Source organism: Aptenodytes patagonicus, chromosome 2 (assembly GCF_965638725.1).
Source record: "Aptenodytes patagonicus chromosome 2, bAptPat1.pri.cur, whole genome shotgun sequence".
Lineage (NCBI taxonomy): Eukaryota > Metazoa > Chordata > Aves > Sphenisciformes > Spheniscidae > Aptenodytes > Aptenodytes patagonicus.
Window position 1 is genome coordinate 167,239,642 of NC_134950.1, and position 288,358 is coordinate 167,527,999.

Here is a 288,358-nt window from a genome sequence, read left to right on the forward strand (position 1 = left end):
TGCGCTCGCAGCCCAGAAGGCCAATTGTATCCTGGGCTGCATCCAAAGCAGTGTGGCCAGCAGGTCGAGGGAGGGGATTCTGCCCCTCTGCTCTGCTCTGGTGAGACCCCACCTGGAGCACTGCGTCCAGCCCTGGAGCCCTCAGCATAAGAAAGACACGGACCTGTTGGAGCGGGTCCAGAGGAGGGCCATGAAAAAATGCTCAGGGGGACGGAACACCTCTCCTCTGAAGAAAGGCTGAGAGAGTTGGGGTTGTTCAGCCTGGAGAAGAGAAGGCTCCAGAGAGACCTTATTGCAGCCTATCAGTACTTAAAGGGGGCTGATAAGAAAGATGGGAACAGACTTTTTAGCAGGGTTTGCTGCGACAGGAGAAGGGGGAATGGTTTTAAACTAAAGGAGGGTAGATTTAGACTAGATACAAGGAAGAAATTTTTTACGCTGCGGGTGGTGAGACGCTAGCAGAGGTTGCCCAGAGAGGTGGTGGCTGCCCCATCCCTGGAAAACATTCCAGGTCAGGTTGGACAGGGCTCTGAGCAACCTGAGGTAGTTGAAGATGTCCCTGCCCACGGCAGGGGGGTTGGACTAGATGACCTTTAGAGGTCCCTTCCAACCCAAACTATTCTATGATTCTTTGATTCTATGATTCTATTTTTACCACTACCAAAGTAGTTCAAAGGAGGAACTGAGTTCCCAAAACATGAAGTTCCCAAAACATGAAGTATACCTTGTAATACAGGAGGGGGAAAGCATAGAAGGCAAACCTTTGCTTTCACAAAAACCTTGTGGGATCTTGGCATTATGATAAGACAGAAAACTGTTCACTTTGGCAAGTTTTGCCTGCAAGATCAGATAGCGAACACAACAGGAGCCAACTGACAACTTCAGTAGGTTGCCAGGTTGTGTCTATCCTGTCAGTGATGTTTGCAGAGAGGGTCAATCATTCCAGCTCACAAACACAGAAAGAGTTGAAAGAGTGAATGCATCTGAATTATGGGGTTAATTGGGTCCTGAGGGGCCCTTTTCCATCTCACATTTGTCCCTGGCATTTCCCTATCTGTGGCCTCTATTCCTTTCCTCCCTTGGCATTAGTGAGCACTCAAATGCTTGAGCTTTCTGCAGAGCCAGTGGAGACCTTATTTATGCCTCTGAAACACTCTCTGTTGGCAGCGACCTCTCCACTGAATGGAGGAGGACTCTGAGTGCTTCTTGGTGTGAGTCCAGCTCACCTGTCCCGGTCAACATCTGTTATGCGAGGATGGAGATGCTTAAGGTAGGTGCCTAAATGAGATGTCAGGGTGGGAATGAAACATTTACAGGACACACATGGACACATACCGCAGATGTCCAGCATTCGATGACACAACTTCATTTTGGTGCTTGACTCTGCAGAAGCCTGTTCCTGTGCTGGCCTGGTTTTCCCCACCAGGGGAAACCAGCAATGGTGTTCCACCAAACCCTTTAGAGTAGTGGCTTGGCAGTATGTGAGAAACTATCGGGTTTGCAGTGGTTTGGGAGGAAGGGAAAACTTCAAATTTTTGGTTTTTGCAGGGTGCAGTTTCACAGGTTTTCTTCCATTTATCAGTACTTCTCATTCTTACATTAGACAACTGTTACAATAATAGCTGCCTGACAGTAGGAGGAAAAAATTGTTAGGATGAAAACAGAGTAAGCTTCTTTAAAAACAGTGGTACATCATCTGATATATTTTTACATACAAATGAGATCCACTGCTATAGAATTAACCCAGACGTGAGAGCTGTGGTTTTAGGCAAATGGAAGGTTTTGATGAAAAATGGAGATATTAAGAAGTGATAGAGATGAGGACGGGGGTGGAATTACTTGGAGAAGGTTTCTGCATTATCCTTTGAGGAGTCTGTGTGCTCAGATGATGTGTTAGGCTTCTGTGCCTTTCTAGCATGTTTTTATTATCTGTAGTGTTACAACATTTATGTTGTAACACTGAGAGCTTGGGACCACCAAGAGAGAGAGCTGAGACCACCAGAGTGAGGGATGCAGACCTCAGCGAGAGGCAGTCGCTTTCCTCCCAGACAGCACAGCTCACCGGGGAAGGGAGGGAAGCAAATTAACAGAGAAGAGGAGGACCCACCGATATAATGCTGAAGGCCAGCAAGAGTCAGGAGGGGAGCTCCAGTCCCTGGCTGATGTGTTTTCCTTCCCTTATACCTCCACTTTATGGTGGGGAGCTCAGAGTGTGTTCTAAAGCATCCTGTTGAATCCCCAAAACCATTACCTTGACCTGGTGCTGGCATTCAGCTAACTTCTGAGGCACCTACTCCATGCAGAAGCAGTACGGGTTGGATGAAATCCTGGCTTGTGACTTTACAAGTCTTCTTATCCAAGGAATACTGAGTCCTGGATGCAAGGCACTAACTAACCCTTCTCTTGGGAAGAGAAATCTCAGAAGGATTTGCCTAAATCATTCACGATAGCTGGGAAAGGAATATGCAATTTTCATGTAGCTAGAGACAAGCACTCATAAGCTTATATTGCCTGCATTAGACATTCGGAAGAAGATCTCTCTTATCCAAAACCAGGCTAGAAAATTCATGCTCTAGAAGAGCCTATTTCTCTCTGATGACTACAAATGGGGCCTAGAAGTGTCTGACTCAGCTGAAGGTGTCTGTACTGCACATGCCACAGCTTATGGGAGAGAAGAAATTTCAAAGGCCAAATGCGGTTTATTCATGAGATAGTTGCCAAGGTGCCTGTGACAGTTCCTGGAGTCCAAGGGCTTGATTCAGTCACCTTAATGGAGGAATCTGGTGCTGCTGGAGACTACTAAGGGTTTCTGAAACATTCATAAGAGGCTGGCAGAGATGACACCTGCCCCTGGGAGCTGTTTGACCTTCTGGATCAGCAGCCAGGCAGGATGCTCTAAGTCATCTCAAATAACACCCGAAACGTACGTTTAGGGAAATGGATCCTAGGCCTCTGTGGGCTGGCAAGGTGAGCCACAGACACTTAGTCCACTGCACTCAGGTGAGATGAATCCACCTCTAAGGCAATGTTGGTTATGAGCCACTCTGTTACCTTACTCTGTAGACAGCCACAGGCTTGAACTTAAATCTTCCAGAGAAGGTACCATAAATGCTCCAATTTTATAGATCCGTGTGCTGGAGGTCTTCAATTCAGTCATTGCTGTGCTGATTGAAATAGTGATCACTAAAAATAAGCAATAAAGGCAAAATTCACCAGGATTCATACACATTTCTGCAGTAAGCAAGGGCTGAATGTCCCCCAGCATGCCATTTCATCTGGAGAAATGGCACCTGAGTGCTTCTTCTTTGTGCTCTCCTCAGCATCCCGCCTTTGAAATCACACTCTGTCTTGTCCGCCTGCTCCTCTCCTGGGCTTCCAAGCAGCTGGTCATGTTGGAATAGTAAAGCTTAATTGCTTTGACCTTGGCAAAAGTATAAATGCACAGGAAGAGAGGGAGGAAAAAAAGGAGCCATGCTCTTCCGTTGTCAATATCAATTCATGATAGTTGAAATGAACTGAGTAATATGATTACATTTAAAGAGAGATTTTTTTTTTTTAATAATGTCTCTCAATGGAAGCCTAAATGGAATATATCTTTTTTTTTCCTTTCTTCTTTTTTTTTTTTTTAAGGTTGGCATAGCAGAGAATCATTATTTTCCTTCCCAAACAAGAAGTCTTATTGTGCAAAATCCTGACTAGTAAAAAACATCTATTGTTCTATGACATTGCAAGTATTATTTTATGATTAAAATTATTTGTGTTTAAAAGATACAGCTTAATTGAAAAAACCCCTCAAGCTCCTAACTTAACTCTTTCCTGAGACAAAGATCTTCCACGTCTCTGATAAAAGGGATGAACATCATCTTCTTGATGCAGCCTGTTCACATGCATGGTGTGGAGGGATTTTTTTGTTGTTTCTGTTGGTGCCCAGCCAGCCCTCATTCTGCCCAGCCAGAGGTTTGCTTTCTCAAGCACTAATTCGGACTGCTGCAATAGCAGGGAATTTGCAAGAAAATATGATTGCATTACTTCTCGTGATTCAGCATTACTGGAAATACACAGGAATCGCTTTTCCTCTGCTGCTGTCCTCTGTGGCACTCACATATACTTATGGTAAACCTTTACTCTTGGTTAGGGTTCCCATTTGGAAGACAATGTTCACAGGAGTTGGATTATCAAAGAATAAAGCCCACTTCTCTAAGTGCTGAGAAAGTTGCCCCACTAGCTATTTCACTTTATAGTTACTTAACTAACCAGCAATTCAGGGTGTACTGTTTCCTTATATCCGCTCCCCAAACCTTCTCACTAGCTTCTTAACATTACCCTTTGTGGGGTAATGTCTACCAGAAACTTCCCTAAAAGATACTGATCCCAGATCCAAATCCCTGGTGCTGTGATGATCTGAGAGGCAGTGGTTACATTGCTGACCTCCTGCAACGCTTTTTGTTCCTGAAGGAGTTTTATATACTCAAATGCTGCATCTTTATAATTTTCCCATCCCACCTCCTCTATGCACCTATTGCACCTTATCAGACGCTGCCTCGTGATGTCTCTGCCTCAGGGCTCTCCTTGTTCTGCTTTCCTGCATGATACTTGGCACAGCACAGCTCTGAACCCACCACCATCTGACTGTGCGATAGAAATGAACAAATCTGTGGCGTTATTTGGAGCCCTTTCTAACCCTGCGATGGTGTGGCCATGTGCGTTATTCTCACATGCTTTCACATCAGAGATACACAGGATGGAAATGGGCAGACAGAAGAGCTCCATGCACAGTCACAGCTCTGAAAAATCATCATGGAAACTAATGAACACATTAGGTTGTATTGGGTTCACTGGAATTGAGTCATTTGAAGCAATAAGCTTGTGAGAGGAAGTACAACTGCATTTTTAATGCATATATCTCTAATTACCATATAGAAATGAGTTCCCTTCACTGGAGACTAACCCTTATCACTCTCTGTATCTGATTAAGATGAAGCCTGGTAGATGGAAGTGGAACTGGGAGGTCTGACCCAGATAGCTAATAAGCCTGCTTTAGCCTAATTGCAGATGAAGTGATTAATTGAAGAATTACATTAGGGATTAAATTTTACCCTTGGACTTTTGTTTGCCTGCCAAGGAGATGTCTCCAGGCCTTGTACAGGTAGGTGAGCATGGATTTCTTTTTCCCTAGGGCCTCCTGGGAGGGGAAAACTGTTGAAGTCTGGAAGGTGGCAGAAAAGCCCTGAAAACTTTATCTCCAGGGGAGAAAAGAGAGAGACCAGCTAGGTCTGAATAAGTAAGCCCAGGTCCCGGGAGCAATAGGGACTCGGCACTTCCCAGGCTGATTTATCCTCCCTTCATGGCTCTGTTGTTCTGGGTCTGGAGCTGGGGTACACAGAGGTTTTGGAGCAAAGGATTGTGTCCCTTTTGCATGGATCTCAGTGTAACGAACCAAGGTCTTCTCAGGGCTCTACAAACACGTAGGCTGGGATAAGCTGCCCAGTTGTCGGCGCTTTTTTTTCATCGTTGGTCTGGGTATGTCTAAGCAGTTCAGACTTGTGCAGAACTGTATGGACATTGCTTTAAAGACCCTGTAGGGAGCTTTTTCTTTGGCTTTTCTCCTTTGGTGGCTTCATGCCACCTTCAGCTTTGGCTGATGGAGGATCCCTTAAGGGAGCCATTCAAGCTAAGAGCTTGTGGGAGACTTTCCAGTGAAACAAAGTTCAGTCTAAATATGTCTTCAGTCTAAGACTGAAGTATTTCATCTAGGTTTCAATGAACTTTCCCTGGGGTCTTAACTTCAAGCCTTAGGTGCTGGAAGCTGTGAGTTTCCCAGCCCCCTGCTGGTTTGCAGATAAGGGGCCAAGGGCATTGGGCCTTCACAACGTCTAAATGATTAATGAGACCAACGAGCATGCCAGCTTCCCTCAGCACCTACACAGGCAATTCCAGTCTACCAGGAACCCTGATTATTTTTTTGTTTGTTTGCCTAAGTTTCTGTTGACTTCCTTCTGAGTCAACACTGACCCCAGATAAAAATAAACATGAAACATTTTGCCTTCTCCCTGTCACTCCAACACATCACACTCGCAGACATATCTACTCCCTTCCCTGGCAAGCATCCTGAATTTCATATGAACTTGGGAAAACAAGGAAGCCGTGTTTTTCTGCCAGATTTAGCAATTGGTTACAATCTGTGCGACTGCTTAAAATCATGTTCAGTTTTGAAGGTTGAATAGCAGGTTGAAGGCATCTGCTTCAGGAAGAAGCAGCCTGTGTACCCAACAGTTTGTCTACTTTCTCTAGATGCACCAGGTAGTTTAATTAAAGATATTGTTTCTACTTACAGCTCTTCTCTGGTCTATGAACTTTATTCATGACAGTCCTTCTGTGGTTCCCAGTGCTAATATTAGACAATGTTTGTCTATGAAGTACCAGCTGTCCTAACAGAGGTTCAGCCTAGTTCAGGGACCCTTTGCAGTATCTTAAGGCCAAGCTAGGGTTTGTGGGAACCTTATTACCTGTACTAACAGGGCGTGCAAAGCCACAGCTTACTGTCCAGGCAATGTGACAATGTTTAAAATGTTCAAAAGCTTTTTTGGCCAGGGATATTTGTTCCTTTATATTCTCACTGGCTAAAGAGCAGCTATGGTTCCTGGCTTTGTACTGGTGGTGTGGTTTAGCCCAGCAGGCAGTTAAACACCACACAGCCATTCGCTCACTCCCCCCCCCCAGTGGGATGGGGGAGAGAATCGGGAAGGGGAAAAAAAAAGTAAAATTCGTGGGCTGAGATGAAGACAGTTTAATAGGACAGAAAAGGAAGGGATAATAATAATAATAATAGAATATACAAAATAAGTGATGCACAGTGCAATTGCTCACCACCCGCCGACCGATGCCCAGCCAGTCCCCGAGCAGCGGTCACCGCCCCCTGGCCAGATTTCCCCCAGTTTATGTACTGAGCATGACATTGTACGGTATGGAATATCCCTTTGGCCGGTTGGGGTCAGCTGTCCTGGCTGTGCCCCCTCCCAGCTTCTTGTGCACCTCCAGCCTTCTCAGTCAGTAGAGCATGGGAAGCTGAAAAGTCCTTGGCTAGTGTAAGCACTGCTCAGCAACAACTAAAACATCGGTGTGTAATCAACATTGTTCTCATCCTAAATCCAAAACACAGCACTGTACCAGCTACTAGGAAGAAAATTAACTCTATCCCAGCCAAAACCAGGACAACTGGGGATAAAAAAAAGGTTGGGGTGCACAGATGCTTGGCTTTACCTCATGGATTTTGCTTAGGCTTTGTGCATTGATCCTGAGAACCAGCTCTCAGCCTGTTGCTGGAGCAGGTTTGTGTAATGTAATGGATACAGGGGAAGAAAAGGCAGAGGCAGGTGGGAGCAGAAGAGGGAGGACTTTTATTCGGTTTATTACTTGATATGATGAGTGTTGGCCCATTTGTACAGACAGGGTTTATGATCCCCTGCTGAAGGGATGTGGTCTGTGAAGCAGACCTGGAAACTGAGCTTGTGCCTTGGCATGGCCTGGGATGAAGGTGGGAACAGACTTGCCATGTACATTATCCCTTTTATAAGGAAAAGAGGTCCGCTTGCATCTCACTGCTCAAGGCAGGACTTCATCTGAGTGGGGAAGAACCGATTTCCCTCTCTGCAGGAGTCACCTTAAGGAAGCAACCCCCATATAGGGCTTGGTTTGGAGCTGTAAGGATGGGCAGGGATAGGAGAAAGTCGTACCTTGCTTTGGGTATGTCCAAAGCATAAAAGACAGGGCCTCCTTCCTGGTTCCCTGCAAAGGGAGAGGAGGGAGGGTCTCACTGGTGCCCTGTTCCCCTAGGGAGAATTTGAATTAAAAGGTCCCCATTCAGGACTAGCACAGCGGACTAAGGCTTGCTGGGACAGGACGGGTCAGGATACTACTGTGGGCAGGTCCCAGCAGCTGTTCACCATCCTTTCCCTGACAAGGGAACCCATCACCTTAATTTTGTCAACATAATCCAGTAGATGTGCCCTGGAAATGAGGTCAGGCTTTTGGGAGGAGGAGGTGGGAGAACCACTTACCCTTGTGCAGATGTCTTAGAGCATGTCTTACGGCAGCCAAAGACATGACTACTTTAGGAAAGCACTTATTTGTGGTCTGGTAATGGGAAAATCCTCAGGGTTTCCTATAGACTGCAGTATTTCCAGCAATACAGATAGGATGCTAAAAGGCTGCTTGGAAGCATGGACAGTGAGAATGAACAACAGAGGCAGAAGGGCAATAGCGAAGCTGTTGGTATCGAGCTGTGGAGCTCAAGTGAGGGAAAGCAAAGCTGCTGCTCTAAGTGATCGGGGTATGGGCCGCACAGCTGATGATGGAGGCATTCTCCAGTGAAGCCATGGCAGATGCACCAACTTCCATGTCACCGTAACGATTCTGGGGTGGGATTATCTCATTAAAAGCTTTAAGAGTCTCTCCTGTGCAGCTGAATGGCATGAGTTTCCTCCAGACACCAGGAAAGGAATTCTGGGGACAGCTTTTATCATTAGAGGTGAGTGGGTTTTCACCTTTCCCCAGGCAACTTGGCATATGGAAGAAACTAGAGACTGGGGTGACAGACCAGCCATTTTCTAACATCCCGTCTCAAGCCTGAGTCTACATTTTTCCAGGATGAAAATACAGACAGACACATGTTCTGCATTAGGCATCCCATTGTGCTGGCGTTGTGCTAAAGTTTGAGAAGTATTTGGAGGATGGAGGGATGAATACAAAGACACTGCTGAGATGTCTGAGAATTATATTTGAGAGTACTATCTCCAGGCTGCAGGATTTTAGTTTTTCAGTGGGTTACTCTGTTATCAGAACAACTCCAAGCCACATATCTCTTTTGATTGCACTTCTCGAGGACAATTTTATTGCTGTCTGTGGAGTCAGCATGGATCTCACACTCAACCAAGGACTGCCAGTGCGAGGATGTGCTCTCTAGGTCTTGTTCAGAAATGTGAAACAGAGAGCATCTTGGATAAGAACCAGGTTTTCTAATGAGTCAGAAATGTGCTGGCAGCCATGGAGGTGAGAAATATATTGTCTCCCTTTCCTCCTTGTCTTCTCCAGTGTCAATTGGCTTCCCTGCCTATTACGAAAGACTCCTTGCAATCACAAGGTCAGATATGGATATCTTATCAGCCTCCCTTCCTCTCCTGACACCACTTTTTTGTTCAAGGCACTCTATGTTGAAAAGTCCAGGGAAGGACACACGTAATTCTCAGCGGCATTTATTTTGGTATGGAGCTACTCAGTGGTACCGCTGCTGGAACGGTGCAATGGGTGAGAAAGCAATAGCCCAGCAGGAGATTATTAGTTGATTTCAGCTGTGTAGGTGTGAGATGTCACTTTGCTACCAACAACCATCAGGCCCTGGAGACTGGAAAGACAAGTTTAGAAATGTTGATTCATTGCTGCTGACTACTCAACTGATCGTTTAGTTTTATAGGGCAAGCTGAACTGTCAATATGCTGAAACAATCTAAAAAACTTGCTGAGAAGAGTTATGAACAACATAAGATTCTGTAAAGCAATGAGATATTTTTCATCATCCTTTTCTGAGATGGTTTGACATTTTTAGTGGGGAAACTGGCTTCTGGTCGGACAAGACGTGGGTGAAAGCTACTGCAGGGATGAGGTAATACATTGCACAACTTGTCAAATTCCCTGATAATACATTGCACAGCTTGTCAAATTCCCTGTTGATGCCTGCTTTAAGCCAGGATGGGGGGAGCATGGGGCTTAGTGTTTGGCTGGGCTTGTTTGCAAACACCTACTTGTGCACTCTGTAATGCAATGAGAAAGAGTTGAAGGAATTTTGGGGGGCTGAGAATCCACTGAGCAGCTTCGTGTCTCTCAAACAGAATGGTGGGAAATTACTCAGAGGGACGCGGTGGCGCCTGTGTGCTCATTCTTGGGAAAGCTGCAGATAACTGATTTACGAGTGTGTTTTGACATTGCAAACTCCTTGGAGAGCTCCTTAGGAGGCCTTGGAGGACATGAAGAAGGAAATAGCTCACTAGAAAGGGGAAAAGCTGGAGCCAGCTTGACCTGCAGAGGGTCTTAGGTTAAGAGGAGGGCTTGCAAATGCAGTGGGAGATGCTAGGGTTCAGGGGTCCTGGAGCAGAAGCAGTCAGCAGAGACATTGCAAACATGCTGGAAGTTGATCAGGGCTGGCACACTGAGCTAGGGGAGAGACAGGCTGTCCCTCCCCATAACCAGCAGCAGCAGTTTCTAAACCGCACAGCAAATTTCCCAACACTGGTGCATGGGTAACGATACTCCCTCAGGAGGGCAGCAGATGGTTCTTGAAGCTATTTGGTCTGCAGAGAGAAGGACTGTCTCGGGACCTCTGGAATTTTCTCTTTGGTGCTTTCTTAGTGATCTGGACCCTTGGGGTCCCTTCAAGAGCTTTTCAAGGTGCTTTGAGGAGATGCCAACTAGGATTATCCTTAAGGAGGCGTTGCAGCTATCTTTTTGGACAGGCTAAAAGGGGAGGTGTGGAATGGGTCAGGAATAGGAAGACCAATGCCCACTTGAACTAGTTTGCAGAACGTCAGCTTCCATGTCCGCAAGCAAATGGGGAGAGAACAGAAGACTCCAATCCCCACCAGTCCAATGCAGCTGATGGCCCCTTGAGCGCAGATCCTGCAGTACGTTAAATTCTGCAAATCCTGCAAGGATTTCAAACTCAGTGGTAGAATGGATGTGGCTTCTCAAAGCTTTCATGGTGAGAACCTACCCTAGGTAGGATGGATCTTTTCTCAGCTTTGCATTTCCTAGCTTCTTATAGCAGGCTACTGTCTCCCGGAAGACATAAGTGGAGGATCAGGAGGAGACAAAGCTGTCTGGGATGAAACCAGGCTGACTGTGGAATCTGTGATTATCCTGCTTTGCTCTGGGGCCTTCACAGGGACAATAAACAGCTCCTGGATGGCAAGGAGTCAAGAGTGTGACAAGTCAAGCTTGGGAAAGGGACAGAGAATGCCCTGTTGTCACTGAGGCATTTCTGATGGGACAGAGGAGCGCAGAGGAATGGCTGGTTTCTGTACATATCTGTAATTTGTGTTTAGCATTTTGCAGTTTTCACTAGGTCCTTAGCAGTTTAACGCATTCATTTTTGTCCTATAACCTTGATTCCTTTTAAAGACTCACCAGACTAATTTATGTTCCATTCTGATGTTTTAGTACTTGCTCCAGACAGCTAAATGGGTGATGTGTCAATTTGTCAGCTGTGTAAAACAGAGGAGCCAGTAAGCCTTTCCTTCTTAAACTCCTGTTGTCTCTTAGTAACTAAGAATCAGGAAAAACCCAGTCCTTAGCCCTAATGGGTGACTTCCTCATGTCCCTGATTTCTATGTGCTTTTCTTGGGATTGGTTCCTGGACACCTCTGAGGAAGCTGAGTGTAAATATGTGTGAATATTCCTGCAAGGGGAACCTTGACCCATCCTTCCCTTGCTGTTTCCAGAAAATTCTTGCTGTGGCTTCACAGTCAGGCTAGCTGGTGTCCCAACCGGGGCTGTTCAAAGGACTAAATGACAGCACAATTCCTCCATAGTCTCCTTGCACAGTCTCTGTTTCCTATACTGTTCCCATTCACATGGAAAGATAACGAATAGTTACACGATGTATTTTTATACATCGGAACAAAGTGTTAGAACAAGCAGGTTTTTCCACGCTGCGTTGGAGCCAGTTCCAAGCTACTCAAATGTTACTTTACTCCAAAAGTGCACTCACAGCTTGGACAGAGATGGACCACTGTGAGCAGAGAGAGAGTTTGCTGATTTTGTCAAGCTCTGGTTAGAGTCACTTGTTGAAACCAAAATGTTTCTGCTGGGATTGCCAAGGGCTTGCCCTGCAAACTCCAGGGCTATTTGATCTCAGGACTGGTGTGCATGTGAGTGCATTGAGTTACATTTAGGCAATACTTTCACAAAGCTAATTCTGGGCTCCTGATTCCTCCTCTACAGGGAAAATGTCACGGAAAATGCAAACATCAAACGCTGTGATGCTGCTGGTGTCAGAAGGTGCAACGTTACCACTACTGTGTAGATCTCCCTGTACTGGAAGTTGGTGGCAAGTAGCTTATTTCAGACATGTTGGGTCTGGCTTCATCAGCTACTGGAGAAAGAGCTCCTTCAGTTGCGTTGAATAGGATTATATTGTCAAAGCTGTTTATCTCTTATTTTTAAAAAGTGAGTCAGGGAACCGTCTCAGAGGATGGGGGCGGTGGGGCCTTATATTGTAGGTTTACTTTTCTCTCTGAAACACAAAGGTTAGGCCAGTGTCTATCACAGAGCACAGGAACATAGATCCAACAATAGACTTCAGCGTGACCATTCTCCTGTTCTTCTGTCTGTAGATGGCTAGCAGACAGAAAGGTTGTTAAACCCTGGAGTTAGGGAAATTTCTTTCACTTTGATTCAGCTAAAAATTTCATATTAAATTCAGAATGGCAATTTGAACATGGATCAAAGCATTATGACAGCTGCCAGCCTTTGATATAAACTTTTCATTGGAAAAAGTGGTGGAAGAAGCACAGCTTATATATTGGTGGATAATGGATTTTGAATTGTACATACTGTCACACCTAAAGAGGTTGGGATTTTTGCTGAGAACTCTTGCTTTCTTTCTTTAGACCACAGTCTGTTGATGCTCCAGGAAAAATGGGGTTTCAGGACCAGTTTCCTGGCTGCATTGAAGCCCTGTTGAACAGAAAACATTTAACAAGACCTTGAACTGACAAAAAGAAGCCTTCAAGACTATTTTTTCCCCTTTACTGTAGCCTGAAGTCAGCAAAGCATTTCAATACAAGCAAATTGCTGCTACTTACAATTTTCTGGCATGCGCGACTTGTGTGTTACAGCTATGCAGTTTTAGATTAGACTGTGTTGTGGTGGTGGTTGCGGCTGTTATCACAGATTTGGTCTCAATAAGTGTCTTGGATCCTCAACTGTGTGTGGAGCAGGTCTCATGCGGGCTGTGCACAACCACATCAAAAAGACAGATTGGGCATGATTTCTCTGACAACCTCGCCTAGATGTCTAAAGCTGGACCAGTCCCCCTCAGCTCCCTTTATTGCCAACGGAGAGAAACAGACACTTATAAAGGCCTAAAAACCTCTTTCAGATGCCTCTTTTAAGATGAGATAAGTCATGCTCTGGACTCTTGACGATGTTAAGTAGCCCTCTGTTAAACACAGAAGGAGCACAGGGCAATTAACTAAAAGAGACTTTTCTACCCAAGATAAGTGCCATGAGCTGGATGCTGTGGATGCTCGTGCAGGATTTCATTGCCAAAGGTAACTTGTGTCCAGAGTGGTAGAAATGACTGACTTTTGACAGAATAGGTTTTCCAGTTAAACCGTTCAAGCAACACTTGATCATAAAGAAGAGCCTTGTTGCTGGCAATTCAGTCAGCTATAGCTCTTACACATGCCGTTGCAGAGCAGGCAGAGCATAGCTGCCTGTTGGCTGCGATTACAGGGTTGAACGTGGCGATCCAGCAGCAAGGTTCAACTGATGGATGGTAGCCTTGTGCTCTTCATCTTAACCCACCTGACCTGCAAGTGAAAACCTGTGTTTGACCAGGCTAACACTTTGTGGGAAAGAGAGGTGAGGCCAGCAGTGACAGCTTTGCTGATTTGTGAGTGACCAGAATGTAAGAAAGCTGTGATCCCATCCTCTGCTCACCATGGTTTGGTCTGTCTTGTCTTCAGGACTGTCTTATCTGTGGTTTGTGGCTGTTGGTTTTTTTTTTCCTCCTTTTTTTTCTTTTTTTTTCCTGGTTTGCTCCCAGTTAGTACTGCCATGTTTTCTCCAGATAACGAGCACTTTAGTGTCACCTCTCCTCTCCTATGTCCTTCTCACACAGACAAATAATTTCTCTCTGGGAGAGCAGGGACTAGTAAGTGAAGTAGTTGCAGCGTAGCAGGCACTCCTAAGTTGCTAAACCACAGTTTTAAATTGCATGGGCAAAAATACAGTGGCTTAAGTGGGGAAAAGTGACTCTGCAGAAGATCAGCATTGCTTGAATTTGTATTTCAGTGTTTCCAGACCAAGTGCCCTCCACCCTCAGGGAATGCAGTTCTTTTCTAACCGGCGTGGTCATGGTCTTCATGATGTATGCAGCATCTCTGGTGCTGGAGAAGGATCCTTTCAGCTAGGATGGGGTGGATCCAGTCATAGCCAGAGTAGTTCTAGCATGCTGGGTTGGATCCCTGGCATCTCCCAGGGTTTCAAACGAGTATTGCAGCAGCTGTGCACAATGTCTTGAGCAGGGTCTCTGTTGCACACATTTCTGCAGGGCCAGCTCAGCACGATGTCTCCTAGGACTGGCCTCTCATGCAGGGCGCATGCACGGTGCATGCACATTGACCAGCCTCTCTGCCATGACACCATGATGGTGAGGGCAGTCTCACAACCATGTGTGAAGAGGGGGCTTCCCTTGCCTTGGTGCAGGGAGGTCGTCTGAAGTGGGCCTGGGCCATTCACACTGCTGAGGGACTCCCTGAGGTTACAAGAGGGAAACTTCCACCTGTCCTGAGGCAACGTGGCTTGTGGTGCTGCTCGTCTGTACCTGTGCAGGTGAGAAGGGAGTCATCCTAATGCAGATGTTCCTGTTCTACTAAGTCAAACCATGAGCCATAATGCTGTTCTCCATTGCCTAGGTTAGCAAAGGAAGGGGTAGCTCTGATTAGTGCCCTTGGGGGGCACTAGGACTTTTTGCATGAAGACTGCAAGATCTGCAGCGTTAGATCAAGGTTTCTTCCTGCCTTCCTGGGCTCTGGGAAGATGTCACCACACTTTGTTTAATTATTGTGCATTTACCTTGAAACTTGCCTCTAATCCTCAGAAAGCACAAGATATTTTCTGCCAAATCTTTAGGAAAGTGTTTTGTGAGACAGCAGCAATTGCTGGAGGAATATTTGAGGGAGGTTTAATAAAGGTGAACTTACTGTGCAGCCTTTGCTTTAGCTGAGATACAAGTAAGGATGCACTCCTCCCCACTTGGATACCCACATAAAGGCACATACCCCAAAACAGGTCTTTCCACTGAAAGCCAACCAACCAACAAACTAAATTTAACACAAATAATACCCACACCAAGAAAACTCAAGCTGTAGTGGGATTTTGACTGATTAAATCTTGAGGAGCCCAGCAACTTGGTGTCAGCAGAACATAGAGACTGAACTGAGTTTGAGGTTAGAGAGGGTCTGCTTTTTACATTATTTCAGCCCCGATATTAGTGTGCATTAATTGCCATTTCTTATCCCAGAACAGTAATAAGAGCTGAATATTTAAGGCTTTTGATATGCAATGGGGAAGATGTTCCCAGAAGACCAAGAGTGTGTGGTACAGCCTCAGGAAAGCACTTGTTGCCATCTTCCACTCCTTCTTCGCTTCCTTACTTTTGTCCGTGGAAAAAGAAGGAAGGTGACAAGAGGAATGGGCTCAGGAAAGGTGAACCGAGGGGAGTGCTATGGGTGCACATATTGCCCTTGACAGGGTTAGGACCACAGATGAGAGCATTTGTAGGAGCCACATGATCACCTCTATATGTCTCTGAGAGACTTCAGAGACACTGTCATACCTCCGTGTAGAGACAGAGCAAATTTCTCAAGCATCCACTGGTGTCTATAGCTGGAAATAGACCATCCTGGGTCAGATGGACCTTCGCTTGACCCAGTCTGGCACTCACATTTTTTTGTCCTCTCTTTACTTACAGCCATGGGGTCCTGCAACACTGGAAAATTATTTTAGTGTGTGCATGTACAAATGTACTGTGGTCACATCCCTGCCTCCGGCTTCCCAGACTCCCCCTGTTCCCTGAAGCCTCCCAAACAAAAACATTTCAGAGAACCGAAGATGGGCTTGTGGGATTGTCCCCTGAAATAGCCACCTTTGCTATCAGCTACTTAAGGATCATAACAAATACCATGTGTCTTGGGTTGAGGGAGTAATATAAATTTATTTAGGGTTTTAGTGCAATGTTAACCAGATTCTTCCGGCAAAAGCTTAAATTAAGAAAGGGCTAAATCATGGAGTAACCATGGATTAAAAAGGAGACCTTGAATTTTCTGATCAAACTATTGGTCTCTAGAAAGTAACAAGTCATTGAAAGAAGAGCTGATTGTTGGAAGTCATTAGTTTTGAATATTCTCGAGGGATAAAAGCTATTAATAGCAAAAGATAATTTGTAATGACATTCCTGATATTGCCCATTTTTGCATGTTTTTTTTTCCTCTTGAAAATCATTCTTAGTTCAGAAGTCTGAAATAATATTCATTAAAAACGATAGTTTTAGAAGGCTAACATCAAAATGAAATTTCTTTTTCCAGTAAGTTCATGAACATTTTGCAAAATCTATGTTTTCTTCCACTTTTTTTCTCCCTTCGAGATGGTCCTAGTCAAGTTCATTTGCATTATGAAGTAACGACAGATTTCCTGTGAAGTCTTGATAGATAGATCTGCTATAGCCATGGGGAGTGAAAGGATTTTAGTTTTTCCTTTCTCCCTACCGAAGTGGTTGGGAGTGAAAATCCACCCTATGTGCTAGCAGGAATGATTCCGCCATCAACCTTGGTGAAGGCTTACGGCTTCCCCAGAGCCATACCAGAAAATAGCCGATGCCACCTTTGTGTTAGATATTTCTCTTAGGTATTTCTCTTAGGCTGGGTTTTCAGTTTTTTTGACTGGAGGCTTGCCAATGTGACACCCATCTACAAGAAGGGCCGGAAGGAGGATCCGGGGAACTACAGGCCTGTCAGCCTGACCTCGGTGCTGGGGAAGATGATGGAGCGGTTCATCTTGAGGGCACTCACAAGGCATGAGCGGGACAACCAGGGGATCAGGCCCAGCCAGCACGGGTTCATGAGAGGCAGGTCCTGCTTGACCAACCCGATCTCCTTCTATGACCAGGTGACCCGCCTAGTGGATGAGGGAAAGGCTGTGGATGTGGTCTACCTGGACTTCAGCAAGGCCTTTGACACCGTCTCCCACAGCATTCTCCTCGAGAAGCTGGCGGCTCACGGCTTAGACAGGTGGACTCTGCGCTGGGTCAAAAACTGGCTGGACGGCTGGGCCCAGAGAGTTGTGGTGAATGGAGTTACATCCAGTTGGCGGCCGGTCACGAGCGGTGTTCCCCAGGGCTCAGTGTTGGGGCCGGTCTTGTTCAATATCTTTATTGATGATCTGGATGAGGGGATTGAGTGCACCCTCAGTAAGTTTGCAGACGACACCAAGTTGGGCGGGAGCATTGATCTGCTCGAGGGTAGGAAGGCTCTGCAGAGGGACCTGGACAGGCTGGATCCATGGGCCCAGGCCAATTGTATGAGGTTCAACAAGGCTAAGTGCCGGGTCCTGCACTTCGGCCACAACAACCCCATGCAGCGCTACAGGCTTGGGGAAGAGGGGCTGGAAAGCTGCCTGGCGGAAAAGGACCTGGGGGTGCTGGTTGACAGCCGGCTGAACATGAGCCGGCAGTGTGCCCAGGCGGCCAAGAAGGCCAATGGCATCCTGGCCTGTATCAGCAATAGTGTGGCCAGCAGGAGGAGGGAAGTGATCGTGCCCCTGTACTCGGCACTGGTGAGGCCGCACCTCAAATACTGTGTTCAGTTTTGGGCCCCTCACTACAAGAAGGACGTCGAGGTGCTGGAGCGTGTCCAGAGAAGGGCAACGAGGCTGGTGAAGGGTCTGGAGAACAAGTCTGATGAGGAGCGGCTGAGGGAACTGGGGTTGTTTAGCCTGGAGAAAAGGAGGCTGAGGGGAGACCTCATCGCTCTCTACAACCACCTGAAAGGAGGTTGTAGTGAGGTGGGGGTCGGTCTCTTCTCCCAAGTAACAAGCGATAGGATGAGAGGAAATGGCCTCAAGTTGTGCCAGGGGAGGTTTAGATTGGACATGAGGAAAAAATTTCTTCACCGAGAGGGTTGTCAAGCATTGGAAGAGGCTGCCCAGGGAAGTGGTGGAGTCCCCATCCCTGGAGGTATTTAAAAGACGTATAGATGAGGTGCTTAGGGACATGGTTTAGTGGGTGGTGGTGTTGGGTTGACGGTTGGACTTGATGATCTTAGAGGTCTTTTCCAACCTTAATGATTCTATGATTCCATGATTCATGGGTTTTATTGCAGAGCTCAGAGAATTATGAAATCAGATTATATCCCTGTGGCTCTTCAGTCTCAGAGAGGGTCAGACTGTTTGTCTATGGAGAGTATGATCCTTGCCAGCCTTTAACTTAAAACTCAAAGTAACATTTGCCCTGGCTTGGTTTGCCTTGCTGCTACTGAAGACCATGGTTAGGAAAACAGAGGAATAAGCTCATGATCTGATAACTGAAAACAGTAAATAGTTTCCTAAGGGTTATTTCTTAATTGTCATTTGTTCAAGACGCAGCTTACACCAAATCTTCTGTTTGATATTCAATACTGAAACTTGACAGCTCAGTTGTAAATTTTTCCTGTACTAAGAGCAAAAGGCAGCAAAGAGCAACTATAAAAAAAAAAAAAGCTCTCAAACCCCACAGTCCAGATAACCTCCTCGGATTCTACGCATGTTTCAAATGTTTCTCAGTTGAAGTATTTTCCTTCTCTTTTTCACACCAGCCTCATCCTCTTCTCCAAAGGCGGGGCCGGGGGTGTGGGCAAAGGGAAGAGATGCCTGTTCAAGGTCTGGATCAGGACATTTTTTACATCTGAAAGGGCTTAGAGCAGCGTCTGCTCCATCTCTGAACGTTATGGCCCACATGTACATCTGCAGATAATGCCTTAAAAAATTATTTTCTTATCCTGCCTCCAGACAATTTTACTCTGGTCCTCATGGAGAAACCTGGGTTGGACTCCACAGAGCCAAAGACCCTTTGGACCCAGGTGAAGTTTATATCAGCTATTCAGGCCAGAGAGGAAAATCTGCAGAAAAACTACAGGTAAATTGTTACCTGGCATGCATCTTGGTGCTATCTTCCTATGCAAAATGAACAGAGGAAACCACAGAAAATGAAGTCAGTGTCAAGACCTGCCAGCTGCATCTGAAATAGATTTAGGAAGAGGTGAGGAAGGGCTAAAGGAATGTGTAAGAGTTTGGCCAGATGTCCTGGTTTCGGCCGGGATAGAGTTAATTTTCTTCCTAGTAGCTGGTACAGTGCTGTGTTTTGGATTTAGGATGAGAACAATGTTGATAACACACCGATGTTTCAGTTGTTGCTGAGCAGTGCTTACACTAGTCAAGGACTTTTCAGCTTCCCATGCTCTACCGACTGAGCAGGCTGCAGGTGCACAAGGAGCTGGGAGGGGGCACGGCCAGGACAGCTGACCCCAACTGGCCACAGGGACATTCCATACCATGGGACGTCATGCTCAGTACATAAACTGGGGAAAGCTGGCCGGGAGGGCCGCTGCTCGGGGACTGGCTGGGCATCGGTCGGCGGGTGGTGAGCAATTGTACTGTGCATCACTTTGTGTATTATTATTATTATTATTATTATTATTATTATTATTATTATTATCATTTTATTTCAATTATTAAACTGTTTTTATCTCAACCCATGAGTTTTCTCACTTGTGCTCTTCCAATTCTCTCCCCCATCCCACGGGGGGCGGGGGGGAGGAGTGAGCCAGCGGCTGTGTGGTGCTCAGTTGCCGACTGAGGTTAAACCACAACACCAAATAATACTGGGGGGTGTGATGCGGTGTGGGGGTGTCACATTAATTCAAACTAACTCCCAATTCTTGATACAGTTGCTTAAACATTTGAGATGCTTTATAACATCAGACACATGGATTTGGAATAGCATATGTGATGGGAGTGCTAAGCAAGCTAAGAGGCCTGGACTGTCCTTGACCAGCAGTAGGAGAACCCCAGGTACCTACACTGTGGATGTCCACATGAGAAGTCTACATGACCATTAGAGGGAATGGAGAGTAAGTCAATATAATAAAGTCAATGAACTCTATCATTGTAAAACACACAACCACAGCTGCTCAGAGGAACACCAGCCTGGATGTTGAATCTGCTTAGTCAGAGTAAGAGGATAAAGGAAGAGCTGATCATGACCTAGAGAAAAATTTGCAAGCAAAAGATTTCTGATAGTACAGGGCTCTCCAGCAAAGTAGACACGAGCAAAGGTAGATCTGCAGCCTGGGAACTGAAGCTAAATCAGTTCAAACTACAAAATTATCATAACAGCAAGATCATTATTATTAGTGACAATGCCATTATTTGCAGTAACTGGAAACAATGTGTCAAATGCCACTTCATTTTGATTGTAAATTGCTGGCGTTTGGTCTAGTTCAACCACAAAGTGGTACCTGACAGGGTAAAGGTCTGAAAAAAGCTGTCTTAGAAGGTTAGTAGTCTTTATCTGGGCCTCAAAGTGTTCGCGTTTCTGATCTCTCACACGTGATAAGAACAAGGACTGGAGGAAAACCATCATCCAGTGGTTAACTTTTGGCAAAGAAGAACGTTCCATAATAAGAGTAAAGTTTTCTGGAAGAGCAAACATTGCTGGGAGCTAGTTTAAAGCTCTGGGATGAACTTTCTGCAAGAACTAACGGCCTCCACAAGCCTCACCACCTTCTGCCCAGGCTGCTTTCAGTCTCAAGGATACGGAAGTGCTTATAGGTTACTTAAAAATAATCCACTGTTACCTGCGGATTATACACACACCCTCTGCCAGGAACTACAAAAAGAAAAAATAAATGTGGAAGACATTAGTCCGATTAATGCCTGTTTCATTACTAGTTATTATAGTCATGGTCAAGAATGAAGGTGAAAAGAAATAGTGAATTCAAAGCAAACATCACTGTGTCCTTGGATGTTGCTGGTCATTTCCCATACCACTAAGCCAGAATTTGTACTTTACTAGGTCCAATCTCATGAATCTTTTTTTTTTTTTCCACTTCAGAGATCAAAATCTTTCTATGTCATGGTGAGATCTATTCTTTCAGATTATGGACAGCTGAGGCATGGAGTCTCTGTATCAATGCCTTGCTCTGATCCACTCCACCAAAGCAGACAAAGACGTGGTTTAGCTCTCAGAGAGTTGCTGGAGCAATGAATAGACAAAAGCAATTCAAGAGGTGGAAAAATGCACTTACTGCACCTGTCATAACCTGCAAAACCTGGTGATGGATCAATTATACATAGATATATAATAATATATTCCTGATCAGGAGAGAAGGAAAAAACATCTGGAAGAAGCTGTAGTACTGAGACATGAGGATCCTGGATCTTTTCCATCCGATGGCTGGGCACTCGCTGAAGGCTCCTGACTGCATTATTATGAAATTAGACAAGTAGTTTCCAGCAAGATAGTATGGCCAAGAGTCACTGATTTCTCCAAAGAGCTACAAATATAATATACATATGTGAAAAAGACAGAAGAGGGTTTTTTTTTTAACTTTCCTGTGTCTAACACTAAAATGTCTCTGTCTGTGCATTTACTAATTTATATCAAACCTTGAATAATTCCCTTTCAATTTTCTGCTGAGCACTAATGTGATCAACTAATTTTTCTTTACTTACAGTGAATTTGTGCTGGAATAACATGAGCCTGTAATGACTCTTGATCCAGGCTGTGTTTGAATTAGGTAATAAACCCATAAGAGAAGACTGCAGATAAATCCTGTTAGGCATAATGTGAAACCCTGGTTTGTTTACCTTCTTGTACATGAAAGAAGCAGAGAAATTCACTGAAAACCAAAGTCAGATGGAGATTGTCATGGCCAGTGTCTTGAGACAGGTGTGGGCTCCGTGCTGTAACGAGACAAGGTGGCTTGAGCATCATCTCGCAGGCTGGCAGTGTAAGGAGAAGCGGCAGTGGGAAAACAGAATAATTGCAAAGCAATGAAGGGATGGACAAAGGGCAGCGCGCTGTCCTCAGCTGAGACCTGATTTTGAAGCTTTCTACACGAGCAGAGCCTGTTAGCCACTTCTGCAGCCTGGACTCCACGGACTGTACAGACCAGAGACTGGGCTGACTGGCTCAAATACAGCAGCCAGGCTGTAAGCATTTACATTCAGGTGAATCCTCCAGTCTATTTAGGGAGAAAGGTTGCTACACTAGAGGTTTCTGTAACTTAGCCGAGACATAAGCAATTCCATTTTTTCACTAATGGGGCCAAGCATTGAAATATATTACCTGAGCACAAGGAAGATTCTAGCAGTATCCAAAAACATAGGTGGAGAGGTAGCAAATCTGCAAAACCTATTTTCTGCAACACTTGGAAAAATGGCAAGTATTCACTGATTACCCAGGTAATCTCATATGTAAAAGGCATTATGTGTGTGCAGCCTCTCTGCAAGTAAATAAAGTGTTATGTTATTATATTGAAAGTGCTTGCAGCATGGTCTGGAATTTTAATTTAGAGAATGGGAGATAATGAACAGGACAAGAGGTCTGATGGGAAGATTGTTGCTTCCCAGTGGCAGTGTCCTGCTGTTCACTTTGTTTTTCACTCTGAACTGTGAATGAGGGACAGTTATGATGCTACTAATAAAATATTCCTTGCTGGCTCCTGAGGGATAAGGGCAGCAGGACAGAGACTGTCCTACACATCGGAGAGTGGATTTCAGGCTCGTAACAGGTGAAGTGCAGGGAATGGGAACCCCAGGGAATATATATGTGTATGGGAAATGGAAACATCATGGGGGATATATCTGGGATTACAAATGGCACTTATCCTCACATAAGAATGGTGAGGTCTAGTACAAAGGGTCACCCAAGAAGAAATGTCCATGATGCCCTTGCTGATTTCCCCAAAGGAGGCTTTATGCAAGCTCTGCTGGTTTCCCAGGCTGAAGGAAGCCAGGGAGCCATGTCCCACCTGCGCGCTGCTTGAACCCACGGGGGTGACATGCCCTAGGACTGCTGGAGATGAGACCATTGGCTTCTCTCACCTCCATCTTCACAGGAGACACTACCTTCTAACTTGCTTACCAGGCATGTGCCTGCTCCAGAGGTTATGATACATCCCAGCCCAAAAGCTGAGTCAGAAAAAGCTCAGAGTTGCTTTTGACGGAGTTTTCTTCCTTCAGCCAAAGCCAGCAGTTTTACAGTGGAAAACTGCACTGTAACTTTGGAATGTTTTCCTTGGTGTTGTGTATGAGTTATAACCATTTTATAGCTTTTAATCTCTTCCCCTCCCCCTCCCCCCCCCCCCCCCCCCGCTTAATCATAGTAGAAAAGCAGGGGACATAGAAAGCAAACAGCAAAAAACCCCCACACTCAAGTCCTCACCACCCTCTGTCTCTCTCTAAAGAAATACACATATCAGTTTCTCATTCCTGAGAAGTACCTTGATGACGGTGGACCCAGACAGTGCCATTTTCTGTCATCTTTGCAATCACTCCTTAGGGCTGAGATCCCAGCATGTGACACCTGCTTGTACTACAGAAAACATAACAGCAAGCTCCTTTTTGTCCATCCCTTCATTACCTTGCAATCATTGCTCTTTGCTGCTGTTTCCTCTCCTTACAACGCCCGCCTGTGAGATGAAGCTCAAGCCAGCTTGTCTCGTTACTGCACCGAGTCTACATCTGTCTTGGTTTGCAAGTGCGCTGGTCTCTGCTCGCTGCACTGTGCCGATTCAGTCATCACAGCAGAAAGACACATAACCTTGCGGGCTTTCTCTCTCTTTTTCCTGGTGCTGTCCAACACTTCGATAACAAAATAAATAAAAGTCTTCATTTAGGAAATGACAAAGAGAAGAAAACTGGGTGACTAATGCAGGATAATCAGAGCATTTCAACTGCAAATGAAGAGCAGTAGGTACAAGAGAGGTTAAGTAAATACAAAGCGGTTTTCTTTGACTTGATATAAAATGATAATGTGATGTGGTACTTGTGATACAGAAAAGCCCCACACAAGTGATTCATCTATTGGTGTCTAGCACCTTTGGGGCCCTGCCTGGTTTGGTTTCTCACCCTGCCACCCCATGTGGATGTCTCAGACACCCTAGGCCATCTCAGGTGGCACTTAGTAGGTACGTTTAGACAAGTCAGCCAAGTTCCGAGGTTTAGCTCAGGAGATACCTCTTTTTAACCCACAGGTGTCTGAGCCAGCCTCCGAGCTCCTCTCATAGCCAGTGGGAATATTATCAATACAGCCCATGGGAGATGTTGGGGTCACCCAAAGGCAAACACCTGCACGTGGACAGGATAAACAACTCTCTGGGCTGTGCTCGCTGCATGGATGAGACCTCCGCTGCCTACCACGAGGATGAAGACACCAGCTCCTCGGACACACCTGCATACTGACACCTCAACTTAGGTGTCCTTCTCAGTGAAGTGAATCCCGATGGAGAGGTGTGAGCTTGACCTGCCTTTGGAGAGGGGCAGGAACCGGGGTGCTTGGTACACTGCTCCTGCAGCGAATTTGAGATGTCTCCTTAGGTTGGGACACAGGTGAGCCAGGAAGCCTGCTGAGTTATCATACAGCAAAAAGATACTTGAGAAACCGCCGCCCTTTTGAAAGCCCATTTTGAATCCTGTGCAGCAAATGCCCTCTGTATGATAACAGCTACACACATTTGGCATGATATCTGCAGAGTTTAAGGCGAGTCTTTCACATGATTCTGGATACAGATGTTAATCTGGCCCTGGCAAACAAAAGATTCTCATTTCAATATGGGCACAGATGGGATATATATAGCATACTCGAGGGGTATACAGACACTGTCATGCCAACAAAATTGTCTGTAAACAGTAAAATAACTGAGCTGAGACAGTTTGATTGTTTGGGCTGTTGATTCAGATAGGAATAACTAATAAATAACACCATTCAAAATGGTGCTGATGAGTAACTGATAGGGAAAAGCATGTGATCCTTCCTTGCTGAAACAGGGACCAGGAAGTCTGATGTATTTGTTTTTTAATTGACTTTGACTGCACAGTCTTTTGGTTTTATGCTGCAGATGGGACTGCTTGCAATCATTTCGCAAGGAGCCTGTCCCACATGAATCATGAATGTCTTGTGCCTAGAAGCTAATATCATTTCAGAACGTGTGGGAAGGGCTGATTTATTGAAGCAGTCACATGATGAGTTTTAGGTCTGCAGCAGCTTGAGGCTTTCCTTTCAATCCTTAGGTGCACAGCAAGTTGGAGGGGGTGGCAGATTGGATCTGTCTCATTTTACATCTCTGCCTTTATGAGTTCAGAAGGAGAGGGAACTACATGCTTCCTAGAAGATTTATGATGCTGGCAGCTTTGATAAAACATTTTTATGGAACTTTTTCTCTTTATTGCTTTGCAAGCAACTTCCCAATACTTGTCAACGCTGACCAAAGCAAAAATGCTTTGAAAGCCTGTGTACACCAAGTGGGGGAAAAGAATGAGGATGAGCAAGCCAGCTGTTGTTAACTAGGTGAAGGTTGGCCTGGAGAACAGCACAAATGTGGAGACATACTGCTAGTCACAGATTTTTATCAGTGAGCGTGTAAAACATGCAAAGTGAGTAACTCTAATAAAATGAGAAAATGCAAACCAGCTGAAATAAAACCCTCAAAGAACTTTACTGATAACAGCATTGGATGCTTATGTTGTTGTCGTGTGCTACTTCTCCCAGGCAATGAACTTTGCATGCACAGGATGGAGCTCAGGACCAGTGCAAGAACATCACTATCCTACTGACTGACTATTTTCCGTGCAGACTCCTATGCCTTCAAACTATTTAGTCTTTGCAGCACGTACCGAAGGTAGCAGACCATCTACACTGTTTCTACATCCAGCCTTTGTTCTGGTCTCAACAAGCTTTTCCTCAGATCTACCATCTCTCCCCTCCTCTGGGCAGGTTGTTCACTAAATCATTGTGCCCGGTAGGTTGGTCCTTGTTGATCCAGCCTGTGAATTGACTGTTCCTTGGAAACCTCTACAAGTTCAATCACTATTTCTCTACATATGCCTCTCTCTGGCACTCAGTCATCACAGTTCTTCACATCCCTGAAGAACATCCTGCTGGCAGGATCATATCCAGTTGGGTTCGTATTCTTTGCACTCCTAATAAAAACTCATGCCCTTGTGATGGGCACATTCCTGTGACCAGCTGGAGGAGGCATCTCAGACCTGCTATAGGCTTGGCGAAGGAAGACTTAGCTGTCTCTCTTCTGGAGCTACACACATGAGAAATGAAGAGTACAATGCCAAGCAAGGATCAATAAATAAGCATAAAGTTTCTGGAAAAATAGAAATTGAGGATGAAGTGAGTGGATGCTGAATTGGCTGGAATTCAGAGGCTCCTAGCAGAACTCATGGCAGTATTATCACCACATGCAGGGGAGAAAATGCATCCATGTTTCTCCCAAGGACTCACCCATAACCTCAAGTCAAACTGAGGCCAAAAGCAGCCACCAAAACACGTGGAGATAACTTGTAGGGTAAAGCACCGAAGTGAATTAGGGTTGTGAGGCCTGTAAGTGATGCTTTGGAAGCAAGAGGGTTTTAGAGCAGTTCAATGGAATGGGCAGCTGCTAAATGGACACGATCCATTTAGCCAATCCTTCCAGTTCTCTGGACATTCCCTTGCCTTTGATGGTCATTTTTATAGAATAGAATCATAGAATCATAGAATCATTGAGGTTGGAAAACACCTGTAAGATCATCAAGTCCAACCATCGACCCAACACCACCATGCCCACTAAACCATGTCCCTAAGTGCCTCATCTACTCGTCTTTTAAATACCTCCAGGGATGGGGACTCCACCACTTCCCTGGGCAGCCTGGTCCAATGTTTAACCACTCTTTCAGTAAAGACATTTTTCCTCATGTCCAATCTAAACCTCCCCTGGCACAACTTGAGGCCGTTTCCTCTCGTCCTATCGCTTGTTCCTTGGGAGAAGAGACCGACCCCCACCTCGCTACAACCTCCTTTCAGGGAGTTGTAGAGAGCGATGAGGTCTCCCCTCAGCCTCCTTTTCTGCAGGCTAAACAACCCCAGTTCCCTCAGCCGCTCCTCATCAGACTTGTTCTCCAGACCCCTCACCAGCCTCGTTGCCCTTCTCTGGACACGCTCCAGCACCTCGACGTCCTTGTAGTGAGGGGCCCAAAACTGAAGACAGTATTTGAGGTGCGGCCTCACCAATGAACACCAGTGTAATGTGGCTTAGGGAGGACGTGCTGTTACCAAGCTTCTCATTTTCTGATGGGGGAAGCTACTATCAGTTCTTCAGATGACAACTGACTGCAAAACCCGAGAGAAAATACCTTGAATGTTTTAAAGGGAAAGTGTGCTACATACTGCCTGGCAGGAGAGAGGAGGAGAGCCATTTTTAAAAAAGCTAAATTCCATTTTTTCTGAAGAAATTTAGTTGTCAGACAAATAAAACTTTGCTTTATTACATGTCGAGAGGAGGGACTCATGTACCCAAAGCTCATTTACCTTTTCCAGTGGCATGAATGGGTCTAATAAAAGATACTGTCCTTAGTAGGAAGCCGTACAAGCCAGGCAAGCATCTTTATGCCAATATGTCCAAAGTTGATGCAGATATGAAAGCCTGAAATAAGTCCGTGTTTTGTTACATGCTGGCTGGGCAAGTTGGAGGGAAAACGTAAGAACCATGGTCACTTAAGTGATAGATAGACATTTGCGTCATGGGCTGCCAGTCTTGCATAAGGAAAGCCACCGAGAAGAGTCCTGTTGGGAACTGGCAGTGTGTGGCACTCAGATCGACTGGGAGATGTGTTAATCAGCTTTCATCTGTGATGTCTAAGGGAGAAAAGAAGAACCAGTAAGAACCTCCTGTTTTTACAAGCCCATCTTTACAAGGTGTTCATGGTAGGACTAGAGTGTAGATATTTGCGGAAGTAATCTCAGCCTCCTCTGCTGACCCACTAATGCTGGAGAAATTGGGAAAAACAGAAGGAAGCACCAGGTAAAGAGCTTCCTGTGATTTAACAGAGGAGTTATTTTTAAAATCCTTTTTTTTAAAAAGAATTTTGTCAATTTTAAAATAAAAAAGATCATTTTTTAAAACGTGAAATGCAGTTGTCATCAGCAACAGCATTTTGAACAACCTGTTTTCCTTCAGTTAAAATTATTGCCTCACTTAACCCAGTTTTGTAAATAGCTTCAGTTCCTGTGAAATTCCCTTTTGGGAAAGAGACATGAATTTGCTATCTATTGGAAAAATGTCATGTTGCTCTTGTTCAGAGACCTAAACTGATTTGGTGACGGAGCTGGGTATATAAATGGTACCACTTGCACATACTTACCCTGCAAAATGGAAACACTACCTACAAAAAAATCTGAAGAAATGAAAAAAAGCCCACTCAGCTAAATTAAAAAGAGCAAGTGAAAAATAACAGAGATTTTTCCTCTTTGTATTTTCATATACACCGCCATCAAAGAAATCCAAAATGGCTTCAGGAAAAAGAGCAATGCTGTTAGAATCATAGAATCATTGAGGTTGGAAAAGACCTCTAAGATCATCGAGTCCAACCGTCAACCCAACACCACCATGCCCACTAAACCATGTCCCTAAGCGCCTCATCTACACGTCTTTTAAAAACCTCCAGGGATGGGGACTCCACCACTTCCCTGGGCAGCCTGGTCCAATGTTTCACCACTCTTTCAGTAAAGACATTTTTCCTTACATCCAATCTAAACCTCCCCTGGCGCAACTTGAGGCCATTTCCTCTCGTCCTATTGCTAGTTACTTGGGAGAAGAGACCAACACCCACCTCGCTACAACCTCCTTTCAGGTAGTTGTAGAGAGCGATGAGGTCTCCCCTCAGCCTCCTTTTCTCCAGGCTAAACAACCCCAGTTCCCTCAGCCGCTCCTCATCAGACTTGTTCTCCAGACCCCTCACCAGCCTCGTTGCCCTTCTCTGGACACGCTCCAGCACCTCAACGTCCTTCTTGTAGTGAGGGGCCCAAAACTGAACACAGTATTCGAGGTGCGGCCTCACCAGTGCCGAGTACAGGGGCACGATCACTTCCCTACTCCTGCTGGCCACACTATTGCTGATACAGGCCAGGATGCCATTGGCCTTCTTGGCCGCCTGGGCACACTGCCGGCTCATGTTCAGCCGGCTGTCGACCAACACCCCCAGGTCCTTCTCTGCTGGGCAGCTTTCCAGCCACTCTTCCCCAAGCCTGTAGCGCTGCATGGGGTTGTTGTGGCCGAAGTGCAGGACCCGGCACTTGGCCTTGTTGAACCTCATACAGTTGGCCTGGGCCCATCGATCCAGCCTGTCCAGGTCCCTCTGCAGAGCCTTCCTACCCTCGAGCAGATCAACACTCCCACCCAACTTGGTGTCGTCTGCAAACTTACTGAGGGTGCACTCAATCCCCTCATCCAGATCATCAATAAAGATATTAAACAAGACCAGCCCCAGTACTGAGCCCTGGGGAACACCGCTCGTGACCGGCCGCCAACTGGATTGAACTCCATTCACCACAACTCTCTGGGCCCGGCCATCCAGCCAGTTTTTGACCCAGCGCAGAGTCCACCTGTCTAAGCCGTGAGCCGCCAGCTTCTCTAGGAGAATGCTGTGGGAGACAGTGTCAAAGGCCTTGCTGAAGTCCAGGTAGACCACATCCACAGCCTTTCCCTCATCCACTAGGCGGGTCACCTGGTCATAGAAGGAGATCAGGTTGGTCAAGCAGGACCTGCCTCTCATGAACCCGTGCTGGCTAGGCCGGATCCCCTGGTTGTCCCGCTCATGCCTTGTGAGCGCCCTCAAGATGAGTGTTCTTCCCACTCGCTCTTTTCGCAAGGTATATGATATTGGGTTCAAAAGTTTGATCTGTGTCCAAAGCTCTCAGTGGGTCATATTTAAATTATCAAAACAGAAAAGAAACCAACTGGTGGCTGTGATTAATTCTTTTGCATCAATGAAGCCATGGAGCTTTCTGCAGTGTGTGTGGGACTCGGCACCAGTGGTTGCACTCAGCAGCTGGGCACTGCTGGCCGTCACGGCTGGTTTTGTTCACTGGGACACAGATGTGTCCAGCCAAAGCCTGATGAGGCCCAGGAGAGCCTTCCCATCCAGTTCAAGGGATATTTGCAGATCTGTCAGACGTGTTTCAAAAAAGCATGTATACACTGAAAAATACATGAGCACCTGTAAGGGTATTTACATCTATCTGCATGCTTAGAACCCAATATACATTTGGCCAATAGCATGGAAAAATGTACATTATTTTTGAATGACTGTGTTTGTGTCCTGGTTTCGGCCGGGATAGAGTTAATTTTCTTCCTAGCAGCTGGTACAGTGCTGTGTTGTGGATTTAGGATGAGAACAATGTTGATAACACACCGATGTTTCAGTTGTTGCTGAGCAGTGCTTACACTAGCCAAGGACTTTTCAGCTTCCCATGCTCTACCGACTGAGCAGGCTGGGGGTGCACAAGGAGCCGGGAGGGGGCACAGCCAGGACAGCTGACCCCAACTGGCCAGAGGGACATTCCATACCATGGGACGTCGTGCTCAGTACATAAACTGGGGAAAGCTGGCCGGGGGGGGGCCGCTGCTCGGGGACTGGCTGGGCATCGGTTGGCGGGTGGTGAGCAATTGCACTGTGCATCACTTGCTTTGTGTATTATTATTACTATTATTACATTATTATTATTATTATTATTTTCAATTATTAAACTGTTTTTATCTCAACCCATGAGTTTTTCTCACTTGTGCTCTTCCAATTCTCTCCCCCATCCCACCGGGGGGGAGTGAGCGAGCGGCTGCGTGGTGCTCAGTTGCTGACTGAGGTTAAACCACCACAGTTTGTGTTAGCCAGCCACCTCTAACAGGGGCTTGTTGTTAGCACAATGTATACAACTCACACCTCTGATGTCTGTGCTAAATCACAGTTGGACAATAATGACCCAGTATTGTGCGCTAGGTTTCAGATGTGGATTGAACTGTACACCTCTCAGATCGTTATGGGGTTTTTTGTATTTTGGTATTGCACATTTTAAAGAGTCCACACTGTGTTAGTTGCTAGATGCTATATGGAGAGCCACTGAGAGAAGTCTGTACCCCAAAGGGCTTCCAGTCTAAGTGCTCAAGCTAGACAAATTCAGGGAGAAACTAATACAAGCAGATACAGAAAGAAACTTCCTTGAAGTGATATGAGAAATCTACAGGAGAGGTGGGAAGAGTGCGTAGGGGTTCTGTTCCCAGTCCAGCACTTGATTCGGTTGCCGAGTGTTTCTTGGTCTGTGAGTCACTGTTTAGCCATAAGACATCTTCTTAATTAAGCAGAAGGATGAAAAAACCATGCGTGCTCTTATACATACATGCAGACAAGTTGAAGGCTAATAAAAGCCATCACTAGATATGCAAAATTAATTCCAACTTTCACTTCAGTTGTTGTAATTGTGGCAAAACAGCACAGGATGACTAGATTTGTGTTTGCTTTTTTTTTTCCCCAAAAAGGTTATGCAATCCTTTTGTTAAAGAAAGGCTCCTCTAGACTTGATGACTTATCTGAAATACCTGCACACATTTACAGAATTGAGGCCGATCCCCGTCTGGTTGCTGGGCAAGGAGACTCGCAGGGATCCCTGGGAGATATAAAACCAGATCTCACAAACAAGCAGCTGGGCTGACCTTGTGGCCTGTATTACTTTGGTTGCATACTGCCCCTGAGTTGGCTTAGATGTTGCCTCACCCTTGTACTAGGAAGAAGCAATCTCTGTTTCAGACATCGGAGGTGATCAGTTAACGTGTCAGGACCCACCGGTTGACACGGCAGCTGATCGGTTAGCCTCTGGCTGAACTGCTGAGCTGTAAGTCAGCATCCTCAAGGTCAAAATGAGTCAACTACTAAATCACAGGCAAGCCAGCTGAAGGACATTCAGAATTTCTACTGTCTAAATGTGCTTTCAGGCTGGATGTGGCTGGCCAGGATTGGGATGACCCAGGTTAACCACTATTCCCTGCTCAGCCTGGATGGGGCAGCTCATTAGCTACTGTGCCAATAATCAACATAATACTGCTGGACCCTGAGGAAAGCATCCCTGCAGGGTGCTGGTGCTGTTTCTTGTGACCTTGCCAGCAGCTTTATAATTTGTCATTTTTCCACCTCAAAAGACTGAATCACTCATTTGACATATGCCAATATCCAGAGTGCAATTAATTGGTTCAGCCTTTGACACGACCCCTTGCAGCATGGGAGCGCAGAAGAAAGATGTGTCAAAAGGGTTGGAGGGTTCATTTCACAGCCTTTGGAGACTGTTGAGCACAGATAGCCTTCATGGAAGCTGGCTTGCTCGTTAGCATCTGGGAAACTCATTAAAGTTTTATGAGTGCTTTTTTAATGCTTTGGCTTCTCATAGCTTAAGGTCACTATAGCACTGCTCTATGGTAATTATACTAATCAGAAATATTTTCTTTCTACTACACTAATTAGCAAGTGGAGAAACTTAAGAAACCAATGTAGAATCCAACAGGACTATCCAGATGATGCATGTTTTTGTTTTAACTACATATTTTGCCATCAGTCCACAATTTATAGAAATGCTCTATTTCTTTTCCAAGTTTCTCCCCAGATGCTTGTTATCTTCCAGCTCCATGGCATTAAATGAGAAAGGGAATGAAGTGAACTAGTCCATGAAAATTTGAAGGATTTGTGTGAAACCTTCACACTCATGACCATACAATATCCTTTCCACATAGGGAAATACTATTTTCTGGGCGGTGAACTCAGAGGGCTGTAATCCCAAAAGCGCTTTGTTTCTCTCCATGGACTAAAAGGAAAGCCTTGTGGTGGCTGTCTGCAGAAGTAGATGTCAACACCCCAGAAACAGTGAGGCTGACCAAAGACCAGGGTGGTCAGAAGCTGGCTACATCCCTTCGCAACTCCTCTCTGCCCAGCCTCCTGCTCCACACTGTCCTGAGTGACTCAGCCCCAGCATCAAAACCCATTTTCTACCCAAGACCCATCTGCTTGCGCACATCACCTTCTCACATTGCAGAGCACATTGCCAACGGCGTGGTACGTAGCCAAGGGGATGAGCACTGCTGGAAGTCGTAGCTATGTACTACATACCATGGGTTCAGGGCTGTGCTATTCCTGCCCTCCAGCCAGATCAGAGCTCATGCCATGCAAACTCCTCTTTCCTTCAAGATACCATGAACATATCCATCTTTGTGCACACTGCAGCCAAATGCTCAGTGTTCGGGACAGCAAAGTTGTCTTAACATCCTGTAAGAAATCTTTCTGCAAGTCAAGGGGCTGCCAGGAAAACAGTACCATTTGCCTCAGCCCAAACCAACTGATGATCCATCCCCAAAACAGCCTGCTGCAAGACTTCTTTATCTATTATATGGGCGACACTTAGAAAATCATCCAAGGCATCAGCCTGCTAGTGCTAACATGTTCATAGTGGAAAAGGGGTTAAGAGGGACTTGCTTCCGGCCCCTCCTTCCAGCAGGAAAGGAGAAGATCTTCTGGAGAGATGTGGGAACTTCAGTGAGCTGAATTTCTGTTCAGGTGTGAGGCTTCTTTCTCATACTTGCTCATCTCAGGATGCTGCATTGAAGAGAGTTAGCAAGAAGCAACCTTATTCTGAGGACAAGCCTTGGCACAGCCTCTCCTTGGACTCCCTTGAGCTTTTCCCCACACTGGGAAGAGTTCTCCAGTGGACACTGCCTATTTGCTGTGTTCATCCTTGTGACCCTCACCTGAAATTGGACCTCCATCTGACCACGGAGTCAGGTTCCCTTTTTCTCCCTCTGGTCCTTAAGCCATACTGACCTCTTTGCCCTGGAGGCACATCCTCCCTTCTTCCAGCGTATGGGTGCTCTAGGTTTTGTGTCTCTCTCTTTTCCTCATCCTCCAACAGAATGCTGCCAGGTTAGCCAGGTCACTGTTAAGAATGGCAAATCTGCATAGTGTTGTTTCCCTGTGCCATTTTAGCCTTGAAAACTGTGCTACTGTGGTCTGGTGGCCAGCACTGTGCTTCACTGGAATGGTTGATACTGATACTTAATGTGTCAGATGCAGGGGATTTTTACTGGTATCTCCTGGGGGTTGGAGCTCTGCTTGTAAGCAAAAGATGACAGAGGAGGCCATGAAACCATGCATTTAAAATGGAATTTGCCATCCGATACAAGTCTCCATAGTGATTCCTCAGTATCATAGAATTATAGAATCATTAAGGTTGAAAAAGACCTTTAAGATCAACAGGTCCGACTGTTAACCTAGCACTGCCAAGTCCACCACTAAACCATGTCCCTAAGCACCACATCTACACGTCTTTTAAATACCTCCAGGGATGGGGACTCAACCACTTCCCTGGGCAGCCTGGTCCAATGCTTGACAACCCTCTCGGTGAAGAAATTTTTCCTCACATCCAATCTAAACCTCCCCTGGCGCAACTTGAGGCCATTTCCTCTCGTTCTATCACTTGTTACTTGGGAGAAGAGACCGACCCCCACCTTGCTACAACCTCCTGTCAGGGAGTTGTAGAGAGCGATGAGGTCTCCCCTCAGCCTCCTTTTCTCCAGGCTAAACAACCCCAGTTCCCTCAGCCGCTCCTCAGAAGACTTGTTCTCCAGACCCCTCACCAGCCTCGTTGCCCTTCTCTGGACACGCTCCAGCACCTCAACGTCCTTCTTGGAGTGAGGGGCCCAAAACTGAACACAGTATTCGAGGTGCGGCCTCACCAGTGCCGAGTACAGGGGCACGATCACTTCCCTCCTCCTGCTGGCCACACTAGTTCTGATACAGGCCAGGATGCCATTGGCCTTCTTGGCCGCCTGGGCACACTGCCGGCTCATGTTCAGCCGGCTGTCGACCAGCACCCCCAGGTCCTTTTCTGCCAGGCAGCTTTCCAGCCACTCTTCCCCAAGCCTGTAGCGCTGTGTGGGGTTGTTGTGGCCGAAGTGCAGGACCCAGCACTTGGCCTTGTTGAACCTCATACAGTTGGACTGGGCCCATGGATCCAGCCTGTCCAGGTCCCTCTGCAGAGCCTTCCTACCCTCGAGCAGATCAACATTCCTGCCCAACTTGGTGTCATCTGCAAACCTACTGAGGGTGCACTTGATCCCCTCATCCAGATCATTGATAAAGATATTGAACAGAATTGACCCCAGTACTGAGCCCTGGGGAACACCGCTCGTGACCGGCCGCCAACTGGATTTCACTCCATTCACCAGAACTCTTTGGGCTCAGCCATCCAGCCAGTTTTTTACCCGGCAAAGAGTATGCCCATCCAAGCCATCAGCAGCCAGTTTCTCCAGGAGAATGCTGTGGGAAATGGCGTCAAAGGCCTTACTAAATTCTAGGTAGACAACATCCACAGCCTTTCCCTCATCCACTAGGCGGGTCACCTTGTCATAGAAGGAGATCAGGTTAGTCAAGCAGGACCTGCCTTTCATAAACCCATGCTGACTGGGCCTGATTGCCTGGTTGTCCTGTACGTGCCGTGTGATGGCACTCAAACCCAGTCCCTAAGCTGATATCCCCACATCCAAGGAACTGCAGTGCAGCATCGCTGACTCCCACAGGGAATAGTCAGGATGAAGCAATGTGTTGTCTCCACTGCAAGCTGGGACTGGGGATTTATTGCAAAGGAGGAGGGTGAAAAGATTTAAATAGTGTCAGAAGAAAGCAATTAGTCCAGATCCAAAGTAAGCTTACACTTGCTCTCAGATGACAGTTGGCACATGCATTATCTGCAACACTCAGCACTGCAAACATTTTCCTAGAAGAGCTTTTACGAGTTCTGTTTCAAATACTTAAGTGTTCATGGATTTCCATAATGATTCACTGAACACAAGAAGCCTTGTTTTCTTCTTACATAACATGCTATAAATCAAAAGTAACTTGACCAGTTTTCTTCACACACCCAGACACACACTCACACAATCACACACAATTGTACATATATATACACGTGCATACACTGGTACACAAACACACACACACACACACACACACACACACAGAGGTTGTCAGTCCATCATATCCACAACCATTTTCCTGGCGTAGCTGAGGCTTTTCCTGCTGATCCAAAAGCTACATCTGAATCATCCCAGATCTGTGCTGTGAATGATTATTTTGTTGAAAGGGACATAGGGCTTTAAAAGGCATCACAATGTAAAGGAGATGATAGTTTTCCGTAAAGAGATGTGACTTTATTCATCTTTGCATCCCTGCCAGGAGAAAGCAAAGGAAGAAGCTTCTTTTGAAGACAGGGGGCATATTTCCAAGACCCCTGAGGTGCACCTGAAAAAAATACAGCAGCCAAAACTTGCTCATGTTCATTCTTTCCTAGTGTTAGTGGAATGACTGACAATATTACTACTAGGATGATAGGATAATTCAGGTTGTAAGGGACCTCAGGAGGTCTCTGGTCCAAACCCCCTACTCACAGAAGGCTCAGCTATGATTGCAGACGAGGTTGCTCAGGGCTTTATCCAGTCGGGTCTTGAAAAATCTTTGGAGATGGAGATTACACACCCTCACTGGGCAACCTGTCCCATTGCTTGACTGTCCTACTGAGGAAAAACTGTCTCCTTATATCGGATCTGGCCCTTTCTTGTTTTAGTTTATGCCTGTTGTCTCTTGTCCTCCTGCCATGCACCATTGTGAAAGGCCTGAGTCTGTCATCTCAGTAACCTCCTGGTACTGGCAGGCTGTTATTAGGTCCACCCAAAGTCTCCTCTTCTCCAGGCTGAACCAGCTCCTCTAGCACATGGGAAGTGCTCCAGACCTGAGCATCTTGGTGGCCTGTGGCTGATCTTGCTCTAGTTTATCAATGTCTTCTTGTACCAGGGGCCCCTAAACTGGGCACAGCAGCTAGATGCGGTCTAGTGAGTGCGAAGTAGAGGGGAATAATCATTTCCCTCAAAACAGCCCAGACTGCTGTTAGCCACCTTTGCTGCCAGGCCACACGGCTGGCTTGGGTTTATTTCAGCATCCACAAAGGTCCCTAGGTGCTTTTTCCACACAGTTGCTCCTCAGCCAGTTGGTCCTCACCTTCCTGAGAGGGCACATGCAGCCAAGGGACTTCCTTTTGCTGTCCAGGATATCTGTGGATCATCTCAGTAGCTCTGCTCACAGGTATCCTGAATAATCATCAAATCATTAAGTCACTATTAAAAGACAGCATGAAAATCACTCACAGCCCCCTTGGAAATGGATCTTGGAAACGGACAGTGCCATTGGAGGCCAAACACCACTGGGGGACATGGCTGGTATGGAAGGCAGGGAGGAGACAACTCTCTCGAGACATGACTCCAGTCTGTGAAGGTGTATCTGAAAATGGGATAAGAAGCTGGGTTTGCCTGGCAAATTTGTCATCAGAGATAGAAGCTCGTCCCTGTAGAAACCCAGGAACTTTAGCCCAGAAATGCATCTAGGCCAGTGCTTCCCCATACGCTCTTGTTCCTGCCCTCTTGTCCAGCCAGGGTTTTGGCCTCTGAGCTGGGATGATCCCTGAAGGGTGTCTTAGGTTCCCAGGCAGCCATAGGCTTACTTGTGTGTGCCAATGCAAATTTGGAAATGCTTGTCTTCTTGGGATGAGGGTGTGTGGCTCACCTCCAACTCAGCCAGCATCTTTATCAAAGGCTACCCAGGGAAAATGGAAGCTCTTGCTTATCTGTTTCGCTCCCAGGTATTTTTCTCCTGGGATGATTTCCAAACAGTTTAACTCAAATGAATTCAGTTCTGAACAGCCCTATGATTTGATCCCACGCCATGCCTTGGGATGGCATCAGCAGCTACCTTGGCTGGTGTTTCGAGGAATGGTGAGCATTTTGTCATCCCAGCTTGGATGTGCCAAACGTTGTTGATGACAGAAGTCAGCTCTCCACCAGTGGGACTATACAGTACAGCAGAGACAAGAGTATCACCATTGCTGTCGGTCAAGTGAACTGGGAACTTCTTCCAAACTCCTATGGGTGAGAACTTGCACAGCCGAAAAAGTTATTTTTTTCTTCTTCAAATTGCACTAATAAGATAAAGAGTATCATCTCTTTACCCCTGAACCATGCCTAATAGCAGAGAAAGGAGAGAGACCCCTCATAGCCTCATTTCTTTAGGCAGTGCAAATCTTACTGGCTTCAGTGCATTTTGCATCGAACACATTGCTGGAAGAAAAAAACACCTTGGTTAACTAGGTCTCCCTGCACTCTGTCTGCAGCCAATAGAGGCTTATTTGCAGGATCCTGGATTAGCTGACTTGACCCTGTCCAATTTGATTTCTCCCTAGGGGAAGATCAGAGAAGGAGTTGAGTAAGTGTACAAGTGTACAAGACATTCCTAAGTGTCTATTTCCATCTGAAAGAGCTTAGAGAAGGTGGGACATCTGCACAGGCCATACAGCTGCTTTTCTGGACTGACAACTAGAAGGCGGCTGGGATTCCTGGGGCATCTGAAATGATACTAGAAGCCTATATTTAGGCCACCGAATCAAGCCCTCAGCAAGGCCCAGAGATGAGTTCCAGCCAGCAAGGCCAAGAGCTCCTCCTGAAGCAGATGCCTTCTGAAGGCCAGCTAAGAAGCTCTGCAGACTTTGCTGCACAATTTGCTTAGGTATGCACCAAGTGTAATGGGAGATCAGACACCTGACACTGAGACAGAGACCAAATTTACGTGTCTTCATCTATTTATTGATCTTAAATGTTTAGTGAATATTTATTGTGAGTGAAAACAGGGCATCCCAGAAATAGCCCTGAAAACGCTGGTACAAGGTCAGTGCCCTGGCATCGATATATTCCAGTGGTTTACTGGGAGGTCAATGAATGTAAGCTCTAAGGGACCTTGTGAAAGAAAACCCTGCAGTTGAATGTCTATTGCCAGAGACATTAGTTCACTTCTTCAGCTGCCAAATTTCTTTTCTACTCAGACCTGCTAGACATCTGGATTCGATCTGGATGATATAGATTTGAGGTCAGGTATATGGATTACACCACAGTCCTTCAAAAGTTTAGTTGTCTAATTCACAGGGTCTAGATAAGACTAACTTCTTTCTGTAGCCACACCATGGGACTAGAAAGAGGCATGGCTAACAGCATCTAGATCAGGGCTAGACAGATCTGGCAATTCTTCAATTCCAGTTCTGGTACCTGGAATCCTTAGTTCTTGTGAAGAGCACGAAAAGGACTTGTTACCACCCCCTTATTGCTTACTGGCTACAATATCCCAGTCCATGTCACTGGTGTGGGATTCCGGCTACCAAATTTTGCACTGTGTCTGTCTCTACAAAAGCCAGTAACTCAGGTGGCCTTTATGGTCAAGGGACAAAATAGGTGTCGGGCGCAATTCCCCTGCCCTATCGTAGACAACTACTTTAGGATCAGATGATTCATACCTTGGACTCCATTGACTGTATTGAGCAGTTCTCCAATGATCACAGACGGAACTACCTCCAGCTGAGACTTGTGAAGAGCCACATAAAGTCACGTGAGTCCCACTAGAATGGTCTTTGGAAGAACAGTATCCTGTGCCTAGATCATACTTTTACTCCATTTACAGGACAAATCCCCCCTACCAGTGACAGTCACCCTGGTTATTTAGACTGCCCCTGAGCCTCCAGCTGTGGCTGAGAACTATATGGTGCTAGGTGTCATGGAGACACGCATGACTAAGATGATCCCTTCCCTAGAGTACTAGTGAAGCCTCGTCTGACAAATGGCAGGCTTCACAGCACAGGGGTAACAGTGAGTCACTCTGGCTAAGCGCTCCATGGGCAGATGCAGCTGTGCCCACAAATTTGTGTTTTGTGTCTATTAAGAAAAAGAAAATACCCCACTATAGAGGAAAGAAACCAGTCCGGTGAAAGTGTTGCTGTGTTGCTGCATTGCACTTGTACTTCAGAGCTGGCTGCATGTCCACAGCAGCGAGGAAATCTCAGGATGAATCCTAGCTCTTCAACCCTGAAATGTGAAGGGCAGGTTGGTTTCACAGCTAACATGGGCTATACTGACTCATAATTATGGTATTGAGTAGGATCTTACTGCACCTAATAAAACCAAACGAAGGATACAGGCAGACAGGTGAACTTAAGGAAGCAATAAGATGATATTGATCAGTTGACAGATTGGGGGAAAGAAAAACAGCCTTCAAAGCACTATTTCCATGGAGACTACTTTCCGTTCCCTGTTTCTATGACAGCTTTCATCAGGAGATCTTGATTGCCCTATGGTCTGCCTGGTCCTTGATGTGGAGGAGAGAAAGGGAAAGATAGGAATTGCCTCTTTATTGGGAACCAGAAAGGGATATTGAAAGGGCAAATGTGAGCCTGACACCAATTCTACTGACACCAGTAAGAGTCCTTCCAGAGACTTGAAATGTATGCCTAGAAAATAGACTGACGGTGACCACCTTGCAAATGCAGAGAGCCCACAGATCATGTGCCTCAGCTTGTGGCTCCAGAGGAACCAGAACACGACCTGCAGGACACAGATATTCCACTTCTTGTTGCTGACCAGGAGGGTTTGGTGCCCACTGAAAGGTTAGGCAGCCTACAAACTAGTCATAGGTTGTCTACAGGGCAGCCATGTGCAGAAAAGCTAGAGCTCACTGTATACAATGTGAAGAGCTTTGGATTGAGCCTCCTGTATCCAATCTCAGATAGGAAACCCTCAGCTGGTATAAATGATATTCCTTCTACTAGCTGCCACAAAGCAGTCACCCCCTAGGACTTTGCCTAGGATATAACCTAGACCCTGCCTTTTTTTCTCAAATCCTGGTCTTTATGAACCCCCAGATACGCAGTGTACAGAGTTACACACCTGTCTATCTCCATCATTCTCCCTGCTCTGCACTCTCTGAGAAGACAAAAAAAAAAGCCACCCTCAAAATAATTCTTTATTGGTCTTCCGGGGATGGTCTGAAATCTTGCTCTTACAAGGCTGACGGTAGAAATTCAAGCTTGATTTTCATCACAGTGCTCTAGAGAAAGTGGACCGTGGCTGCCAGTACCTCAGGCATGACAGACTTCAGAAAGCTTCCATGGCAAAACAAGTAGAGGTAGTGTATGTGTTAGCATGGCAATCACTTCAAAATTAACATAAGCAGTATCCCATTAATGGTGTATGTCCACCATGCTGGCTTGAAATAGGGTCCAATGCTGGAAGGACTGAGAATCTCTGCTTTGGACAAACACTAATTGGAAAAAGGATTTTATTTTTTGTGAAAATACACTCCTGGTAGCATCAATAACCTGCAATTTCTGACAGTATCTGCTGCACTGCAAATCCCTTTTTCATCCCAGACTGGCCTAGAGATAGAACACAGAGGTACTCAACCCACATATTTCTAACCTGTAGATATATCTGACGCTTCCGACACAAAATGCCAGGACGCTGTGCATCGCTACTGTGATGCATGCAATGAGTAAAAGCACTGACACAGTCCTCTCTCATCAGACACTTTTGTTTCCCAGCTACCATGAAGATGGTTTGCATCCCTTTGCAGAACTCAGGGCATTGACAGCAGTGAGTGGCGTAGCCAGGCACACTTCCAGTCTTACTTGTATCTCTGCCGCACTGGGATCTATCATGCTAGTTGGCATGCCACATGGAAGGCTATGTGAAGACTCTTCCCTGCTCCTCCTCTTTGGCAGAGATGATAGGTCTAACTAGACAGAATCTCAAATCTCCCTCCTCCCTCAGTTATCTCATTGAGGCACATGAATCCAAATGAGAGTTAGGAGGTGGAAAAGTTACAAAATTTTAATTTGTTAATTTAAATTTGCTGTGCATTGCCAATCAGCTCAAAATTGAATGTGATCGAGCTGTTAGGACAAGATGCCTCCGAAAGCAGGGGATTAACATCAGTGTCTTCCAAGATATTTTCCAGCCCTGGTAGTCCTGAAAACTAGAGAGAGAACAATTTAAATCTGGAGATTTAAATCCAGCTTGTGCTGGAAAGTCCTCTAAAACATGTGAAGAAAATTCAGAATAAGCATGCTAAAGTGGAAAGAGCAAATTACTCCAGCACCGGTGAGATACAGGTGATGGAGAATATATTACACAACTCGCTTTTTTCTTTCTACTGTTGAAAAGCCCAATGGAGGGAACGGGAGTGAAGAGGGACAGGGATCCAGTGTAACACCGTCAGCTGAGAAGGGAGACAATTAATCTTGCATTTAAATGCTCTCTTGCTCAGATTTTATCATGAGGTTGTTCTTCTTATTGGCTCATTATCAAACAGGATTTCTTTCCCTGATCTTAGTGAAAAACGCTCTCAAGATAGGTGTCCTCTTCCTTTCCAGAGTAAAGAAAATGATGCCTGGTTTTATTGAAACCAACCCAGAGTAGTGTTTATTATTGAAAATATACAGTATTTTTGAACATCACATAAAAAGCCTAGTAGATGCATCTGCTCTAGTTCAAAATGCTCAATAGATAATCTTTGTGCAGCATGTAGCACTATCCTCATAATGCAAACATCCTCTTCTCATTACGATTTTTACAGCGCTTCCCTTTTTTATTTTTTAAACCCAGAAAACATGTTCTGTTGTCCTTCCCCACCCCAATCCTCTTAGCTGAAAAAAACCAAAGATTTTCCAAAGGCTACTTACATTGTGTTGAAAGCGTGGGGCTAAGAGGAGTAAGGATACTTTATAGAGCTATCTAGAGATATTGCCGTCCTTTTCAAAATCTTGTGTACGAACAGGGCATGGTTCTTGCAAGGCAAAGCGCCCTGTGTTAAACAGTCCAGCGATGCCCTGGCTAAATCCCAGTCTATCAAAGGGACAAATGGGGAAGGTAGATAAATTCGGATTTTTCACACCACCTTTCAGATGCTCTTTTTCTTGCTGCCACATGTTCTCAAATGACAGTTCTGCAGAGAAGAAATTTTTACAAAGAAACAAGAAAGAGATGGGCTATCTATACACCAAACTGTTGAAATCATTGGGAATCAATGTACAGGGTGAGATGGGCAGTATGGTAAAAATAGTCTTTGTTCACCACAATACGGAGGGGAAAACAAAAAAACAAAAGGAGAAAAAAATTGTTCCTGCCAGTGTGCTGTTTTAGACTTTGTATTGTGAACTTCCACAAGGTGCAGTCAGTGTTGAATCTCTTTATTCTTTGAATCTGTTTCGCCACCACCTACCCCAAGAGGCTTTTGCCTGGTTGCCTTAAAGCAGCATCACGAATATGGGAGATGAGAGTCCATGAAAATATGACGGGCACCTCATTGCGAAAGAGAGCAGTGCAGAATAAAGGAAGAAAGTTTGAAGAAAGGGGCTTGGGTAGAGTGAAGAAAGAAGAACCTTGAAGGCCACCAGGTGCTGTGTGTATGTGCGGGGCATATCACACGGCTGCGGTCTGTTTGATGCTATGGAAGCTGATTCGTGTCGGAGAGGTGGGGATAGACATGGCACGTGCCACACGCACTCGGAGGGAGTGATGATCTTGCCAGCGGTGCCATCTTTTCCTGGCAGCAGAACGGACCTGGTGAAAAAAAAAAAAGGAAAGAACATGAACACCTGGAATACTCAGGTGTCCTCTGTAAAGGGACACTAGACAGCTCTGAGACAAATGATGATATGTGTCAAGCCAGTGAAACATGCAGGGCTTGATTCAGCTGCCTAAACACGGGCATCTAATTCACTTGATATTCTCCTGGGTACTTCACTCTGGGAAAGGCATGGGTTTCACATACCTCATGTCTCATATCTGATGTCTTAAATACCCCAGAGCATTTCAAATGGCAATAAATGCCTAAGCTTACTCAATTGAATCAAGCTCTCAGGATGGATGCCCCTGATGGAGGTCTCAGAGAGACCTATAACAGGGCCTGTAGTTGCCCCTGCTTCCCTTGTATATGAAGGGGAATCGCAGATCATCTAACTAAACATTGGTGTCTACAACACAGGCACATCTGGCCTAATCCCTGTGAGCATCTTGTATAGGCAGTGGAGAGCTACTCTACAGTCAACAGAAGGTCATCCTCAAGAAGATGCTTACAAATCCTGAACTTTAAGTGCATATTTTGTTGCATGAACCAAAGAAAGAGCCCAGGAGCTCTAGCTCAAATACAATGTATATAATTAAGAGAAAGACAGGTGATAGGAACCCTAGCCTCAAACACAATGGGAGGGAAAGCTTGAGATACTCCTAACATAGACTGTAATCAATTCCTGCCAAATCATTGGCATAGAAGACTCAGTCAGAAGCTGAAATGAAACATTTAGAGGAATTTCTGGATATTTTTGTTGATCTATGCTTACTGTAGAGACAAGAGCAATTCAGACCCCTAACCTAGGTAGCTAGGTAAGCCTACAAAATCAGGTGAGATGAATCTGGTCCCGGCTTCTTCGACAGTCATGTACTCATGACACTTGGAAAAGAAGTTGACATTCTGCTGCCAACCTGAAATCCAGTCAACTCTGAGAAAAGAGCATTTTTACATACAACCTCTATATCAAGCCAGGGCCTCCTTTGCCAAAAGCACATTTGTTTAGAAGGTGGGGTTATAAATAACATAATGTAGATATTACACCTCAGCTACTGACCCATAGTTCTCTTCCTGACCAAGAGAGAACCAGTCAGTATGGTCAAAGGGTATGATTCATCTCCTCCTAAAGCAGATGTCCAAAGTAGGCCAGATACTGTGGTCAGATGAAAAACACCTATTTACTTTCATTAGTTATAAAGTGAGTCTAGACAATTAGCTCTGCTTTAGATGTTTGGATTATAAATTTAGCTAAATTTAGACAATATTGATATCTTACCCTGAATGTTTTTCAATCTTTAATGTACTTATCTTCACTGCATCCCTCAAAAGTAAAGGAGTGCTCTTATCCCTATTTTACCACCAGCAGGCTAAAGCTTGGGTATTAATAGCAGTGATGTTGTTGTAGAGTAGACCTCAACATGGATCAGCTACCATGGCAACTGTACAAGGCCTGGGATGAGCTTGCACAGCCTGTGTGAAACCCATGCTGACACAGCTCCTTAGCTATCAGCACCTGAGGTAGATCAAAGCCATCCTGGGTGTATCTATAATCACCACTGGGATTGCAGGTGTTGAAACAAATTGTCCAAAGGTGCACAGCCACTGCTTTTCTCCATTTCTTTTAAAATTTGGGGCCTGTCTTCAGGTGCAGTGTGAAGTCTACTCAAAACATGAGGAACACACACTCCTCAACCCCACTTCAGACCAGCTCCAACATGCTGACTAACAGGTGCTCAAATGAGCTGATGAGCTGTAGTAGCAGAGCTATTTCCCACCCTAACCACACACTGGCAGTATTAGGTGTCCTAGATGAACAGGAATGATGGCTTGATAGTTAAAACATACAACAGTTCATAAGGAGGACATGGGAAGGGGGGAATCTGCACTTCTTCTCTCAGATGGTTTCAATCCTCCCATTTCTTGGTGGGCCTTCAGGGACTTAGACCCATAGTCTGTAGCACTACTACTTAGAAACTCTGCACTGTTGTGGCCTGGCACCTAACAATCCCTTCTCATCACCAGCTTTGTCCATGAAATACACCCCATTTCAGGTCTGTGAGTATCAACTTGGAAAACAGTTTTGTAGTTGCCCTCTTTGGTGTTTTGTCAGGGGAATCCTGAAGCTGGAAATCTGGCTTTTGTATCAGAGCCCTTTCAGAAGGCGCAGATTGGGGAAAATGGACCTGAGGATCTCTTTCTTTGGTTGTTTTCTCAACTGTGTGTGATCTGTGCTGCTTGATCTGACACTTAAGACAAGTAGATGCAGATGTTTATAGTAAGGTGAGAAGAGTGCCACACTGTGTTTCTTTCTCTGATTTTGAATCAATGATTTGTTCCAATATAAAATAATGGGTTTTACACTTAATAGGTGGGACAGACCCTAGAAAAATAAAGGCTATGAGGGGATAGGACTGCTTGCGTGGAAAAGGGGAAGAGTCAACATCCAGTGAAAGAAGAATTAAAGTTAGTAGACAGCACTGCCAGGAGGAGCATGATCATCACAAATGAATTTGCGATGAGACTGAGAATAATGTGGTTAAACAACAGTGCAGGGGATTTCTGGAAGAGCCTCTCATTATGAATTTGTAGGTACAAAACACCTCCCCTAATTTCAAGATGGGGTTTGGTCAGTTTACATAATGAGTTGAATGAAATAGTTATATGAGATAGCCAGAGTCAGGATGGGCTGACTCAGCTGTATGCTACTACAGTAGAAGCCAGCATGGACTGCTGACTTTCACCGTCTCATCAAACTGACCTCATTGGTTCACTGAACCCTTCTGTTAAAACATGAGAAGCGGTGGAAAGAAGATGTGTCATGGTGTTGCACTTTCCTGGATGCCCACTGTTTGCAAATCTATCATGGTTCTACCTGGAGTGGCCAAGGGATACTTATTTCTGATTCTGGATTTAAGGGTGCATATAATATACACCCAAAGGCCAATACATGTGCCAAAGTACATACAAGGGAGGATGCATCTCATCTGAAAGCTTGATACCTAGTCTTGGCCAATTATTTATGCTTTCAATATAGACGATGGAGAAAGTGAGATGATTCCCCTAAGGAGGTGACTTAGATATGTGGAATGAATAAGTCCTTGCTCCATCTTGCTCCTCTGAGTACAAAACCAGCTTAGCTAAATGTTGGGCACCTAAGGCAAATGGTATTAAGTAACATGTAAAGTGTCAGAGGGGTAACCATCGTCATGGGACATTGTCCCATGAAGAACATGGGACTTGATCTGCAGAGGGATGTTGCCTCTCGAATGCTCATTTCTCCGCAGATGTCACCAAATGCTGAGATATTGTTAGAAAAAGTTTTTTCCCCTTTCTGCTAGAGTGAAATTCACCTTTGTATGGGGAGCCTGCGATCCACTTCAGTCCTTCAGAGAGGTGAATTTCTTCATCTCTGGTGCAAAAGTGGAGAATAAATCTCTGTGTACAGCACAGCCTTGCTAAAGACCTTAATAGCAGACTGGCAGTCCTGTGAATTCAAGTATCCCAGGTACTCCTACAGCAGCATTTCATTGGGTCATGAAAAGGGGGAGTCACTGGTGGGCTTTTAGTGTTTCTGAGTAACTTGTGCGAACAGATACTTACTCAGCCAGTGAAGCCAGATTAGATTTATCATTTGTGCTTCAAACCAATCAAGTCAAAAAGAGTGACCTGGAGATAAAGACGTGAGTCTAAACAAGCAGTTGTCCGAATGGCGTTTATGATATGGTTTGCTTACAAGCTTTGAGAAAGGATAAAGAGTAGTAACAAAAATGCTGTCTTCTTGTACAGCTGGAGCCATTCCTAATGGACTGGGCACATGGAAATAGATTCTGCACTTACAGGGGTGAGTGCAAAGCATTTCTTAATGACAGAATAGTTCACTGCAATTAGGATGTGACCAGAGCGCAAGCAGAAAAGGTTAAGCTCAAATTTATCTCTTACAATTGAACTCAGAAGCAAAATGCTAGCTTAACTTTATGTCAGAAAAGAAAAGAGAAAACCGGCTGTGACTGCTATAATAACATATTAAAAAAGACACCAAAAAAGCTATTACACAGCAGAAGAGTAATAGAAAAAGATAAAGCAAAATAGCAACCTCAAACCTGGTTGTTAATCTCCATGAGAGCAACTACCTCTATCCATTAAGCATTTGTAGAGTCAGTACCGTGTCCTAGAGTCAGCATTAGCACATCTATGACCTGAAATTAACAGCACTTGCCTGTAATAGCCCAAAGATTCGTACAGGCTATCATCAGTGGTTAAAGCTTAACAAAGAGCCTGGGGAATACAAATTACCAGCTTCACCTCTATGTAACTTTAGTTGCTTGAGATGACAAGGTTTATCCGTGCTGCTGAGCAGGGAGCTCAGTTCTCTGCGTTGACCCTTGCTCTGTCTTTTTCTTGCAAACAGTTGCTCTTTCAGAATTACCCTTTTCAGCTCTTTGCACTTTGTGTACTGTGAATAATCACGGTTTCTGAACATGTGGCCAAATCAGATTTACCTACATATTTGTGCCTACAGAGTGTGGGCACTGCTTTCAGCAGGATTGCTTTAGAACAGTCAAGATAAAGAATTCAGGTGATGGGATGGAGAGAAGTCAGTGGGTGATCGTTTTTCTTTCCTGATTGGATCACCTACCAAGGAGTTCTCAGACTTTCAAATCGCATCTGAAAATCACTAAAACCCACATCTGTTCATAAAAATTGTTAAAAACCTCTCCTCCTCCTCCTCAGAAGAACAACAAAAAGAATGAAAGAGATAGAGAGAAGGATGAAAACATGCAGAGAAGGTTTGCTTTTGATAAAATAGACATCAACTTTGTATTGCTATTACTTATGCTGGACAGTGGCTGCTGGCTAACTTCTTGCAGCCATCAATTAGAAATGAGTTGAAAAGCGAGCCTTTAGTGGCATTAAAAATCAGTTTTTGGAAGAAATGTCATGTCTTATTAGCAGAGAGGAAGAAAGCTTGATCCATTTACACAGTGCTTAGAACAAAGGGGCCCATTCACTTGGGACTTCCTGACGTAATACTAAAATATAATAGTAGTAATGTAGGTAAAAAGAAAGGGTCTGATAAGAAGAGTAGAATTAAATGAGCTGTCATGGTAATGGGAGCTGGAAATAAGACTATTGGGATGCCACCATACTCAGTCCCCAGAGAACATTTCTCACGTGAAAGTGTTAACGAGTGAGGAGCAGAGGAACAACACGTACTCTCTGACGCTAGAATAATCATGTGTTCAGTAGTCTGTGACTACATAACCCTAATTAAGTTCTTGCTTTGCTCATACGCAACTTTTTACTCCCAGAAAACCTGATCCAAAGGCAAATGAAATAAATGAAAAAGGTTTAGATAGATCTCAATGGCCTTTGAAACAGACCAATTTTTGCTCTATGAAAATAGATGTCAGTGATGAATTCATCAAGTTCCACCTACACTTAAGCACCTTTGTGCCGTGTTTCATAGCCTTGTGCTGCAGTTGGAGGTAACTGGAGAATAACTTTGGACTTTAAACATCTTTGGTTATGAACAGCAGTGCAAATTGCGGAAAAGTTGATGAAGATTTATTCAATTTTATTGTAAGCTACAGATGAGCAAGGGGGACTTTCAAGCCATGTCCAGATCAGCAAAAGGGAACTCGTTATGCAGACTTTAAATTTTAAGACACTGGTCTCACTGTGTCTGACTCTGTAGTGTAATCCACTTCCATGAAGTTTCTGAAGCCCTGGCCTCTCTCTATCCAGCAGAGACATAGGAAAGGCTATAAGGTATTGGCAACAGTTCATCAAAAAGAGACAACGAAAAGAGGTCAGATGAATTCTACTCTCATTTGTGTGAATCACTGCCTATAAAGGGAGTTGAGGGTGATCAGCTCAACTGCATATGTGTATGTATTAGATGTCTAATGTTAAGGGGATAAATCCCATCCATTACATAATAGAACTTGATGATACTACACGATACCTTCAAAGTTTTCCAAAGGGTTAGGGTGTCCCTCAGGGGAGGAGGATCGGTAAATGCTGGATTTAATAGTAAATGCTGTGAAGAAGCCTATGGGCCAAGCTTCTCCAGATCCTTGGAAGGATTAAGTGCAGTCTTGAATGAAAGCAAAGAAACAGAACAGCCTAAGCACAGAGCTCACTGGACTGACAGACCTCAGGATCTGCAGATGAGGAACACTCATCTGCTAACGCTCTCAGAGAGATAGGAGTGAGTCTTTATCTATTTTTTGTAAATAAAGTATATCACTGAGCAACTCTACCTATGTCCTACAGCCACCACTCACTCTATTGGTATGGCTTTACAAGGCTCCCAAGTAGAGCCAAACTCGCAGGCCAAAGATGGCCATGTTATCATTAGACAAAAAATTGAACCAAACATCTCTATAAAGATGCCATCATCAGTGTTTAATCCTCCTAAGGTAGGGAAGGGATGTAGTCAAAACAATCTGCAAGGCTCAAAGGAAACACGGCAATAAATCCTGTAATCTTACAAAAATGAAGCTCAGGTGGAACGGAACTTTTTTTCCCCCCAAATAGCCTACATTGCACCACTATTTCATGTAACATTGTTAAGTTTCTTTTTCTCCCTAAAAAAATTAGCCTGCTTAACCGGTCTGCAATTCATTTTTTTGCCAGAATCTTTGGCAGCAATTCCATACAACCTGGTAAGAGGTGGATAGTTTTGCAGCACCTGCCAGATTGGGATGTTGAAGTTTTGTTCAGGATTTGTTCAGATTTTGACGGATGTGCAATTTTGTTATCATATATATCATATATAACTGTTCGAGAAGCTAGAACAGTTCTGACTAGTTATAAAGATTTGCCACACATTTTGGGGTGGAAGCAAACGCTGCTCCCCTCTTCTGGGCCACAAAGGACCAGAACTAACCACTGGAGAGGGAGGCCATGAATGCAATCAGCCCACCCCAAGCCTCTGTGATTTTGTTGTGGTGTGCTCTGGAGGCATGCTCACAACAGCAGCGGTGTAGTGAAAAGGAAGATGAGGTGGGGAAGGACCCTCAGACCAGTTGCTACCTTTCACCATGCCTGGACTTCTCCTCATTTTTCTCTCTCTGGCAGGACCCCAGTCTGAAGAGACCTACTGGAGTCACAGCAATTAAGGTGAGTTTCTACCAAAACACATCTGGGTGTGGGAGACGGGTACTGAGAGGAGACTGCAGTCCTGGAATGAACTGCTGCCTGGTGGTCCCAAAGGGAATGTTTGATCCCTTCAGTTGACTCTATATTGACCAGGCATCCTCAGGGGCATTTAGGAATAGTACTCATACTTACACTGTTGGAAACCTTTGCTCAGAAAGCAATCATTGTGGGAGATGGAATTAAACTTTAGCCCTCTAGTCCACCCCCATATTCATATTTATTCAGTGATTTGAAGGAACGCTTAATGCATGTCCTTTGGGTTCAGAATGATTAATGTGAAGTCTGCTTAGATTGATGGGCAGGTGGATGACTAACCATTTAGGTGGTGATTCATAGCTGGCAATTATAATGAATAGCCTCCCAAGATGATCAGATCAAAGTAAGCCACTTTGAGCTTAATAGATTTTGAGAGACAGATGGTGCCTGGGTAAAGGGTCAACACAAAAAAAAATTAAACATATTTATCCTTGCCTTGCACCTTGTTGTGAGAATAATTTACAGTGCCATCTAACGAAGTAACCTGTTCTATTCCTCGCTGGTTATGGTTTCTCTCTAAGTCAGCTAATTGCTTTCCATTTTAAATGTTAATTCATAGCTGATTATTAATATTGACCAGATAATACTAGAATCTGAGGCCTGCTTGAGCTGAGAATTCATGCTTTGCAGGATGATTTCGGACACAGGCCTTGCTAGTTATGTATCCCTTCAGGACATGGTTAGAAATCAAGGACAGCCACCTTATTATGGACATAGGATTAATGAATTATAGAATAATTAAGGTTGGAAGGGACCTCAGAAGGCCTCTGCTCCAATGTCATGATCAAAGCAAGTCCAGTGTAGAAAATATACCCAGTTTTGAAATTATGTCAGGGCCTTAAGCAGTTATTTTGAATACTTCCAAGGACAGAGATCTCAAAACACCTCTGGGCCCCTATATCTACAGAAAGATATATTTGGAATATGGAACACTATAAATGCACTCTTTCCCTCTTTGAAATACTTTATTTTCTCTCAGGAGAAAAACATTACTAGCAAGGAGGTCTGGCTGAGAAGGTAGATACCACACTAGAAAGGGAACTGGAGGGAAGTTCCATCTTCCTTTAAAGATGTTTTATCTGGAATCAGTCAAAGAGAGAATAGAAATGCTGGGAATGCTGTAACCATCTGCCTGTGAGCAGAAGGTATATACTGAAGAACTGAAAGAAGACCCTGGAGACAAAAGTATGAAGAACGCCTAAGTGAGCTGTGAGCCTAGAGATCAACAGAGAGTGATTACAGCGCTCGTGAGTGTCACTACTGCCTTCTGTTGTCTTCCCTTGATGCTTTCCTATGAAAAGCCAAAGGTGACAACTGTCTTCATTGGCCTAATAACAGTGAGCCTCTTTTGGTACTGAAACTATAATGAATATTTTTCCTGGATTTCATATCATGCAAACAATTATAAGGCTACTCTACATATGCCTAAAGACTATAACCTTCACTGAGCCTTTTTTTAGTTTCAGGTCTGGCTGTGACCTGGTTAGGACAGCGATGTTTTTATCCAACATTCAGTTCTCAAGATCATTGTCAGAAAAATCAGAGATACCATGTGAGATGAATCCCACACCAGATACCCTTTTGAAAGACAGGCTTTAATTAAACACATGCTATCAAGCTCAGTTACTGGATTGGATTAATCAGCTTGTACTACAGAGGCTGAAGTTAGTGGTTTCTATGATTTAGTGGTTTCTATGGATCTGTACTCTCATCCAAACTTACATAAGGATGAGAGACCACGAAAGTATATCCCTGATTATACATTATTATCTTCTAATAAGCAAACTGATCTAGGTAGAATAAATTTCATCAACTAAAAAAACCTAAAGATTTTTTAGTGAACTGCAATAAAAATTGTCCAACAGGACTTTTGTGGAAATGCATTCTCTTCAGCACAGTTTCAAGCTATTGTATCTATCCTTGTTCCAAAAAACTCCATCTTAAACTTTTTTTTTTTTAATCTAGTGCTATGTGAAATTAAATTCAGTCTTATGATCTGTGAATTGATAGAAAAAATTCTGAGGAGCATCTTGATTTTTGCAGTAATTGAAAAAGAAGTTCACAACCTACATTCATTCTTTTTAAGTGGCATTTAACGTAAATGCATACATATTTTTCATTATGCTATTTTTCATAACATCTTAAATTCTCAGAAACCTCTCATCCTCAATTTTCTTGGAAGTCCAGAGATGCTCTTTACCACTCAGATTAAATGAAATTTGCATATTTTTGCCCTCTAGTGCTAGTAGATTTTCTCTGTGTCCAAAAAATATAACTTTTTTTCCTATAAAGTCTCTAGACAAATTAATATGAGTCAAGAGCCAACGGCCTCTCATGCCCATCCATGGCACAGAAACAAAAGCTTCAGAACTTTTCAGAAGCAATGAAACATAAAAAAACTGTCTAGCTTTGTATCTAAACTACTTCTTCTCCTTAGGTTCACTGGAATAACTTGTGTATAATGTGTTGGCTTGGAAAGACATTCGTATTCAAAACCTGAAGGATCATATCTCCAGTAGAGGGGCCCGAATGATACACACTCTCTCAAGACCTGGCCCATCAGCTTAATTGTCACTGCAGCTAGTCCAAGATCTGTGTGAAACATTGTGTGTTGTGGAAATGAGGGTAAGGGAGATGTTTGTATTCCCAGGCCAAATGCCCGCTCCAAAGCATAAGGAAATAAACTCATCCCATTTGAAATTCTTTGCATGGACTGCAATTTAATAGCTTCACTTTTTCCCTTCAGTGATCCCACTGCTGAACTGTCAGACCAAATCACTGCAAAATCAGGACCAAGACCTTTTACGATGATATCTTTTATTACCAAGGTGCCATATTCAGTTAGAGTGCTGGAGGCGCTGCCTTCTCCACTAGAACATCAGATCTATTCAAGCAGCGCAGTTGTGTAACTCCTCTGATCGGGGGTAAAAGAGCTCACAGGAAGAGAAACACTCTAAGTCATAAGGACATGGTTTTTTAAATCAAGGGAGGCTACGAGACGTTACAGAGAAAAAACTCTTTTCTGTTTCGTTTGCCAAACTTCACAGATAGAACGCTGACAAAAAGACAGAAACTTTGATAACCTCCATCTGCGATCCATATTGTTTCAGCTCTACTACAGACAGTTATTGGAAGTTTGTAAGTACCTAGTGGCATCTGTATCAAATATGACATGGTAGAGATGCAGCTGAGATCACAGCATTATTAAAGCTTTAAATTAATGGATTTTCTAGCCTTTTTGCTTGTGTCTTCATTCAGAGCAGGCCTGGCACTGTGCGGGATGAATAACCTGTTAAAGACTATTACATGCATTTAAAGAAGCCAACTCTGTCATAACTGGAAAACCTGAAGTATTTAAAACCTTCTGAGATAGCAAGTCATCAGCCCATCTATCACAGAGACAGGAATATCGGACTCACTGAAGAGATAATAATTCAACAAGGCTTCAGTGATATTTGTAAAGACTTCAGGCTACTGAAACGCTACTACTTACAGGCTATTTTCTTCTTTTTGAGCAAAATCTGCTGTGGATCTCACTAAGAGAGCTGGTACCTCGTGGATTGAGTGGCATTACCTTCATCACCACTTCTAGTAGGGGTGCCTCTCTGAGAGCAACTGATGTCAGGAGAATGCAAATGATATTTTGGTACTTCTGTTCTTCTGATGTGATGCTGTTCACAGGCAATACGGGCTTTTTCATAGCAGACAACTGAGGAAAACAATGTACTGCAAATCTAACAGAGTAGTAAATCAGTATGGCTTTCACTGCTTAGACATGGAAGTTTACAGTAAGAAAACACACTTTTGCTGTGCTAACAACCAAGGCCTTCATATGTGCCTCAGCTGGCAATGTAGCCTGTACAGGCCTCTCACTTCACAAGGAGGCAAGACACAGCATTATTGCAAGCTTTTGCAATGTGATGTGGCCTTCAGGATGTGATCTGGGAAATGTAAGCTCTTTTTAGAATGCTTTGTGAGTACATGGAGATCTAGGGAGGATAGGCACTATCACAAAGGAGAGCTTTTATAATAGTATACTATAAGATGCAATTTTTTTTTCTGGACAATATAATTACAAACCCAGAAAGCTCTGAAAATTCACTGAATTTGCTACTCGTTTCTAAGCTGTGCAGAGCTGAAGCTAGAACAGAGCAGGAAATTCCATACTTTAGAACTTATGCTACTTCAAAAACATTCCCACAGTACCTTAAGATGAGTCCAAAGTCCTTTCTCAATTTTGAACTGGACAATGCTGCAATATTTGGGGGGTTCAGACGTATGTTATTTCTCAAAGAAGTAGTTAGGGAGTTGCCATGGTTTAGCCAGTCAAGTGGAAGTTGCACATTAGATGTAAACGTGGCTACAGGGAAGATTTTGCTCACAAATTCAGCTGTTTGTAGGTGTCTACATGTGGGTGGAGTGTCTAGGCATGCATTAGAGTCAGTGGAGAGCTAGACTATACTGTCAGTGAGGACTAGAGTTATTCAGGTGAACAAACGGAGGTGTCTATTGTCGGCTAAGCTGATGAGAAAAAGATTGTATTGACTGGCTTGAATTAGTGACATAGAGAGCTTGTGCCATTTGAGAAGCCCCATTGTATCCCACTTGGCTTCCCACTTCCCAGTCAGAACGTGTGAATCTTCTATAGATCCTGTATCATATTTGGGAGACCCATGTGGATGCCTTAGATACTCTATAGCCTCTCAAGCAGCACTAGATATCTATGTTTAGGGAAATGAATTAAGATCACCTAGATCACCCAAGTTGGGTGTCTTAACCTTGAACTACTCCCACAGAAATGCCCATTCAAATGGTAATAGTAGTGTGATACAGCTGGGAAAATCACTGTTATGGAAATCATTCCAGATCTGCTAGTAGACTGTTATCAAGGCATAGAAGAAGTACATGAGGTGGATCATCCTGCCTTTCAACAAGCCTGATTATGTCTGAACTCATTTAAGTTACAGGAGATGGGAAGTTGGCTCATGGCCTTGGACAGAGAACTTCAGACTACTGTGGTGAAGGAGATGACATTTCTCCCACTACAAGACAGCTGAAAGAATCCCAGAACAGCCAAAAGAGCAAAAGCCTGGTATGAAGAGCCAACTGGTCCTAGTCCAAGTGCACAAAATGGAAGTGCACTAGGGTGATAGAAAGTCCTGACTGACTAGGAAATCATGGGGCCCAGGTTCCAGCCCCGATGTCCACTGTGGCACCAGCGAAAAAAAGAAGAAGAAGAAAAAGACAGAAAAAAAGCCTGCTGTCTACATGGAAGATCCTCCTTCTGCATTAACAGTGTAAACCTGATGAATATGACAAGTGCTACTGATGGGACATGCCAGACTTCTGGTGCCTTTAACCTCATCAGATTGTGCAGCACAGCGGCTCACGAAAAAAAAAGTACAGTCACAAAGCAACTCAGATATATGGCAAGGTTTTGAGGTAACCGTAGTCACACAGTTAAGGTGTCAGTATTTTTTGGAGAAGATTTCACCGCCCTATTTATTAAGAGGCAAATGGAGCGGTCGAAATTTATTGAAGGGAAGTTGGAAAGAGAACTGAGAATGCTCTGCTGCCAGTATATAAAAGTAGCATGTGCCTAACCTGAGAAAGCAGGGTTGCTTCTTGTTAACATTGCCTCAGAATTAATGAGGAAGAGGGGAAATGAAGAAAAGCAAAAAAAAAAAGAAAAGCGGTGCTTCATTGGCTGAGGCATAGAAAATGTTGCAGAGCAGCTGGGTGAGAAGACATGCCCATTCTTTCTCACAGTGCCACACAGGGAGCCCACAATGAAATTAAGAAGCAGCACAAACAAAATATGTACTGATAGAGCAGGAATAATTAAGACATTGAATTAATTTCTGTAGAGACCCAAATTTTAACTGGACAAAGATGACATGCTTAAGTGCAGGTAAATGAGACACTGGCAGTGTAAGCAGCAGAAAAGATACAAATCTCTCACACTTTGGGGTGTAAGTCAAACATTGAGGGATATTAGTGAAACATTTCTTGCTTGAGTAGCAGTACATAAAATTAATTTTGAGGAACACCACCAACCCTGTTCCCAACCCTCTTTTCTGAATGCAACAGGTATTGATCACTCAGAGATAGATATCCACATGGAGAAATTTACTCACTCAACTCAGCATGGCAATCCCACTATATAAATGGGACACCTACAGCATATCCTTAACAAGAGCCCAGCTCAGAAGTAATGCTCATGTATGCCCAGAAATCGTATTTGCAACTAATGAGAAACTTCAAAGAAGTCTTAAAATGAAGAACAATAATTTTATAATCTGAGAAGACTTCTTTTCCTCTGCCCTGACTTCCCAGGTAATAATCCGAATTTGATAAAGCTTTGTGAACAAAGGACACCTACAAAGAGGGCTGGGAAATTCAGATGCACATTAACAGAAACTTGTGCAAGAGCAACAGGCTGATGAGACTACGACCCCATGTGAAAACATCTCATGTCCCTATAATCAGGCATTCAAGTAGGTTCCACCTCCCGAGAATTAATTACACCGACAGCAGGGGACACTACTTACCTCACCATTCAAGAAGCAGTAAAATACTGACACAAAGAAACCCTGGAAAGAATAGAAAGCAATCAATTATTAGGTAAGCATTTTAACACGCACTGAGGGGGGACTGAGCTTTATCCTGGGATCATCCTGAGGAAAAACATAATTTTGTTGAGATCATCCACTTCCAGACAGATGAAATCTTTGCCCTACAACTTCATGAGAAAATACTACGTGTCTTGCAGCTCACAGGTGAGACATGAGAGCTAGAATCTAGACAGCTCTTCCACTGATAGAAGGGATTGCCACTTCAGCTGTGCTAAAGCGTATCTACGGCTTCCAGCTGCCTCCCCAAAATGGCACAGACCCCTCACAGGTGCTATGTCATGCCTGCTAGCTCTATGCGGATGTCTCAGACACTTACAGGGGGGCGTCAAATGGCCTTAGATGGTCTTGTGTGGGCAAGTGTATCATCAAGTTGCTTACATTCATCTGAGCTGAATTGCTCTGCGGAATCTATTGACAGCAGTGACTAGACCCCCATAATGACTGCAAAGATTGTAATGACTATAATGGAAGCTCAGATGACAACATGATGACACTTTCATCTCTAAAACTGTCAGCAGAATCCTACCCATTTTGCTTTCAGCAATGGAGTGTAATTATTGTCACCATAAAGCAGAGATTCCCTGTGTTTTCTTTCTTACATATGTCTTCATAACACTAACAATAAAATAAGCAGTGTAGCATTTTTTGAGACATTGAGCATCAGCAGATAAAAAATACAATTAATTTTAGGGAACGAAAAATGTGGATTGGTTCACTGGTAAAGGCTAAAGTTCCTTTATTCATAGATTAAAAGGGACATTTTTCATTTTGGATATTCAGTTGCGATTTCTGCTCTGTGTTTCAAAGCTAAACATGCAATTAGTAAAAACAGCAACCCAAAGCTCAGAATTTTGTAATCCATAACCCTAGATTTGGCTTGACAGTGTGTGTGCTGTATATTTGTATTGATATCCTGGGTATCAGAGTCCTTGTTCCTGCAGATATCAGAGGTAAAACATTAATGTCATAGTTCCACCCTAGTTCAAGAAGGTCTTTAAGCAGAGGTAAAGCTGTAGGACACACCTAAGCAGAAATGTGTGGCTAAACACCATTCAAGGTCTTCAGTCACTTTTGGTTTTTTGCAAATCCAGAAAGCTGGGGCAATTAGTCACGTTCCACTGCCTTTTACATCCTGGCAGAACTCCTGTTAAATTCAGGGGAGGGAGGAGATAGGGTATGAGTTCTCAGTTCATACAGTCTGATGAGTGCATGCACCATTGCTGGAGAGCTGGAGTGAGAGGCTGGGCAATATATCTAATATCTCAACTGAGCGAGCCCAACAGGTAGGAGTTGTTTCCCTTCGTTGTAGCAACATCTAGTCTAAGTCTCAGCTCACTGTGTGCTCTGTGAAGAGAGAGATACCTTGGGAGGCTGATTCATCATCCTTTCTCAGGCAGTTTAGGATAGAATGAAACATCATCTCTCTCTCCATTGACCTTAGATGGAGCCCAGGTGAGGAGCTGTAGCCATAGACTGAACATAGTGCTGATATTAAGGGAGATGAATCCCTCCAGTACACACCTGAGAGGAGATCTCCACTCCATATGACCGGCTTATATATCTATTACGTAAGCATGAACAAAGCTGAGCTATTTTCAACTGATATTTCTATCATGGACTTCATTGCCATGTTTCATGGCTGAAAAGCACTGAGGATCCTTCCAGCAGTAGCTGATACCAGCTGTAAACTTGCTCTCTTACCTGAAAAGACTGCAGGAAGGAATTGAAATAGATGAAGACAATCTGGGAAATGTCATCTTCACCAGGGTTGACAAAGAAAAGCATATAGGTGATGCCTAGCAGAGGCAGAAGAACTAACGTTGCCTTGACTGCCTTCCTGTGGGCAGGAAACAGAAAACACAAGTGAACACAAGAAAGAACAACTGTGTTATCTGAACCACTGTAGATTGACCCAATCCAAACAAATCACTCCTTTAGTGGAGAGAGGGGATGAGTCTCAGAGCAATTCAGAGGGAAGTGAAGTACCTACATCAGCTAGAGAGGGAACTTAGGTGCCTCCTTAAGACAGTTCAGCACTTGCACATGTCAAACAGGGTGAGAAGAAAACAAAAGGATGGCCTAAGGCATGTCTGCTCAGGGCTGTCCAATATGTACAGTCACTGGAGGAAAGAAGCATTTTAAGAGAGAAATTCACATGTCAACTTCTGTCCAGTGTCTAACACGAGTGAATGGAGTTAGGGAACACAAGTACTCCCTGTGGGTACCTCCATCTCTCGAAGCATGCTGCTAGACCATTTGTTGAGGATAGCAGTGGAAGCCTGTATTTGCACAATGGCCAAATAATTTGAGCTTTTTCCCAGGAGGACATCCAAGTTTTAGACACTTCTCAGCATGCCTGCGCAGGAACAGTCCCAAGGTTCATGACCAGCTCATTGTGTAACCCAAGATGGAGGCTCCTACGGTCCTCAGGCAATGAAGAACACAAGTTTCTTAGGGCTCAGGAAGATATTTCAGAGGGAGCCTGATCGCATGTCTGAAAGGCTCGACAGAGTTTAGCAGGGGAGCAGGGAAAGAGTGACAGCCTCCACTTTGGGTTGTGAGGCCACAGGTGGGTTTGCTAGTTAACACTTTCTGACCACTGCCTGACCACCTGGAGAAACGTGTTCTGGGAAAGCCTTTGCCTTTGAATCCTGCTGTTTGTCCCCACACTCTGAACGCCAGGGGACAAATAGGAACCTTTTTTATATCCCTCCCTTTCTCTCTCTTCTTCCTCCAGACAGTTTCTGTCCTATCAATGAAGCTTGCATTAGGCTGAAGCCTTGAGATTCTCTGCAGGTTTGGTGAGTGGTTTCTTACACCTCAGGGTGATGTGATAAGTGTACATTTTAGCTGCTGACCAGGGCAGGAATGCTGTGCCCATGAGACCTGCTCTATGCCCATCTTTTGATTCTGTCTGGAGTGTAAATGCTTTCCCTCTCTCTGCAACACCTGCACACCCAACGCAATTGCTTAGGGCTGTCTTATAAATAGTAAACAAGCAGGTGGTGCACAATGAAGCATAAGTGATTATTAACAGAATTATTAGGGGTAATCTTTATTATTGGTGCTATAGCGTCTTGGGATGTCAGTTGCAGAACAGCACCTCATTGTGCTAGATACTGTACGAACACAGAAGACTGCAATTTTGCTAAGTCTGTATAATGCCGTAAGAGGCAGATAAAGACAGGCAGGTAGGCAGGCAGGGGAGCACAAAAACATTGCCAGTGTCAGGATAGAGTGACAGTCTTAACAAAGTAGCTGCCACATCATTTAATACTTGCTTAACAAATGTTTGGAGTACTCAGCTTTAGAGCAGCAAGGCCTGCCCCAGGCTTTCCTGGAATTATATGGCTTTCTATTTAGGCTGTGAAAAAGAAAATTCCTTCACTGAGCTTGTAGCAAGGATAAGATCACCGTCATCTGTTCAAGGATGAGGGCAGTTACTTTAAATTGCCTCAGAATCTAATCTCTCTAATGCTCCCTGCAAACTGTGGGAAGGATAAAACTGCACTGAGATTTGAATCAGGTTTTTTTCATGCTAGTTTTAGTTTTGTGGCATGAGGCTTGAGCATGAAAAAGGGGTATTTTTCCCCTTCATTTCTCAGGAAATGTGCAGAGGAGTCTGAACAAGAAAATTAGACCACTGCATTAACTTCACATTTGTCCCCAAACCTCAGACAGGAGTTAAAGGAAGGAATCAGGCAAAACAACAAAACCCCATTACTGCAGCAAAACTGCCTCCAAAGTCAAGAGCAGGCTGATTTGAGGACGTCAAGAGTCAAGCCTCAGCTTGACACTCTGAGATTTTATCTAGAAATGATTTAGAGGATTGTGACCAATCTTACTCCACAAAACCTGTGCTATTTCCCAGTGTGAGGACCTGTCTGTCCATAAATGCTCCAAACATCTTGCAAGATACTGCAAATGGTAAGAGAGGAAGAGCAGTCAGCATCTCCCGATCTCTAAGAATTTGCTTTTGGACTGTTTAGGCTGATGTAAGTCCACACTGCTGCCAGAAGGGGCCAGGCCACCTTCCTTCTGCTGCCCTGGGCTAAACATTCCTGGCTTCTCCTTTCTGCCATACTAGTGCTTGTGAGGTTGCACAGTCAGCCAGCTCAGGAAGCTGATCCACCTGAGAAGCCACCCCATATAAAGGTAATGATTAGTTAAGGATCAGTTCCGTGATGCAACCCACTGAGTGGTTACACTAATGCTGGTACCAGCTGCAGGGAGAGGGCACAAGAGCCCTTCATTTCCACACCCTACACTTTGAAAAGAACATTAAACCCTACTGTAAATACCTGTACGTGCACAGTAATCATCAATAATGATACTGCTGTTGATTACAGGTATGATATGAATGTTTTGGCCCAGGCTCTGTTCTTCTTTTACTTCTGACTCTGCTAGGAGATTAGTATGAACAAGGATCTTAATATGCATCTGCACATGATTTACTGGGATGTCTTGATATTGTATTGTTTTGCATCTACAAAGCTAGAGACTGGGACAGAGAAGCGACCTAGGAGGGACTGAACAGCTTTTCACCAATTCCCCAAATTAGCTGAACGAATGGTCTAGTCATCGGTGAAAGGAGTTATGACACATTTATATAATAGAATACATATGCTCATGTACATATAGAAATTCCTCACTTGAAATCGAATCCTTCAGATTTCATTGGAAGGGGGTAACTTCACGGGTGTGTTGGGGCACGTGCAAGCCTGAAGGAGGTGAAGAGGCTGGTGGTTGCGGCAGTGCATGTGTCTCTGTGCCTGTAAGCCAAGGCTGTTTGCATTGTTTCGACATTGAAATGGAGTGGACAGAAGAAATGCAGGCACGGATAGCCTGCAAAAATAAATACTGTGTACCTAACTGTATGAGCTCAAGGGGCAAGAAAGACACCTTCTGAGGTCAACAGTGGTATCTGGAAAGGCAAAGATGGGACAAGGACAGGGCAGGCAAAGCAGTTCTTTGTTAACACCACGAACAGCAAGAAGCACCAGCTGACTTACCTGTACTGTATTGTTTCTGAAGTGGTTGAAGCTCTCAGCTTTGTCATTAAAATCCTAACTATGTTAAATAGAAATACAAAATTTATCTGGAAAAGAAGGAAAAGAGAGGAAAAAATAAGACCAGTGAGTCAAATAATGGCTTAAAGGATGTGATACACCTTAAAAGGCACATTTTGCAGTTCCAATCTGATTGAAAACAGCCTCTTGGTTTTACCATAGATTGCAACAGACTCAGAAGTTTACTAGAAATATCAGATTATGCATCAGCTATTAATGTTTTCAAAACAGCAATGAAAATGGAGTACAAAATTAACGGTCCCAGCGAGGAACTTATTTTTACTCCCTTTTACTCCGTTCCTGGGTGCCACAAGGATCTAAGAGTGGGATTTGTTCGGCTATTTGCACCTGCCTCTGGCTCAGCTCATCCAAGGCTCCCCGCGTGGAGTATTTGGCAGCACTGTGCTGTGTTGATATGGCAGGTGTTTGAAACCACCCTCCCGCTCCACAGCAGGCTGTAATGGTTAGGCAGGGCTCCCCAGACCCAAAGTACAAGACTGCATTGCAGAGATCTGAATGTGAGCTAGTCACACTGGACTGCCTCTGTATTCGGTGGAGGCTATACATTGCACTCCACAAGAGACATTTAAAACAGAGCAGATGAATCATACCTGAAAAACACTTATTTTTTTGCACTGTCTTTAAAGGTGAGATGATGGATTTACCACTTCCCTTTTTAATCTGCTGAGCTGGGTAATTATTTATTTCTGTTACAATCTCACCACTGAGAGTTGAGATTTGCTCTAATTACTGTTGTTGTAGCATCTGCTAGCGAGTTTCTCACAAAAGTTTCCTCTCGGTGTAAACAGGAAGGAAAAAAAAAACCCTGAAAAGAAGATTCCGATTTGTAGACTGTGATCAGCAGAAGGATTTGGCACCTAGGAGCAAGTTTTGGGTTGCTTTCAACACATAAAGTAGGGTAGCTTACAACATACTGATCTGTCTCAAAATTGTCGTCGATGTACACTGTCAGAAGTACAGAATTGTTGTCTCAGGATTGCTGAGGTCACAACCTAAGCTTGTGAGAAGATATTATCTCACACTCATTTCCCGAGTCCCAGGGCTCCTGGCATTTTGCAGTCTATGAATGGAACAATTCCGTGATTGACTTCCAATTATTTATGAGCACTGTAGCAGAGCTGCCAATTTAAAGGTGTTCTCAAAATATGCTTTTTTTTCTGTACAATGTGCTACATTTCAACGATTACAGTATCTTGGCATCCATCATATCATTCCCTGAGGTTACTGTAACATGGTTTATAACAAATGGTGCAATAAGCACCTGGACACTGGCAGTGTTGGGAATTATGTACATTAAACACTTATTACATGAGATACAAAAATGCTGCTCTAGGAGTTAACGTGACATTTTTTGAAATTATTGTCTTAGCAGAGCAGGGCCTTAGGGAGTATAAGAAATAAATAAAACAGTGCAGTTTGTATACTTGTTCTTGCTAGAGTTGTCTTAGTCCCCATCCCTGGAGGTATTTAAAAGACGTGTAGATGAGGCGCATAGGGACATGGTTTAGTGGGCATGGTGGTGTTGGGTCAACGGTTGGACTCGATGATCTTAGAGGTCTTTTCCAACCTCAATGATTCTATGATTCTATGATTCTATGATCAGTGGTTTGACTTGAATCTTAAGCTCCTCACTTTGGTGATTGCACCATTCCTCAACGCCAGAAAGAGAAATGTTCAGGCAGTGTCTACTGAGGGGAGTGGGGGTGTCCTTCAGAAAGAAAACTTCTGCTTCTGAAATTCTGCTACCAAATCTTGAGGTTTTCATCAGCTCAGAATCAGGTTTGGGTTACTTCTATCGAGGATGCAAAAAAGGCACCAATCCAAAACTTGCTACTTTTGCAATCATCATGGAAGGTGCCAGATGGAATTACAGACTCTTAAGCAAGGGCAAGTTCCAAAAGACTAATCACATGGGATTAACATGATGAACTGGACTGGAGAAAGCATTTCAGGTTTCGTGAGTCCTACTTTGATGTGACAGCAGGGGACTGGAAATTCAAATTGCCACAGGCTGCATCAGAAAAATTAGGGATTTCTCTGAAATTAAATTGCAGAAGTGCAATTCATCAGTCCAGAAGGAGAATTGCTAGCTGAGTTACTTCAAGTTTGGGAGTTACTTCACTAGAAATAATTTTATTCTATATAAATCAGTTTTTCATTCTCCCACTCTTTCCCCTAAGCTCCCCCATCCAAAGGGTGCAGAAAGAAAACAATGATGACATACAGAAAGGATGTATTAATACTTCTCACCTAGATTTTCATGTATGTTTGCACTGGTCCCCAGTGGCAGCTGCCTTGCTCATCTGGTTGGCAGCATTAATACTGATTGTCTCAGTTGAAGCTCACTGTGTGCTGGGTACCACCAAAAGCTGAGCATCCCAATGGAGGCCACATTCAGGGAGACAATTCAGCTACCCAAGCACAGACCACAGTACCATCTGAGGCACTTTTGCGTAGCTAAGGCCTATGAGTGGCACTGGTACTTGTGAGACAGGGCTGATAAGAGACCGCAACTGTCTACGGCAGCAACAGGAAGGCAGATACATCGGCGGTCACTTTTAACAAGCTGCCCGAGTGTCGGAGGAAAGCCTGCTAGGGACATTATTTCTATAACATTTTCTGGGAGAGAGGAACACTGAGGCCAGAACAGGGGCGTAGGCCACTCACCCTGAGTCCTCTTCCTAGTTCTTGCATTGAATATGCTGCACATCCTTAGTCACATGGGCAGTGTTCGAGCCTGTGGGTCTGAAGACAGACACTAAAATCCACCTGAGGACGTACTCAGCAATCTCAAGTCTGCATTTCAGAGTGACTGTCACCCTGCTTCTTCCATTAATGTTTGTAGTCATGTACTTGTCAACAATGTGGATGGTCTTGCAAACATCTTATTGTTATACTGTTTTCCTTCTCTCTTTCTCCCAAAGTTCTCCTTTGCTGTGCAATCTTTCAAACGCTGGAGAGGATGCTTTAGGTCTCATGCCTGCAATAAAACTGAGTAGTCTTGTAGACAGCCCTAAGGTAGATACCTGCCCCTGAGCTAGTTACCACCAGCTCCTTTAATAACCAATGGAGAAAAATAGCTACTTTTACATTATAGTTCCTTCTGTCTATTTCAGATGTTTACTTCAGCATGACATGATTCTCCCCACTTTGAAGTGCCTCTTTATGGACAGACTTGCATGGACAGACCTGTTGGGAGGGCATATATTATAGGGCTGTGTTACAGGGCTGCATTTAGTGACTGCCTAAACACAGTCACTAAGAGCCATTTTTGGTGCCATGGTGTATCCTGCCTGACCTCAAACTACTTCAGAACAGCAGGGGCTTTCTAGAGGTATCTTTCTAGAGGTATCTTCTCTGCCAGACCCATGTGGGGCTGATAGAGCATCTGAAAAGGTACTATGCACCTATGTTTAGGCAAAAAGACCTCTCCTCTGAGTCAGATTAAATAAATCCTATCTTGATAGTCTTAACATTTCTCAGTGGAACAGCTGTGAATACAAAGTCACACTGATTTCTGGAAAAGCTCAAAGGAACAGAAGAAGACTTCTTTGGCTAATGGTTGGCTGCCTTAATCCCTTTGGCGCTTTGGTGCTACAGTAATAACTGTCATTTACAGAAAATCTGTCCCATTGCTCACCCAAGGCTCCAGAAACACTGATCCCAAATTCCACCTTACCTAACCGCAGAAACAAGCTCAGACCTGGGAGTTTTATTTCCTGTTCTGATCCTCATAAATGGCTGCTCTGTAAATAGCAAACCTGGATCCAAACTCCTCCGGATTCTTAGGGAGGGTCCCAAGTTTAAACTGCTCTGAACTCTAGACCTGACATTTACTCACACAATTACACTTTGCTAACATTTAATAAATTAATTTTATATGCCCCTCAAAGCCCTAGTAGTCACCTAAGGACAAATGTCAGACCTGACACCCAGTCATCTGACCCCCCTGCATATGCTGATGTGTAAAGAAAGAGTGTGAGGACAAATACTCAATGACACCATCTAAGTACAAAGTCCTAGCTTTCAGCAACAGGCAACTCTGAGGACTTTTTGAGACAGGCATTAGAGATTCATCTCTGTGCCTCAGTGAGCTTTTCCTCCCTGAATGGGTCCAATCCATCAACTCAATTTTCTCTTGGTTTCATCTTTACAACACCCAGTGCCAGTGAGTACTACACTTTAGCAGTTCATGAGGAGGAGGGAGGAAAATTTGAAAAGAAAATAAACTTGCCTGAAAAGCAAAGAGAAACCAGTTCCAAGAGAAGGAGGGCGGAAAAAAGTAACATCAAAATGTGGTCTGTCTTTCCCTGCAAACCAGAGTTTTGTTTTTTTAAAAGCGCTGGTAAATGGGACGGGGGGAAGTAGAGCATCCTGGGCTGGCAGGAAGGTACTGGAAAAATGAGTCATATATATCAGCCCAAGAGGTGATGGCTGGGACGCAAAGAGGATCATCAAGTCAGGAGAAACCTATGGCCTGTTTTACGCATAAAGTAAGGTTAGAAAAATCATTCACATCTCCTTCTGGCTTTAGAATCTATGAATAATGTATGCAGCTCTTTCAAGGCTTGGTTTTCCACTCTCTCACAGGGCTACTTTCCACAGCTGTTGCTGCCCCTTGACAGGACATGAGTGCAGCCTTTGGCTTGTTATGCACAAAGCTCCTGTTACTGGCTTCATCCCACAGGCTTTTTCAGGAAAAAGAATAACTAATTTTTCCCCATTCTAGATTAGCTACCTAAGAGAGAAAAGTGAAGCGACTTGGCCTTGCCTACAAAGTGATTCCATTTCACAGTGAGGATAAGAAGAGTAAAAGCATAAGGAGCTGAGTTGGATGGGCATAATTTCATTTTAGATTACTTCTAGGCAGCTGGTTATCCCAGGCTCTATTTATATTCAGTGGAGAGAAACAGGCACTTTTCAGTGGTGGTTCATTTGACTTATTTTAAATGAGTGTTTTTGGATAAATAGTGCTTGGCCTTGAACCAGTTGCCCACACAAATCATCCGGTGATCTTCGGATTGTCCAGGGGTATCCCACCTGAGCTTCAACTGAATGAATGTGGCTGTGCCTACTGAGGATCTGTGACATTATATTATATGAAAGCTTAAAAAATGTTTTGAGGCACCGATATCAAGGGTTCCCTGTTGTCTCCATTAAGGTTTCTCTGGGAGGCCTTTAAGACTTGAATAGGATAACCTCTCAAAGGCAGAGCTTAGCAAGCAAAAACTTCCAAGGCAAAAGATGCAAATGTGGTAACATCAGAATACTTGTTTCTGGTTTTGCCTACCAGAAACATATTTCAGTGTGTTCAATTTTAATGATTTCTTTTAAAAGAACACTCCTTCATTTCAGAAAGACATTTGGCTCAGTAGGACCTTTTAGTAGCACTCAAAGAGGTCTAATCTGAAGATAAATTTTCACCGCATAATCAGATTGATTTTTATTGTCCATTTGTCCACACTGGGCCTGATACCACAGCTCATAGGGATGATAGCTTGAGTTCATTCAGGACAGAAGACATAATCTGGGAATCAAACAGGGAACAGGCTGCTGCACATAGCTTGCAAAAGCTGAAGTCTTTGAAAGGAAAATGGAGCTATTTTCTCAGCTGGAGAGAATCCATACACTTCTAGTGACTACCTGATTGATTCTGTTTTACAAGCAAAGAAGATGACGCCTCTGGTGTTTATTCCTTATGTGTATATATAGTAGCGTTTCAAAGGAAGAAAGATCTTACTGCTGCAATGTGAGTTTTCCTAGAAAAGAGCCTCTGTACTGTATCTAGCAAAGTACACGATTATTTGTCAAGGACTTTCTTGTTATTATTGGAGCTCTGTGTCAACAAATTAATTTGTCTCAGAACTGGACAGCTCTAATGAAACCAGTTCCATAAATGGAGACTGATGAATGGACATTTAAGAGAAGTAATGATGACAGGCAGTGCATCCTTTTTATTTCTCTTTGATCTCACTCGATATTTTATTCATTTCTGTTTATACATGTTTTCTGCTTCATGATGGAAAATAGAACTAAGGATTTTTCCCTTGATATTTATTGATAGGTAAATGAATCCGAAGGTAAGGTCTTGAGGACAGAATAAAACAGCTTATTTCTTAGTCTTTTACTTTCATTTATGATGTGCTAAGAATATCCTTATTGCTGGAATAAGCCCCTCTCCAACTACAGATGGGAAAGAAGTAGTTTTCATATCTTGCCAGGGCTTTGGAGGTTTAGTGTTTCCATTTCTAAATTGGGATGAAAATTCAGAGCAGCAAAATGGAGTTATAAGCCAATGGACCACCTGTTTTGGCACTGATCAGTTATAAACTGAACATAGAAACCCAGAAGCTCTTTTGAACCAAAAGAAACTTTTCAGTGAAAGATTTTGGTCATAAAAATTTTGTGTCATAAAAATCAAACTCCATTTGAGAATAAATTTATCTCCCTTTGTGAGATGAAATAGCCAAAATATTCCAAGATGCACAAAAGAGGGAACTCTGACTGTGAAGGCTTCATTGCAGTTTTCCTTAAGCTCAGGAGTTTAAATGGGAAGTCATTAAGCTTTTATCGTTCTATTTTGGGAGTTTAATGGGCAACTAGCATTTATTTTGATAATTTCTTCTGGGCTTCCTATTTTATGCTTCACAGAAAGCTTTTACTTCTGTGCTTCCTAGAACATTTGCTCCTCTTCACTCCCAGGAAATGTAAATATTATTCTATTTAGACTTTGCATTTTTATGCAATGTGGCAAAATCCACCCCAGGATTAAGTAACCCAAAGTGGCATCAGAGCAGTCATTTTTGCTGGAGCATTATATACTGTCATCCCGACCTCAAACAGTCTGCCAGTTTATTAATGCCTCGTTTTAATTGTTCTATCATACTGTCCTGACATGATTCTCTGACAGGGCCTTTTATCACAAAAGTTTCCCTTTCAAAGGTCACACATACCCTTGCAAAATAACAATGGCACACAGAGAGTTCTTGCCTGGAGGCGGTGATAGCCCCTCGACAACCAACTTATCACACCAGCACATCGAAGATGACCAAGATGATGGGACAGCCTAAACCACGGGCATACTGCTGTGAATAGTCCACCTGGCAGTTCCCCAGGCTGGGCAGGTTCAAGTTGCCATGTGTTGACAGTAAGAACCACAAGGGAATACTCAAGGGAGAGTCTTCCTCCAAAGAGGAACCATCCAGCAACTTGCTGATGAAATGTGATTTCCTATCTGGAAAGTATTCTGAGTAAGACTTGACAGGATGAATTTTGGAGAAAGTTTTCTGGGCAACTGCTGCTGGTCATATGAGTTTCTTATTGGCTGTGGAACATCTCACAAACAGAATTAGAAATTACAGAAAAAAAAGAGACATTGTAGGAGTGTACATGGTATTGGACACCTTGTTTGACGCTATTGACTCCACAGCTACAAAATGTAAACAACAGGAAGACAGTAATAGTAATGACGGCAGAATTGGAGATAAATTCTGGATGAACTGTGTGGGGATGGGAATCTCACTAACCGACATTCCTGAGTTTGATTTTAATGAGCAAACACTGTACCACCTGGCATGACAAGGCACTTAAGCAGAAAATAACGGAGAAAGGAATGTGCAGCTGGAAGGAGAAAAACAAGATAAAGACCATGAAGGCATTTTGCATGATCAGAAAGAACGGGCCAATCTGCTAGAGCATAGAAGCGCGTGAACACAAGGCTATAACCTATCTGCAAGCTGCAGGTAGCGCGTGTACACTTCTGCTTGCTATAAAAGATGCTAACAAAAAGCAATAAAGGTCTTTGGTTGCCGTGCCTGCCAGAGTCCGTGCCGCTTTTCACCCCCACAGGACTGTAATCAAATTAGCATATTATCTTTATCCTATGTGTAGCTATGACAGCATGCTTGCAAAACAGTGAAAATTATGATAAATGTCTTGTAAGAAAAACTCAGGGATGTCAACAGTTTGCAGGTCATGAACCACAACCTTGGTAGCAGTGGAAGAACTGGGAATCTGTAGAGAGAAGGAAATTTAAAAAAATCAATAGGAAAACTAAATTAATCAGCAATCCAGTGGTTGAGAAAAAACATAAGCCAGTCAGATAGGAAGGAGAAGGGAAAATGAAAAAGATATATCAATAAAAATAAAAAAAAAATTCTCAGTCTCTGAACAGAACAATGCAGAAGTGGAAGCATAAGTGTGAAGAGAGTCAGCAGAAACTAAGAAAATACTCAGAGAAGCAATTATATCAGCAACGAAGATGCTTGCACAGAACTAGGGAATGCTTTTCAGAAACAACCAGAAATGAAATACATACAGATACATACATAGGTGCAATGCTTCTATATATAAAATGGCAAGTGAACAAACCTTTATGAATTTTTTAGAAGATCAAAAGAAAAGAACTTTAGCAATGGGGACTGCAACATTTTGAGTGGAGCATTACAGTCAAGCAAAAGAAAGTGAAGATCAGCCAGGGATCAGGTTAGGAAAGCTAAAGCCCTGGTAGAATTAAATCTGGCCAGGGACGTCAAGGGCAACAAGAAAAGATTCTATAGGTACATCAAGGATAAAAGGAAGACGAGGGAAAATGTGGGCCCTCTCCCAAAGGAAATGGGAGACCTGGTTACCCGGGACACAGAGAAGGCTGAGGTACTCAATGACTTTTTTGCCTCGGTCTTTACCAGCAAGTGCTCGAGCCTCACCGCCCAAGCCGCAGAAGGCAAAGGCAGGGACTGGGAGAATGAAGAACTGCCCACTGTGGGAGAACATCAGGTTCGAGACCATCTAAGGAACCTGAAGGTACACAAGTCCATGGGACACGATAAGATCCATCCACGGGTCCTGAGGGAACTGGCGGATGAAGTTGCTAAGCCACTATCCATCGTATTTCAGAAGTCGTGGCAGTCCAGTGAAGTTCCCGCTGACTGGAAAAGGGGAAACATAACCCCCATTTTCAAAAAGGGAAAAAAGGAAGACCTGGGGAACTACAGGCCAGTCAGTCTCAGCTCTGTGCCTGGCAAGATCATGGAGCAGATCCTCCTGGAAGCTCTGCTAAGGCACATGGAGGACAGGGAGGTGATTTGAGACAGCCAGCATGGCTTCACCAAGGGCAAGTCCTGCCTGACCAACCTAGTGGCCTTCTATGATGGAGTGATGACATCAGTGGACACGGGAAGGGCTACAGATGTCGTCTATCTGGAGCTCTGTAAGGCCTTTGACACGGTCCCCCACAACATCCTTCTCTCTAAACTGGAGAGGTATGGATTTGATGGGTGGACTGTCTGGTGGGTGAGGAATTGGTAAGATGGTCGCATCCAGAGGGTAGTGGTCAACGGCTCAATGTCCAGATAGAGATTGGTGATGATTGGTGTCCTGCAGGGGTCCATATTGGGACCGGTACTGTTTAATATCTTCATCAGTGACATAGACAGTGGGATCGAGTGCACCCTCAGCACGTTTGCAGATGACACCAAGCTGAGCGGAGCGGTCGACAGAGCGTCCCCCCCACAGGGACGGGATGTCATCCAGAGGGACCTGGACAATCTCAGGAAGTGGGCCTGTGTGAACCTCATGAGGTTTAACAAGGCCAAGTGCAAGGTCCTGCACCTGGGTCAGGGCAAGCCCTGGTGTCAATACAGGCTGGGGGATGAAGGGACTGAGAGCAGCCCTGCCCAGAAGGACTTGGGGGTACTGGTGGATGAAAAGCTGGACATGAGCCAGCAATGGGCGCTTGCAGCCCAGAAGGCCAATTGTATCCTGGGCTGCATCCAAAGCAGCGTGGCCAGCAGGGCGAGGGAGGGGATTCTGCCCCTCTACTCTGCTCTGGTGAGACCCCCTTGCAGCACTGCGTCCAGCTCTGGAGCCCTCAGCATAAGAAAGACATGGACCTGTGGGAGCGGGTCCAGAAGAGGGTCACAAAAATGATCAGGGGGATAGAACACCTCTGCTATGAAGAAAGGCTGAGAGAGTTGGGGTTGTTCAGCCTGGAGAAGAGATGGCTTTGGGGAGACCTTATTGCAGCCTATCAGTACTTAAAGGGGGCTTATAAAAAAGATGGGAACAGACTTTTTAGCAGGGTTTGCTGCGACAGGAGAAGGGGGAATGGTTTTAAACTAAAGGAGGGTAGATTTAGACTAGATACAAGGAAGAAATTTTTTATGCTGCGGGTGATGAAACACTGGCACAGGTTGCCCAGAGAGGTGATGGATGCCCCATCCCTGGAAACACTCGAGGTCAGGTTGGACGGGGGTCTGAGCAACCTGAGGTAGTTGAAGATGTCCCTGCCTACGGCAGGGGGGTTGGACTAGATGACCTTTAGAGATCCCTTCCAACCCAAACTGTTCTATGAGTCTATGATTCTATGATGAAGATTAAGATGCACTACAAATTTTACCTATTGGACTATATCAGAAAGGAATGGATTCCATAAATATTGGTTAAGTTGCTTAATAAACCTATTTCTCCTACCTGCAATACTTTTAAAGACACATTGGAAAAAGATGTATGTAACAGGATGGCAGAAAAACAGCTCTGCTCTTCAGAAGTGTAAATGCCTACGTGGTGTTAGGATAATCATGCAAAAGCATAGAGCAGCACATTTCAAGAAAAAAAAAAGTGAACACTGTACAGTATCATTACACTGATAAACTAGGACACAGGATGGGAAGAATTATTGAGTCAAGTCCTACAGCTATTGTAAACAGTTGTATTGAAACATCCTTTGCACAAGTGGGCAATATTAAATAAATTGTTACTGTTCCTTTACTCTTATTGGAGCAGCTAATGAAGCCTACTTCTATGAATGCTCGAAGTCTTGTTAATTTAGCTTAAATATATTAACGGTCACTTATGATAATTTCCTTTTTGTCAATAATACTAATAAGCTTAAGTACCTCCACCCTCCTCTGTGACGTACTTATAAAAAACACCATACCTTTCCACAGTCTTGGTTTTGAAAAACTAAACAAACTCAGATATTTACTGAAACTTTCTCCATGACATGGTCTTCTAGGACATCAGCCAGTGATTGCCATATATAAGATATTGCTATATCCCATAACCTGAAACTGAGCTGGACAAATTCTTTGCAAGCAGTGTAAAGAAGAGCATTTGTAGAAATAAGGTGTAAAGGGGAAGAATTACAAGGTTTGTGAAGTCCTCTGAAAGAGTCAGCCTGGGGACAAGGGAGATCCAGCTGACAGTCTGCTCAGGTTTCTGAAAGGAATTCAAATTTGTTTCTCCAAAGGCTCCTATAGAGATTTGGCTGTTAGAGGTTTGGAGGGAAGAGCATTATGCACAGAAATACAAGAAGGGAAGGGTAGGTATATATATATCTATAGTCTGTTTTCTCAATGGAGGGAGGCTACCGGTAGATCTGTGCTGTTTTACATAGACCTTAGTGATCTATAAAAGGGAATGAAGAGCAGGCTGACAGATTTTAGTGACACTAAGCTACTCTTATATACACTGTATAGCAAAAGTAAAAGCGGATTGCAAAGAGCTGTACAGGGACTCAATACTAAGTGATCAGGCAATAACAAGGCACATGAAATCACATGATATAAAGGTAACACAATGGGGAAGTAAAGCAATCTTAACTTTACACAAAGAGTTATGAGCTCTGGGTATTTTCATTCACAAAAGAAATGCTGGAATTACACTAGCTAGCTCCCTGAAAACTTCATCTCAGTTTCCAATGGTACTCAAGAAAGGAAAGAAAAAATGTTTGGAGTTACTGAGAAAGAAAAAGAAAATAAAACAGAGACCAGGATGCTGCTATAAAAATCCATTTGTGTGGTCACACCTTGAGTACTGGGGCAAGCTTTGATCTTGCCACCACAAAAATGCTACATCGTTACCGATTAGTACATCATAAAGACCAATTCAGTACACGTGTCAGCTGTTTCCTGAGCAAAATTCCACATTGCAATAAGGATGAGCCCATCTTCTTAAGGACACTTAACTCTTCTACAGCACTTGTCATCCAGGGATCTCAAAGCATTTTACAAAGGAAGGTAAGTATCATCAAACTTGCTTTATAGCTGGGGAAACTGAGACCTAGAGCAGCAATCTAACTTGTTCAAAAGTAAATAGCTGATGAAGGCAGAGATAGAAGTGAACTCCAGGTCTTCCTATCAGCTCATACACCCACTTATGCCAGCAGTTAATTGATGGTGGTGAATTATTTTCAACGAGACCCAAAAAGTAGAGGTTAGAAAGCTGTTCAGTTCTCAAGCACAAGGGAAAAAATCTATTAAAGTGGAATGTAAGGTCTGAAAAAACCCTAAGTATTTGATATTTGATCTGCCTGTTTGAAAAACTGAGAATTTAATACAATTTTAGCTCTGAGAAATATTGCAGAGCAGTTCATATCTGGGGTCAGTTCACAACAGTAGTTAGTGAGAAAAAAAGCAGCTCAGTTAACTGCCTCTGGTGCCTATTTTCTGAGGTCCATCCTCTGATCTTGCTGTGTTTTCATGGTTCACCAGTTCTTTGACAGGGATTACATTTAAAATTGCACATAAGAAATGTATTTTTCTTAATAAAATCAGGCTGAAATTCAGTTCCCTGGCATGTATTTCCAACCCTTTGCCCCTTCTTTACCTTCAGAGAGGGATATATGACTAAAACTTGGTTGTGCCACTCTGAGGAAAGATACCAGAATTAAAAAAAACACTAATTTGAAGAGAAAATACCTAACAGTGTATTTTTCTAGTGCTATCAGAAATCGAATTTTGAAGCATCCAATGTACTGGATAGTTAGATCTCTCCTGGGATATGTTCAAGCCAAAACCCATTCAGGAATGAAACAAAGAAGGAGGATTACCTACGTTTTCTCCCTCACATTTTTTGTCAATAAAAATACAGGTTTCTCACCCAATATTCAGGATCAGCATTTATACCCAATTTCCTTTGCCTCTGAAATTGCCTCTGAAATTGCCTCTGAAATTGTTTCCCTGTTTTCAGCCCAAGTCAATGTTCAATGTTTTCGTAAAGACAAGTAGGAAAGCAATCAAACACGTCTCTCTACTGTGTTGTTCAAAGTTTTTGTACCCTGAGATATAACAGAGAATAATACGGTTTAAGGATGGACTTGAGGACTGTTACCATGATCAAAGGGCTTGATTTTTGGCCAGCCTGCTTTTCCCAGTGAAACTCAGAACTTCTGCATGACCCGTTTCTTGGTGTTATGCTATCTTGTGCTGCAGCAGTTCAATGCATAGAGGCAAGGAAATGAAAAATCAAAATCAGTGGAAGTAATTTTTGACAGACAAAATCCTCCTATCTTCTAAAGAGACTCAGCATCTTTAGAAGCAGGTTTTAGCCCTCTGGAACTAAGAATATTTACCAACAAGAGCACTCGAATCGTATTGCCCCTGGCTGATATAATGATGCCTCTTGAACACGTAATGATGCTACCTTTGTCTAACAGGCAACCAAAACTCAGCTGAGCTGTACACTGGGCACTTGGCTCTTAACTAACTAAAGTGGGTGGAACCAATTTTACCTGCCACAGTCTGAGTGCTCGCATGTGGACAGGAACTGTAATTTGATGGAATTTTTAGACTTTTAGCTTTTAGTGTGAGCCCTCTTTTGGAAATAACATTAATTTCTTCTAGTAACATTCATGTCTCTCTCTCTTTCCAGCAGTACACTGGGATAGTTCTCTCACAGAATTGTCCTGTATGTTCTTTCATAAACCATGAACTTCAGTTGAACATTTTAATTCTTCATTAGTTCAAATCCAACTCATTAGCTGTGACTTAAAGAGGTCACAGAGTTGTACTATTTTTGAAATCTTTGTGTCTTCCCCTTCTGGTGACCATTGTTCACTGGAGGGAAGAGGAAAGCAGCACTTTGCCCCCATCTGTGTTAAGGCAGAGGCATACTGACACACTGGGAGGGGGTGATGTTTGCCTGTGCTGCCCTGAGTACATGGCAGACATCAAACTTCAGTGCTCTTAATCCAGCATTTCTCACAGCACCCTTGAAAGGGTCAGTAACTCTAATAATAATAAGTGATGCTTGAGTCATTATATACGATTTGATTTTATTCGCGTAAGGATCAAAAAATGTCAAGTTGCCTGTCAAGTTGCTTTAACACACTATGGAGTTGTGTATTTTAATTATAAACACAAGACTCAACTGTCAGTTTAAAAAAAAAGGGAGGGGGGCACATTTTAGCAATCAGGAGCGCATTGTAACAGGAGTTTTCAGATTTGCCTTTTAGACCATAATTCCAGAGAGTGATTTTCCTCACCCAGCAGCGCTTTCTGATGGGAGTAACCATAAGGAGAGGGAAGGAAGGGCTTGCCCTTATGTTACTTCTCTAAATTATATCAGCTGCTTTCCACCCCACAGTGCAATTACTGTTGTTACCTCATTAATGGTTTAATTAGAGCTGAAGTGTAGGCCAATATAGAAAGGTTCAATACATGATGTCAGTCCAGGGCAGTATAGTTATTGGCTCAGTTTAGAGGGCTCTCAAGGCTGCTCTAAATTAGAGGCAGATATAATGACCTCTATATAAAGAGGCAGCCTCCAGCTGTACCTCCATTTGCTGTGCCTCTTTGGGGTCTTTAAATAGAAAGTGCTGTTCTGGGGAGAACAAAGCTATTTTCATTACTCTAAGTTACCTATGGTATCTGCCAGACATGCTATGCAAGGATTTTACAGACCTTGTTGACTAAAGGGGTTATGGTAGATTCACAGACTTCTAGGCAATGATGTGAAAACTAAATGCCCTGAGTACTGCAAACATGCTACCTTGTGTTGTCTAAATAGGATTTGTTTGTGAGTTAGTCTCTATATCAGTAAGTCAATTTACTGTGAGGCTGTTTGTGTTTTTGGGATGGCTCCCTTGGTGACGCACAATTATATAGTGTGTATCACACCAATTGTATTTGTCTCCTTAGAACACAAAGAAAAGAATTTTTACATAAAAACGGACTCCTACTAAGTTTTTTCTCTTTTCAGCTATGCACAATATGATCTGTTTGCTGCATCTTAACAATTAACACAGAAATTAACTCTCCTGATTTCAGGTTAGGAAACATTCAGATTAGTAGCTGGCTTCCTAGGCAACAGAGAAGCTTTTTTCATGCTGAATCACATGAAAGGCACAGCACTGACAAGGTGAGAGCGCAAGGCTTCTAAGCCTTGAAAAAGCTGGCAGTGGCTGCCTATATTCTGGGGCATTTACACCTTCTCCATGGGTGCTGGAGTGGCATAAGGGACAGCTATACCAAGTCTTGGTTCCCTAACAGAGGGGACCCCACTGAGCACTGTGAATTCTCTGTTAGGACATCTGCCTCCTTCCTAGGTGGCTTTTACCGCAAACTGAGTGGAAGAGTAGAATCGGGTTTTTCAGCATTGTCCTTTCTAATAGCATTGATCTTTTCGATCCCCACCCAGTATTTTCTGGGAAAGCATCACTGCACTTTAGTTGAAGGTTCAAAACAGTTTATGAATGGGCTTCCTTCTTCCTCTGCCTACTGTTCATTTGCACAGGAGACAGTGTTGGGTAAACAGATAAACAGCCTGTTAATTGTAGGCGGCACCGAAAAGGAAACTTAACAACAGGAAAGCTAACAAACAAATACACAGCAATGATGGGGATGTAGAAGATGTAGATGACTGTACAAGGAGATACAACTCCTTACCATGATTACTACATCTTTCTAATCAATGTGCACGATGGAATTGCCCTAGTTCTCAAGAGCCTCAAGTGGATGAGCAGATATTGTAATGTACCTCCTGTTTTTGAACATTTTTCTTTCCCACATCTCAAAACATCGTACAAAGGCAGGCAAACAGCATTACAGAGCAAGGAGGAAAGAATGGCCTAAGGTCAAGGAAACAGCCAAAAACAGATCACTGCAATTCTGACTTGCAGTTGTTAGCTTCTGTGGCAACTTCAGAGAACAGCTGAAGATGTTTGACCTTGTTTGTGCCTTAGTTTACATAAAAGTAGATGTGGAACATCACAGATGCCTATCAAATTATCCCTCAGTGGGAGATGGCAGTGTCCTTCCACCCACATACATGCTTACCAGAAGAACAAGAATCACTGGCCCTTGATATATGTAGTCAATATATTTCCCTGGCTCTTTTCCAAACCAGCATCTGTAAGACACAAAACAAATAAGAAAATAATTTATAAAGGGGAATGCACTTCTATTAGATTGTAATATCAAGGACACCATAGAGAGATGTTCCCTTATTCCCCGAGTTGTTTAATCATATACATAATCAGCACGTGATTGAGTTGTCTGCTACAAAGCCACCTTTAGTTTGGACACGGATCTGGGCCCCATTTTCTCATCCCATTGGACCATTCGAGTTCCCACTATGTTTTTGGCTATTGCTCGTGTGAATATTTCCAAGAAATGTGAGAACCTGCTGTAAGGAGGGTGCAGAAGATGTGTCCTGCTGGGTCTGAAAAAGGGATGAAAGAAATATCTGTGTAAGGCAAAAAAATCTGTTATCTATTGCAGTGCCCAGAGACACTTAAATTCCATAAAGTAAGGGCTGTTACTTACAGCAAATATGTCTCAAGTTGCATGGAAATGCTGTCTAAATAAGGTACTGGATGAATAAGGAGTTCATCCCATTGGCTTTGAACCAAGCCATTGACCACCAAATCCAGTATACAGTACAGAGACGTCATTTGAAGCTAGCAAATACCTGATCCAACATCACCAAAGGGAAATCAGCTCAGGTTAAGTGAAACCACAGGTAAACTGAAGGGCCTCAAACTAGCAGAGAGCCTGGATGTGTCATGTGTGACTGAGTGCTGGCTTGACTTCCACTAATTACAAGTGTTTCTCTCCCTGCTGTGTTATACAACAGACTAAGCCTGTGATTTCACAGCAATCCATACTGACGTTCACTTCATTCTCTTAACTGAGAGTAATAAATCAGTTATATTTATGACAGTAAATGAATCAGAAACCGGGTTCAGGTCTGGACTCAATCATTTACACCATTACATTTTCCTTGGTGCAGTTTTGGCCCCGGCCAAACAATAGCCAACTCCGAAACTACTCCTGGGGACCAAATCTGGAGCTAGCATGAGCCAGAGGACATTCCCAATAGTCTACAAACTGCAGCTACCCTGATTTGGAGGCCAAGAGGGTTTAGTAATATAGATGTGAACTATTCCATGCTATTTGGACTCCAGCCCCAGCAACGATTCCAGGCCCAGCTAATTTATTATTACAGATACAGCCACATGGTCTGGATCATGGTTTCACCAAGCAGAGACAACTTTGCTATCATAATGTCTTAAGGTTTAGGTCATTGGAGCTCCAGATCCCTTAGGAAGTAGATTGTGGAGTTCAAGGGTCTGAGAGTTTTCTTCCCTTTTGTGGATACCACATAACAAGTCTACACAGCAAAAATTATGCCTTCCCTGTGTTCGCTTTGTGACAACAGATAAGCTTAGTGCCACTGGAGACATGAAAACAAGGGCAATTCCTGAGCCAAGGAGACCATGGAGACAGGTGCAGATTTGCTCTTTTACAAGCATGCAAGAAATAATACTTGTTGCCTCAAAGAGTTTGCAGTCTGTAAGACATGACCTCACGAGTTCAAGGCAAATAAATGGAGATAAGGAAAGCTACGGTTCAGATGGGATTCTTTTGAATCACATAATGCCCCCAAAGCCTTTCTCCAAAATGTGTTGCTTGCTAAAACAGAAGGAGCTGTTTGCCCACTGCAAAACGCTCTTACTGAACTGACTGTACAGAAATGTTGAGATATGCAGCAGGTATCTAGGAACACAATTCAGTATCACACAATTGTTTGCCTTTTCTTGATTCAATTTCTACATCTTTTAAATTCCAAATGAATGAGAGAGCTTTGAATATTTTATAAATATAAAACATGTCTGTTATTCCCTAGTGTACTGACTGCAAATTAGTGTAAATTGATAATTTTGTAACTAATCTTCCAAGATTTGGTGATGAGAGCAAAACTTGGAATAAGGTACTTCCTCCAGCCAAGTTATTATCCAAGAATAATCCCCAGGGCAGCCTCAAATGAATGAAACTGAATTTTTTGAGTTTTTGTTACAGAGATGGAAAGATATGAAGAAAAATTAATTACAAGATATGCCAAGGCAGGAAACACAACTCTCCAGAACTTGCAAGACCTACATTTGAAAGAGGTTTTTGAAGGGCATTTTGAGAGAACTCATATATTGCCTGAAACTCAGAGAACCAAGAGCTATTAGAATAGGAGTTTCTGGGAAGCTGGCTATACTGGCAGAGGAATCTAGCAGGGGGACTAATAAGAAGCAGACTGAAGCATGTGGCAGAACTTAGTGGGCTAGAAGTTAGCAGAGAATTTGGAACAGAGCTGGTAGAGTACAAATGAGGTTCCAGGGCAAAGGCTGCTCATTGCTCTTTGGAATTTAGATATTGCTTAACTGTAAGACCATAGTAAAGAGCAAAATGCTGACATTTATTATCTGAAGCCCAGTATTAGACCAAGGTTGCGTTCAGTGAAGCATCATGTGTATATACACACTTTCACACAATTTGAAGAAACAAGTGTGGTCAAAGGTAGACTGCTACAACACAGGCATCTACAGGGGAGCTTGATGCTCCAGGTTCCCTTTGTAGTTAGTGGAGAAAAAAAAGCAGCTTTTCTAGGATGGTGTTCATCTCATTAGGCTATAAAACAGATCTGTTACATTGTAATCTAAACATTTCTAAAATACCCATTAAATCAGGCAAGTAAAGGTGAGAGGACAGATATTTGCCAGTGACATTACATATGTCTGCATTTGATCAGCTATATTTCATATTTACAGTCTAACTGTTCAAACTGGGACCTTAGCTGAGGTATTGCAAACTTTTCTGCCTGTCATCTTAACTCTTACTTTAAATCCAACATAAGCCATTATTTCTGCAATAAAATCAGCACTGCACTTTTCTTTAAACCCAAAAAGAGAAACCTAAACCACTGAAAATTAGTTGGTGCATCAGAATTTTAATTCCATCTGTGTGAAATAAAAGCAATTTTCTTTTTTTTTTCTTTTTTTTAACCTCTGAACGAATAAACAAACACTCCCTGAATATTGAAGAGGACAATTTAGGAAGACAGTTCTGATTAGACTCAGATACGTAAACACACTTCTATTGAATAGCACTAATTAATATTCTTCATGGTTGTCTGATAGTTCTTTATATAACAAAAACCACCACTGGTTTTATCATTATTGTTAATTAGATCTTACTAATGTTATTCCCCTTACCAACTGTCCATCAATGAAATTACTGCAATAATTCTTACTCATTTGTGTGGCTTTTTTATTGAGACTTAACAGTACTTTTTTTCAGAGTTGTCAGATTTTGCTAAAGAACTGCTAAACACCAGACAGGATATTTGCCACTGTACCAATTACATTTGCCTCACTATGCAGAACACAGTCTCTAGTAAGTACAAAAATGAATAAATTAAGAAGTTGGTTGAAGCATTTTCTTAACATGCTTCCTGTGTGCTATTTTGAGCTTTTAAAGTATTATGAGCTACATAACTTGAACGCCAGGTCAACCTCCAAACAACTTAAGTTACAGTTGAAATGCATACTCAGATGAAGAAGAGGAGTTTCCCATTTTGTCCCGAATTTTGGGCTGTCCACTGGGATATCCAAACAGTCTTGGAAGCTGCAGAAGAGTACATGTTTTCCGCATGTGTCCAGTTTGCTAGGTCTGACCTCATGGGGGAATAACGCATGATTTCCCCAGCAGTCAGGATAAATGGAGCACAACAGCTGGGCTGACTAGGGAGATCAGCCTGTTTTCACAGAATAGCTGAGGTTGGCAGGGACCTCTGGAGACTGTCTAGTCCACCCCCCTGCTCAAAGCAGAGTCAGGTGAAGCAGGTTGCTCAGAGCTGTGCCTAGTTGGCTTTTGAGTAGCCCCAAAGACTCCACAACTTCCCTGGGCAACCTCTTCCAGTGTTCCACCACCATCACAGTAAAAAGGTGTTTCCTGATGTTCAGATGGAATTTCATGTGTTTCAGTTTGTGCCACTGCCTCTTGTCCTGTCACTGGGCACCACTGAGAAGTGTCTGGCTCCACCTTCTTCATACCCTCCTATAAGATATTTATAAGCATTGATAAGATCCCCTTGAGCCTTCTCCTCTCCAGGCTAAACACTCTCAACCCTCTCAGCCTCTCCTCACATGAGAGATGCTCCAGTACCCTGACAGCAATTATTTCTCAAAGCCAGGGATTAGTTTTATCTCATCTGTCTGTATTTGCACACGCTTACAGAATTCAAATTAAAGGCATGATTTCTATATCATCCCAGCACAGAAAAAGGATTTTTGTCAATGCCACAAAGTTTAGTCTAAACTGTCTCAATGGCTGATGGACTGGAGAGGAGAATAGAACATAAGTAAGTTAAACACACACGTGCACATCTCACACACATGTGCATTCCTACATGTGTTTCAGTTTGACTGTTTAGCAGAACCTGTTCCTTTCCTCAGTCTGGGAGGCAGTGAGCAGGGGCTATCTGAAGTATCACATGCTTTAATGCTTGAGAAGATGACTGGATATTTATGACAATTGACAGGCCCTCAGCAAGTTATTAATCTCTTGTTTTGCTTCAGTTCATTTACTTTACTGAGTCTCCTCTGCATATGACATATTGCTACAAATGCAAAAACCAGATTTCATTTTACAGCCTTTGCCTTACAGCTTAATGCCCTTATCAGCTCTTCATTTACGAGAGCTCTGCCTGGGTGCATGTGCTAGATCAAAGGAATGGCACTATTGAAGCATCCAGTCTCGATTCCTCAAGCAGAGTAAAGTACATGAATCTTGGCCCCACCGCTGACAGTAAATGAGCACAACACGGAGGCTCCAGGCCATTACTCCTCACACTGTGGTGGGCAGAAGCCAAATCCTGCACTTTCTCAATGCACAACACATTTGGAATAACTATTGATGTGCAGTGAGGACGTATGTGAATGTTTCACTCCAAGGCAAACACCAGCATTAAAGACAGAAAGGTGAAAACATCCCAAGACATTAGATTTAGTTGCCTGGGTCAACCAAGAGCAACCTGGCGCCTCCCTTATCAGTAAGCATGTGAGGCAAATTATGTATATGAGTTAGAGTGTACGGGTTTGTCCATGACACGGATTTAAAAGCACAAGCTCCATTTGATAATCCACCCAAGGCAGAGAGCTTGAGCCTAGAGACTCAACAGGAACATCCTGGATATTCTGCACACCAAATAGGATCACTTTGTCTTTCTTGCCCTGCTGACTGTATTTTGTGTCCCCCTTTCTTTTGTTGCGCAGGATCTGGGCCAGTTACACCTTCGCTGGTGAAAGGTGGCACACATACCTATGTAAACATGTCATGTCTTTCTTCATATCCATGATACATCAAGGAGAGATTCTTTCACATTCACTTTGGGGGTATACAATGGTGGTGAAAGGAGGCAGTGGTACAGATCATGCAGTGGTTTCTCCATCTACCCACCTTGTGTGTAGTGCAATCCCAGTTGTTGTGGCATGTTTCTATCAGGGGTCCTACTTTCCATTATTTCTTTTGGGAGTGATGAGCAGTCTTCCAAAATGAGGTGTTCAAACCTTGGTGTTGAACTCACTCACAACAGGAGTGTTTAATGTGCATCGCCATTATTAAAGCATGTGGTGTTTTGCCTCTCCAGGTTTCAAGACACAAGTTTTGGTTATTTTGCTTTGGTTATTTTGTTTTGTGCTGTTTAAGCTGACTAGTTCCTTCAGCTCTAGTTCTAGAGCTGAAAGTCCTACTTCAGCACAATGAGATAACTGCCAGGCTGCCCTGGCTTGTGCAAGGTAACAACTACAAGGAACCTGACCATGAAGCAGACCCAGAATGTTGTGATCCTTGACCCATCCAGAAACAAGAAGGTCTGTGAACACAGAAATTAGGGAAATCTGGTGATCTGAGGTTATCTCCCAGGGCTGATTGACTCAGACACCCAAGGAACAGGTTCCAACTGAAGTTTTTCTTGCCATTTTGAGGCTACAGTATGAATTCTCCTGTATGATTATTGTAGGCAGGGATGGAATCACACAAATCGCCCTCAGTGAAAGGGTGTCTGTCTGACTGCCAATATGTGTAACTCCTGGGAATTAGATTATCACCTTCAAAGTCACCATTAAAGCTACAGAAGAGAGACTGGTCAAGGGTTCAAAAGTTTGTGGGGAGCAGAGAAGAAGAACTTAGTAGTGCGTAACAAAATTCCTCCCATGCCTTCAGCATGGATGCCCAAAGCTCAGAGTCATCCCATCCACCTCCCTTATAGTCAGGAGAAATAGTGCATGTAAGTCTAGTTCATCCAACCTACTTTGGACATCTCCTTCCAGATGAGATGAAATGCACCCCAGATTGTGTTTACGGTTTTGACTGATCACCAGTGATCATAAGAGACCACAGATTAGTGCAGATGCAGACACCTACAAGGTAGGCACTTATGTTTAATCAGATGAGCTACAGACAGAGAGACAAACAGTGTGGTCATATGAAAAACAGATTCATGGAGAAAAGATTTTTTTTAAGGTTAGGGAGGGGAGCTGTAACAGATAATAGACATTGATGCAAACACTAGTTGAAAAGTACAAGCTGAGCTATATCTGACCAGTATCGATGTTAGGGGGGAAAATTCCCAAAACACAGATGCCTCTTTATCTCCCATATTTTTCAATTTCATGCACTAACTGCTTCCAATTGGAAAAGCCAGAAACAGAAATGCAAAAATTCCAGCCATAAGAGTATTCTTGGCAGAGTGTCAACTGAATGCTGCACACCCAGAAGGCTAAATCCTTTAGCACTCAGCTGTAGTTTTTACCAAGGTCTGACTCAAGCAAAACTCCCACTGAAGGAGATTACCCTGACTGTAAATTATGTATAAAGCTATCAGATGAGAGCTTCATGGCTTGGCCAAGGATATTTGGGAAAGGTATTTTCAGGAGTTGACTCAAGTAGTGCTCTGAAATTTGAGATGGTCTGGATTTGGATGGAGGTCATGTGACCTTTCTTCTTTCCTATCAATCTGCCTTATTTCTAAATTACCAGTTCAGCCTGCAGGCATTCCTTAATTTATTTAGAGAGCCACATAAACAGAAATGTTAACAGCACTTACTGTTCATTTTCGTAATATAGCTTGCCAATGGCCCAGGCAATGATGATTGGGCAAGGAATACCTGCAACAGCAAAAAATCAGGAGTTAATCACAACTCACGGATGGACGGATGATACAGATGTAGATTCAGATTTGTGTGAGGAGAGTCTTGGTTAATGAACTGGAACAGTCTAAATACAAGTGGTCCTATCTTGGTATATTTGACACATGGCAATTGCTAAGACCTTTTTATGTATATATACAAAAGATCATCTCAAAAAGAGAAAACTCTAGTACCAGTAAGAAAAGTTAATAAAATTATTAACAAACACACATATATACCTATATTTCTATATAAGTGACCAGAACAATTTTGGCTGGCTTAAAGGCAATTTTGGTCCCTTTTAATTTTCCTGCAGTTGATACGACAAAACCTTAGAGACATCACTTGGAAGTGGGTGTTTAGATTTTTATTTCCCAGGCTGCAAGGAGCTTGTAAACTTACTGGGCTTTTTGGATGAAGCCCATTTTCAAAATCGTCAACAATTTTTTCAGTTGAGTCTTCCCTGTGAAACAGGATTATGAGGAGGAATCTCTTGATATCTTGCAATGTCAGAATTCATTCAGTGTTTGCCCTTTCTAAAGGATCGAGCTACTCTTAACTTTACATATATCATTCTACCGATGATGTGCAGTGTGCTCTGTGGCTGCATGTGAGTTCTTATCAAGGCCATGCATTTTGCTTTACAGGGCTTGCTTTCTCAGTTATACCCAGAAGGTGCTACAGTAGTGCTCCCTGGGCGTGCAACCTCATTGCGTAGATGAGGTGCATTTGTACACTTAGTATCCCTGCAGTGCCATATCCTCTGCTTTCCAATTCTATTGTTATACCAGTCTCATGTCCAGAGAGTGGTTTGTTTTGTGTTAGGCCTTCAGAGTTCAGCTGGTTTCAGGGGGATTTGCTGGAGCAGGAAACTGGAAATGAGGAAGAGTAAGTGGAGCTGGCCTTTTGACACAGACCTCCTGGGGGAAACAGGAACCTTTTCACCCAGGCATTCCCCAAGCAAAGACTGGATTGATGTCAAAATTGGAGGACGAGAGTTTCCCCTCTCCATTTCCCCTTCACCTGTAACCTGTCAACTCAGGCAAAACCAAACAAGACGAGCCTCTCCAGCTCCATCCCTCATTCCAATCTCCAGGTTCACATCCCTCTGAAATCACTGCTACTCTAAGGTGAATTCATGACTCAACATGACTTAAACCCTCATGTAGGAGTCAGCACGGCCTCATATCTAACGCTGCCTTTTAACCTCCTATTTGTTGCCTCTTCTGTGAGAAATGGAGGCTTTAAAGAGATGAACCTGAGTGGAAAGAACCACAACACGGTAGGGAAGGGACTGAATTGCTAAGTGGTCATCTTTAACCTCAGCAAGAAGTATAGTGCAGCTCTGATCTCCTGCACCACCACCCCTGGTGGCTCTTGTGCCCTGCAAGTGATTGTGTTGTCTTCCATCTTGTTCACCATTGACTCACAAGGTCTGGCGCACTTGTTTCCCCCATGTTCTTGCTAGGCATGAACAGACAAAATGTGCCATGTCCTTTCTCGTAGAGGAAAACACCTTACTTTTCCTTGTGAAGCGAAGAACAGGGATTTGAGAATGAGGATGGTAAAAGATCACGTATGGGAAGGCAAAGCAGAGCCAGAAAGCACCCAAAAGGGTGAGAGGAAAGGTATATGCAGCTCACAACACTCCTACATTAGTAATCAGAGACCCAAGAGGGCTCTGAGAGAGGTAGGGAGGGAAAATACTAGGGACCAAACCAGTCAGGGGATCTTTGAGAGCTGTGTGAGCAGCTGATTTTCCAGTTTGGTGACAAAACTGAAAAATATTGAAAAAAAATTGAATCAATTCCCCACATAAACATTTTCTTTCTACTACAACTCCTCTTTCCTCCCATTTGATTTTGGATTGAATGACATATTTTGTTTTAAAGGCTGTTTCTGCTTTCAGAACTGCAATTCAATTACTTCTGCTCAATTCTGAGAGGAAGAGGAATTTCTGAACAAAATGTCATTCTACTTTCAGAAAAGAAAATATTTGCGACTTTTTTGCACCTTTCTTCTTTCAACAGAAAATAACTGCCAAATTCACTAGTTCTGTTTGACCTCAGATTTTGCATTCAAGCGAACAAGCTGCCTGCATGGGGCTTGTCTTGCCAAACGTCTCCTGGCCAAGTTCAAATCATGGATATATTGGTTGGAAAGGACCTCTGAAGGTATCCAGCCCAATCTCCTGCTCAAAGCAGAACTATCAACACTAGCTCACCTCAGCCAGGGCTTAGCCTTGCTGAATTTTCAAGGGTCAGAGATTCCACAGCTTCTAAGCCATCTGTTCCAGTGTTGCACTACCTTTTTGGTAAATTTTCTGTTCTCTTAATGTCCAACTGGAACCTCCCAGTCTGCAATTTGTGGTCATTGTCCCTTCTTATAATATCTACTATTACCAAGAAGAATTTGGCTCCATCATCTTTGTAATTATCCTTCAAATCATTCTTGGTACCTAACAGATCCCTCCTTAGCTTTCTCTTTGCCAGATTAAACAAGCTCAGCTCCTTCAGCCTCACGTCACAGGTCATGTCCTCTAGATCCCTGGTCATATTTACAGCCTTCTACTGGATAATCTCGTTTTTCCACATCCCTTTTGACCTAAGAGACCCAAAACAGAGCACAGTATTCCAAAGGCAGCCTTACCAAAGCTGAGTAGAAAGTATTAGTAACTTCCCTCAGTCTTCTGGCCACACAGTATGTGTTTTACCTTATTTGTGATGAGAAGGCACTGATGGCTTATGCTCAGCCTGCATCCACTGCAAGCCCTACAACCTTTTCAGCAGGACTGCTACTCTGACAGTCGGTTCCCAGCCTGTACTGATAGACCAGCCTATATTGATGCAGCTAGGGAAAAGGAGCATCCTTTGCTCTGGCCCAGGCTGACACAGTAGAAGGGAGGTAACGGCATGCGATGAGCTATTTTTCTGTCTTTGAGTAGCCACAAGGATAGTACAAAGGTGACATGTGACTCTTTGTTAAGGGCTGTTTTCTAGGAACAAAACCCTCAGCAGTCCAGAAGACAGCTGTAAGGTTGGATGGGCAGATAATTAGGCTTCTCTTCTAGTCTGCTCCTCACTTAGAAGCGTCTCATCTGTCTCTTGAGACTGAGTGGTCCACAGGGCACGGACAGTGCCTTTTCTGTTTGCTGCATTCCCAAAATGCTGAGCCTGGGAGTTCTCTTTCTTTCCTTAACACCAGGTGCCTGAGGATCTAAATGAAGAAGATAAATCCAGCAATAACCTATTAGCTTTATGTCATCACCACAGGGAAGAACTAAACCCGATCCCATGTTGTTCTGACAAAGTTAGGTTTGAATGTCAGATATCACCACAGTGGGATTTTTAAAGTTTATTCTTGCTGCTCTTGTCTTTATCACTTTAATGCCAGGTACCACGTAGCACCATTTTAAATACACAAGGCACTTACACCATCCTATGAAGAGAAAGACCCATTTCCGCAGCTTATCTGTGGAATAAGTCATCACTATAGCAGTGTGTAAGTAGCAGCCTTCCACAAACATCCAGAAGAAGTTGGTCACCACAAAATAATTGTAGACAGTGGTAATACATCGGCACCAGGGCTGGAAAGGAAACAGAAAAGCATATTTTAAAATCATGGTGAGAACACTTAAAGAATTCTGTATCTTGTTATTCCCTTGTCCTGGTTTCGGCCGGGATAGAGTTAATTTCCTTCCTAGTAGCTGGTACAGTGCTGTGTTTTGGATTTAAGATGAGAACAATGTTGATAACTCACCGATGTTTTAGTTGTTGCTGAGCAGTGCTTACACTGGTCAAGGACTTTTCAGCTTCCCATGCTCTACCGACTGAGAAGGCTGGAGGTGCACAAGAAGCTGGGAGGGGGCACAGCCAGGACAGCTGACCCCAACTGGCCACAGGGACATTCCATACCATGGGATGTTGTGCTCAGTACATAAACTGGGGCAAGCTGGCCGGGGGGGCCGCTGCTCGGGGACTGGCTGGGCATCGGTCGGCGGGTGGTGAGCAATTGTACTGTGCATCACTTTGTGTATTATTATTATTACATTATCATTATTATTATTATCATTTTATTTCAATTATTAAACTGTTTTTATCTCAACGCACAAATTTTACTTTTTTTTCCTGATTCTCTCCCCTATCCCACTGAGGGGGGGGAGTGAGCGAATGGCTGTGTGGTGTTTAACTGCCTGCCAGGTTAAACCACACCACCCTTAAAAATCAATGGTAGAATTCATTCACTGGATGCAGATTTATACCTGTGACTTGGAATCAGAATATCTTAGGTGCTCACAGCTATGTCTGTGACTTTCTGCTGAGGCCTGGCTTTGACCACAACATGCAGGATCTCCTATACCTGAGCACGTCTGGAAAGTTAACATGCCATAAGGCACGTCCACACCAGCAGCCTGCAAGCAGTTTAAGAAGCAGCCGTGTGGAAAGAAGACAAGAGGATGCAGGTCATTTCACTACAGATGATCTTTCAGAGAGGTACAACCATAGCCTAGGGTCGTATCCAAAGATGACATAAGCGTATCTTAGGCAGTATAACCCACCTGCTGAGCAATTCAAAGAAAATAGAAGGTAGAAGTTAATGTCACAGTCTTGCTTCATTTTCACTGAAGGGAAGGAGCACCACTGATATTTAGGAAAAAAGATATTTACTTTAAAGATACGCTTTTATCTGCTACTTCATGCCCTCTATTCCTGCCATTAGTGCTTCAGTCTGTAAGTCACATCACTACACACATCACCTCTGAATTTTGCCGTAACTTCAACAGGAATTTTTGGCCAGGCTCAGTGTATCAGTAAAGGCATCTTCTCCTAATAGCTGTGCAGTGAGAGCACAGCTGTGGAATACACAATTAGCCATAGAGAGGCAGATGGTAACATCACATCAATAAATCACAAGTAGCTGCTGATGGTAATTTCCATAGTGCTACACACAGAAGTCTGGGAAAATTTCTTTCTGACCAAGCAGGCATTCAGCGTATTCTCCGAAGCATGACATTAATTACCTATGTTAGCTGGTATCATTGATGTCATTTTAGTTTCACCATTCTCCAGCCTTTTAATTAACTCTACTAAAGTATTTGAAACTTTTGACCCTCAGTTAATTTTATGTCAGACGTCATATGCATGAGGTACTGTTGATCTCTAGGCAGTGAACAGAGCAGCAGATGCATTATCAAACCCAGCAGAATTTTGTGGACTAAGAATGTATTGGACAAGAAACAGAGTTACAAAATGATAGCCCATTCACAAGTTGTGATCACTTCTGCTTGTTGAGCTGAAATAAACAGAAAACGTCTCTTGGATGTGTTAAAGCTTTCGTTTTTGTATTATTTCATTAAGATTTGAAATTTAGTTTGGCTTCATCTTTAAAATAGGATTAAGCAACACAACAACTCAGAAGAAGATGAAACATTTTTTTTTCAAAGTTTTGTTTAAACCAAATGAAATTTTCTTCTTTTTCTCCTTTCGGCCTGAGCAAAGGAAAATAAAACGACAAACCAAAAATATCCCCTATTTTTGGCTAACACCAAACAAATATTTTGGCTCCATTCCTGATTGAACCTCAAACTAGTAAGACTAGGTTTCCAAACACTCGAAGTCTCACATTTGATTTTTCGAAGGTATGAGCATGAATTAAATCATTCCCTGTGGCCTCAGTCTCATGTAAATTCTCTGATATAACATCTAGACTCTTGTTCCCCTCTCTTCCTCAGCTGCAACACTTACACAGTTTTTGTCCTCCCCACAGCTGCCCATTTTCACAAGAATTGTAAAAAAATAATTTTATCTGAGCCTGTTGTTCCTGTGTCAGGACTGAGTAGAATTGGCCGGTGGGTTGGGAAGGTACTGGGACAGATACAGACAAATACACATGATGGTGGTGAGATCTCCCTCTGCATCGTTTCCATAGGAAACCAGAATAAAATGAATTTTGAGCAATTCCTTTTGGAATTGTGGATATATTATTATTAAATAATAAACCTAATTAGCAGAACTCATTAATTTATACCATTTCATTTATTTGACTGAGGATTCCTGATCCCCATATGTATCCACCATCAGGCTCCAGATATCTTCAGCAATTCCCCTTCTTGATTTATTAACAAAAGCTCTACAACTTCATGCAAAATGTTTCCACGTTGAGTCCTTGATGCTTCTGTAACTGCATTATTACTGATCAGCACAGAAGAGATCACATCATTAGCTGGCATAAATGATGTTGCTCCCATTGATTTCAGTGATGTTATTTTGACTCTGACTTATACCACAATAAGAGCATAACAAAGTTATCACTAAGCTTGTATAAAGCACCTTCCCAAAAAGACTGCAGTGTTCTGCAGAGAAAAGATGAGTTAATGAAAACTGAGGCATGTGAGGATCTGTCCTTGTATTTGCAGGTTTATATTTTCCTTGGCACATTGTGGTCACATTTGAAAAGCCATTTGAGTGCCTGACTCCAACTGATTTTTCCTAAATAACTGCAAAAATCTGTATTAAGATTTTCAGTATTGTCATGAGAGTAAATCACGCAGCATAAAACTGTCAACAATAAGCTCATATACCACCATCTCCTGTAGCCTAAAAATGTCAGAAACACAGACGAAGCAAACAGTGAATTAACAGAAGCTACATCTTCTCAAAGGAGCATCTGCTTGAATAATAATAGAGACTTATGCATAGATGTCTCAAAAAACTTAGAATCTTAGACTTCTTCTTTAACTAGGTACTAATGACTTTTCTATTTGTTTTCCCAAAGTATGGGATTAAAGTTCAGATGTCAAATCTTACATTTGAAAAGTTAACCAAGGATGATGAGTGCCCAGCTGACATTAAAATTAACGGATATCCAGGCTTCTGGGGTGGTTTTCAATTTCTACAGGACCAGTTCCTATGTGAGTGGAGCCACATTGACTGATATCAGCTATGGATCCAGCTCATATTCCATAGGCACTTTAGTCCACCTGGGTTCCAAAGAGAGAGAGTATGAAAAGGGTGTCTGTGTGTGCGCGCGTGCATGTGTGTTTATAGCACACTGTTCAGTTTTTCTTGATTATGGAGGTAAATATCAGGGATACCTTTTAGGTAACCCTAAAAGGAGAATATTCCACTACAAGAATATTACAATGGGAATAAGAACAGTAAAAACCTCTGCCAAGGGACTATCAGAAAGAACTACTCCCCAAGAAAATCAAGATAAATGCTTTTTCTTTTGGAGCGGATGCTTTTAATCTGCTCCAAAATCCTTGTATTACTGGTGACCAAACAGGGGGAGGCATTACAATACTTACATAGGGACTGATTCAATGTCCTCCCTCAAACCAGCATCGGCAGTTGAGAGAGTTACTTGAACGAACATGAAATTACACGGAAAGTAAGAGAAATGGGAGCATGGTGACACACTGCATTTCTCAAGAGTGCTCAATGCCATGCAGGGAAGATGCTCCACTTCTTGCCCCCTTCTGCCTTCCCACGTTTTATTGTGTGGATCTGTCTGGTCCCTTGAACTGGCTCTGACTCTCAATCACCCATCAGAAAGCTGACTTAGATCACTATGCCAGCAAAAAACTCTTCCTTGCTTTTTCGTTGGCTAGGTTAGTTCTCCACCAGTTTAATGACTTCAGTCTCCAAGGGTTCAGTCCTCCCCAAGGGATCAAGAAGAGGAACAGAGCTAGTGCAAAAGAAGCAGCAGGAGCTGAAGTGAAGCATTTGGGTCCCTGGAGGAATGAGACATCCCTTTCAGTGACAGGGAGTTGCTGCTGGATGCAGCCCATATCACAGAACTTCGTCCTCAGTGCCAGCACGGTGAAGAACGCATTAGCAGAAAAATGGAATTTTGTAAAAAAAACCCACGAAGATATCAACAAGCAAAAATTGTACTGTTTCAGGCCCTATTTCTTATTTTCATGGGAGTCCCACTGACTCCAGACAGTAAGGTGCCCACTGTCATCAGACAAAGTAGCTGGCTCAGAGCCTCAACAGCCAAATCAATTATTTCTGTACCCTGTTGATGGAGATGTTGCCCTCTGGAATGAATGCTTTCCCTACACAAGTGCACATCACTGCAAGACGCTCTGACAAAAATGTTCAAGAATCACCAAATTCAGTGTCTCGCACAATACTGTGTCTCACAGTATATAAATTTGGAAAGTACCTATGGTCAATGAAGATAAGAGAGAAGCATTTGGGAGGGATTTTTACTTTAAAAAACCCCTTTGATATTCAGTAATGAGGAAATAAATGAAAATTTAGCAAACCTAAGCTCATTTTCTTCAACTTTTCTGAAACTACATGAAAGTCACTCTGAGCATGTGGATAGGTGCCCTTTGTAATATTTCTATCAGTTGAACAAATCCAGCATCCCTGCCTGCCCCCAAACTACATGGCAGAGACATGCTACCTCCAACCACTTACTTCATTGCTTTCATGTATGTTGTGATCTATCATTTGAAGCAGAAACCACATCACATTCCTCAGGATGAATGTAGTGATCAAGTTCCAGTGGATAATATTCCGCAGGCATCTGATACTCCTAAACAGGGAAATACATTTGAATCATCATATAGGGTGGATATATACACATACACATTAATTACTATACAAAATAAACAAGCTAATTCTGTTCACTTGCAAAATTCCTCATGCTTTATCCCCCTCCATTACCCCTCTTAGACTATGAAACAGGAGGTTCATCTGTCCAATGGGTCAGCAATAACAGTCTATGAGGCTGTCCGTAGCTTATATCTTTACCAAGCAGCATACCTGGGTCTGGTCCCATTCTCTGGCTCTCAGGGTAAATTGCCCAGCCAGTGCCAAAGACAAAACTTGGATTTTGCAGTGTAGTCACAACACAAATAAATGACATAAATATAAAACAGCAACAGGAGGATGGCAAAATCTGTGCTTCTTTTCCTTGCTATGTACCTTTCTTCCAGAAACCACACAGCATAACTTTTGCAAAGCCATGTACAACAATTTGTCTTGATAACATGAGGAGCTCCCTTTGACAATAATCAATTCAAGCAAATGAAACAGGATCTACTGGAAAGACCCAAATATTCAAATGGTCATTTCATCCTTGGTTATCATTTTTGCTCCCCTCCACCCCATCCCATCAGCTCTATTATAATGTCAACTAGAACTGATAAGCCCCTAAACAACAAGGCTGCACTGGAGTCTGTTGCGTTGTTCACTGAAGGAGATTTGGTGACAAATATCTGCTCTGGAGTGGCAAAACTGGAACAGTTTCCATTCGGTCAGTCTCTTGAACAGGCTCGCCTGTGTGAAGTTCAAAGTTTTCAGACCCATTAACGCGATAGGAGAGCATGGACTGCCTGGTTTCCAGTCCCGAGCTCAGTGGGCTGTACCAAGCTTTCTTAAGATAGAGCTGCATATTCTCCTCCACCAGAAAATATCTGTGTCTGTTTTTAGTCCTTTCCCAGCCCCCTTTCAGATGCAATGTAAAAATATGAGCAGAATATAAAATATGAGCTACAATGAGTTGGGACACAGTGCCATAAAACAAGAGGGGACATCTTAAATAGTGCTTGCTGCTGAAAATGGCTCCAGGAGGCAGCCAGTGCATGATGCTGATGCTGGCAACCGAAGTACCACTGAAGCTAGACAGAAAGCTACTCATTCGGTCAGCCGAGACAAGATCATTTGTCTTCTCATTCTTTGTGAAACGGTAAAGGAAGGTGAGTGCCAAGCTGCAGTTTTGCAAGTAAATGATCTTTTCTCAGCTAAACACAAAACACTTCAGTTACTAAAATCACTTCCACAGGGGTTCAAATAGCCAGTGCATTTCCCGGGATCATCAGGTTAGGACACTGCATTTGCCATATCAGTCTCCCTGCTTGCAAAGGAAGCTGTCAAATAACATCGGACAAACACAGAAAGTGGTGTTCTCAAACCTGCTCAACTGTAGCTGACTGTAGCTCATCCCACTGACAGCGAAAAGAGAAGGCACCATCCAGTAACCAACTTTGCTGTTGCCTCAGGTCTTTTGCGTAACAAACAAGCCAGCCTTAACAACAAACACTATTTTGCTATCATAAAACACTTATTGCACTTTTCCTAGGACTCGATTAGTCAGTTTTAGGGCCAGAAGCAATTCTGTTATGTCCTTCAGTCTCACAAGTCTCTCAAAGATTTCACAGCAATCCAGCAAAAAAATAAATAGAAGACCTCCCACATGAGATACTGCAACTTATAGAAAGATGCTCAGAGGTATAACCCTACTAAGTCAATGTCAACATAGCTTCTGAGTTTAACAACTCAGGCTCCAGGTATGAAATTGGTATTTGGTTTTGAGAGCCTCAGTGACTCATGGCTGGAGTCAGTTTGGAAAACAAATCTCAGCTGCTCAGATCCATTCACTTTTATTGAGGCTACAAAACCCAAAAACGTTGCTCTCAGTGTAACCTGTGCTAGCAGGGGACATGTCAGAGACATGTCTCACTTTGAAAATTTCACTTCTAACAAAAGGCAAAGGTTCACGGTTAGACTTTCAAAGAAACTAGGCAACCAACACATACTGCCTTTCATGCTGAACCCCAAGAACCCATCTGGCTCTGCACAGACTTTGAAACATGCTATTAAGGTCAGTTCTCCGTTGATCATTCCGCACATAAATGTCCTGCGGCTGCTGTTCATCTAAATGTTTTATTCACTCCCTTCAGGTTAAGTATTAGCAGATTAAGGATGGAGTTTGAAACACTGCTTCTAGGGGGAGAGGGAGGCAGGGGACTAGAAACTGAGGAAATTCAGGTCAAGCTGTAGAGTTACTGACATGAAATTAATTGCTTTTGAGAGCTCTAACAACAAAACAGATCCAGCACACTTGCCACCTGAATGTATTTCTTGACAAAGAGAAGATAAAGGAGTGAAAAAAAAAAATAATCCTTGCCGCATGCCTCCATTTATATGTTGTTTAATCATCCCATATGCTGGAACATCACTAAATCTGGCTGGAAGAAACCTTAATCCCACAAGACTTACAGCAGGACATTGGACTGGCTGCAGAGGCAAAAAGGTTCAAACAAATAGTTGTAGACTTTTTGGTTCAGTTCCTAAAAAGAGCTTTTCCCCCCAGTAGGATCCTAATCATCAAAATCTCATTCTCTTCTGTGGCTTGGAATAGAAAGACAATCTCAGCATCTATCGGCTGCATGATCTTTGCCCTCCTTACTACTTCTTGGTCATACTGGTTTGTCTTCTTTGCCCATCTGTCTGCATCTAGCCATTGACTTTTGTTTGGATTGTAAAATGCTTGGGACAGAGGCAAACTTTCAGTGATGTGTGTTCAAGATCCAGAGCAAGAGGGTCTGGTCTGTGTTGGGAACTCCCAGGCTCTACAGATAATTATGACCAAAACTCTCCTTGCTTACAAAAAGCCACATGCGCTGAGGGAAGATGTGTTCCTGGTGTAAAATTAAGTGAAGTATAAATGTGACCAGCAGCTGGAATTTACCAAAATGAGGCCTCAAGCCTTGTCAAATAATGCTCTGGACATGAAACAGGGACAGTTGGCTCCCATGTCCCACTACCTTTAGCAAAAGCCATACTTTGTGTATCAGCAACCTTGTACCATGGCCTCATTTCCTTTCTGAGACACTGTGTGTGGCACGGGTGCTTTCACCTGCTAAAAAAGTAGATGTTTTCACCTGCTAAAAAGCTTCGTGTCTTTGGGGCTAACAGAGCAATGAAGAAGAGGCTGTAGAGCAAGCATTTTGCTTTTCCAGCTGCAGTCTCTCCCCAGTCACATTCCCCACCACACTACTGCCTTGGGAAAGCAGCACAAACAGGTGAGGGGCAGGATTTGCTTTGTCTGGGCCACTAATCTGCTGGTGTTAATAGCAGTTAGGGTTTTAATGGAAACACCAGTATAGTCAGGCTGAGAAACACGTCTGAAAGTGCCACAGAGTTTCTCAATGGCTTAGGCAGTGACGTGACCCCAGGCACAGAAGGGTTTTAACCTTTTCCCTTTTTTTATTTTTCCCTTTTCTTTTCTTTTAGTAGGAGTCCCAACTGGAGACTCTAAGTTTGTTTTTGTTTGTAGAGAGCCCAGAGCACATGGTTTCCATTTGTTTCTGTCTCCTAACTACTACTAGGACAGAAATCACAGTGGCAGTAATGCAATTCATAGCCAAGGGCAGGAAAAGCTTGAGAAATAACTGTGTCAGGTTCATACTGGGGAGGGAGAAACAGCAGGGTTAATATAGTATGTGGAGGCTGCAGGGCACAGCAGTGGAGGACTGCAGCTAAGTTACAATTGATGTAACAAGGGAAAGATCTTTTGCCAGCCACCTGAGAAAGCTTCTCTCATTTACAGGCACTGCTGGTGAATGTTACTATCATAATTTAGCATGGGTAAAGCATCTAGAGGGATACTGATGGAGACAAGGGTCCCCATCAGTCACTATTCACATGAGACTGTTCTGCTGGGCTCAGGAGCTAACCCTGTGCACAAAGCCAGATTGGAGTCTGAGGTGGACAGCGAATGAAGGACGTGTCCCAAATAGGGCAACAAAGCTAGTGAGTAATAGGAGACCTGCAGCACAGCTAATGGTTGGTGAAAGGACAAAGCCGACCTTGTCATACTCACTCATCTCAAAGCCTGAGGAAGAAACTCATAATACTCATAATTTGTCCTCCTCAGGTCTTTTCCTGGCTCTTGGTAGAGGGAAGCTAGCTTAAATTTATAAGCCTTAATATCAATTTAAATACTCCTGTTATTCATGAAAATGACCTGTCCTTTTTTGAAAACTTGTTAAACAGTCATAACAGTCTTCTATGACAATGAGCTCCACAGTTCCTTTCTCCTTGATTAGTTATTGCTTTCACTCTGTGGAGTGAAAAAGTAAACAAGCCTGTGCTCCAGAAGCAGCAATAACTGCCCTCACAGACAGCACTGAAAAGGAATTCACACCACGTTGTAAATGGCAGGAGGTGGAATTTGAAACACATTGAGCTGTATTATAAGTTAGTGAATTGAGCTTTGCTAGAGTCACAGTGATTGACAACTCAGAAGCTAAGATTTGGGGTTATTCTTACTTCAGTAGGGAGATATCACTATTTGGAGAGTGTGGCAGTGACAACAGCAGGAAAATGAGAGCCCAGACAGCAGAGAGCTACCTTCTCAAGAGGGCAAAGCATCATGTGAGAGAGGGGAGAAATGGTAGATGAGGGAACTGGGTGCTGAACTGCTGCTTCAGACACAATTACAGCATCACTAGGAAGAAATTGTGAGTTACAGAGCCATTTAAAGTCCCCTAGCCTAAAAGATCAGATGATAGAAGGTTTCATATGCATCTTCATGTCAGGTAACATCATTGTTTATGCCATTTCCACTTGTTTTACAACCCTTGATGTGGATTGAATGGTGCAAGTGTAGCCCAGCTTCCAAGAACAGCAGCACAAGTCGTCATCCCAGAGAGCCTGAAGGCTGGCACATCACAAGACACCATGGACTGAGGCTACGGGCTTCCATTAAAGAGCCTTTTCCTATATTTGCTTCCTGCCTTGATCCTTTTCAGAAAAAAAAGTGTTGGTCAAGGCCTTGGCTGGACTCTTCTACTAATTCTTCCCTGGTGTATGGGTCCAAGGACGGAAGGAATAAGAAAAGAGGTTGTAGTGATCCAGTCAGAACAGACTTAAAGATTGAGGCCACAAAATAAAGGCGTAAGAACTTCCATATTCAGTCAGACCAATGAGCCATGTAGGCTGTGACTCAGTCCCCAGTGGTGGTCGGTACAAGACAGTTTGGGAAACAGTACAGGAAACAGGGGAGGTAGACTGTTAGTTGTTCCTTGCTCTTACCTCCTTGCTTCTGGCAGTCAGAGGTTTTAAGATATTCCTGATTCAGAGACCACATTTAATCACATTAAATCACCCTGTTGGTGGCCCCAACTCCTCACAGGAGTCAGTGAACTCCTTTTGTGGTTTATGTTCACTGGGGTTGGGCCATGGCTTATTCTACTAACATGACAGAATGAAGAGTTCATAAGCTGTTATTCATGGTAAAATACGTTTGTCCTCTCTCTGTTGGTTCCTCTTCTCTGCTTGTCTGTCCTCTCCCAAGGCTGGATAAGGAGGCATTTCCTCACAACTACACTCCCTCTTGCCCTTTGGGAGTTGCAGGGAGGAGGGATAGAAAGAGCCTGGAACTGGACAGCGGGAAACTGCTAGTCCCGTGGGCTGCGGGAGCAAGCTGGGAGGGGTGGTTGGTAGTGTATCTCCAACATGTGCTCCTGAAGTAGCACAGTTCATGCAGCGATTTCACTTCTGGCTGTGCCTGACAGCAGATTTTGGGCCTGAAATATCCCCCTGAAATACAGCAAGTGGTGTCAGACAGGCACGTGCAAATGGTGTATGTTACACTGAGTGAAGGAGCGGGCAGGAGGAAAAGGATTTCCTTGAAAGGGAGAGAAAAGAAGGACTTACAGTTTCTGACTTGGAGGGAGAAAAGATACTGGCACTGGAAGCATCTTGGTTCTGTAAGTGAAAGGGTTTATTGGCTCCTCATGAATTCTTAAGAACCAGTGATTTGCCCCCTACTGAGTGATCTCCAGATGACTGCTTCTGACAAGGCCAGAGTTTCCGCTGAGGGCCTGCCGCACAAGAGTCCTGCTGCTGTGCCACTCCTCCTGTTGGTTTGGGCAGAGGTGTCCTCATGTCAGGCAGGCAGGACTTTTTGCCAGGAGTCATTGTTCAGAGTACAGCCACTTGCCTCAAGGCTAATGGACAGAAGACTGTAGCAAGCGAAAGCATATTTTCGCGGGAGACTGAGTTATGAAGTACCTTGTTTTATATTTACAGGAATTTGGGGACAATGGTAGAGGAAAATGTGTATGTTCCAGTGAGTCGAGAGCCCCAGAGTATGTCTCTGCCTGTGCTGGCCAAAACCAGGTAAGATGATCTGGGAGCACATGCCTCCCACTCACTGCACACACAGAGAGCCCCACAAAAGCATTAGCTTCAGCTCTGCAGCAGGTTAGACACAAAGAAGTAATTAAGGTGAAAGCAAACATACTTCTCTTTGGTCTTTCTAATTAGTAAATCAAAAGCCAGGTGTATGGTGGGAAATTACACATAATGACCTCTTTATTTGATTTGAGAACAGACCATTTTTCAAGCCCAAATGCCATTCCCTGACTCGATAGCATACCACTGGCACCCTGAACTGCTTGGTGTGCGGGGTGCCATAACCGGGCTTCCACATTAGGAACAATAGCAGCAAATGAAAAAGAAGCAAAATTCTCCAGCAGTTGACTGCAGCCTGTGTCAGAGATGGGCAGAAAGAGTTTCTGATTGTTGCTAGAGAAAGCACACTCTGCTAATTATTTCTGTCAAATGACCTTAATTGTATGGTCGGATACAGAAAGCAGAGAATTAGAAAATCCGTTCTTTTGACTTGGGAAATGCTGAGATCTGAAAAAGCAGAAAATCTGATCAACTCTTTCTGTACAGGTGGCGTCACTGATTCAGAAATGGAGATCTATAAAAGGGTTTCTAAAATAGCACTGGTAAAACTCGAAGTAGCCTTTCTGTTGATTCATTTTTTTTTTCCTCACTCTATCCATACAGCGGTATTTTTCCTCTGGGATGTGCAGAGCTACTATTTTCTGATTCAAAGCATGACACAAGCAATTAACATTAGCAATCATAATAATGTGCCAGCATGGTCGAAAGCTAGCTGAATTAGTTGCATCATCTGCATGGAAATAATTGCAAATGATAACTTTATTAAAGAAGCTTGGAAACCTTCTATTAATTCATGTAGTATTCCATTAATAATGATGTTCAATTAAGACAGCTGTCCCAAAGTCTGTCTGAAAACAGTTGGCAGGAGAAATCTGAAAGCACTTTGCTGGAGTCCTTCCCATTCCATGACTGTTGAACAAGCAGGAAGAATCACGGACAATACTTTAAAAAAAAATAATTTCCCCCCTTTAGTCTTTTCTAGGGCAGGCAAAGCTCATGGACAAGCCATAAATGCAGTGGGAAGAATACCTAACAGCAAATTATTTCCCAGGCTCTGTGCCTGTCATGGCCTATTTGCTTTCATCCACATGGAGGCCTCCCCTGAGGTCCTCATGGTTTCCCCTGCGTGCTCATGTACAATCACCGCATATATTCTGGTACTAATGCTTACAGATGGGAAAAGCAGCTGGAGAGGTTGGCAGGGAAAATGAGCTTCTCGGTGGCAGTTGCCTGGGGAAATATTCCCACAGGAAATGCAAGGGGCAGTTGCAAGGGAAGAACGAAACCCTGGAAGAGAATAACAGCTTTATTACGAGGACAGGGGTGAAATGGTCAGGTGAAGAGGAGAAGCAGCAGCTTCCATTAGTGTTTAGGATGTGCATAGACCCTAAAAACAAACCCATTGTGGAACCATCTGGGCTCCACTAAGCCTTTTCCAAAGCTTCTTTCTCCTGCCTTCAAGCCAATTTTTAATCACAGGACACAGGGCATTCTGCCTGCTTTAGACACAAAGGCTTAAAGCAATGATGTTCCTAGGGTTGGAAGGATGCAGCCAACACAACACAGAAGAGGACCTCAGGCAGGACAGCCCCAGGGCAGGACCAGACTGTGTCCACTGTCAGTGTTTGTGCCCAGCACTGTCTGGCTGCGTAGCATGGTGAAAAAGGGGTCCAAAATGGCCCTCTGCAAACTACCCGTGAACACGCTGACAATGAACAGTATGGATAACTATAGGACACTACATCGGCCTGTGCTTTGTTCCTAGTCAGGGTACAAAGAGAAATGTTGCCCCTGAGAACTATGTGGTTAAATACAGGCTAATTGAAACCCAGTCACTGGATACTCCAGTCTAAGAATATGGTTCCAGTCTTGACTGTGCAATCAGCTCTTCCACTGGAGAAAATTCCTCTGTTACTTTCACACAAATGACAAAGTCAGATACAGATGACTTCATTTAGTACAGCATGTGCTTGTGGTTTAGCTGGTTGAAAAAAGATTTAGGAATCTGCTCTAATTGCTTTGCTAAATGGAGGTCAGGTGTCAGTCATTTTTGAACCAAACAGGAAACGGGGCTGTAAAGTATCTTTTTAGCAGAAGCTACTTTGCAGCTCAGGTTTTAGTACCCCATAACAAACTAGCTTTAGAGTAGCAGGGGCACAGTACGTGGCTGTAGCCCTCTGGGGTTTACCTAACATTGCCCTGTTGACACAGGTTGTAGTTGTCAGTCCAGACTGTGGAAGGGTGAATGTTTTCTATGAAGAGCGAGCGTTGCAGCTGGATTGCACAATTAGAGTTAGGACTTCAGAAGCCAGACACTGAGAGCTGATCGTCATTGACCCGGCTTACAGCTACTGTTTGGGAAATGTAGGAGTGCACAGCATGTCCTCATTCATAATCCCCTTGTGGGATTATAAAAAAAAAAAAATCTGAAATAAAATTAATTTAATTGACCAGCTAGGGTATTCAGGGGCTATGTTTTTTTTCTTTTAATACAATTATACAATTAGCAATGTTTATTAAATTATCTACCTTTGCAGATACTGTATGGATAAACCAAGAAGGAAAGTCTGAGGCACTGATGCTGCTGTTCACACTCTCCTTGACCTCATTTCCACCAAAATATGGTGTGAATTATTTCATTATTTTTGAGTATTTGGCCAGCAATTCAGGAAAGACCATATCGGATCATTCATAGCTCCCCCCAAATATTAATTCCTGTGCTTGGCCTAAATTCGTTAGCCTCATGGTGCTCACTGTGCGTGCGGAAATGTTTCCAGTGGTTCAACCTGGGCATCTCCCCCAGGAAGCTGCTGCTTCCATAGCACGCAGAGGCAGTCCACACGCTAGCAGGAGTGTACATGCCTCATGTCACTTAGGGGTGACACAAATCGGGGATTTTCCACCTCTCTTGTGTTTTACCTGACAGAGTAATGTGAAGCAGCAGTATTCATCTTTTAGATTAGACAGAAGAGAAGGTGGCTGGGTGCTGAACAACTACAGTGGAGTAAGTGAGGGATGTAGATGTGCAATTCCTTGGATGAAAACTGAAATTGAACCATTAGTACTTGAACACCTGCAGGTGCATTTGTGGTGGGTAACTAAACTTCTAGGCTTGAAAACATCTGATTCTCCTTCCCAGAGATGACTCAGGACATGTTCTTTTTTGAAGTAAATTGCACCCCTGAGCATGATTCATATCTAAACTGTAAAGACCAAACTTTACTTTCTTCTGTCCTCTGAAACCTTGGAAAAGTTGCAAGGCTTGCTCCACTGTTCCCAAAACTTTTCCATCATCATCAAAAGGAAAACAGAGCACAGACAAGTTTTAGATAGTCAGTCAACATAGATCTAATCTTGCACAGAGCAGTTCTATTACCAGAATTTAAACAAGATAGTTGTCCATCTCCAAAAACACTGCCTCACAGCTAAAATCTTGGCAATGAGAGAAACATACCACTAGGAACATATTTCAAGCACAGCATAGGAAGTGGCCTCCTGATCCTCCAAACCCCAGGTCGAGAAAGTCATTGAGTAGAAGTCCTTCATAAATTCCTGAAACTCTAGTTTAAGTCCAAATTAATTTTTTTCCTCCATTACATTTCTCCCGGACCCCTCTGCTCTGTGGGTTGGAAATCATCCTCTAACACCCACTCACAAATCTATCTGTAGAGCGCCCATACCCATTTCTTCTTGCACTGACACTGTCCTTGACTGTAAGTATCTCTTCAGTTTCTAATGTTTATCCAACAGTGATGTATTTATAGGCAGCAATAATACTCCTTGCCAGCCTTCATATTTCTAGGCTACAATACCACTATTTCAGAAGCACCTTATGAAACTTGCCACATTTTAAGAACATATCTCTCTGGGCACACTTTTAATTACTGGCGTTATTCCAGGACTTCAGGAGGGCTTTGCTCTCTCCTGGTTTTTGCGCTAGGTAGGCTCTATACAAAGACTCTAAAGAACAAGTCATACAGATATGAGATGAGAGGGGGGTGAGTAAAGGCGGTGAGAAAGAAAGGGGACACTGCCTCAGGCCTATGAGAAAAAAAAAAAAATCAGATGTTTTAAAGGGGAAATAGAAAGCGGTAAATTTAGGGGCAACAGGAAAGCAAAGGTCAATTTGCTTTCGTTACCACCATACTAGTGAAAAAAGGTGTTATGCCAAAGTTTGTGGGTTTGGCTTTTTTTAGAGCTGCCTTAATCCAGCAACCTGTGCAGAAGGACATGTCATTTTTCATATTCAGCCTATCTTCCTTTCAGCACCATCCTTCTTTATTTGATTCAAAACTCAGCAGGGACTTAGATGCTTCCCAGAACAAATACACGTCTTCCCATACTACTGCGCAAATAAAACAACTTTGGATTGAATCCAGTCAGGTCACTGCTGTCCATTGCCAGCACACTGTTTAATAACAAGTCAGGAGTTTTACAAAGGGCTCTTATTCCACCTCAGAGGCTGGTATAACAGCACACTAACAAGGAAAAAACCAGGACAAAGCAATTTGGGTTTCTGCATTATCAGCAACAGTAAAGGAAAAATATGATTCAAAAGAACAAAAGAAAAAGTGTTTCAATCCTTTTGCTTCCCCCCTCCCCCCCCTTCACCTTGTTTCATATTACTGATAGCAGGATTTCTCCTGTGGAAAATTTCTGCTTTACTAGTGTGAGAATGCGATTATGTGGGACGATGAGAGCCGTGTCAGCGGGAATTGCCTGTGTGCACCTGAGGGATGGATCAAACCTTTACTATTAATGAGAACACACAGACTATGAGATTCGCAGCAGTGCAGATACATTTAACAATGCCCTGTGAAGTGCCCTGAGCAAATCTCTCCAGATCCTGCGCTGGAGATCAATGCAGCTCTACAGCACATTTGGTTTATGCTCAAATTCCTCATTTTTCCTTCTCAGCATATTTCGTTTGTGTGCTTATTTTGTTTTGCGTTGTAAAGACAGCATGGCTCTCACACTTTTAAGACCACCTACATTTAGACCTTGGGAAACCATCCTTGACTTAGATCTTTAGGAGCTATCTCAATGACTCATTGCCATTCGGTCAGCATGCCAACAAAAATCAAGTCCTCTCCCATAAGTTGGGCTTTACTTTTTATTATTCAGGTGCTAAATGAAATGTTTACTGGTTTACTTTTCATTGCACAGCCAAGAAAGAAGGATTGGTTCATATGTGACAGAACTGGAGAAAACAAGGCTGGAATAGGTCTTTGCGGTAAAAGGGAGCTCCTGGCTGAGTTCTCCTTCCTCCTCAGTTGTGTTGGTGTCTTCTGGCAACACAAGCACAGATGGCAGATGGTTTCATTACTTACTGCTATATCTGAGCTTTCCGACCCTTAAAATATCTTTTGGTGTATGGTTCCTTAGAGTTTAGGACAGTAGAACATTTATACTGGCACGGAGGGTGGGTTGTGAATGGAGGACAGAAGGTTGCATAAGGAACTGAGAAAGATAAGAACTGGGGACAAGATGACATAGGATAGATTTGGAAGAATAGACACTAGATCCAGTTCTCTCCCCTTCCCACTTCAGCACAACTGAGGACTAAGCTTCCCATCGATGCAGCAGCTACTTGGGCTGGGGCAGCAACAGGAATGGTGAAGCTCATCTCCAAAAGCAGAACACCCATCCCACTAGTTGAGCACCTAAGCAATACTCTTTGCCATGCCAACCAGATATTTAACCTGCTCTTAAAGCCTCCAGTGTGAGAGATCCCACAGCCTTCCTAGGAGTTGTGTTCCAATACAGCAAGTGTGCTCCAGTCTCTCCCTTCAAACAGGACTACCTTTGGGACTCCATCTGCACTGACAGAGCAAAGGAGAATCAAGCAGGTGATGGGTGAAAAGCATAAAAAAATGGAGCAGTTGTAGAACTTGAGCCTTCCTGGAGGTCTCCTCTATCTTCACTCTCAGCAGGCACTCATGGAGTGAGGTAGATGGGTGGAGTGGGGCAGGAATAAGGAACTGACAGATTTCTATTTTGCGCCAAGATGTGGGACTATCAGATCCAGCCTTCAGGGTCTTCTATTGGGTTTTTTTAGCCAGAAATTATCTAAATTCTCTCCTTTCACCCAATTAGTAGACGCCTTCTTCCATCCAAACTAAAACAGGGAAAAAAGCCCCAAATAATAGGAGTCAATTATCAAAACTGATTTGCTCTTGGGACACTTTGAAGAGGTAAGTGTGATGAAGATCTCCATAACCTAGAATTTGTGTAACCAAATCTGTAATGCAACATGAACCTGGACTGCCTTCACTGGAGCATCTTTAGAACTTTTGAAAACAGTGTCTACAGACACTGAGGTAGCTCATGCTGGTTAACGCTGGCTGGACACTAGATTTTTTTTGCATGATACAGTGGGAATTTGAAAAGATGGACTATCTTAATTCACAGCATGTACAGGGAAGTATTTAATTGCTGCAGTCATTTTTAATGCTGAAGCTGACTGCAAGATTTAATCTTAAAGTCAAAGTTTAAATACCAGAAGAACAATTTAAAAGAGATCAGCTAGGCCACTTCTGTGTTAGAAGCTGGATACATTTATACCATATTATCTAATTGTTTTTGTGTTATTTATTCAGGCATTTAGAAAAGACTCGGCATCGGAGCAGGGAATATAGTTACAATGAATAATTTGCATTCTTTATTCAGTGTAAATTTATTCAGGTCTCCAAGCACTATGGGAATTAGCATTATACACGCAGTAAAAAGGTTGAAATGGAAGTTTAAACTGATGCACCATAAATGTTCCCACTGAATGTTTTAAGCTTTTTTTTCTTCCCATTAGCATAGATTATTCTGTTTATAGATGCTGGGGTGAAAGAAGATTCCTGTTGTTAATAAGAAAGACACTCTTGTTAGGAACTCTCAAGAGGAAAACTTAGCATAAGACTTCATAGGGATGCTCCACTCTACGAACGCAGTAATTCTTTCACGTAGGTCACTGTCAATCATCAAGTTGTAACTGGGGGGTGGGGGTGGGGTGGGGGGGGTGTCCTCCTCCTGTTTCTCCTCTGCTACTAGTATAAGATCTTTTCTCAAGGTTTATCATTGCATAGCACTTAGTGCAGTTGGTTCTAAGTTCAAGCTGAATGCTCCTAGACAAGACAGCACAAATAGTACGGAAATACCAGTCAGGTAATCCAACAAATAATACAGAAATATCCAACCAGGTCACTCCTATTAAAATATACTCCTGTGACTCAGGCTGTGTACACACAATGCATATGATGACTGATGCACATCTACCTATTACTTTCCACTAAGTTTCCTTCCCTCCTGCCCTTTCTGTTCTCCCTGTAGCCCTAACTCTTCTTCACAGACCTTCTTTCACGGACATATCCATTTTACCTGACAAACTCCCTTCTGTACCACTGAACCAGGAAAAGGAAGTGTTTATATGCAGTTTCACTGATTTGCATTCATCATTTGATGAGCACTGGTGCGGATAAAGCTCCTCTAAAGATGTTTCTCTTGTGATTTAAGAAAACTTCTAAGTTCTTTAATGGAAGAAAAATTTAAATTAACCCAAAGCAAATGGGGAGATTTCATTCTATCTCCTTTGGTCTAGATCTGGGCATTATCTGTCAGGGAATGCACAAAATGCCTTATGTTATCATGCACTGCCTTATAAAAAAGAAAACTTGCCCCCAAAACTTGCAGCTCGACACACTCAAATCCCAGGTTCCCTTAATGAAGCCCTCTGTGCTCACTGACTTCTTTGCTGCATCAATAAATCATGTACAGTTCTCTTCCTGAATACAAACAGGCTTTAGGTCCTATGCACGGAAGCCACCATTACAGCTCATCCAATGCATCAGTCAATGAAACCACGTACATGCTTGGGAGTGTAAAAGCCATGACCATTTTTCAAGACCATACACGACCTGGACAGTGTCACTAAAGGGCTTTAGTAACCCGGTAAGTGTCACACACCCAACCAATTTAGAAGCATGCATACAGATTACTCACCTCAAGCACAAGAAAAGCATAAAGGCAACTATAAGGGCCCCTACTGATATACAGTGCCCCAGGTAGTTTATGATGAGAGCAATCTTGTAATGGAGCGCATACTTCCTCTGGAGGTAAAGAGATAACATGATTAAATCAGCATGACTCTCTAAGCACTGACATTAAGGAACAGTTAATCAGTTTAGGAAACAGTAATTACTTTTCTCGACTTTAAAATGATATAATAACCCCAGGGCTGATGCCTATGTATAAGCCAAACATGCTGCCCAGGCACAGAAGTAGAGGCTTGGTTTCATTTCAGTTTGTGATTTGTCCACAGTTTCTTACAAATCTCAGCAAAAAAGTTATTTTTTTCCCCCTTTTTTTCTTCAATTTCCTTAGGATTTCTTATTTTCGTTATTACACTATTTTAAAACTTTGGCATTTTAGGGTGACAAAGCTACCAAAGACACATCCTCTCACAGTTTCAAAAGTTATAAAACATTATATTGTTAGGAAACTGCACGGTCTTAATGAGCCAGGTTATGCTACTTTCCTACTCAAATGGTTTGGTTTTCATACAAAAATGAATCAGTTGTCAGTAAGAATAAATAATAAATCCTTTCCATACAGGCAGATTTTTCTCTGAGGTACATTCCTTGCAAGCTACAATCCTTATCTTTCAAATTGAGGGCAGAACCAATGCAGACTGAAAGAGCTGGAATCTGCTGGTGTCCTTTCAGTTCTGAGAGAGCCTGACGAACCAGAGATCCTGGTTTTTTTAGCAGCGACCCAAGTATGTGGTGAAACTTAATGTTTTAGTGCCTATTTCCTAGGATGCTGAGGAGATTATTGGTAGGTTCTTGATCCTGTAAACAAAAATTAAGTACAAAAGTGCTCCCACCTAAATCAGCGAATTTAGTGATGTGACCAAAATTTGACCTTGAAGTAACTGGAACATTCTTTATTGGTGGGCTGCTGCTGGCTTCAGAGAAAAGAGAAGCATCTCCTCTCTTTGCCTGATGGATAGGAAGAAGTAGAAAAACACTATTCAGATAAATACTGAAGCTGGTTAAAAACTGACAGAGGTTTGCTACTTAAAGAATAAAACCCCCTGAAAAAAAGATATTTATTTATGTATTAGTTTTGGCATTTGTTTCTTTTCAGGTTAAGCAGATCTTTCCTCACTTTGGGATGTTGTCCTCCTTCAGAAGAATGAGACCTTTGAAAACTAACCACCTAAATTTCCTCCCTTGTGATAAAAATATAACAGTAAAATACTACAAATGGCATCAGTTTTCTAATTTTGGTTGAACTTCCTTTGTTTCATTTTTTATAACAATTTCCCTTAACATTTTATTCCAGTCAAAGGCATTTGTCAGTGAATAAATGTTTGGATGAAACTACAACGAGCAGCTGTAGTTAATCTGTTCCATTGTTCTATGAAGATAGCATCTTCCAGCACTTTGCCAGGGAGCAAGCATGCCCTCTTGGAATAATTTTCATGATGAAATCTGCCTATATCTTCAGCACATGGAGTAATGTGCTGTTTCTGGACAGAACTCAACCATGTAAGGTATTTTTAAGTCTATTATAAAATCCCCTAAAATAAACTTCCCCATGCACAGGCCCATTTTCTGAATAGCCTTGAGGAGAAAAAAAAAAAAAAACCAAAAAACCACAAGATCTGAATTCCACACTGAGCTTTGTTTATCCTTAAGTCACGGGGACACCTAAAGGGGAGGAAAACACACTTGAACTGATGTGCCTACCTGAAATGCAATGCTGTACTGTTCAGCTAGTGCCCTGGCAAACTGCCTTGCTTATTTACTTTCCCACTTAATTCATAGAATCATAGAATCATAGAATATCTCAAGTTGGAAGGGACCCATAAGGATAATCAAGTCCAACTCCCTGCTCCTCGCAGGACTACCTAAAACTAAACCATATGACTAAAAGCGTCATCCAGAATCGCTCATGTAATGCTAGAAATCTTCTAGAAGATGACAAAGTTCCTCCCAGGCCAAGGATCCTGCTCTTTGAATCTGACCCTTCAGCTCCCTCCTTTGGCTCCTAACCATTATTTCAACTTACTCAAGTTTTAAGAAGGTATGGTTCAAAACATGAGAAAATTAATTGGAAAAAAACCCATAATTAAGCTCCTCTTTGACGCACTGATGCTGAAGGAAAAACAGGCACGACTTTTATTTTTTCTGTTGCTGACACTAACAAGGTTTCCTGAAGGCAAATTCAAATATTGTAGAAACAAGAACTGCCTCGGTGCCTATGAAAAACTAAGCTGACAGGGTGGCAAGATCACTTTCCACCAGCCTACATGCAATCTGCATCTCTGGTAGAATTGGAGACAACACCTTCAGGGCTGAAAAACACGTGCTCAGTATCAGTCATGTGTTGGCCAAAGCTCAGTTCATGTAAAATACTTGCATAACTCTTTTCTGTCTCACCCTCTTGCAGACTGATACATTTAAAATGGTAACAACCTTCTACTGTTACCCAATATTCCTCTGCTTCCAGGAAGATGTTTCACTCCACTAAAACGCAGATTTAAATCCTATTCAGGCTTAGGAGGAGGGTCATTACATTAGAAAGGAGATAGAAAAGGAGATGGTCTGGACAATCTTGGTCTTGCTCTCCGGACCACAGCAGGTCACATCACTGGAGTCCTCTTCCATGCCATACCTTATGCATGAGAATCACGTTACATCAGACAATGCAGAGTTATCTTCCAGCCAGCTTCTACCAGGTAAACTGAGGAAGCACAGCTTTATGTCTTTACCTGCACCAGCTTTGCAAATCGAAGGCACACTGGGCTCCCTGCAGCCAGATTTCAGGCTAATGATGGAGTCATTCTGTCTAGAGGACTTTTTCCTTTGCTTTAGCTAGGATGTGACTGCTAACCTGTCCAAACCAAATCAACCAATGATTTGAAATAATAAACACCTAATGACAGCACTCTTAGCTCTCCAGATGACAAGGATCTTTCTCCCTCTAACAGAACTTCCTGACAGGTCCTGCCAGTGTTTACAGCACATGTCTTCCTGTGAGGCTCTGCACTCCATTCCCAGTTCAGTCACTTTAGATTTCTTCCTGTTGCCAGGATGATCTCATCACCAGTACAGTTTAAAGACACCATATCTCCTCTCCAAAGACTTTCAGAAGCAACTGGGAAGTATCTTTGTCATCCAAGATGCCTCTGAGTTCACTGCTTTCCTGTTCTGAGCCAGCTGGAAGCTGGGTAGCTGTGCCTAATGTGACTGTGCTCCTAAGCAGGATACATTAACTTAAGCCCAGCATGGTGCTAGCTCAGCTACACAGCTTGAAGCCACCTCAAAACATTAGCAGAAGCAAATTCATATCCAGCTGCCATTGGCCACATAGACAAGACCAAAGTTCCTAATTTATAGCTCTTTTTGGAGGCTGAGATGTATTTTTTTGCTGCCTGAGACTCTCATTTGTCTTCTAACAAGAGCACAGATTTGTGCCAGATGCAGCAAAGGCCCCTTTGACACAGGAGCTTGTAGGCTGAGTAGAAGCTTTCCATTTGTCACACATTATGCCATCAAACAGCCGGTTGGATCAAAATGATTTCTGTACCTGATTCCAGTGCCTGGAGAAGGAGCTAACATTCTTCAGAGGATGGGATTCAGTCTGACGTTAGGACACCTACATTTGGGTATCTACCCAACATCTGAATCAATATCTGAAGCAAGGGCTAGAAACAGTTACGCAAACGCAGGCATCTAGTGCCCCTCGAGGTGCACTCAGGAGACTCTGTGCTTCCTAGTTGGTCCTGGTGACTGACCTCCAATTGCTGCTGCTGAAGGACACAGGTATTCCAGAAGGCCGGTGTCATACCTGCCAGATGCACGGAGACACACTGGGGCATTTTAAACTACACCGCCTAACTACATGCAGGCAACTAGATCCCAGCCAAAGTGGGAATCTCAGAGCAAAGCAGTCCCAGAGCACAGTTTTATCAGCTACTGCCACAGTTCTTGACCACAAGTAAAGCAATGATGTATTAATGTAATCCAGTGAATGTCTGTTACAGGAGCTTATACCCCCTAAGACTGACCCACAGCTGAAAAAACCTGTAATTTCCTTTGCTACATTACCAACACTCTGTCATAAAGCATGTAGCACGGGACATGGGGTTGATCTTGAAAAGTCCTGTTCTTGTCCCATGTATCAATCACTGCATTTGAAGTCAAATCATGTAATTCTTTAGCACTCTGGCTGTGAGTGGCCAAGCTTGAAAGTAGTGTTGTTTTCTGTGTTAAGAATAAACACGAAACACAGGGCGTACCTCCTGGCTGATGCTTGGCATCTGCTAGGATCAGTCAATAAATAACAATAGACCTACACTTGTGCTTGCATCTCACCTTTAATCAAAATGGAGGATCACAGAAATCCATGGGGATTTTTCTTTTTTTTTTTTTTTCGAGATCACAAAGGAACCCAAGTATTCATCTGTAACACTGAGCATTATGTAGAGATTTCAAAAATATTCACAAATATTAATATTTGCAAAGCTTGTTGCAAATCTTTAAAGATCTAATAAATGAGTTTTTAAGCTTTTGCAAACAACGGTGGGAGGACATCTGCACTTTCATCTGTTTAAGGAACATGCTATTTAAGAAGTTTTAAGCTATCACCATAGCTGCAAAGTTTTTAAAAGCAAAAACAGAGCAAAGGAAATAATCCTGTCCTCTAGTCACAACACTTCTCCAGCCACTTCAAATAAAACTCCTCTGTATTTGCTTGCGCAGAGATAGCAACTGTTCAAGTCATGCAGACAAACACATAAAGAGTGTCATTAAAATACAGCAGCATTTTCCTGAGCTGGTACAGCAGACTGCTACTATCAGCTCAGGTTTCCCTTATCAGCTAAACCACATCAAAGATTTTGAGTCTTCACCCAGCTCCGTTCCCCATTCTCTAAATCAGCACTGGCTGCTACACCCCCCCTCTTGTTCATTTTTAAGAGGGTGGTTTCACAGAAGTGCGAATCCATTTCAGTCAGAGATGGTCTCCTAGCATGGTCCGCTGTCCCCCTCAACCCCAGCCATGCTTTCACTCCCCTTGCTTGTGCTGGCCCCAGCACTCCTGCAATAATGCAGTAAGATGGTTTAGGGAACTGATTCATCTGAAAAATGACCCAGCAAAAAGTTAGTTTTTCATTTTAACTGGGAAAGAAATGTAAGGAGGGGCTGCACTGGGGTGGTCCTTAGATCAGCTTAAATTGCCATGGGATCCTCTCCACTATGCTAGACCACCTTGAGCGTGTATCAGTCCCTCTGGATGGCAGTCATGTACTGGTACATTTTTTCTTACTTTCTAGAAGCTTCTAGCAAGTGGAGGTGTGCGGGGGTGGGCTACCACCAAATTACCTAGCCAGTAAGAGTAGGCACTCCTCAGCAGCTGGTGCGTAGCTATCTGTTTTCTGATTCACTTGTCAAAGCCCACACTCAGCAACAACATGGATCTTACAGGATGGATGCTGGGCCACAGCCAAAGCACATCATGACTGTTTTGGGTACAGCACTAGTCCAGATAGTTCCCGAGTACTAAATCCGGATTAGCTCTGCAAGCAGCCCTCAGCAGGTGAGACCTTGTCTTCCTCCTCTCTGTTTCCAACTGGCATGGCACAACTCCAATGACAGAATGAGGGGAATGAACCCCAAAACATAAACAGGCCTGAGCTGCTGGGCTCCACCCTGGTTCTTAGAGGGGAAAGTCACCCCTGGCAGTGCGACAGCACAAAGCCTATGTGTGCTTTTGTCCTACCATAGCACTCAAAACAGGACGAAGAGAAAGAGAACATGGCATGAAAGGCTTGAAGGTTTAAACTGTGTGAGGATGAATGTCTATGATGCCTCCAAGAAAAGCTGAGACATTTGACAAGAAAAGGACTTTGCATAATTGCTTGCAGCCTTTCTGAAGGAGCTTAACCCTATATGCTAATTTCATTCTGTAAAATCCTATATAATGCAAGACTGGCTCAATCTTTTAGAGACAGCTGAGGCCCGAGTCTGCTTTTTATATATTTTTCTGCTGCTGCCCCTGTACATATTTGCTGAAGGAAAAATGGCATTGAGATCCAGAAAGGCCAGTTGTTGATGAGACCTCAGAACTGATAGGTACAGGGTGGAATCAGCTGGTGAAAGCTTATTTTTCAGTGCCAAAGAAGCTTTTGGTCTTATTGTTATTATTACTAACATTTATTGTAGCAGCCGTAGGCTCTGAACAAAGCTAGAAAGGATCTGCATAAACATACATCATCAGGGACACAGTGTAATAAAGCACCCGTTTTTAAAAACCATGTGAGTAGGGGATATGGAGAGAGGATAAGTGATTTGCCTGAACTCACAGGGAGGATTTGTTGCAGAGACAGATACGGACTCGGTCTCAGAAGTCCCAAATTAGTATGTTAACCTTAACCTTAGCTTTGCATTCATGTATGCTGAGAAATGTCATTGAGAAGAATTAAGGGAAGAATACAGACCTTGTCATCCAGAATAGGCTCGCACTGAGAGTAGTTTATCTTGGAAGCCCATGTCCCATTGCCCAGGCATTCTCTGTAGGCATTTCCTGGTACGGACCAAAATAAAAGAGAGATGAACACTCTGTGCTGGACTTTAAACAACCTAGCAATTTCACAGATTTAAGAAAAGGTTACAGAACAGATTATTCACAAAGGCAAATCATCTTATCCCACCTCTGTGAGGACTAGAACAGCCTGCTGAGGAGGGAAGAGGAGAAATAAAGGACATAAACACATCTAGAGACAACAGGTATTTAAAGATACTTATTGATAATGTTTTCTTACAGCATATGGGTTCAGAAGACAGCAAAGGTATGAGAAGAGCATTGCAAGAGAAAGCTTAATGTTAGTATAGTCTTTTAAAAAGCAGTTAAATGATGGGCAGAAAAGTTTAGGTCTTTAGTGCTCCATCTAGGAGAATGGTATGTGTATGGTAAACTTACTGCTTTACTCCCCTCCTATTTATCCCACTGTAAACTAGAAGCAACATTTCTGGAGATACTGATCTTCTGGAGTCTTCCTATGCAACAACATTATTGGTAAAACTTCTGCAAAGAACCTGAAAAAGGAGCAAGATAACCACATCTCCCAACCCTGGGGCAGGCAGGCTGGGGAGGCCACACAAGAATGTCTCTGAACAGATTTCAGAAATGCGTACACCTCGGTTAGGATGAGTTCACCTAATGAGTTCACCCATTCTCTGTGAAAATGAAACCACTTCTGGTCTTTTTCCAAGGTGCCAGTTCTCCCATAATGTGAGTGAAAATCACTAGTTACTTTACTGAAGCAGAGAGATTTCGTGTCCAATTGCAACGTCACCCTGAGGAGCTCTGGGAACTGCGTGTAGTAATATTGGGAACAAGGAAGGGAGTTCAATTTCTGGCAAGCACTCCTCTTCATCACAAGGAACTCGGAGAGAAAACTATGCAGTTTTGCTCTGCAAACTACCTTCCTCCACTCATCAAAAGCATATCCAATCCCAAGCAATAGGTTTTTTCCATGCCTATTTTGAACTGTGTCTTAGAAACATGAGAATTAAAATAAAACAGGAAATTCAGAAAGATCCCCAAAGGACACATACAAACAACTTCCTAATGAACTCTTCATGATGTTCTTGCTGCCTTTTACCCAATTTCTTCTTGGGCCTTTGCCATGGTCATTCAGTTCTAGTTCAGCACCCAGCCATCAGGAAAATAAGATGCTAAATAAAAGCATCAGATCGAACGTTTCTAAAAGTGCTGTTGACAACAGCCATTGAAAAAGGTAGAAAGACTTTTGAAAAGGTGCTTTTTCCTACAGAGAAGGAAAGTCCACATGGAAAGCAACAAGGAACAGTTCACCTAGATGCTCCAGATTACACCATATCCATACAGATCACTGAATTTCATACTGCTATTGTCTATTTGCACTTTTTCACTGTTTCTTCTTGGAGTGACAAGGCCAAATAAAATAAAATAAAATGACTAGTAACATTTGGGTCAACTACGGAAACTTGTGCTAAAGGTTAAGGACCTCAGTTTCCATTTCTGTCACTAGTTTATAGACAAATTCACATACTTCCCTCTCTTTCTTACTGGAGAATCAGGTATAGACTGCCATTTTCTGTACAATTTTTTTGGTGCAATTTTCCCCTGAAGGCTAAACAGGTGATTAGACTTCTATCCTCACTGTTCTGTTTATTATTATTCAACAACCCAAGCTAAATATGTCTCAGGGCATCTTTTACCCCCTTCCTCTGAGACCAGGTCTGAGTGGGATTCAGGTGGTTGGATCCGAGTTACATCCCTGAAAGCCCTTGTATTTGGCCCCTCCTTTTGGCCAGTGCTGAAGCCCTCTGTGCAGAATGGTTGCTGATTTTGAGTCTCTGTAGCAAACAACTGACTCTCCAGACACTGTGTGGTAAGCTTTGGTGCTTATTTGGATATTAAATCCCACTTCCAGGATAGGGCTCATGAGAAATCCTTGTTTTATTCATTCTGACTCTTCCTTTCCCTCACCATATCTTTCCACCTTGATTGTGGAGACCACAAACACAATCAACACTATGAGACTCTCAGAACGTCCAACTGGGTCTACATAAGTATCTGAGAGGGAAAGGCACATTTGAATCAAGGAGTTAATTATCCATGCAAAAGGAAAACCACTCTTTCTTTTCTGACTTCCCTCTAGGTGAGAAATTGACAGAAAACAAAAATAGCTTGAAGTTGGGTGAAAGAGAGGGGCAGTGTCAAAACTAGGGAAACAAGACCCCTTTGACCCCAAGGCTCCCTTCAAAGATTTCTCTTAGTTGAAAAAGAAAGCAAATATTAGGAGTGCTCCTCCCATCCACACTAACTTCTTCCTCTGCTCTTCTCATTGTTATTTCCATTTTACAGGTACAGAAACAGAAGAAAAACGTGTGTACATGACTTCCCTGAAAATGACCTGGCAGGACCGTGGCAGAGCAGTGAACCATCACAAACCATGTATTCTATCTTATCAGGCCACGATGCCTCTGTCTCCTGCACTACATCTTCCCTGCTAATTAAAACCTTAATTTCAGAAGGATAAATGTGGGTCTCATGTTTCTTGTCCAAAAGAATTGTTAGAGAACAGATCATGATCAGCAAAGCAAGATCGAGTGTAACGAATGCCATCCATTCCACCTCCATTTTGATGTGTAACCCCTCCACTTAGAATATTAGCAGCCATAAAATGTGCCTCTGAGCTCTCTTTCAGTGCAAGTGCAGGAATCCTTTACAACACCCACATCAAAGCAGTTCTTTGAGAAACAGTGATCTGGGTTTATGAGCTGTCACACCAGACTCTTACATGGTGAGTATCTGAACAAAAGGAGGATAAAATCAAACTCTGCATTTCTCTAGTCCAGAATCTCCTCCAGTATCAGCCACTTCTCGGAAACAAAAGCAGCAAGTAGATCTGACTTCTGGGAATGTCTCATTCCAAACTCTAGTAGTCATAAGTAATTTATACCCCAAAGCAAAGGTCATCTGTCTTTCTTCCAAATGCCTTACAGCATTAGTTCTAACAGCCACATGGAAACAAGTTTCCAATCATACTGAATGTATTTTCATATATCTATTTTAATAACATAAAACAGATCTTTTACCCAGTGCTTTAAAGGAGAAATAGCCGATTCAGTCAGTGAGGTAATATTAGAGAGTAAGAGCCTCACTGCAGGCATCTGGAAGAAGCAGCTCTTGTTCATGCACAGACGAATCCCATGGCATATAGTAAGTGAGTCTAGCATTTCTTGGGGACGTTGGACCAATCACATATGCACTGGACAGAGGCTCACTGCGTTCATGGACAGTCACATCTGGCATGTGTGAACTTCCTGTGTATGCTTGTATATCTCTGCACAGAAGACCCTGGATAAAATAATGGCAACTTCAAATAATCGTCTTAGTCTTTTTCATAGCAGCAAACAGCTGCTTCATAGAATCCCTACTTACTGTCAAAAGCAGCACAGAGAATATGAAGAAATAACAGAGACTGGACTCAATGACAGGCTGAGTCACTGGGACATGCAGAGTTGTAGCAGTGATCAAAGCAGCAAAGAGATGCCAAAAAGATGAGATACATTGGTTCTATGAAAGACAGCAATGGAAGATATGTGTACCCCAGGTTCAGAGTATGTGAAGGAAGAGAAGAGGGAAACCAACAGTCAGTGATCTTACCAAGAGACTTCTATAATCTCTTTGGTGATTGAACATGCTGAAGAATATTCCTTCTCACCTGGTTTTCCAGTGAGAACTGGGATTAATGTGCTTTGTGCTAGAAGCATTCTTGCCCCTTGCTTTAAAGCACTGTGTACAGAAAGAGACTGGATTAAGTTCTGTTTTTCTTAACAAATGTCACGAAAAATAAGGAGGAAATGGAAGAGTCATGATGGAGAACTCCATTGTAGAAACAAACAATGAACACCCAGAAAGAAAAGAACAGTTACATGATCTTTCTAGGGCAACAATAGCTAATGAGAGCTATTAGCACTATTTCTTTTTTTCCTAGTTAAAAAAAGAATTGTGCCAATTTTCATTTCCTTAGACAAATGACATACTGTTGAACTCAGTATACTTTTTCTTCTTATAATTTCTCCCTCCTTACTGACTTTATTCTAAAGAACAGATACACAAAATAAACAGATTTTTGGTGTTATAACTTGGGGTTATTTGTGCCATTATACACATAGCTTTTGACACATGATCCAATATTCATTTCTATGCTTCAGCCTATGGCCTCTTCTTTAACTTTGGAAATGTTGATTTCCTTTTGTTGTAGATTACTAGCAACACTTGCGGCACTTGATTGCTTCTGTTTAACCATCAGTCCAGGGGACAGACAAGGAGGTAAAAGGGAACTCCCTGAACAGAAAGAAATATCCAGTAGTGCTCAGACTGTCACTCAGCTTGCTAACATCCAGAAAATGTATTTCATCCCCTCCAGGCCAGCCCATATAACATATTCATTTTAATATTTCCTCTAAGGGCTGATTCAGTCATGCTGATCATAGCCATATTCTATCAATAAAGCTGATGACAGCAATGGCAGTATTCCCAGAGTCAAACGTGGCAATTAGAGCCCCTCAGACAGCGTACTGCAATACCTTCCACCACTGGTCCTGCTCTGTAGTAGTGGCTGCTGTTTTGACAGCCCAATGCCAGACCTTGATGCCACACACCAGCCAACATTTCAGCTCCATACACAATGTAGATACACATACACAAAGACAGTAGAAGTACCAACATTTGCAGTTCTCATGGGCTCTAAAGTGATGTAAAAGGGATCTCCATTTCTGAAAAACTTTGTATCGCATCATAAAAAGGTAGGTAAGAGAACTGAGCATGGCTGTAACAAAGCATTGGCAGGAATAGAACTGGGAAACCCTATTCCTTACAACCAGCTACCCATAGTAGGAACAGCAAATCTTCAAAGTACAAAGGTGTTGTAAAAGCAATGCTTGCTGAAAAGTCCTAGCGAACAACACTGTTCCAACCCACTTCATAAAGTCTTTGTTAGCAATGTGTCACTGTTCACTCTTAGCTTAAATAGTCCTTAAGAGCTCATTCAGTGAGCGGGGAACTTCTATCGCTGCAGATTTCACAGGGTCTTCAGAAATGACCTCCTGTTGGTAAGTGTTCAGGAATGAGCAGTGCGGTGAGGATACTGTAGGTAGCAGCATGGTATCCAATCTCCCTCACTCCAGCTTTCAGGAAAGGCGTGCCCAGCTCAGTCTATTTTTTTATGGTTCTTCTCTGAATAAAGTCAGAGAAACAATCAAATAACTACAGGAATGTCTCACTCATATATGTTTGTATATACATACCTGCACACACACACATACTACTATGTAGTACTATATACTATATACTACTATATAGAACTTGATCTTTTCTTAGTGGAATATGGTCATTTAAGAGCAAGTGAGAAATTCCAAGGTGGAGATCAAAAGCTCCTTGAATGGAAAAGAAAAATACAGTGTTGCATTTATTCAAAAACTGAGCATGATAATCACAACTCTGTCTGTTTTTCGGGCAAACAAGATTTTTAAGAAACCCCAGCATATCTGCTGTTTGAATAAAGAGAAGCCGATCAACCCAGATTTCAGCAACGTATCCCCAAACAGCCCATACACCAATAATAATGGATAATGATTTTGATCTGACATGGAAGGACATGAGAGAAGCCTGCAGACTCTATTTGTTCATTTTGAAGGACTCCTCACACCCAGGATAGCTGGTGTTTGATAAGGGGGGAGACATCCAAACTCTGTTTACAGCTTTGCCCATAACCCTCTTCAGCATCCCTGCCACTCAGTACTGGTATGACAAGACTAGTTCTGGGAAAACTTGCATGGGATGTGAGCAGTTTTTCACAAATAAGCTCAGGGACCTTTATCCCAGAACAGAAGTGTGACTTTTAGCCATCCAAACTCATGCAAAATTAATTCCTCCCCAGAATGTTACAATTTATTAACAACACTGCTAGAGACTCAGCTAAAAAGACCTCTGTGTTGTGTCTAACCAGCAAATGGAGCAGCAACAGTCAATATTTGTCATCCCAACTGTGATTTTTCTGCTACTTAGAAACCACTGAATTTGGATGACTGTGATGTCTTAGTATTCAGTGTAACTGACTGCTTCAAAACTGCAAGTGCTTACGTGAAGATTATATTTAAAATACTGATAACCAATAACACCAAACAAAAGTACACACACACAGAGTAGTTGCAAAAGCTGTACCATTAGGTGGATTGAAAACTGGCTGAATGGCTATGCCCAGAGGGTGGTGATCAGTGGCACAAAGTCTAGTTGGAGGCCAGTGACTAGCTGTGTACCCCAGGGATCAATACTGGGTCCAGTCCCGGTTAACGTCTTCATTAATGATTTGGATGGTGGGGAAGAGTGTACCCTCAGCAAGTCTGCAGATGTAAGTATCAGCCTTGTCCGCGACAAGCTGTGGGATGACACACCAAGGTTAGAGGGACAGGGTGCTAGCGAGGGCCCTCAGCCTGTTGCTCTGAGATGTCCTGGCTACACTGGAGCACACTTGAAGTCTTACAGAGATAAGCCAGGGGCTCCTGAGGTAATAGAAGCCAACAGGGAAACACCAGTGAAATACCTCAAAGGAATTTAGGGGTGTTCCTCTAAGAAGGTGACATGGCCAACAGCCCAGCTGAAGTGCCTCTACACCAATGCACGCAGCATGGGCAACAAACAGGAGGAGCTGGAAGCCACCGTGCTACTAGAAAGCTACAACCTAGTTGCCATTACTGAAACTTGGTGGGACGAATCCCATAACTGGAGTGCGGCTATTGATGGCTACAGGCTGTTCAGAAGGGACAGGCGAGGAAGGGGGGCTGGAGGCATTGCCCTCTACATCAAGAAATGGATAGAGTGTGAAGAGCTGTCTCTGAAGAATAGCCACGAGCAGGTTGAAAGCTTACGGGTAAGAATCAGAGACCGAGGCAACAAAGGGAACCTTGTGGTTGGTGTCTACTACAGGCCTCCCAATCAAGGGGAGCCTATTGACGAAGCCTTCTTACTCCAGCTATAGGAGGCATCGCGCTCGCAGGCTCTCATCCTGCTGGGGGACTTCAACCACCCAGACATCTGCTAGCAAAGTAGCACGGTGAGCTGTAGGCAATCCAGGAGACTCCTGGAATGCATTGAGGATAACTTCTTAAGCCAGGTAATAGACAGCCCTACCGGAGGGGATGCGATACTGGACCTGTTGGTCGCCAACACAAGTGAGCTAATCGGTAACGCCGAGATTGGAGGCAGCCTGGGCTGCAGGGATCATTCACTGGTGGAGTTTGCAGTCCTGAGGGGTCAGGCGAAGAGTAAAGTCAGGACCCTGAATTTTAGGAAAGCAAACTTCCAGCTCTTCAAGGAGTTAGTCAATAGGACCCCCTGGGAAACTGCCCTCAGGGACAAGGGAGCAGAACAGAGCGGACAGATCTTTAAGGACACTTTCCATAAAGCGCAAGAGCTCTCAATCCCCAGGTGTAAGAAATCAGGAAAGGAAGGCAAGACACCAGCATGGTTGAGTTGGGACCTGCTGGTCAAACTAAAGGGCAAGAAGAAAATGCACAGGCAGTGGAAACAGGGACAGGTATCCTGGGAAGAGTATAGGGATGCTGCCTGGTTGTGTAGGGATGGGGACAGGAAGGCCAAGGCGCGGCTGGAGCTGAACTTGGCAAGGGACACAAAGAATAATAAGAAGGGCTTCTACAGGTGTGTCAGCCAGAAAAGGAAGGTCAAAGAAAGCGTACCCCCCTGATAAGCAAGACTGTCAAACTGGTAATAACAGACAAGGAGAAGGCTGAGGTACTCAGCAACATTTTTGCCTCAAGTCTTCACTGGCAACCTCTCTTCCCACATGTCTCGAGTAGATGGACGGCAAGGCAGGGACTGGGGGAGCAAAGTCCCTCCCACTGTAAGAGGTCAGGTTCGTAACTGCCTGAGGAACCTAAACATACATAAGTCTATGGGACCTGATGAGATGCATCCCAGAGTCCTGAGGGATGTAGTTGCCAAGCCACTCTCCATGATATTTGAAAAGCCATGGCGGTGAGGTGAAGTCCCTGGTGACTGGAAAAAGGGAAACATTGCACCCATTTTTAAAAAGGGTGGAAAGGAGGACCCTGGGAACTACTGACCTGTCAGCCTCACCTCTGTGCCTGGGGAGATCATGGAACAGATCCTCCTGGAAGCTCTGCTAAGGCACATGGAGGACAGGGAGGTGATTTGAGACAGCCAGCATGGCTTCACCAAGGGCAAGTCCTGCCTGACCAACCTAGTGGCCTTCTATGATGCAGTGACGACATCCGTGGACAAGGGAAGAGGTATGGATGTCATCTATCTGGATCTCTGTAACGCCTTTGACATGGTCCCCCACAACAACCTTCTCTCTAAATCGGAGAGATATAGCTTGATGGGTGGACTGTCCGGTGGATGAGGAATTGGTTGGATGGTTGCATCCAGAGGGTAGTGGTCAATGGTTCAATGTCCAGATGGAGTTATCGGTGACAAGTGGTGTCCTGCAGTGATGGACAGGTATGGGGACCAGTCCTGTTTAATATCTTCATCAATGACATAGACAGCGGGATCGAGTGCACCCTCAGCAAGTTTGCAGATGACACCAAGCTGAGCGGAGCGGTCAACATGCTTGAGGGATGGGATACCATCCAGAGGGACCTGGACAAGCTCGAGAAGTGGGCCCGTGTAAACCTCATGACGTTCAACAAGGCCAAGTGCAAAGTCCTGCACCTGGGTCGGGGCAACCCCCGGCATCAATACAGGCTGGGGGATGAAGGGATGGAGAGCAGCCCTGCCCAGAAGGACTTGGGGGTACTGGTGGATGAAAAGCTGGACATGAGCCAGCAACGTGCGCTCGCAGCCCAAAAGGCCAATCGTATCCTGGGCTGCATCCAAAGCAGCGTGGCCAGCAGGTCGAGGGAGGGGATTCTGCCCCTCTACTCTGCTCTGGTGAGACCCCACCTGGAGTCCTGCGTCCAGCTCTGGAGCCCTCAGCATAAGAAAGGCACGGACCTGTTGGAGTGGGTCCAGAGGAGGGTCACAAAAATGATCAGGGGGATGGAACACCCCTCCTCTGAAGAAAGGCTGAGAGAGTTGGGGTTGTTCAGCCTGGAGAAGAGAAGGCTTTGGGGAGACCTTATTGCAGCCTATCAGTACTTCAAGGGGGCTGATAAGAAAGATGGAGACAGACTTTTTAGCAGGGTTTGCTGCGACAGGACAAGGGGGAATGGTTTTAAACTAAAGGAGGGTAGATTTAGACTAGATATAAGGAAGAAATTTTTGATGCTGAGGGTGGTGAAGCACTGGCACAGGTTGCCCAGAGAGGTGGTGGCTGCCCCATGCCTGGAAACATTCCAGGTCAGGTTGGACGGGGCTCTGAGCAACCTGATGTAGTTGAAGATGTCCCTGCCCACGGCAGGGGGGTTGGACTAGATGACCTTTAGAGGTCCCTTCCAACCCAAACTATTCTATGATTCTATGATACCAAACTGGGAGGAGTGGCTGAGGGTCATGCTGCCATCCAGAGGGACCTTGACAGCCTGGAAAAATGGGCTGACAGGAACCTCATGAAGTTCAACAAGGGGAAGTGCAAAGTCCTGCACCTGGGAAAGAACAACCCCATGCACCATTATATGCTGCAGGCCACCCAGCTGGAAAGCAGCTTGGCCCAAAAGGACCTGGGTGTCCTGGTGGACACCAGGTTGAACATGAGCCAGCAGTGTGCCCTCGCTGCAAAGAAGGCGAATGGTATCCTGGGCTGCATTAGGTAAAGCATTGCCATCACGTCAAGGGACATGATCCTTCCCCTCTACTCAGGACTGGTGAGGTCACCTCTGGAGTACTTTGTCCAGATCTGGGCTCACCAGTACAAGAGACACATGGACATACTGGAGAGAGCTCAACAGAGGGCCACAGGAATTAAGGGGCTGAAGCACCCCACATATGAGGAAAGGCTGAGAGAAGTGGGACAGTTCAGCCTGGAAAAGCAAAGGCTCGGGGGGGAATCTTATAGTGTATAAATACCTGAAGGGAGTGTGCAAAGTGGATGGAGCCAGGCTCTTTTCAGTGGTGCCCAGTGACATGACCAGAGGCAGTCGGCACAAACTGAAACACAGGAGGTTCCATCTGAACATCAGGAAACACATTTTTACTGTGAGGGTGACTGAGCACTGGAAAAGGTTGCCCAGGGAGGTTGTGGAGTCTCCATCCTTGGAGATATTCAAAAGCTGTCTGGACACAGTCCTGGGCAACTGGCTGTAGGTGTCCCTGCTTGAGCAGTGGGAACAGGTGATCTCCAGAGGTCCCTTTCAACCTCAACCATCCTGTGATTCTCTGATTAACAGGACACTATTATGCTCTGGAACAACTTTAAAACACAGCTTAGGTTCAATGTTTTACATCAGTTTGAGAGGTAAAACCTTGACCCTAATTTCATTTCCAACAGCAGATGATGTTGCATTTCCAAATGGAATATGCAAAGATGACTATTTGATGAGTGGCATTTTTTTAATTTATTTTTTTTATTGACCCTGTTGGAGAACATAAAGCCTTTTAGGTAGCAGTAACTCAATCTGTATAGATTGGCCTGGTGGCAGGCTTGTATTTAGTCAGTAAAAGTCCATTAAAAGCATGAAACAAACAAGAGACAGGAGCACAAAGTAAAGGTAACTGGATGTAATTCTCAGCAGGAAGTTAACCACATCCTTCCAGTCATTAGTGGGTGAAAGATAATTCCAGACTGCATGCAAGCACTACTGTAATGGATCTTGTCCTTGACAACTGGAACTAAGCTGGTTTTGAAAATGGTTTTAGTCATCTTGCTGTGTCTCATGTAGATGACTTTCTGACAAGGTTTACATTTCCAGTCATCATTAAAATGGAAATCTGCCTTCTCCAACTACTTATGCCTTTCGTCCTGGATCTCACACACACAGAGTGGCCCTATAATCATGAGACAAGTTCATCTGCTACTGAAGTGAAGGCAATAAATAGGCAAATGAATAAATAAAACACAGTCTGTTAAGTTCTGAGCTGTGCAACAGCTCAGGGTATCTGACTGCTTTGACAGCTTGCTGATCCATGTTAGCTGTCAGCCAAGCCAAAATGAAGGGTCCATCAACCAGAAAACCAGAACCCCCACTGAACAAACTCCCTAGAAAGCGCAAAATTTTGGAAAGCGGAGTTAGCAGTGACTATGCAATCTCAGAGAATCACAGATGCAGCAAACAACTGAAAGAGCACGGTGGGTTGCGTCGTCCATCTCCCTACCAACAGGATTTGTTCAGTCCAGACTAAAAAGCATAAGCCCCAAGAATTTCTAATAATTGCTTTGTAAAACTATTTCAGACAGTCTGTTAAATCTCTCCACTGGGAATTTTTTTGCTGATATCCTAAATAACTTTTTTTTTCCCTTCCTTTTTAAGACAACTATTAAACTCTTTTTGCCTCTGTATTACCTCTGACCAAGTTGAATAACTTGCCTTCCTTTTCAGGGTAGGTTAGACCTGCATATTTACCACAGGCAGAGTTCAACCTTGTAGTTTTAGAACAGCAACTTGCAAGTACCCTTGTTCAGCACATCTTGCCAGTCCTTTCCTACGCTGGCTTCAGGGCACAGCAAAGCAGGCTGTATAGCAACCAGTCAATGGTGCCCCCAACACGGAGGTATTTATACTAAGTTTGCCAATAGAAAGCAAGCACAAATAAATGAGGTTTTTCCTTAGGTATGCAACATTAAAATAGATTCTGTGAAATGCTGGCCTTTAAAATCAGAAGAGACAGTGGAGAAAACCTGTCTTGTCTCAGTGCCAGGCCTAAAGCTGGATGACATTTTCTGAGCTGAATAAATGATTTTTGAAATACACAGTTCTGGGGCAACAAGAATCACTTGTTAAGTCTGGTAAATTGGACCCAGGTTTTACCCCCCAAAAAGAAAAATTTTAGAAAACTTCAAAGAACACAGGAGTAAAACAAAACCAAACAAAACATTCCCGCATTAAACACTGTAGCCCGTAAGTTACTCACAACATGGAGTACTTTTACTCTGGTCCTTCCACTGTTGGACTTCAAGATGAACTTGAACCTGGTTCAATGGATTCCTTCCTTTCAGAATGTTCTAATCAGTGGGATATTGTGAGATTCTCCCAGTGTCTCCTCCAAATAATTTTTATTCATTTAGTGTTCAAAATAAGACATTTTGCCTGGTATTAAGCAAAAATTTTTTCTCTTGGGTACTTATCCGCCATGATCCCCAGTAAATCCAACAGGAACTGCATGATACAAATTCCCTAGATTGGCTACTCAGATTTCATAGGATTCAGATCAAATGAGACAGAAGAAACCTGTGTTGCATAAAGGATATGTCACTTCATGTGTATACTATTCTTAGCCCTTTTTCAAAGCCTCAGAAAAACAGCAAGCATCTAAAAATAGGAACTGAATCATGGGGCTATAAATTATTTATTCATGTGCCATTCTTCCTCTTTGATGGGTTTCTTCTGATTGTTGCAGTGAGAAGCTAGAGCCAGGTAGGATTCACAATGCACCGGTACTTGCTATTTCTAGAAATTGTAAGTGACAGTGGTATAACTGTATCAGCACTCAGACATCCATGAGACTGAAAAGAAAAATCTCTCTCCACATACTTTATTTGTGAATGAGGGATATTCAGACAAAAATAAGGAGAGGAAAGAACAGTTATCCAACCAACGCTTATTACTTTGTACATCAGCCAACATCATCCTGAAAGCCAAGCTTTGTGCAAAGAGAGGTTTTCTTAGATGTCATGGTTGGGGTTTTTTTTGACATTTATGTAGAATTATAATGCACTTATAAGAGAGTCTTGGAAGGCAGATAAATAATACTTTAGGCAAGAAATGTTCTCCTAGAAAAATATTTCTGACCTCAGCTTTGTCTAGCTTACCAACCTGATGTTTCTCCAGGCTTTCAAGCACATAAGAAACTTTGCTCGGCTTTCTATTGTTTTCCTTTGCCAAGAAGTCCTAGCATGCTTTATGAGAAGCTCAAACACTCTCATTATGCTCACTTTCTGTATCGATTTCCTATCTGCTAAAAAGCTCAAGTGATTCACCCAGGTCATATAACATGTCAAAAGCAAAGGCAGGAACAGGACCTTTTAGAAGTTTAGAAATTCTCCAGATTCTTCAGTTTAGAAAAACATTTCTCTGGATTTCTAGCCCAAGGCCTACTCCATTAGGCATATGGATAAAGATTATAGTCTTGCCCACACCTTTGTGCCCACTCTTACACAGATCCTCTCATTCACGTATACAGCACTTCTGAACCCAACTTTCCTTAGAAAAGCTGAGCAGGTTTAATGCTTCCTGGACTGTAGGACTATAAAAGGGCATCTGAGGTATACAGTTCTGTTTGCCTGTACCTCTTTATCCATCTCCTTTTTTTCACCTAAGTGCCAAGGTCCAGGAATCAACCTTTATTAAATCTTCTCCAGGCAACCCCTGGCTGCCTCCTAGACAGGTTGGCTAGGAACCTACTTGGTGCGTTGCCCTGTTCACTGCAAAGCCTACTGAGATCTGGATCCCACGTGCATCTCCTTCCTGGGCCAGCCAGCTGTTCCCTTGCTTCTCATTTGAGATGTGCCTCACTGCTGAGCTGTGGCTAGATCTTGGGTTATGCTTTCACCTTCTTAACAACAGTTGATTCCAGGACCCACAGCCTGCCCTCTGTGTCCCTACCTCTTTTCTCCTCGCTCCCATTACTGACCTAAGTAGGTCCCAATCCAGAGGTTCTGATTCTGATGTATCTCCACTGTGCTCAGCAGGTCACTCTCGTCCTAGGTTGGGGCTGCCTGGCAGCAACCGTTGCCATTTTAGCACCTTAAAGAAAGATTCCATAGACTGAATTTTGCAAAGCTGTCAGAAAAGTGGCTCTTTTTAACTTTGTTCAATGAAATACCTGTTATATAAAACTATAAACAAAAGAAAGTACACATTCTTTTTGACTTTCCAATCCCTTGCAAGTCAACCCCATGCAGTTCTCCTCAGGAAATAAAAACACAATTTCTTGCAATATTTTTCACTCTTTTCATTCCTCCAGGGTTAACAAAAACTATTCTGTAAAATACATCTCTTTGACAGCGCATATTCTGTTTCTTTACAGCTTCATTTTGAACTGTTTCAGGATTGTGGTGTAGACAGTGGCAAGGAATCCCCAGATAGTTGCCCTTTCCCAAAACAATCACTCCTCAGAAGGATGATTGGGGAATTATCCTGGAAGCTGTTTTCTTTGTCACATCTTCTTACAGCTCCTGTTGTAACCCTTCTATTAATCATTCAACAAAACAGAATTATTATTCCTGTCTGTAATTATTATCCCTATAAACTATTAATTTCCTTGGGAAATTATTTCATGGGATTAAGAAAACTCTTGTTTTGAAATGCCAGGACCATGCTGTTACAGAAACAGCTGAGGGAACATCAAGAAGACAGGGACAGAGAGACAAGTGAACAGGCTCACTAGCATTTGATAAATGCTCAGTTAATCCTGCTTTCACAAACATGCAAGTGCAGAGTTTTTTTCCTCATACTGATTGACATGACAGAGTTTGGGCCACATGTGTCAAAAGCACTAAGGAAGGGCAAAAAGGAAAATAATCCTTCCTTTTCAGCATCTGTCAAAAAGTGCTGCATTACCTGAAATGAGAAGCGTACCTTGTGATAGCCTGTAAAGTTCATAATTGTGAAACAAACGGAGGTTACTTTCTTCTGTATTGTGTTACTGTGCTGACATGAAGATGCAGGGTGAGTTTGCAACCTCCCAAGGCTATTTGCACTTTGCAACTAATTCCCTGAGACAGCACATACCCAAACGTGAACGCACATGGAACCCAATGGTTTTCAACTCAGACCTGCATGTATCTTTAAGCAGAAAGATAAAAGAGGGAGATTATGAAGCAATCTGTATTGAACTATTCCTCAGGTTACTACCTTCTCCTTTCACCTGGCTGTCAGCACATGAAAAAAAAAAAGAGAGAGAAAAAAGAAAAAAAACCCAAACCTCTTCATTCTAGCCAAACAGAAACCGAAATTTATTTGACTCCCAAAAAACCTGTTGTGAGAGAAAAGTCTGACATTCATGCTGGGCTTACCATTTACACACACACCTATTCAAATTAATCTTTGCTGAAAGGCCAAGTATCATACACAAGAAAGACCAGACATTTGTCACTCATTTATCATGCACAGATATCAGCTCTAGTTCAGCAAGTCACAGAAACTTGGATCACTGGAAACTAAAACAGCACCCAAGAGCAATCTCTCTTCATGGTTGCCCTATTTTTATACTCCTCCCCACAGATGAAATTGAGTTTAAGATTAAGACATAAATTCTGCATGTCATGATGCAGATGCTCATATGTAGGTAAGTGAAGGTTATAATGTACATGCTGCTAGATAGATATCTAGTACTATTTGAGATGGCCCACAGCGTCCATGGCATCTACTCAGTCTAGGGCATCCAAATAGTGCTAGATTCTTAAGTTTAAGCAATTGAGTTGACCCCTACTGTTTGCAGCCAGCACAGTCTAGACTGAGATTCAGCTGATCAGTGGTAGTTTACTTTATGGAGCTGTATTGTTCTTCCATTGCCTACATCTCTATTGACAGTTGGGGGAACTTAATCACCGAGAGCACATATAAGCACCTTCATGTAGACAACTAAATTTAGGTCTCTGGGCTAAACAAAATATTGGCCTGGATGGGCCTGTAATTTGATGTTGAACAACCACTCCTATGTCTGTTTTAAAGACTTCTCTCACTTGAGTCTGGATGATGTAATTGTTTTGAGAAACATAGGCTATCATCCGACCAGTGTTCATAGGAATCATGCACAAATTGCTAGGAAAACTTCTATGGCCCAGAACACATGGGAACATCCACCGTGTAGGTATCTAAAACACACATGAGTGAGAAAGGTGTAGTCTAAGAAAAGGTTCTCACTGCTGGTTAGTCCAACAGGTCATTAATCCTCCCATTGTTCTGCAGTGGCAGTGAGTTTCTGCGAAGCACTGAGACTGGAGGAGGAAAGTCATTACCCAGGGCTGAAGCACAGTTTGTTTCTCAGCCTGACAGACTAGGAGAGCACAGAGCTGTGAAGCTCCCTGCCTAACCCCCTTCTGGAGAGCTGTCAGGGCACCGGCTGATAATGATGTTTGATCTCTATAGTAATTGCCTCTTAGTTGAAATTCAGAATTCAATTAGTCACTTGCCATAATTACTGAACACACAGAGATGGCAATGACAATGAGAGGTGTAACTGTACTTTATTACCCGTAGTAAAGCACAGTGGAATTGAGAAGCACTATGATCTGATTAACACAATAGTGGGAGAGAGGGGAAAGGAGCCCGAGGCTGGAGTTCTCCTAGGACAGCTGACTCGAGAAGACAATTTGTACAGCCTGTTGAGGTAAATGAGTCCCAGTGTGCAGCCTCCCTCTAGTTTAATTTCTGCTGAGGTAAATGGGAATGTGGGGAGCAATGTTCTTCTCACAGAGATTCCACTGCTTGGAATTTATTCAGGAATTTGGTGACCTTATGAAATCTGAGTTGCAATCACATAAGCAAAGCACAGCAGCTGTATGAATGGTTCATGATGGAGCATAGAGTCAATGTTCAATGGGAATCCTGACCTGGTCCCAGGATTATTACCTTATTATGTAAAAATAATGAGAAAGGTAGTTGAGAAAAGAAGGAGGTGGTGGCTAGGGATGGGACTGGATTCCAAAATGCGCCCATTCATGTGATACTTGCCTGGTAAGATTCAAATACCTTTGAATTCAGATGAAATCGCCAGTCCAACAGCAGAGGCTGTGAGAGGAAAGCGGCACACAGGAGAGACAAGAGCCCTCAGAAAATAAGAGCAACCCAGGAACACAAGGAAAGATATCACACATGACACAGGGAATGAGTCTTGCTAAAAGGTCAAGAGGATCTACAAGACCTGATTATCATTGAGTCAGCATTGGGGTTTTGTCTATACCACAGTAACACCCATCAGGAACCAGAACAGTTGTTCGGATTTACAGGGATTTTTTTTGTTGATTGTTTTTTTCATGTCAAACTCTTGTCCAGATCATAGATCCAGCATTTTATAAGAATCATTGCCTTTTAGAAAATTACAGCCTTACAGGATGATTCAGACAGATCCTGTCACACTTGCATGTCTTAAGATGTCTGGACAAACACACAACATACACTGCTGTCAGCTTATGCTGTGTTTGGTTGCCAGAAAGCACCGTGTCTTCCTTAAGCCTAAATATCCAGCAGGGGAGCTCAGGGAAGAAACAGACTGTCTACAAGACAAAAAAATAAAAGGACTGCAAGCACGAGATGGATGACCATTTGCCAAAGTCACGCCTGCCAGCTTTCATAACTAAACCTGGTATAAGAGCATAAAAATTCCAGATGCTTCTTGGCAGATATGAACCCATTTTGCTGAGCCACAATTCTCCTTCTAAAAATGTAACTCCAAAAAGGGGATAAGAATGGTCAAGTTCTCCCAATTTCAACTTGATTCTTCTTACTACAAAATCCCCCATAATCATACTATTTTACCAGATTAGCGAAATATTCAGCAACACCAAGAGCCTGAATTTTGATTGTGGAGATGACTGCTGATGTGACAGGCTATAAACAGCTTCTTTAAGCCATCACAGATTAGGTTTGTTTGAGATGAGAAAGTAAAGTCCCTGCAGATACAGGGAAATACAACAGTAATTCTAAGTCTTAAAGTCCTATTACAGCAAATAATAGCACTACACTTTCTGTTGACTGTCTATCCCTGTAAATACCCTCCTTCTCCCACCGGGGAGCATAATAAGGTTTAAAAACAACTGCATGAAAACACTTGCCAGGAGAAAAGCAACACCCAGCTCAGATCTTCTTTCTCACATGGCCACAATGAGGAACAGGAAACATTCATTAAACAAATTACCTTAAAGAGCACTGGGCTTGAGCTCCAGTTTTGCCTCCCTGTCTATCAGTTTTTCTCTTCCCATCCTTGAAACTAGTGCCAAAGGTTTATTGAATAAATAACATAAACCAAGCACAGGACTGCTATGGAGAACGCTGTGTCCAAAGATGTTTTATCTGGTAAGAAGGGCGGCAGGCATTAGCTGACTTTGTAGATATGCTATGTGCTACACTAATAATGTACCTACTTGTCAGAGCCTGAATTTGAAAGTCCACCAACTGTTTAAACCACCCAAGGCTCCCCTTCCTACGCTTTATATTACTGCTTCCATTACTGTAAACACTGCTGCATTTGTATGCTTTCCCAAAATGTAGCATGAAACATGAATCATGTGCCGATCCTTTCCTCTACGACAGCATATGTCAAAACTTTAAGTGAGATCAGAAACCTGAGAGAAATAATATTTCATCTGATGTATGCTAGTACTGGACAGATACCAGGAAATTTGCTTTGCAAGTGATATCAAAAAGGAAGTGAAAAAGTACGAGATTAATTTTGAGAGGGAACTGTGAAGAATCGTATTGTTCTGTGAGGGTTGTTTTCATGCACGCACCACCTTATGAATCAGAAAAGGCAGATCAGAGATAGGCATTTGGCACTCTGAGTGCAAGATGGGACTGTCTGCAGTGCTCCTTGGTTTCTGTTTCAGTCCAGCTTCCCAGGACATCTCCCAGCTCGCACACAAGTCACCTCTCTCCTCACAAGAAACCCCCTGTGCACAAGGAGTTGAGTGATCACATGTTGGCCAGGAAGACCATGAATAATCTGCAAAAGCTCAGGCAGGTGGAAAAGAGGAAAAGAGGCTGTTCCCCTGACATAACCTTATTAATACAATGCATCACTCATTTGGAAAACCTGCTGTTATGTGGGAAGGTGCTGTCTTATCACCTGATAATTATTGTCTCTTTGGGGGTTTGAAATGGCATGGGAGGGAGAAAGGGGATTTTAAAATCTCTTCTAATTTTATAGCATATAATGGGTGCTGTCAGCACATGCTGTGACAGTCTAAGAAAAGCATTTCAGCAGCTTCATTTCTTGGCTAAGCTCTCTGATGAATCTTAAGAGCCTGAGCTCATTTTGACTAGGAATGATTAGTAGGCCACCTCTGAACCGTTCCACATGGTTTTCGGTTCGCCGTAGCCTGGCCAACATGGTGTGGCGGCTTCAACATCATCGCACACATCTTTTTAAGGCCCATATACATGCAATCTCATTGCTGTCTGTAACACCCTTCATAAAACCCTACCATGAAAAGGATCAGGATTTTGAACCAGGCCAAGAGCCGTCCTTATAATGGTATAGTGCATTCAATCCCCTGAATGCAAACTACCTTCTGGTGGAAGCCTGCCTCAGGGAAAGACCAGGGCTACTCTGTAGAGAAGATGTCCTCGAATTTCTCTCCCTGCACCAGTCAAGGTAATAAAGAAGCACCTGGGCAGCCTTTTAGTGCCAAAAGGCCACAGAGACTCCATGGCAATGGAAGTTTTGGGAACTGTTGCAGTAAACACGGGTATGGATTTGTGTACAGCGAGAACAGAAATTGTTCTCCCAAACCTTTGGTGGAAGAGAAGATGCTCTCTAAATAGGCACTGCGGTGGGTCCTTGATCACCACTGGAATTAGCTCAGTCACCCAGCAGAAGAGAACTATATAATAGATACCACTATGCAAACTTCCCAGAGTCAGCTATGTGTCACCTGCAGGTAATGAAGTGTCTGAAAAGTGAAGGTTGGTGATATTCTGTGCCCAAAATTGGTACTACCAAAGTTGGCAAAGAACACTATTCCCTTTGATTAATTCGCCATACAGTTCCATGACTACAAGGAAGTGGATGGAAAGACTAAGTAATCTCATGCTGGCACAAAACACTGCACACCTTGAAAATGCTGCACATCCAGTTCTCAACAGTTACATGCACTGCTTTACATACAGGACATCAATCTTAAGCTGGTGATATAACTCTCCTCCCAGTACAAAAAAAGACAGATCAGCCCCCATAATATTCCAGAGACTTCTCAGAGCACTAAAAAATGACACTTCTCATTGTTCCAACTTAGCTCAGGTTTATCCTCAACATTCATTCATTTCCAAGCAAGTTCCTCTTACTCTGTACCAATCTGGAATGACATTATTTAGTTTGCTTTGAAGTCATACTGTTGATACCTTTAATTCTTCACTTTCAGGCCATCTTTGTAAATTTTATTTCTGGTTATAATTATTATTCTTTAATTTCTCCAGTCCTGCAAGAGACTGGAGGGTGTATACTATAAATGAATACTATAGCCCAGGCTTGTCTGTGCTTGTTTCCAAGCCATCAGACCCTTGTTCCAGAAAGCTAAAACTCCCCTTCCACTTCTGTGATTGCTGAGAAGGAGCTTGTTCTAACCAAGAAGGAAAGGTAACTATGTTAACGATAAAGAAAATCTTTCCCTATATTTCACTTTTTTTCTTTTTCTGAAGCTGACTATGAAGGTCTTCTCTTCAGTTCTAGAATTGAGGCTTTCAGAATGCAAATCTGTCAGCCACAGGTTTATGTACTGCCTTCCCGGGGAAAACACTGGCTCCAGGGATTCTGAAGAAACACCATCAATTGGATTCAGACTGAAAAAAAACAGTAAAAATGGGGCATGTGTAGGCTTTGGGGTTTTTTGCCTGTTTTTTTGTTTTTGCTTTTTTTTTTTTAAACCAGCTCAGTCTGCAGAGCCTAGTGTGATTCCCAAAGGACAATATAAGCATGAATGAGGCACTGGGGAAACAAAAGATGGAAAGAAAGAGGTGAGAGGAAAGCAAGACAGTCTTCTTACACCAACACCATCCCAAAACAAATGATGCATCCAGCAAGGACATCAGCCAAGAACTCAAGGCGGAGGAAAATGCTCTAGGTGTTTCAAAGAGGATAAAAGAGTTGGTGATGCTTCAGCACATGTCAGATTCACAGTTTAATACAGGTAACTGCACAAAGGACCATAAGGCAGGATGCTGTAGAAAGCTCCTATCATTCAGTAGCTGAATTTGCTTGCTCTTTAAATAGTTGCAGATTTCCTGTCATGCTGGCATGAAAGATGGGCACTAAGACTGGTTTTTTACAGTGAGAATTCAAGAAGAGGATTTTTAGAAAATACAACGAGAAGCAGAAGAAAAAAAAAGTGTCTTTAAAGAGATTTACCATTTGCTTTCAACAAAGAGAGCAATAAGATCAAGTAAAATATATCTCATACACCTAGGAGAAATGTTTAGTGCTCATCATTCACTTTCATTTAGGTGAGACTTTCCCATTTAGATACTTACTACCTTCTTTGGTAATAGATTTTCTCTTATGAAAAGAAACACATTCCTGAGAACTCATACATAACATTTCTTACACCGAGGCAGATTTATCCACAGTGCCATTTCCATTTCAACCTCAGAATTAACCCGCCAAGAGCAAATTGAGTGTGCACTGTTTAACCATTGCGTATTCAAGTGAGGACTGCTTCATTCATGTTCTGCTTGGTACCAAACCATAAAATCTTAAATCCCAAGTTTGCCATGAACACTGTGTTGTAGAAGGAAAAAAAAAGGGAAAAAAGGGAAAAAAGGGAAAAAAGGGAAAAAAGGGAAAAAAGGGAAAAAAGGGAAAAAAGGGAAAAAAGGGAAAAAAGGGAAAAAAGGGAAGAGGAAAAGAGGAAAAGAGGAAAAGAGGAAAAGAGGAAAAGAGGAAAAGAGGAAAAGAGGAAAAGAGGAAAAGAGGAAAAGAGGAAAAGAGGAAAAGAGGAAAAGAGGAAAAGAGGAAAAGAGGAAAAGAGGAAAAGAGGAAAAGAGGAAAAGAGGAAAAGAGGAAAAGATGTGTGAATGGGCAGACAAACTGCATTGGACTTCAAAGAATCCAAAGTGCATGAAAAGGTGTCTTAAATTTATAACACTTTTCAAAACAACACAGCTTTGACTTCATCTGCCAAATAACAATGAGCTAGTGGCTTATATATCAAATGTGGAAAAGGTGATATTAGGCTAGTTTGCTTTGATAGATGAATTAAAATGTAACTTCTATACTTTTTTGTTTTTAAAGTTAGGGTGAAGCTTTGATTGCCTTTGCAGAACAGTGAATTACATTTTATAGCAATACAACCTTCATGTGCATGTTATGATTCTTGGTGAAGTAAGGAGGGGGGGCAGCAAAACCACAACCATGGACTTCTGGAGGGTGGACTTTGGCCTGTTCAGGTCACTGGCTGAGAGAGTCCCTTGGGAGACGGTCCTGAAGGGCAAAGGGGTCCAGGAAGGCTGGACGATCTTCAAGAAGGAAGTCTTGAAGGCGCAGGAGCAGGCTGTCCCTGTACGCCATAAGAAGAACGGGCAGGGAAGACGACCGGCCTGGCTGAACAGGGAGCTTTTGCTGAGACTCGGGAAAAAAAGCCAAGTTTACCACTTGTGGAAGAAGGGGCAGGCGACTCAAGAGTACAGGGATCTCGTTAGGTCGTGCAGAGAGAAAATGAGAAAGGCAAAAGCCCAGCTAGAACGCAATCTGGCCGCTGTCGTTAAAGACAACAAAAAATGTTTTTACAAATATATTAATGACAAGAAGAGAGCCAAGGAGAATCTCCATCCTTTATTGGATGCGGGGGGGAACATTGTCACTGAGGATGAGGAAAAGGCTGAGGTACTCAATGCCTTCTTTGCCTCAGTCTTTAACAGGCAGACCAGTTATCCTCAGGGTACTCAGCTCCCTGAGCTGGAAGACAGGGACGGCGAGCAGGATGAACCCCCCATAATCCAAGAGGAAGCAGTCAATGACCTGCTACACCACCTGGACACTCACAAGTCTATGGGGCCGGATGGGATCCACCCGAGAGTGCTGAGGGAGCTGGCGGAGGAGCTCGCCAAGCCGCTCTCCATCATTTATCAGCAGTCCTGGTTAACAGGGGAGGTCCCGGGCGACTGGAGGCTTGCCAATGTGACACCCATCTACAAGAAGGGCCGGAAGGAGGATCCGGGGAACTACAGGCCTGTCTGTACCTCGGTGCCGGGGAAGATTATGGAGCGGTTCATCTTGAGGGCGCTCACAAGGCATGAGCAGGACAACCAGGGGATCAGGCCCAGCCAGCATGGGTTCATGAGAGGCAGGTCCTGCTTGACTAACCTGATCTCCTTCTATGACCAGGTGACCCGCCTAGTGGATGAGGGAAAGGCTGTGGATGTGGTCTACCTGGACTTCAGCAAGGCCTTTGACACTGTCTCCCACAGCATTCTCCTCGAGAAGCTGGCGGCTCACGGCTTAGACAGGTGGACTCTGCGCTGGGTCAAAAACTGGCTGGACGGCCGGGCCCAGAGAGTTGTGGTGAATGGAGTTACATCCAGTTGGCGGCCGGTCATGAGCGGTGTTCCCCAGGGCTCAGTTTTGGGGTCAATTCTGTTCAATATCTTTATCAATGATCTGGATGAGGGGATCAAGTGCACCCTCAGTAAGTTTGCAGACGACACCAAGTTGGGCGGGAGCATTGATCTGCTCGAGGGTAGGAAGGCTCTGCAGAGGGACCTGGACAGGCTGGATCGATGGGCCCAGGCCAACTGTATGAGGTTCAACAAGGCCAAGTGCCGGGTCCTACACTTCGGCCACAACAACCCCATGCAGCGCTACAGGCTTGGGGAAGAGTGGCTGGAAAGCTGCCCAGCAGAAAAGGACCTGGGGGTGTTGGTCGACAGCCGGCTGAACATGAGCCGGCAGTGTGCCCAGGCGGCCAAGAAGGCCAATGGCATCCTGGCCTGTATCAGAAATCGTGTGGCCAGCAGGAGTAGGGAAGTGATTGTGCCCCTGTACTCGGCACTGGTGAGGCCGCACCTCAAATACTGTGTTCAGTTTTGGGCCCCTCACTACAAGAAGGACGTTGAGGTGCTGGAGCGTGTCCAGAGAAGGGCAACGAGGCTGGTGAGGGGTCTGGAGAACAAGTCTGATGAGGAGCGGCTGAGGGAACTGGGGTTGTTTAGCCTGCAGAAAAGGAGGCTGAGGGGAGACCTCATCGCTCTCTACAACCACCTGAAAGGAGGTTGTAGTGAGGTGGGGGTCGGTCTCTTCTCCCAAGTAACAAGCGATAGGACGAGAGGAAATGGCCTCAAGTTGCACCAGGGGAGGTTTAGATTGGACATGAGGAAAAATTTCTTTACTGAAAGAGTGGTGAAACATTGGAACAGGCTGCCCAGGGAAGTGGTTGAGTCCCCATCCCTGGAGGTATTTAAAAGACGTGTAGATGAGGCACTTAGGGACATGGTTTAGTGGGCAGGGGGGTGTTGGGTTGACGGTTGGACTCGATGATCTTAGAGGTCTTTTCCAACCTTAATGATTCTATGATTCTATGATTGGGGTACAGAAAAGCTATATAATACTGTTGAAAAGTATGTTAGCCTGACAGTTGGAACATACTTTTAATTTAATGTGCACAGGAAAAAATCTGCAGTGCAACATAAAACCTCTGCACAAATAAGAATCCAAATCCTGAAGCCTCTTCTGTAAGAAAAATAAGCAGTCACTTACAGTTTCCACTGGAAATGTTCATCTTGGCCCAGTGCCTCACAAGACTAAGTGCTTCTATTAAGCTCTAACACTGTGTTTGTTTCCATTTTTACTCTATGAATTCTATTTTAAAATACTGCAATAGGGAGACCCAGTCTACCTCCCACTGCTCTGCCATCTCCCTTTCAGAGAGTAATGCAAAATGGCAAAGAGCTTCTGGAAGACCCGCAGTTTTTCCTTCAGTAATGCATTTGCCACCCCTGAAGGCATATAATTTCATATGCGGGTCAGACCTTATCTCTAGACAAGACAGAAGGAGAGGAATAAAGAAAAGGAACAAAGTTTTGTAAAAAGTAGCAAAATGCGGTACGAAGATCCATAGTGCTAAGTTCTAATTAGCTGTTCTAGCATCTCAGCCAGCCTGGCAAGGCTGTCTAATTAGCTGTCACAAACTAGGCCTAAAGAATTCTTTGAGCTCCCTCTTCTGTTTGCATTGCAATGATGGCTCCAAAAGCCCATTCAAGCAGTCTTTCCATCTTCAAACCGAGGTAAAACAGGCTTTCCTCATGTACTTTCTTTTAATCAAGGAAGCAGTACAGATGTGGAACCTTCTTGAGTTATTACTAAAGATGGGCATGTCCAGAGGGTAGTTTGGTCTATGCATCTTTCTCTGTTGACCAGAAATGGAATTGAGATGACAGGCTTAGATTAGTCATAATTCAGAGATGGCTAAAATTCAGTGAGATAAATCCCACCTTATGTATATGGTCCAAACAAGAATTTATTTTGGATCTTGAGGTTCAGCAAGTACAACGCTACAGTTTTCTAGCATGGATCCTAGAAGAATTCTAGAGTAATAAAATCTAAAAGGAATCATACTTTCTTTCAGGAAGGCCGTGATATGGGAAGGTCACCTAGAGTGCATACAGAACATGAAGCAAGCCATAGCTGCAGAAGAGAAATTAATAGTTCCCCAATCTGGACTTTGATCCTTCCACAGTTTTAGCAGGAATAGTAACAAATTAATACCACAAAAGAACATTTTGAGTCTTCTGAATTAGATTTCTTTCTTCTGAAGTGGCATCTGGAGGTTTGGTACAGCACCGACTTCAGTTACAGCAGCAGAAACCTCAGTCAGAGACCCAGGCCCTCATTGTCCTGTAAGATGTACTTACGTGAAATTGAAAACAGCACCTTTCCTAAGTTTCTATGAGCTAAGGTTATGAAGAAACAGTATAAGAACAAGAAACTGGAGGTAGGGTGCAGGATCCAGGCCAGACAGTGAGAAGACTGCAAATAGCATAATGAAAAAACCAGTCACAGATCACAGCTAATAATGAACACAGTTGTTCCAGGACAGAGTTGTCACTAGCCTCCATCAAACCCACGCAGCATGGAACAAACCTGCATTCCCAAAGAAGCGATGATCACAGCGAGCACACCAAGGGGAGGATGGCTTTTACGTAAGTGCTCCTGACACTCATATAAAAGCCAGGCTCAACCCATCCATAACAAAAAAATCAGATTAGGGAGTTCACAGCTGAACCTTCATTTCACCTGCTGTAACTTACAAAGAGAGATTTGCTGCATAACGCTTCCCAAGTGAAACGTTAGTGAGCAAAAGACAACTTTACTGTCACTTACACCGTTACAACGTCCTGGAGTAGTTCCCATTTAAGATTTTTTAAAGGAAATCATTACCAAGAATTTTTTTCTTCTCAGCTATCTGATCTTAATTATAACATGTAAAATGAGATCATTCGATGCACTACTGTTTAACTCTTCTCCTCTTAAAATAGAATCAAAATCTTTATATAGGTAGAAGATTCTTTTTGTAATTACACATGAAGTGTTTAGGATAAAATGTCTTTTCCTTTCCTGTGCACAAGAATTTATCTTTGGATCAATGAATAGAAGGTGGTTAGCAGGCTTTCTAATGAGAGTACAATGTTAACTAAAATTTGTCCTCATTATTTTTGAAACGTGAAGGAGATGCAACATCCATCATGTAACAGTTTCTTCTGGTCATCATCTGTGAAATTCAGTTAATCGCTATAATTAGCTGTTACATGATTGTACATCCAGAATATGATAGGAAGAAACATTTAGCTTCAGAGAATTACTTGGGATTTAGTTTAGTCTAAGAGAAGAATATAGCTCATTATCTCTGTTTAAATAGATTTACAATGCAGTATGCATATACCAATTACTTCAAGTGCCTCTGTTATCTTAGTATTGAAAATCATTTATGAAAACTGTTTGCAGGATGCTTCAGACTGCAGAGAATGCTACTTGATTACATGTGACCACAGCCAGTTTACAAATCCTCCTTTAAATCCTTCTACCTTCTCCCTTTTTACCACTTACTTTCCACTTACACATTTTTCCATCCTGCAATACTGTTGTTCATGATCAGTCAAAATAACTGATCTCAGAACTTAAACGCTGAGTTACACATACATTTGTAGAAGGATGTTCTGAGCCATATAGTAGCACTAACACATCCTTAACTGTTGCAGCTTTCTAAACACTTATTCTGTAACCAGATGAAACATCTGGATCAACAGAAGTAAGCAGTTTGTGCGGTTATATGTCAGTACTAGCGCCTTTAGCAACATTCAGAGTGCCTTTAGGAGAGTCCTACTTAGTTAAAGGGGAAAAAAAATGCTGAAGAGCAAGAGCTTCACCACCTGCCCTTTCCAATATCCTGTGAAACAGCAGTGTAAGACGACAACTTCCCTTGTGATAACTGTGAGAGAAATGGATTTACAAATGCTGCTGAAACAGTGGCAACTTAATTCCCTCAAGATCTGTTGAATGGAGAGCAGTTAGTGAACGAAAGCCTGGAGGTGTCATGGTGTAGTTCCTTGACAATCAGCTGATGGCACCAGACTGTCTGAAAACAGAGCGCCTCGTCTTTGGAGCTAAGTTAGAGAAGGTAGAAACATACATTTAGCTTTCACAGCCCTGTGGAATTTTAAGGACCATGTTAAATAGGACATGATATCAGAAACTCCAGGAAAGTTTAAAAATATTTGTAGGGAATGAAGATAATTACTACAGAACAGTGAGTTTGTTTCCAATTTTGAAATCTTTTGAAGTAAGACAACCAACCTAGAACTTCGGGTAAAAATAACAAGTCAGTTTAGTCTGGTGTCTATTTTGGGAAAGGATATGTGCTGCAGGCAGACAGAATTTCTCCATATGACTTCACTAAGCTGTTACAAGATAAAAATGTCTTTCAGTCAGCACGCTGAATCCTCATTGTATTCCAAGACCGAAAACCAGTTAGTGTATTTAGCTAATGACCATGTGTGGAATTTAAAACATTTACACCTGGCTTAAAATACAGCCAGAGATCACCAGAACAGCTATATGAGAATCATGACTGTAGGGAGTATTTACAGAGAAGCGACGGGAACACAAGTCCCGTCCCCAAGACAAACAGGGCAGTGAGACTACAGTAGCACACCCAAGCATTGACATCTCTGCCTTTTAGTCCCAGCTGGGCTAGAGCATCAGAAACTGATGGCTGTGCTGTTACAGCTTTGATGCTATTAGTCAAGCTACACTAGGTGCATCTGTAACAGTCAACAACTTAAATCACACCTCTGACTGCAGAGGAAACCTATCCCCTTGCGCGGTTCTTTGGAGATATAACTGATCTCCTTCCATATTCAAGGTAGGATATGTCACTAAAAATTAAGTCAACTTGGGTAGACCGCATAGAAATTTTAATCTGCAAATTCCATTCAAATGCCCCAGTTTATCTTTCTGGAAGCACTTCCCTAGGACAACAGCCTGTGCTCTGTAGCATTCAGTCCCCATAACCATATTTCCAAGCTTTAAGAATTTTGAAGAAAAAAAAAGGTCAGAATGAATTTTTCTGTATTTATTTCATATCCTCCTGTGGTGGGTTGACCTTGGCTGGCTGCCAGGTGCCCACCAGACTGGTCATTCTCTGCCTCTCCTCATCAGGACAGGGAGGATAAAATAAGATAAAAAACTCGTGGGTCGAGATAAAGACAGTTTAATTAAAAAAGAGCTGAACTAGCTCTGTCTGACATGGGGCAGCCCCTGGCCTCTTCTCACAGAAGCCACTCCTGCAGCCCCGCTGCTATCAAAACCTTGCCATGTAAACCCAATACACCTCCCCTCTTTCCTCTCTCACACTTTCTGGCCTTCTAGAGCCTCCTAGTAGTTGCCTGGGGCAGCACATATTTTCCAGAATTTGTTTAGAGCCTACCAAAAAAAGATCTGGTCCCTAGGCACCACCACAACGCAAGCAAAATGAAGGTAAATTTTACTACCAATAATCATCAATAATCTGGTCCATACAGGAAGAACCAAACAAAAAAATACTGCAACAAACACACACCACCACGACAACAAACCACAATATCACAACAAACAAACAAAATCTTTTGCCTGATCTTGCAAAAAAATGAAATAAATTCTTCTAAAACTTCAAAGGATCGTTTACATTTGCATGCATTCATAAGATTCATCTAAGCATTCAGTACATTGCTAATGCTGGAGCTGAAACCTACTTACTAAAAAAATTTTTTGTGGATTTATTAGCACTTACTTCCAAAAGAACATAGAAATGTCTCAAGATCTTTTCCCCTATCAATGATCTGACTCTTATTTAACTCTTTCATGCAAAGTTTCTCTTGCAAAGCTTCTTGCCAGACCCTTGTAGTCAAAGGCAGGTTTATGTGAACTGTTTCTACATAGCACTACTCCTTCATCACAAAATTATATGTATTATGTACAGCAAAATTGCATAAACTGTGTAATTAGCTCATCTCAGTCATTGCTGGCAATGGAAATAGCTGTGAAGGTTGAACAGAGGGGAAAGTTAATGACATCCATTCATGAATAAGGATTGTAACTGTAAAACCAACTGGCTCTAGCTGCCTGTCTTGTCCCAGAGCAGAGAGTTGAGATGACCATTAACTAGAGGCACTCAAAAGACACCGATTTATGGCAAATACCTGCTGTAAACTGCAGGAAACCAGAAGCTGACTCGTAAACAGATTTGCGTCTGTGAGCTGGGGCATGGGATGAACAGTTAGAGACAGTATCCTCAGCTTCTGTATTAGGCTATGTCAGACCCACTGATGCATCAAAGCCCCACAATGCACAGGAAAAAACTAATCCTTCCCCATTCCTAGTTTTCTTTATTTTTCTCTTCTTTTCCCCCTTGTCCTGACAATAGCTTTGTTTCTCCTTCACTTAAGTATAAGTCCTGATTCTGCACTTTCTTTAACCTAGAGTTAAGCTAGTGGTTTCTCTACTATTTCATTTCTTATGCTTGCGGACTGCCCAGACCCCAGCGACACTGCATCACACACCTGCACTGCTCACAGACAGATAAGGTGCAACGGCATTCATGGGGCTGACACCAAACAGACAATAAGCCTTCAGAGAATCGATATACCGTTACTTTGGTTTTAGCACAAAAAGGCAATGCAGAGCCTGATCAAAGGCTGTCTTCTTCTAACATATTGTTTTTCTCACATCATCGCCTGAGATTTTGAATGCCTTTTCTTCATTTGTGCTACAATGTTGCATGATGTATTTGAAGTGTATTTTCAGAAACAAATATTTGAAAAACTAAACTCAGTCTTTGGAAAATGAAGATAATATCTCCACTGATAAAGCAGGACAGTTCAATAATTTATCTTCACTACATCAAGGAATGAGGCAAAATCCACTGCTTGGGATATCTGACAACAGAATATGTATTATACTAGCAAATGTAGCCTAGGAAACAACTCTGCATTGCAGAGCAGAGCACCGAATAGCTGAATAAATGTGATTTTGATAACTAAGCATTTCCTTTGGCACACAGAAAAACTGCAGGTGCTACAGACCAGAAGATCTGCACCAAGACAATAAGGCGTGAAAATAAAGAGATACAGATGAGCTGTGTAAACATATGGTTAAACACAGAAATATATTGGTGACTGTAGCGATCAGTTAAACAGGTTAAATATCCAAGCTCATGGATATTTTTGCAACTCTGAAGATGTTAATTACAATAACTTCTTTTTTTGCAGACCACACAAAGGGATGCTTTCCATTCAGTTCACGTTTTCGTGTTGAGAATAGAAGTTTTTTTATTGCTGAAAGAGAGTCCTGGAGACAATATTAAGATATTGAAATCCAACTGCCTGCTTAGCATTTTGTGCGCCTGAAAGTCTTTGTATGAAAATCCTTATAAAAGGACTGCAAAACACAGATTCTGTCCTCAAAACAGCCCCAAAGAAATTAATGACACTGAGGAATAGAGGTGACATATTACCAGGGAACTTCTTGCGCTCTAAACCAAAAAAGCAGGAGAGAGGTCTTTATAGAGTTGGAAGGCTTCAGAGTTCCTGATTTATTGGAGTTACTTTACAAAGGGCAAGACCGAAGGATGGGAGACTGAAGCAGTTTGCCTGAGGTCAGTTGCAGGGTATGAAATAGGTCTCACTTACTGTCTGTTCTGACAGTTACAAGCTGCATTCAGCATGAAACTACCCTAGTCCTATCCCTTTCAAACTGCCACAACCACAAACGCTCTCTTGACTGCAGCAGGGTACCAGAACACCACCACACGTTAGTGATGTCCCAGATGGATCAATGCAAGCCGTGGTCAGGCAGATCTTTGCATTCACACTGAAAGCTGCTCTTTCAAGGCAACATAGTCAGAACCAAAGTGGTTCTAATGTGAGGTTGCGGTCCTGACACATGCCTGCCCACCAACTCAGGGCACAAGAAAGCCAGAGGAGAGGCAGCAAGAGAAGATCATGAAGGAAACTAGTCTATGAACATCTCTTCCCATAGGAGCATGGAAAGAGAGAAAGTACTTAGGCCAAACATGCTAAAAATAAAGCTGCACATCACCTTTTCATTTACAAGACAGATACTTTGGCTCTGACATTTTCTTCTGTTGAGTTTTAATTTGCTCAGAGACTCTGGTGGCACTGCTGTCGGTAATTGTGTCTGTTATTCTATGCTGCCTGCCTTGGATGCAGTACAGCACGTATCACACTTACTCTTTACACCTGGTATTTAGCCAACAATTCCCTTCTCTCACCTGCTGATCTTTGGGAAGGCAACTCAGATTTTTGCTTGTTGTCTCACAGCTGGCAGCCAGCTTGCATGGCACTCCAGTTCTTCCCCACAAATGCTTTCTGCATGTCTCCTAATGGTTGCCCCATTCCTCTGTCAGGGTTCATGCACTGCATTCTTTGACAGCACTAACATCTGAGCCATTCCTCACCTGTGTTCTTTTATGCCATCTTTCCATCTAACCTCACAACACTTTGCCCTTAATTGTCTAGGAGCTTGTTGCTGCTTCTCACCTCTGCACAATCTGCCATGCTAGACTGTCAGCTCTTACTCCTGCACAATGGCATTTCTACGTTTTAAATCACTTAACCCATTCACTGAAGTTTTCTGCAGGAACTCCACCCTCACCCATTCCCACAGCGACTCTTAACTCACGTTCTTCTCCAGGCACAAGGTCTCTGTCTCCCTGCTCACTTTCACCTCAACCAGTAACCTCCCTTTCCATTCCCAGTCTGCTCGGTTGAGACTCTGCTCTTCCTCTATCCTTTTTTCCTCATATTGCCACTCTTCCTGCAACCTTTTGTAATTGCAGAAGAGAAATAAATTAGCAGCAGAAGCCAGCCAGTCCCAGCGAGATGAAGAATCCTTTCATTCTACGTATTTCCAGACAGTCTCAGAAAGTGTCATCTTTCAGGCATGGCAGGGCTCCTGCATCAGACATTTAGCTCACTGCTTGGATGCAGGCTCCAGGCTTGTCAGAGGGACATCTGAACCAAGTCACTGGTGCTCTCTTCTGATAGTTGAGCAGAAGGTTTATTCCTCTTACCCCGAGGTAGAAGAGGATGTGGATACCAAAATCAGAGTTCAAGTTTCCAACAAGCAGTATGCAACACTTGGGACCTAGACATTTGAAACTTCCAGCACTTAAACTGCTTAACTTCATCTCAAGGAAGCTATTTTTATCTGGTCCTTCTACCTTGAGCAGATAGCTTTTCTGAATGAGCCATCAATGAGTCATCAACATTTCAGGATTAAATCAAAGCAATTAGCCCTGCCTTTTCCAGCTGATTTTCATTAAGGTAACATGGCAACTAGACAAAGGTCAGTGCCCTGTGAGTCTCACTTGATTCCCCTAAAAGCAAGCAAAGGATGAACTAAAACAAGTAAAATGGTGCAGAAAAATTACACGTTACATATCAATAGGTATATGGAATCAAAACAAGAGACTGAAACTACTCTCACTTTGTTGCACATCATGTAATACAAATTCTACATATTCTGCTTATGGCTCAAGTGTCCTAGAAACTAAAACCCACCACCACTAAGTGCCATATCACAGGTGTCCATGAGGAACAAAATACTGATGATAGAGACCACTGAAAGATCCATTTGAAATCTGTAGGGATATCACAAAACCATAGAAATGCTGGTTGGAAGGAGCAATAGAGTTCATCTAGTCCAACTTGCAATATGTCACATTGCCACACCATGTTTGTTTTCACCAAGCAAAGCCAGGACTTCCTCAGCTCAGTGCTCAAAATCACTAGAAACTCTTCATTTTCAGAAGGAACTGATAAAACCAGAGTAAAGTTTTCAAAGCTGCTCATGAACTTAAGGACTTGGACACATAACTGACTTACCACAGTGAAATCAATTTCTTTCCCTGAGATTTCAGAAGGCGAATTTTAGCTCAGGTTCACCAGAAGCTGAGTGCACACACAGTCAGTTTCCATATGGTCCCAGAGCATCAGTGACTCGTTCATGCATCTGCCCCATTCACGGTGCTTTCTGTGCCTAGTCAGGTTACTACGGAGAATGGGAAAACGGGACTGGGGTTTTGATAGAGAGCCTCGAAGAGGTAATGCATTGAAGGCAGACAGGAGGCATGCAGTTATCTAACCAGCCTCATGGTTAGATAGTGTTGATTGTTAGTTGACAGTTAGGAGTGATGAAAGAATAACACCACAAATTCTCTCGAGGCCCTGTTATTGGAAAGAGCATGGTCAGGTGTTCCTCCTCTGCTCGTCTGTGTGCTGCTGTAATCACAGTAACTCAGCCATGGATCTGCAGCTGAGACCTAACAGAGAATCAGTGAAATAGGAATCTCTAGGAAATACTTTACACCCATTTGCTGAAAAATCCAACTATCATTTATCATATTTCTAGTTACAGGAGAGCATTTTACATACTCTCATGACATAATAAACTGAAACACACTACTATGATGCCTATGCCGTTCTGACACACTCGCCTCTCCGGTTCAGCTCACAGACCCTTCTATTCCCCTCAGCGTTCACTGAAGGAATAAAACAAAGTGCTTGTGTGACAATAAAACTGCTATTATTATTGTTGCCAGAATTTATTTTACAGGAGAAATGTGCAGTGAATACAGGAGACATGAAGGGGTTAAGAACAGATTAGGACAAAAAAGACAGGACCAGGCTGAGAATAGGTTTGTAGGTGGATAGGGATGACTTAACTACAAGATAAGACCTTGGTGGTGATCTTGTAGCTCTCCCTCAAGAAAGAGTAAGAACAGCAACAAAACTCGGCATTCATGCTGCTACAGCCTCTCTCCCTTGGACTGGGTAATGCAGTGCACCACCATAGCTGCATTTGGATCCATCCTTCTCCTTTTTGAGACTTAGGCTTTGAAACAGAAGGCAGATCCAAATAGTACTTTGTTCCCTCACTTCTCAAACAAAATAAACAAAAAACCTTCTTATTTTAGTGCTGCAAAGAACTACAGTCACAGACAGCTTTGGCGCAGTGCTGCCAGCTGACAGGTGGAAATGTTCATTTTTAGAGACGCCTAACGAAAGGGAAACATTTGTTAAATATTGGCACTGTAATGGGGCAAGCGGTTGAGTTTATACATGAGGTTTATGTGAAGTGGGAAATTCAGAAGATCAGATTCGATGGCCAAAATGAACCAAATGTGGATCTGTGGGAACCTGGCTTTCTTTAGTACAAAGCATTGAAAAAGAAGAATGAAAGTAGTTCACTCTACAGAGGTCTTGGGAGCTGGTGGCAGTGTTACCTGGCTCCCACTCAGTCCCACGCCACTCAGAGGACAGGTACACAAATCTGCAACCCCCTGCAACTTCCCACCCGATGTCACCATCCACATCCCGAGGCAGGGAGCTCACAGAACAGGAACATAAGCCCCTGAAGAAAAGGGCTTCACAAGTCAGGGGTCTCTTTCTCTTTCTCTCCCCCCAGAGCTTCTGGGACAGAAGAAACTCCTACCAAGCAGGAACCTGCTATGCACTTTCCCTATGGGAGCCTAACACTGTGATGTCTCTCTGAAGTGTCCCTGCTTTTCATCACCCCCATCATCTCCTGCCTTTTACTCTATTGTCTTGGAAACAAACAGGGTGTCCCCAGTTTATGATACCTAGAAATCCATTTCCAGCCATGGAAATGCTGCCCCCACTGCTTTCCAAGCAGAGCTCAGAGCATTCAGTTGGTCAAGTGTATTAAGATCAGCACAGAAACTAGGATCCTAGAAAATACCCTGTACTGGTTTTGGCTGGGATAGAGTTAATTTCGTCACAGTAGCTAGTATGGGGCTATGTTTTGGATTTGTGCTGGAAACAGTGTTGATAACACAGGGATGTTTTCCTTACTGCTGAGCAGTGCTGACACAGAGTCAAGGCCTTTTCTGCCTCTCACCCCACCCCACCAGCGAGCAGGCTGGGGGGGCACAAGAAGCTGGGAGGGGACACAGCTGGGACAGCTGACCCCAACTGACCCAAGGGATATTCCACACCATATCATGTCATGCTCAGCATATAAAGCTGGGGGAAAGAGGAGGAAGGGGGGATGTTCAGAGTGATGGCATTTGTCTTCCCAAGTCACCGTTACACGTGATGGAGCCCTGCTTTCCTGGAGATGGCTGAGCACCTGCCTGCCCATGGGAAGGAGTGAATGAATTCCTTGTTTTGCTTTGCTTGTGTGCGTGGCTTTTGCTTTCCCTATTAAACTGTCTTTATCTCATCCCATGAGTTTTCTCACTTTTAGTCTTCCGATTCTCTCCCCCATCCTACTGGGGGGGGAGTGAGCGAGCGGCTGTGTGGGGCTTAGTTGCCGGCTGGGGTTAAGCCACAACAACCCTCTGCTTCCAAACTCTGCATTAGCTGCTCTAGTTGAAAAGCAGCAATCAGTGTGGCAAGCCTGGAGATTCTGCAAGAAGTAATGACTGTTCATTATGTACTTTGAAATACACAAATGCTGATGTTTCAGGTATTACTGGCATAATTCAGCAATAATTAAGTTAAATTAAAATTCTTAGCAGTGAGAAAAAGAATCACTTTTCACATCTAAGTTTAGTTAAAATGGTGATGATGCACTAGCGAAGTAATTTCCTATTTTCTTTGTTTGTCTCATTTCCATAACACATTTTCTGTTTTCCAAATCTCTATTTGTTCCCTGGCTGACTCAGAAGGATAAGGAACTGCATTAATTCTTGTGTCACTGTATGGTCAGTGCTTTCCAACCACCAGGGGTTTTGGAAAATGCAACTGCGTTGGGAATGGTTCGTTCTTCTTCCGTTTTCCCAGGGAAAACTCTCCTTGAGATCTGGAGTGTTTTTTTCTGTTTTTTTTTTTTAACACTGAGTTTCTGTTCTTATCATTTGCTTCAATGGATTGCTTCTCACTGCACAAGTCTCACACGGAGCAGCATCTGGCCCTCTGTTATTCTCAGCATTGCAGAGAAAGAAGTCAGCATAAAGCAATCCGAGTTTTATTGATTTTATGAATTTGTCCCAAGAGCTACCAATTAAAAACTCCATGAATAACATCTGAGGAGAATGAAACTGCACTGAAAAAGGAAAGTATCTATTAAAAATCCATTCCCCTCCAATTTCCATGGGAAACCATATTTCTCAATGCCTTCCCAAGCTACTAAGAGTGGCTATTCTAATCTGGATGCCAAGTCATAAGCAACGTTGGGGTCCAAAACTGAGTAAGAGTTTCCCTTTCACAGGACAGCAGACCGTGAGCAAAGTCTTGCATGACTTTCAGAGTCTGAGAACTTTACTGGGACCAGTACTGTTCTTCCAAGCCACAGAAGTTTCAAAGATTCACCATTACATGAACAGCAAAGATACTTCCATGCCACTGAAGAACACAGAGGAAAATACAAAGAACCTAAACCCGGTCAATGGACTTACTGATCTACAGAACACTCTTCCCATGAGCAACAGGCAACTTCAACAGTCACAGCTGAGGAAGGTGGTGTCCCACTGTTAATATACCTATTTGTTATTCTTGTTAAGCAGGAGTATCTGTCAGGTACCTGAGGGTCCACAGGGAGAATCTAACAGTACCTGCCAGGGGACAGCACTCAGGCAGGAGAGATCAGGTGGATGCAATAAGAAGCAGTACAGCAATGAACATGTACAGCAAGGAGGAATCCCTGTATCATCCAACAGAGTGTTGGATGCTTGTTGACTGCTTAAGCTTCTTCGATGGAGATGCTTCACCCCTGAATGGTTACATTATGCTTTGCATAGCTCCACATCTTCTAACATAACACACATCTTCTTGGGAACAAAACTTAGCAATTCCATTCCTTTAGCCTTTCAGAGCAGCCCTGGTGAAACCGTCACCAACCACCTACATTCAGCCAGTGACCTGCTCTCAAGCAAGCGCTCCACAAAGGCAGGGACAGCAGCGTTCCTTCCAGAACATCCTCCACCTCCTCCTCCACAGTGTCCTTGTCCCCAGTTCACTTCAGTGAGTCTCTTTTACCACCCAGCAGGATGGGGAAGCTGCAGAAGCAGCACTGTTGGTAACTGTAGCAGGACAAAGTCCAGGACCACTATTTACACCAGTTTTCTTTCACCCCATCCATCATTTCCACCCCCAAGTGACTCAGTGCAGATGCCTGTGGACACTTACTTTACCTGCACTTTAAGTGACACCCTGTGGCTGAGAGGAGGAATTACGGGTGACCATTCCTTCAGTGACACTCTCCCTAAGGTTTTGTGACAATAAACACAGAGGCTGACACCCAGTGAGTCGCAAAGTCTCAAGTGTTCAGCGACTGGAGAGAACAGCCTGATTCCAACTTCCGCAGCAGGGTTTCAGACCTCATCCTCCCACAGCTTGGCTGGACAGAAAATGGGTCATATGGCACAATAAAAAAAAGAAATCCCACATCCATAAGAGTCCCCACACTAGATGTATCTGGGTGGGATTTTCCCTCTCGTTTTGACACTGTGAGATGAGGATTTCCTGCTTTGTCTCCCTTTGTAATGCATTTGATTCTTTCCCTTCCCCATATGTTCCTGAGCCATTCCCTCTTCCACTCCTCCCCTGGCCCCAGAAGCACACGATTTTGCAAGTGTCATCTAATTCCTAACTTGTGGGAAGAAACTGAACCTCAGTCCATCTGTTTGCCAGCTGGTAGTTGCTGTCAGCTTAGACAACAGCTCACTATCTGATGCAAGTGACAGAGAGGTGGATGTTGAAGCTTCCTCAGACAGAGGGTCACGGAAGCCTCCAAAAACAATGTGTTTGCTGACCCTCCTGAAGGCCACAAGGTTCAGAGCCCTCTCAGAGACCCGTCGTTGCTCTCTTGCTGCAACAAGCCACTTTCCCCAGCAATCCTGAGTGATGACCCCCCTGCCATAAGTTCAGGGCCGCCACCCTGAAGGGCAAAGCAAGGGAGTGGGCCTCCTGCTGCTGTCAGGACTGATTGACTTCAGCAGAGGATCAGATGGGCTTGGTGCAGAACGGCAGCGGCAATTCCTGGCTCTGGGAAATGTGTGAAGTCTGCCTCAAAAGTCAGGCCTACTTAGGAGAATCCCAATCAGACACAATAGGATCATAGCAAAGTCACCTCTTAACAAAACAAGTGAAGAACAAAAATACTAATCAGGTTTAATTAGCAGGAGAAAAGGTCCCTGAACATGACTGAAGTAACATTAACAATCTTCTTCTTTTACTACATGCAATTAGCTTCTGCGCTCAATGAAGAAATCACACATTTCACAGGATGATAGTAGCAGGAGCAAGAAAGATGGGTTCTTTTCATTCCTCTTTTTAAATATTGTTTTCAACATTCTTTCTCCACACTGCAAAATCAGAGCAATCTCTTACCACAAATTATACTTCACAATGGAAAGAAAAAAAGAAGAAAAACTTGAGGGAAAAAAAGTAAAGCCTCTCCCATCTGTGCATGCACTGAAATCAAGAGCCTCCCACTGCTGTATCTGTGGAAGAATTCAACCTAAACTAGCAAGAGAAAATGAAGAAAGATGGTTGAAATCTTAATTTGCATACAGCGCTATTGAAGTCAAGCTGACCTAATCAACTGCAGATTTGATCTCCTCAGAGAGAAGCTTTACAAGCTTAAAAATTATGTTTTATTCCCTCCCCCAGAATTCCAGTTCTGGCCTTCTTTTTCCTCTGCCGTGTTTGTTTGGTTTCTCACCTGTCTCCTTCCTTTAACTTTCATGTACTCTTGATTCCCTAGATGACAAATATTGTGTTGGTCACCCCAGGATGGCTAAAACATGATTTCTGCAAGACTGCAGACTCTTTTTTTTTTTTTTTTTTTACAGCCTTTTTGTAGTGAATCCATAATTAAAATTGGCTACTAAACATCTCTTCTTACCCCAAATCTCCTTCTGTCTTTAAACAGCCCAGTGGAATAAAAGCCTTCTGGACATCTAACAAGGTTACAAAAGAGGGATGAGGTGGGAGTAGTTTTAAGGCTTCGTAGTACTTTCCTGAGTCTGAAAACACACATGCATTGCCTAGCAAAAAGAGAAAGTTGTGTATTTGATCTTTGAAACTTTTCTTTCAGAAATGTGTTTTAAATATATAAAGAGCCCTTCAATCCCAATGGCAGCGCACCAGAACTGCTTAGCATCTGCTGCCTCTCAGGCTGGGATGCTTCCTCTCACCTTGTCCTTTTCCCCAGCCCACACCTCAGCTGTATCTCCTCACTGCACCCAGCTGTACCTCTAGAAATCACCACTCATGCTTACAAGGCTGTGTTGATGGGCATTTTATGTCTCCCTCTCTTCCTGAAGAAGATGAGGATGCTTTTTGCATTACCCAAAACACTCATCTGAAGTGGCTATCTCAGTCAAAGAGCTTTCCTATACTGAGAGAGAGGGGGATTTGCAGAGAGGGAGTTAGAGCTATAGAGACCTTTTGTTCCTGTTGATCACAAAAGCAATCTGGCCTCCTAATGTCAATCCCTAGGTGTGGGTTCAGTTCAGCTCAACATACACCCAGGGATGAATTCAGCTGCCTAAACACAGGCATCTTATCATTTGTCTTAGAGTACCTGCAACACCTGTGTGGCCTGGAAGATAAAACACAAACCTACACGAGGCCTGGACCCTCTGGAACAGGAACTAGATACCAGGCAAGATACCCCTGGACATATCAAATGGCACTAGCACTTCTGCATGGGCTCCTGAACTCATCTGTACATTTAGGTTGAGCTGAGTAACTCTCTAGGCTTCATCCCCTATATCAATTAGAGCTCCACTAACTTGTATTACAGCTTAGATACTTAAATTAGCTGTTGATACCTACATGGAAATACCTAGATTTGTGTGTCTTCATTTGCAAGCCAGAGGCCTTCCAGTGCTTCCACCTCCTGCCTGCAACCAGCACAAACCAAGCTGACCAGCCCCGATAGACAGGTCTCACCATAGAATACCCCTCCGCTGCACTGGCTGTTGTAGACAAACTCAAATCAGACAGCTAAGGCTACAAGAGTCAACACTTATCGTCCACCAGAGGAACAACTAATCCTGGATTTCCTCATTGCACAGGGCAATTTGTAGGGAAAGGAAAGAGCTAAAATAGTCATACTTTAGCCTGTAACATGCTGTAAGTACTTACATGTACGACCACATTTCTGCAAGCAGCAAAAAGAATCTCATTACTGCCCATTTGCTGAATTAATCAAGCTTCAAGATACCCTAGTAAGTGAATTAATCTGTTTCCTAAAACAAGAATAAAAGCTTCACACTGTCAAATATAAACACATCTAGAGGGCAGCAATGATATTGTCATCTTTAGCTAAATATAGATCCTGAGCAGAGACAAGTGCACAGCCACACACTGCACCAACACATACATTTTTCCCTTTTTTTTTTCCCCCTCTGAGAATAATACATAAGCTTTGCTGCAAAACTGCAAAGCTGTAAGTGGATGGCGTTGTTTTCAGATCTTTGGTCAAAGAACATTTTGCCTATATTCACAAATCACACTACACGGTAACCAGATCTTGATTTGTCAGCACGACTTTATTTCCCAAATAAAGAGGGAGAAAAAAAATCACCAAAATAACGAAGTGTCAGAGGTGAAAAATACTCACAGACTGACAGACTTTGCTTTACGAATCCAGCTGAAACTTACCTGAGTCACTCAGTAGTTCCCAAGAGACACACAGAAACACAGACACAGGCACAAAATCACCACGGGAATTTTTTGCAGTTAGAATAGAAATGTTTTATGCAAACAGTTTATTCTATAGTGGCAAACAGGAGGGGATTTTTAATGCACCAGTTCTCGTTCTGAAGTTTTTTGACTCAAATACCCTTTTGTTAAATTTTGCTGGCATACTGCAGGGTTTGATAGCATTCCCCGTCTGAGCACTCAGCGGTTCTGAGTTAGACAAAGCGACAATCAAAGCATGACAGTTGACAAGATGGATACCAATCCAGGGTAGGTCCATCCAAAGCCTTTGGTGAGCTGATCTGGGGAGCGACCTACTTGTCACCTTTTGTCTTCAATTCCATACACTATGTGCACAGAGACTACAATAAGGTGCAGAAATAGCCCCATGAGTACCAGAACTTGGGCAGCCTGGTTTGCCGTGGATCAGTGTCTTGTGCTTGACTGACTCTGGTATAAGATTTTCATACAGTTTGGGCACTTCCAAGTCTGGATTTTCTAGTATCTACAATGCAAAAGCTTTTGTTTATGGGGAATGCTACTGGGTTCATTCCCTCCAGCTGATGAGCTACTTTTATGAAACTGGTAGGAACTTGGAATCTTTGAGATCTTCATTTCTAAAAAAAAAATAATTGCTGAAATTGATCCAAAAGCTTTATACGCATTAGAATGAGAAATATACTCACAGCCATACAAAACCAAACTAAAGATAAGCTATAGTTCCGAAAAGGTGGCAGCTCGCAAACATGGGATGCACGACAATATAATAAATAGCTGAGTTACGACCTAGAACTGGATAAGCCCTTAGTAAAAGAAAGGCATTGCACAGTGCTTTTTCTAAACTTGTCCCATTTTGCTCCCAAAAACAATTCAGTACAATATTACACACCATCATTTCTCCTTTTGCCTCATCCAAATGCAAAACAAAACAGGAAAAAACTACACTACATGTCCTAGGCAGACATCTTATGTTGATCCAAGCCATCCCCCGATCAAACCTTCACTTTACGGCTGGATTATTCACCTCTGAAATTTGCAAGATCCATTTCCCGTTTTTTATCAGTTGTCTGTGCTTATTTTATTATCTGCACGAGGTGCACAGTCTAGGTCTTCAGCACATTGAGTCCCACTACGAATGGCCCTCTAGTCAGCCCACAAAATATTTGGTGAAATCATGCAAGTAAAAGCAGTCAGAGTGTGTCAGTATTTGGCCTTCCCAAACTTTGGACATGTTCTGCATGTACTAGTTGCCACATCTTTCAAATCATTTTCAAATCACTGATTTTACAAGTTGACTCAAATCTCGGTATAGTCCTTCCCTTCCTTTTCTGCGTCACAACTTGGAGGAACTAGACACATTGAAGAGTATAAGATCAACTGAAGCCACCTACAGTGGCTTTAATGTACTTTAGTTCCCTATTGCAAACCACATACGCTGCCACATCTGGGCACCAGTATGCACTATCAATCAGTCCTGCAGACATACATTTTCTCAACGTGACTACTCACATTTTATGTTGAAAGGAGAAAAATGTCCATTTCCCCAGACTATGACAAAATAATGCTTCAGCATTTCAGTAACATATTTTCATCAGTCTTTAATTTAATTAACTTGCCATTGTTTTAAGAGCAATGAATTTAAGAAAATTTATTAGCACTGTAATACAAGCATTAGCCACCATTGAGAAGGAGAGGAGCAGGGAAGAACTTTAAATCAGGTCATTGATGAACTACTGAAAGCATTAACAGAGTTTATCAAAATAGAATGAGGCATTCAAGGTTTTTTTCTTCTATGCACAGGAAAAGCATTTAAATTCTCTCCGTTGTGTTTATGATATAAATACGGCATCATCCATAATGCATTTCTTTTTTTTTTTTCCTTCCCTCTTTCTTTTTGGAGAAACAAAAATAAGGCAGTGGAAATACTGACATCCTCCACCAAAAAAAGGAAATGGAAAAAAAAAAGCCATACTTCTTTGAGGTACCTTTTCTATGGCTGTTCTTTTAGGGTCCATTCTGATACACTTGCTCTTGTCTGAGCTGCCTTAATTCTCAGAAATTTTCTTCTGATCTCAACTGAGATTGTAAAGGTAGTGGACTATCTGTTATAATCAAAGACAGCATAACCGCACCCTTTGCATGTTCCTACCTATTTTATTGCAAAGAGCACAGGTCACAGAATATAGGGTTTGAGGATGATTTTGCAGTTCTCTGAGGTAACCTCCTTACTCTGCTCAAAGTCAAGGATGACAGAAACTGGTCCCTAAGAACAAATCTGGAAGAGGGCTTTGTTTTGCATAGCAAATACGCAGAACTTTTGTCTAGTTATCTGACCCCTGACACTTAGAGCTGGGGAAAGAAAAAGTTCACTTTCAACAAAAAATAAGGTCTAAGATGTCAGGGTCATTCTTTTACGGGACTTACTGAGAATGCTAGCCCCACAAAATTAACACTACCTGAAAATTAGAGTACTAACACCCGAACAACAGGTCAGAGTGAAACATGGAATTAAATGTCCTCACAGTCAAAATCACACTGAGTAGTCTGAAAAAATGAGTGACAAACAAGTGGGTACACATATTTGAAACTAATATGTTAAAAACTCTTAATGAAAGGTCCAAACAGCATTGACAGATAAGGAAAAGGAAATGAGTGCCTGGGTCTGACAGCCTGAATAATAAATTTTTAGTGAGTCATCATGATTGTTTACCTCTAAGACTAAAGCATCATTTCCAAGATATTTCTAAGGAACCCCCATACTCCCTTGTTTTGAATATTATTTGCCTCATAATATCCTCTGCTGTTTCCCTAGCAGTAATGATGCAGCCACCCCAGCCTCATAAGCCAACCGCTGATGAAGTTACTAAACAGATTCCAGACCCCAGCCTTCTGTTTGTTAGATACAACTTCCAGCCCAGTTTGTCCCCCTGTTCACACAGACAGCCTCTCAAAGGGAGAGTCCTTTCAAAATACAGTTCTTAGGTGTTACTACTAAGTACTTCACAAATCAAAGGATCTTTAATTATCTAAATGGCTGAAGCACTGCTACAAATTCATTCAGCTATACATATCTACACATGAACAAACACACAAAGCACAGTATACCCTCCTTAGATTGCAGAGGGTATTTTTGCCCAGATCTACCTAAATACACTTAAGTAAATAAGGAATCAGTGTCCAAAAGTCTGTGCTTTTGAGAAATCTGCATCATTCCAAGCAGGAATTTTGAATATACAGGCTGGAATGTGGAGGAAATGTTGATTCCCAGGGAAACACTTTTTTTCTTTTTTTTTTTTTTTTAATGGAAAATATATTTTGGGTCTCCCCAGGTGCCTTCTCAACACCAGATCTGTGGGAGAAGGAAAGGAGTTTGTACTTACTTGTGGTGTTGTATTTGATCCCATTGAAGAACTCCGGGCAGGGTCTCTCTACTAGTTCCCCCGCGGAGGTTCTGGGCCAGCAGGTCCCGATCTGATCAGTTGTGGCATTGCAGTACAGACCTTTTGTGTTAAAAAAGGAGACAGAAAGGGAAAAAGAAGCAGTTGAGAAAGCACAAAAGCGACACACTTTACATCACAAAGCAAACCAAATCTTAGCACTTATAAAGCTTTCCCGAGCCCTGCGCTAGGTAATAATTTCCTACCATCAAAGCCCAGGAAAGGGATAGAGGAACTCTCTAAAAAAGTCTCTTGTAAACGATCCAGGAGGCTGCAGTTGACATCAAATTCTTCTAAGATGAACTGAGATATGGTCACATCCATTATTGCCCCCGAGACTGCTGGACTGGATCAGGTTCCTTCCCCCTTTTCTGTTTTTTTTTGTCCTCTCTCCTTTCTTCCTTTCTGGAAATAAATGAACATCAAGCTGCGGACACCCTGCAATCTCGTGTGTGTGAGCCTCTCTTCCTCTCAGCGTGCTGACAACTTGGCTGAGAGTCTGCGTCTGGCTGTGCAGTTCAATCCTCCAAGCTCTTCTTTGCTTTAAAACAGCAGCTCAGGAACCAATGGGATCACACTGAGCCCAGAGTAAGGGGCTTGCGTCTCTTAGCCAGCTTCCCTGGTCTAGCAGCTCTCCAATGCCGCCTCACATTGCCAGACTGTTGTATTGCTTTTTCTCCCTCCCTCTTCTCACTCTTTCACACACACACGCACGCACGCGCGTGCACACACACACACAGACAGTTTTATTGTTAGCTTCGGGGATGAGCTCTTTTGCAAAAATACTCACTGCAAATTAGAGCCAGGGAGAAAAGGAAAAGCCATCACATGAATATAACTCCTCTGGCTTTTTGTGAAGCAAAGCAATTCCTGCCTTTACTGTGTGGAACTGAGATGCTGGGACAGGGAGGGTGAAGAAGGGACCCAGTCCTGTAGATGCAGTACTGGATGCTGAGCAGGCCTTGAGAAAGAAGAGAAATAATAAAAGCTGGGATGAGGGAGATGGCCTGATAGAAAGGAGGCATCAGAACAAAGGAATCTAGAATAACGACCCAGAGGAGAGGTAGAGTGGGGAGACAGAGAAGGGTGGGGAACCCAGCCTGGGAAAAGCAAGGCACAGAGACACGTCTTTCAGCCCCTCATGCAGATGGGCTGGTCTGGACAGTTTAGTAGGGCAAGGCACAGAGAGCAGAGTAGAGCTTTGGAGAGAAGGAGGGATCATTCAGGGGACAAGGAAGAAAAGAGAGGCCACTGTCTCACTTTCCAGTGGTAGGAGGGAGCAAGCATTTCAGAAAGGATGAGCACCCAGACTGATCCAGGAAGCAGGAGGAAGAGCCTCTAAAGCAAGAAAACCATGATGTGGGCAGAGAGGGAAGAGCAAAGGGCTTGACAAACTGAGGTCATTATGGAACAGGATGAGAAGGGTCTGGGGAAGGGGAAAGATGAGAAGAAGTTTGGAGGGAGCTGCCCAGATGGTTGGTCATCTTTTGGGAAATCAAAGCTCAGTACAATGGGAACTGGGTGAAGTTCTGCACTCTGGGACATGCTGGAGAGCAGCTTAGACCTAACCAGCCTTTCTGACTTGCTACAGTAGGATATGGGGAAATCTTTATGAAAAAGTGGCAAAAACTTGCTAAGGAAGATCATCTAGGATCACAGATTCAGAAGGATCTTAGGAAGCAAATAGAAAACTGACCTGTATGGGAGAAAAGCAAGATAAGTATATATGCTAGTAGCAGAGATGAATGCAGAAACAGAAGGCAAGGACAATAAAGAAGCTTTGACAAAAAAAAAGGGATCCAGAGTTTAACTCCTGTTTACAGTCTGTGTTCACAGCTTTAGATCGGTCACGGTGCTTACACTGGATTCAGAGCAATGGTATAGGACTTCTGATAACATCTATCTCCCACCCTGCAATGGCCTGGACTTTCCCTTTACTCATATTTAAGATTGAAGGGCTTCATTCTTTACTCTTCAGTAACAAAAAGAATTGTGTTATCCAAAGAAAGAAAAAAGAAAAAATCACTGGGTTAGAAAGGCAAATAAATCAACAACATGCACTGATGAGAGAACTAGCCAGAAAGCTATTTTACCATCTGGGAATCTGGAGATTTTTTAACATTTTCAGATTGTAATGGGGGGAGAGGGGAGGAGTGCCATCGTGGTTTTGGGATGAATATTTTTGCTTTAAATATGTAAAAACCCACAAAAATAACAAGTGTCCTAACTCTCTAGGCAGCATGATATTCTGAGGCAAATGAATGCATCTCTCTGTTTCTCTTTCTGAAGCCATGAGTTCCTTCCCAAGTGAATGGTCCCAAAATTTCAACCCTTCTTGAGAAATCTGCATTTCAACAAATTGACCCTTGTCAACACCACCAGATGTCTTTGTCCTACGCATCTCTAATCCCAAAAAGCAGGAGAGAAAATTTCTTTAGCATCATTCACACAACATGACCACGACCAACATACTGGTTGTCTTTAAACAGGGCTTTGAGGAGAAAAAACGTATTTCTGGAACTTTCAAGTGAGGGGGATAAAGGGTGCTTTAAACCTCTAAGCAATTCCCAGACTTCTATCCCTCAAAGTATCTTCAACTCCACACTTTAAATTACTTTGCTTCTTCCTGATAGTGCAGTTGAGTTCAGAAAATTTATTTTTGTTCCTCAAGCAGAGCCTCTCAGTGGTGGCTATGAGATCTGCTCGGAAGACAGCATTTGTAAGTGCCCAATGGCATCACTGAGCCCAGTGGCCATTTCAATTGAGGCAGAACCGATCAGCGAGTATGTCCAGGATGCCGATATTTTTTTTTCCTGCTCCTGCTGCCTCTCTGCAGGGCAAAAATCACATAGCCTGGGCAAAAGTCTTCATTTCTCACCTACTGTCTGCCTTGTCTATTTTCTCACACTATTTGTACAGCAACTACCACACTGGAATCAAAAACTTGGCTGGAGGCTTTGGGCACTAGTTTCCTGAATTTTTGGAGGAATGCATCACTTAATAAATTACAAAAAGAAAGACAGTTTCAAAAAATTAACTACTTTTAAATTTGGTAAATGTTTCACTTTCCTAAATGCTGCCCTGTATTTCCCAGCATAAACACTTGAAGATTTTTCAAATGTTTCAAATATTACAGAGTCAAACATGAAGCTGGGCTTCATTTCAAAACTGTTCTTAGTGGTTAACACCCAAAACAACAGCCCTGAATTAAATTAAATATTTTTTCAGGAATAAGAGAATGATTTCTTCATTTCAGTGAGGAGAGCGAGAAAATCTTCAATCTAAACAGATTCTTCCCTTCATCTTTTCAGTTCAGCTAATTTTAGAAAATCAGAAGCAGTACATATCGCACAGATAATACTATTGCATTCCATATATTTAACAACCCAAAAAACCCATCCCAAAAATAAATATAGAGGTGATGAACAAATTGTCTAGGAGTAAGTCTGGATGAAGAAAATAATTTGTTGTTCCTCAGTCCACAAATTAGCACCATTGTTTAACAATCTCTTCCCAGTTCTGTAGCCTCTTGATGAAAAGCTACTTTTGCAACTTTCCCTGTGTACAATTAACTGCTTAGTGAAAGTTTCCCTCTGGCTGGACCTAGTCAAATCCTGACCACGTCAATTTGACTCATTTGATATGAAAATGTTGCTCTTTGTAAAAGAAGCAAATCCAATTAAACAAACGATTGACAGAAATATTGTAGCTGCTGACACTGCTGATTCTCTGCTGATGCAGTACCCCTCCATGATGCATTTGATACAAATAACTACTAGATCTTGCCAGGCAGTAGGTAGCAGACATCTGCCTTAAGAATTACTGAGCAACCAAAGAGAGCTAGTAATTGCACTTGGCATGCAGAAAAACTTTGCCACCTTAAAAGTGGTCTTGTTCCTATGTGGTGGTATTAAATGGTTTGTTTGGGTGCGTATGCAAGACATATGCACAACCAATCTATATAAGAACATCTGAATATGCAAGGTTATGGAAGTGAACAAGACAGACAAATAAACGTGTGAGCACATACATAGCTCAGTAAGCTTCTTATGCAGAAGAGATATTGGAAAGTGACCTACAGCTCTTCTCGTAAAGCAATGAGCTCTGCTCATAAATGGAATACAAAATTCCCTGGTAATGGAAATCTTTGTATGCCAGCCCTTGCACCACTGCTACACAGCTGGTTCCTCAATCTCCAACCCAACCCAACCCACAGTTGGTAGAATTAGCCAGAGGATAGCTTTTAGTTTGCCCCACTAACAGTGGAGGCAAAGGATGACATTGTGCTGTTTAACCAGCAACACCAAAACTCAGCTGACTCAGACAGCCAACATGTGTGTTTGTGTGGGGTGGCAGTACCTCCAGAACCAGCTGACTGCTCCTTGGTCGTGTCTGCTAGAGGGACCTCTTCTCCTCAGACACTCAACCTCCACAAAATCAAGAGACCACTATATATTTCAATACCCAAGATGGGTATTAAAAAAAAAGAAAAAAAAAAGGAAAAGGGAAAAAAGAAAAAAAAGCACCAGTTCTCTCCTCATTTCCCTTCCTCAGAGAAAGAAAAGCCCACTGTACCTCATCCAGCCTTCTTTTCCCACTACAGTGACAGTTTTACCACCACTTTCCCTATCCATTGATGCAAAGAGCTTGTGGTTTCCAGGTGCAATAGTCACCCACCTCTTCTGGTATGCAACACAAAGCTTAGGACAAGAAATGCACATCATTCGTCAAACAACCTGGTTACACCAATACCCTTCTTACTTCAGTTCCATTGGCTTTCAGGAATTTACCTCACCAATATGGAAGTATCACATGGAGTCACGGTCCAAGTATTGGCTCTTTAGGTCTCTTTCTTTTAATCCAAGTAAATCCACATCCATATTCAACATCTAACATTATAAACTGGTCTGTTAACACAGCCATGGATCTGCGTTTGGAGTGTGAGATAAGCAAGACATCTACATGCCCAAATAACTGATTCAAAAGTGCGCTATGGTTTGCAGGCCAAGTACAATGCCTTCTGGTTGAACCTCACTTCTGTCCGGCCCTTATGGAGTGAATGCAGGTTCATGTGAAATGCCATGAACACTTTGTGATGTTTATCACCACCTCAGTGAGGGAAAGACTCAGGTGAATCTCAAAGGAAGGATTCCTTACCCTGGTTCTGATGGAAAAATGGCAGACAGCGAGAAAGACGAAGGAGAAGGAAGAGGAGGAGAAAGAAACGTATCTCTTATTCATAGAAATGAAGTCTTTAAATCCCTAGAGGACAATCAAGAGGCAGAATTAAGCTTGATGGCAGAAATACAGGGTCATCAACTAATTGCTTATACAGCCCAGCTGCTCTAGTTTGGCGTTTAGCATCTACCTCTGCATTTGTCTACCTCTACATTTTTGTCACCTTTAAATATGAGGCAGGAGGGTTTCAAATGGCACAATAAGTTTTTTGTCATCTCTCCTTTTTCTGTTTGAAAAATGTCCCCCAGTAATCCTTAATTATTGCAATGACCTTTCAGCATCTGACTTTAAAGTTGGTGGGACTATTCAGCTAGGTAAGGAATGCAAGACCATACACTTTAAGGAAGGTACTAACTTACCAGAGTGGTTTCTGGACCATAAACCTGAAGGCCCTCCTTCTGAACATGCACTGCAAAACTGATCTGACTGCACTTTCAAATGCAGTGACAACATGACCATTACCTGGTAAAATATTTATCTTTCCTTCTCATTCCAGGTATGCCAGCAATGAATGTAAAGGCAATTTTGAGAGTACGAACAGGACAGCCTCATACCACATGGAGCAAGACAATTCAAGCAGCTTAAAGATCTTCACAGACAGTACACCTCTAGAACTACCACAGGAATGTCATGTATGCCTATCTTCTGTGCCACACCATGCTATGGCTTCTCACAATGAATTATACTCTGCTACATGAGTAGACTTAAAGAAAACCACTTCTCAAATTGAGTACTACACTTCTAATAAATCTGGTCCTTACTGCATGTACCTGCATGGATGAACAAGGAGCTCCTGGACAAACTCCAACACAAAAAGGAAGCCTACAGAGGGTGGAAGCAAGGACAGGTAGCCTGGGAGGAATACAGAGAAATTGTCCGAGCAGCCAGGGGTTAGGTTAGGAAAGCGAAAGCCCTGATAGAATTAAATCTGGCCAGGGACGTCAAGGGCAACAAGAAAAGCTTCTATAGGTACATCAAGGATAAAAGGAAGACGAGGGAAAATGTGGGCCCTCTCCAGAACGAAACGGAAGACTTAGTTACCCGGGATATGGAGAAGGCTGAGGTACTCAATGACTTTTTTGCCTCGGTCTTCACTGGTAAGTGCTCGAGCCTCACTGCCCAAGCTGAAGAAGGCAAAGGCAGGGACTGGGAGAATGAAGAGCCGCCCACTGTAGGAGAACATCAGGTTCGAGACCATCTAAGGAAGCTGAAGGTGCACAAGTCCATGGGACACGATAAGATCCATCCGCAGGTCCTGAAGGAACTGGCGGATGAAGTTGCTAAGCCACTATCCATCGTATTTGAGAAGTCGTGGCAGTCCGGTGAAGTTGCCACTGACTGGAAAAGGGGAAACATAACCCCCATTTTTAAAAAGGGACAAAAGGAAGACCTGGGGAACTACAGGCCAGTCAGTCTCAGCTCTGTGCCTGGCAAGATCATGGAGCAGATCCTCCTGGAAGCTATGCTAAGGCACATGGAGGACAGGGAGGTGATTCGAGACAGCCAGCATGGCTTCACCAAGGACAAGTCCTGCCTGACTAACCTAGTGGCCTTCTATGATGGAGTGACTACATCAGTGGACATGGGAAGGGCTACAGATCTCGTCTATCTGGAGCTCTGTAAGGCCTTTGACACGGTCCCCCACAACATCCTTCTCTCTAAACTGGAGAGGTATGGATTTGATGGGTGGACTGTCCGGTGGGTGAGGAATTGGTAAGATGGTCGCATCCAGAGGGTAGTGGTCAACGGCTCAATGTCCAGATAGAGACTGGTGACAAGTGGTGTCCCACAGAGTTCTGTTTTGGGACCAGTACTGTTTAATATCTTCATCAATCGACATAGACAGTGGGATCGAGTGCACCCTCAGCAAATTTGCAGATGACACCAAGCTGAGCGGAGCGGTCGACACACCAGAGGGACGGGATGCCATCCAGAGGGACCTGGACAAGCTCGAGAAGTGGGCCCCTGTGAACCTCATGAGGTTTAACAAGGCCAAGGGCAAGGTCCTGCACCTGGGTCAGGGCAAGCCCTGGTGTCAATACAGGCTGGGGGATGAAGGGATGGAGAGCAGCCCTGCCCAGAAGGACTTGGGGGTACTGGTGGATGAAAGGCTGGACATGAGCCAGCAATGTGCGCTTGCAGCCCAGAAGGCGAATCGTATCCTGGGCTGCATCAAAAGCAGCGTGGCCAGCAGGTCAAGGGAGGTGATTCTGCCCCTCTACTCTGCTCTGGGGAGACCCCACCTGCAGTACTGCGTCCAGCTCTGGAGCCCTCAGCATAAGAAAGACACGGACCTGTTGGAGCAGGTCCAGAAAAGGGTCATGAAAATGATCAGGGGGATGGAACACCTCTCCTATGAAGAAAGGCTGAGAGAGTTGGGGTTGTTCAGCCTAAAGAAGAGAAGGCTTTGGGGAGACCTTATTGCAGCCTATCAGTACTTAAAGGGGGCTGATTGCTAAGAAAGATGGGAACAGACTTTTTAGCAGGGTTTGCTGCGACAGGACAAGGGGGAATGGTTTTAAACTAAAGGAGGGTAGATTTAGACTAGATATAAGGAAGAAATTGTTTAGGCTGAGGGTGGTGAAGCACTGGCACAGGTTGCCCAGAGAGGTGGTGGCTGCCCCATCCCTGGAAACACTCGAGGTCAGGTTGGACGGGGCTCTGAGCAACCTGAGGTAGTTGAAGATGTCCCTGCCCAGGGCAGGGGAGTTGGACTAGATGACCTTTAGAGGTCCCTTCCAACCCAAGCTATTATATCATTCTATGATTCTATGATTCCATGATTCTACTTGAGATTTATGCAGAATGTGCAGAGTTGCAAATTGTTGTATGTGGAGAGTAGTATCAGACATAGAAAAATACAATCTTTGTTTCAGTTGATAGAGTCATTTGTTAGAAACATTAGAAACAGGAGACATCTTTTATTGTTAGAAATGAAGTATGACTGTAGTGAGCAAAGATAAAATTCAAAAATGCAGGTCTGTGGTGATGAATCTTTGCAGCTTCATTGATGTTAGAAAATATTTACTGTGGGTGTAAAAAGATTCAACAGCATAAATAATAAATGGCTTGTAGCTACACATTAATATATTTCTTTCAGCACATTAATACACTTGTCATTCTTTACAGCTATTAAACCTGTACAAGTGAATCATGTTACATGAGACGATGAGACATTGTAGGGAGATTATAAGAACACACAAAAGAACCAACCTTGACACACTCATAAACTGCCAATGTTATTTTTTTTAAAGTGAGGTGTTTTGGATGAATGTGCAGAACACCATCTACCATATGAGAGCACAGAAACATTCATTCCAGAATAACCGTGATTTTATACAAGGTCAAATTCAGGGTCAGTGCTTCACAGACATATAAGAACACAAAGGACCCATTTTATATATTTATTTATGCCTGGCAATGGCCCGGTCCTCTGTTTAAAGCGTAAGCAAATAAAATAAAAAAAAAAAATGGGGGTAGGTCACATCTGAACAAATGATGACAATGACAATGTGTCTGATTAGTCCCACTTTCTTTCTGTTAAGTACAATGGGACCACTGCCAAACAAGACGTATAGAATCAGCGGTCTTGCCGTGCTCTCCTCCTTAGAACACATTAGGCAACAAGATTTCTTGTGGCGTAATTCAGGCCATGCCAATCAAACTTTTGCTCTCCCTGCCTCCCACTCTGCTTCGTTGTACTGACTTTCAGTGCATGCTGGGAAGATCTGAGTAGTCACCCCATATGGGCTTAAGCTGGGAGGAAGCACAGAAAGAAAAGTTAGAGGGTAATAAAATGTTCAGAATTCAATCCCCCATTTCCTCTGAAAACACACACTCTGCATGATAACTGACTTTGAGACATCATATAGCTCAGAAAGCAGAGAGCAAGAGAGAAATAACATATGATCATGTTGCCCAGTATCTCATCTCTGACAATGACCAAAATCAGATGCTTCAGAAAATGATTTAGCCCATCAATAAATCCAGCCTGCTCCAAATTGCCATGATCTAATTACTAGGGCATCCTAAGCAACCTTAGCATATGCAGTAAGAGAATTAATTCTTTGGGTTATGGGTCTTGCCTTCATTGCCCAGCATAGAGCATTGTAGCTACAGTATTGTAACTCATAGTTTTAAACCATCCAACTCGTATTTGCTTGGTTTTTTTGAGAAGCATCAGCAGTCTGGCTTTGAGACCCTGGGCTAGTGGCTTATGTACTCCTTTGGGCACCTCTGCCCAACTCAGGTGCAAAATCCAGGACTCATAACAGATTTAAACACTGCAGAGTTGCCAGCTCTCAGATTCTGATTGCTTTGACTCTCTGCTTTTCATGAGGTATCTGAGCTGCCATTATAGCCAAGGAGGATCTAGATTCTGATTCAACTGCCCGAAAATACATGTCCAGCACCATCTGAGATACTTTAGCATATCTGAGATAGCCACATGAGGCTGGCAGATGAACACAGGACCTAAGGAAGACCCACCCCTTCTGAAGCAGCAGCTGGAGGCCAGGCATTTTGTCCCCAAGCATCTCAAATGTTCTGGGACACACGTATCTAAGAAACCAATACAGCCTCAGATATCCATTGATTATAAGGGCTGATCAGATCTCACTTGAAGATATGTGTGCATGGACACATAATCTTGAAGACTTAATCTGAATTCCAGCTTGCAGGACAATATCAGTGCACACTGCTCCTCTAAATCCCCACAAGTGCCTCCTCCTCATCAAACTCGACAAGGAGCAACAATAGCAAATTTTCTTACAAGCACTTGGTCTTCTAGTATGTCTCTCCACTCAGGCTACTGGATATTAGACTGAGCAAAAACTGGACCTTCCACAGAAGGGAAGAAGCCCACCATCAGCATGTCACTAGGGAGAGTCTGTCACTATTATTACCTAGGCGTTACACTATGTAATAGATTTTTATTCCTTGCGTTACCTAATTTGAATCCTTCATAAATGTGGGAAACCTCCTAAAACACAAACAACAAGTAGCACAAGTAGTAACCTTGTAGAGCAAATGAAGCTTTCCTGACCATTTTCTTCTCTTCGTCGAACTGTTATGCTTATAACATCCTCTCAGAGAGGAAACAAATTCTGGACACGTCACACCTCTTACAGTATCTCCAGTGCAGATATCTCCGGAGGTGCCAATCAACCTAGGTTTCCTTTGTAGCCAATGGAAAGAAATAGGAACTTTTGTGATGCTATTCACCTGCTCTATTGTAATCACTTACGTTAAGATGACATTGATTTTGCCCTCAGCTCCATCCAATACCCTGAGTAGATCTCTGCTGTCTGTAGGAGGAACAGATAACAACTTGGACTGATGTAAATGTCTGCATTTAGTCAAATGAATCCCATTCCAGATGCCTAGAACAAAGATCAAATTGTTTGCCAAGCTCTTCCCCACTGGCCCGCAGCTCCTTGTTTCCCTAGAGTGTTTGGTGACTGTAATCCCATGAGTTTGGGCCTATTATTTCATGACAGATCAAACAAAAATATTTTAAATTAAACACATCAAGAATAAAGATGAGAATAAAAATGTCCTGTTATGATAGGACTATCACAATGCTAGCAATGTATCATTATACTTAGAGATTCCATGTCTTAAATTTAATGTAATTATTTACAAGAGGAAACCAATACAATACAAACACTGTATAATAGATTTGTATCTCTCTGCTAGCCAGCTGATTATTATAAGGACTCCAGGACAGTCAGCAGCCACCAGAGAAAATGCCTGGAAATTAAGTGGAAGAAATCATGAGCAGTCATGCCAACTTCAAGAAGTGACACAGTAGTTCTCAAGAGCATCATGAGACCCCACCTGCAGTACTGCGTCCAGCTCTGGAGCCCTCAGAACAGGAAAGACACGGACCTGTTGGATCGAGTCCAGAGGAGGGTCACAAAAATGATCAGGGGGATGGAACACCTCTCCTGTGAAGAAAGGCTGAGAGAGTTGGGGTTGTTCAGCCTGGAGAAGAGAAGGCTTCGGGGAGACCTTAGTGCAGCCTATCAGTACTTCAAGGGGGCTTATAAAAAAGATGGCAGCAAACTTTTTAGCAGGGTTTGCTGCGACAGGACAAGGGGGAATGGTTTTAAACTAAAGGAGGGTAGATTTAGACTAGATATAAGGAAGAAATTTTTGATGCTGAGGGTGGTGAAGCACTGGCACAGGTTGCCCAGAGAGGTGGTGGATGTCCCATCCCTGGAAACATTCCAGGTCAGGTTGGACGGGGCTCTGAGCAACCTGAGGTAGTTGAAGATGTCCCTGCCCACGGCAGGGGGGTTGGACCAGATGACCTTTAGAGGTCCCTTCCAACCCAAACTATTCTATGATTCTATGATTCTATCATTCTGTAACAGATAGTAAGGTAGGGTCCAGTCACACTAGACAGAAGCTGGAATGATTAGGCATGAAAGTAGATTATCATCATATTATTAGGGCCATGATAACTGAGGAAAAAGAACCTAACGACCCCCTGATCTGTGATTTGCAAAGCTCTTTCGAACTGCTGCCTTATGAGGTTGCAGCTCCAGAAGAACAGAATGGATGGAAGGACATTATCTCTGTAGCATTAGTTTGTGCCTGTGTCTGGAATCGGTGACCCTTGCTACCTACGTAATTTTGGATACCTCCTGGGATAACAAATCAATCTACCTCCCTTCAGATCTCTTCCCTAGCTTGACTTACTACCCTTTGAGCTTTTTATTACCAGGGCCAATATTTCTGATTCTGTACCACAGGGTACCTCAGGTCTTGCATAGGTATAGGCTGGATATTTGAGAGGTCCATAGTAGCAGAGGGATTCATCTCACCTAATTTCACCCATCTAAAATTTGGGTGTCTAGACTAAGCCAGGTATCTAGGCTCTCTAACAGTCTCCAGGGAAATGGCCACTTTCAGAAAATGATGATCATTTAATTTGGAGACAAATACCTTCTCCAAATTCATAACTCTTAGATATTCTACTTAGTAGGATGTAATTCAGCCCAAGAGATGGTTAGATACATTTGTATTGTAGATAGAGCTCTCTCCTGCTGACACATCACATATTTGAGATGGATATTTGAGCTGTAAATATTTGTTAGGCATAAATTGAAGAGGACAAATCATGCAGTGCAGCAGTTTCAAAGCAGAAACAAAAATGCCTACATTAAGCTATCATTACAAGATAAATGATATTAACTACTGTTCATAGAGATGGTTTGGTGGGGAAGAATTCCACTGAAGGCAGAGAAACACCTCCATTTCATTGAGCCTTGTGTACTCTGAATTGTAACAGAAAAATGCTTTAAGATCATTCAGGTCACACAGCTTAAAATTTCGTGTAATAAAAATGCCCTGCTCACATTATAGTGACACACTGTAGAATACTGAAAAATATGCATTAGGCTTATCATTAGTTTTGTTGGGTTTTTTCCTACGCATGTCCATCGTTGGGGGATATGCTTTTTGGTAAAGGCTGTTTCCTTGTTCAAAATTAGTTTCATTGATGGGCTCTTTGGTGCTTAAACATTGCTTAACTTTAAACCCACACTTAACTTTCACTGACTTCAGGAATTAAGGAGGAGTTTGAGTGGCTTGGTAAATAGAGGTAATTTGTTGAACTAGGACTTAAATGCTGCTTTGGTTGAAATGCACATATATTTGTTCAAATATTATGTTTTCCCTTGAATTTTATTGGTCTTGTATAAAGCTTATAGAATCTTGTTATTCTGAAACATACATTTTGAGCCACCTGTAAACTCACTGAGTCCATTTTATGAGTGAGAACTTTCACAGTAAGAATAAACCTTGGAAAACAGTTTAAAGCCTCAAAATCCAATGTTTTTCTCTTCTTATCAAGTGTTTAGATAGGGAGACCTCAATCTATAACTGGTTACATCAGCATTTGTTACAGTGGATTTTTCAAAAGCCAAGGATCAGTCCCCAAGAATTCAATGCAAAACAGTTGAAGACTGAAATAAGCATCAACAGTAAAATAGATTTATTTCAGCATAGATGTAAAATACATGTAACTGTCATCAAGTGAAATAAAATAGCTGGTATTGTGATAGATACTTTAATAACAGGTGCAGCAAAAAATTAATCCTGGGAAGTGTGGCACTTCCAATCTTCTTGACAGCACAGCTGGGTTTCTTTTCCCATGATGTGTTAATCTGTTTTGTATTTGCTAAACTGCACATCTCACCCCAATGAATATTAAAGAAAGAGTTTTGGGAAAACATGTAACATTCTGATTAAACATTTTGTCATTCATGTGCTCTCACACTCAATTGAAAGAGAAGATAACTTATCATGTAATTGCTAGGCAAGTGCTGCTTCTCTTATGGACTGATCAAATCTCCTCATTAACCTTTTAAAATCTCCTACCTCCAATGAGAGTAGCCATTCACGATGTTGCTAACTGGCAGTTATCACAAGTAGATGTCAAACTCTGCAGACTGATGCCTGGAAAAGATATTCTTTTTCAGCACTTCTTCCCTTGCCCAGGTAATAAAATAATCAGAATCATCATTTACAGCAATATTGCATGCAACAAGCACCTGGTCATCACAACTTTGCCTTTGGGGGCTATTTAATGAAGAAAAAATTCTTTTTTGTGAAGAGATTTTTCTGCAGTTATTGCAGTTGGAATACTAAGAATTACTTCAGTGAGGACCAGGTTCTCTTCATTTTCATTTCCTGTAAAGTTATTAAATATAAAACCTATTAGTTTATCCCTAAAGTATTTTCCCCTTCATGCAAATAGCCCTTCCTAGACAGAAATGACGAATGAATAAATACACGTTATTTCATTCAGGGACAGACAGAGAGTTTGTCAAGTACTATGGAATTCTTCTGAATCGAAGGATCAATGTAAGCAGGATATAAGTCATCCCTAGCAGGACTGGAAGTTACTACTTTTGAAATATGTAGCACATATTTCTCCCCCTAGTTTCTAGACTTGTTTGGCTCACTGCCAGAGCAATGTTGATTTCTTTTGCTTGGCCACTGGAGGGCTCTCCTAATTCTCCATTACTGCAAAAGAAACATTTGATTGAGTTTAAAAACATTACAAAAGAAAACCTGTTTATAGTTACCTGAATACAAAACCAATGACAACCAAAACAGGAGAGTTCACTAGTTCATACAAAGATCTGTATGTGAACAAAGTGCATTTTACTGCCCCTTCTTCAACAGCAAAAACGTCACTAGAGTAAGAGATGAATTTCACTGAACAGAAAATTTCCTTTTACACACAAGATTATCAACTGCACAAGAGATTATGGGTTTGAGGTGGACAGCAAAGTCTGTCCTCATCACCCATTCCTCCCCATACCACATCATTTTGCTCTGAAATCACTGCACAACTCAATTCATTTCTTAAGTAAGTGTGCTTTCAGACCTCTGTCATCTCATTTCCAACTTATTTCCCCACCTTGAGACCAGTTTCCCTGGCTGGTTCAATTTGCTCTTGATGGAAACACTGATGGATCAATCATCTTACCCTTTTCACATTAATGCTGCTCCTGCAGAAAGAGGAGATCATGTAAGGTTTTCCATTCCCCTGTGGGAAGAGGCACGCTATGTCCACACTGCTGTGAGTACTTGCAGACTATTGCCAACTGAGAATTTCTGACAAAGTGCTTCTTTTTTTCCTGTTTTTTTTTTTTTTTTGATCAAAAGGACTGAGTTAGTTAAAGCTAAATTGTCTTGTGGAAACAGAACAGTTCGTTGTATCTTTTCTTAGGACAGTATTTCCAGTGCCAAAATAAGAGACAAGTACCTTTGACCATCCCAGAATAATCATTTGGGAGGAACTTTCCCTTGTGATGAGGGAAAACCAGCTGTAGAGCCCTGTTTCACTCAGTTTTGCCCCATACCTTAGTCGCTCACAGCTCAACCAAACTCATAGGTATATCCTGAATCAAAATCTCTTTTCTCTTTTCCCTGACCCCATTAAAGTAAACTTTATTTATGTGCAGAGAGCACAGCAGCTTTCACAGGCCTCATAGGAAGATGTCCACCTCTAGAAGGACACCAGCTTGGTGATTCCTCACCTCTCTGAGGAGTGGGAGATGAATCTACTCAAATGAGACAGATGACAAAATATAACCTCTCAGTTGAGTTTCATAGCTACAGGACTACCCACTATTCACCCAAATACACCATATGTGGCTTGAGTAAAAAAGACCAAAATCAGAAAGAGTGGAGTCTGCTGCAGGCCCTGAGAGTTCAAAAAAGGATCAAACACCCTTCAGCCACCTCCTACAATTTTGTCACTACCAGTTGGGGAAGGATGTGGATTTTGCCATTATCCTGGTATTGCTTCTCTGAGTTACTTTGAATGTATTTAACTGTGAGATATAAGCCAGCCAGCCTATCACACATGGCAGAAAATATTTTCTTTTCCTCGCCTTAGAAGTAGCTTTGAATAAACAGCCCTGACTGTGACCATTTTATCCCAGATCCTTTGAAGATACTCTAACACAGATAGAAAAACTACCTATGATAATGGACAAATGGATTTTCTCGGCCTCTGTGACTCTGCTTCTGTCTTTGAATAGAAGATTAGCTAGAGTTGGGCTGGAACATCCTAGGGGTCATTTAAATTACACTTTAATTATTTAGTCTGAATTGCATGGGATTTTTAGTTTGCCAGGTGACAGAAAATATAGACAGGAGAAGAACAAAGGTGTAAAATCTGGAGCAGGAGTTTACATTAGTTTCCTAGACTTTTTTGAAATCTGCAGTTTCCTGAATGAAATGAATGGTTGGGATCCTTACATTTTAGATGTTGATTAGCTTATCCTAAAGGCCCTTATGGTATCATTGGTGTATTACAGTTAATAATAATATTTCTGTGCTTGGGCCTGCAGTAGGTCATGCACAAACTCCGACTGGAAGCCCCGGCTGAGAACACTCTGACCATGTGGATGTGCAGTAGTCTCTGCCTGCGAGCTAACCACCTGGACTCCCTTAACAGCCAATGGAAGAACCAGGCACATCTCATTATAAAGTGTACATTTAAATCAGATGAATGTATAAATGCTACAACACTAGTAATTGCCTATAAGAGGAGCCTGAGGCGTCTGACTTAATTGCAGTTGTCTACGTTATGCATAGGTGAGCATTAAGTGAGCTGAATCCTTTTTCCACCTCTGATTATCAGCAAAGGTTATTCCTCCAATACAGTCCTGTGAGTTTAACGTTAAAATTCCAGTCTCCACTGAAATCAATAGCTGAGTGTTCCTCCACGCCAAGGAAGCCATGGTTTCATTTGAAATAACTGATTATTTTATGGAGATGAAAGAACAGCCCATTTTACCCTCTTCAGGTAAAAACTAATAACCTCTTTATAAGAAACTTCTGAGAATAAGAAGAAATTTGTATTTTTTAGAATAAAACACCATTCCTCTTCAGAAGAACTGTACTGGGGGTTATGGATTATGTTCCCTAAAAGTCTTTGCTGGAGGCAAAATCTGTAGAAAATACAAACCAAGTAGTCCTTAAAAGAATTGATAGATGGGCATTGCTCAGGCCAGTCCTCCTCTGAGTTGCAGATGATGCGGATGGGATCGTTTGTCTCAGTTTAATAGTCTATAGAGTAGCTGTCAGTGGCAGAGAAATCTCTAGGCTCCCTTAAAAGTCAAGAGGAATCTAGTCAGTGCAGTCAGTGGACTCTACAGGATGATTTCTGTCACTATGAAGAAGATACTTAAACTGGGTCAGATAAATTGTCTTCTAAGAGTCTTTCTTACCATTATCTGTAAAGGCAACCTGGGCTGACCTGCTCACTGGGACATGTCTGTACTACAAATGTCTAAACTTAGGGACAGGAATCCCATCTGTAGGGAAAATAAAAGAAAAATCAGGCCTAGAAAATCTTTCCTGTAAAAATAGACTTAACTTGTGGAGATCTGAACACTTCTACTGAGTCTTTGCTTTCGGTTTCATTTTTGTAAAATTTTCTGTGATTATGTTTAGTATGGCTACAGAGAAATCCTGTTCCTAATCATAGCGTCTTTATTTAATCAAGGATTGGTTTTCACCAACCAATAGCACCAAATAAGAGAAAAGTGAACAATGAATTAGAAATAACTTCCACAGTTTTACTTATACAGAATTCAAACAGCATGACTTTGGCTTTTTAATCTCTAACACTAGCCATCATTAAATTTGAGGCCTCCTGATGGATAGGCCTTGACAAACCAGACAACAGAACCAGCATTGCTCCAAGAGATCAAGTGCAGTTTTTCATTTCATTGGTATGTGTAGCTCTGTCCTGCTCCCCAAAATAACTATCAGGGTCTTTGAAGTAGGAAGTACTCATGCAGATAATTACCTATATTGCAGAAGAATCAGTGCTCTTCATAGGAATTTGCAGAGACCAAACTAAAATGATTTAACCTAGCTGACAACTGTTCACACCCAAATCTGGGCACAGGCAGAATGAAAAGGTGTGTGGAATGCACCTTTAGTGTGTTCGGTATCTGTAGCACTGAGTTAGAGCAGGCTGTACACCTTTCATGTGAGACTGACCTTTCTGTGATTAGCTTTAAGCCTAAGATTAATTGAATTTGGAAACAAAGCTGTCTCACGCTACAACCCAGCCCAGTAAAACACACTGTAGGAAAGCTGAAGCAATAGCCATCCTAATACACAGGGCTAAACCTGAGGCAGCTGGACCTGTGCAGTATGTTTCTACGCTGTGAGCTAAATGGCCATAACTGCATTTGCTGACCTCACAAATTCATGGTCTGTGATCAAGCATGCAGGAGGCTGTAACAAACTAAGCAGCTAAACAATGGCACCAAAACGGCATCCATTTTGCCCCATTCTCTGGACCAAGTAGGAGTCAAACTGCTCAGGACTAAGAACTCGGCGTCACTGGAGAAAATATGAGAATCCTACAAAGCACTCAGAAAATATCCAGCTACTGCGAAGTGCTGAGTTTGGGGATTTTCTGCTGAATAGTTTCCATTTGCCTAGAAAATAGATTTTGATTTCTCAGGGTTTACACTTCTACTGTTAATACAGCCCATCAGTTCAGGACTGATGTAATTTTCAGAACATTAGTTAAGAGCAGAAAATCTCATTGAAGCCCATGCTTTCCAGAATAAATACAAAGGGAAGGAAGGAGGCAAACAAGCAGCTATGAACTCTTACTGTTTAAAGGATAAAAAACTCTTCATTTCTGAGCATGTTGAGATCTGCACAGTTTATCCCAAGAGACATGCTGATCTGATTTAGCTTCTACATACTATCATAATAAGAAAATTAATAATAACAAGAACGATATGATTTATAACCACAGGACAGACTTTGAGTTTTCATTTCTGAGAGTAGAAGTGCCCCAGAAAATGACAACTCATTGGTCTCCTAAAAGCTTTCATTAATGTGCTGAAACAGCAAAAATAAAGGAAAAACTATTATTCTAGAAAGCAGCTGGGAATCTACATACACAGAGTGTACATGGATTTGCAGAGAGCGAGGTATAGAAAATTAAGGTTTCCAGGACACAGCTGGTAACCTTCCATTCATGTCCAGCAGAGGAATACAAATGCCTCCACAGGTCAATTCACCTTCTCCTGTGATTTGCTCCTAACAGCAACTGTCCCTCTGGAGGTGCCTGTTTCTGCATACTGACTGTACCACTGGTCTGTAATGACTAGCGACTAGTTCAGATGTAGACAGACACTTGGGTGAACTGTTACCTCTCCAGGAAGGCAAAGTGTTTTGAGCAAGGCCCCAGCAGACCAGAAACATACCCTGCATCTTTCCTGTCCTTGTTCAATTACCTACAGGCCATGCTCTTGCCTTCAGATACCACGTGTCCTCCTCTCCCAGCTGCAGCAACATAACCAGCCCTCCTCGCGTTTGTAATGTGACTCAAATTGTCCTTTTCGCTACTGATAAAAGAGGGATTTTGTAATGTTTTCAAAGAAGCCTATCTGCACTTTAACAACCATTTCACTTCTCAGGAGCCAAAATTATGAATAGCCCCTACCTTCGTGACTTCCCAAGTGGAAGTAAATGTTTCTGAACTACATAATCTACACTAGTGTGCTGATGATAAAAAAATGGTATCTTTTCAGCATTAAAGTAGATTCCTTCATTATGAATCATTGAAAATGATCTTCAGTGGTACACAAATTGTGGAAGCAGGACAGAAGCCCATAGCAATGGGAAAAAAATGTTTCATACCAAGTAGCAAGTGATAGGATGAGAGGAAACAGCCTCAAATTGCGCCAGGGGAGGTTTAGATTGGATATTAGGAAAAATTTCTTCACTGAAATGGTTGTCAAGCATTGGAACAGGCTGCCCAGGGAAGTGGTGGAGTCACTTTCTCCAGAGGTATTTAAAAGACGTGTAGATGCAGCACTTAGGGACACGGTTTAGTGGTGGACTTGGCAGTGTTAGGTGTACAGTTGGACTCGATGATCTTAAAGGTCTTTTCCAACCCGAATGATTCTATGATTCTATGATCATTCTTAGAAATGCATTTGCCGCTTTCCCTAATTGAACCCTGTAGTTCTTCAGAACAGCATTTTCCTCGGATAATTACTATTCAGCTTATGAGAGAAACACAAAAAAATGCAGGCCAAAAGCTACAAAAAGAAAATGTTTATGATACCTTAATAGCACTGAAATCAGTGTAAGCAGGGAAAAGGCCTGACTGTACAAACAAGTGGGGTAGAATTAATCTCACCTAATTTCAGGCATCCACAGTGGAGGGTGAGTTTTATCCTACTTATTTTAAAGTGTGGAAATGTCTAAATTTACTCAGACAAGCCTCTCCCTTCATTTTCTGATTAGGCATAACTTAAAGAAATTGATTTGAAGGAGGTTTGTTTCATTTATGGATTTAATGTGATTCTTTTAATACATGGATTTTCCAAACATGTCAAAGTGGGATTTTTTTTACCTTGTCAAAAGAAAACATATACATTTATGTAAATCCAGATATTTTTTTTTCCCTCTGGCAGTAATTGTTGAAAATTAAACACATTCCTAAAGTCAAAATCTGTATGTTTAGGAGTGAAAAGGAATATTGAAGGAAAACATTCACCCTGTTCTAAATGGTATCGGGAGTAGCAGACTTCTCCTCTGGGATGTGTCTAGAACAGAACTGGTGAGCTCCAGAGGGAGTTCCACCACCCACCAATGCACGATGGATGCCTGGAAATGAAGAGCCCATCAGCTTATTATTGATCCCTCCTGAGGGTTATTTGGTCTTCACTCCATATATTTCATACTCTCACTGGACTAGGCTGTCAACAGATGAGTCAACTACTGAAAAATGTATGTGGTCAATCATGATAAGATTAGCACAGACTGAGAAGTTTCCATCTCTTCTGATACCTAACAAAGACCATCAACTTGAATGAAAAGCAACCTGTCTTTGCCTAAATCAGTTTCAGCACGTAAGAAAGGAGGAAAGGGAAGAAATGCCTTCTTAAAAATGGGCTATAACACGTACTTATCTGACTGTACCCTAAGTAAAACATCCTGCTGCTTTTCTTCCAGGCTAATGTTCTTTTTTTTTTTTTTCAATAAAAACAATTAGCCAGTTAAGTGATGTCTGTTTTATCTTTTCTGAAGATACTGAACTACTTTGAAGTGTAGTTTCCAAAATATTTTCAAAATCTTATAAAGTAAAAATCTTCCTAAAGGTTAAATTTGTTTTATTCTCACTTAGACATCCACTAGCAATCAGAAATACTAAGATTTTAAGCGGATTTTTTTTTTTAAGTTTGCTTTTCCCTATGGGAAATTTTATATTATCATTGCGTTAAGAATTTGCGTTGGAAATTCCTAAATAGACAGGAATAGCAAACATTCTGACTGTAATTATATTTAGTGTTTGGGAGCCCCTCAGTACCTAAGGGGAACTGAAAGAAAAGGCACTGAGTCTAGGCGCATACTCACACTACTAGCTTTATATTGCTTTTCTGCTACTATGTGTTGTTATTTTTAATCTAGGTCATATTTAGAAATTAATTTACTGCCAAGATCATGTTTAAGTGCTTCTTGACACTTTTTAAGAGTGTCTGTTGTTGAATGCTAACAATTACTGAAAACATTGCTTTTCTAGATGTACCAAAAGATTTCAGATTTAAACTGTGACATTGACGTAGCATCCAATAAACACAAATATAAGTTTTAAAAGCACTTTTTTTTTAAGTCTTCGTTGTAATATCCCATGACAATTGCTTCTCTATTAAGTCTTAAACTAATGAGTTTGTGCAGAAATGGCAGCAGAAGAAAACCTTAACCTCTCCCAGATATCCATCCCAGCCCTGATCTTAAGAGCAAAGCCCAGCTCTTGATCCTGCTCTATCTCATCTCCATCGCCCCCATCTTTCTAACAAACAGCTCGGCAGGCTCAGTAAGATGAATAAGGACTTGTGGGGACTTCTGGACACCTGCAACAAGGAAGATGTAGAGGAGGATCTGTGGGTCCAAAGAGGAGGAATGAATGAGAGATACCATGTCCTATATCTCAGGAGTCTGTGAAGGAGCAGGAAGAAAGAGGAGAGAGAGTAGAGGAAGAGACTGGAGAAGAGGGGAAAGATACATAGTCCGTCCATCCCCCAACTTCTCAGCCCCTTCCTATGCAGTGACATTTCCAAATTAACACCGACTCTTTACCCTCTCTGTTCTCTATCAGGAACCAGCTCAGCCAAACCTTTTCATTTGCAAGAAGCAGCAAATTTATTTTGCCACAGGCAATCACAACCACACAATCTAGAGTAATAAAGTACAGCTATGCAACACATGCAGCAGCTGCAGAGTTGTGAGGGACAATGACTCCTAACTGCAGGCAGACACTGTCTCACAACTACTCCTGATTTCAAAAAATAAATAAAGGGGAAAGCACTGGGAAGAAGGAAGTGAAACAACACTGACTTGAAATTAGCCAACATGATAATACAGCCTGGGAAAGAAAAACATTGCTTCCCCACACAAAGTCTTTGGTAGCACTTAGCTAATGGGGCCATGTCTCCTCCACCGCTGGTAACTCAGCTGGAGAGGGCAAAGTGTAGTAATTACAAAGCAGAACTATTTGCAAGGTGTAATGCAATCATAGGCCAAAGGCTAAATAAAAAAATAACAATTGAAAACAAGAAATGTTTTAAGTTTGGCCTTGAAAAGAATAAAGAAAACATAGGAGAAAAAAAGGATGTGGAGAGGCATTCCACTGCCTGAAGCCAGAGGTGATGGCAGTCCAAGATGGAGTCTGCTGGCAGCCACAAAAGTATGAGAAGCACTAATGAGAAGAGAGTGTTTGGCTCACACCGTTGCGTAAGCAAGGAGCAGAATTGAGGGAGCAGAATTGAGCCCCTGTGTTTGCACAGCGCACTTGGCCCAACAACAAATGAGCTACAGAGTGTAGAAGGTGAAGGAAGCCACTGATTCAGACTGCATTGACATGAAGAGAAATAAAAAAAGGGCTTAAGAATGTAGCACTTCTGATGCTTATTAACAGACACTCAGAGATTCCAGGAAGAAAAGTGCTGTATATACCAAAGGCTATCATGGTAACAACGGTAGCAGCATTTTTGTCTCATATTAAACTCCATAATTGCATGTGCTGAGGTGTTTGGCCACATACCTCTCTGAGGTAAATCCCGCAGTTGACCCTCTCTTAGGCTTCGTGCCAGAATATCCTGCAACAGTTCACTGGCGTCCTTCAGGACCAGAGTGACTCAACAGCTTTCTTTAACTCAGGTCACTTGGCCTGTGTTTCAGGTTTCTCCTGTCAGGTTTTTTCACACGTTTGCAAATTTCCAGCTACTGTTCAAAGCCAACTTTGTAGATCAGATGAAGGCTGGACATGGTCAGGTAAGACATCCATAGTTGTTGGCTTTCCCACACCATTATTCTCTTCCATGACAGTCTTGTCTACACTGACCGTTATTTAGTTAAGCTAATATATTTATCCAATAAACATACCAATAACCATGACAATTCAGAGCATCCATAAGTAGCATTTACATATCAATCAAGAGCTGTGTACATGTAACAGATAGAGAGGACAGGCATTTTTATTATGCTGATCACTTTACCCTTGCTACAGCAAAGGTTTCTACAGCATATAACATGCCAGACACTGTCAGTGTCATGCTAACATGACATCTATCTATCATCTGCCCTGTTTGCTCTACAGCAAAATATGCAAGTGCCACATTTCATCAGGGAAGAAAGTAGTTATCAGAGCATGGGGCAGAGAGAGAGGAATTTCAAATCCACTTCTAGCTAACGCTGTGCTCTTGGGCAAGTTATCTCCCTTGCCTTTACTTGCGTTTCCAATAGGCACTAAAAAATTATTCATTGTGAACACCTCAGCACTCCTTTCCCCAAAATCATTACTTCTATTGCCTGGAACTTCACACCAGCCACGGAAATCCAAATTTAATCCCTTATTTTTCCATGGAGTTATAACTGTGAGTTTCACCTTTGGGCCTCCAAGATTTCCAAAGAAGATCAAATGAAAATATCAACACATAAGAGCTCCAGCTAAAAGCAAGAGCAATTACGTCAATCAATTAGAAAGTTCTCATGTTGCATGTGGGCTTGCAAGGCAACAATGGAATATTTAAAACTTTTGCAATGCAAAAATGTCAGCTGCTTACTTTTAATTGCTATGGTTTTAGTACCAACCAAGTACCCCAGGCAGGCTGCAGAGCGAGAACGTCTCAAGTTCTAATATTCCTCCAGTGATTGGCTTTGAATTCCTGGAAAATCATTTAACTTTTCACCACATATAAAACAGAGATAAAAATATGCACTCCTCAATTTCCGTGAATTCTGTAAGAATGTTTTCACTATTACTTTTTTAAATTTTAAACTATGGAAAGCTAACTAGAACAAAATATTATTTGTTGTAACCCTGGAAACAAGAAGTAATTGAAAATGGTGGACTTAAAGTAAAATAATCCATAACAGAGTCAGGCCTCCTGAAATGAGATGAAGAGTTAAAAGGTGCTCTGAAATCTGCAGTGCAGATCAAAAATCAAGTATTCTTTGCTTTTTTCATCTGTGGACTATGGAACTGCAGAAAAACAAAGTAATAGATACTGTGTAATGCTGGATACATTTTTCCTCACCTGTGTGTTTTTCTCAAATAAAATGGACACAATTATTTCATTTTCTCGTGGATGTTGATGAAATTCTAATGATTGTAATACAAAAATAGAAGGCATAATCATTTCTACTGTGCGTGTTTCCACTGATGCCCCTGAGCTTTCTGTCTCCCTGTTGAAAATGGTCATATAATCTTATCCTCCAGGTTAGGGAAATAGTAGCCAAAAGTTTAATAACATATATAGCTATATTAATTTTGATTGTCATCTTATTAAAAAAATCATTGCTTTTTTAAAAAGTACATATACTGGGTGAATTTCTGTATCACTTATCTCAGAGATTTGTATACTAACTAGCATAACAAGCTATTTTATAGCAACCTGGAAAACTATATCTTTTCTGCTAATAAGAGTTTTACATTTGGATCTGAGAAGGCTTCATAAGAAATTAAGTAAAAGAAGAACAGTAATCAATCAAAACAACATGAGAGAACACCAGGCTGGTCTGAGTGAATTGGGCAGCCTCTCCCAAACAGAAATGACAAGCACTTTAGGTAGCAACTGTGGCATTTAAAATAGCATTTCCCCCCTCTGAAACTCAAGACTTTTAAAACCTCTAGGAGAAACGGGAAAAAAAATAGTGAGGATCCTGCATAAATCATTGCCTTTATTTATTCAGGAAGAAAATGGAGATTTGTGCAAAGTTTTAAAGTAACTCAAACAAGAGAACAGGATATATTTTTCTGGAGAGATTAAAGCAAAAAACACCCATCATACTCCAAAATCCTAGAACTCAAAGGTTTCAGAGTTCACCCAGTGGCTACTGGAAGAAAGACAATTTCAGCACAATGACACTTTTTATTCTTAAAATAATCAGATGTTTATATATATTTATACATATACATGTGTATAATTTTATACATATACATATATGTATATTGAAAAAACACAACAAATTGCTCAGATAAGAAGCCACCCATCTTAGCCAGAAATCTTGGTTTTAGCTCGCTAATACAAATTTCAAAGACCTGATGCCCACTGAAGTGTGGCTACACATTGGGGATTCATTTAAAGACTTCATACCCACATTCACAGTGATGAACTCACAAGCAGTCTCCTTGAGCAGATTAATAATGAAATTGCAACTATATCTCCCTTCTGATATTAACTCTTTCCCCTTTATTTACACAGAAGGCAGAAAGTAATAGTCTTCCACATGCTGCTAAATTACCTCAGGGATACTTTCAAAGAAAGAAGGTTCTTAGGAGTATGATTAATTTCCTGTAACTCTAGATATTGCAAAGTAGACATCCGCAGCTGAGTGGGCCTTAGGCTGCCTCTATACCCAATGATAAAATAGGCTTGTTTAACAATTAGTAAACAAACAGCCCTACTGGTTCTGACTAAAGGCCCACCTACTACATCATCCCGTCTCAAGTGGATGTTTAGGGAAGAACACAGGAACAGGAGACACATAAGCACTCTCCCAGCCTCCATTCATCTCAGAGGATTTCTTGAACAAGACGAGGTTTCTCTGGTATGATAAACCTCCGTGCATTTAACAGTGTTAGCAGTCAAGAGATCAGCTTCTAAATGCTTGCCCTTATGTACCAGGGACATCTGCACAAGATGGAGTTTCAAGAGGATGAAGACAGAGCCTTGCAATGATACCGTTCCCTATGGTGTTCTTTAGAGGGTTTTAGGGAGGACAAACAAATCCACAGATAGGCTAGCAGGTTTTTTACAGCACTGCTATTTAGAGTCATGAAATCCAATAGCTGTAGCACATTAATGGAGTTGAGATACCACACAGCATTTACACGTTTAGGAATCTGTTTCTCATTTGTCTCTTTCTCTCAGCTATGGGTATGTGCACTTGAAATATTTGCATCCATAAACAAACTTTTTGTCTAACATGTTTATGCATACAAGTAACATTACTCAGTGGAGTGTATCACTGTAGTGAATGAGTCTTCTCATACAAGTAAAGATATACACAGCGTGAAGCGGTTGAACAGTTCAGGTCCTAGTAGCTTACCTAAACTGTGTTAACGTTTGCCATTATCTTTTTCTTATACAGCCAGCTTCCACACTTTGACAGTTTAATGAGTAAGATGAATGCCTCAAGGAAAAAAAAATTGCACAGTTCTTATTTTGTAATGGAATAAGAAAGCTGAACAATATAGAGCCGGAGCTTTACAGGTCAGCTTTGCATTTTGACTAGCTTTAGTGCTTAACTACTTTTTCATACATGGGACTATACAATAAGATGTCCCCACCTCAGGGTTGGAGGCCAAGGCAAATCAATTCCATGCATAACAGAGTTTATTCAGAAAAGGTCGACCAAGTGATGCAGTTGAGAGCTAAACAAGGAGGGATGAGCTGCCAGCTGCAACTTTACAATAGGTGATTTACACAAGCTGAACCTCTGATCCATTATCTGTGTTCACATTCTAGTCCACGGTAGGCCATGACAGCATCTGTAAGTATAAAGCATCCTACCGCCTTCTCTTCCTCAGACCATCCACTGGATTCTCAAACAGCTTTGAGCACATCTTGCAATGTACTAATAGCAGACAGTAGAAGGTCACCCTCTTTTTTTGCTTTCAGTAGATGCTAGTGAAAGCAGTGCTGGCAGGTACGAGTTTATACACAGACACACAGAGTTTACGATTATACCTTCACAAAGAAATGGATGGAGCCTAGTCTCACCTTGGTCTGTCCATATGGTGAATCTGGCTCTGAGTGTGGCTCAGGGACACTCCTCCAAAAGAAGCATGGAATCCATTTTGTCAAAAGCAGGGCGACAAAGGCAAGACAACTACTGCATGTCAACAAAAGCACATCTAGAGGCTCATTCCTAAACTGGAGAGCCAACTTAGTCATGGGGTCATAAGGTCTTGAGCATTTGATTGAAATCAGAAACAACAACAAAAAAAATTCCCATTCTAGCCTGTCTCTCCCATTTCCTAATAATAGTTATCCTCCAGCACTATATATTTTAGACATCCTCTTGAACCACCCATCCTTCCAAATAGTGCAGTTTGTAGTATCACTATTGTTATGTGGGTTTACTCTCTACATTGGCCACAGCATTATTTCACTGCTTGAAGGGCTCATCAACCCACAAACCTAGAGAGAAATGTTGATTTAAAGGACAGGAGGTGTTTTCATTTAAGACCAGATTCACTGACGTGATTCCATGTGAACAGAAAAGGCACTCCATCTGTTTAGTAGAACTTGACAAAATGAGAGGTTCTACAGAGTATATTTTTATCTGCCAAGTGTACAAAAAATGATATCTAATTTAGAAACCACATTCAGCAAATGGTATTTATTGTACCAACTGTATAAATTCAAAGATTTAAGTATATTTGATGAAGTGTGGCATTGTAACAGTCATTACCGCGAGTCTGATGAGAACATACCATTCAGAAGTGACAGATCCAGGATTGAGGTGTGCCACTCTTCTGAAATATAAAACAAAACTTAGTGGCATGTTCTCACTGTAACATGTTTTTGTTTATGAGCTATGCCTGTCTTACTTGCATTCTGCTAAAATTTTACACTGTTCACTTTTCCCTTTCCTTACTCTTCACAGCATCCCAGACGGGCAGCACGGAACCACCATGGCAACGCCATGAGGTTGACCACTGTAAATGCTTCTAGTATCTAACAGGATCATGGGATCTGCCCTGACTTCATACCATCAGCAACCCTGTTCTACAGTCCACCCTCAGACGCACATACCCAACATCTTAGTGACTCTGGGCAGACATGCTACAGATTTTCTTTTCAGCCAGTTCAGAGCTGATGTCATTGAGAGACCGTTTTGATGAAGATGTTCAGAGGGCTGTTACCTTCCTGTATAATGTAAAGTCTGAGGAAAGTGATTGCTGATATCAAGGGACTTGATATTTCATCCTAAATCACTAGCACCGCTTCCAGTGTAGTCGGTCTCTCTTCTAAGCCAAGATTACTTCATTTGGTAGTTTCCTGAGGTTCTGCAAAAGCACCCATTCATGGGATCAAGGCACTGGAGCAACTTCTTACTGAAACATGTTTCACATGCAGAATCACAACACAAAGCCAGACCACAAACAATAGCTGCTCATGTGAAAAAAAAAAAAAAACACCCCCGCCCCCCCCAAAAAAACCCCAAAACTCTCTGTATGGCTGTCATCACTATAATAGCTGAGCACTTTACAGCCTCATTTACACAGCTTAGAGATTTTTTTGCTGTAAATTTTGGAAGAACTTGTCCGCCTCTGGACCCCTAGGGTAAATGTGGGAACCTTTAGATATGTTTATATATCTCATCCATAAACCATTTACAAAAAAAACCCCCACCAACAAAAACAAAAAAACCCACCCCAAAAAACCCCCAAACCGTCATAAATATTTTCTTTGTACAGCAAACATACAAAGTGCCGCACTTAGGGACATGGTTTAGTGGTGGACTTGGTAGTGTTAGGTTGGACTCAATGATCTTAAGGGTCTTTTCCAGCCTAAATGATTCTATGATCCTACGATTCTAAATAATCCTCTCCAGTGGACCACAGAACTTGTTGGACTGTCTACATAGTTTTTTAACATGTGAGAGGTTTTCCATATCATCAGCTTGGAACTGCACCAGACTTAAGAAATGCAACTTTTTAAATTACAAGGACCAGTGGCAGTAACACAAACTGTGCAACAACATAGAACAGTCAGCTTTATTTCGGGAAGTACAAGAAAGCAATGTTCGACTGCCTGGTATGTCATTTGAGGCAGTGGGAAAGTAAAACAACATCATCGCCTCTATTTAAATAGTGTTATTGCAACATCTGAAAATAGGAAGCGCTAGGAAGATTGCCTGTGTCTTTAGCTTGAGCTTTGATCATGCAAACGCTGATGCTCAAGGTTAACTTCATGCCTGTAAGCAGTAACTGGGTTGTGTGGATGTGACGAAAGCACATTCCCAAGTGCCCCACAGGCAGCTGCAGGAGCAGCATGTGTAGCTTCAGCCAGCAGGTTGACGCCAAGAGAGTGCAAAGCATGCGTTAAAATGAATAGCTCATACAAGTGTCATTATAAATGGAAGTGACCTGCTGGGAAAATCAGAAGGGAAACAGTGAGAATTGGTGCCATGCCATTACTGTGGAGGGATATTTAGAGATGTAATGAGGCCAAATCTTCTGTTTCCAAGAAATAGAATAGTGCAATGTACAGAAATAAGAAACCCCTGGAGCAGTGAGTGCCTCACCTTTGCAGTTCTGGATAGAAAGCAAGTTATCAAATATGTTTGTCTGTCATGAAACTTTCATCTACTAAAAGAATGATTGATTGAATTTGACTACTAAAAATTAACAACAGTCAGCCAAGAAAAATCTACAGCCTACGTGCACTCAGCAGCAGGGGCATCAAGGCAAAACACTCATGACCTTTTTTTTTTTAATAGCCAAAGCATTTGTGATTAAATCACCTTGTCAGAGAAGATTTCATATATGCATTTGAGCTGTAAATGTGGATTTAACTCCCATCTTGCAGACTACTTGCTATATGGCATTCAATTTGCACATTTCTATGAAACTCCTGTGTGGAAGTGCCTATATAGGGATGTTCAACTCATCTAGTTCATCTAGTGCAGTCAATAGAGATCTAAGGAAGGATTCAGATGGCCACACATAGGCACCTAGTGCCTCTAGTGTCCTGAGATATCCCTCCAGCCAGCAGCAGCTATTCTAGAGGGCACAAGACTCTTGTAGATTCTGTGTCATATCTGCCAGCCCTGCAGGTCTTGGTTACCCTAAAGCATCTCAAAGGGCACTGGGCACTGATGTGAGGGCAACTAAATCCCTTTCCACTGGCAATAATGGGAGCTCAGACTTGCATGTAAACACAAATATTCAGATGTGTAATGTGTGAGATGAGTCCCACCCTATGAATCCATGAGACCCCCAGTAACAGTGCAATGGCTCCTAAGCACTTCTAATTTCAGCTATTAGCTTTTGCTCTGAAACTCCAGGTTCAGTCCCACCTGCCTGGTTCACAGAGGTGACCTCCATACACGCATTAAGCAGAAATGACCCAATCAAGCCTGTATTAACAGCAAATCAGGACGGTGGTATTATGACCAACACACAAAGCCATACTGAAACATCTGCAAGCCCAAGATGGTCGCACCTGTCTGATCTGCAGAGATTCATGATCAGTAGAAGTCCCAATCAGATATAGAGAATGAACCAAGGGAAAAATCTAACCAGGTAGTCAACTCCTGTTTACCAAGTTTTGAACTGAACAGCTTAACACTGAATATCTTTGCCACAGACAAACAGGCCATACACAGGATCATTACCCTTACAATATAGGCATGGAGATTACCTTGAGAAAAGGCTTGTGTTGCTTCTGGGTTAGAAATGAACACAGTGCAAATAATCTGCATGAAAAAGAAAGTCTTCTAGCCACAGATGAGAGAACGCTTTCCAGTAAAGTAACACTGATAAATTCTCCATAAGCAAAACCTAGAAAGCCCATATTTTGTTTGAATAAAGCTCCAAGAAAACAGGAATCATTTAAAAATGAAATTATTCACAGAGTCTGCAAGGTCCACTATCTCACAATAGTTACAAAACCTTGTTTAGAGACACTTGCACTTGTGCCACGTTCACAGAGGCGGATCTGTCTGGGGACAACATCAAAACAAAAATTGATGGAAATAAAAGCATTGTAATGAATGGTCAGCTTCAAGGTGGCAGAAACACTGCACAAACATAGCATCAAGCCTTCAAACTCTTTCTTATCAAAATGATGGGGAATAATTTTCTGAAAAATGAACTTGACAGTTTTTAATGTTTGAAATGAAGCTTTACAATCTTTTACTTTTTTTGTGCATGAGTATTTCAAATTAAAGTTAAGATAAATATAATCTATAAAATAGTGATAAAGTTGTTATGTATTTCATTGGTTCTCCAAAGAAATCTTTCAAATTTTCATTTCAACAAGAAACCCACATTTTAGGATGCTACTTTTCTCCAATTTATGTGGTTTTGTCACCTCTATACAAAAACACAAACACATCCATATACTTCCCCCAGTACACACACACTCTTACTTATTTTGTAGATACGTACTTTTCATAGCTGGAAACAGAACCAGATCCATAACATTGAAGCAGTATTCAAAGGTCTGAAGTAACCCTTATGTACATGTATTTTTTTTGTCACAGACGGAGCACTTTTGCATCTTAATCTCATTAATTTAGGCTTGAATGACAAAGATCATGCAGCAAACACACAGCTGTCAGCTACTATCTTTCAATATACACTTAAAAAAGTAACCTGCAAAGACACGTGAGTACACATGCTCTCTCTCCCTCTCCTAAGTGGCTTTTACTGCTGTCTAGCATACTTGTGAACAGTTTCCTCTGAAAAGTGATAATAACTTACTCCACAGCAGTTGAGCATAGGGCTATCTGTAGATGGTTTACATGAGACCTCTAGGCAAGATGTCGTCTTTGGTAGCTCAACATTGATAGCCACACTAAGAAGTTCTCTGAAGCGCGACAGTGACCAGAGAGGAAGTTTGATTCATGCTTCAGAATGGCATGAGATTTCATAAATCCTTCTCTCAAATGAACCTTGCTTTGGCCAGTTGTGACCGACCAATGAAGCCCTACAATGGAAGAAAGCTCAGAGGAAACAGGCAGAGGTGCTGAGCGGATGAAACTCAGGGAATAATGTAGGGTGTGACTGACCACAGCTGTCGCAAAGAAGCTGACTTTATTTCAACACAAAGGGGACCGGAGGGTGTCCTTTGTTTTAGATAAACAGCTATCAACAGTTGAGGGGATCAACTAGTGGTGTAAATATTTCTCCGAGTTCATTAAAAGAGTATGAATGTCTCCCAGAGTTAGCCAGACCAGCATGGGGGGAGCGTACACATGGCTCAGCCCAGCAGAGACTATAAAATCTAAACAACTAACAGAAGAATTTTGAAGAGAGCAATGGGCTTTAGCTGGCTTCAACCCACATATTCCTTTGCAGTGACTGGGGATACCCGGTGTCCTGATGGTAAGCATATTATAGAGACCAGTAATGAGGATCATATTGCCATTGTGATTGAACTGTGTATTGCAATTGTTATATTTTATATAAAGTGTAATTTATATTTGTATTGTCTTTTCAGTATATTTTATATCACTTTTCTAAATCAGAACATCAAATATCTTCAAATAAGTAAATTTGTCATTAAACTTCATACCTTTCACACATGGAATATCTAAAAGAACTTGGTCAGAAGGTATTGGACTCTGACACCAATGCCTGTCTGGGAGAAATAGTGCAAACCTATGTCAGATGTGTTGGATGAGATTCAGTGTGGGGCCTATAAAAGTGTACTGGCTTTGGCTGGGATAGAGTTAACTTTCTTCACAGTAGCTAGTGTGGGGCTGTGTTTTGGATTTGTGCTGGAAACAGTGTTGATAACACAGGGATGTTTTTGTTACTGCTGAGCAGTGCTGACACAGAGTCAAGGCCTTTTCTGCCTTTCACCCCACCCCACCAGCGAGCAGGCTGGGGGGGCACAAGAAGCTGGGAGGGGACACAGCCGGGACAGCTGTTCCCAACTGACCCAAGGGATGTTCCACACCATATGACGTCATGCTAAGCATATAAAGCTGGGGGAAGAAGGAGGAAGGGGGGGGATTTTCAGAGTGATGGCGTTTGTCTTCCCAAGTCACCGTTACGCGTGATGGAGCCCTGCTTTCCTGGGCATGGCTGAGCACCTGCCTGCCCATGGGAAGGAGTGAATGAATTCCTTGTTTGGCTTTGCTTCCGTGCGTGGCTTTTGCTTTCCCTATTAAACTGTCTTTATCTCAGCCCATGAGTTTTCTCACTTTCACTCTTCCGATTCTGTCCCCCATCCTACTGGGGGGGAAGTGAGTGAGTGGCTGTGTGGGGCTTAGTTGCCTACCAGGGTTGTACCACAACAAAGAGGTTCAACAAAGAGTAAGAAAAGAAGACCACTTTTCATACCTTCCCAATTTTGTGCTATTGTAAGTACTGGAGAAGCCTCTAGTGTAAGACACTGTCCCAGCGACAGGGGAAATTATGGCAATCTCCAAGTGATGTCAGGTTAGTTGGAGGCTTGACGAACATCTTTGAGGAGTTGTGTGCTGGAATCCATCCCTGGATACATTCCTCCCACACCCACCAACATGTTCCTTAAACCAGAGCTTCCCCAGAGACTTGAGAAAACAACATCAGAGTACTATAAGCTAGAATTTGTACAGGTGAGATCCTGCACCACTCAGAATCAGGATGTTTACACTATTTCTGTGAGACAACAATCTCTCACCGTACTACAAAGTGACCAGAATGAGGGCAAGGAACCAAGCCCCACCTCAAGAGGATCCAGTCACCAGGGGCAACAAATAATTTTCCTTTTCAGTGTATCCCAGGACTTCATGAAATGAAATGCGTGACATCTAATCTACTGTCTCTCCTTTACTGGGTTGTCTGAATAGCCTTAAACACCATAAATGAAAATTACAACCTTCAAAGTGACTGAAGGGTAAGAAAGAGAAGGAAAACAGAGAATGCAATTCTTATACTGATACAATCAGCACAGTAGCACTAGCCATCCACCTTCTGGTTTATTTTTTGGACAAAATTCCTGTTTTCAGATGAATCATCTTTTGACAAGGTCTTAAAGATTGTGTGGCCAAACATGTCAATGGACCAAAAAGTGGGATCAAAAGATTTCCATGGAGATCAAAATTGAGTAGGATCACATGTAAGCCAGGACTTGTAGTCTCTAATGGAAGCATGTAAGATGGGAAAGTCAAAGGATGTGAAGGGACGCATGACAAAACCCATGGAATATCAGTGTGAACTGAGGACCCACTTCCTCTAACTTCCTTTAAAAAGTCAAGCTATAACTCAGTGCACGTATCATACAGATATATAGAATTACAGTCATCCAGTCATCCTGGATATTACTGTAATTCTAGCCAAACCATATCAGGAGATTACAACATCAGAAACATCTTCATCTGAGTCACTGTAGAAATATCCTGCCATTTCAACCAATTCCTCTTATATATGAAAGCAAATTAATAATTAAATAAAATTCTTCTTCAGGTCCACCAATACAAACACGCATTCCCATCAAGCTCAAAAGCTGCACCCAAGCAATCATGAAGGTGTCATCCAGGGATTTTTCAAGGAAACAATGGCCAAAAGAGAGAGTGAGTTATATTGCCTTCCAACTCTGAAAAAGTATTGCTTGCTTTAAATCACTTCAGACTGAATTTACAATGTCATTCACTCAGCAATTCAGTGAAATTACACATACATGAAATTCTCAGAAGCATTTCATGCCATCTGTTTGGGATACTTAGTGTGAACATATTTGGGGGGTGAAGTTAGTAATTATAGGGGGAGGAAATTAACATATTGGACTAATTAACAGCATCTTCTGGAAAAGAGACAGGGAAGATGATAACCAATTACAAAACTTTAATATTTACTGTTCTCCCAGCTATAAATAAAGATTGTTCAATATGGCTCTCCTTGGGGATTTTTTGTTGATTTTTTTTCCCTTCTAAAATATGATATCTGCACTGTGTCAAAGAAAGTGAGCCAGAGAAAAGACTCAGACATTGCAGACTCTACGGTCTGGTTCTATACATCCATGCTGCTGAATGGAGCACACCAATGTTTCAATGTGATACATCCTTATTGTTATGAGGGTTCAAAATGAAGGATGCACACAGCTCACCTAATTTTGGACGTCAAAAAATTAGAGTAGACTTAGTCAGAGGAGCTTGTTATCCTTGGATCCCTTTAAAGAAAAAGCATTTCATTTCTGCTTCATTTTAGATCCCAGTTTAGGATGAAATCATGCTTTGGACTTTAACTGTACCGACTAGAACTTTACTGACTATGAAGAGGGTATCACTATACTGCAGACCTCCATTTTTAATGAGAAGACTTATAGCTGAATAGTCCAGATTGTTTTGAAGATCCTGCAATTGTCATGGAAGACAAAATGAACATGTAGTGGTTAGAAGCACCATGCTGATGATCCACCACATTGAGAAAAGTACATTGGCCAATGCTAAGCAAAAAAGTGAACTTTTGTTCCTAGTATGTCCCAAAGTTCACTTCATGCTTACGCCTGAAGCTGGGCTTACGCCCAACCGGTCTGAACATGAAGCAGCTTTGGGTTTTACCCATGCTCAAAGCAGAGTACATGTTCACAGGATTTTGAAGCATGCTGCAGAAAGGGCTATGGTCACAAGCATCATGGGAAGGTATGTTCTAGAAAAGCTGCATGTTGGATTGTCTCTATATAACAATCAAGTTTCATTAATTTCAGAGCAGGGCTTTACCTTTTTGATCAGTGATACCTTACAATGATAGTGCAAGAGAAGAGAGGCTTCTGTGACTTCTCTTCGCTTTTCATACTAAAATGCTATTATAGCAGTTGCACTCGGCCTGAGAAGATGCTCTGTGTTCATGCACCATGTAAATAGTCCAGAAAATTATTTTTTGTCAACAGTTGAGAAGTAAATTGTTTGTCAACTTCTAAGACAGCCTGCTGTGAAATTTGTTTTTTTGCAATAGAAGCTCTGGACAAGGAAAAATACATTATGAATTAATGGCAAGTTTTACAAAAATATTTACAAAAATATTCAAAAGGCAAATAAAACCTGAAAGAAAGGTCTAAAATTGTGGAAGGTTTCACAGAACCTCATCTATCTTTCCTTTGTTTCCAGCTACAGAATGGAATAGCTGGTCATTAAAATTTATACAAGCAAATATACCACATGAGGCAGAGTTGCTCCCTGGAACACAACGGCACAAGTTGCAGAGCTCAGGCTAGATTCATAATACAGGTCAACACAACCATTTATATGCAAATTAAGAGACAGTTAAGGCAACACAACCTTCAGAATTCAGTCTGATCAGCTTATCTATATCAGCTTATTGTCCTTAAGGAATTGATACAGTCGGAGTAAAACACAATTGATCTGATACATTATACTGAAAGATTTTTTCTTCCTTAAGCCTCATTTCCTTTGTCATTTCTCAGGGCTGAAGAACTGGCTGAATGATAATATCTACATTATTACAAGATATTTTAAAGTCCTCCCTCCATGAAGATTTACCGGGGGAGAGAGAAGTGAAGGGGAAAGAAACAAACGTACTGTTTGCCCTAGTAGCATCACTCATTGCAGCACAGCCCCCCTTCAGTCACTCCACAGAGGAGTGGCTGTGAGTGTGCCTCTCCCACTTCTGAAGCAAAGCTGGATGCAGTTTCACATCTCTTACAGTGTCATTTTTGTGCTGGTGTCTTTTAGCCAAGAATCAAGCACAAGAATCAGTGCTTTGCCCTGCTTTCAAAAACTGGTATGAGGAAAGCAATGGCACCATATTCCCCCAACTCCTTCCTGCTGTCTGCCCTTAGTCTTCTAGAGAGTATGTGATACTCCCTTTACACCACTGCCAGTGCCCCTAAGTGCCCCTGCCCTACCCCTCTGTCAGAAAAGCTTTCTGTCCTTACCTAAAGCGTTAGAGTCGGGCTTTGGAGGCTTGATGGTGGGATCAGGAAACAGAAATGGTAAAGTTTTGAGGTTAAACATCTGTACTGTGTTCTGATTTAAAGGACCGGTGTTTTTCATGGTAAATACTCCATTGATCTGACTGAAATGGTCCAAGGTTCATCCCTAGCTTATATGAGATGCCAGTCTGGTCAGAGCACCCCAGTTTCTACAGTGAATGCCACACAAGGGCTGGATTTTACTAGCACATCCACCTGTCTTCGCCTGCCCAACCTGGATGTCCCATGCTGCACTTGGAGAATTGCGGACAGCCTTTGGCAACGAGTCCGGCCCAGCCTGCATACAGACACTTTAACCGTACTGACCTTCAACTATCTTATCAGTCGGTGAGTATAGTCAGTTTGACAGACTAAATTCTGAAAAAGGGCTGTCATTATTAGTTCACCTGAAGTTCTTTCCAGGTGTGCAAAATTCAAAGTTTTCTTTCCATGTCACACCACTGTACATTGTTGCCAATGAGAACTGAAGGCTGCAGGCACTATGTTTATCTCAGCCAGAAAAGATGTTCCTGGAGCAAGGACACTTTGAAAACAGATCCTACAGTAACAAGAAGCCAACAAGAAATGGAGAAATAAATACCTGTGACATTGGTGTGGGCTGACAAAGCTTCACAGTACTTTTCCAGTAGAACAGACAAGGGCAGATTCACGGAAGATTCACAGTGAAGAACTATCTGGATGAACAGACAGAAACAACAAAACAAACAGTAAAGCAGCAGCACAGGATAGATTTTCTCATTCATGAGTACAACAATCCCCAGCACTTTCATAGCAGTTCCCATTCATAACTGGTTCAGGTACAGATATCCCCTCATGACAGAGAAGATTTACGGTTATACTTGCTTAGCTCCATGGTGGCATTCATCTGACTAAATGTAGGCATCTACAAATGAACCACCTATCCTGGACCTCTTCCTGAGGAAGCCAGTCAACAGCATTAACAAAGCTCAGGACACAATTTCTCTCACCTAAAAGTAGATGCCTAAAATAGAGAAGATGAATCACATCCCATTAAAGATCACATGTGGAATTTTTTCAACTAACTTTTAATGGTTACATGGGTGCTAAAGATCCTTGCACATTCAAGAGAGACAGCAATTGGCAAAGGACAATTTAGCAGGCTTGAGGAAAGTGCTTCCACTGACTGTATAGAAAAAGTAGGCATGCCTGTAAGGTGATCCTTGGCTCTTTTTAGCCAGTAAAAAAGACAGGAGTTTCTGACTCTCAGAATTCAGAGTGCTGAGCACTCCACTGAGGGCAAATGCTAGCAAGAAAGCAAGCAGTAATATCAACATGGGCACTTCAAGAAAGCTGCGGGTTCAGTACAGGATAATAGTAGATCCCCAAGTAATTTTTAGGATATGTATATTTTGAGTTGAATCCAAGGAATACATTGTCATTTTCACACTCAGAAATTAAATTACTGAAGTGACCACTGCAGACAAAGGAAAGAAGCCCACAGGACTCTACATCTCAATGTACAGCTGAGTTGGGATACTGCTTGGAGCAAGACAAGCTCTTGAAAAGCCCTCTAAGAAAGGCAGAACTAAATGTGGTGAGAAAATTCAGGTGTGACACATCAATGACAGAAACTTCAATTTTCAAACTATGAAACAAAGTCTTCCTGACTATTTCTGAGGGGATATAAAACCGTGGTAACACACAAAATGCCTTTGCTTTTCTATTTATGCAGAATGATTCTTAACATAATACAGACAGCTTTTACTCAGGGAAACGACCATACTGCCTGAATGTTGACGTTACATTTCAGTGCTTTAAGATGCATTAAGTGATTGCAGCACGCTCTTTATGTCACTGAATTCCTTGTCACTTAATAAGAAGTGGAGTAAATGATCATGACAATAGAATTCATCAGCAATGTTAGTCTCTAAAGAACAACTGTTCTTTGTACAATACTATTTCTATCTATTTCTCACTTTGCTGATATTTTACAAAATCAGAAGTCTTGAAATACAAACAAAAAGCCTTTTTCAGACTTCATTCTTTTCAAATAAACACCATGAAGCTGCTGTTTCTCCTCCAGGGAGACTCAAACTACTGCCTCCTGTAGTAGACCCTTCCAGGGTACTGACCGTGCGTGGTCAGGTCAAGGAGATAGAGAAAGGCAATGGCTCTGTTCTGCAGCCAGGGCAGATGCCATAATCTTACAAGGCACAGAACTCCAGCCGAGCCTGCCAGAAAGCAGACTCTGTAGTGGTCATGCCTCATGTCAGACCCAGTCACGTGAGTTGACATAGCAGAGGCATTTCTTCCCTTCTAACCCTCTGCCACTCTGCTACCTCTCAGGCCAAAGCACCGTCTCACTTCAAAGAAGAAACTTGAGACACCTCCATGTACTGTAAATACACTGCATGTTCAGCTGTCTGCTTTGTAAGATGATGGGAAAGAACAGACAGAGGTCAAGCTTAGCACAGCATGTGTAGGAACAAGAAAGGTTAAATGTCACATTTGCTTTAGGGTCAACTTAGGTTCATTTGGCTAGAGGGAAAAGCGCCTTCCACATATTATGTTACTTTTGCTTTCATTTTCTCTCCACTAACCACAGCTTTCTTGTGTGTGATACTTTTTAAAAATTGTATTATTTAAAGCAGACAAACCCCAAAAGCCTAAAAAACCCTTCTGAAAATAATAAAGAACAGCAAAAAAAGAAAAATTTAAGTAATGTAGAATTTTAAAGATATGTAATTGGGCCTGTGACTGTGTATATATTTTGAAATACTAGTTACTTTGAGTAACTAATGCACCACTTTACTCAAACTGCATTTCCCTTAAGACAGCTACTATTCCATGACCTCTTCCCACCAAATCAGTTCTACGTTGTTTTGCACATTTACCTGAAATGTGCATGAAAATGTCTATCTTAATTTCTCTGAGCACCTGTGGACTTTTATGAACAAATAAAAATAATGCACTGAGCCAGAGATTAAGGTGAAAAGGAGTCTTCTACTTTCTAAAGCAGGGGCACCAACTAATAGTCTGCAGGCCAGTTCTAACTCTTCGGAACAATATATAGAGCCTTTGGTCAACTTCCCGTTCATATCTGAGAGGACTTTCAGAAAAGCAATGGATGAATTGTTCCAGTGCGTCACTGTCTGTGCCTCTCATGGTCATTTTGTTAGACCTTTCCCTTTGGCTGTGGTCACTGCTCTTCATTAATCCATGAAAGGTCTTCATCTTTGTCAGAGGGCATGCAACTACGAGACACAATCAGAGGAACTCACCATAAGATCACCTCTAGATATGGGAAGGGTAGATGAAAAGGGCAACAATCTAAGAGAGAGTAACATATTGCTATGCTATGTTGTTTGAAGTTGCAAGACACTAACAGTAGTGTGTGCTCCTCTGCAAATGGAAGGGCTCCAATCTTGCAAACATTTCTTTATGCAGAATTTGTTCTTTGTCACACAAGTACTCTCATAAATTACTAACGTGAAGTCATAAAAACACATATGCAACATTATATGATATATGTAACATGCCTCAATGGATCCATATGGAGAGCTCTGGGCATAGACAAATATCTGATCCATCATAGTGTTGCCTCCTCTCAGTTCCTACTAGAATTTGTGGTTATTTCATGCAGATTAGAGAGGACTTGTAACTTAATTTTAAAAACAATTAACATAGAGTCCTGGTTTGAAAGATTATTGTGTTCCACTCTGTAGTGATATGTATCTATAAAAAACAAATGAACACTGATACTGTAATTCACCTGCATTGGAGAGGTTGTTTTCGTCTCTCAAACATGTAAGAAATGGCTACAGTAATATAAACAAGCCCCCAAAGCTATGAATAGGATCCAAAACTGCCAATATAGGCATGGGGCTACCACAGAGATACAATGGACAGCATCATATAAGTTTAAATATCTAGCAACAAGAAGCAGCAGATCGGATGAAGTCAGCATGACTGAAAACTGAAGGAAAGAGCTGAAGTGGAAAAGGGTGACACGTGACAGTGCAACATTGGTTGCCACGATGGGGGAGGTAAGCTCGGAGGCAGCGAATGCTGCCAAACATGGACAGATGCATATGCTCCGCTGTCCCATTCTCACATAAGAATTCCCAGATACCATATTCTAGTTGCCTAATAAAAGCCAGCTTTTTAGAAGAAGCTGTTACACCTCCCTGTAAAACATCTGCTGGTGGCATGCTGAACAAAAGCAGAGGTGCTGACACCTGAGACATAGTCTCAAAGTAACAGAGCAAAAATTCTCCCTTTCAAAAAAATGTAGTATCTAGTACTTATGAGGTCCTCGAGAAATCCATCCCGTGGAACTATAACAGCATCTCATTAGAAAGCCGCTCACAGAAAACCAGTGGGATTTATCTCAAATAGCTCAGACTTCCAAATAAAGAGAGCAACAGCTGAGGTGATCACCTGGGGATTCCTTTGCAATTCAGGAAGCAAAGTAGGAATTTTTCAGGTGCAGTTCATCTGCCATATTTTAAATCTTTAAGTTGAAATGAATCAGTCCCTGACCTCCGCTGACAGCATTAGCTGGGTCTCACCCACTATAAGGACAAAGTACCTTAGATGAATCCTTCCTAAATTTTCTTTAGACACTATATACAAAAGGAGAGATAAAAACATTCTTAGAGGTGATGGCTAGAGCAGACAGGAACACATCACCATCTTATAAAATTATCTGGAGTACTACTGTTTTCTTTCTTTTACTGAGCAAGATGAAGTGACCTTCCAACACCAAACAATTTTGTAGTTATCAACCACAAAATGTGCTCAGTCCACAATTGACAAGAGAAGGATCCATCTCACGTCTCCATTGCCACATAAAAATGAAGTCTCAGTCTAAACCAGCCACCTGTGCTCCTTATAAAGTCAAAGCACTTTCGCCTCCTGAGTAGACATCTATGGTAATGGCATGGATCATGTTAGGAGGATGCTTATTCCTACCCTTCATTTCTGTGAAGCAGCACTGCTGCTAAGACTCCTGCTGCACCGCCTCCCAGGGGTTTCTGTAAAACATCTGGGTAGTGCTGAGGCCTTAAATTCTACCTCATTTCAACATCAACAGTGCAGTGAAATTGCCTTGAGCACACAGAAAGCTGCTACTTTGTAGTTTTGCCCCAGAACTAAAAAGAAAAAAAAAAAGAAGAAAAAGAAAAAGAAAACCTGGATTTAATCTTTAGTTCTTCAATTAGACAATTCAAATAAATTAATTTGAGAAATACTCCTGGCTCAAAGGTAACCTTATTAAGTTAAGCTGTCCAAATGCACCATTTCTACAATGAGATCGAGTGTTCACCTGAACGTTTGGGAAGGACTGTCTCAGAGCAGCAGTCCAGTTAAATGCAAAAACTCTTAGTTTGTGTCCACAGCAGCTCAGTTTAGGGAAACACATGCATCTAACTCCACCATGAAAATATAATTAGTGAAAGAGCTTGATGCAGCAAAATCAAAGAAAATCCCACACTTCCTTGACACAACCCATTCTCTGAATACAGCTAGGGAGTTTCCAGGGCAGGTGGGCACGTGGCAAGTTGTGCACGGGTTCCTGCCACCACCAGTACTTGTGTGTGAAAACAGATGCTTTGGGAAAAAATGCCGGGTATTCAGTGGCATGCACTTATAACAAATGCCAACATTCATCTGAGAAGCTCTTTCTCTCTAACAAGAGATGGCAATACATGGAAGAGAGTGAGGAGACCCAGAATATTTGCTGGCTACTAATCACCTGAAGGAATATGCACAACCAGGAGAGTGAAGAATGCTACTTAAAGAGGAAAACAGAGAACAGCCTAGGAGAGGAGGGGAAGGCAGTCTTTTCTGTGGCCAGGATGGATTTATACTGACTGTCGTGTGGTTACTTCATGCACAAGAAGTATGCAAAAGAGATGCTTATTAAAGGACAGTGCTAAGAGAGCCAGCATGGTGGAAATACTTTGCTTGTTGAAGAACCAAAAAAAGTCAGTCCAAAGATCTCTTTGGCCTTTCTCAATTCAGTAACTTAACTTTGCTAGTGCAGCGGCATTTGGCAGTATACAATCGTTTGGCTCTGCTTCACCAGAAAAATAATTTCCATTTGTGACAGAAGGTCTAAATACAAGTTTTCACAGGAACCTGCAACCTGAAACCTGAGCCAGCTACAGTTACAGTAAAAGGAAAGACTGCTAGCACAGTTCAAGAAAAACAGTCTCCTTTTCAAGTCATCCTTCAGCTCTTTCAACTCCACGTTATTACTTGTCTCTAAGTTAATCCAAGCGTCTAGATAAAATAGTGCTACTAGCTAGTGAACCCCAAATGATCCATGAGACATTGCTCTATGATCTTAGAGGTCAGCATGTGTTCTGCAGCTCTTCCAGGAAGTCTGGAGAAAGAGAATGTAAGTCTGCCCGGAACGGGAAGTAGGACCTCAGTTCAATAAAGCAACTAAACACATGCTCAGTTCTAAGCATGAAATTAAATTCATCTTTATTCAGAAATAAATTTAAAAACCTCAAGCATCTGCTACACTGAGCCCACCACTGAACTTCACTGTTGTCTTTGAAGCTTGGAGATCTGCCTTCATTAAGCATCTGCCTACGTGCTCTGCTGAATAGGGGCGTAGAGGGGAGGTTCTTCATCCACTGAAAACCATGCATGTGCTAAGTCCCTTTCTGAGTCACAGCATACAAAGCAAAACTGTTTAAGACCACCCATGAGCTGGACTTGTCCCAGCAAGTCTCCATGCCCTCCGAAAGCAACATGAGATATTAAAAAGGAGCAAAATAGCATTTGAATCACAGGCTACAGCTGTCTTCAAATAAAATTGCTTAATGGAAAGACTTTTCAATTTCACACACTGGAAGAGTTTTGTTCTTCATTCCCCATACCTGTGGATATCATATTCAGAATCTGGAAGGGGAGCAAGCCCTTCACAGCACTCCTGCCTTCATGTCTGCTAGGTCCTAGGTCTTCACACCAAACCCATGACTAATTCTTCCCTGCTTTTTCCACCCAATTCATGTTGCTATGAATCCCCTCAGCAGCTCAAATGTGATTCACCTCACTCACCTATTTCAGAAGGCATTGCTTTAGGCTCCCTAATATTCAGTGGAAGAAGGAAGCACTATCAAGGAACAATCCATCACTTCTACTTTAAGCATGCACTTCAGGACAAGATGACTTATGCACTGGAGACAAAACACACAGGGAATCCAGAGTAGCTCAAGTTTAAAAGTCACATTTACCCAAATGAATGCCAGTATCTCAGCTAGCTCTCCCAGGCAAACTCTCATCTACCTTAATAGTCTCTGCAAAGATCATTCACCCATCCATCATTATCACGCTGCCACTACATTTCAAGGCCTCCCTTCACAGGCTCTCCCAATTCTAGATCATCAACTGTGAGCTCCTAATCTTTGTTTTTCATGTCTCTGCCAGCACGCTCCCACCTAAAAAAGGTAAAAGCCCATCTCCCATGCTGGATCAAGACTTTAATCAGCTAGTGATATCTGCTCTCACTGTCCATGGAATGTCGACAATGGTACCTCTATATCCTCCATAAAATATTCCTTTGACCCAAGACTTCATGATAGTTCACTGCTGATGACCAGTGTCACCTCACTGGCTCATTCTTAATTCTCTTTCTCTCCATCCATTGCTTATTCCTTAAACTACTAACTCTTGGGCTGGAGCCCACCTTTAGTATTTGAAAAGCACATATCACAGTGAAATTTAACTCCAAGACTGGAACAAGAGAAGGTCTAACAACAGTCTTTCACCACCTGAAGGGGAATTACAGAGGAGTCAGACTCTTCTCAGAAGTTTACAGCAAAAGGACAAGAGGCAGGCACCATTCACAAGTTGCAGCAAGGGAAAATCTCACAGGACATGAAGAAAAAATTATGCACCACGACAACGGCTGAGCATTAGAAAAGAGGTTCAGAGATGCTGTGACATCTCCATTTTTGCAGATTTTCACAACCAAACTGGATGAGGCCCTGAGCAACATGATCTGGTTTTGGAATTAGCCCTGCTTCGAGGAGGCTGGACAAGAGACCTCTAGCAGTCCCTTCCAGCATAAATTATTTTTTCATTCCTTGATTCCAGGACATATAGCCCCTATGGTAAAAATAATAATAGACAACAGTTACCACCAAACCCTTTCTATTAGCAATCCTGTAATAAACAGTTTACAGACTGTATCTTGAACAATAACCAGCAATTTAGAGGCTTTGAGGTTTTTTTCACCCATGTTTCTAATTTTTTGGACTCTGTTCTGTACATAATCAGGATTAAAATATTATGTCAAATACTATGAAAAGGTATTTTTAAATTATTTTTATATTTAAAGATAGAATTTTCTTTTAAACTTTTTTTCCTGTCCAAAAGAAAGAAATACTGAAAGTCTGACAAGACTGGAAAATATTCATGAAAAGACACTTGTTTTGAGAAAGTAGGGGTTTGTTACACCTGGGAAGGTCTCTCAGGTTCAAGATGGACTAAATAGCTGATCTCCTAGCAGTTAGGACATGAGGCAGGATGAGGAAAGATCCTCACTCCATCTGATTTGGAGCTCGCCTAGTCAAAATCCTGTCATGTGCTCTGAGACATCATTCTTGTCAGCCAGAGAGATAAACCTGGCCTTCCTCTCTGCTTTGAAAGAGTCAATCGACAACAGAAGGAGCAGACTGGTCCCTGGACATCCTCGCCCCCAAAACAAGGAAACAGCAGGAGCACAGCGCTACTCTGAGTAGCCCTTGGGACTGAAACTGAGAGAGCAGAAAGGTTACGCCTGTGATGGCCACGCTACAAAATACAGCCACTGGTGCTGGCTCACGGGCCATGTCTCTGCTTCTGTTGGCCTGAGCCTCCTGAAACCCAAGCTATGTCTGGGCTGTGGGAGTCTGCTACTGCCACTCAAAAGGAATCGATACTTTAGTCCGTGCACTGAGACGCCTGCTAGCAGAGCCTGGCTGGCAGCCCCCAGGCAACCTGTTCGGACTCATCAGCACACTTCCTTTCATTCGCTTTCGCCTTCTTTCCTCCTTCCTCCTAGAACTTCCTTTCCACTGGAAAAGCCACCCCTGCTAGAGGACAGCACTCCCAAAACCAAGGCAGCGCAGAGATGGCAGCACTCAGAAAGCCTCCCATTTCCCAAGAACCTGGGTAACAGCAAGAGAGATTATCCCATAGCCCCCAGAGGCAGGTGGCTCCCTTCCAGTTCTCTGGCACTTCAGCTACTATTACTAGGGCAAGGGTTTAGGATTGCAGTGAGGACAGCTAATGTATTTTAATCTCCATCTGCATTGCTCACTATTTACTTTCCCGGCATACACAACCAAGAGTGGATAGTTTTTCAGCCAGGATTACGCAAAAGTTTATAGAGCTTTAATTAGTTTCACTTTCTTACAGCTCTGTTGAAGAAGTACTTTTCAGCTCTTGAAATATCAAATGGATTTTCTTTCTTATCTAGTGAAAACAAGCCGCATTTCTGCACAAGCACATGCCGCTTAATTGGTCATTCCCAGAGAAGGACAGCTTCAAAGTTCTCCACTCATTTAGCTCCACAACAGAGCTGTCAATCTGAGGAACAAGACATGCACGGGCAGGAGCAGCACGCTCCCAGCACCTGACTCTCAACGTGGGTTCACTTGCACAGCAATGAGGTACTCGTGAGCCAGAGGCCAGGCCAGGATATCAAAACCCATCTCTGTGAACCGGCTTTCTCAGAACGCCACTGTCCCTGCCACAGCACTTCCCAAATGGCACAGCCTTTGTCAAGATCATGTAGGGCCGGCAGAACTTCTGCTTGCGAGAGCCAATCCAAATGATCCCAGACCCAGAGAACTGATCAGTACTTACGAAAGCATGGCATGCTATGTGTCAAACGGCAGTGCAGGAAGCATCTAACAATTATCCTCACACTGGCACCAGAAACTGGAAATGAAATTTTCGTACATCTGGACATGATTGATGAAATTCAAGCAGCCGTTCATCTGAAGGACAGTACTTGTTAGCTGACTGATCGCAATGGTAAATGACTAGTTTCTATCTATTTGTCTTCTCTTGTAATAAGGGCCATAGCAAAATTTGTCTAACTCTTCAGAGAAAAGAAATAAAACACATAAAGCTCTTCACCCAACACTCGCCAACTCAAAAAAAAAAAAAAGCTATTTTCAAAGCTATTAAGATAAAAAAAAAGGATTAGCAGTAAAAGAAAGTAATTCTGTATAAAGAAATAGTTTGATAAAGCAAATCAGCAGGAAATGTTTAGTTGTCAAGGCTGGTTGTTATGAATAGGAAGATAAGGAGGCAAAAACAATGTTTATGCAGTGCTCTGATACATATCATTGCATATCTATAGGAGGCAAGGAGGTGCCATGTGGCTCGCTGGACAGCTCCAGCTTTACGTCCAAATATTAATGTTTGCACTTTCATAGAACCATAGAATCATTTAGGTTGGAAAGGACTTTAAAGGAGAACAGACTACATTTGGGATTAAAACTGGTGTAGGTTAAAAAAAAGAAGCACGTATACATGATCAAGATTTGATCTATCTGTTTCAATTTATAGACACAGAGTGGAAAAGTAAATTCCTGCAGAAATGTCATTTACTGGATAAAATTTTAATCTGAAGTAAATCATCTTTTCCCCACAGCCTCCTTCTTGGGTTTGCAGTGCTGCAAACCTCAAAGTGACATAAACTAAAAAGGATTAAATTCAGCAGTGTGTGTAGCCTGTTTTTACCACCCACATTTCCTCACCTCCCCAAAAAATAAAATCTGCAGTACTATTAAAAAAAATCTAGAAAGGCGCAAATGTTTGTTCTAATATAATATTTTTAAATATTTGGTTTACTAATATATAGGGCAAAATGAAAATAAAAACAAAACAGAAACTCACTTCCTTAAAAAGTTGATATTATCCACTACCCTGTTTTTCTCATTGTGAATCTCTCGGATCATCACATCTCCAGCAGGATCCCACAGTAATCTCTAACACAAAGAAAGCTGATTGCTGAAGTCATAGCAATGAAGAGTTTGCCTTAGAGGAAAATGCCTCCCTCAGGCACTCATTGAGAGCCCCGAGCAATGGGAGTACAGCATACTCCATCTAAGCTAATAAAACTAACAGTGCAAAGGTCTGGTTTAAGTACTTAATAGTTTATACTGTTAAATTTTTTAGTATGGTTCCTGGCCACATTTTTGCCCCAAGCAATCTAGCAGTGTCTCGAACAGTTCTGGGAATGATCTGGGAGTTAGGCTGCACCATGGACCATTCTCAATGGACAGTTTGCACAGTCTTCCCATTTTAGAAGCTGAAGGAGCTTAATAGCATGGGCACAAGCCACTCGCTGGCATTTGGCCTGAAGGCTGAAGAGTGTCCTGGCAATCTTAATATACTAGTAGAGATACAACCTATGAGACTGAAACTAAACAAGTATGCACCTGATAGTGCATGCTCTGCAATGAGACCCTGCACTGTCTTCCTCCACCAGCTTCAGCAGAGGCATGCGAGAAGCGGGGCAGGCACAACTGCACTCTGGTTTGCAATATGAAGGCCACAGAGTTTAGAGGACTTAATCATTATTTCTCATCTGCTCTTGACAGAATAATAATATGTAAGCAGATGCCTTATACGAACAAAAGCTAAAGGCTGCTTTCTTTCTAGCTAAGGGCAGCTATGAATATCACTGAAACGTTTCATGGCAAAACTACCAGCCAGCCAACATCAGCCATTCTTCCTTGCATACAACTACCTCCTTCAAACATCCAGTAATTACCACAAGATGGCTACAGATTTAAACCCTGCCAAAACACTACACCAGGAAAGGCTTCTCATGATGAGATGTTTATACTGCATTAATTCACAGTAGGACTGAATTTTGGCAGTCTCAGACCAGGAATATTATTTAACTTGTCACCACTGGCTGATATACTCAAACTGCTCTGGCTGTTTTAACAGCTTCAGGAGAGCATATGAATTATACCAAGCTTTGCTTTTGTTTTTGATGAATAATCCCCCCTCCTCCAAATTACGTGAAGTCAGCAAGGACTCTATATCAAAATGTCAAAAGATTAATTTGCCTTTGTTTTATGGTTTGTTTGTTTGTTTTTCATATTCAAGTAAATGCATTTTCCAGTGTGTCATATGTACAGAAACCCTTTAAGAGAACATAAATCTCAGAGCCTGCTGTGCAAGTCTTCACCCTTTCGCTGACCAGCCCTGTGAAATCTGACAGGTCATTTGCACCAGCATTTTCATGTGGCAGATCTAATTCTGTACCAGAAAGTTGCCTCATTTTCATATGTGTTGCAAACCTGCAGTTCCCATAAAACACAACTGCTCAGCTGCTGTGAAAACTTAAGCTTCCTTAATCGCGTAAGGGCCTGCTCCCACAAGCAGCTATGCCTTTTCTCAAATCCACAAATGTGAATACAGCCATTGACTTCGAGTCAACTTTCAAGTGTTTTCAAGTTAAACAGGAACTTAAGAGCTTTGGATTTGAGCCAAAGTTTTAAAACGTTTCTCTTCAGCTTCGTGGTGCAAAGTTTTATCCAGCTGTAAAGCAGAGATACAGATTTACCAACATTTGCGGATGAAAACACACCCCAAAAGAACAGTAAAAGCTCTGCTTTTGCTACAACTGGAGCAGTAAGAGCTGTTCTATACATGAGGCTGAAGATCATCTTCCAAGACATTATTTCCACATACTGCACAGGCAGACACATGAGTCTGTATCAGACACAAGCATGCTACATTCCAACAAGCTCCTCCATATAAGCATGCTCAGAATATACTCCAAGTACACATTTCTCTAAGACTAAAGGCATTTTATGGAAACTTGACATTTTGATTCTTAACCTGTGCTACTTTCTTTCTTTCTTTCTTTCAAGGCAGCTGTTTTGTTTTAAAGCAGCAACCCAACTACCAAAATTTACAGGGGAACTGGAAAACTGTCCATAGATTACATCTACGGGGGAAGCACATGACATTTTTTGACTCATTGAAAAAGAATTAGTCTGGCAGCTCTTGGTACCTGGGTACTTTTGATAACCTCACTGGAAAGAACTCCCCCTCTCTAAACATAAACTGAAATATTTTTATGGACCAAAAGAAATCAATGCGGGAAAACACAGCCTGGAAGAGAAGAGGGACTAAGAAATGAAGATTAGGAAGAACTGGTTTGGGATTGAAAACAGCAAGTGTGTAGACCCATGCCACTCTGCTCCCATGTGCACTGATCTCTGACTGGGGAAAAAAGACATTGGTGGAGCTGAGAAAATATTCTGTCTTCTAAGAAAGCTACTGCAAAGCTTTTAAGATTAAATTGTTGCTTTCCTTTGCAGGCTGTTGCTTTTCCTGACCTGGCCTTTGTTTTATGATTCTTTGTTTATTATGATTCGCAATGATCACAATAAACAAATGATTCTTTATGATTCTTTGTTTTATGAATCTTAAGCCTGACCTCTATCTTTCTTTGTAAATTAGATAGAGAGGAGAAAAAAAAAAGAACATAAGGAAATAGAACAGATTTTCTTTCTTTAAGGAAATGTTAAAGACGGGCCAATTACACTATAGTCCAGAAGGATCACTGCCACTTTTTTAATGCTGTGGGAACAGCCTTTACAAATTCTGCACAAGATCAACGTACCTCCTGCTTAATTTCTCATATTTGTTTTGCAAGTATCACTTACCACACTTAAAACCATCACTTAAAACAAACAAGCCACCAAAGAAGTCAGTCTGACTTAGGAGTGTGGGTTGGGAAAGCTGTTTTAAGTCCAGTCTGACACAGGCCAATCTTATCTCCACCTCATCCCAGAATCACCCAGGGGGAAGCTTGTGATCAAGAAGGACCACGAGGAAAAGCCTCTCTTAGATTTCACTCAAGAGAAGTTCAGAGCAAACACTTGGATGGATGCGTGGGCTGAGCCCTGCCCTTTGCCCCCGCCGTTTGCTGATCCCTGCGGTGAAAGAGCAACTGATGCCGAGCACTTGCTGCGAGGAGAGGCAGCAGGGCGAGAGGCTGGGGACAATGGGCGCCAGCCAGGGCCACCCACTGCCCCGCTGAACTGGGCAGTGGCAGGAAAACCCCGTTCCTCTGGGGCAGGGAGCTGCGACACCAGTGGGGTCCCTTGTGCTGGACCTTTTCTGGTAAGGAAAGGGGACAGGGAGGCGGCTGCTTCACGGAGAAGGGGACACCAAGAAGGGCCATGGTTCAGCCCAGGGGCTCCGAGGGGACCCAGAGGTGAGCAGCCACGGGGAGAGGGTATTTCAGCGCCCAGAGACGGGCAGGACCTGTGAGGGAGCCGGTAGCGGTCCCAAACGAGGTCTGTCAGCGCCTGGAGATGGGAGGGACCTGTGAGGGAGCGGGTAACAGCCACCGGGACGAATCCCTCAGCACCCGGGCGCGGGCGGGACCTGTGAGGGAGCGGGTAACGGTCCCCGGACGGGGTCTCTCAGTGCCCGAGGACGGACGGGATCTGTGAGGGAGCGGTTAACGGCCACCGGGACGGATCGCTCGGCACCCGGAGGCGGGCGCGACCTGTGAGGGACGGGGCACAGCCCCCGCTCCCTCACAGACCGACTGGGTTCCCCGCGGTCGTGGGGCGTCCCCCGCCCTCCCTCCCTGCCCCCGCGCCACCCCTTCCCCGGCCTCGGCACTTACGGGCAAGAGCAGGAGCGCGGCGGCCGCCGCCGCCGGGAGGCTGCGCTGCGGCCCCCGCCCCGCCATGGGGCCGGCGGGGCTGGGGGGGGTGTCCCCGGGGCTGGCGCTGCCCGCTCAGCCGGAGCCTCCGCGCTGCCCCGGCGCTGGCATCTCCCCCCCGCTGCTGCCCTTGACCCCTGCCCGCCGCCGAGGAGCCAGCCCCGGTGCCGCCGGCGCGTCCCAGGGCAAACCCCCAGGAGGGAGGGAGGGAGGGAGCCGGGCGGGGGAGTCAAGCCCGCCCTCCGCCCAGGATGCCTCGGGGATGGAGGCGGCTGGGGGCGCCCCGGTGGAGCGCGACCCTCAAAGCCTCCAGAAGCAAGGGGGACCTTCCTTTTCCCCTACACTGAATGCAAGAGGGATTCCCCCCTCCACCAGGCACTGGGTGCAATAGGGGCTTCACTGCCCACAATCCTCCAGAAGCAACCCCCTCCCCAAGCACTAAGTGCAATGGAGATCCCTTTACCCCAGCACTGGGTGCAATGGGGACACCCTCCACACAAGCCTCCAGAAATAGCGGGGATCCTCCTCCACCCCCCACGCCTCCACCCCCATATACTGGGAATTCCACTGCCTCAAAGTTTCCAGGAACAAGAGAATTCCCCCTGCCCAGGCTCTAGGTGCAATGGGTACCCCTTTCCAAAATTAGGTGCAATGCAGACACCCCCCACAATCCTCTAGGAGCAATAAGAATCCCTTCACCACCGCCCCCTCCCACAAGGAATTAGGTGCAATGTTAACTCTATTGCCCATAAACTTTGAGGAGCAATGGGTTTCCCCCACTGCGCAGGCACAAAGTGCATTGTGGACCCCCTACAAGCCTCAGGAAGGAAGGGGGAATCCTCCCTGACACTATGTGCAATGTGAACCGCCTGCCAATCCTCCAGGAGTAAGGGGACACCCCCCCAGGCCTAGATGCAATGTTACGAGGTGCAATGAGGACCTCCACCTCCAAGATAATGAGGAGCAAGTCTCTAGGCTTCCTGGGTATTCCAGGGCAAAAGGGTTCCAGCCTGTTGGTCACCAAATTCATCAGCACACCTTCCTCAAAATCTCCAAGCCTGTGGGGCATCCCCTTTGCTATTCCCCAGCTGCAATTGGAAGCCCTTTCTTCCCCAGCACCAAGCCTTGTAAGACTCCCCAGCAGCATGTCTCAGCTGGGAATGTACACCCTTCTAGTCCGGCAACCCAAAAGCATCCTGTGTGGCTGTTTCTTGTGCACTTGGTCTCTGAAACAAGAGACATTTGTCCTGCTCTTCTCATCTATGAATACTTGCCAGACTAGATCCCTATGCAAGCAAAGGCAAAACAAGGTCACCCCATATCTTCATGCCATACACATTTGCCCAAGGGGCTTCTGGCCCTCTGCTGTATTGCCCTAGGGTGCCTGTTGGTGCTAAGGGAATTGGAGTCTTACAGATTTGGACACCTGACCCTATTGGGGCCCATAAGCTCCTGGGCCTTACAGAGACTAATTACTCCCTGCCTTCAGCATCCAGCTAGGCCTCTCCATACAGTGGATGCGTTTGTGATATCGTTAGACTGTGGGCATCAGGCCAAGCCCTGGTCTTCCCAGTGCCAGCAATGAGCCTAATAATTTTTTTTTCTCCGCTGCTCCATCCCATCTGCTCAGAGGACAGCCAGGTGTGTTGCGAATCACAGTCGGTACCTGCCCACAGCTGCAGCTGGGACTGTCCCCAAAAGCACAGCCATGTCCTGAGGCACACAAGCCTCAGCCACAATTCTGGAGCAGGAGCAGACATGACCTGCTCCTTCCCAGCGCAGCTGCTGGATTTCCATAGGGAGCAGTGTCATACACTGCCCATCAGCTCTGACAGGCAAAGCCTGCCCTAGTCACCTGTTGCCAATGGTCTCCTTTCAGGGAGGTGGTGCCTTTTGCTCCCTGAGATGCTGCCTTTCCACCACTCTCCTTGGTTTTTTTTAAATCAAAATCGATTGGCATAAAGGTCCTGGTGGCACAGAGGAAAGAGTTCCAACAAATTCTCAGGGTTTGCAAAAGCTTAGCAAGCCTTACTTAGAAGCAGAAGTACCTGGACATCTTTCTTTGGGGCCTTGCTGAATTATTTTGCCTTTTGTCATTTGCTCAGAAAGGCATAAAACAACAGCTTCTACCCTCTCTAAAACACCTACAAGGAGGCTTACACCCCTAATCCCATGCAGGTATCCCACTTAATATAGCGTGAATATCACAGCAAGGAGATGGGCACTTATATACACTAGTGGACCCGGAATCCTCCTAACACACCAGCAAAAGTTTTCACAGTGCAGCATTATTTTCTCTTTTCGTCTGGTTGTTCAATGTTTTGAATGCATTTAAATGTTTAAGCTTGCCTAGTTTTTCCTCCCATGTCAGTTGCACACCAACATTTGTTTCCTTTCATTATTAAAAGAAAACAAAACCATAACCCAAAGTTGCATGCTTCCAATTAATATGAATGTTTTCATGAAAATGCAAAAAGAGGAATAAATCCAGCACAATTTTTTATTGCATTTAAACATCCACCTCTAGGACTGGAAACTCACACGCAACAGGATTACGTGAACTCGTGAGAATTGGTAAAGGAAGCCTGAAGCTGCATGTGCACAGACATAGGTCAACTGCCCTGAAACCAGAAAGGTTTTCCAGTATGCTGCTCCATGGCTTTCTGTTACGATTTATCCGTGTTTATTGCGCTGTCCAGAATCGGAGCCTCATAATGTTAAAAGCTGTATTGAAACAGAACACAACAACCCCAAATTGTGACTATCTAAGGATTAACCAAATCATTCCCCCAGTCTCCTTGCCAGGGCTTTTCCCCTTATAGCTGATTGCAAAGTCCAACCATAGCTTTTCGTTTACTGGGTTGCTTATAAGGTCACTCCCCTTCAGATCCCCTTGTGTTCTTTAAAGGCTGAGCTCATGTTGCAGCTTTTCCTTCAGACATGGTGTGCCTGGGACTCTTCTCCCAGTCATCTCCTTTTATAAAACCTGTAGAATAACTCATCATACTGTCTGGCTTTATGCGTGAAATTGGTCAGAGTTAAAATGGAGGCAGAGAGACATATACAGACACAGATAGACACGCACACCTGTGCATGTGGATATGGCATATGAAACATAAGCCTTGTTCTTTTAGGAAACAGACTAAGACCCATGAGATCAATGAGCAGAGATTCAGCAATGCAGGAGAAGAACGTGACAATTCTGATCAGTTGGATGGAGCGAGTCTCCATATGGGATCATGGCAAGGATCCAATTGTTCAGTTCTTGCCCAGATGACTTTCAGATATTGCTTGCAACCATGCCCATACAAGGATGACTTCCCCTTGCTTGTTTGGTGGTGGGTTTTTTTTTTATTTTTAAACCTCCCGAAAGGACTTAGACATATCTCCAACTCTAAGCCTGCAAGTATTCCCACTGCTCTCAGTGGTGAAACTGTACAGAAAGCATCCTTGCTGGAGGAAGGGCATGGCCAGCTCTTGGTGTGTGATCTAACACAGTAAGGTCCTTGCCATGTCTGGAACCCTGAGGAGTTTCTACAGTACAACTACGTAACTTCGTAAACAGTTTTAATAATAACCACAAACATCACACAAGACATAAGTACCCAAAGGGTGGAATCAGGCTGAATCAGGTGCCAACTTTGTCTCTCTGAAATATTGGATGACCTCTCAGAGGGATGAGATGTCTTTCAGGTAAAGGGAACCAACAGAAAATATCAAATATGTCCCTACAGGTGAGATCCAGAGCCCTCTTCTATGGATATGTTACCAGCAGAGCGATGGCAGGGATGACATGATTGGACTGCTCATCTGCAAAGTGGGACACCGTGGGTCTTAAGCAATAGGTCAGTTTATTGGGGCCGAGCTCCAGCTGCTGCATCTGTCCTATGAGTATCTTGAATGAGCAGACCCTCTATCTCCTCTTGAAGTTGAGCCTGTGTCATGGTTTAACTCCAGCCGGCAACTAAGCCCCACACAGCCGCTCGCTCACTCCCCCCCCAGTAGGATGGGGGAGAGAATCGGAAGACTAAAAGTGAGAAAACTCATGGGATGAGATAAAGACAGTTTAATAAGTAAAGCAAAAGCCACGCAGGCAAGCAAAGCAAGCCAAGGAATTCATTCACTCCTTCCCATGGGCAGGCAGGTGTTCAGCCATCTCCAGGACAGCAGGGCTCCATCACGCGTAACAGTGACTTGGGAAGACAAACGCCATCACTCCGAACGTCCCTCCCCTTCCTTCTCCTTCCCCCAGCTTTTATTGCTGAGCATGACATCATATGGTGTGGAATATCCCTTTGGTCAGTTGGGGTCAGCTGTCCCGGCTCTGTCCCCTCCCAACTTCTTGTGCCCCCCCAGCCTGCTCGCTGGTGGGGTGGGGTGAGAGGCAGAAAAGGCCTTGACTCTGTGTCAGCACTGCTCAGCAATAACGAAAACATCCCTGTGTTATCAACACTGTTTCCAGCACAAATCCAAAACATAGCCCCATACTAGCTACTGTGAAGAAAATTAACTCTATTATTAAATATAACTCTATTAATTAGTTTATTAACTGTAAAATTAAACCCAGCGTAGCCTGGACTGAAAAAGCTCTGGAATCAGGAAGAGATGAGTATGTGGTGATCACAGACATATGGTTGGATGCAGAGTGGTGCTTGCACTGTTTGCTAGAACTTCAGTGGATCAAAACATCCAAACAGCCTGGGTTCAGTTTCTGACCTTAGTCTCAACCTCTGCCTAGGCTCTTTTTACATTCAGTGAAAAATGTAGGGTTTACTGCTACTGTCAGCAATCAAACGATGCAGGCTTTTGGGGCAGGTGGAGAGACTGGGTCCCCATTTGGGACCTCAAATAGGTTTTAGGTTTCTTGTGCAGGATCTGAGTGGATCCAATTTTAAGTATGTATTGGATGTTTTATTCATCCCCTAAGCTAATAAAGTTAAACTCCTTCCAGAGATGTGATAGCTCAGAACAGCTACAAATCTCTGCAAGTGTTGTACTGCCCTGTCCCTTTTTGACTGCACCAGTTTCAGCTCTGTTTCAAAGAGGCAGGTGAATTGATCTATGCATGCCAGATCTGAAAAAGGTCAGGCTGGGAAAGGGAATGGGAGGACTCCCCCCTGCTTCTTACAGAGTGAGTGAATGCCATAGGGAAAAGAGCACATGATGACATTTGAAACCAGAATAATGTCTGCAAGGGAGGAAAGTTAGCTGGAGGGTTCTTATTAATAATGAATGTAAAGGTTTCCTGAAATAATGGTGGGTCAGAGTTGGTAACGAGCACAGCTCAGGGTAACAGAAATCACTCTGACAAAGTAAAGACACATAGCTTCTTCCTCTTCAGTAAGCTAGTACTTGCAATTACACTTGAATGAGGAATGGAAGCAGGATGGAGGAGAAAATGGTGATATTTAAAGAAAGTTCCATTGTTTGAAATGGTTCCTAATAGTAAAGTCTCTGGGGTATAGTGTAAACCTTGGGACTGGGGGGAGAGGAGGAAAATGAGGTGGAAGCACCACTCCTTCAGCATAAAATAGTTTTTCTGGCTTTCTTTACCATGGAACTCCTGTGGACACCGTATGCTCATGGAATAACACAGGGCTTTTCCTTGTGACAGTATCCCCAGCTTAGTGTTTTGCACATCCTACTGCCAAGGCAATGCAATCAGCTCATCGCTTCCCTAGAGCCCCACAAACCTAAGGTAGCACCAAGCCCATATGGGCTGGGTGAATTGTTCTGGTGGCTGCAGGCACTGCCAGATGCTCCCCTTTCCCTAGCCGGCTGAGGGACAGCAAAGCTGCCACATCAGGGGATGCCGATCTGGGTGCCTTGCAGTCAGACTTTCAGGTGCCTTGCTCCAGCTGACAGGCAAGCTGTGAAGGACAACTGGCAGCCTGGACACCATTGCTCTGAGGGGATCCCAAAGTTCCCTTGCAAAGCAGTTTCAGAGGCAAATTTCCTGTCCAAAAGAGCAGGCATGGAGCCTCCTCTCAGCCCAGGACCCTCCTGGAGGGAAAACAAAGGCAATACATCCCAGCAAGGTTTTAAGATCAGGTATCCCACCCTGGGGAGGGAGAAGATCCTATCACAGACTACAGTTGTCATTAAATCAGCACTGTTACTAGCGCTGTTCTGTCCTTGTCCTGTGGAAGGGACTCTAGACATCAGTGCCTGGCAGACATCTCATACAAAAATCTGGGTGTATTGACTGCAGGACAACACTTTTTACTTCACCTTTCCTAGGTGAAAAAGTACCTAGGTCAATGCACCCCCAGCTGGTCCATATCATATGTGATAGGAGGGTAGTTGGACTTGTCAGGAAGAAGCTAAAAAAGATAGTCAGACCAGTATCTACTGCAGAGAGATGATTACACGGACAGGGCAAACATGGAGTGATACTTCCATCATCCAGAGATCTGTGGCACATATTTATTGATACAGCTAACTTTGTATTCCATGTCTCAAGGTGTCTTCCTCCCATGGTTTCCTTCATTATCCAAGAAATTATTCCTGTGCCTCACTAGAAGGATGTTACTCCTTTTTGCATGGATCACATGAAGGAGAAGGAGGAGCTACTGATTACACAAATGACAACACAGATCCCGATTCAGGAAATCATTAGTTGCGCTTGCTTTGGCCCATCCATACTTAGATAAGTACTGAAACCTTTATAAACCTGTGCCATGGTTGCAATTAATTCAGTGGGACTTTAAAATACGGTTAAATGTATTATCAGGAAATGTTTCCCTTTACAAATGGGGGAAGAGGAAAATGTGTCATGAGAGCAACTGCCTAATTTGGCTTCAGAAGTTCAAACCACACTGATACCCTCTCAGTAGATCTGACATTTTGATGGATCCTCGGTACGACTTGATTATTTCCAAATAACTTTCAAGTTACGTCTGTGGAAGTAAATCTTGGATTTTCACATAACAGAAAGGTATGTCTGATTTAGCCTCTCTCTTTCAGTCTTTTATCAGAAATATATTCTGCATTTTGCATTTAGATTGCAGTGTTAACTTGTATTTTACCACACTGACACTGGAAGGGATTTGGCTCTAGACAATCAAATGAAGATTGAGACCCACACTTTCTGTGTCCAACTTTAATCCATTGATTACTCTTAAATCTGACTCGCCTTTTTTCTATTGTAGTGGTTTCTGCAGGATGTAGTTTTCAGTCCTGTTTCCTAAATTTTATGTTTGTTTTCCCACTTCACAGGCAATGTCTTCAAACAATGCTCATTCTCCAAGGGGTGATTTTTTTATATCAGCAGTCTTAAAGAAAAATAAATAACAAAGCTTGAGGGCAAAACCCCCAATCCTTTTAACCTTAAATAATTTTATAGGTTACTGTTAAGACCTCAATAAGAAGACCTCTTATTACAGTACTTTTGGGAACATACAGCGTACAAATGAGAGACTTACTGGTTTGCAAAGAGATTCGTATAACTCTTATTCCTCTCCTCTTCCATTTTTCCTTTCTCTTTGGAACTTTCTGATTCAATTAATCTGTCTGGATTTTTGTTTTCTGCAAGATATGTGTTTGGCTCAAATAACTGGTTCATCTCTAGCTTTCAATGTCACCTTTCATGCTGTAGTAGCTTTCATTCTGAACTGAGGCTCAGACACCCAATCAAGTCCTGCAGTTTAAATGGGTTGCTATGGACAGGACTTCTCTCATGGGCTGAGAAAAATAAATGTAGGTGTCTCCATATTTTAATGCTGAGTTCATATCCTAGTCAGTGGAGATCCAGTGAATCCGATGAAACCTAAGAAGGACTTTTCTGTTTAATAGAGATCTCTCTTTGGGGCTCACTCTCTATGTTCCACTGCCTGTATGGAGTAATCTCCTTTAACTAGAGTGAGGCACCTAGCTCACATGGAGACACCTAAATACAGTGTGTCTTAACATTTGTCCTGAATCCCACGCTGTATGTCAGCTGAACCTTGTTTTCACATTTTGCGTATTCCCAGCCCATCACAAGTCTCAGGGACACAGACAAGTTACGGTGCTTAGCCTCTGTTTGCTGTGGATTGAGCGTACGCACGCAGCAGGTGACTGTAGCCAGAACATGGTAATTCAATTAGGTCTTCATTGATTTCCCTACATTTCAGTCTGTCATTTCTGACAAGCTTCTTCATTGCCTTTGAAAGCTTCCTTGCTGAAGTGCAGTTTTACCAGATGAAGTTTTGAGAGGATCCTTCCCTTGAGCAGGCTGCTCTGAATTCTTTGCAGTCTCAATTATTTTAGTAGCTGGGCTGTCAGCAATTTCTGACCCCAGGACTCCCAAGTCATTTCAGAATTTCCTTGTGGGGGGTTATCACAGCACCACACTCAGCATGTCAGGAATTTCTTTAGAAAAACTTTTTGCTGATGCAATGTTTATTTTATTTCTTGCCATCATCGGACAACACTGCTCATTTAGCTTTTGTAGTGAAATATTTGAAAATCACTTCTTTTTTTCTTTTTCCCCAAGAACTGTTTGCAAGCTCTCTGGGAGCTGACAGCACAGCAAACAAACAAACAGGCAAAAAATGTTCATGATATTTCTTCACATAGTTGTCAGCTTTAGTGGAGGAGCCTCTAAAATTTGACTCAGCAGTTGGCAGGTAAATGAATCAGAAGCAGTTTTACAAATATTTGTTTGTCAGTCACAGCAATAATACTCCAATTTTACACTTTGTAGCCATGTGGATTTCAGTGAAGTAATACTGGAGGTACACAGGAGAACCAGTCTTAGAGAGTGGAAGAATGCATAAAATGGGGATTTTCTACATACATTTGCCTAGAATTCAGCTGTCAACATAATTAGTCTCTCTTCATCTCTGTAGCCTAATAGTGCTGTGTCATCCCTGAAGAAAAGTATCACTCTTTTCCCAAGAATAGCTGTCTTCTATTTTGGATTGTGCTTGCTGCATTTTTTCTGTCCTGGGTGCCTAAAGTTAGCCACTTGAAGCCATATTGGGTATGTAAGCATATGCATTTGTGTAGAAGGACCAGCCTTACTTCAGTGAGCTAAGTATCCATGCAAAATAAATTAGAATTAGGTATCCCTGTGAGTTAGGACTCTCAGATTGGATGTACAGTTAGAAAACTTATCCTGAAGTTACTGAATGTGACCGTAGAGTTTGCTTTTCAACATTTATATTAGTGTATAAATTGCTTGCAAAAATCTTACTGCCAAGAAACTGAGAGTCAACAAATGATTTATCTTCCATTAGGAAAGAAAAACAAGGAACTTGTACATAATGGGGTTTTTTGTTGTTGTTGTTTTACTTCTTGTCCTTCAGTCATCTCAGTTTTGCTAGTTACTAGAGTCAGCAGCAGTACAATACTCCATTTGGTAAACAATAGGTCTAGAACTTATGCTGATAAATAGAAATAAATTCAAGCATACAGACTGCATACTAAGCAGAGGTTCCTGTTAATATTTCAGTCTCTGCGTAAGACATTCATAACATGTCCAGTATAGGACACTGAACTTTTAAAAAAGGACATAGGAAATGAGACATCAGTTCCTAGGAAATTTTCTGGCTCAAAAAACTGCCATCATAGGTAGGACCGGGCTGAATAAAAGTCGGTATTTATAATGTACCTACAGATGATCTGGTCTCTCCAACCTCTCTTTATAGTCAGTGGACATCTAATCAATACAGTCAAAAAAGTCCAGCTTCGCTTTGCAACACCCTAAACTCAATGTCTACAGTCAGTCTGTTGACTCACATCCCAGTTCCGTCTGTTTCTTCCCTTGACTATGAAAGGAGCGGAGAGCAGTGAGTTCAGATGGGAACAGCTGCATTGTAGATAACTGAAGTTAGATGAGATGAATCCCATCCAATCTTTCATGAGAGAAGAAATTACACTGCAAGTTTTATTACTTGCCATATACTTAGCTGTTCTTCATTGCCACAGTATTATGACAGTTTACAGTGACTGAAGAGCTGGTCCAACATGCTTGAATCCTTACTGAGAGGCATCATCTTTAGGCATGACAGCATTTGATTTCTGATGCCCATCTTGTTCACAGCAATTAATTAGTGCCACTTTTGGCAATACTTCCCTATGATGAACATCTGTCTCCCAGAATCTGAATCAAAGCTGCATGTGTTGCCTTATTTTATATGAGAGCTCTTACAGGCAGGAGAGCTGTAGGACCTTTTAGTCATTGATGTTAATTCGCTTCTAAATATTTCAGCAATCAGCTACAGCAGTTTCAAACTTGATAGCTTCGGGTATGAAATTTTACAGAGTAATGCTTCATGCACTCAGTCAGTATCTAATTAAAATACATGCTGGCAGGCTTACTGTGGCTCAGCCAAGATTGCTTGTGTTCATTTTCTTTAGCCCTTCTGATGATCAGTCATAATCCTTTTCCACAGGAGTTCTTTGCATCAGATGTCTTTAGTTCCACCAGTCTCCATTTTCACTAAGAGTCATTTTGGGGGGCTCACAACTTATTTTACAAAGAAATAATGGCCTTACTTATGCTACCTTAGATTAGGATGGTTCAACTTTTTCCAGGCTAGATATCATATGTCAGTATTGAAACCTCCCACCTGAAGGGTCAGATGAAGTTAGCAGTGGATCTTCCAAAGTCTTCTAAAGGATAAGGCTGTGCACATCATCAATAAAAAAGATTTGGCTTTTGGGGTCCACATACTTTGTTACTAGCTCTACCCTGATATTTCCATGGACACTGCAGAAAAGGTGGCAAAGTGGGTGGACTCAGCTGTAGATTGGCAAGGGAAACATCTCATCAAAATGTAAAGGCATTCCTGTGAAATTCCAACACTTTATTCATCTTAGCAGAGATGAAGCTATCGGATCACTTACAGAAATTTCCTTCCAGCTCTTTAAGGCAGAGAAAAGATTTTTATGCTGGTTGCTCACTACTCTGCATTACTTAACCATCTTTTCATCCATCTAGTCTCCTAATTCTCTAATCCAGCCAGTACTGAGCTGCTGCCTCAGCTGAAAACTATCCTTTGCACAGCAGCGTTTTTATTCTAGATAATTTGTAGGGAGAAACTGAGCCATCCAAGCCCTACCTTCCTCTAGCATGTCTGGGCTCTGCAGATCTCAAGCTGAAAAGCTGTGGAACATGAGCAAATGGTGATCACTCCCTCCACAACCACTTTTTACCTTCCCTGATCCTCTTACCTATCCTCTGTAAGGTTACCAATGGGCTCAGATTCGGATCCCTGGGCTTTCAGCATCACATCCCAGATCTACATCACAGGAGCTAAAGGAGCAGCCATGTTGGTAAGTAATAACAAAAAGCAGTTGTCTCACCAGATGCCTGAAACTAGGGTTACAAACACAATTGGAAAATGTGTTGCCTATAGGAAAAAGGGCATAGCATTCAATGATTACAAGCAAATGATACATCAGAGCACACCACCACACTGGCTGGTACTGGAAATCATTCAGCAGGACTTCTTTCTTGCTCAGAGACCCATTCATTTCCCTTTGCACTGCCTCTACTTTCACCTTTTTCAGAACTGTCATTCTCTACCACAGAGACCACACTGTAAGAAAGACAGTAATCTTCTCAAAGCGGAGTACTGAGTTGTAACATGTTCCTATCAATGAATTTCTCCATCCCTTTTTTGAAGAAAAACTTGAAGAATGTAATGTACCACGCTACCTGGCAATGGAAGGGGAACCCTGGCCTTGTTTATTCTAAGTGGAGAATTAATATGTGTTCAGGTTTTCATCTTCCCACCATAAAGTGTGAAGGTGAAGAACCAGCTCTACTGGCAAAACCTGCATGAAAGGAAGGTTTTCATTTAAAGTCATGCTGATGTATTGGTGAAAGTAGCTAATTCCACTATGAAGATATGAAAGAATGAGTTATGATAGCAGAAAAGGGATGCATTGTTTCATGCTTATTTATCAGAGAACTGGTGATAAAGAGTTTCTTTTTGCTCAGAAATTGAGTTCCCTGGGTATTGGCTGTTTGTCAATAAATGCTGCATTATACACTGAGGTATGAAAAGGAAAGGAAAAGATTATTGTTAGGGCTAATGCAATTTACACTCTAATGAAAACAGAGGTAGAGAGATTGAGCTAAAGGCACCTGCAGTTGAAATGCTTAAGGGTGTGTAATTTCTGTCTTGTTTGTCTTCTTTTTTAGGTGGAAAGCAAGCAAGACACTCTTTTTCCAGATAAGCTGATGAGAGCAATTGACTGACTCTTGAGCTTCTTCCCAGAAAACAAGTTATAGTCTGTGAAAGTCTGAAATTTTAAGTATAAAATGGTTCAGCTTCGCTTCAACTCCAAGAACAGATACAGAAGGTGTTTGACAGACTTAACAAAGTCTTATTCATTCTCATTTGAAATCTTTGAAACAGCTGGGTGACACATGTATGGACAGAATAATATTCCCCAAGTACCTGCAGCTGTCAATAATACTGGCTGAATGGCAGGCAGACCCCACAGACCTTTCTTTCAATCCACATGAAAAAATTCGGGATGCCGGTGAAACATACAGACACAAACGTGTCCTGAAAACAGTGGTTCCTGCATACCAGCCTGTGAATCAGTGATAGGTATGACGATAAAATGCAGCTGGACTGCAAAATCACATCATCCTTATAAGGTTGAATTAAAATTTAGATATGAGTGCAGGTGCTCCACAAGAATTCTAAATTTTGCAGTGACCTACTGAACACCAAAATATTTCATAAAAATTAAAAATCGAGAAATTTCCCTATATGGAGGCAGAAAGCAAACAGCAGTAATGAATAAAACCAACATTGTCTTGTACCATGCTAGCACATCTCTTCTGATTCAAATTGGAAAGAACTCCAATGTTTGCTGCGTTAAGGAAAAGAGATTCAAAGAGATTCTGTCAGTGCCGCAGGGAACTAATCTATTTAAAAAATAAGCTTGGGGATTTTCCATACCTCACTGGACAAGTCCCTGAGCCTGACTTTGAAGTCAGCCCTGCTTTGAGCAGCAGTTAGACTAGACATCTCCAGAGGTTTCTGCCAAGTTTTTCTATGATTCTGTATTTCATTGCCATTTAATTTACATATAAAGACAGCATTTTTCCTTTGGGAAAAATCTTTGTAGAACTCCTGAGGGGGAAAAAGGTGAAGTTTAGTTATCATCAATAGATTGTGGTCACTGTCAGGTTATGCTCTACCTATGTGATTTACACTAGGAGCCAGATGTTGCATAGACGTGCTTCACATCCTGCTACCTCAAATACCTGCACTTGCTTTCCACATACCTCCCTGCCAAGGGTGGTATCAACCAAATGGAATCAGGAGAAAGCTGAGTGAGTCGACAGTCTGATTTGGCTCATGAGTAAAATTGTGGAGAAGATAAACAGAGCTCACAGGGACACAGTGTGAAACACAGACAGAAATACTTTTACTGAAAGGAAAAGGCATTTATGGCACAGGGAGTTTCCCACAGCTGAGTGACTCTCCCCAGAGCACTGCCTGCTTTAGAAGATTTATCCTCTTTTCTGGCATGGGACCATACCTGCCATCTAAATAACTTCTGTAGCAGAGGAAAAAAAAACAACAACTGATCCCTCAACCCCTCTATCCAGAGGAATCATGTTCCTCTACTTGAAGCAGCAATCGAGATTAAAACAAAGACAGCAGGCTCTAGTCTAGTGAGCCCAGTGGGGAAGTCCTTTAGAGAATAAGACTTTAGGTTACAGAAGTAAAGCTTAAAAACAAGAAAAGGCAACCTTAAATACACCTGACACCTGCCTTTTGTTAATCTGCCACTGAGGTAGCGAGCGCAGCAGATGGGCCATCTCAGCCCTACCTCTGCCCTGTGGTGCTGTCCTCAAGAAGGGCTCATTTTTGACAGCATGTCTCCTCAGAGATATCCAAGGGGACTCAGAGCAATATTTGGGAATGCCCATTTCTCCTTCCTCTGTTCAGTAAAGGAGACTCACCGTGCTAAGCCTATGATGTGTGACTGTCAGAATGCAAATGGTAGATTATCTCAAATTTGCCAAGCATTAGGATATAAAAATGCATTCTCACACTATGCCAGTCTTTCTGTGTAGGAAGCCCATTGATTTTCAGCCTCCTCTAACCTCTCTCTTTCCATACAGCAAGACTTACACTATGAGGCTTTCCAGGACCTGTAGTTCCCACAATAATCAGAAACTAACCAAGTATCAGATATCCTGATTCTTGGATTCAGAAAAAAACCCCAAAACATAAAATGGAGGAAAGACTGCCTTGGTCTACAGGCTTGGGCAAGGCCATGGGAGCTAGGAATTCAAATCTCACACGTTCCACTGCTGACATGCTGTGGTTTAAGTCAAGTCTTCTCCTCTTTGCTTTCCCTACCTGTAAAGTTGGAAAGACCTAGAATGTTTCTGTGGTTACCTTAAAATACAGCATCAGTATGCAAAGCGTGCAGCATGTGGTGTTTATATCAACAAGAAATATTTTTGTGCTTGGATGGCGAGCAGAAAGCTCCCCTCCACTGCATGGTGGATGTACTGATTACTAAGTTTATTGGAAGTGTACTGCAGGCAACTCTTTATCTGTCTCAACTATGTAATAATTTAATGCTGAAAGCACAGGATGCTGGCTCCTAACTTCATCTGACCTGTGGACAGTACGACGAAACAAGAAATGCCATGGGGACAGCTTCGTGCTTTTCTCTTTCTTTCAGCCTCAGTTTTGAATTTGCCATTTCCTGTATTCTTATGGCCAATATGTTACAATAACCAGTATGAGTCAGGACCACTGGCATAAGGCCACCAGGATTAACATAACCAAGTAATCCAATCTTAATGACGTTTAAAAAGGAGCTTGACAGTAGTTCAAAAGCACTTATTAGATGTATGGCTCGTCTGTGATTACTGAAGCATGCAAAGAATGTTATTAATAGGTCTGCAGTCTTTGGATTAATTTCGTGTAGCAACAGGTAGTTGTGTTTTAAGTAAGTGGAAACTTCAATGACAAACATGTTGATAAGCTTTCCAAGAGCTTGAAGAAACGCAGCAATGGAAAACGGATAAGGATAAATGTGTTGAGTAAACATTTGTATCTCAGATTCATCCTTCAAGCACATCTGCTCCACTCACCTCAATTTCACAAACCTCCACGGGTAAACACACGCTCTCTTTCCAGAACTGAAGTCTGAAATTATGTACCTGGCTCCTCACCTGTGAGAAGGCATAAATGATTATGAAAAAAAAATTGACTGCAATGAACAGAAAGTGCAGATGCCACTGACTCCTGGACAGGTCTGTGTGAGCACAGCAGTGACCCCCAGGTTAAAGGAGGAGTAGCCTCCTTGAAATTGCATTGTTGTCAAAGCACCATAGGCTATATAACTGCATAACGATGGCTGTGCCTAGTCTAAACAAAGGACTGTCTAGCTCCATTTCATGGGCTAGGACTGTATGACTACCGGCAAAATGGGACAGGCAGATAGTACCTTCCTGGAGTATTTACCCAGCCCCTGGCAATTTCTGTCCCTAGGTCAGGTGGTATGTCTTTACACTTAAAAAAGCTATTTTTAAAAATAGCTTTTCTATGAATTTGTCTATTCCACATACATTCCATATTCCATATTTATTTCTGTATACGCCCATTATTTTGCACCCATGTAAACTCTTACTTTGCACAACATGCTGTGTCAAGGAGTTTCACAGTTCATGCAGTGTGAAGAATCATTTTCTACCATTGGTTTTGAAACTGATCCTTGGTAGTTTTGCTTTACAACTCTTAGTTCTTGAATTGAAAGAAACAATAAACAATCATTCTCTGAACCAGCTTCTGCAGGCTCCAAATCTTTCAGACACCATGTTGTTTGCAATATAGTCCATTGTAAATTCACAGAATACTATTGTGAAATGAAAATAGGATAACCTAGCAAATAACCACTTTTTTTTTGTATTTGCCATGCACATTTGTAGTCCACTGGCTAACAACCTCTCCTGTCCTTCTCTGATAGTTCAAGCTCTAAGATCAATAATTCTACTAGTGTCAGAATTGAGGACATAATGATTCCCAGGTTCATGCATTTAAGTAAAAAGTTCGATGTCTAAAGACAGGCTGTCGGTACAAGCAATAGCGCAAACAAGCAGTCATTTTGTAAAGGACAAAAAAGTTCACATAAGTTTGGGGTTCTTTTAAATAATGAAAAAATACAGACCTTTGTGAGAACATCATCTGAAGCAGAAAAGAGATAATGTGCTATTGCTGGAGCAAGTCGGCTTTGCTGAAATTATTCTGGTTTCATACTAGTGCCAGTGAGAACATGGCTTCATAGTTTTAAAATGGTCTAACTACTGAGCCAGATCTTGCCATCGTTACATGTCAAAGGCAGTAATTCTCACCAGTCTCAGTGGGGATCTCTGCTTAAAAGCTGAGTCCCAATCCTGCTCATTTGTTTTCACGAAATAAATGCCTTTCAGTAAGTGTATGTTTCACTACTAGTAAATTCAGTCTGCCGAGCTTCTGAGCAGCTATTTAAATCTGGAGACTTAAGAGATTAGTAGGGGAATGCTTATTAAGAGTCAAGACATTAAGTCTCACATTAAGGATTTTCTATAGCGGCTGTGTTGTCATGATAGAAAGGCATCAAGTTACCTGCTTCATTAAGCCCTGGTATTTGTTTATGTGATTCATTAAGGCAGAACACAAAATGCAGTGATCTGTCTGCTTCCAAAACCCCCATGGAATTATTATAATTCTTTTCAGCATCCCACAAGTTGTGCCTTTACTGTAAGAACTGCAGATCATCTGAAACAAACCATCAGAAACATTCCTAGGGAATGTTTTCCCACTGGGAAACATCAAGCTGTCAAAGGAAAAATATATGATGGGAGTACGTCAAGTTTGATAAAACACTGTATTGAAAAATCAGAACAGAACACATCCATAGTAATATACTCGTCAGTCTTTCAGGAGCAGCAGGGTTTTTTTTCCATTTTAAAACAGCTTTTTGTTTTACTTTATTTCCCATGAAACAAAGAGATCAGAAATCATAACGAAACGTTTTTAATGCCCCCAAACAAACAGCATTCGATGTTATTGTTGATTTCATTTCATGGGGAAATTTGTTTTTCTATTATCCATTTAAAATTGAATTTTATTTTCACTTGTCAGAATTTCAAGTGAAAAAGAAAATCTATTTCCTTCTCCAGTTTTAATTAAGCCATGTGTTTCCCAAAGATTTAATCAGAAGTGGAATGGTTAAAGTCCTGCAAGCATTCTTAAATTGGGTAGAAACAGGTACTGTGAAGTTGTGGTAGGAATATAGGGCCAGAAAGAAAAAGAAAAAAAAAAAAGAAGAAAAATAGTCTAAATGAGGATGACAGCATTCCCTCCATAAACTGTGCCTTTGGGTCCGTATCCCTCCAAATCATTTTCCCACGTGGATTTTATCCGTAAGTGCACCACTCTATAATTGCCATGGATTTTCACATTTACTGTGCCTCTCGACGTCTGGCTGTGTAGTCTGCTGAAGTCAGGAACTGCTTACACTATGCCGAGTTCCCTGGACATGAGAAAACTCCTTACCTGCAACCCAATAGCTACAGTTAAGGTCAAAAATAAGACTGATTTAGAAGTAGCGTGTTTGTTCTCAGGAATCACATGACATCACCAGGTCCTAAAATTCCAGATGTTTTCCTCCTTCACCTCAGGGAGGTGTTGAGGACTCAGTGTGTAGCTGTGGCAAGAGATTCTCAGCTAAGGAAAGGGGCAGACAAATCAGATTCTCCTTCCCCCCTTAAATAGGGAGAATGCATAGACATATATTTTCCCCATCATTATACATTCCTGGAAAGGGAAAGGAAACTCTAGAAAACACAGAAATGAATAGAATTAAATATGGAATATTGGAATATATATGGAAAAAATGGGCAAATTCATAGAAGAAAAAGTTTGTAAGAGTTTTTAAATACGAAGACATACCATCTGACCTTGGGAATCTGGCTGACTCCACAAAAATCTTCATGAACATGAACACTTTAATCTTAGCAGGTGTGGACTGCTGTCAGGGCTCACTCCAGTGCAATAATCAGCATAAATTTAGGTTGATTCTAGCAATGAAACAAGAAGCCAGAAATAATCTCTTTGTAATTTGGCATATTTTACTTCTTCTGAGACTAGTTTGTTTTACCCATGGATCTGCCATTGTTGCCTCCTAAAGTAGTGTGTGCCCTCCTTTCTGTGGGAAGCTTTGGATGACAGTCATGGAAACTCATTGTGTCACAGGCCATATCCCTCTCAAAATGGAGCTATGATGGGTCAATTAGCAAGGATAATTTATCTGAGTGGAACATCCTACTAACACAACTATATTGTTTCCATGTCCAGAATTAGCTTGGTTGGGACTAGACTGAATATCTCAGCCTTGGCAGCACATTGCAGAACGTAGATATTTCCCAGGAGACATATCCATAATCTATCTGCTTTGGACAGATGCTGTCAGCTATCACAATAATATGTTATTGCTTTCCATATACGATCAAGAGCAACAGCAGTATTGTACAGATTTTCTGGCATTTCTCCTTCTTAGATTCAGAATGTATTTAAGGCTACAATGTTTTTTGGCTCAGTTATTTTGTTTTGTGGTGGTGAGAGAAAGCGTGGGAGAATTTAAAAATGGAGGAGATCTTTCCCAAGATTGAGGTCTTGAAATCTTTCCTGAAGAAAACCAGGAAATGGAGCTGGTTGAACTTCTTGAGCAGGTTCTCCCATAGACAGATAGCAGTGGCACACAGGAGTTTGTCCTAGGCTTTTACATACCTTGGTTTGAGAACCACTGAATTGACAGAGCCATGGGGATACAAATAGTCATGTTCTGTGCTAGCTGGTGTCCAAGTAACGATGAGTGAGTCGCTGTAGCATAGCCTGAGGGTGATAAATGCATGGATTACAGAGGCTTATCAGGAGAAAAAGATGTCAATCCTCAGTAAGAATGAAGTACCACAATACGAAAATCTGGATCATCCAAGACTGAGGAGTCAAACTACGCTGGAAGGCTTCATACGACCTTCATAAATAAGGTCTGTTATGCTTTTCAGGGAGACAGTTTCTTGTTTGACTCTTTGATTCTAGCATTCCAGCAGCATCAAGTTGTGTTTCTTGGGCCCCAACTTGCTTCCTGCCCTTCAGGCAAGAGAAAACTGATCTTAAGAGATCTTAAGGAGGCATTACCTAATTCAGTTACTCTCTTCTGCATACAGAAACCAGTATACTCCTCCTATGGAAACTAAATAGTACTCAATAACTTAAATTCCAGTTTTCAGAAGTGCCCTGCTTCTAACTGGGATGAAAAGTTTCCTCTGAAGCACGACCTGATTTTAGGCTATGGTCCACCAGAAAGCAAGATAGACTCAGGAGAACACTGATGTTAGATCTGATGTGAGATTCATCTGATCAGCTGCAGGTGTCTGAGTTTGTTGTCTCTGTACCCTTTATAATCAGTGGACAGAAACAGGCTGCCAGGATCCTGAGAGCACTAACGGGCCTTATCAACCCTGACCAACTTCTCCTGAGGCCTCTGTGCACACCCCCTGCTCATGAACTCCATTTAAGTTCAGTGCTGGTCCTTCAGGCTTGGCCTGAGTTATGTTGTAGGAATATTTGTCTTGTGCTCAGTCATAGCTGTGTCTGGACATGGATGCCATTGATCTAGACTCTGATCCACAGGCTGAGTTCCCAGCTTGACCTTGGACCTACCTTGTCACCACAGACCTGCGTGGCAATCACAGGACTATGTCTGACTCTGGTTATTATTGCTAGACCTGATCCTAACCTTGACTTCCTGGCTTAACCTTGGACTTGCCTCATCAGCATGAACTTGCCTGATGAGTTGGACTTTTGGCTGAACCTTGGTGCCATCTCTGGATTCGCCTCACTTCGGGGTGCTGTGAGGCAGGATCTTGTCCAGTGAGGTCCTAGCCCTGCTGGCTAGTTAATCACTCTTAGTTCCTGGCTCCCTGCACCTCAGGGAGAAGCTGGCCATTGCTGCTCCCCAACAAAGGCATTTTATAGCTCGTGCTATTGCATGACAGCTGTCTACTACAACCTGGAAGAGCACCAACTCTTTACAAAGACTGCCAAACCCCCACAAGGCGGTGAGCAATTTTTCATTACTTGAGATGTGGCTTAATCAGCAGCCATGTTGAACAGCTCATAGCACCGAAGCCCTAAAGTGACCAATCCCACCGCAGACAAAACCTCATCTGTGGGGGGAGAGAGGTCTTTATAAATGAAGGAAACAAAAATTATCTTGTGCCACTGGATAGCAGTGAGAACAAAGCTGTGGAAGAAGTTGAAGAGGAGAATATATTCAAATGAGTAATTAGAACCTCCTCTGTGAAACATATACTTTAAGTGGTATTGAGAAGCTTTTTATGTTTAAGTCAAGCATTACTCTACCAGTAGGTTAAAATAGAAGTTTAATATATAGCTATTCATTAACAAGTATTTTTTTCCCCTCTCTTGCTTCAGCCAGGAGATATTAACTGTATGAACCCAGGCTGATCAGATTTGGATATCCTTATGTATCCAGCAAATGCAAGAAGTGAGTTTGACAGGGCACTGTAATTCCTTTAGTCCAATAAGCAGCTGTTTAGTTCTGTAACAAGATGGATGAAGCTTGGATTGCTTAGCACTTACTGGAAGAAGAGCTTATGATCTCTAACTTGATGTTTTTTTCCTTCAAAGGCTGAGCTGATGATGGAGCTGAAGAATGTTTGCCAAATCAGCCTGAACCATGGCAATAGTATTTTCCAGATTAAATCCCAAAGCATTTAGAGTTTATGGTCAAAAAAGACATTTATATAATCCTCCTGAAAGACAGTGCACCTGAGGAGCTTTTAGGTGGTATTTTTGAAATGCAAAGTGGTAGAAATAGTCAGTAAAAGTGTTTACCTGTGTTTGGTGCTTTTTTCTCACCCCAATTGATTTAGTGATCTGGCTTGCAGCTTGGCTCACAAAGGGTTATAACAGCTCAGTGAGGGTGCAAGTGAACTGGCATAAAGATGGAAGTGAATAGTGAGGGAGCATGAACCATCTTTGCTGCTGCAGAAAATGCCATATGGAACCATGATTTCTGCTTAGATACAACTATCACACTTCTGAAATACTGGTCACAGTGAAGGTTACTGGATACCCAGGAGGTAATGAATCAACTCCAAAAAAGAAAAGATAGGTTGGGTTTTTTTCCTCCTTCTTCCGTTGTGCATCATAAATCAGGGTTTGCGTTCATTGCTGAAGAGCCTTGGAAAGACTTTAAAAAACAAACAAACAAACAAAAACCAAACACCCCAAACAAGCAAGAAAAACCCCACAGCCAAGTCTTAATTATTAGGGTTAGCTAATCTTGACTGTAATTACTAAGATCTGATCAAATGTTATCCAAGAACTATTATCGTTAGAAACAGCAAGCTAAGCCAGCGCTGTGCTTTAGCACACTCTCATCTGACCTGCTTCTTGGGCAGTTTCTGGTAAGCACCCAGATCAGAAGTGATTTTTAAAATTGGTGTTGCCAATGCTAAATTTTTAGAAATCATAAGAAGTCCTTTGAAAGGGGGGGGGGTTGAAGATGCTTATTTACAAGCCTTTCCCTATATTTATAGGGATTATCTGGTTTCTTTGCATCAAATGTTCAGGATTCTCTCCATAACCAGTCAGGGCAGAAAAAATTTGGAGGGCTCTGGGGGTTTTCTTCACTAAGTTCCTTTCCAATGGCTTCGCTGCAGAAGCTGGAGAAATAAGTGAAGTGTGAACTAGTGGGACACTCACAGTGAAGGGTGTGAGCTGGCAGCACTGAACTGTGCATGAAATTAATGTGCTTTTCCATATTGGGGCGTAGCACAGAGCTATCAAAGACTTTATGTGACAAATCGTGAGACACTGATGGCTTTCTACAGTGTGCCAGCCAGGGAGAGTCAGAAAGCTTATTTGATCAGGTTTTCAGAGTTTGTAATGGAAATATAATAGCCACGAAAATTTGAGGAGACTTAGGGACATTATTTCATCCAAGATATTCGTGCATTGTCTTGATGCTGCTCTTCTACCCCAACAAACCTTTCTAGCCTGGTGTGCGGTGCCCACTTCTCGTCTCTCCATTTCAAACATTCACAAGTACAATAATTAATGCAATCTTTCTACTTACCCAGTTAACAGAACACACATGCATGCTTCCTGTTTAAAACTGCAGCACTAAGTCACATGTTTCATAAGTCAACTCTCCTTTAAAAATAGCAGCGTGTGTTTGGGAACACTGCCTGACTGTCCCTGCCATAGGATACGCACTTACCATTGCATTTCCCTATTGTGTCAGCATGAGGCTTTTGACCCTGGCAGTGAAGCCAGACTTTCAAATTCTTCACTGAAGTCCCAGCAGCTGCACGACCCTCATGGTGGGTGCTTTAGTCAGTTTATTTTTAGAAAAACTGCTTTAAAGAGTCTAAGCCTGTCCTCCTTTGCCCAGGAGTAACTCGAGGTAAATTCTGCTGAGTGAAGGAAGCTGAAGATACTAAACTAGTCTTTACAACAGCAGATCCAGGCATCACAGTTCCTTTCCAGCTCAAGTCAAAGTCAGAATTTACCATTGCTGTTGATTTTATACAGAGGATGTTTCACCGCTGTGGTGACAGATGCTAGCACAAAATAAAACCAGGCAGACAAATTACACTCCATTGAAAATGGAGGTCACTTGGACAGAAAATTTGGGGAAAAGAGAAGGACTGGACATACGTGATTCCTGTAATCATGCAGGTGCTCCAAAGCAATTTGTCTAACACATCAGCATAGCCTAAAACAACGATTGTGTGTAATGACCTCCAGGGAGTGCTAAACAAGGCTGTTGGCTAGTTGAGTGTGATATGGCAGGTAAGCAAGCAGCTCTCTGCCACTCATTTGGGGCCTTTTGTTTTGGGATGCCTGTGGTCATGGTTTCAAAACTGCATTGCATCAGTACAACGGAGTCCAAGCAGGCATCTATATTCATAAGTTAAATGCTTTCCCTGGCCCTGGGGAACAACCAGCATAGAACACCCCACATCTATTGTATTAAATAAGGGGCCCACAACCAAAGAACCTGTTGGGAACAGATGCTGGCCTGTTAATTCTTGACCTGTCCAGAAGATGCTTGTTGGTTCAGGCCTCAGCTGTGCTCAGCAGCAAACTCTCCTTTGACAGGATAGACCATTATATTTCCGAAACTGTTTCCTGGCATGCTTTAATCTCTTAGTGTAGGAGAAACGAAAGGAGGTAAGGATGCAGCATTTGAAGGTCTGACCTTTTGCATCGGCTTCACCAGGAGTAAAGTCAGGTTGTTTCCATCTGAACATTAGGAAAGAACTCAATGACGAGGGATGAGTTCTCTGAGAAACTGAAGCAAAGCAGGGAACAGTCAGGATGGTTCAGGCATGCAGCTCTGCCCCAGATGTTGCTTAAATTGCCTCACAAGCCAACCACTGTGCAGTGCTTGCGGTGGAAACCTTAACAGACCTTGAAGTGGGTGGGTTTTTTTCCCCTCAATATTTAATGCAAACCTAGAAACAATCCAAGGAAATATTCCTCTGCCTCCCCTTGCCATGTGAGATTCAGATATCTGTCCCCAGGGATCCGCTGGGCTCTGAACCCTGTTACCCTTAACTACAGCTAGAAGTGCTTGAATCAAGAGAAGAAAGTGTTTCTGATGTGTTCTTCTCTTTAGCATTTCCTACTGGTCAGCTCAGTGAGTGTGACTAGTCTGAATTGCAACTGGTGCCCAAGTCAGCATGGGAAGTTTGAATAATCTCAATGTCCCAACACTTGCCCCAACCTTGGATTTGTCCCTTTGTCACTAAATTATGCTGTGTACTGGTAGACTGATCTTTTTAACTAAATAATCTTCCCAATCCTATGGATTAAAAACCATGTGATACCTTTCTAGTTTCTTTCATAGTTTCATAACAATCCTTCAATTCTAAATTAAGGCAGATTAAATCTGCATATTTGTTTATACTTGCTAAACCACAAATCTCACTGTCAGTTCTGAATGCTCAGTTTAGAAGTCTAATCAAGCCTGATGTTTTCACAAGACACTTCACAAAAGATTCTTGGAAATGTGCTCCTCAATCCAGTGGATTATTGAATTAATTGTCAGTAGTAATGCCATTGCTGTGTATAGATGGGAAAAGGAAAGCAAAACAGCTCACTGACTTGGAATCGAGACAGTCCCCTGAGGATATTAATGTCACCAAGTCCATAAAGGGATTATATAGTTCAATAAAAATAGAAACAAAGTCAATGCCTTGTTTAAAAAGACAAAGAAGGTCAACCATAACTTGATGAGGGCAATTCAGGGAAAGAGAGCACAAAGGGAATTTTAACACTTTCATCAAGAATGAACAAATAACCTTAAATGAGTGATTTATTCTCCTGTTTCTCTTTGTAAATTGCCCCAGTCCAACAATTATTACTCCTTTCCCTTCCCCCCCTTCCCCCTCCCCGAAATTCCTATCAAAACACTTAAGGAAGTAACCCATGCTCTCTAGCCTGCTCACAAGCAGTTTATTGCCAGAATGCAATATATGATGTTGAAGAATCAGCTTGCTCGGGCAGGTTGAGGTAGGTTTCTGTGTCCTCCTTGGAAGACGATAACTCTTCAGATGAGTTATCCTTGTATTGCAAAGAGCCATGTTCACAAATCTGAAAGGAGCAATTAGCAGTAAATAGTCTCTTCTGGGTAATGAGCTTTTATGCTTCTAAGAACTAGACTTAATTGAAGAACAAGCAGTTGTTTTGTCCTCCAAGCCACTGGAGCCTGCTGAAGAGGGAGGAGGTTTTTTATGTGGTGTTTTATGTCAGTTCTTGTGCAAGGTCTCCTGTCAGATATGTTTACTTGGCTAATACCAGACATGATTTTTTTTTTTTTTTTGGTTGGGGTTGTTTTTCAATATTCATTAAAAAATGAGCTGTTCCAGCCCTTCTTATAGTTAGTAACACTGCTATAGACATCAGCAGACAAAAAAAATAGACCTGTTCAGGCACCTATATATAACTTTTCTCTTCACTACAGCACTGGGTTACAAGGGCCCCAGAGGTGTTGGCAGAGTGATGTAACTAAGGTGGCCTCCACACTTGCTGCAGCATCCAGAGGATAACCAGCAACTGCTGGGGGGACGCCATGAGCGCTGAGCTGCGCTGGGTGAAGGATTTGAAACAGCAGTGGCCGCAAGCTGTCAACACCAGACACGGGATTTTGCACTGCTGTAGCCAATCCTTCTCCTGCCCCACATGCTTTTGTGGAGGGTAAACGCTTGCTCACAACACTCCGCTGAACAGGTGCAGCTCCCCTCCTGCTGTGGTTTTCCTTACATTCAGAAAGGCAGGAACACTATGCAATTTACAGAGCTGGCAATTTTTGGCCTTGCTGGACAGGCCAGAGTGACTGGTAATCAAACCTGACCATTATTCAAGCAGTATTATTGCAGCGTATCTCCTGACAAATCTCCCTCCAGGGTTTTTCAGGTACCAACAGGGTCCTACAACAGTAATACTAACAAGAGCAGCTAGTTCATATGTAGCTGCCTGTGGCAGTCTGGTTCTGCTTCCTCCCAGAGAGCTTTCTTATATTGTGTGTATGCGTTTATGAAACCAGGATGTTGTTTTCTGTGTACTGAGTCTTTATATTTCTAAGAACTGTGACTGACTGGGAGTAGAGCTGTCATTTCTCTATTACTGCAAGCCTGTTCAGACACACACATACCCACACAATGCTCTCTCCTGGGCAATGGTACAACTGTTCTTTTATTTCTGATAATTGTTTTATTATTGTTATTCAGCTACCATGAAAACTGGGTGGTTGAAAATAAGCAGAAAGCTAAAGCAAATAGTGTCTAGAGGACAGTGAATGGATTGGAGAAAAAATAACTATACTAAAGTGCTCTTAGATGGTACTGACTGATTAAAGACTAAATCTTACACTCGGCACCAGCACCCCTCAGTGATACAGGAGTCTGAGTGCAAGTCCCTGGTCTAAATCTGACAGGAGAGAGATTTGAATCGCAGTCCCAAAGCTCCTGGAATAAACAGTGAACTATTGCTCCTTTAGTCAGACCCTTCCTTGACCAGACATTACAACCCTGTTGAAATGCTATGCTCATTTCTATAAAAACCTGATACTTCTGCAGGGAAAATAAATAAAAAAAAGAAAATGCCAGGAATTTCTTGACCAGACCTTCTTAGGATCCCATTAGCCTCTATCAGAGTAATCTCTTCTGTAGGTCTTGTCTCTAATTTATTTGCTGGTGTTAGTTGACAAATGAGAAGGGCTCTGATATGATTTGGTCCCATATGTAAACATTAGCGAAGCTGCAGCACAAACAAGAGTTCTGCAAATAGATATGTAAATGTACCAAAAATCACTTGTTTCCTGCAGTCAAGAGGTAATTTACATATGCAATCCATCACTCTCTCCTCACTGAACTTTCTACTGACAGGTTAACGAAACTTCTGGGACACCATGAAATCCAGGATGAAGACCTGGATTGTATTCATGAGGCTGATGGTGTCTGGGACGGCACTGGTGTAGAGAGGTACGTGGTGTGATGCCGCGGTGCTGGGCTCTACCAAAGAACCCAAAGGCATTTACTCACCCATAACAAAAATACACAAGAAGCCATATGAAAAAATGTAATCCAGGAGAAGTTACAGTTCCTGGTCATCTAACTATTGTGTGTGCAGCCAATGGCCTATAGCATGAAAGAATATAATCTTGTACTTAAATCTGGGGGCTCTTATGCTTATCGAATTACAGTGTTCCTGGCAATCCTGAAAGGTAAGGATACTCATAATTCTCTTCCATAATCCAGTGCTGGTATCTGAAAACAAGGCTTACAACAAGACCCCCATATCAATGCAGCCCAACATCCTGGGTACCCATTCACCAGGCGCAGAGCTGCAGAAAGGGTCCACCTCACAAGCTCCAGCTCATGCTGAGCGGGAGTGATTATACAGATCTGTAGGTTCTCCAACCCTGTCGGGGTTGTTTTCCTCCCTGTTTATCTTTTTAAAAAGTGGATGTGGGAGACAGCTGGCTCAAATTCCACACCCACCCACAACAGTAGCATTTTGCTGCCTCAGTGTCAACAGTTGACAAGCCTAAATTGTGAAGTGCTTCAGGAATAGTGAAAAAGTTGAGCCTGCTATTCTGAGAAAACCTTTATTCCCCTGCAGGAATGATGCAAAAGCCGAAGGTTAGAACTATTTTATTTCAGGGTGCATATAGCAATGGATGTGACTGACTAGAATGTAAATCAAGTTTTTTAAGCAATACCAAAAATACAGTAGATTTGTTAATATGAAGAATCTTTAAGCTGCAGAGCAGACTGAGTATGTATATTTTTTATTTTCGGTCATTTAAACTATGAATATTCAAGAGATGTTCAGCAAATATTTCTCCTGGTTTTAAATAAACCTTGGCTTATCCTGATATTCCTACCATGTTTGCTTTGCACAACAGTCCAGAGAAAGAATTTACTTGTCAGATTACATCTGTGAGTGATTCTTCGTCTGTACCTTCTTCACAAGCATTCATTACGTAGGTTTGAACGCAGGGATTCAAAGTTCAGGATGTGTTGGGTAGCTGCTGTGCATTTTGGTTCCTTCCATAGGGAGCAGAGCTATTAAATTGCATTTCCTCAGGGAATAATTATGTTTACAAATTTCAAATATGCTCTCTGCAAATACACTTGAGTACTAACCTAAATTGGTTTGTTCCCACAAGAACTGCAGGTGATTTTATCTCCTCTTTGACATTAGACTGCCCAATTAGCGCCTCCTTTTTCACAGCTACACTCCATTACTTCACCACCTTCTTGTAGGAACTAGTTACAGAAGCAAGAAATAGTTTATTACCTGGCATCTTCCCTAAGAGACAGACTATACATGTTAATAATTCAGCCTGTTCAGCTTAAGGTCAATAAATTCCAATTTATCCCACAAGGAAAACTTGCCACAAACGTCAGTGCAAGCTAGCTCTCCCACTCCCCAGGCACTCCATGCTTCAAACAAGGCCTCGTCACAGCTTCTTTTTCCCTGTGTACATCACTGCCACTAAGGCCAATTCAATATTTAAATCAGCTTCACTTGGCAAAAATAACTAGAACTGGACTGAAAAAAAAATTGTCTGCTAGAAAGCATTGGGAGATTTCTTTACTCACCGGCAGAATGATCAGCAAGATCCTTTTGAAGATTTCAATTTGCTAAGGGTACTAGGGCAGGCATAGGAACAAGTCTTGAAGAACTGACATCTCAGCTTTTTCTAAGGTTTGTGGACATCAGGCAACAGGATGGACTGGGTAAGAGGGTCCCTCAACTAGATGCCAGAGAGAAGACAATATATTCTGGGTGTTAAAATTTAATTGGCAACATTTATTACCAAAGAAACAGTTTAATGTGAAACTGAATTGACCATGATTCTTTCCTTGAGCAGAACAGTGGAGGAAAAAGCCCCAAATATCTTTTCTGTCCATGATGCAGAATTGCCTCTTGTTACAGCCCTGCCAAGAAACCAGTACTGCTAGACCAGATATTGGCTGTTCCCATCAGGGAAGCCATCCTGTACTCCGTGCCGCTCTAGAAAGGGTCCTACTTTGCTTTGACTGCATTCACGGGATCGATTTTTGTGAAAAGCTGAAGGAAATGAGCCAAATATCCTCTCCACGTCCCCACCTCAGATGGATAGAGCTGTGGTACATGGCCAATGCACCTGAGATTTGGTGGTACAGCACAGGCCCAGGGATGGAAAGGAAGATGGCCTTCTGTTACAAGCATCAAAAGGACAAGTCTGGGCACTGTTGTCCTGTCTTCATCTTTTCTTATCGTCAGACATAATTTTATCTATACCCAGAAAATGGCAGGAAATCTTCAACAGCATCAGGACCAACATGGATTCTTGAAAAACTCTACAAATATCCTATAAATGACAGTGATTCTTTAGTGACAGATACTTCCAAGTTCTGACATTTAACTTGTTCTTCATGAGATGTGTTCTATGGGTACTGTACAGAGCCATTTTGTTCGATCAGAATGTCATGTAGCATCAACTCAGCACCTTGAAATATATGTCGATTATACCATATAGCTGTATTTATAAATCAAGCTTGGAACAGTAACTTGATAATGAAACCGTTCAGATTGTCTACCCAGTCCTTGCTGGGGTATTAACTCTTAGCACAGGCAGTGTACAGTAGATATGTTTTTCTCCTCTTTCTTCCCAAGTTTAGATGTCAGACACACAGTTAAGATACCTTAAAAAGTGACAGAGAGTGGGATTCACGAAGCCAGATGCAGATGACCACAGTGTCACATTTGAGCTTTTGCCTAAATTCTCTGCATAGATAATGGGAGGGAACAGGTGCTTGCTGGGTATTATTCATCTTACCCTAAACAGACTTTTAAAACATGCCAGGTGACTTGTGCCCTAAAATTTCCCATTTCTCTGCATTGACGAAGCACCAAGTAACATGCTCAGCTGTAGATATCTACAGCCTTGCCCGTTTTAGCTGTGTGGTAACGGTGCATGCTTACAGCCCGTGGGAAATAGGAAGTAATTTATTTTGGGGCACAGCTGTCAATGAAGGGAGTCTGGAATAATTTGTATTGCCTGCCATTTGCCCTGGGATAAGAACAAGTGCACGGACAACTCAGCTGAGTTTGATAACCTATTAGGCCTTGGTAGCTTGATTGCATTTGTGAGTCCTCAGGATAGTCGTAAGAAAGGAATACGAACAAAGATGAAGTGTTCTGTATTCTCTCCAATAAGACTCACACCTCTACACAAGCTGTGTGGAAGGAAAGACAACAGAAGTACAGCGTCAGCCAGCAAGATAAAAGAACACATTTGCAGCTGATTTTTCTTGTCCAAAATCACACCAGCTGAAGAACACATTCGGCCTTCGTCCAGAAAGAAATACCACCCCTCTCCAATAATTCATGACTAAGGAGATATGTTAATGAATACTGGAGATAAAAAATAGTCATAGCCACAGCTCTGTGGGCTGTAATGGTGCCATGTGGGATTTCATGAGCTGAGAGCTGGGCTCCATCGCTGAAGTTGTGGTTCTACAGGAGGCATGTGGCGGGCAGCGAGGAATCCATTAATGACTCTGTTCTGTTCTTCAGGTTGTCAGGAAACTATGTTTGCAAGGTTTTCCAGGAGTTTCTTGCAACAAATCTCAATATGCTGAACATTGCTTTTCCAAGAATATCTTACCATGTATAGTTGACAAACAAAAAGATACGCAGTAAACAAGAGGAGGAGAGATATGGAGAACTTCGTAATGATTATAGAGTGTGAAGATGGAACTATGGTCAAAGAAATTTATCAAATTTCATGAACATCTGTTGCCTTAAGTCTCTCCTCTTTGGTTGTAAGAGGCCTCTGTATGCCTCCAGTCTGACCTCCTGCTTGAAGCAGGACTATCACAAACACTAGATTTAACTTGGATGTGGTTTTGTCTAGGCGAGTCTTGGATGGTGAGTCAAGGATGGAGATCTGACAACTTCTCTTAGCAACCTATTCCGTTGCTACCTTTCCCTTCTAATGGAGATCTGACAACTTTGCTTAGCAACCTATTCTGCTGCTACCCTTCCCGTCATACTCAGTGTCCAGCCTGAACTGCCCAAGCTGCAATTTGTGGTTGTTGCCCTTTGTTATAGCCACTGCCAGTGCTGAGAAGAATTTGACTCCCATATCTCTGCATCTCACTTTCAGTGTCAGGTCTCTCCTCCTCTTTTTTTGCTGCCAGCAACAGTACCTCAAGTTCCTTCCCTACTCCCCCATCAAAGATATCTGGCAGACTGTGATGTTACTGATCTTCTGCTGACAGCAAACCTGCATATGGGGATGAAGCTAATGAATCTCATCACACCCCACACTCCATCTCTAATACTGGTGTTTAGCGAACTGCTGCATATGAAGGGAATAAAAGAGACATTCCTTAATGACACTTTGAATGCTGGCATCCTTGCTGCAGTGATAGGTTTCCTTCATGTCTGACTTTTCTGCTAAATGTGAAGCTTGGCACAGAGAATACATTAAACAGAAAGAACTTCTACATAAGTTTTCATGTACATTAACATGATCTTCTGTTTCTGGTCAACCAAGTCTTTCATGTTTCAGCTAGATCTGGCCTTGGTGTTCTGATACAAGGACCAATTTTTGCTGCCAGACCATCTCACCTGGAGTGACCACAGACTTTCAGTGCATACTTCCCAGGCCTCACAGTCATCGGCTGAGCATGACTGGTAGATAGGTTTGACCTGAAACCCATAGCACTATTTAATCTGGCTGTTCTGGTCAGTAAGTTTACATGATCCAGAGGCTCCTACTCCTTCCTGCCCAGGAGTCGCTGAGCAGGACCAGACCTTCTGCAAATGCTGTTGTAGTGGTTTGTTTTACTCTGCTAGTCACAGCTGCCATCTGACTCCAGCATGAAGATTAGAGGCTTGTTTGCCAGATTAAATAGCAACAATGACATTCAGTTTCCTTGACTGACCCTGACCTTGATGTTAATCAGTTCTGTATATTCCTGCCACAGTTCCATATGAATGCTGACATTTCTGTACAGGTCTTTAATGTGATCAGTTTTGTATTTGTTGAGGCCTTTCTCCCTGAGGACCCAAGTGTCACTTGGGCTACAAGCCAAGCTGCAGGATCTGCAGGTTTTCTGATCAGCTGGGGACTGTGACAGCTCTCTGTCCTGTGTTGGTCAGGAGCACTTTTGTCAGCTTGGCTGTAACTATTCCCAAAGTCGCAGCACAATCGACCTGACAGTCACTGGGCTCCAACCACTGATGCCCTTTAGCTGCTCTGGGTGCATACTGTCTTGGCTTTAGGTGGAACAAAACTCCTTTCTGCGGCTTCCCGTCAGTCACAGTTTGAACAGCAGTGCTAACAATGTGCCACCGGAGAGACATGGCCAGAACGAAGCAGATCTTTCAAGCTGACTCTGTTTGGGCCCATTGGGAGTTTTTAATTTCTATCATATCTTTATACACCCCCTTTGCTGAGATCAGTATTTCAAAGGTCTACCCCAGCCTAACCCAGGAAACGGCATTGTTTTCTCCTTCTCCATGTGTGCTTTACAAGCCTCCACTGATGGGAGCTTGTACCGGAGTGACTTGTCAAGACTGAGGGTTACAAGTCTTTGTCTGCTTTGAAGAGGGGCTGGTAATGAACAAACAAATCTTTCCCTGCCTGCCTGCTAAGCCAGGACTAAGTTTTTCTGAGTGAGTTCTGGTGCGATTCCAATGATATTTCTGCTTCTTTTGAGAGGTGACCTCTTGATGGAAGTTGGAGAGGATGTTGATTCCTTCCCTATCCTGTGTACAGAATTTCTGGGCAAGCTTTAGAGCAACTTTTAATACTGGAGATATTTCTGAAGTGAGCATATATTTTTAAATGCTGCCGTCTCCACATGGCAGAGTTTATGGAGCATGTAACATTACACTCAAAATGGAATAGACGTAATTGAATTATCCACACTCTTATAAAGCCACTTATCACCACAAGCTGCATGACACGCAAACACAGGTGCATGAATTCTCACAATTCCTTCTGCAACATGGAAAATTATTATCATCTGTAGCTGTAGATGAAGGGATAGAAGATAGCATTTCCAAAGTCTCTAAGTGATTTTTAGGATCCACTTAGAAAACTTCCTGTGATTTGTCCAGGATATTAAAAGAAAAGATCTTAAAGCCACTGGTTAAGCCAACAGCTTAAGCCAGATCTTCTATGTCCGATAGCAGGCACAGAGGTAACCCTTATCTAAAGGGAAGGCTGCTAGACAGCATGAGGCAGTGTTGGGGTATGAACTGCTACAGGTAGGCCTCAAGATCACCATTCAATACATATACATATCCCTTGAAACTTCTGGTTTTTTCATGCAAATTGCAGAAAAGATCACCAGCTATTTAGGAAAAAAAAATCCTGTTCTGTTTTAAAAAGGCTTTATGAAAGTCTTGAGCAAAATACCAACAAGCTATTATTCTAGAATCACAGAATAATTTATTCTGGAAGAGACGTCTGGATGTCTCTGAACTGACTGCAGGAATAATTTTGAAGTTACGGCAGGTTGCCCACGGCTTTGTGCAGTCAAGCTCTGAAAACTCGCAAGAAACCGGTTCCAATGTCTGGCAACGTCACTGTGAAAAAATGTTTTCTGTTCCTATAATGATTTGGCTTGAGGTAGTCAACCCCCTTTTTATGGGTAATTCTTGGAGCCATTCTAGGTGGAACAGGAGATTTTAAACCCATGCATCATTCCAGTACATATGGACAAGGATTCTTTCTGAAGTCTCAAAAAGTGGGTAAATATGACTACCTATTCACCCACCCTCCATTACAATACCTCCCCCCCCTCCACACCCCCCCGTTCTGAACATGCACCTAGGACAGAGATACACTTATTGTAGTTACATGGTAATTTTAACCCAGTTTAAGTCCACTTTGCCTTTCCTGTTTATTTCCGTTAATTTTCTGCCCATCGGCTTGTGGATCATTTTCCACGTTCCCACTGTGCCTCATTCAAAGCAGGAAATCAACCCCAGCTCTGCTGTCCTGGGCTGATAGGTATGGCAGAGTCTCTGACAACAGTCCTCCAACCCTGCCATCCCTCCTCTGAAAATTAACTTCACTGACGTATGACGTAACTGCCACTCAAACGTCAACAATTCTTGCAAAGCACAACATCTATTTAGATATATAAAACATATTTAGACAGATATGTTTTGCATCAGCCTTTGGTTATTACTTAGTTCTCTTCCAGACTTTTGGTGGCCGTTCTCCACTTCGCGTCTTGTGTGGAAGCCCCTCTCTGCTATGCCTAGTGTAACCACTGATCTCCAAGAGTCGAGATCCCTGCACGTGCAACCACGGGTGCGCTCCACAAAGGGTCTGTTCTTGATCGAGAACCAGTTCTGTTCCAGACACCAGACATGATCCGGTGCACTTACGGCGTCTGCAGTACATGTAAGTCTTTGCTTCAAATTGTCTGGAGGATTTCGTAGCCTTTTTGTTCCTTCTCTTACAAAATAAAAAAGCTAAATAAACACTAGGGAATTCACATATGCTTCACCTCCAGCCACTGAAATTCATATTAACAGGTCCATCAAAAGTTCAGCCTCTCATTAGACATGACCAGACAAGACAATCTTCATATATCTTACATATAGCAGAAATAAAAATGGAAGATAAATGAGTATTGAAGAATACTGGTCTGCAACAAAGAAAGGACACAGACTCAAACCATTCCTTACCATTATAGAGATTTACACAGATGGGCAGTGAAGAGCCAACTGCTAAAGGTAAAACAAAAATTAAATTAATAAAACACAATTCTCTGAAGTTGGACTAGAGCAATTATTGTTTCCTTCTGTGCAGCCCTCTGGGCCAGGCCAAATTTCCTGGAGAGGAGATCGCTCAGTCCATGAGACAACCAAATATTCCCAGGTAATTCTTGGAAGGTTAATTGCAGTGGACAGAAATAGTGAGAGCCCAGGAAGCCTGTTGCCTGCAGCTGGAGCATGGCTGCGAAGAGCTGGGAGCAGACACATAGCCAGGTCTTGGAAACGTCAGGACTTTTTGTTGCAACCCAGAAATGCTGACCAAGAAAGAGCATGAATGATGGATACCACCCCAAAGCATACAATGGAGTAAGGAAGACTCTGTTTTCAACTCTTTATTTTAATGTCTCATCCCAGATCTCTATTTTCTCTGCTTAAAAGGTTGGTTTTTCAATTTTCTGTTTTATTATATAAATATAAAAAAGGAGAATTCAAAATGCTTTTGGTGTTTGTATTATGCTCTCTTTAGAGGAAAAGTACAGGCAGGACTACCTAAAAACGCAACGAAAATGCATCAAAGAGAAAATAACCTCTTTTTTAAAAATACTCTTAGCTTGGTCAGATGGGATGACAAAGCCAAACCCAATGTTTTCCTATACTATTTTTTTGCTAATAATGTCTTAGTAAATAAAAAATGTGTAGAAATAATTTTAAATAATTAATTACTTTTTGTTATTTCTGATGTTCCCTTTAGGTTATACTTGCAATGGTGTCAGAGGTGCCTGAGTTAGCTTAAAACATGCTAATTTGGGTCCCAGAAAGAAGAGTCTTTCTGCAGTGGTTTGAGGTCCTGGGTTGCTAGTTTTATCTGCTTCTCAGCAGGTACGAATGCAAAGAGATATTCCTCAAGTTTGAGCCCATTCAGTGCCTCAGTTTTGTTTCAGTTTCGAGTTCTGGAGAATAACAAATTTATAAACAATTAAAAACAATTAAGTTGCCATTCAGCTTGACAAAACCCTGTTGTCTGAGAAACTTTGCATTGTAAGATGACTTGGACATACTCTACAGGAGCTGGAATAACCCTTCAGCAAGAGACCATGATCAAGTTCTAAATTGAAGTTTATGAGATGAAACCCATTCCCACTAGATTAATTTAAATACCAGACCTTTTAAAAAACTATGTTGGTGCTGTTCTCTCTGTACTCTTGCAACTGTAAATAACCTTTACCGAAAGTCATGTCAGGTGTGAGAGTTAATATAACTCAATCTCCAGATTCTACCCTGTTCTTGCAGGAATATCCCAACTAAGACTTAATTTCCTTGTGCTTGCACCATTTGCACTGTACATTCCATCAACAAAAAATTATCTCTGTCTGCGTGTCTTGGGCTCAGTTTCTGTCTCAGGTGAGAGGACACCTACTATATTTTTCAGTCGCCTGATGGATTTTCTACTCTTGTACATCCTCCTCTCCAGATTTACTCTATTAAAATGAAGCCTAATGGGTGTGAAGACAATCGGATTCCATGTGCTGATCACATCCGCCTAGCTGAAGTCCCTGCTGTTCTACTTTGCAGGATTTGTGTCCCTCTCTGCTTCTTATCACTTAATTTCTTTTTAAGACCGGGACACCTGCTAGGAACAAAGAGGTGATATGCCATTAGATTCCCAAAATGCCCTCTGCTGATGAAATAGGTTACTCAGTAATTACCCTAGCTGAAATTTCCACAAAGAAAGCCACATGGACACTTGATAGTGGTTTTTTGTGTAGGAGTTTCACGCCCCCCCCCCGCCTGCTATACCAGTACGAACTCATGGAAACTTTCCTGACAAATCAGATTTTTCAACCCAGCAAGTATTAAGTTTTCAACACCACACTCAGGAGTGGGAAACAGAACCCACTCACACAAACTACTTTCAGTCTGCAGACTTTCACAATGACATTTCTGTGCAAAGCGTGCTCCGTCTGTCCTAGCAAAAGCTAGGAATGGCAGCTTCCCTGATCATGAATAACGTATTTTTTTCTAAGACCCATAGGTGGGAAAAGGATCAGAGACAGCTGTTGGCTTTGGCATGGTTTCCTTGGAGCCATTCACATTACCCTCGCCTGAGCCCCGCAGCTGACAACAGCCTACTTGGCTCCAACTTCTGTATCCAGCTCGGGGCCTGGAGCTGGTATGGACTGAACGGCATACTGAGATTTGGTCCTGATTAACCACCTTCAGGGACAGGAATGCGCTTTGGGGACTGGGGGAGAAAATCAAGCACTTGCTTTAAGCAAAGTGAAACGGTGTGTTTATTTTTCCTCAAGGTTGCTGTACCTCAGACTGTTTGCTAAATTTTTCATTCTCTGGTAGACTGTCCCCTCTGCTGCAGGAGTGAAAGCCATCAGTCTTTCCTAGACCACGCAGCTTTGCTCTCCATGAGCACCAGACAGTCTCTCCATGAAGAACTTTGCCAAGTCCTATTTCCTGACACACTGCGCTGCTTTTCTCCAGATTTCCACACCTTGTAAAAACCAGATGGTCAGTCACCTTTGCTGCACAACAGAGCATTTCAGAGAACATGTCCATTTAATCCCCAAAGTCAGGGCAACCTGATAATATAACGCACTGTTTTGGTGCAGTGCTAGAGAGGAATCATCTGCCCTTACAAGATACTTCACAATGACCAAGAGGCACAAAGTGTTATCTGGAGCTGAGCAATAAACAGAGACTGGCAAAGACAAGAGATTCAGCTGGAAGAATACAGTGTCTGTGTAACATAAATACTGCTGGGTGGAATACTTTCTCTCTAAGCAAAGACAGGTCTGTGGGCATAAGTCTTTTCTGTCCCTCCCCATATGAGAGCAGGAGGTTACTGAATGCTAGACACTTGCAAACTCATCTGCAACTTAATGCTGATAAGCAGAGTGATGCTGCTCACTTGAAAACCCAAGTCTTTTCATTGAACATGCACGGTGAGATCATTGCTTGCTCTGTGGTAGTTACTAGGGACACAGAGCACTTTTCTCATGAAAGCTCAGTTGGCAGGTATATTTATCTGCTGGCTTCTGACTCCAGAGTTTTGCTTCTCCTTTGAAGAACCGATACTGTCACCTGGGCAAACTAGGAAGCGAGAATCTTTTTGCTCTTGGTTTTACTGCCTAAATGCATTTAACCATCTGCAAAATCCATTTAACAGCGAACTTCAGTGAAAGAAGAATAGCCCTTTAAAATCTCAGATCTTTGCTTGTGACTGAGAAACACACTAATACCAATTAAAGGAGTAGTAGGAAAGAAGGAACACCCCCCCCCCCGTTGCTGCTTTTTTGCATCTGCATCTTCACTGGGCTTCACAAGTTTCGCGGATGTTTTCTTCTAGCAAGTAAGAGACCAGGAAATTCGGTCCATTTTTAACTCTCCTCTGTATTCAAAAAAGCATGACCAGCGTACACAACATGACTACCACTGTCATGAGGCAACAGTCCAGCCCAGAACTCACCAATTGCAACAGTTTGCCTGAATGTTACCTGGCCCAAGCCCTTAAATACCTATCTGTAGTCTTTAAACAAAATCCTCTCAAACCACAGCAGATTCTTCCACAGCATTAAAAACAAAACCCGAGGATAAAAAGTGCATTAGAGTGAAGACTTGCTTCCTGCAGTCTGGCATTCCTTACCTCATTGCTATTCGTACTTCAGGAGGGCTGAAGGGCTGTGGTGAGGGACTGGAGCCTTTCTCATGAGCACTGCATGAATTTTAGAAAGAGTCAGCACGTGCTTACAGTTCTGATACAAGACAGGGAAAGCATATAGCATGCAAAGGGTAAGGAAACATTCCTAGTGGATAAGAGATTTTCTTCAGCTCCTGCACTTAGGGCTGGAGTGTCTGAGTCTCTTAAGTTTCTAAAGGAGTTTTCCTCCAGCACCACTACTTCACATGGACCTATGGCCCTCTCCTCATTCCTAGTGTTTTCATGTTTATCTTTAGGCAGAAGCAGATTTTATAAAGGGAAGAGAAAAGAAAAATCATTCCTGGAGAGGTGTATACTTTCTCACAGACTTTTGCAGCCCAGTGTGAAAGAATTTTAGCAGCACACACTGTGCTTGTAGCTGGGGATCTAGAACAGCAGCGATGTTCTCACGTCTAGGACTGAGTTCAAACTTCTCCCTGAGTGCAGAGCTGACTTAAATTTCTCCTAGTTGTGACACTGACATGGAAAAAACTGCATGAAACAACAGGCATTTTTCAGGAAGGCTCCTATCTGTTCTGAGCTCTTGAGGATGACAGGATTTGCAGACAGCTGATCTTGGTTTCAAATATATGTGGAAGAAAAACACACTTTACCTTTGCCTGGGTCTTCACCTTTACATGGTTTACCAGAGAACTGGGGTGAAGATCACAAAAGATTGTGTCATGGAAACAACTTATTCTGCTCTATTTTGGTTATTGGAAGACAGCTGGGCCCATCACACTCATTAATGCACCATCAGTAGATCAGCTTTTTTTTTAAACTGATGCATGTTCCATGAAAATACGCTGTTAGAACGAAAATGAAGCTTCCTGAGAATCTAGGTAGATTTACCAAAAATCTTGCTTTTGCAGAATAAAACAGAGAGAAGAAAAGGTGATTTAAGACCGTGGAAACATCCTGTTCTAGCAATTTTTTAATGAAATATTTTGCTAATTTTGGTTTGTATTTATTTACATTCCCATCTCTGCAGCCTTTTTGCCAAATCTAACTTATAGGGATCATTTTAAAGCACCAACCCACGTTCCCATTGAGAAACCTGGGAAAAATTATGTAAACTGCCAGGATGTTGCTCAGTGATTGACACCTCCTTGTTTATTAAAGCAATTGATTAAATAGCTTCAGAAAATAGTACTTTATGAAGGAAGAAAAGAAAACGAGAAGGGGAAGATAAAATAAATTAAATGAAACATGTCCCCCATTTCCAAATGTATTGGGTTTGGCTGGTATGGAGTTAACCTTCCCCATGGAAGTTGGCGGCCGGTCACGAGCGGTGTTCCCCAGGGCTCAGTACTGGGGCCGGTCTTGTTCAATATCTTTATCGATGATCTGGATGAGGGGATCGAGTGCACCCTCAGTCAGTTTGCGGACGACACCAAGTTGGGCGGGAGCGTTGATCTGCTCGAGGGTAGGAAGGCTCTGCAGAGGGACCTGGACAGGCTGGATCGATGGGCCCAGGCCAACTGTATGAGGTTCAACAAGGCCAAGTGCCGGGTCCTGCACTTGGGCCACAACAACCCCATGCAGCGCTACAGGCTTGGTGAAGAGTGGCTGGAAAGCTGCCTGGCGGAAAAGGACCTGGGGGTGCTGGTCGACAGCCGGCTGAACATGAGCCGGCAGTGTGCCCAGGCGGCCAAGAAGGCCAATGGCATCCTGGCCTGTATCAGAAATCGTGTGGCCAGCAGGAGGAGGGAAGTGATCGTGCCCCTGTACTCGGCACTGGTGAGGCCGCACCTCGAATACTGTGTTCAGTTCTGGGCCCCTCACTACAAGAAGGACGTTGAGGTGCTGGAGCGTGTCCAGAGAAGGGCAACGAGGCTGGTGAAGGGTCTGGAGCACAAGTCTTATGAGGAGCGGCTGAGGGAACTGGGGTTGTTTAGCCTGGAGAAGAGGAGGCTGAGGGGAGACCTCATCGCTCTCTACAACTCCCTGACAGGAGGTTGTAGCGAGGTGGGTGTCGGTCTCTTCTCCCACGTAACAAGCGATAGGATGAGAGGAAATGGCCTCAAGTTGCACCAGGGGAGGTTTAGATTGGACATGAGGAAAAATGTCTTTACTGAAAGAGTGGTTAAACATTGGACCAGGCTGCCCAGGGAAGTGGTTGAGTCCCCATCCCTGGAGGTATTTAAAAGACGTGTAGATGCGGCACTTAGGGACATGGTTTAGTGGGCATGGTGGTGTTGGGTCGATGGTTGGACTCGATGGTCTTAGAGGTCTCTTCCAACCTTAATGATTCTATGATTCTATGATTCTATGTGCTTTGTATTTGTAGCTAGAAGGTGTTGGTAACACCTGTTGCTAAACAGGGCTCACACAGCATCAAGGCTGTCTCTCCACACACATCCCCAAAGGTCAGTAGGCTGGGGGTGGGCAACAGGTTGGGAGGGGACGTAGGTGACCCAGACTGACCAAAAGGATACTCCATTCCATATGACGTCATGCTCAGCAATAAAAGCCAAGAGAAAGGAGCAGGGGAGGGAGGGGACATTCTTTATTAAGGTGTTTGTCTTCTGAAGCAACGGCAACACATACTGAGGCCCTACTTCCCAGGAAGTGACTGGACATCACCTGTTAATGGGAAGTAGAGAATAAATCTTTTCTTTTGCTTTGCTTTTGCGTGCACCCTTTTCTTTTTTCTTTTTTTTCATTAAACTGTCTTTATCTCGACCCATGAGTTTTTCATCTTATTTTCTCCCCCTGTCTTGCTGAGGAGGCAGAGTGAGAGAGCAGTTTGGTGGACACCTGGCAGCCAGCCAAGGTCAACCCACCACACCAAAGTACTTCTATCACAATTTGCAAGCTTACTTCTTGCTTTCTAGAGGGGAACATCTGCTGCATCTCTTTTGTAGTACCATAATAGTCATATTTTTTTGTATCAAATTTTGGGCCTTTATTATCTCTTACGGCTAGCAGGTAAGCTTCATCCAAACTTCATTTTACCCAACAATATCAGTGTCTTCACTCTTCAGTCCTAGCAAGCACTCCTGTTCCTCAAAGATTTGCTCTCCCCTGAGGAGGCACCATGATCTTCCAGACCACAAGCAGACTTTGCTGCCCAAGAGAGACATCTTAAGGAGAAGCTCTTCTTTTTCATCTAGATGTTTTTGCACCCAGGTCTATAGGCTATGGCATTAGATTACAGAGATTACCCATCACAAACACAGATCGATATTGTTGGTGTACCCCAGTTTAATGGATTATTAAAGTTATACAATTTCCTAAATTTCATTATAAGACTTAAGAAAAATATCAGAAATGTCACAAAATGTAATAAAATAGAAAAGATAAATTGACCAGAGACTCATAATTACTTAGAATAATTGAGGTTGGAAAGGACCTCTGGAGGTCTCTAGTGTGACCTCCCACTGAAAGCAGGACTAGCTTCACAGTTAGGTCAGGTTGCCCAGAACATTATCTAGCTGAGTTTTTAATATCTCCAAGGACAGTGATTTTCATGTTTCAGGCCAGAATAGTGACCATTCCAGTTGGCTCCCTTTCTCCCCAGCAGGTGCTTGATACTCCTGGCTTCCAAGCTACGAATTTATCAATGTCTTGTTTGAACTAGGCAATAGAAACATGGGGCTCTCAGGTGTAGACAAACCTTTGTCTCAGAACTGAAACAGTTCACGCACCCTGAATATGTTACTGAACTTGTGTTACGTGTTCTTCGCCAAAGATCCCCAAGCACTCAACTAATATGAAGACTATAAATACAGACAGCTGTCCAACCAGCCATGGCTTTCCTTGGAAAGTGATTCCATTATCTTCCCTGTTTCCATAGCAGGAATCAGAAGACAGGAAGACAGAAAACATCTACAGCAATTTACCAGAAGTTGCCCTGAACCTTAGATGACCTATGTAGCAGTTCTGACTCTCAGGTTACTGTCCCAAACTCCGGACAGCATTTTGCATATAAAAGATGCATAACCATCATAAATCCAATGTAGTAAAGCACTTAAAGAAGTGCTCAAAACCTTTGTTGAATCAGAAATAATAACCTGAAACTACACATACAATAGTCTGCCTACACTGGTGTAATAAAGAAATGGATCCTGCCTCGTTGTATGGAATTTGGACTTACCCACCAGTCAGTTAAGCTTAATTTATGATAGGAAACTGAAAAATACAACAAAAAAGCTCAGTAATACACTGTCAAATAATAACTGGTTTGACTTCATAAAAAAAAAAAAAAAGAAAAAAAAGAGCAAACCATGGTGATATTAAATTCTTCGTTTCAAAGACCCATACCCAGACAACAAAGAGCATTAGCTTTCAGGAATGAAATTAGACAGAGACAGCCAGATAAATTTCTGCCTGTCTAATTCCTTCTTAAACTGTGCCTGCCTCCAAATCTCAAAACGATCCTTAAAAATTGCAAATGGATATTCAGAGTTCAGAAACAGTAATTTTACTTTTAGATGGATGGCTGCGGGGAGTTATTTCAAGTTTGTTGTTTAGAACTCTTTGGTTCAAACAAGCTGTGGCAAACAGTGTTTGAAGGAACAGGATGAGCCAACAACTAGGAAATAATCCAGTGATACCTGGTATCACTGGTGTGATATTTCTGAATGGACTCTCACTACCGGGCCGGGGCCAGCAGCGGAAGACAAGACATTAGTTGTTAAGACAGCTGGAAAATTGAAAGATGATGGATTTTAGTCTGAAAGGAGACCACCGGCTGACGGCAGCTGGAGAATGTGAGACTGGAGAAGAAAATCAGGAAAAGAGCAGTCCCTTCGGTACACAAAACAGATTTCCAAGAGCAAGATGACTCCTATAGCGACACATATATACAATATAGATCCCTCCAGTAACTGGCCTTAGACACTGCCCACCCAGTAGCTGGCCTTTGGTTCCTCATCTCCAGTTGCTTCATGCACAGACACATACGCATGCAAAGAGGTCTCTCAGCAGACCCCCAGACCTCATGGTCTCCAGTAGCTGGCTTGAACCCCTTTATCCCTCCAGCAGCCAACGCACCAGTCGTGTCTCTCCAGTATCTGGCCCAGACTTATGGCCACCCCAATACCTGGCTCCCAAGCCCCATGTCCTTCTCACCAGCTAGTCTGGCTTGTGTTCACTAGCGATTGCACACCAACATACACGCTTACACAACATGCACGCACTCTGGTCTCTCTAGTTGCTGCTGCCAGAGACACATGGGCCCTCCAACCCATGGTGTGACTCCAGTGACTCCAGACCCGGGGTGTGACTCCAGTGACTCCAGACCCCCATGGACACATTTGCATGCAGAACAGGGAGCCCCTCACCCAGGGCAGTAATTAGAAATGGAGTTTAATGAGGAGACAGGACAGTCTGCACTGATCTGGAGCAGGGAATGGCCAGACAAGCATGGCCAGGCCAGAAAACTGTTTACATGTGACCTGCCCCCTTATCCCACTATTTTCCCATGCTTGTTCCTCCCCAAACCAGCCAGATCCCTCTCTTTCCCCTCCTTTAATCCCTCCCCTAAACAACCCATAAGGACCTTCTTGTCCTCATCAGCTCATGGGGTGGGTGCTCTCCTGGAGCAGCCCTGGGATCAGCAGGGTCCAGGGATTGTTTCTCTGCTTAGGTTATTGGGGTCTGTCACCCCCCTCAATGTGTCTCTGTGCTCCTTTGTGTGCAGGGAAAAAGCCATTAATCGCACAACCTAATGAGGCTCCTTAAAAGTGATGGTCTCCTCATTTTCCCTCAGTTATTAAAATTACAGCCCTGACTCTTCAGCTTTGTGAGGTTTTTCAACATCACAATTTCTCTATGTCTTTCCCTCCCATTTTATTGACTGCCAGAAAAACACATTAAACCCACTTCAATTTCATTCTTGAGATATCTGTATTGCAGACTGCTCTGAATGAATTGCCTGAAAGCTGCTTCAATAAACAAAACAAAAACAAAACAAAAAAACCCTCCCAACAACCAAACACCTCAGACCTCCTGATCTCAGAAATAATATTATTTTCCACATATTCTCCTTGGCCTGCAGACAAACACCGCACAGCTATTGAATCCCTTCATGTTCTCCATGTTTACAGAAAGCTTCACTTCTGATGAGGCTTCAAATTACTTTATTCTTCAGCACATGCGTATTTGTTGACTTGTCTTTTACATGCATCAGAAATCCCCCCAATTACTCCCCGGAGAAACAGTCATCTCTTGATTGTCGTCATAGTGATTCCTTCTCAGGTTGCAACAGCCCCAAACTTGCATCCCCCCTTGGCCCTAAATAACCACTTGATCTTGTACATGCTGTTGCCAGTGGGAAGAGGCTGGGAAATGTATAATTAATGCAGCTACCTCACTTCCCACATAGAAAGCCAAGATGGTGCTGTTGCTTCCTAAACTCCTTTCTGGTAGAGGCTGGGACTATGGGAACAAGCAAATAAAGTGGATGGCCGTGGCCACGTGCAGAAGTGGCTGGGAGTGACCATGACACAGTACCTGAACTGTGAGGATCAGACACCATCAAAGCCAAATTTCCAAGGAAATCTTTGACCCTTTCTTCCTGAAAGAAGGCAGCTCTTGAAATGATCTTGGAAAAAAAAGACAGAGCATCTACAACTTGCAGAATTTGGGACTGAGTATAAACGTTGGGTAAAACAACTTCTGACCAAGCTTTAAGCACTATTCTATGTTCTGGCTTTTTTTTTTTTAAACCCTTTATCTACTGACTAGCAACCTGGTGACATATTTTTAAAAGTTCAGCCAGTGTAGGACAGCTTATGGCATTTCAAGAACAGAAGAGACACAGCCAGATAAGCATCCATTTAGCTAAATCCTCATTAGATACTTTCTGCCCCTGAGCCTCAAAGCAATTCTAAAATAATCCGAGCAGAAATCAGTGGATCAGGGAACGAAAACCAATTCTATTTTTAAACTGATAATTGAAATGAGACACCTCGGGTGGTTTGAAGTGGTTTGACAAGGTTTGATATACAACCCTTCCTCATGCTGCTTACCCACAGCTCCATAGCCTCACCAGCTACCAAAGAGGTGAACTTGCGGCAACACAGTATAATCCCTGGGCCGTCTTTGTATCAAACAGCTGGACTTTTAAGGGGAGTTATAAATAAAAATAAACGGACTGCTAGGACTCACGGTGATTCTGCTTAAGCTTTTGAACCTTTTCTCACCTGGTTCCCGCCAAATTCTTTGTTAAAAATTGGGACTCAGCACCGGCCACCAAAGACAAGTCCTTATCATAGCTGAATGGAAGCTAAAGTAGAGTGAGGCAGGGGGAGGGAAGGAGGAGGGTATGTACCCCCTCTCTGTTAGGCTACTTGCTGGTGGACAAAAACGTTGTCTGTTTTGAACTAGAATGTCCCAACAGAGGTTCAACAGCACTACCCAGGCTAATCAAGGGATGGAGCTGCCTCCCCCTACACAGCGTCATCCGCCCTACCAGAATTTACAGCAGGGCAAAATGCTGACACAGTGTTCTGGTTTTGCTCTTTTCAAGACTGGAGTAAAAATAGCTACTTACTCCCCCATCAAATGCAACCAAAAAACCAAATGTCTCTGATTCCAGAGGATGCAAAAAGCCAGGATTTACTGTGTTTGCATTATGTAGCCTGCAGATCCCCATTGCCTTCGGTTTGCCATCCTTTCTGGACTTCTCTCCATGTGCACTCTGTACTAGGCTAATGGAAATTTGGTTTGAATTTACTGCTTCTAAAATGTGCCAGACCAGCCTGACCCAGCACTGAAACCCATCTGAGCTCAGCTCACGGCTCTACTCCTGGCTTGCTGTGCAAGCTTGGCAGATCTCTCAGCTTTTCTGTGACACTTTCCCTTTATCAGCTCTGTCGGCTATGATTACAAGCTCTGTGAGACAGGAGCCATCTCTCACTGCATTTCAGCAGCACGTGGGACCATGACCCCTGATAAGAAACTTGCCTGTCTCCTGTAGTGCACAAAATAAATTTTCTACACCAGTGAGAGCTGGTGGCTGGTAGCCTAAGGGTGCAGATGGTCTCCTCAGGTTGAATAACTCAAGCCATTTTCCTTGGGTCATTTATCTCTTTTGGAGATAATATTAGACAGGTCAGGAAGTGAAAAGTCATTTTGGATTTCCTCTGACACAAAGGAAGATTTGGAAGGGATGTTCAACCTTTTTCCTAACACTTTCTCAGAGGGAAATATGAGGGCTCTCCATTTTCCTTTGAACCACACGTGCCCTGAGATTAGGATTGTCAAGACAATCTGTAGGAGTTATGCACTCACTGAATTTCCAGTATTATTAGCTCTTTTGATGCTAGGGAAGTGACTCAGCCATGTTTGAAAGACCTTGGTTTGAAAGTGAGACCTGACACTACTCACAAGGGAGGACATCAACCTCCCCCCCCACAAGACTGAACTCTAGTTTTTGTTGGCTAGACTACTGCGTTTAATTAAAACCTGATTTTAGGTTCCATAATTTGTCTCCTTCAATTAGTGACACACGAAGCCTGAGGATGAAGACTGGGAGAAGTCATGAAGCAGAGAAGAGTGCAATCTAGGAAATACCGGTGCTTCTTTTACTATAGATGCAACGAAGCCAAAGATAAATCATAATGTACAAATAATAAGGCAATACAAAATTACAGATCTTATCAAGTATGCACCTTTTTACAGCTTCAGTGAGCTGCAGATGGACACTAGCCTAAAGTGAGTTGCTCTTCTCCATTAAAATTGGTATTTTAATGTATACTTTATATTCTTTAACAAAGCCCTGTACTTTATATCCCTCTGTTTTGCCTTCCTCTCTTTGTTACAATGTCAAATTACCAGTTCCTTTACCATTCTATGTTACATTCACCACTGCACATTCAAGATATATGGGATCACTGTGCGTTCAGTCTGTGTCTATGCATACAGGTGTATATTATTATGGTAGATTTGTATTTTTCAGCTTTATTATTTTGCAAGCATTAAAATCAGATGTACATTCCTCATTCCTTAATGTGCATGATTACTTGCAGTCTCATATTTTTTATTAAAATTTACTTCTGGGTCATAGAACATCGGCTAATCACCAAGCTGCTTGTACTTTATAAATCACCTCAACCTATAACTGGAGACGTGGCTTTTAAAGCAGGCTTTAGCCTCAATACTGGTTTGCCTAATTAGCTAAGCTCCCGTGTTTGTTAAGAGGAACAGAATGGTGAGGCTTTGAGTTTGCACCCATCCCAGCCAAAGGAAATTTTCCAAAACTCAAGATGTCCCGTGTGCCTGGGACACAGGAGGAGAGAGATCCCTCACGAGGACCACCCAGACAAGCTCCGTACAGGATGCTCTGCAAGGCAATGCTTGAATCAAGTCAGGGTGAGGCAGACGTGACCATGCTTATTCCAGAGACTGCTTTAGGGGTGGCACTGAGATCACCAAAGACAAACTCTTTCCCCTTTACATGAGTGCATATGATGCCTGATCCTACACACCAGTTTGCTGTGACTCTGGCAGGCTGAGTAAGCATTTTTTCAGGGATCTGTAAATTCGCTCCTGTAGAGAGCTGCTGGGGATAAATAAGTTTATTCTAAATCTTCCCTGCCTTCTCCTTGACAGCTAATAATCCTCTTTCACTATGGATGGGAGCTCGACATCAGGGGGTGTCCTGGTTTCGGCAGGGATAGAGTTAATTTCCTTCCTAGTAGCTGGTACAGTGTTTTGGATTTAGGATGAGAACAATGTTGGTAACGCACCGATGTTTTAGCTGTTGCTGAGCAGTGCTTACACTGGTCAAGGACTTTTCAGCTTCCCATGCTCTACCGACTGAGCAGGCTGGAGGTGCACAAGAAGCTGGGAGGGGGCACGGCCAGGACAGCTGACCCCAACTGGCCAGAGGGACATTCCATACCATGGGACGTCATGCTCAGTACAGAAACTGGGGAAAGCTGGCCGGGGGGGCCGCTGCTCGGGGACTGGCTGGGCATCAGTCGGCGGGTGGTGAGCAATTGTACTGTGCATCACCTGCTTTGTGTATTATTATTATTATTATTATTTATTATTATTATTATTATTATTATTATTATTATTATTATTATTATTATCATCATCATTTTATTTCAATTATTAAACTGTTTTTATCTCAACCCACGAGTTTTTCTCAACTTTTCCTCTTCCAATTCTCTCCCCCATCCCACTGGGGGGCGGGGAGTGAGCGAGCGGCTGCGTGGTGCTCAGTTGCCAACTGAGGTTAAACCACGATAGGGGGCTATAAAAGATGAATTTTAATTTTTAAAACTAGCTACCTCTGGTCTGGTGTGAGGCTGGCCTATGCCTTACACTCCTGGTGCAGAAGTTGCCATTGAGGTTACTATCCTGAGGTTCCCTCATATTTAGACTTGCTCTTGCCCCTGTATTTTTTTAACACGCCTGTTCTCCTGTCTTTCAGTTTCAGGACACATGTTGACCTAAGAAGGCAATGCAAGCAAAACAGTGGTTTAACAGAACATGATATTCCAGAGCTTGCATGAAAGGACGCCCTATTGCAGAAATAATTTCATGCTAAGCAGATGCAGTTTAGGAATATGGCCTTATTATAAGGGAGCACAGTCATTACATGCACAGTTTAACAGCCACATTTGTCTTGACCCTACTTTTTGCATTTAATCCACACAGTGCTGGGAATTCACAAAAAGGGGGAGAGAGAAGGAGAAATCCCTGTACATGTTCACAGTTCATTATACATTCAAATTTCCTTTGAAAGTCTCTTTCACTGAATAATAAGTTGCCAAGCTTTCCCAGTGCTCCCTGACTCTGAGGCCAGAGTACAAATAGTTTCCCAGTAACTATGGGGGGAAAAAAAAAAAAAGAAATTATAGCAACTTGAAAACTCCAGAATGACCTTGAAAAAAAAGTCAAAGGTCATCCAGGATGGTCTCCTTGTTGTCCTAGACTACATCCCACTCTAGTTATTCCTAACTGGAATATCCCAGTCTCTTCCTGGTTATTTCTTATGTAGATGGAGCTGAAGCACACTAGTTATTTGGATTCAGCACATACTAAACAGAATTTACAGGCTGTAATGTGAGCATCAGGTCTCTGGTTAGATCCTTTACTGTTTCTCATATCCGAGTGTCAAACCGAAATGTAGGCACCTCTGTTCTTCAGGGCCACAGTCAGGGAGCTGTAAAAAACCAAAAGGTTATTTAGAGTGGGGATTGGGGATATGCACATCACTTGCCATTTTTTATTTCCCAGTCATAGGGCTTCCGCCATTTGGTCAAAAAGCAGGTACAATGTGGTAAAATTAAGGCAGAAGTTACTATCCGACGTTTTGGTGGTGTTTACTGAATTTTATCAGACCACATGCGCCTGTTGTTACAGAGAACTTGCTTACAGAGACGAGCTGTCAACATCAACTCTGGCATCCCCAGTTCGGTTAGACCGGGTGGGCCTGGCTCTAGGACATGGCTGGGAGCATGGGAGGCTGCCCAGGGGTCTTCTTAAGCAGCATCTGCCACATGGATGGGCACTTCCCTGTTCCTGACCTACTAACTTCCATCCACCCATTGCTGTCTTCACAGCAATGTCACGTGCCCAACGCTGGCAGAATAAAAAAGCCTAAGTTGCTTTCCAGACAAATCACCAACACCTCATGCCACAGCGTCAGATGCAAGCGGCAGGCATCCGTCTCAAACTAAGCTCAGCTGGCCTGCACGGGAAACATGCACCCAAAGAGCTGATTTTCAGGCTTTGCAGTTGTTCCATTCAGGCAGAGCAGTGGGATCCTCCTCCGGTTCTGAGGCTCTACAACAAATGAGGGGTTGAATTCACCTATGATCACCCAAATAATTGCTCACATAGTTTTAAGAAAGAAGTTTTACTTTGTTTCCTGGGTGTTAGTCAAGGCAGGATGACTCTTTGCTCCAGCCCCAGAAATGGACATGTGGTGTTTTCACACAAAAGGGGCCATCTCCTTGATGGATCCCTAGTGATTTCAGTAGATCTCCATTGCCAGACATGAACTGTCAAATTTAAAATATGAATACTGGCCAGCATGAAACTGTTTACCCAGAAAGAAAGGAAAGACATCTCAGACATGTCACTTCTCTCCTGTTGTGTAGGAGTGAAGAAGACCTATACAAAAAATAGCCAAAATATCAAATTCAGAAGTGAGAGAAAGGAATAGTTTTCCACTTGATTAACACGTAGGTGCAGGAAACCGGTTGCAACGGGATACACACAGGCCAGGAATAAAGGCAGATTCAAGGAAGTACAAAGATAACATGGATATCCTGCGGTATTATAGCTATTGCAATCTTTTTTTAAGCTGATATGGCAAATTTGAGGAGAGGGATCGTGAGGATGTGGGCAGATTATCTGAAACCTGCATACTCCAGGGCAACCCTTGGGCCCTACTCATAAAACAACTGGTGATAGTCTTTGAGAAGGGCTTCTGGAGTTGGGGATAACAGCTCACAGCCCAAACTACTCAGTTCCCCCATTTTCTCTTACCCATGAGCAGTAACCATGGCAGAGCTTGCTCCCTGCCTTCCATGCTCACCTCCATGGTGCCAAGCGCCTTTGCATAGCTGGGTAGAAGCAGAAAGTCTTCATGCACGCCCGGTGTCTTAGAGGGCTCTTTGAATCCCATAGCAATTTCGGGGTTTGTCTACTAGTGTCCGCAGTAGTGTCTAACTGAATCCTAAGGATTCACTTGGATGCTAGTCAGAGTCATTTAGCTTTCAGGATTATATCTCAGCAAGAACCTGAAATTGCTCATTTAGGTTCAAAATTAAACGGTCAGTCACAGAAGACGACTCAGAGGGAGGAAAATGTTAACCTGCAAACCATATCTTCCAGGGTTCCAGGTGCCTTGCAAAGCAACTTGCCAGAGTGGGAGACGCTGAGAGAGCATCTGGGGCAAGGCGATGAGTCTTATCATGGAAGGAGGTGCTGAGTCTGACACCAGTCTTGAATTCAACGCTAAGGCTTTGTACTCCCTCTGCCCATCGTGTCCATTGTTGCATGGTGGTAGAGCATGAAACTCAAGGCAGAGGTTGTGCCAAACCACGGGATAACAGAGAGCAAAGAGAGCATCCAACATGCAGCAAGGCGCAGCAGTGTGACTCAGTACCCTCCTGTTTTTCCAGGCAACTCACACATCTAATATTCCACCTTCTCTGTTTCCCCCCCCACCTCATTTTGAGCTTTTATGTATGACATCCGTTCTGATGATTGATTTGAGCTATTCTTATTTTATCAAATTAAAGAAGACAGAAAATACAAGAATTAACCATCACTCCTTGCGGAAGGCTAAAAGAAACTTCCTCTAGAAACCTGTGAAGAATAAGTGTATTGTCACTAAAATGGGGCATCCAGGCATAAGACATGATGATTGACAAAGGGCTTTGGTTCTCTTCAGTACAACAAAGCATTTCATTTTTCGAGCATAAATAGTCAAATATTTCACAAATGTCAGCAATGCTAAATTTATCTTTTGTTTTTTCCTTTCTTTTTGTAGCTGATGTTTTTCCAGGTAGTGTCCTGGACATTTATTTTCACTTACCCAGAGACATCGTTCTGTCAGGAACTAGGGAACAGAGATGGTCCAATGCTGCCAAAGTCAATCAGAGATTGCATGGATGACTGAAAAGCCTTCCACCAAAAAAATGAGAGACCCAGAACCCCTAAAATCAAATAGGCTACAAGGTATTTGGCAAAGAGGAATTTCTCTTCCCATTAAACAGGTCACTATAGAGCAACACATGCAAAAATGGAGATTAAAGAATCAGGCAAACAGAAACATGGTTGTCATCTATTGAGGAAGACCCTGAGCCAGAGGAGGATGAATCGGATGCATCTGTGTTCAGTATCAGGCAGACAGCAATTTATAAAAGCCAGTACCACAAGGGGCAGAGTCCAAAAGCCTAAGGTAAGGACACTCCATGTGGGAAGTCAGACCTTCCTCCTTTCCCAACGAGCAGGATGATAAGCACAGATGGATCTTCTTTTCCCCAGCTTCTAGAGGGAACAGATTAAGCATCAATATGGATGAGGCCACCATATTTTGGGGAGAAGGGGCAGGGCAGAGTTTAGTTCAAGGATGAAAGCCATGCCACACCATTTTTCTTCAAGGAGAAAGAGCAACCCTTGGCTCTGCTTAACTTACTAGCAAGACAGAGTCTTGCAAGACACAAGATGCAGTTTGACTGGGCACCCCAGTTTCAGTCAGATGGGAAATGGTCCTTAGCGCTTCCCGTGACCAAGCTCATGGCAGCCTCTGGGGATGGTTTTCTCTAGTGACTGCAAGGGAACCCACATTTCCCATTTTGATGTTCAATTTTCAAGCCTTGTGACACCTTTCAAGCACCTAGAGGAGAAAGTTTTGAACTTTTCAGCATTTTTTTACGTCAGGGTTGGGAGGTGGAGTCAGACTAGATGTTGCTATGTGGCAGGAGAACAACTCATGACCTTCATACCCATTTGAGAGCACCAACTACTTTATTTTTTTCCCCTTTGGAATGGTCCTATATTATACAGCAAATTGCTTCAGCAATGGCTGTATATATGCTATGGCTATACAGCAAATGGCTAATACATATTTTCTGGAAATCTTGTAAGTAAGTCTCATTTTTTTAAAAGTCAGGCAGGCATTTAAGAATCAAGTTCCATTGAATACCAAAAAGATATGAGACTCCCAAACCACTTCAGCATACTTTAATGCTTAAGTTTAAAGCCATACTTTATGGCTTTAATTCTACCACTTACATTCTTGGAGCTATATCTTACTGTGGGAGCATTCACAGCAACACCCAGTTGTTATAGAGGCAGTGAGGTATTATTCTGTACAGATAAATGCTACAGAATTGGGTTGCATGTGTTCAGATTCATGTGGTTTTTAAAAAATACTAATTGATTACCGACATCAAAGTGTTACAATAATGATCAAGCATAGCAGGAAATACAAAAATCACAGCTTGAGTACAAAGAACACATAAACAGCAAACTATGTACAAATAATATTATGACATTATTTAAACAATGTAATACCAGAGTGAAAAAACTATAGCAACTGCATTTTGACCTTTGTGATATACTGCTGAATGCAAAAGGAAATGTTTCAGCAAGTGTTTATGCGTTAAATTTCACTTCCCCCTGGTGAGGGAAATCAAAATGCCAGCCAATAACTCAATAAAGTGTACTTCCAAAGAGATGTTTTAATAGAACAAATCATTAATTTTTCAAAGTAAAAGGAACTTCAGCTGTAAGAAAACCATCTGTATTAGTCCTTATTTACTGATGAACAAGCTGTTTGCTTTGTTGTCACATTGTGTCCCCCAAGGTGCTGAATGACAATCAACAGCACTTAATGCTTAAGTTTTCTGAATTTTGGTCTGTATTTGGCTCAGTAAAAATAAATCAGATATCCAGTAATGGCAAGCTGACAGGTGAGACCTGAGCAGGGCTAACAATAACTCTGTAAAGACCTACACTTTCTAAGTTTAAGACTCAGGGCATTCACTGAGTTTGTGGGTAAGCATAAAGCAACCATCAAGGATGGGCTTCCTCCACAGCTGCCATTAGCCATCTAAATGTTAAGCGTCTGCTCATCCACCTACTCATTCCCTCTGCAGCCATCTTACCCCATGTGAGGGCTAAGCCATGTGAGATGCCTTCAGGAGGTGCATCGAGCCTAGACAGGCAAATCAGACCACGGTCCTGGAATTGCAGGATGTTAGTCCAGTTTATAACCACAATATCCTACTGTAAATTCATAATTGTTTCTACTGTTGCAATTTGTCAACCTTTTCCGCTGATGCTATGGGCCAGATCCTGTAGTGCTGTTCATACCATGCCAGGGCAACCCGACTGATTACATGTGGAATCCAACGCACAGGGGTTTACGCAGAGCTGGCAGCAGTGTGGATGTTTCAGCTCAGGGGCTGAGCACAGAGACAGAATTTTTTAATTCCCCCCCCCAACCAGCTGAAATGAAGAGGAAATGGACAGGAAGAAAGAATCATTTGAGCTGATTTTGAATCATTTTATTTGAACTGAAATTAAATGTTCCATGAATTTAAAGGGATTAAAACAATTATTTTAATGGTCAATTTTCAAATCAAAACACCGTTCCTAAAATGAAATAGCAAAATGTTTTGTTTAGCAAATCTGAGTGCAGCAATTTGCTATTCACGTTTTTTTGAACATTTTTCAAGCCAAAGATATTTGCCAAATTTGACCAAGAGCCAGACATAGCTTTAGTCTCTCTAAACTTTATTTTCCAATAAATTTACTGCATAGTTTACTGAAATATTTGCAAGACCTAAAGCCACGGGTTTCTTTCCTGATGCTTGCAATAATTACAGTTTGTATAGAGGGTTACAAAAGCACTAAAAAATTGCTTATGAAGACATAAACCAGCTGTAAATTCACTGAATCCAATGGCTTGGGATAAGTGAAATAAAAACCCAAAACGGCTCCATGCTAATGCTCAGCATGCACTGATGAATGTTAACTCACAAGCAATATGCTGTATCTCGGTGTTTCTTCAGGCGGAAAGTGTGAGCAGACCTTTTTGCTCCTACACTTCATTTTCTCGAGGGCTATAAAATTGCAATTTATCTCCAGAATAAACCTAATCTCTGAAAAAAGAGATTTCTTATTCACTTCTTTATACAAGGTATTAATACTTCTTACCAGCTGTCATCTTCAGCCTGTTGAGCAATCAATAATTACGGCTCTCTTTACACATTCAACAATAAGCATCTATAATGAATGGCAGTAGCAAAGGTTGCTATCATTTGAGAACTCCCCATAGAATCGGTTTTAAATATCATAATTCCATCTGCTCCCTCTCCTTCTTATGCATTGCAGAGGAGCGTTTCTGCAGCTCACGGTGACATGCTGGAATCCAAGCAATGTCTTTCTTGTTATTGATGAGAACAATCACGGAGAGGCAAAATACATTTCAATTCCTTTCTGAAATACTTTAATGAACACCAGCGCAGGCAATAGGAAGAGGCTGCCCCAGTGTTTTCATAAAGGCATGAAAGGAAATAGAAGTGGTGTCTGAATTAGACAATTGCCCGTGGAGGTTTTCCTAATTAATATCAGTGATTTGTTCCAAATCAGCTAATGCAGTAATTGCTGCCAAGTCTGTAAAGCCAAAGGGATTACTGATGGCTGAACAACACATAGGTGATTTTAAAACCTCGGTGAGATTTGAGTCATTCCTCCTCTCACTGAAATCAAACCTTTCCACAGAAAGAAAAGCGGCCATTTGAAGTTCAGGGGCTGGAGGAGACACTGGACTGCCTGGATGAATGACGTCCATCCATTCAGTTTATCAGAGAGGACTGACTGCATGGACTTGCTCTGAAGAAGAAATCTGACAGTGAATGGCATTTTATGCCATGACAGATCTCCTGATGCCCACAAGTGAAAACAGACAAGTTCAATCATTAAATATAAAATCAGTCCACAACTATAGGGTAATTAATAGTGCTGCCTGAAGTCACATTGTAATGGTTTTTCCTAACTGGGAAATGTGTTTTGCAAAACCACATTGTTCTCAGTGACGACGGCACTGATTATTTTTCAGGAAAAAAGTGCATCTCACTTTATTTTCTACTTCGTTCAGTACCACTTGTTTCCTACTTTGCTCCAAGAAAGACCTTCAGACACCTGTCTCACACTGCCTAGTGTGGGGTTTGACCGACCAAACGCACGCGAGGCTTCCTCCAAACTATATGGGAAAGGTTTGTGCATTTGCCTTAAAAGCACCACGTCTCCCTATTTTTCATGTCAGACAGAGCCGATTCTAAATTAAACTTCTGAAGAATTCTGTTCTGAGGGAGGGGAGGAAGAAAGCTTGTCTGTGTCATCAGAGAGCAACACAGGACAAATATAACTGTCTATTTTAGCCTTAGAAATGGTGAAGCTGTATTGAAATTCACCTGCTCCTATATAAATGCTAACCAGGTTGAAACCATGCCTACCTGCAGTGAGACCATGGTCTTGGGAGAGACATAAAAGAAACAACATGCTTTGCAGACAAGCCATAGGAAAAGCAGTAAAAACCCCATTGAAAACATCTGGCAAATGAAATAATGGTGGAAATTGCCATTTTCTCTCCGAACCAAGCAACTTTTCTATGAAAATAAGGATAATGATTTTCTTATACATTTTAAGCATGTGTGTAGAGTGATGCACCTGGCAGGTAAGGGCCCTGTTATGATCTATTAGTGTAATACATCAGGATAATAAAGTGAAGCTAAAGAGCAACATGATGAGGATCAGAATATGAGCTCTTCCAAAGAGCTCTCTCACCTGAGTCACTGGCACGTTACTTGGCATTTCAAACAAACAGCATCATTGCCATGGAGTCAATAGTAGCGTCTGTAGAGTCACACCAGCATAGAAACAGGCTGGTGGGGACAGGACATTTGACTGGCACAAGGGTGACTACATGGGATCCTGCGGGTCAGCCAAGCTTCAACCAACATGATTTAGTAAGAGCTGAAACCCTCAGTATTGTCTTCTTGTAACAATTAAAAACCCTATATTCAGAAGTACCTACCACTTTTAACTGTGGCTGCAATAAAATGAGACAGGGAAAAAAAATTAAAAGACATGTTTTACTCACACAGTTAAAGCTGAATACATTTACACTTTCAGAATTAAAGACTTCTCATTTCTCGCCTAAGTTTTAGCATGTTTTCTGTAGTGAATTTATGGCTGTGAGATTGCCTTAGCTAAGAATTACCCGGAGTGAAAAGTAAAGCTCTCTATCCAGCTAGTGCCATGAATAATGTGTGCATGTACTCTCACATATACCCATGTGTGCTGTTGTCATTTTTGGACATTTTGAGATTTATGAAATGTAAAATGCAATCCCCAAATGCTGGCAATTCTCACTAAGAATAAAATTCAAGAGTGAAAAATGTATGTCAATGCCAAAGAACAGAAAGATCTTTATCAGGGAACGTGTTCAGGAAACATAAGTCATTCACCTCTTAGTCCATTTTAGGAACCTGGCATCTTTACTCATCTAGCATCCTTATAATTTGCCTCTTTTTTCCTGATAAGAATGGAGAACACACGCAATCACAAGACTTCTGTAAGGGAGGATTTCTAAAAAACACCACAAGATAAGATTTTCCCACATCTGTGGTACCCAGTAACTACCCATTACTTCATACACCTTTTGGGGAGCTGAAGCAGTACCGCATGCCTAATCATGCATGCTGCAAATGGCTTGTTTGCCGCAATTCTTGTTCTTAATATAAATGTTGTATAACTACAAAAAAACCCAGGTATATCAGAATGAAAGATAGCTTTAGTGGGAGCTAAGATGCGGTATTCACTGAAAGCTGGTTAAAAAAAGCAGCTCAAAAAAGCTTACTTGGGAGAAGGAAGTACAGAACAGATAGAGACGTTCAGTTGAAGTGTTGGCATCAGAGTCAGTTCAAACCATGGCTCTTCCACAGACATAATCTGTAACCTTGGACAAATAATTTAATTTCTATGTATGTTACATCCAGATCATTTTTCAACCCAGCTGCTGTCTGTCTAGATGTCTATGAACACAGCAGTTTTCAAACTGTGAAGCAGAGATAGAGACCATTCCTATCTTCCACTCCAGTCTGCCTTGGACACACAAAAAAGTCCCTCAAAAATGATTTGGGGTCTCAGTTTCTAGTGATGACCTCTATCTAAGTATCTGCAAGGCTGAGGCTTGAGGCTTCAGTCATCTGAGGCATAATCTGGCCGTTATTTCATCAATAGACACTTAGGACCCAGCTCTTGGCCAAGGACACTACTAGAATGTGAACAAACCACAACAAAAAGGGGTTTGCTTCTCTTCTAGATTTGGGCTATCTGTGCTAGTAGGTGATACCATTGCATAAAGAGAACGTGACTCAGTCTGTAGAGGCTGGATGCCATGGGAAAATCAGATGGGAAATATCAAGGAGAAGGCATGCTGGGGTAAATCAAAGTTACACATCTCAGCTATTCTTGGTCAAATCACAGTGTCTGACGGGAGAGATGCAATATAACCATTTTTGTCTCTTTAAACCAACAACTTTCAAGCCTCTTTTAGAAGAGCTTTCAAATTTCCTTGGAGATACAACCAAGAACTGTAAACATGATATGTTTTTAGCAATTTTTGGTGAAGACATCAATTAAGGCAGGACAGTGTTATTATAATATTTAACTGTAAAGCCTAACTCAAACATAATTCCAGTCAGTCACAGTTTACTTTCAAATACATATACAGGTAAATAGATACCTGTTTTCTTCAAAGATCTATTGCCTACATGTCCCATGCATAGCGCCTGGTATTAGGCTGAACTTCAGGCCAAAGGTTCGATCTTTGGGTTCCTAAAGGTAAATGGATGAAGCAAAAAAAAAAAAAATTAAGTAGCCACTTAAGCTATGGGTGCTTGAGGCACCCAGTCTTTCATATTTAGCAGAAGCTGGAGCACAGCAGCTTTTGCAAGTGGGAGAAAGTTAAATATCAAAATGGAAACAAATGCTTGAAGCGATGCTCCTCCTCCCATCTTCTATCTCTCAGCCCTCCATTCTGAGTACAACCTCAGATCCTGCAGCACTGGCCCCTCCTCACCTCCTCCTCAAATCCCTCATCCTGCAATATCATGGATTTCCCGTCTAGCAAACAACTTAAAGCAGCCCTCTGAAAGTATCATAAAGACTTCTAAAATAGGAAGATGTTAAATGCTAACATCTAATACTAGATATCTTATTCCCAATAGGTCAAGACTTCCTGAAATAGCTGCACCCTCCAAGGAAAGCAAGTGATTGGCCAGGTAGCCATAAAGAGAATTTTGCACTTCATCTCCAACTCCCGGCCTGTGAGCTCTCTAAACCGATGATGTTTGCTAATCTGGCCATATCAATGTTTCATGTTCCTAGTAAAACCTATCACCCTTTAAGCCTCAAAATAGCTTGACCCAGTTAAGTGGAATAATTCTAAAGAGGATTTCAATGTTTCTTTAAATTTACTGCATTTTTTTTTTCCCTTTAACTGGTCCCATTTTTTATGTGAGAGGGGCAGAATACTTGTTTATTAGCAAGTAGATTCCCATGTTAGTCTCTTTTTATGAATAAAGGGTCTCTCTCTGGAGCTATTCTTATCCTGTATTTGCCCAGACCTACTTTCCACTGTGCTGAACCAAACCTTTGAGAGGAATGTATTTTTTTTAAAGTGATTTCAAAAGTATATTAAGGGAAGCCTTACTCTGCAGATTCCTTTCTGAGCTGCTAACGTGTATTTAAATTGTACTTTTCATAATGGACTGGAACCTCTAGCAGCAGATAAATCATGAACTGATTCATGTATGGGACATCCTTTATATTTATCGATTTGAAGCACTACTATATTAATTTCTTCAAAAGAACCAAAATAGTCAGAAACAGTCTAAACTAAAAAAAAAAATAATGTTTTACTATGAAACCCTCAAAGGCAGTGTAAGGGACTCTAGGAAAATCATATAGGCAACTGGAGGACATCCTCCACAGTTTTGAGCTCTGGCACTTGGAGATGGCTTCATCAATTTAAAAAAAAAAAAAAAAAATCATTCCTGGTTCATGCTTAGGGGATGAGTGGACAGCAGGTCTGGTCCTGCACCAAAACCTCCTGACCAAACAGGGCAGAGCCCCGGAGGAGCGGCTAACATGAGCTCCAGGGTCAAGTGTTGGGCAAGCGTTGGGCTTGCACTGAAAGAAGAAGACTTTACTAGAAATTGAGATAAGAGGGCACTCAGGGACTGTGCGGGGTCTCAGTCCTATAACACTTGTCAAAAGGAGAGCGGCACACTGCAGACCTGAGCTCAGCCCAGCATCATCCTTTGCCCCAGTACAATCAGGGGGAGGAGAATGTACCCATGCTTTTTTAAGTATTGTCCAAAAGTCACGTTGTTTTGCCAGCAAACTTTCCAACCAGCCTTAGGCAGGTTATAGATGAAGATTTAGAGCCTTGTAAATTTAGCAGAGAGGTCATCTTTAATCATACGAGGGGAGGTAGCGGGGAACACTGGTGAGAAAGGAAGCGCAATGGTGGCTAGGCTGGGGCTTGCTCGGAAAGGCAGCAGTTTCATGCTGCTCTGTGTGAACAAATCTACATGTCTATTTAATTTAGCGCCAGCCCTGCCTGCATGCACAGTTCAGAATTTTTACCTGAGATGGAAATAAATGATTCCACACTCCCTGTTTAACACTAATGCTCAATTTCTTGTGCTGCCAGTGGACTCGATTTGTAAGAACACAAGGTCAAAATGAAGGGTGTGGGCATATTGCTCCGAGCAAGCGTCACACTAACCAGAGCACAAAAATGAGAAGCCTTGACAAAAGAGATTGAAATAGAAGAAGCAGATTGCAGATAAATTCCACTTTACCTTTACAAACGCAAAGAGATTTCACTACACAAAACAAAGAAAATAATACCCAAATGAGGATCTACGTATTTCTTAATTAACAGAAAATTTTTTACTCTTAATAGCCCCCTTATGCTTGACCTTAGTTAATGCAAAATGTTATGCAGGCAGATGTAGGTGGACAGCAAAAGGGGCCTGGATTCAATTCTTAGGTGTCACTAACAAATACCATCTTGGGGTCCCACCCTGAGCCATCTGGATGCTGGTTGAGGTGCAGCTCCTACCTGCAAACAGCAAATCAAATGGCTGAACAAAACAATGCTTTATTGAGGGAAGAAAAGGCCAACAGGAAGACAAGCAGGCAAATATGTGACAACCACCAAGCATTTTCCGGAGTACAATGGTACTTCTTTAAAGCCCTCCTCTCATTTTCAGGTGAGGCAACTGCCAGCCCACTGCCCTCCTCTTGTAGTAACTCAGCGTTCCCGGTTGGCAAGTCCCCGTCTCTGTTCCAATCAACCCTGCTGGATAGGAGACTTTCAGTGAAGATACGGCTGACATAATAGCATGAGGTGCCCATGGTCGATACCATCGAGACCCTCCACTAGCTCATCCCACTGTTTCCTGGCTTCTGTGCTAAAAAGGCCACGTAGAGAGAAGACACAGCCTGTGCTACCCAGTGAGGACCATGTTTTTCAAGTCCTGTTTACCCTAAGGCAGCAAACTACAGCCTTAACTAGGTTGCCCACAGCCTGGTCTTACTTCTGCACAGTCAGTTCTCCAAACTTTTACATGTTGCTTTACTACATCTGCCTTTTGTGATTCAGCTTGTCTCCTTTTTTAAGAAGGAATGCTTCCCAAAAATGTTAAAAGATAACCCACAAATTGAGTACATCTTGGGGTCTTCCCCTCAGGTCCTTCTCTATGACAAGTCAAAATCCTTCTGCTCGGATTCCCATCCACCTGGAGCTCTCTTTCAAGGTCTGATCTCATCACTCAGGGCTACGCTGGACCACTGTGCGCTGGTTCAGGGATGCTGCACAGTGTGTGCTCTAAAAGCTCCCCTTCCCCTCTCTTCCAGCTATAGTTTCTCATCTATAGTTTTATTGGCATTGCAGAACTGCCTTTTAATTACTTATTTAAATGCTCTTCATAATTTGATGACCTTTGCCAGCTCCCCCCTTAGAAAATTCTTTGAAGTCTTCATTGTTTTCTATCCCCTGAGAGCTGCTTTCATGATGCTTAACATGAAACCATCTTCCAGTCAGACCACATAGACTCTTTGCTTCTTGTCACACCCAGTGAAGACTCTGAACTTGAAACCTTGTTCATTTTTCCCCAAAAAAGTCCAGTAAAAGATAGCTTCTTTCCCTAAAAGCCTTGCTTACCTCAGACCACTCTGGCCAAACAGTGACACTGCCGTCATGTATAATCCAGGCAGTGCTGTGGCTCCGGGGTCACTTGGAGAGGTGGCTGTCTGGGCAGAGAAACATCTGCAGGGTCCTTTTTAGTCTCCAACACAAGCCAGGAAGGCTGGAGTAGAAAGACAGCTTCATTACCCTGCTCCAACCACGAGGCTCTCCTGCAGACCTTTAGAAGATACTCCAGATGCCTTTTGTCTCTTGGGATATTCAGTCGCATTAAGGCATACTAGTCAATGAGTTAGAAATGCACCGATTTCTTTTCAAGACAATCCCAAAATGACCTTTACTTTTAATGTTGCAGTTTGTCATGTGTATTAGCAGCAAACTATTTCCTCTCACTGCACAATAGTCCTTCACTCTCTTAACTATCCTTTATGCCTTCTTTTACCTCACTCTGGCAATGCAGAGGGAAGTGCTGATACAAGACAGCCTGACAAGCTGTCAGATTTTTAATTCATGCATAAAAAGTGGTAAGTGGAGGCTGGAAACATTATTTCAACAGGCTGAAAGAACGGAACTGAAATAAAACTGTGCTGATAAACCCTCCACCAGAAACGATTTGAAAAAGGATTATTTTCAACCATATATCAGACTTGACCTTCAGCTTGGCAAATTGCGTAAGCCTTTCCCCTCCAGCATCAATTTCTCTGTATCACTTGCCCAAGGATGTGCATTTCACAGTGTTCAAAGTACCCTCACATCACTGTCAGGGGAACCTGCCAAACCTCTGCCCACTGTCTTCTCAGAAACAAGAGTAGTCCCAGGGTGCAAAGGAGCTGTTTCTGCCTCCTGAAATCAGCAGAATTATTTCCAAACGTTGCCACGCTGTTCTTCTGCTTTCCAAACCACATTTGTTCCTCCGGCAGCCACATGCCTCTCTGACGGGCAGATGTCCCGAGAATGAAAATCAAGAAGTGGTATCTGTGAAGCCCAAGTTCCTCCAGATTTGCAGCCTGTTTCTCTTACACCATCCCACCACAACCCACCACAACCAAGCCAGCTGCCCCAGTCCTCCCCACCAGCCCCACGACTGCAAGTACTCTGGCTGATCTGGAGTTACACACATGCCAACTGGAAAGCCACAATCACTGAAAATAAAGTATAAAGCCAAGCAGTTGCTTTTTGATTAGTGGCCATTAATTTGGGTTTCTCACACTCAGCCAGGTGATGATTTTCACAACACTTGAAAGAAATTCTCTATTAAACTTCAAAATGCTCTCTCAAACTTTTATATTTCTTTATATTAAAAAAATATTGGAATGAAGACCGACAGACATGTGGACAGATGGACATACAACCTTAAGAGGCTGAGTTTGTTTAGAGACTCAGCTGAAATGCCACTTTCATTCTGGACCCCCAAAATCCATTGAATTTATCTGGTTTCAGATGATGACAAAGTCTGCAATTTCAACATATCTGAACAACTCCAAGTGGAACCCAATCATTTCAAATACATTTGGGCTTATGTGTTTGGCATTTTTCTGACCCATGTGTCAATGTGAAACCCTTTGCTACAGTAGAGAGAGGGAAGGCAAATTCACTGAACTAAAAAATGGAAGGAAAGTGCCATGTGAACATTTAGACTAGACTCAAGAGGAAAGCTTTCAAGTGATTAATGGCACTGAGGAGGCCAGGAGTTCCTTCACGGTTGGGCAAACATGTCAGGGATGCTCTTGGTGTATTTGGTCCTGCGTCTGTATGCAGGGGTGGATGACAGGACAGAGACTGGTTACTGCCATCCCTACATTTCACTGATTCCAGATTTTAAAGGCTGCTGCTAAGCTTCTCTTTCCCCAGTCCTGTGTTTCTATCAGCTCTTCTCTATTGAGGTATCTATGTCATCCTTGAATATCAAAACAACTGCCCTGTCCTCATTTTCATGCTTCTCTGTTGCATATCCTTAATCTGTTAATACTGTTTTCTGCTGTGCCCTGATACTGGAAACATCCACTCTTCTTCCCCATAAGACATAGCTTCTCTTTTGGTGTGTTTTTATCCATGCTTATTATCAGAAGATTACTCATCTGGTGGGATAACCTGGGCCTGTCATTTAATCTCTGCTCTTCAGACCTGGCTGTACAGAAGTCTTTCCTTTTGTCACATACTACGCAAATAATGTCTACCTCTCTCCTGGTGACTGAAATGTTTCAGTTTTACGCTTGGTGCTGGGCTTATTGGACACGCAACATGACATTCAGCAGGTCAGTCTGTATGACCTAGTGCACCCTTTCTTAGCAATCCAGGAAATCAAAAGCATTAACATTTTCAAGCAGAGCCTACAGCATTTTTTGCCATAAATACTGTGGAAAGACGGTTTTAAGCAAGAGGCTGCTTCTTGAAATATAACATCTCTGATGCAATTAAAGTGACCATAGTGTGAACAAAACCACAGAAAGATTGATCTCACTGAAGGAAAAATGGGAAAGCGTCTTCATCTTCAGTAGAAGCAGGACCAAACTCTACCTGCACAGCACTCAGCTCGGGAGAAAATGTTAGCTTACGTCCCGCAAAAAAGACTCACTACTAAATCTTGTATCACTTTCATTTGTGGACCACTGGAGTACTATATGTGGAGAATATGTCAAATCCAAGAGAAAAGAAGCCATGCTGTAAAATGATCTCTGAACTGTCTAAGCACCAGAAATGTGTGTGTAGAAATGCAAGGCAAAGCAGAGATCGTCATGTTACAGCGAGAATGGTCACTTCATTCTCACTGGAGAAGTTCAATCTGCGCTGACCATCTTTGCCTTCAAACACCAATTCAGAAAACACCCTTCCAAAGCCAGACAAATTCATAAAGTATGTGCTATTCTGCCTCAACCACCGGTTTCTACTGCTTGGATCAAATGAAGAGGATTGGTGCTTCTTCCTATTCCTACTTTGGTTTGGTTTTCATTCTTCCCAGTTTTAGCTCTGCTAAGCACAGTCAGCTGGGAAGAGCTTATGTTGCTACAGAAGTGCCTAACACCTAGGAGTGCCTGAGCTGCAATGGCAATTACTTCTTCTGGCATTGTTGTCTTGAATAAGGCTTTTCTTTTTTTTTTCCCCTGGTGTTTATTGTATTCTGTGTGCTGCTGCAATTACTGAGCTGTTCAGCCTTGAATGGAAGACTGTTAGATCCAAATCCTACTTACAGATGATTTAAATCACAGGGTTTTAAAGTTGCAGTTTGTTCTCATGATTAAGTTTTCATCATAACTTGCAATTTGGTATAACTAGCATGCACAAGTGAGAGCAGGCTGCCCGCCTTGGTACCAAAAGTAGTAGTTAGCAGTGCTAACTTAGATCCTTCTAACACTGGTAGGCAGAAAATACTATGGGAAAAGACCCTGTGAATTGACAGCCCAGCAGGATTTGTCTGGAAGAATGAGAAGGGAAGTGGGTCTAACCATCCCTCGTGCACAGAGCGACACTGCAAGGCAAATACCACAGGGATGGGAGGAAGAAAGCAAGAAAGAAAAGAGTTATCTAAATAAAAAGATACAAGCAAACAAAAAGCCGTTCTGCAGAGACCCGACTGCGTGTGTGGTTTTCAGGAAGACATGAGTTGCTGTTCTGATTGCTGGGAGCTGCCACATCCAGTAGCCTGGCAGAGGTGAGGCTGCCGCAGCTTCATGTCCCCAGGTCCAGCCAGTAGTGAGGCTGTATTCCCCACAGGTACACACAAACACGTGTATACTACATGTACACATACATATATATACACACGGCTGGTCGCACAGGTCAGTGCAGACAGAAAACACAGCACTCACACAAACACTGTAAGCACCAGTGGTCTCACCTTGTTCCTCCTCTGCTAATCAGGATGAAAGTCAGTAAGTGCAATACGTATACACAAATATATACATAAAAATAGTGGAATATATATATTCATATCTATATTTAGTTAGTGGAATACATACATATAATGTGGATTCCTCCAGTAACTGGGCTCAGACGCTAAGTCTATCCAGCAGCTGGTCCCTGGATCCCAGTCTCCCCCGTTGCTGACACCTGGACCTATGAGCCCCGAGGTCTGCAGCCCCAGTCCAACTGCTGTACTTAGAATCATAGAATCATAGAATCACTAAAGTTGGAAAAGACCTCTAAGATCATCGAGTCCAACCGTCGACCCAACACCCCCCTGCCCACTAAACCATGTCCCTAAGCGCCTCATCTACACGTCTTTTAAATACCTCCAGGGATGGGGACTCAACCACTTCCCCGGGCAGCCTATTCCAATGTTTAACCACTCTTTCAGTAAAGACATTTTTCCTCACATCCAATCTAAACCTCCCCTGGCACAACTTGAGGCCATTTCCTCTCGTCCTATCGCTTGTTCCTTGGGAGAAGAGACCGACCCCCACCTCGCTACAACCTCCTGTCAGGGAGTTGTAGAGAGCGATGAGGTCTCCCCTCAGCCTCCTTTTCTCCAGGCTAAACAGTCCCAGTTCCCTCAGCCGCTCCTCATCAGACTTGTTCTCCAGACCCCTCACCAGCCTCGTTGCCCTTCTCTGGACACGCTCCAGCACCTCAACGTCCTTCTTGTAGTGAGGGGCCCAAAACTGAACACAGTATTTGAGGTGCGGCCTCACCAGTGCCGAGTACAGGGGCACGATCACTTCCCTACTCCTGCTGGCCACACTATTGCTGATACAGGCCAGGATGCCATTGGCCTTCTTGGCCGCCTGGGCACACTGCCGGCTCGTGTTCAGCCGGCTGTCGACCAGCACCCCCAGGTCCTTTTCCGCCAGGCAGCTTTCCAGCCACTCTTCCCCAAGCCTGTAGCGCTGCATGGGGTTGTTGTGGCCCAAGTGCAGGACCCAGCACTGGGCCTTGTTGAACCTCATACAGTTGGCCTGGGCCCATCGATCCAGCCTGTCCAGGTCCCTCTGCAGAGCCTTCCTACCCTCGAGCAGATCAACGCTCCCGCCCAACTTGGTGTCATCTGCAAATTTACTGAGGGTGCACTCCCCTCATCCAGATCATTGATTAAAGATATTGAACAAGACCGGCCCCAGTACTGAGCCCTGGGGAACACCGCTCGTGACCGGCCGCCAACTGGATGTAACTCCATTCACCACAACTCTCTGGGCCCGGCCGTCCAGCCAGTTTTTGACCCAGCGCAGAGTCCACCTGTCTAAGCCGTGAGCCGCCAGCTTCTCTAGGAGAATGCTGTGGGAGACAGTGTCAAAGGCCTTGCTGAAGTCCAGGTAGACCACATCCACAGCCTTTCCCTCATCCACTAGGAAGCAGGACCTGCCTCTCATGAACACATGCTGGCTGGGCCTGATGCCCCCGTTGTCCTGCTCAACTTAGACCTATACAGACACACACACAGTCTCTCCAGTAGCTGGCTCAGACCTACAGTCCCTCCAGTAGCCGACTCACAGACCCTCTGGTCCGTCCAGTATTTGGCCCCTGGGCTATGGTCTCTCCCATACCCAGCTCCCAGACCTCTTATCCTACTCGCCAGCTAGTCTGGCTCCTTATCGGGCCTTTGTGTTTATGGTGATTAATCGTTGATCACACAACCTAACACTAAAGGTCTGCTGTGGCCCAACACAAAAATGGTTTGGCTGTATGGCTTCCAACCCACAGCCAGAAGTCTGGTTAACTCAGGTTCAACACCAGGTTAACTCAGGTTCAACACCAAGGTCCTGACTACGTATGCACAGTTCACTCCTGCCTGCAAAATACTACAGAGAGGACGTCCCAGAACCTGCTTAGCTGCTCCTCAAGGAGATGGACATCCATTAGCCTAACTCTTTGAAGGAGGGCTCCTTTGCTTTGTCTTTACACAGCACTGGGTAGTCTTGATCTGAACACAACTAATAAAGTGTTATGACCATGACCATAAGATCACGCCGGTACCAGATGTTGCCAAAATAGAAAGCTGCTTCTTTCTCTTTTCCTAGGACCTCCTCCTCCTTTGAGACACACTGATGGAAAAGTGTCCTGAGGCAGCAATTTACACAACATGGAAGCAGGAATTTTATCCCCAGTCCTCCCAAAGCTGGCTGTCAGCACGCATGACTTTTTCTTTGCAATCAGTGCATGCCTCAGCTTTAGCTGTGTCATGGTGGAATGGGAGAATCGAAAAGTTTTTTATTTGTTCATGTCACCAAAACTTTAGTATGGTTACAGGGTCCGCTTAGGCATCTGCTGATGGTTAGCTGTACATGTTGCTGCATCCTGAGGTGTGTAAATTTATGTGGGTTTTTGGTTAGTTTGTTGGTGTGTTGAGCTCTGTTGGGTGGTAGGCAGCTGGGACCCAAGCCAGTGAAGTATGGTGATCCTTCTGCTCAAGGTGGCAGGCTCAGCCTGGAAGAGGTGCTTCCACCTGCCCAACAGCTGGCTGCACAGCTGGTGATGTCAGTGAGGACTGGCTTTGGAGACAGTGCGGGACAGAGTTGCCTCCCTGGTTGTTCGGAAGGGCCAAGTCTTTTTACGCAACCTTGTGTGAGTCCCATCAGTAATTTATGGATTTTTCTGCTATCTTGCAAATTATACAGTTATTAATCCCTAGAGATGTCCTGTTAGGTAAGGCTGTTATTGCTCTGAAGAGGTGAAAGTGAATATTAGGCATTTATCTGGACGACACAATGTCACTGACACAGTGGACTCTCCAGGGGCACTGGAAGAGCTTTCTTGACATGAGTCTGAAAAATCTAGTAAAATCTGTGCAGACACCAGCTATGTCACCAACCTGCTGTCTGTCCTAGACATACAAGACTGAACTTCCACTCCTCATGCTGGCAGGGCTCTGAGCAGCTTGCAGGATGGAGACCTTAAATTCATAGTCCTGCGTATATCGCTGCGGAAAGGCTCTGCAGATCGGTGCTTATGCAACAAGATAGACTGTCATTTGCCCACCATTTGCTTCCATGAAAGGGGAAGAAGAATTACCATAAGGGCCAGAAGCAAGGTACTGTATATATTCTCCAGGCATTTGTCAGTTGTAAGGTTGCCAGAAACACCTCCACCGCTCCATCTGCCACTGACAACATTTTAAGAATGTGACTGTATCCCTTATCCCAAGAAGGATATTGGAGGGGAAAATGGCCTCGGAGGTAGAAAGGTTTTAAAAGCTGTATTTTAAACAAACACAGAAAGTACAGCCAGCTCAGCATTTCATGCTTGGCTTTGTGCTTGGAAGCAGCCCACCCTGGTAGTGACTCTATTTCATATTGCCTATTCCTGATGTCTGACGTTTAGCAGAGTTCTTCAAATCAGCCTGTGCACCAGGTTTTTATTAATCCTCGATTTGCTTGCTGTGCCAAATGCTGACAGTTCATTAAAAATAACTGGCCCATGGAGAAGACAGGGCATTTCAAGAAGCCGTGCAGCTACCTTTTATAAGGTAGCATGCAGCATGGGAGATGCAAATTTCTTGCTCAGACAGCTTGTAGAGCCCCTATCACCCCTATCACCGTGCTGTATTAGAGCTCCTCATCATCTTCTGCGTGTCTCTTCTTGCAACATATCTTGGGAACAGTGAAAAAGTGCTTAAATTATGTGTCAGCAGCCACACAGATGGTCTCTGTCAGACCACAAGCTGCCCGCAGTGTGTTTCCCTCTCACCTGCTACGTGGCAGCGAGACAGCGATGATACAGCTATAAGGAGGCTCTTGCTTTTAATTCAGTGTAACATATGAGCTCAGCCTCCTCACTGAACACAGTACAGATGGAAAAGGCTGTACAGCATTCCTGCTCAAAAGGGCGTTTCCAGCCTAAGGACAGCATCCTAAACACAAATAACCCGATACAAATTCCCTGTGAGAAATGAACAGATTTTATAAAGTCAACAAAGAAAAATAAATGGCATGCCAAGAAGAGTGGCCCAGCTCATGTAAAGCATCTCCACCAAAGACTCTGGGGTCCTCCCATCACTGTTTAGTACATATGGATGCAGTTTAGGTGCAAGCAGCAACAGGATACACAGGTCTAAGCCAGAGACTGAGAGATGTTAGTTAAATTTCCAGCACATAGGCAGGACGCTGACCTGCTTGCTGGGGTTCCCAGACAGAAACCATCTACCGTAGCTGTGTCCATCCAGGTCATAACACCAGGCAGAACTTTTTTTCAGTGTTTCCTCTTGCCGCATGGTTTGCTGCTGTTCACAGCAAATATTCTTCACTACTTGCCCACTTTGCCCAACATTTCCAGCCAGTCCATAGAGACAGAGCAAAGCAAGGATAGCAAAACCCAAGATATGCTGTGCATGGGTCAGGAACCCGGGACAGCACATTTGACTACAGCCCTGCTGCTGCCACAGCTCGATCCTTTCCCCTCTACAAATATAGTTCTGAATATGGGAATAATTAGGGTAATTGCACATCTCTTTTGCAATTCTTTTGATTTGGGTGGACTTGAGTGTGGGTCCCAACACCTGTCTCACTATGCCTCTTTATGATAATCTGTCAGCTCTGGAGCACCCCTATTCTTCCCTCATGCCAACTCATGTGGGATGAACAATATACATATTATATACAATATACATGTGTGCAGATACATGTACCAAAGCCCTCTCACAAAGATGCCAAGATTTCTCACGCAAGGAGAACTGAACCAATGTAACTTCAGAGCTAGCAGTCTGATCACTTTACAGGCTGAAGTTGGGGTCCTTTAAGCACTAGATGTTTTTATATCAAGGATAAGGTACGGAGAAAACCAAAAACCACTGAGTGTGGATGGGAGCATGCAGAAGACACACGGGCTACAGGTCCATAAGATGAAAGGCAAAGCGTGAGACATGGCATATCTGGAAGGAAGCATGAGGCAGTGGTCAGAGCCCTAAACTCTGGGGTTTGAGATCTGAGAGACCACATAGTCAATAAACGCAAGAGGGAAAGGAGCAAAGAGCTCCAGAAAGAGTAAGCAAAGCAGACAGGATTGGGAGGACATAGGTTCTGTCTGGGTTTTGTGCAAAATTAGGGGTTGAGTAAGGGATGACACACCAACTGCTAACTTCAGGGAAGCACACAAATAGACCTAGATCTGACTCTGGCATTAGCGCCAGCCATACAAATGAGCAATCAAAGCACGCTGCTGAAAGAGCAGCAGTCTGTGGTATTTTGTTCCCTGCCTCTGCCAACAGCCAGTCTTGCCTCTGGCTATAAATGTGTAAGACTCTAGGGACCAGGTAACACATGCAAAATAAACTGTGACAGTACTGAAACAGAGACATCAGTCATTGCTATTTTCACCACCCTTTGGTGTTAACTCGTCCCAAAGGACTTCATGCTCCTTGCATGAATCCCTCCAGTCCCACCGAAACAGCCACCTCTTGGGAGGAACAGTGCCAGGAATTTCACAGACCGCAGTGCACATGAAACAGGGAACAATATGTCATGAGAACAATTGTGTGATGTCAGCCCTGATGGTGACTTTTCCTCCCGCATCACTGGTGTGTGCCGTTCCCAGCCCCATCACAGCTGTAATGATATGTCGGAAAGATTCATTCCTCCACCTTGACGCTGGTACAGGGAGAAGGGAAACACTGGGAGGGAGGTGAGCACGCTCCTGATGTAAGTGAGCTGGGACAGCAATTAGCTCTATTTTGACATCAACACCCTGATGCTCAGTGACAACACATTTTGCTGAGGTAACTTTCCATTGCCGTGCAGATGCATGCACCATCCAAAGGCAGATCCTCACTCTAGTGTCCTTCAGAGCTGCTTGAATCTGCAATTATGGTGAGCCCGAAATGACATCGAGAAAACCCATTAAAGGTGATGCATCATGCCGTCTTCCTTTCTTACCTCTTAGACATGTGTGCGCTCTCATAATGTCACATTTATTACCTTTTGAAGAAAAGAGGTGCCTGCTGAGAAGGCTGGACCTAAAATCAGCAGGCTATGGGAAAAACACATTGCCCATGCTGTCAGCACCTCAAATAGTCTGGATTGGATTTTATGCAATGGCATCAACAGCTTAAAAATTTGTATGTCTAGTCGCACACAGCATATGCACATTCACCACACACAACATGTCAGCTTGAGGATACATGTATATTTGTAAAGTATTTGGAAAGCCTGTTCAGTTTTGGTTTTCTCATGGTTCTTACACACAACTGGAGCCATGGAAGGCTGTGTCCTTCTAAAAGTTGAGAAGATGCACATCAGCTCCAGATGTTATTGTAAATCTGATATATAACCTAGACTTATAGGCTACCCTGCAATACTGAAATAAGTAGTAGGGAACAGAGTTACAAGCTAGAGCCTGTATCATTTGGTGTCATGGGTTTAATGAGGGCAGTCCATCGCAGTGGATAACACGCTAGGCAAGGACTCACAGACTCAAGAGTCCACTCCTAGCTCAGCTGGGTGCTCTGCCCCGGCTGCCTCTCTACAATCCCAGATCTACATTGAAACCTATGAACGAGAAATGTGCTATGAATGGGGTTTTCTTGGAGTGGCTTGGGAACCATTATGCCTGCTCCATCATTCATTTTTTTCTTCATTCAGATATGGGGAGTAAAATTGCAAATTTCTCTGCAAAATGAAACAGTGATTCACTTCCAGTGATTCAAGTGATGTGCCTTGATACCACTGAAACAATTGCCATTGAAATGCACTTCGTTGCACCGCTTCCATCACGCTAAATCCCTACTCTAGTCTGTGTTTGGTATTTGATGTATAAGACCCAAGACTCCTCTCCCCAGACTCCCTCAAGTGCCAGCGAAGGAAGAGGAGTTCCCCCAACAGGTACTTCAAAGCTGGTGCCCCACAGAAGCTGCCTCCTGCTCCAGTGACTACAGAGGCAGGTTAAGGAGATGGACTTTCCAGAATACATGATCAGCTACCATCTACCCATCACATGTTACGATCTCACACTGTGATATTCTCATCAGAACATCACAAGTGGAGTTAAACAGTTCAGCTCTATTGCTGCAGCACATCTGAATTTAAAGACAGACGCATTTTTGCCAGAAAACTCTTTCTTTGGAACATGCATGTTCTGATTATTTTTTATTTCATCATATCTCACTGAGCTTTAGTTTAATTGCCTTTTGGGACTGATACTTTGCAAAGACATTTTTGAAGTAGATAAATCTCTTGCAGTTGGTTCTGAGACTGAAAGAAACAAGCAATAACTTCCAGTCAACTTTAGATTTGGACAACTTTAAAAATGAGTGATCACTACAGATAAGACTTTTATTGTGAAGGACAGGATTTGTGAACTCAGAAGGTACTTACTGTTTCTTTCTTGAATACATATAACACTCAATGACATTTTTATGACTCGATATTTGCTGAAAGACAATCAACTGACACAGTTACATGTATTCCAAAGGGTCTCGTTAGAACCCATTCATTCTCTACACAATTTTAATGAGGCTATAACCAAGGTATCTATCTGCTATATCTATGCAATCCAGATTAGTAACAGGCTTTCCTGACATCAGGAAGTCCACCGGGGACTTTTTGTTGAAATCACTCCTGCTTAATGGGACAGGCAGCAAGATAAAGCTGACAGAGAGAGAGAGAGAGAGACTGGAAGCAACCAAATTTTTGAGATAACCTATCAATGTTGAATCCAGGGCGTGGTTGTCTCTGTCATCTCTTAACAAGACTACTGTCCATGGCTGACCCCACAAGCCATTCTCAGTGCTGGGAAATGGGAGTTCATCATGAAAAGAAATTTTCCTGCAGAAACCCTGCTCACATTATCCTAAATGGCCACATGCTGATGGAACAGGGGGACAAAAAACCTGAGCACATGCAACACACTCGGCTTTTATCATCTCATTGAAGCATACCAAATACCACAGGTTCCCTATCTAGAGCACAGGGAAGACATAATGACAAGCTGTCCTCAAGCAATCGGGTCCAATGTCAACCGTAAGCGACTTTTGTCTACACGCAGATAGGACAGAGTGTCCTGGTTTTGGCAGGGATAGAGTTAATTTCCTTCCTAGTAGCTGGTACAGTGTTTTGGATTTAGGATGAGAACAAAGTTGATAACGCACAAAGTTGATGTTTTAGTTGTTGCTAGGTAATGCTGACACTAGCCAAGGACTTTTCAGCTTCCCATGCTCTACTGACTGAGAAGGCTGGAGGTGCACAAGGAGCTGGGAGGGGGCACAGCCAAACTGGCCCAAGGGACATTCCATACCATGGGACGTCATGCTCAGTACATAAACTGGGGAAAGCTGGCCGGGGGGGGGCCGCTGCTCGGGGACTGGCTGGGCATCGGTCGGCGGGTGGTGAGCAATTGTACTGTGCATCACTTGCTTTGTGTATTATTATTATTATCATATTATTATTATAATTTTATTTCAATTATTAAACTGTTTTTATCTCAACCCATGACTTTTTCTCACTTGTGCTCTTCCAATTCTCTCCCCCATCCCACCGGGGTGGGGGGGAGTGAGCGAGCGGCTGCGTGGTGCTCAGTTGCCGACTGAGATTAAACCACGACAGTCCTTTTTGGCGCCCAACGTGGGGCACGAAGGGTTTGAGATAATAACAGATTAACCGGAGTGTATTAAGGAACTTATATCTGTTAGTAGTTGTGGGTCACAATGTTGGTTTCTCTGTTCTCGATATTGATTTGTATAATCTGCATCGCGCTCTTTTTCCTGCTGTACATGTTAAAGATTGGTGTTGGGTTTTGCAGTTTGCTGTGGTCTGCAGTGAATAGTAATGTCTCGCTTGTGAGGTTTGTTTTTAGAACATTGACCTTGACGTTAGTGTGGTATGTAAACTTCGCAATGAAGCCGTTACTGTACCACGGAGACCATTTCGTGGAGACAAATAGCAATTGCAGTAACTTTTCTGAGAGTTTTTTTACGGAGGAAATACAGAATGGCAGGGTCACTACCTTCTTCTATGATGTTTCCTCCTTCATTACAGTAACTTTTCAGTATTTTGAACATCCTTGGGCAGTTAAGATACTTCTATTAATACTTCTTGGGAATATTGTTTCGGTTTTGTCTAAAGTTGGTAAGCAATTTAAGAATATCATCCAGAGATCTGCCCCAAGGCTGAATAATTATGAGTGGCAGGGTGTGTGGGACAAGATGGGCAAGTACCTAGGCCAATGGGCACCCCCAGTGTTTTGGAACTTCACCCCTGAGCAAGTGCAGAATCCTGAAAAATTAGTAGAATATTTGGAAAAAGTATGCTGTCGCCCTGGCAACTCCAGAGAGATGCAGATCATTGCATGTTGCCGGGGTCTGAGTGGCCGCAGAGCCTGTCGCCGGGGTTGGAGTGGCCACAGTGCATGTTGCTGGGGTCGGAGTGGCCGCAGGGCGCGTTGCCCGGGTCTGAGTGGCCGCAGTGCGTGTCGTTTTACTGTCAGAACCAGGGACCTTCTCTTCCCTTTGAGGGTACTGAATGGTGTTGAACAGGGCTCGGTAGGCATGGGCCAGGCCCCAGCACGTTGCAATGATCACACAACGGGCTCGAATAGGAAACCCCAGTCGCCCAGGAATTCTGGAAGTGATCATGGATTGGCCAGAGGGCAAAGATTTTGGAATATCACCAGAGGAGGAGGTAACGCGTGCTGAAGAGGCCCCAATGTATAATGAACTACCAGAAAATGAGAAGCAATATGCCCTGTTCACTGATGGGTCCTGTCGTCTTGTGGGAAAGCATCGGAGGTGGAAAGCTGCTGTATGGAGTCCTATGCGACAAGTTGTAGAAACTGCTGAAGGAGAAGGTGAATCGAGCCAATTTGCAGAAGTAAAGGCCATCCAGCTGGCTTTAGACATTGCTGGACGAGAAGAGTGGCCAGTGGCTTCCAAAATTTCTTCTTGTGAAAGCTCTGAGTATGACCGACTTTTCAGCAAATGAGGTGTACATGGCTCTTCCACTAATAATTAATGCATGAGTTTTTCCAAAGAGACTAGGGTCTATATAAGAAAATTGTCTCTTCCTTGGATGAAGACACATCGTATACCAACAGACAGGATCTAAGATAGCTTCTCCCAGTTCTCCAGGTGAAGAAAGTTGTACTGGTTCTAATTTGCTGCTGTAATTGTTTATATAAGGGCACTTGGCATAAGGGAGATGTGGCCACTACTGTCCAAATTATTGGCAACTGTTTCAGAGACATCACTACGACTGAAATGCCAGACCCTCAAGCTAAAATTCACCTTTGGATAAACAAAATACTCCTCTCCTCCTGTCATACACTCACACATTAAAATAGAAAGAGTCAGCATGGAAACACCTCACACAGTGTCTACTTCTCCCTGTTTCGAGAATGGAAAAGGCGCATGGGCACTCTGCCAGCCATCCACATGGGCGAATGTCCCGAGATCTGCCCAGACAGCACACAAGCACTGTCCCGTTTTCTTCCACAATATATGGGGATCCATGCCAGATACGCAGGAGCAAGACTTAACACATCGCTCCTAGAAGGTGAGATGTGGAGAACTATCTGGGACTGGTGTGATCACTGCCACAGCCTGACACTTCCCTGAAGTGCCAGGAGCAGGCACATCGCCCAAAACATTGTTAATTTTACAGCCAATCAGTTTTCAATATAATTCTTTCCTGCTGAACTGTAATTTATTTGTGATAACAACAACTTCATTTCACTGAATGGCTTTTTAATACCTCTAACTATAAAAAAAAATTAATTTTACCACTTGTCACCCCTCATTCTCAGCTCAGCAGTGGATAATCCTAACTTGGGTTTCAGCCTCCAGGGCCTAAGTGTGGATATGTGATAATGACCAGATGGTTTACCTGAACAATAGAGTTTTACTAGAATAAAGGAAGAGAATTACGTTTCTGTATGCTTTCAGTTGTCTGCAGGATTGAGGACTTTTTTGTCACAGCATCCATCACTGACAAGCACTAGAGAGCTGGAAATTAAGTATACAGTAATAATAATCACAGCGTAATGGCCTCCTGGCTGGGCTGAGCATCTGTTTTGCTTTCAGCTCATCTAGTGACAACTCTCTGCTCTTAAACAGAAATTCATCTGACTAAATATCTGTCTAAGGGAGCAGTGCCTCTGAGCTAGTCCTCCTGGGCTTCCCAAACAGCAGAGTCTAGGGGCTGGTCACAAATCTGCGTGTCCAGTGACTCTTGCTGCCTCTCATTTGGCATTTTCCCAGGTCTCCCAGAGCTTTCCCTCAGTGAGGCTCCTGGTCTGGCCCCAAGCAGGGTAAGAAGGGGCTCCCCTTGACTCCCATCCCAATCCAGATGTCGCAGTGATGTGACTGCGCTCTCTGCTGTCACTCACGTGCCCGTGGGCAAATCTTTCTCTATACCAGAGCCCATGCTGTGGTTGGATAAACCCAGAATAGGCAGGGTATATCTGGAAACTGCAGGTAAGAGGACTAACCCCAAAGCCCTAGGAAGCCCTGCTCAGCCTTGCTGCAGGTAGTCTGCTCTTTCCCCGACTAACCCATGCTGTAGATATTCTGCTCTTTCCCAGACCGACCCACCCATCCATGCCTTTTTACCTCAGTTCCTCCCTCAGAATTTCTCTTTATT

General features: G+C 42.9%; 1 protein-coding gene across 4 annotated transcripts; it reads right to left on the reverse strand.

The window, feature by feature from the left end:
- Positions 1–41,070: 41,070 nt before the first annotated feature.
- Positions 41,071–211,177, reverse strand: CRHR2 (corticotropin releasing hormone receptor 2). Of its 4 annotated transcripts, XM_076332015.1 has the most exons (14): positions 211,109–211,177; positions 197,051–197,144; positions 187,293–187,334; positions 159,482–159,601; positions 115,034–115,119; positions 108,529–108,635; positions 93,970–94,087; positions 88,973–89,126; positions 85,459–85,519; positions 78,357–78,429; positions 62,224–62,309; positions 58,913–59,048; positions 57,128–57,169; positions 41,071–43,369 (listed from the first exon to the last, which is right to left on the reverse strand). In XM_076332015.1, the coding sequence occupies exons 1-14, from the start codon at positions 211,172–211,174 to the stop codon at positions 43,229–43,231; spliced, it is 1,326 nt and encodes a 441-aa protein (XP_076188130.1). In that variant the 5' UTR covers positions 211,175–211,177; the 3' UTR covers positions 41,071–43,228. The 4 variants fall into 4 exon arrangements, with proteins under 4 accessions (XP_076188130.1, XP_076188131.1, XP_076188133.1 ...); XM_076332016.1 differs by lacking the exon at positions 187,293–187,334; XM_076332018.1 differs by lacking the exons at positions 187,293–187,334; positions 211,109–211,177 and adding an exon at positions 173,165–173,242 and having other exon boundaries at positions 197,051–197,105.
- Positions 211,178–288,358: the final 77,181 nt, after the last annotated feature.

What these genes read in the sequence shown, in the direction of transcription:
- CRHR2 (XM_076332015.1), bottom strand. Translation starts at nt 211,174, where the DNA reads ATGGCGGGGCGGGGGCCGCAGCGCAGCCTCCCGGCGGCGGCGGCCGCC. An exon ending in CAGTGATTCTTGTTCTTCTG is followed by an intron (nt 62,310 to 78,356) that starts GTAAGCATGTAT and finishes CTTCTTTTCCAG; the next exon opens with ATAAATTTTGTATTTCTATT. An exon ending in ACTGCTTCTTGAATGGTGAG is followed by an intron (nt 43,370 to 57,127) that starts GTAAGTAGTGTC and finishes TTTTTTCACCAG; the next exon opens with GTCCGTTCTGCTGCCAGGAA.